Source organism: Coregonus lavaretus (assembly GCF_964263955.1).
Source record: "Coregonus lavaretus genome assembly, chromosome: 16".
NCBI lineage: Eukaryota > Metazoa > Chordata > Actinopteri > Salmoniformes > Salmonidae > Coregonus > Coregonus lavaretus.
The window spans coordinates 39,965,378-40,253,735 of record NC_140003.1 but is presented as its reverse complement, the minus strand read 5'-3'; the positions used below and the strand labels follow the sequence as shown (position 1 = coordinate 40,253,735).

At 42.9% G+C, this 288,358-nt stretch overlaps 3 protein-coding genes across 4 annotated transcripts in view; 1 reads left to right on the top strand and 2 right to left on the bottom strand.

The window, feature by feature from the left end:
- tmtops2b (teleost multiple tissue opsin 2b) overlaps positions 1–14,140 on the bottom strand; it is a gene marked incomplete at its 5' end in the record, with an annotated part of 40,501 nt that extends 26,361 nt beyond the window's left edge. The window contains 2 exons of the mRNA XM_084179865.1: positions 1–261; positions 13,774–14,140. The exon at positions 1–261 is cut by the window's left edge and continues 65 nt beyond it. Of these exons, the coding sequence (XP_084035991.1) occupies positions 1–261; positions 13,774–14,140 (628 nt within the window). The remainder of the gene's footprint in view (positions 262–13,773) is intronic.
- Positions 14,141–112,233: 98,093 nt separating this feature from the next.
- uxs1 (UDP-glucuronate decarboxylase 1) lies at positions 112,234–250,090 on the top strand. Of its 2 annotated transcripts, XM_084179859.1 has the most exons (15): positions 112,234–112,966; positions 129,338–129,365; positions 138,248–138,296; positions 139,378–139,421; positions 148,278–148,338; positions 149,393–149,573; positions 164,775–164,879; positions 167,046–167,105; positions 171,178–171,299; positions 227,328–227,447; positions 228,449–228,492; positions 247,440–247,500; positions 247,991–248,048; positions 249,028–249,131; positions 249,311–250,090. In XM_084179859.1, the coding sequence occupies exons 1-15, from the start codon at positions 112,876–112,878 to the stop codon at positions 249,443–249,445; spliced, it is 1,263 nt and encodes a 420-aa protein (XP_084035985.1). In that variant the 5' UTR covers positions 112,234–112,875; the 3' UTR covers positions 249,446–250,090. The 2 variants fall into 2 exon arrangements, with proteins under 2 accessions (XP_084035985.1, XP_084035986.1); XM_084179860.1 differs by lacking the exon at positions 129,338–129,365 and having other exon boundaries at positions 112,237–112,966.
- A 1,527-nt stretch (positions 250,091–251,617) lies between these two features.
- ecrg4a (ECRG4 augurin precursor a) lies at positions 251,618–260,113 on the bottom strand (the record flags this gene model as incomplete). The annotated part of the gene is made up of 4 exons (XM_084179873.1): positions 251,618–251,764; positions 254,714–254,883; positions 254,980–255,030; positions 260,035–260,113. 4 exons carry the CDS (start codon positions 260,111–260,113, stop codon positions 251,618–251,620), a joined length of 447 nt encoding a protein of 148 aa, XP_084035999.1.
- Positions 260,114–288,358: the final 28,245 nt, after the last annotated feature.

The window sequence follows — 288,358 nt, the reverse complement described above, 5'->3', positions numbered from 1 at the left end:
AGAAGATGAACAGACAGATGATGTAGGCGTGGGACTGAGCCGTCCTCTGGGTCCAGGACACGGAGCAGCTGGTGCCGGCCCCCTCCAGGTCATAGCTACTCCAGCCCAACAGGGGGGGTACCGTCCAGATCAGGGAGTACAGCCAGGAGCCCCCCACGGCCAGCAAGGGCTTGCGGTAGTTGGGACCACGCTTGTTGTACACAGTCAGGGTACTGTAGCGGTCATATGAAAGGACCACCAGGGAGATCAACGACACGATACCTGGGGAGGGGAGGGAGAGGAGAGGAGAGGAGAGGAGAGGGGGAGGTGGAGAAAGAGCGGTAAGAGCAGCGGAAGAGAGGGAGAGAGACATTGGGTGGGATTGAGGAAGGGAAAAGGGAGAGAAGACCGAAGGAAGGAAGGAAGGAGTGAGGAAGGAGGAAGGAGGAAGGAGGAGAAAGAGAGATTCATTGACCAATTGTTGGCTGACTAAATGAGAAAGCAGATTGAGTTGAAGAGTTCCACAGATCGATCTATTGGGAGATTAACACACTCATAAAGGGTTAGTAATAAAACGCCTTGGGGAGACATGGTGGCCCTCTAAAGTCAAAGCACTAAACATAGGAGCTGGATAAGAAGAAAGATAGCTAAAGAAAGAGGGTAAATGTCTGCTCGTTGATTGTTGCTCCCTCCGGTGATATTTTAACAGCTCGCCTCAATCTCTTTCTGCCCACAGTGATCCTCTAGCATTTTTATTAGCTGCTTTGATAAATCTTCAATGAAATGTCTGACTGGCAGCACATCTCTCTACACTTTTTCTTTGGGTGCTTGAACACATTTGAGGTGTTCTAACACTCAGACAGACAGTAAGGACATGAGGTGGGGACACAGGCAAGTGGGAGAAACAGTGGATGCTGGGATTGAACCCTGGTCTCCAGTGGGGAGCCGTACAGCTCTGTGCAAAGATCTCTATTTGTAACATCTTTCTACCGCCTCTGTGCTTAAAGACCAATACGCGGTCCCTCCAGGATTCCTTTTACAAAATCAACAACTTCCTGCATATTATGTGAGGGCTTGCAAATTTGACCAATCACCACACTATTTCCGCATAAAACAGTCAAATCATTGCAATATTATTGCATAAAACTGACCCATCACCGCAGTACAAAAAAAGAGGGCTTGCAATTTCAACCAATCACATCACATCAATGCAAATTGCCTTGCAAATTGTCCGAATAGTCACACCAAAATCAATAATTTTTGCCCACAAATATCACAATAAATCCCCACTAAATCCTGGAGGGACTGAATACATAATTTCATAGTACTTGGTGAAAAATCTGTGTTGTTTCTTCCTGTCTTGAAACGTGGTGGTTTTGCTCTAAATACCAACACCAACAGTTTGAGCTAGAGTTTTTAATGAGAAACAAGAGGAAAGGATCACAAGAAGCGACAAATTGACCTTTGCTGTGACACAACTTTATTGGTGGGAGTCTTATGATCAACTTTTCTGATAATGAGCCAAAGCTTCCTACATCGTACTGGTGTATTCAAGTCATCAGTTAAACGTAAAGTACATTATAACACTATCTCCTCCAAAGAAAGCTGCAGCAACTTCATCAATGTTTGACGTAAGCAGATGAGATTGTGTGTGTGTGTGTGTGTGTGTGTGTGTGTGTGTGTGTGTGTGTGTGTGTGTGTGTGTGTGTGTGTGATCCAATGTTTTTGCCCAGTGGTTACTGTTGCCTTCTCCCTGGGCTGCATTTACAAGTAAATTTTCCCCTTACAGGAAGGTTGATGTTTATGTGTGTGTGTGTGTGTGTTTAAGTCAAGGGAAAGAATGAAAATCCGCAATACTGCTGCTGTCCCTGAGGAGTTGAGTTTACCACCACAGCTTTCCCTCTACAGAGAGGTGGGATTGTCTGTAAACTCCATCTAACCTTGGCCTTGGAGGCAGATTCTGACCTACAGTGGGTGAGGAAGGCTTTACCTCCCTCTCTTCTCTGCTCTTTTTGTATCAGAGAGCTGCCAAATTCACGAACCGCTTCTCCAAGAGGCTTTGATCTCAGCCACAGTCTAATCTAGCACAACTATGTGTCTAATTGTAACATCTGAATGTGCAACAACACATAGAGAACACATGTAAATGTACTGAATATAAACATTAATAAATTTAGCTATCTCATCTCCATAGTTATGTGACAGTGCTTCTAGGAAGGTTCCACACTGATTTAATAACGCATAGTCTCACATCAGCAGAACGCGAGGTGATTCTATTGGGCACATCACTGACTAAACGCACGCACGCATGCACACACACATGGCACAAGCACAAGCACACGCACACACTCTTTCTCTCGCTTTCTTTCCCTCTGTCGCTCTCTCTCTTTCTCTCTGTCTCTCACGCTCTCTCTTTCTTTCTCTCTCTCTCTCTCTGTCTCATAGTGAGAATGGAAATACGAGAATTGAATCTTTTTATTGTTCCTGCATTATGTATTCCATCTGCCTGCCGTCTGCCTAGAGAGCTGTTGGCGACTGTCTACCATGGTGCATCACTGGCCAGATCTGGGCTTTTATTACCTTGCTTTATTTTGGAAGGCCGTATGGTAATTTTATGCATTCTAAATCAATTTTATGTGCAGGAATATTACAATTACAACATCTAACCTTTCTGTTATTTTCAAGCAATGTGGAAATGTTTCCGACTATCATTATATTAATTGCCTTGTTGACACAGGATTGATTATATCATAAATTACACTTTGGGGATGTTACAATATGTCATGACCACACTGGTAAGGTAGGTAACAATGTGAAAATGTCATAGAGACATGATGAGTTCAGAATGTGATGATGTCATAAAGGCAGGTATGATTAGGAGCATAGAGATCCTATTAAATTACTAGAGGGGCTGTGTCATAAACCCTCAAAGTTCCAGAATGGTCCGAAAATGGCAGCCATTGTGGTCAGGGAGAAATCCAAAACCAGTCTGAAAAAGAGCGCCACCATGTGTCTGAAAGAGGTGCCGGTTTAGATTATAGGTACAACTGTCCAAGCGCCCCGGTTAGAGGACGTAAATGACCAGTAGGAAACAGGGATACAATTCACACTTTATTTCCATAGACCAAACAGACACACATACGGCAAACAGGAAGAGGAGACTAGCAGGGCCGTAACTATGAGAACACAGAATGTTTGTTCTAATTTGAAAAAATATATTATAATGAAAATATATTTTTTACACAATAAAGAAGATAAATTACGGGTCAAGAAGAGGAGATAGATACTTTTTTTCAATTTTGTACTTTAACTATTTGCACATCGTTACAACACTGTATATAGGCACACTATGACATTTGAAATGTCTTTATTCTTTTGGAACTGTGAGTGTAATATTTACTGTAAACTTTTTATTGTTTATTTACATTTACATTTACATTTTAGTCATTTAGCAGACGCTCTATTTCACTTTTGTTTATCCATTTAACTTGCTTTGGCAATGTAAACATATGTTTCCCATGCCAATAAAGCCCCTTGAATTAAATTGAATTGAGAGAGGAAGCAAGCAGAGAGAGAGGTTAGTACAGTGGTTCCCAAACTTGGGGTCGGAGAAATCTGTACTAATCTTATCAAACAAGTAAGGTCATTTATTAAAAGAAGATACTGTATGTTTCAATATGAACCTCCACAGGACCTATCTCCCCTACATTAAAATGCAATCAAAATGCAAACAACACAGTTCTAAAAATGTTGTTGGTCTTATCTCAATCACCCACTGGAGTTTATAGTTTACCCATTACCCACCTTTTTTTTTTCTTTACCACTGAATCACTGATGTTAAAACAGAATCGTAAGTAATATTCTAATAATTAATATGAACGTGATTATCGATCATCTGTGTGCTCTATTGATGTCTGTTTGTGCAGAGCTTGATTAGTAATGCCTAGCAATGTAAACGTTATGTAATTTGAGAAAAGAGATATCTATGTAAAGAGTTTATGATTTTATGCAATTCATCATTACAACTGACTGAACAGTTGCTGATGCTACATGTCAGTGTGAATCATTTCTCATATTTCCCCCCTTTCAGGGGTATAACATTACAATTGCAAAGCTAATAGGCTATGTGTTTGTAGATGGAATGAGGTGAATGAAGTGACAGCAGCCAAGGTTCTCCAAATATCATTTTGACATTTTTTTATTGTATAGAAATGCAGTAAATGAGCTTCAACTTTCAAAAAATGTCCCCTTCCGCACATCACAAAAACTCAAACCATGTTTACGGCCCTGGAGACTAGTGGTAAAAGTGATAGTGTAAGTGGTTTATGGTCAGTCACTCACGTTTATTGCCCATGTGGAAGGGTCCAGCTGGTGAGTTGGTGTGGAGCCCTGGAGTTTATAGAGCTGTGGTCAACCTGGGCTCCTGGATGCAACTAAATAGTTCAGGGGCAGCTGAAACCCCAGGCTAGGCCACTGATTGGCTGACCGGCTGTCACATGATTCTGGTTACCCCTAGCAACAGAATGTTCCAGGGGAAGAGGTGTGAAAGTTGAATGGGAAAGAATGTTTGTTTTCCCGAATTTGTGGGCGTGGTCGAGGGGAATTCCTTACTATTACGTGAATATCGACTCGGAGTATCATTCCTCTAAAACTGTCTGGCTAGCTAGCTAACAAACATATAATGCAGATAATCTTCCAATTAATTGTTTTACACAATCTCTTATCACAGCACTGGCAATCCATGGTTGACCAATTCCCTGACCAAAATGGCTGACCTTTTATCCCATCATAAGAAGGTTGATATCCATTCTAGTATTCTAATTCCTAATTCTATGATTAGGATATGATGATATAATAAAGTGAGTGATGTGATGATGTAAAGACTGTGTTTTCCTAGCTCGGCTGTTTCTGAAATATGGCAATTTATCAGCAAGCTAAGTGAACTTCCTCAGGTGTTCAGATGTTGTTCGGTTTAAATACTGACACCTGTTTGTTAATAGCCAGAGGCTGTCTTTTATTGAGATACACATTTTGAATAATCAAATAAGATTCCTTACTATACACGCTGTCGCACGTGCAAACACACAGCCACCCACCCAACCGCCCGCCCACACACATGCACACACTGTGTCCTCTCCTGCAACAGCAGCAGCAATGACTGTCCTCATTAAAATGCCATTACCTGGGCTGTTCTGTATCACCAGGCTCAGTGAGGAGTGTCCAAATTAAAAGGCCATTACCTGGGGTGTTCTGACTATCCCCAGACTCAGTGATGCATGACAACATTTAAACCTGCCTGAAGACATTTGATTTACTGCCTAAGCAGAGATTAATGAGATGATGACTTTAAGGCATGAAAAATAAGTCATCAAATAAAAACTAAGTAATATACACAACTTAAATATTTTATTGTTTCATAGTAATACTAGTTATAAAAAGACTGAATGTTCCTGAGTGTCCGAGTTAAGAGTTTTGACTTAAATCTACTTGAAAATCTATGGCAAGACCTGAAAATGGTTGTCTAGTAATGATCAACACCAATGTGACAGAGCTTGAAGAATTTTGAAAAGAATAATGGGCAAATGTTGCACAATCCAGGTGTGGAAAGCTCTTAGAGACTTACCCAGAAAGACACGCAGCTGTAATCACTGCCAAAAGTGCTTCTAAAAAGTGTTGACTCAGGGGTGTGAATACTTATGTGAAGGAGATATTTCTGTATTTACTTTTCAATACATTTGCAAACATTTCTAAAAACATATTTTCATTTGTCATTATGGGGTGTTGTGTGTAGATAGGTGAGAAAAACATCAATTTAATCCATTTTGAATTCAGGCTGTAACACAACAGAATGTGGAATAAATCAAGGGGTATGAACACTTTCTGAAGGCATTGTATTACTCCTACCATAAAGCTAGCATGCAGTAGTTGTTAAATTATGTCGTCATATACACTATATATACTTCAAGTTAGTTGATTAGGCTATTTCAGCCACACCCGTTGCTGACAGGTGTATAGAATCGAGTACACAGCCATGCAATCTCCATAGACAAGCATTGGCAGTAGAATGGCCTTACTGAAGAGCTCAGTGACTTTCAACGTGGCACTGTCATAGGATGCCACCTTTCCAACAAGTCAGTTCGTCAAATTTCTGCCCTGCTAGAGCTGCCCCGATCAACTGTAATTGCTGTTATTGTGAAGTGGAAGCGTCTAGGCACAACAACAACTCAGCCGCAAAGTGGTAGGCCACACAAGCTCACAGAACGGGACCGCCGAGTGCTGAAGCGTGTAGCACGTAAAAATAGTATGTCCTCGGTTGCAACACTCACTACTGAGTTCCAAACTGCCTCTGGAAGCAACGTCAGCACAATAACTGTTCGTCACCATGCGCAATGCCAAGCGTCGGCTGGAGTGGCGTAAAGCTCGCCGCCATTGGACTCTGGAGCCGTGGAAACGCGTTCTCTGGAGGGATGAATCCCTAATTAGTGCATAGGTACAGTATTGTATGGTAAGGATCAGGTCTAACCTTAGCTTCATCCAAAACAGAGACCAATGGGTCCTGGTGATGTACACAGACAGCATTGCAAACCTGGGTTGATCTGCATGACTCATGACCGCATTAGCTCAGGGAGCTAACACAAATCTTCTGTTGTTCCAATTTTATTGGATCGCTAATCTTGTACTTTCATATCTGCGTTTACTTAGTAATGTGTTCATGAGATTTGTATAGGAGCTTTATGGATTACATTTTTAGCAGACACTTATCCAGAGTGATTTACAGTAGGGAGTGCATACATTTTTGTATTGGTCCCCCGTTGGAATCAAAACGCATAACCCTGGCATTGCAAGCGCCATGCTCTACCAACTGAGCCTCACGGGAACACAGGATAAAGTGTATCATCATTATGAACATTATAATGAGAAGGGCAGCAGATTTATTGACAGCTACAAATGGGTCCTGAATGAGTTCACAAGAACAAGCTGACATCAAGGACATCTATTTAAAGTAGTTGTGTTATGTTTACTCCCTTTACCTTTTCTCCCCCTCCTCCCCTCCCTACCTCCTCTCCTCCTCCCCTCCGTAACGCCTCTCCTCCTCCCCTCCTTACCTCCTCTCCTCCTCCTCTCCGTAACTCCACTCCTCCTCCCCTCCCTACCTCCTCTCCTCCCCCCTCCCTACCTCCTCTCCTCCTCCCCTCCCCTTTCCCTCCTCCTCTCCTCCTCTCCTCCTCCCCTCCCCACTCCCCACTCCCTCCTCCCCTCCCTACCTCCTCTCCTTCTCCCCTCCGTAACTCCTCCCCTCCTCCCCTCCCTACCTCCATTCCTCCATATCTCCTCTCCTCCTCCCCTCCCTACCTCCTCCCCTCCCTAACCCCTCCCTACCTCCTCCCGTCCCCCTCCCGTCCCCCTCCCGTCCCCCTCCTCTCCTCCTCCCCTCTGTAACTCCTCCTCCCCTCCATGCCTCCTCTCCTCCTCCCCCTCCCTCCCTACCTCCTCCTCCCCCCTCCCTCCCTACCTCCTCCCCTCCCCCCTCCCTACCTCCTCTCCTCCTCCCCTCCCCCTCCCTACCTCCTCTCCTCCTCCCCTCCCCTCCCCACTCCCTCCCCCCCTCACTACCTCCTCCCCTCCCCCCTCCTCCCCTCCCTATCTCCTCTCCTTCTCCCCTCCATAACTCCTCTCCTCCTCCCCTCCCTCTCGACAGGGATAACAACAGTGTGATGGAATCTGTTTAGAGCAATATTCCACACAGCGCTCTAACCATGCATGTTTGGTTTGATTTAAAAAAAGATGTGCGGCCCTCTGTTTCGATGTGGCACTCGAGCCAAAAACTTTGCCCACCCCTGGAACACTGCACCAACTACGCAGCACTCTCTAAGCAGATCAGTTGTGGTACAAGTGAAGCCATAGCATCTCTCTCTAAATAGTAATGATGGATGACACTACTTGTCAAGTTTTATTGGTGTTTATTTAAGTTTATTTGTGTTTATTTGTCCTTATCAATGTTCATTCCTCCTGACTGCTTAACTCTGTTTTAAGGAGTGACGTAACAGATGCAACACAGTTCTTTGTTCTCTGTTTAGAAGCCTCCAGAGTTATAGCGCAGCAAATCCTCCAGCACTGTGGGGTTCTGGTGGGTTACCAGTGGTTCAAAGGTTGCTTCAATAACATTCTATGGGCATCTAAACTTTTTTTTTGCCTGCACCTTAAATGTGGTATATATACCTGGAAATAAACAACCAGGATGTACAGTCGTGGTCAAAAGTTTTGAGAATGACACAAATACTAATTTTCACAAAGTCTGCTGCCTCAGTTTTGATTATGGCAATTTGCATATACTCCAGAATGTCATGAAGAGCAATCAGATGAATTGCAATTAATTGCAAAGTCCCTCTTTGCCATGAAAATGAACTTAATCCCCAAAAAACATTTCCACTGCATTTCAGCCCTGGCACAAAAGGACCAGCTGCCATCATGTCAGTGATTCTCTCATTAACACAGGTGAGAGTGTTGACGAGGACAAGGCTGGAGATCACTCTGTCATGCTGATTGAGTTAGAATAACAGACTGGAAGCTTTAAAAGGAGGGTGCTTGAAATCATTGTTCTTCCTCTGTTAACCAGGGTTGCCTGCAAGGAAACATGTGCCGTCATCATTGCTTTGCACAAAAAGAGCTTCACAGGCAAGGATATTGCTGCTAGTAAGATTGCACCTAAATCAACCATTTATCGGATCATCAAGAACTTCAAGGAGAGAGGTTCAATTGTTGTGAAGAAGGCTTCAGGTTGCCCAAGAAAGTCCAGCAAGCGCCAGGACTGTCTCCTAAAGTTGATTCAGCTGCGGGATCGGGGCACCACCAGTGCAGAGCTTGCTCAGGAATGGCATCTGCACGCACAGTGAGGCGAATACTTTTGGAGGATGGCCTGGTGTCAAGAAGGGCAGCAAAGAAGCCACTTCTCTCCAGGAAAAACATCAGGGACAGACTGATATTCTGCAAAAGGTACAGGGATTGGACTGCTGAGGACTGGGGTAAAGTCATTTTCTCTGATGAATCCCCTTTCCGATTGTTTGGGGCATCCGGAAAACACCTTGTCCGGAGAAGACAAGGTGAGCGCTACCTTCAGTCCGGTGTCATGCCAACAGTAAAGCATCCTGAGACCATTCATGTGTGGTGTTGCTTCTCAGCCAAGGGAGTGGGCTCACTCACAATTTTGCCTAAGAACACAGCCATGAATAAAGAATGGTACCAACACATCCTCCGAGAGGAACTTCTCCCAACCATCCAAGAACAGTTTGGTGACGAACAATGCCTTTTCCAGCATGATGGAGCACCTTGCCATAAGGCAAAAGTGATAACTAAGTGGCTCGGGGAACAAAACATCTAAATGTTGTGTCCATGGCCAGGAAACTCCCCAGACCTTAATCCCATTGAGAACTTGTGGTCGATCCTCAAGAGGCGGCTGGACAAACAAAAACCCACAAATTCTGACAAACTCCAAGCATTGATTATGCAAGAATGGGCTGCCATCAATCAGGATGTGGCCCAGAAGTTAACTGACAGCATGCCAGGGGGGATTGCAGAGGTCTTGAAAAAGACTCTTTCTTCTCCATCTCTCCCACCCACTTCAGTCCATCCCTATCCAAAACAGTGGGAGTGTGTGTGTGTGTGTTTGTTTGTGTGCGTGCGTGTGTGTGCGTGACATGAAGTCTCTCACTAGCATGTCTGTCTGTGTTTGACGGTCTCTCACTGACAAGTCTGTCTGTCACTAATATGTTAGTGAGAGACCGTCAAACACAGACATGTTAGTGAGAGACTGTCAAACACAGACATGTTAGTGAGAGACCGTCATACACAGACAGACATGTTAGTGGGAGACCGTCAAACACAGACATGTTAGTGAGAGACCGTCAAACACAGACATGTTAGTGAGAGACCGTCAAACACAGACATGTTAGTGGGAGACCGTCAAACACAGACATGTTAGTGGGAGACCGTCAAACACAGACATGTTAGTGGGAGACCGTCAAACACAGACATGTTAGTGAGAGACCGTCAAACACAGACATGTTAGTGAGAGACCGTCATACACAGACAGACATGTTAGTGGGAGACCGTCAAACACAGACATGTTAGTGAGAGACCGTCATACACAGACATGTTAGTGAGAGACCGTCAAACACAGACATGTTAGTGAGAGACCGTCAAACACAGACAGACATGTTAGTGAGAGACCGTCATACACAGACATGTTAGTGAGAGACTGTCATACACAAACATGTTAGTGGGAGACCGTCAAACACAGACATGTTAGTGAGAGACCGTCATACACAAACATGTTAGTGGGAGACCGTCAAACACAGACATGTTAGTGGGAGACCGTCATACACAGACAGACATGTTAGTGAGAGACCATCATACACAGACAGACATGTTAGTGAGAGACCGTCAAACACAGACAGACATGTTAGTGAGAGTAGGCAAGTCAAGGAAGCAGCCAGACCCAAAGACATGTTCACTGAGTTCAGAGAAAGTCCAACGTAGTCACAGTCGAAGTAAGAACAATGAGAAAGTTGGAAATAACCGAAAATATCTTAAAATATTCCTTCTTAAAGCCTTGGGGTTGGTCTTCTGGAAAGAATGACATATTCCCTGCTTGTCTGAGTTAGATAACGGAGTGGAAACAACATTTTTTTATTCACTTCAAACCAATCGGCACCTTTCATGAAGACATCCACCTGCTGTTTCTTCACGGTTGCAATTTCAGGGATGTACCCATGGCCAAAAGTATGTGGACACCTGCTTGTCGAACCTCTCATTCCAAAATCATGGACATTTAAATGAGGTTGGTCCCCCTTTGCTGCTTTAACAGCCTCCACTCTTCTGGGAAGACTTTCTACTAGATGTTGGAACATTGCTGCGGGGACTTGCTTCCATTCAGCCACAAGAGTATTAGTGAGGTTGGGCACTGATGTTGGGCGATTAGGCCTGCCTCGCAGTCGGCGTTCCAATTCATCCCAAAGGTGTTCGATGGGGTTGAGGTCAGGGCTCTGTGCAGGCCAGTCAAGTTCTTCAACACCGATCTCGACAAACCATTTCTGTATGGATCTCGCTTTGTGCATGGGGGCATTGTCATGCTGAAACAGGAAAGGGCCTTCCCCAAACTGTTGCCACAAAGTTGGAAGCACAGAATCGTCTAGAATGTCACTGTATGCTGTAGCGTTAAGCTTCACTGGAACTAAGAGGCCTAGCCCGAACCATTATTCCTCCTCCACCAAACCTTACAGTTGGCACAATGCATTCGGGCAGGTAGCGTTCTCTTGGCATCTGCCAAACCCAGATTCGTCCATCAGACAGACAGATAGTGAAGCTTGATTCATCACTCCAGAGAACGTGTTTCCACTGCTGTAGAGTCCAATGGCGGTGAGCTTTACACCACTCCAGCCGACGCTTGGCATTGCTCATGGTGATCTTAGGCTTGTATGCGGCTGCTCGGCCATAGAAACCCATTTCACGAAACTCCAGACAAACAGTTATTGTGCTGACGTTGCTTCCAGAGGCAGTTTGGAACTCGGTAGAGAGTGTTGCATCCGAGGACAGACGATCTTTACGCGCTATGCGCTTCAGCACTCGTGGTCCCGTTCTGTGAGCTTGTGTGGCCTACCACTTCGCGGCTGAGTTGTTGTTGCGCCTAGACGTTTCCACTTCACAATAACAGCACTTACAGTTAACCGGAGCAGCTCAAGCAGGGCAGAAATTTGACAAACTGACTTGTTGGAAAGGTGGTATCCTATGATGGTGCCACGTTGAAAGTCACTGACCTCTTCAGTACTGGCCATTCTACTGCCAATGTTTGTCTATGGAGATTGCATGGCTGTGTGTCCACATACTTTAGTGTACGTGTTTGTGTGTTTGTGTGTGTGTGTGTGTGTGTGTGTGTGTGTGTGTGTGTGTGTGTGTGTGTGTGTGTGTGTGTGTGTGTGTGTGTGTGTGTGCGTGTGCTTGTGTGTAGTTGAGCATTTCATTGCAGCACAGAACATTCACTGGTACACTGCCTTGAACGATTTAAAACACACACAGCCTTAAATTATTTTTCAATCCCACTTATGTTGTTTTCTCTCCATTTTTGTGTTAAAGAATATCTGACACATATTTAGTGAATGTAGATCAAGAATTCAAGTCCACAGAAACATGAAAATCTGATGTAAGCTGAGCAAGAAGAAAGTACATGTTTATAATCATAATTTATTGGACTTATATATAATATATATACAGTAACGTTTAGATAAATTATAAATGATAATTTATCCAATAATTTACTGTCCTTATATATATGGATAAATTATACAAATTATAAATTATATGGACAAATGATTGGATTATATATAATCCAATCATTTAGCCATATAATTTATAATTTATCTAAACGTTACTGTATATATATTATATATAAGTCCAATAAATTATGATTATTTTGCCTTAGTGAAGCCTTTGCCTTCTATGTTTTATTACACAAGGTATTGTGTACTTATTATACAGCACGTTGATGATATTGTATGCTTATTGTAGGCTATGTCTTCTTCACTACACAGTGCATTATAACCTATGCTCTGCTTTAGCGCATTTCAAACCACTAGCCGACACCCTGTCTCACCGTCAGAAACACCTGTAGCTAAGTGGGTACCGTTATATATATATATGTTGGTTTTATATATAGTCCAATAATTTATATTGATTGGATTTATATTTACATATTAACTAAACAATTAAATTTAATATGTGGAAAAAAAAGGTTAGAGCTCCGACAAGCACTTAAGACATTATAGTTCCTGTAGAGGTGCTTTTAGCCCAGTGGGCTGCAGACTCTTAGAGTCTCTCTAGACAGACATATACACAGTGCATTATAACCTATGCTCTGCTTTAGCGCATTTCAAACCACTAGCCGACACCCCGTCTCACCGGCAGAAACACCTGTAGCTAAGTGGGTACCGTTAGGCTATTACGCACATCATCTGGACATCAACGCGAGACAAACTCTCCCAAAATAAAACTCGAAATGCTCCATTGACATATTGTGACAAGTTGGGGACACATTAGGAAGAAACTTGTAGCAATTAATGTATGTGAAAATAACTCATTTGAAGACAGTTAGAATCATTTTCTTAAAACTTGATTTGAGTATAAGAAACTGCTACCCGGTGATTTAGTTGCCAAGCTATTCAAATTCTTGCAGCGCGGCCAGTTAAATAAAACTAACCTATATGAATAAGGCAGGCTAAACCATCTAAAGGTTTTAGTGCAGGCTAAACGTTTTAGGACTATGTAATTACATTTGAAAGATTATACAAGTTTAAAGTCCCATTCATTGACACAGCAGCCCTACACTGTAAAAACATTTATTTGTTGAGTCATCTTAAAAAAGGTTGTTACCCTGCTGCCTTAAAAGTGTAAGTTAAATCCAATCTGAATGTCATGTTGCATTAACTTCATCTAAAGTTACTTCAACCTAGGCTAGTATAGTAAGTGAAACTGACACATTTGTATTAAATGACTTGTTGAGTGAACCTGATACTTTTAGTCAAAAGTAACATTCTTGTAAAATTCTTCACCATGAGCGAGCATAATTGGGACTAAACCTCATCTGGAGTTTGAACTGCTATGCCACCAGGTCTGTGGTCATGGAAGAAATTGGCAACAGATTTACTGCCAAGAGTACATTAAGCACTTTGCTATAATTTCTCACTGACAGCGCAAGCAGTGAGCCTTTATTAGGCTTTAGAGAAGCATCTCGGACAGACTCACCGAAGCAGGAGTTGATGAAGCCGTACCACAAGCAGCCGTGGCGGCCCAGGAGCCACTTTCCCTTGATACTGGAGGTGAAGCTGAGCGTGGTCCCGAACATGCACACCAACATGTCGCTCACGCTGATGTTGAGCAGGAGCATGTTGACCGGAGTACGCAGCGTTTTAAACTTGCAGAAGAGGAGCAGTACGACGAAGTTGTTGAGGAAGCCAAAGGTCATGATGAAGCCCAGGAACACGGAGAGCACGATGAAGCCAGTCCTGGACAGGGTCTCTTTCGGCGTGTCGCGCCATTCCCGGTCCAGGAAGCTGAACGGGTCGTCGCTCCCGTTGTAGGTGTAGTTGATGCCAGCCAGATCAGAAAACATCCTGGATGATGTTCACGAACGCTCATATTACTCGGGCGGGGAGACGTTTGGCTTAGTTGGGGCAGGCAGTGCGCACGGAGCTCATACCATAATTACCTGGCCATGTCACTCTCTATCTCTCGCCCCCCATGTCAGCGCTCCACCGGAATGTTCAGACCTCCTTTTAATAGGCTAGTCTACAGCTTGTCGCGTTAATCCACGTCGTTAATCACAGTGAAATATTACTCTTACTTTCCATTGGTACAATATTATGTTACGGTAAAAAAAAAAATATACTAGACAACTGCGCTGCGGTAGTTTTCTCCAGCTTTGAGCGTCACTTGAAAAAAAAGTATATTTCAAATAACGTTGTTACAAGTGCAAGCTCACAAAATACTTGTGGTGATATTGTGTCCCATCAAGTCTAGTGAAGATTGGAGGAGGTGATAGCTCAACTGCGTGGCGATGGCGCAAGGCAATCCCGGGGTGTGCAGCGAGGCTCGTCCCGTCCCCGGTGTCCATCGCCGTTACGCGCGGACTTCACAGTTCATTCACAAATCTCGAGTGTCACAGGGTGGGTGCGTAACGTGTTTCACACACTGTTCCCACTTGCTAGGAAATTACTAAAATACATTATTGATTATTTCTCATTATATTATTGCTGACCCACATACACTAAGGGTGCATCAACCGTTAATCTTAATTTGGCAGATTTCTTGCCAATTAATTCACATGGAAGTTATATTAAGCCTACAGTATTATATTTTTGTTCAATAGAGTACACCATTTCAATTGTTTGCTTCAATGGCCAGGCGACTGTAAAAGTTGGCTCTCTTTTGTCTTTGTGATCTAAATCCCATATTCAGTTCTTGTGTACCGCGCGCCTTTGCTACTGTTGAATTTAGTGATCAGTGAGGGCGCGCGAGCCTGAGAATCCTCTGTTCCAAGCACGGTGCAGATTATTATAGCCAGATTTTACGTCACGAGAGAGAGAGAGAGAGAGAGAGAGTATTGTCCTGCTCGACTAATCGACTGGCATCGAACCCTGGCGGTCAGCGCTCTGCATTCCAAAGTCAATTTTACCCACTTCCAGACAGAAATTAACACTTCACTTCCAAATCCAAATTATGTATGGTTAAATGTTGTAAGCGTAGGAGAGTCAGTTTAATTATGTGACAATAATAACCCACTGGGCATAGACATCAGTCAATTCTACATCTATTCCAAGTTGGTTCAACGTAATTTCATTGAAATTAAGTGGAAACAACGTTGATTCAACCAGTGTGTGCCCAGTGGGAACATTGACAAAAGGCTTCAATGACATAATGCGTTATCGGACAGCTAGATATACTGTACCTACTTACATTTTGGAAGCCTTTAGTTAAAATATGAGACCTCATAATTGTAATCAGAAGATACCATTAACATGTCAATTTCATTGGTAACAAAATAAAAAGCAACAGAATAACTGCAGAATAAATAATGCTGTAATTGAAAATTGTACACCCAAGGTAGGCTACTGCCCCTTTAAGAGCTAGAATAGATGTTGTACCTTATGTTGTGATTCTCATCAAATATGTTGTCTTCTCACACTATTCTAACCTCACAATCAATAAACAGCGTATGAAGCTCTCTTAGCCTATAGATCACATATTGCAAACAAATAATCTGAACTAAAAACTCCACACATTATGGAATTTATGTGCGTCCTTGACAATCGCTAATCAATATCCAAAAAACAGCACAATTTTTTTACGCGAACCTGCACATCATCGTCTCTCTTTTGTGGCACCAATGTGAGGGTTTATGGCAGGGGGAACGGTGTTGCAGTAGTCTAGTCTGTGGTGCGTAGTGTGTGATGTGGGAATGACAAGCGAACCTGGCGAGCTTTGCGTTCACATTGTCCTAAAAAAGTGAAGCAGACCACGGAATTCAAGCGAACCGAACTCAGACCACCTCTCGAGATGGTCTCAGTTCGGTTCACTTTGGGGGCTCTTTTGACAGTCTGAGTTCCTTTAGAGTGTTCACACTGCACAAAAAATTAAGTGAACCGCAATGAGTTCACAAAAATTGTCTGAAAGGGAATAAGTGTGAAAACACCCTAAGTCTTTGGGATAATAAAGTGGAATTTGGCCTTGTAAATAGAATGAGACAAAGCAATATAGAGATGTACTATTAATATTAATAACTATTAAGTTTGATTAATTCTCCCAAAAGGGTTTGGCCAGCTTATGGACATAAGCTTTTCTGTAACAGCAGAATTAGAGCTAAAAACGGGTAACTTCATCCAAAATAAAATCCTGGAGATGCTGTGAGCTGCAGGATTCATGACTGTATTGTCTGAGTTCGAAACATACATCAATCAGGTACACAGTCCTACCGATAGCATGCTTGCCAGATTAGCTCTTTTCAAATACAAAAATACTGTACGTCATATTCGTACTTTTCTTTTTGGCTGGTGTGGGTGAGGGGATGGACGGAGTCAGGCGCAGGAGTGTGAAGAAGGAATATGCTTTATTCAGCCCAATTAGGTAGTCCGCAGCAATGCGTAAACACAATCCCACTGCGATTTAAATGCGTACTGGGAACCAAACATACACGGGTAAATATTCCCGGCGATAAAATAACAAAATGCTCAACCGAGCATGCGATACCTCCACAAAGTAACAATCACACACAAAGACAAGGGGGGCAGAGGGAATACTTATACAGGTACTGATGAGGGGATATGAACCAGGTGTGTGTAATAGACAAGACAAAACAAATGGAATGATGAGATGAGGAGCGGCAGTGGCTAGAAGGCCGGTGACGACGAACGCCGAGTCATATATTGCGAACTGTACATTTTGGTGCGCTATGGTCTCTGTTGAGAGGTCTGGAGCTTTATGGCACAGGTGGTAGTGCGCTTGCCTTGTATTTGGACAGTGCTTGGTTTTAGGTCCAATGCCAGCTGTTTGATTCGGTACTTGTAAATCTGTGCAACCTGTACATTTTGAATTCTAACTGTAATCAGTGTTCGGATATGCTCCTGGCCATACAACAGATTCCTTTCAATTAATGAAACCCTGTCTGTTCCATTATTCCTTTATATTTTACTGTGTTACTTTCCACATCAAGTTTTCCATGTAAGTATAGAAATTCCAGAGAAAGATAGTAGACTATTCTCGAAGATCAACTAATTTGAGTGGTCCTCGTTGACATATTATGGCGTCGTTTGTTTTGCTTTCTTGGCCATATTTGGATATGTTCTGAGGAAACACTTGGCTTGGAAGCCTTTAGGGCATCTTTCTGGTTTCACAGTTCTCAGTGTGAGCTCTCAGATGTGAGAGGAGAGGGAGCTGGTCTTGCCAGAGGCTGTGGTGCCAGTGTTGCTGTGAATTCCATCCCCAGCTGTGTGTGTGTGTGTGTGTGAGAGAGAGAGAGAGAGAGAGAGAGAGAGAGAGAGAGAGAGAGAGAGAGAGAGAGACAGAGAGAGAGGGGGATGGAGAGAGAGAGAGAGAGAGAGAGAGAGAGAGAGAGAGAGAGAGAGAGAGAGAGAGAGAGAGAGAAAGAGAGGATGATGGATGGGCGTAAGCCGCGAGCACTGGCTCTGAGTGTCACATGTTCAATCCCAGTTGGGTCGCGTGTTCAATCCCACTTGTTTTTGTGTTTTTATTTTTTTAACCCCTATCCCAAACCTTAACCCTTACTTTAACCATTCAGAATGAATGCCTAAACTTTTGAAATTTGACGTTTATCCCCCCCTGGACAAACGTTGAATACTGAAGTCAAACCGTGTCAAAGCGTGAGATCTTGTAGTGCTATTCAATTAAACCTGTAATGTTTATGCAGTGTCCTGGTTTGAAATGACAACACTTACTCTTCTTACTCTGAAACCTGGAAACTGCATCTGTGACCAGAGTTTACCTGCTAGTAGGGGATTTTTACAGTAACCAGTCTGTACTTTTACTTGATATTGGGCAAAAGAGCTATTGCATAAATACTACAATGCAGAATGGATTGATCTGCAGAGCCTTCCCACTGGGCACAGCCATCAGTTCAAACATCTAATTTTGACTTACATTTGGTTGAGTTATCAACTAACGTGAATTCAATGGGAAATCAACATATTAATCTTCTCTTTGTGCCAGACTGGTTTCAAATGCCTTCTGTTTCATTTTTCTGTATTTATTTATCTGTATATGTTATGTATGTATGTATGTATGTATGTATGTATGTATGTATGTATGTATGTATGTATGTATGTATGTATGTATGTATGTATGTATGTATGTATGTATGTATGTATGTATGTATGCATGTATGTACAGTATGTGTATATATACAGTGTATATGTACAGTTGAAGTCGGAAGTTTACATACACTTAGGTTGGAGTCATTAAAACTCGTTTTTCAACCACTCCACAAATTTCTTGTTAACAAACTATAGTTTTGAAAGTCAGTTAGGACATCTACTTTGTGCATGACACAAGTCATTTTTCCAACAATTGTTTACAGACAGATTATTTCAATTATAATTCGCTGTATCACAATTCCAGTGGGTCAGAAGTTTACATACACTAAGTTGACTGTGCCTTTAAACAGCTTGGAAAATTCCAGAAAATGATGTCATGGCTTTAGAAGCTTCCGATAGGCTAATTGACATCATTTGAGTCAATTGGAGGTGTACCTGTGGATGTATTTCAAGGCCTACCTTCAAACTCAGTGCGTCTTTGCTTGACATCATGGGAAAATCAAAAGAAATCAGCCAAGATCTCAGAAAAAGAATTGTAGACCTCCACAAGTCTGGTTCATCCTTGGGAGCAATTTCCAAACGACTGAAGGTACCACGTTCATCTGTACAAACAATAGTACGCAAGTATAAACACCATGGGACCATGCAGCCGTCATACCGCACAGGAAGGAGACGCGTTCTGTCTCCTAGAGATGAACGTACTTTGGTGTGAAAAGTGCAAATCAATCCCAGAACAACAGCAAAGGACCTTGTGAAGATGCTGGAGGAAACATGTACAAAAGTATCTATATCCACAGTAAAACGAGTCCTATATCGACATAACCTGAAAGGCCGCTCAGCAAGGAAGAAGCCACTGCTCCAAAACCGCCATAAAAAAGCCAGACTACGGTTTGCAGCTGCACATGGGGATAAATATCGTACTTATTGGAGAAATGTCCTCTTGTCTGATTAAACAAAAATAGAACTGTTTGGCCATAATGACCATCGTTACGTTTGAAAGAAAAAGGGGGTGGCTTGCATGCCGAAGAACACCATCCAAACTGTGAAGCACGGGGGTGGCAGCATCATGCTGTGGGGGTGCTTTGCTGCAGGAGGGACTGGTGCACTTCAGAAAATAGATGGCATCATGAGGAAGGAAAATTATGTGGATATATTGAAGCAACATCTCAAGACATCAGTCAGGAAGTTAAAGTTTGGTCGCAAATGGGTCTTCCAAATTGACAATGACCCCAAGTGTACTTCCAAAGTTGTGGCAAAATGGCTTAAGGACAACAAAAGTCAAGGTATTGGAGTGGCCATCACAAAGCCCTGACCTCAATCCTATAGAAAATGTGTGGGCAGAACTCAAAAAGCGTGTGCGAGCAAGGAGGCCTACAAACCTGATTCAGTTACACCAGCTCTGTCAGGAGGAATGGGCCAAAATTCACCCCTTATTGTGGGAATCTTGTGGAAGGCTACCCGAAACATTTGACCCAAGTTAAACAATGTAAAGGCAATGCTACCAAATACTAATTGAGTGTATGTAAACCTGACTCACTGGGAATGTGATGAAAGAAATAAAAGCTGAAATAAATCACTCTCTCTGCTATTATTCTGACATTTCACATTCTTAAAATAAAGTGTTGATCCTAACTGACCTAAGACAGGGAAGTTTTACTAGTATTAAATGTCAGGAATTGTGAAAAACTGAGTTTAAATGTATTTGGCTAAGTTGTATGTAAACTTCCGACTTCAACTGTATGTATGTATGTATGTTTAGATATAGCCAGAGAGGAAGAGGCAAAGCGAGAGGGATAACTGGGTCCAAAATCTATCTTCTCCAGAAGGTGGCGTTTTTTTTGCTTTTTTTTGCTCACCAAGCGAGGAGTTTTTGTATGGAGGTCAATGAGAGAGTGTCGATTTTGGTTAACAAAAAATGTTATGGCTTATTTGCTACATGTGGCTTATTTGATCGAACATATGTTTCGTAATAATTAGGTTGTCACGAGTGTACTTATATAAGTAGGACACTTGACATCCCGGCAACTTTGAGAAAAAACACTTTATATCGGAGTTGGCTGGGCTCCCTGCCTGTGCCATTAAACCCCTACAACTAATCCAGAACGCCGCAGCCCGTCTGGTGTTCAACCTTCCCAAATTCTCTCACATCACCCCGCTCCTCCGCACACTCCACTGGCTTCCAGTTGAAGCTCGCATCTGCTACAAGACCATGGTGCTTGCCTACGGAGCTGTGAGGGGAACGGCACCTCCGTACCTTCAGGCTCTGATCAGTCCCTTCACCCAAACGAGGGCATTTGCGTTCATCCACCTGTGGCCTGCTGGCCCCACTACCTCTGCGGAAGCACAGTTCCCGCTCAGCCCAGTCAAAACTGTTCGCTGCTCTGGCACCCCAATGGTGGAACAAGCTCCCTCACGACGCCAGGACAGCGGAGTCACTCACCACCTTCCGGAGACACTTGAAACCCCACCTCTTTAAGAAATACCTGGGATAGGATAAAGTAATCCTTCTACCCCCCCTTACCCCACCCCAAAAATAAATAAAACATTACAAAAATGGTAAAATGGTGTCCCACTGGCTATCATAAGGTGAATGCACCAATTTGTAAGTCGCTCTGGATAAGAGTGTCTGCTAAATGACGAAAGTGGTTCTCTGTAGCTCAGCTGGTAGAGCTTGTACCGCCAAGGGTTCGAGCCCCAGGACCACCCATACACAAAAATGTATGCACGCATGACTGTAAGTCGCTTTGGATAAAAGCGTCTGCTAAATGGCATATTATTAAAATGTAAATGAGTTGTGCCTGGTCGTTGCTAGTTACCACAGCCACAAAGTCATAAACCCTGACTTTTTCTACAATTTGTCTTCTTAAAATGTGATTTTAAACCTAACCCTAACTTTAACCACACTGCTAACATAATGCCTAACCATAACCTTAATTAAAGACCAAAAAGCAAATGTTTGCTTTCATAATTTACGATATAGACAATTTTGACTTTGTGGCTGTGGAAACTGTTGTGCCTCTTGTTCACATGCATATTTGCCCTCTCATTAGCTAGAATGGTCCCACCTGATCTTGTCTCCTCCTGACTGCCTTCCATTTTTGAAGACATTTATTTTCATTTTTAGAGCGGCCACTAGAGTATCTGGTCAATATAATGGATAATTTGTGATATAGCTAGCTAGCTAGCTAGTCAAGGTGAGCCGAAGAATATACCTAACATTACATTTTGTTAACGTAGCTAGCTAGTTATCTAAATCATAACTAGCGGGTTGAAAATAGAGTTATTTTAACTTAAATTTAAACACAGCTAATGTTAGCTAGCTAGCGTGTGACGTTTCTACTGTTTTGACAGCAGCACAGGCTGGAGCAAATATAGCTACAGTCAGGGGCGGTGTGTTAATTAGGGCGATATGGGCGACACACTGCCAAACGGGAAAAGGAAGGGAGTTTTTTCTAATCAATTATATTACGGCAACAGTAGTTATCAGTGTTCTAATCTAGATGTCTGATCTGCCACTAAATGTCCAATCAGGCTAAAGTCGTGCTTCAAATGTCCCCGCCCGTTTTGGGGCGATTTCAGTCAGGTTGAAAATCGCCCAGAAGTCTCTCATAGCCTCTAATGTAAAATCAATTTTTTTCAAATATCAGAGCTTTCAATACAATCTCTATGGGTTTCTGAGGGCTTGCACTTACGCGCTTTCGTCATACGTAACATAACCATGAACGTAACTAAGAAAAGAGCGGGTAGCCTCATCAATCAATTCACTACTACTGTCAAAATGGCTAGCCTTCAGTGCAACTCGATTGTCTCTTTGAAAGAAGTTCCTTTTTGTCGGCGAACAAATGAAGATAAATTGGCAACGAAACAATTAGGACCTCCCAGACCAAATTTAATAATTCAACAGGTTTCTACTAAGCAGAGTCGTGAACACTGTCTACAAGAATCGAGACGACCTCATAGAATGTTTTGAAGCCTTCGGACGGGTTCATTGGGTTCATTTGACCAGCCCACCGTGAGAGAGGCATCTGGCTACGTGAGGATGCTACATGATGAAGATTTTATTTTTTTCCTGCGGCTTTTTCACAAAATCAAGCCCCACGTCGACATTCTGTACCAGAAGCTACAGAAGAAGGACATCGATGCTGTCTTTATCAAACGTGCCCTCGACAGCTTCACAAGCAGTGTGCAGGCCATAAGGTAAGATTAAACAATATCATTAGATCTTTCTCAAAGCAGAGCTTTATTTGAAAATGTATGCATGAAAGGAGACTGCATTTGTGTTTGAAATTACATTATTGTCATTATATATGGCCAGTGGTGTAATCTAGCTTATTTTATATACTATGTGTACTGTACAGTGGTGCTCATAAGTGTATGAACACATTCTAAAGTTGACTAAAAAGAGGAATAAAAAAATTAAAAAATCATCTTTTGGAAATTGATCTTAATGACTTAATTAAAAAAGTTGGAAAATCCAACCTTTAAGGACACCAATTTTCTTTTCTTTTTAATTCCTCTTTTTAGTCAACTTTAGCATGGGATCATAAGCTTATGAGCACCACTGTATACTGTGCTGAACATCCAGGCTATGTGAGACACAAAGGCTAACTTAAACACTAAAGACTTTATGCATCCCTGCCCATTTTAAGTGGAACTGAAGTATTTGTACTATACATGGATACATTGCATATACCTGTGCATCACATAGACAACAGTACTGTACAAAGCCAACAAACACATTGGTCTGTTTGCCTTCAGGGACTCCTCTCAACAGCAGCTGCAAGAAGCAACAGGAGCCAAAAGACCCAGAACAGCTTTGAGAGAAGAGGAGAAGCAGAGGCTGTCTGAAGAGGTCTGCAACACCATCCTGGATCACACCAAAGAAAGGTTATCTTTCTCTGGCCACCTTGTGAGTGCTACCTTACTGCAAGCAGACATGTTTGAAAGGTACTGCCATTCATTTCCTGATGAGGCTCTGAATGCCACTGTGAATGCATACCCCATGCTGAGCAAGGCAAAGCTCAAGACAGAACTATCTCTGATCTATGAGAATCCTGAATTCAAGGGATGCTGTGGTGCACTGGCACTGTACCAGGTTCTCATGAGCTACCACCTCCAGGAGACGTTCTCTGAGACTGTGACTCTGTTGAACATCCTCATAACTACTCCCATGACAACAGCTGAAGCTGAGAGATGTTTCTCAACTTTGACACGAGTTAAGACATTCCTGCGAAATTCAATGGGCCAGGAACGTCTGAATGCACTGGCCATGCTTTCCATGGAGAGGGAACTAGTCCTCAGCATGCCTGATTTCAATGAGAAAGTAATTGAACGCTTTGCTGTATTGAAACAGAGAAGAGAACAGTTTCAGTACAAGTAATGTAGCCTCTCTCTCTCTTTGTCCCTCCCTGTCTGTCTCTTTAACACACACACGCCCAAATCAGTTCACAGTTGATGTTGTTTAAAATAGTTATTTTTCATTTAAAAAAAGTAAAAAAAAAATATTACATTTACATTTACATTTTAGTCATTTAGCAGACGCTCTTATCCAGAGCGACTTACAGTTAGCGAATAGATCTTTTTTTTTTTATACTGGCCCCCCGTGGGAATCAAACCCACAACCCTGGCGTTGCAAACGCCATGCTCTATCAACTGAGCTACATCCCTGCCGGCCATTCCCTCCCCTACCCTGGACGACGCTGGGCCAATTGTGCGCCGCCCCATGGGTCTCCCGGTCGCGGCCGGCTGCGACAGAGCCTGGATTCAAACCAGGATCTCTGGTGGCACAGTTAACACTGCGATGCAGTGCCTTAGACCACTGCGCCACTCGGGAGACTAATTCTGTTCATGTTCATTTTTACAAATCTATACAATTGGCCAGAATATGGTTGTTCGTTTTTACAAAGCCATACAGATAGCTGTGTTTACCTTTTCTAGAAATTACTTTCAAATTCTGTTTTCAGGCAAAATGTCTATCACTGTTCATTTTCACAAATCTATACAAGAGGGCAGAATATGGAAGTCTATAAAAATGTCTTATTACCAATAACTTGCATCAATGTTTTCAGTAGCCTCTATCAAAAGCTCCTGCTTGCTTGTTGTGAATTATGCTCAGGTGCACATATTTCCAATTCAACCATGAGGCAAAAAATGTGGTAAAAGCTCTTGTTGATCCTGCAATCTGAACAAATACCAAGATGCTGTATTTTCAGCTGATATTTCATTTGTTTATGGAAATGCATATTGTTTATGCAGTGTTGAGGAATGTGAAAGAACACCCTTGATTATTTTTACTGTGATAACTTATTTTGATTTTGTAAGCCAACACTTTTGAGAACAGTCAATAAATGCTTCTGGTATTGACTTATATGCTGCCCCTGTCTTCATGTTGTTGCTGGACATATTTAAAAAAAAATGTGTGTAGGTCACCTAAATCATCAGAAAAAATGCCCCCCCTGAGAATTTTTTCAGGAGCCGCCACTGGCTACAGTATGCCAGAGGTACATTTATGTAGGATTAACAATGCATGAATGCAACAACATTCTATAAATCAGGGGTTCCCAAACTTTTTTGGCCCGACCCCATTTTGATATCATCCATGTAAAAAAAGTGATGGAATCAACGGACAATGTTAACCTTTTTAATTGGGGCTATCACAGTCTATTACAAATCAGTCTGACAGTATTTTTGAGAGTATTTCAATCTGAAGGAAGTATGGTCTAGAGTATGGTCTAAATGCATCATCAGGCAATCATTTTGTATGATCTTCTGTGTAGAAAATAACATCTTTGATGCCTGGTCTTGTCCACTCTGTTCTAATGAGTCCTGTGCAGCTTGTGGGCATTGTGGGCACTGTTTATTACAACCGCATCTAGCGGCTACCTGAGGTTATTAACGTAACCCCGGTTCTATGAGCCAAGTGCACATTATTTTTTCAAAGTTTCTCTCGCGTCTCAATTTTTCAAGACCCCTGATTTGGGAAACGCTGCTATAAGTGCATCAGATGGATTGTGTTTTGTAATTATATGTCACGTGCTCAATGTCATTTCTTGACAGTAGGCTAACACGGATAAAATAAGATGATATATTGTCATAAAATAGACTGCTTGTGCATTGTTACCTCTGGAATTGTGAAATGTACAGTGCACTATTAAAGGGAGTGCTCCTCATCTCAGCTTGTTACCTGTATAAAAGACACCTGTCCACAGAAGCAATCAATAAATCAGATTCCAAACTCTCCAAGGATGTCAGGGAAAATATTGTAGACCTACACAAGGCTGGAATGGGCTACAAGACCATCGCCAAGCAGCTTGGTGAGAAGGTGACAACAGTTGGTGCGATTATTCGCAAATGGAAGAAACACAAAATAACTGTCAATCTCCCTCGACCTGGGGTTCCATGCAAGATCTCACCTCGTGGAGTTGCAATGATCATGAGAACGGTGAGGAATCAGCCCAGAACTACACGGGAGGATCTTGTCAATGATCTCAAGGCAGCTGGGACCATAGTCACCAAGAAAACAATTGCTAACACACTACGCCGTGAAGGACTGAAATCCTGCAGCGCCCGCAAGGTCCCCCTGCTCAAGAAAGCACATATACATAGCCGTCTTAAGTTTGCCAATGAACGTTGTGGTCAGATGAGACCAAAATGGAGCTCTTTGGCATCAACTCAACTCGCCGTATTTGGAGGAGGAGGAATGCTGCCTATGACCCCAAGAACACCATCCCCACCGTCAAACATGGAGGTGGAAACATTATGCTCTGGGGTGTTTTTCTGCTAAGGGGACAGGACAACTTCACTGCATCAAAGGGACGATGGACGGGGCCAAGTACCGTCAAATCTTGGCATTGAAAATGGGTCGTGGATGGGTATTTCAGCATGACAATGACCCAAAACACACGGCCAAGGCAACAAAGGAGTGGCTCAAGAAGAAGCACATTAAGGTCCTGGAGTGGCCTAGCCAGTCTCCAGACCTTAATCCCATAGAAAATCTGTGGAGGGAACTGAAGGTTCGAGTTGTCAAACGTCAGCCTCGAAACCTTAATGACTTGGAGAAGATCTGCAAAGAGGAGTGGGACAAAATCCCTCCTGAGATGTGTGCAAACCTGGTGGCCAACTACAAGAAACATCTGACCTCTGTGATTGCCAACAAGGGTTTTGCCACCAAGTACTATGTCATGTTTTGCAGAGGGTTCAAATACTTATTTCCCTCATTAAAATGCAAATCAATTCATAACATTTTTGACATGCGTTTTTCTGGATTTTTGTTGTTGTTATTCTGTCTCTCACTGTTCAAATAAACCTACCATTAAAATTATAGACTGATCATTTCTTTGTCAGTGGGCAAACGTACAAAATCAGCAGGGGATCAAATACTTTTTTCCCTCACTGTCTAGCTAGTTAACAAGTGTCTATTTAGTGTTGATAAGTTTAACTGCCAGTGCCATTATGACCTATTATACAACGGTGGTTCAAATCCTGAATGCTGACTGGTTAAAACCGCATTCCACCCGGTGGCTATTGAACGAGTTACCACCGGCTAAATCTATGACTTTAAAATGCCTATTTACTCTGTTCCATCTGACTGCACAATCCACTGTCTCATCAGCCCAGCCAGACAATTTATAAACTTGATCTCCAATATCATTTACATTTTAGTCATTTAGCAGACGCTCTTATCCAGAGCGACTTACAGTTAGTGAATACATTTTTTATATATTTTTTATATATATATATATTTTTTTTACTGGTCCCCCATGGGAATCGAACCCACAACCCTGGCGTTGCAAACGCCATGCTCTATCAACTGAGCTACATCCCTGCCGGCCATTCCCTCCCCTACCCTGGACAACGCTAGGCCAATTGTGCGCTGACCATGAGTCTCCCGGTCGCGGCCGGCTGCGACAGAGCCTGGATTCGAACCAGGATCTCTAGTGGCACAGCTAGCACTGCGATGCAGTGCCTTAGACCACTGCGCCACTCAGGAGACTCACTATAAAAACATCTAGACATTATCTCACATTTCTTTTAGACTAACATTTCGTTTTCAACAGCGGACATTTGTATAAACCTTGCTGTCTGTCTCTCCGACATTTGCAACATTGTTTCAATATTCAAATTTGATCTCCAGCCGTCCATAGTAATGAACGAGTCGGGACGAGACAGGCAGGCAGCGTTTCTCAGCCAGTCCAAATCATGAATCAGCTGGCATCATTTTTATGGCTATATACAAAGAAATGTCAATTGAAAAAAGGTAAAAGGAAATGAAGTGCAGTTAGTGCAGTCTTTCCAGCTTCAGTTTGAAGTGATTGTGTTAGCTGTGTTGTTGGCTAGCTCCTCTGAACAACAGTGTCCTGACGAGAGAGCACATTTTCTATGCCAGGCGAAATTGCGCCTCATTAGCTCATTGTTATGGATGTATCCAAATAAATGTCACAAGAAAACAGCTTAAACAAATGCAAATGCAGCTACTGTTGTTATTCTGGCTGCACTGTTTGACGTGACTGTAAGTTAGCCGTAGTTGGCTAGCTAGCAAGCAAGGGATAAGAACGTTGCCAGCCAGTATGGCAATGGAACATTTAGAATGAACGACTGGGTCGCGTCCATAGATATAGAACAAAAAGACTGAATGACTGGGTCACATCTCTGGCAACCAAACCAATAGAATGAACGTTCAGCCGGCTTGGGTAACAACCCTAGATTTGTTTCGGGACTATATCGTGGAAGGATGAAATAGTATGAATAAATTAATCAAAATAAAATGTTTTATGAAAATATGTCAATCGTTATTTAAATATGTTACTAACCCGTTGTATAAAAGTGATAAGGCCCTCGAAGCCGGTATTTGGAAGATATATTGGCATGGTTTGCCGGTCCTCGACTTCGTCTCGGCCTAACAACAGCTGTGCCAATATATCCTCCAAACACCGGCTTCTCGGGCATTAGCACTTAAATGAGTGGCTCTTACACAGCCCACTCCAATTTGTATACCGCCCCAACAGATCCACAGATAATGCAATCTCAATTGCACTCCACACTGCCCTTTCCCACCTGGACAAGATGAACACGTACGTGAGAATGCTATTCATTGACTGCAGCTCAGCGTTCAACAGCATGGTGCTCACAAAGCTCATCACTAAGCTGACCCTGGGACTAAACACCAACCTCTGCAACTGGATCCTGGACTTCCTGACGGGCCGCCCCCCAGGTGGTAAGGGTAGGTAACAACACATCTGCCACGCTGATCCTCAACACGGGGGCCCCTCAGGGATGCGTGCTCAGTCCCCTCCTGTACTCCCTGTTCACCATTGACTGCATGGTCAGGCACGACTCCAATACCTTCATTAAGTTTGCCAACGACACAACAGTGGTAGGCCTGATCACCGACAACGAAGAGACAGCCTATAGGGAGGAGGTCAGAGACCTGGCCGTGTGGTGCCGGGATAACAACCTCTCCCTCAACGTAATCAAGACAAAGGAGATGATTGTGGACTACAGAAAAAAAAAGAGGATTGAGCAGCTAATCAAATCAAATCAAACCAATTTGTATTTGCCACATGCGCTGAAAACAACAGGTGTAGACATTACAGTGAAATGCTTACTTACAAGCCCTTAACCAACAATGCAGTTTTTGTGGGTAAAGTTAAAGTGGCAACCCAAACTATTTGCATTGTCCCCCCCACCCCACCCCCTCTTTTACGCTGCTGCTACTCTGTTTATTATCTATGTATAGTCATTTTAGCTCTAACCACATGTAGATATTACCTCAATTACCTCAACTAACCGGTGCCCCCGCACATTGACTCTGTACCGGTACCCCCTGTATATAGCCTCCCTACTGTTATTTTATTTTACTGCTGCTCTTTAATTATTTTTTATTTTTATTTTTTACTTATCTATTTTTTACTTGACACTTTTTTTCTTAAAACTGCATTGTTGGTTAAGGGCTTGTAAGTAAGCATTTCACTGTAAGGTCTACACAAGTTGTATTCGGTGCATCTGGCAAATACAATTTGATTTGATTTGATTTGACTTTGCCCACAGGAGGCCCTGACTGAGCCCTTTCAACCCCCAGCTCCCACACAACTCCCAAGGGCTCATCACAACCATATTTCTGCCATTTTCATGTAGTATTTACGATTTACCTTTATGGTCGCTCATGCTTGAGACTCTGCTTTTGTGTAATGTCTAATCGTCTCTTCTCATTGTTTCTGTGCAATCTTCGAATATCAGGTTGAGGCTGTCCTCTGAGATAGCTGGCTTGGCTGCAGGGATGCTGGCACTAACACACACGGGAGAACCACCCCCTGCTCTGTGAACACGAGCTTCAGTGAGCAGTGTCTCAACACGCCCCCCTCCTCCATGGGGGGGGCCCTACACCCCAGGTTCCTCTGCTTCCACTGGGAGGAGGAACGCCCTACACCCCTCGCTACGGGACTCCGTTCTCACAGGACTCAGGCTACGCTGTTGCCAGGTCGGTCTATCATGTCACCACACATGAAGTTCCCTCTCAGGAAATAAAAGTTATTTGAATTTGAATTGAAACACCCTGCACCCTGTTGGGGTGACATTTTTGGGGTCTTTGGAAGATAATACAAAAAACAATAACATGAGGTTATAACATTCATAACAGTAGCCTTGAAAACACAGACCCTAGGCAAGTGACTAGGGTCTTTGGTTTCAATTACAGACTTTTAGAAAATTGTTCCGTGGTGCGTCCTCTTCAGACCAGTGGTGTAAAGTATTAAGTAAAAATAATAAAGTAGTTTTTTTGGGGTATCTGTACTTTACTATTTATATTTTTGACAACGTTTACTTTTACTTCACTACATTCCTAATGAAAATAATGTACTTTTTACTCCATACATTTTCCCTGACACCCAAAAGTACTCATTATATTTTGAATGCTTAGCAGGACAGGAAAATTGTCAAATTCACGCACTTATCAAGAGAACATCACTGGTCATCCCTACTGCCTATGATCTGGTGGACTCACTAAACACATGCTTCATTTGTAAATTATGTCTGAGTGTTGGAGTGTGCCCCTGGCTATCTGTAAATAAAAATGGTGCCCTTTGGTTTGCTTAATATTTGAAATGATTTATACTTTTACTTTCGATACTTAAGTATATTTTAGCAATTACATTTACTTTTGATACTTAAGTATATTTAAAAACAAATACTTTTAGACTTTACTCAAGTAGTATTTTAATGGGTGACTTTCACTTTTACTTGAGTCATTTTCTATTAAGGTATCTTTACTTTTACTCAAGTATGACAATTGGGTACTTTTTCCACCACTGCTTCAGACAGACAACTCTCCCAACAAATCATAAGGCAGACAAAGCCAGTACGTCGTGATTCGAAACCAAAGTTTGCAGGCAAAACCTTTGCAGTGATTTTAGTGAAGGTAGTTGATGCAAACTAGCCACTTGCGAAATGCACTCAATAAAAATAACCTCCGTGATCTCCATCTTGCTAGCTACTATTTAGTGTTTTATTCAAGCGGATAAGGTAGTGACGTAGACAGTGACGTAGTTCCTCTATGCCGAACTGATGTTCTATTACATACAGACGCTGTTAAATCGGAGCATTTGTTATGCCTAATCTAGAGAGACTAGCATAACAACTCAGAGTTCAGCAATTATCCACGTGTGTTGTTATTATGAAAAAGTATATAAATTGTTCTATTCCTGAGGATCACAATATTAAATGTGGCAACTTTTGTTTTATCCAAACCCTTTTTCCATCATTGTGTTTCTGTCAGGCAGGTTGGATACAGCGCTGGGCTGTTGACCAGCAGTGGCTACACTCCCCAGGACGTTGACCTCCTCCGCCGTCTCCTCAGTCGGGGCATACAAAGCTCCCCGTTACCCGGAGGACCTCCATGCACCTTCTCAAGACCCCTATCACAGGGGTCGCCCCACGTACCCCCTACTGCCCCCTTCCGTCCTAATGAGCCCCCACTCTACCCCACATATCCTAACGCTGGAGGGGCTGGAGAGCACATGGCACCCCCCCCCTGCAGGGCCTCCACCGCCCCTTGCACCCCTTGCACCCCAGGCCAACAGGGACCCCAAGCCACCACTCACACAACCACAGCAGCTACCACAGGTGTTTACAGTTTGTGAAAAGCGCAAGGTGAAATTCAGTGTAATATTGATAAGAGCTGTGAATATCAGTGACAAAAAAGCTTTGCACTGGTATCGTGATACTACTCGGTATCATGATACTTTGGCTTGGCATTGTATTGTGGGTAATATTTTGGCATTGGGACAACCCTAATAAATAATGTATTTGATATGGGTTAAGTCACGTTTCAGGTGAACCCTGGGTCCATTTTGACACGTGTAAGATGTTTGCAATCATCTGTTTGAGTGTTCATGTGTTAGTGACAGTAGTTTCAATTCCACACCAATTTTAGACAAGGGTGTTTGCAATAGCCTGTTTCCGTGTTTATAGGGACTTTTACTAGGTCTGGAGGTGTTAAAGTTTGTACCAGATACCCCTTTTTAGACTGGTCCCCCAGGTATTTTGCAGGGAGTTTTCCACTTTGGCTCTGTCTTAATGGGATTAATGACAGCACTTTCAGAGATTATTTTGACTATTTTGTTATTTAACAGCAATACTATTTTGTATTACAAGCAATCTAACCTCTTCTCAGTCACTTTTTTCGTAGGTGTTGGACAATGTTGTAAAAAAACAAACATAAAAAATGTATAATTTAAAGAATCTGTTGTCGTAATACTTGAATGTTAATGTGTTTAATGCATGCACATAAAAAAGGATGCCTCAGTCATGACTCCAAATGCTCAGAGCTGGCTCTTCCTGTAGTCATGAATCCTGCAGCTCACAGCATCTCCAGGATTTTATTTTGGATGAAGTTACCCGTTTTTTAGCTCTAATTCTGCTGTTACAGAAAAGCTTATGTCCATAAGCTGGCCAAACCCTTTTGGGGGAATTAATCAAACTTAATAGTTATTAATATTAATAGTACATCTCTATATTGCTTTGTCTCATTCTATTTACAAAGCCAAATTCCACTTTATTATCCCAATGACTCAGGGTGTTTTCACACTTATTCCCTTTCAGACAATTTTTGTGAACTCATTGCGGTTCATTAAATGTTTTGTGCAGTGTGAACACTCTAAAGGAACTCAGACTGTCAAAAGAGCCCCCAAAGCGAACCGAACTGAGACCATCTCGAGAGGTGGTCTGAGTTCGGTTCGCTTGAATTCCGTGGTCTGCTTCACTTTTTTAGGACAATGTGAACGCAAAGCTCGCCAGGTTCGCTTGTCATTATTCCCACATCACACACTACGCACCACAGACTAGACTACTGCAACACCGTTTCCCCTGCCATAAACCCTCACATTGGTGCCACAAAAGAGAGACGATGATGTGCAGGTTCGCGTAAAAAAATGTGTGCTGTTTTTGGATATTGATTAGCGATTGTCAAGGACGCACATAAATTCCATAATGTGTGGAGTTTTTAGTTCAGATTATTTGTTTGCAATATGTGATCTATAGGCTAAGAGAGCTTCATAAACTGTTTATCGATTGTGCGGTTAGAATAGTGTGAGAAGACAACATATTTGATGAGAATCACAGCATAAGGTACAAAATCTATTATAGCTCTTAAAGGGGCACTAGCCTACCCTGGGTGCACAATTTTCAATTACAGCTTTATTTATTCTGCAGTTATTCTGTTGCTTTTTATTTCGTTACCAATGAAATTGACATGTTAATAGTACTGTCACGACTTCCTCCGAAGCTGCCTCCTCTCCTTGTCCGGGCAGGCTTCGGCGTTCGTCGTCACCGGCCTTCTAGCCACTGCCGCTCCTCATCTCATCATTCCATTTGTTTTGTCTTGTTTATTACACACACTTGGTTCATATCCCCTCATCAGTACCTGTATAAGTGTTCCCTCTGCCCCCTTGTCTTTGTGTATGATTGTTTATTGTGGAGGAGAGAGAAGCTCGGTGGAGCTCCGTGTATTTTGTATCGCCGGGAATATTCCCAGTGTGCCTTGTATTTTCCAGTGTGCCTGTTTTGCGCGCTGGAGTGTTTTTACGCATTACTGTGTATCTCTGTGTTTCAGAATAAATCATGTTATTCTGTGATTTACCCTCCTGCGCCTGAATCCTTCAAAATCACCTCATCACAACCTCCACATCCAGCTTCTTCACCTGTGGGATCGTCTGAGACCAGCCACCCGGACAGCTGATGAAAATGTAGGTTTGCACAACCAACGGATTTCTGCACAAACTGTCAGAAACCGTCTCAGGGAAGCTCATCTGCGTGCTCGTCGTCCTCACCAGGGTCTTGACCTAACTGCAGTTTGGCGTCGAAACTGACTACAGTGGGCAAATACTCACTTTTGATGGCCACTGGCATGCTGGAGAAGTTGGCTCTTCACAGATGAATCCTGGTTTCAACTGTACCAGGCAGATGGCAGTTTGCTGATGTCAACATTGTGAACAGAGTGCCCCATGGTAGAGGTGGGGTTATGGTATGGGCAGGCATAAGCTACTGACAACGAACACAATTGCATTTTATCGATGACAATTTCAATGCACAGAGATACCGTGACGAGATACTGAGGCCCATTGTTGTGCTATTCATCCACCGCCATCACCTCATGTTTCAGCATGATAATGCACGGCCCAATGTCCCAAGGATCTGTACACAATTCCTGGAAGCTGAAAATGTCCCAGTTCTTCCATGGCCTGCATACACACCAGACATGTCATCCATTGAGCATGTTTGGGATGCTCTGGATTGATGTGTACGACAGCGTGTTACAGTTCCTGCTAATATCCAGCAACTTAGCACAGCCATTGAAGAGGAGTGGGACAAACTTCCACAGGCCACGCTCAACAGTCTGATCAACTCTATGAAAAGGAGATGTCGCGCTGTATGAGGCAAATGGTGGTAACACCAGATACTGACTAGTTTTCTGATCCACGCCCCTACCTTCTTTTAAGGTATCTGTGACCAACAGATGCATATCTGCATTCCCAGTCATGTGAAATCCATGGATTAGGGCCCAATGAATTTATTTCAATTGACTGATTTCCTTATATGAACTGTAACTCAGTAAAATCTTTGAAATTGTTGCGTTCATATTTTTATTTGTCACATGCTTTGTAAACAACAGGTGTAGACGAATAGTGAAATGCTTAGTTACGGGCCCTTCCCAACAATGCAGAGAGAAAAATTTAGAAATAATAGAAAAATAATAACACGTAATAAGAAATACACAACAAGTAAGGATAACTTAGCTATATACACAGGGTACCAGTACCTAGTCGATGTGCAGGGGTACGAGGTAATTGAGGTAGATATGTACAACTATTTAATGAACTATTTAGCAGTCTTATGGCTTGGGGGTAGAAGCTGTTCAGGGTCCTGTTGTTTCCCAACTTGGTGCATCTGTACCGCTTGCCATGCGGTAGCAGAGAGAACAGTCTATGACTTGGGTGGCTGGAGTCTTTGACAATTATTAGGGGCTTCCTCTGACACCACCTGGTATAGATGTCCTGGATGGCAGGGCTCTGCCCCAGTGATGTACTGGGCTGTACACACTACCCGCTGTGTATAACCTGGTGTTTAGTGAAATAGCCATTTATATGCAAGCAAGGCTGCAGCGACAGGTGAGGTTGTGTCTCTCTCTGGCGGGAGATAAGCTTGGCTCATATGGTGTCGAGTAAAGATTAAACCATGTATTTAGATTGTAGGTAGGTAGGTATTGTAGGTAGGTAGTTTATCTAGGTAGTTATTGTAGGTAATAATTGTAGGTAAGTATTGTATTCGGCTGAACCCGGTGAAGCACGAGGCTAGCTAACTCACTACCTGGACCAATAAAGCTAGCTAGCTAGCGGGTAGCTACTGGTAACTATTAGCAACTGTGGATAGTTGTTTCCAATGTTATTCCATGCTTAAGAGTACCTGTAATTATGCATGCTAGCTACCTACCATTCAGCTGTTTTTCTAACCTCATTATCTGAAGCGTTAACGTTAGGTAGTTAGTAGCTACTGTACTCGAAATGTAGCTACCTGGATAGCTAACTAAACAATAGCTGGAACGACCTAGCGTTAATATTTGGAGACGCTTTCTCTCCGTTGGGACAGACGCGAACTGGCTGAATCGATTCAGTGGCTAGCTTTGCACTTAACTGCCTAACAGTAGCTACTAAGGCTAAGCTATAACCTACATGTATTTTTGTTTTGTTTTTACATACTGGTAACCAGAGTCGTTCAAGGGAATTTGGGACATGGGTGACTAGCTAACGTTAGCTTGGGTCTCTGTGTGTTCGTGCCGTGGGAGGAGGGGTTAGTTTGTTGGCAGAGAGCAATGGCTAGCTAGTATGCTAACTATTCTAGCTAACTAACTGGCTGAATAAGTTGACGACGTACTCACTCAAACTGTCAAAACTACCCCAAAACTTTACACAACGTTAGACACGGACACAAATGATCTGCTTGGCGTGTTAACACACTGGTGGTTTGTTGTAACCGAGTATTGGTGCTAAACCGTGTTATTGGAGGCTGGCATGCTAGTTGGCTTTGGCGTCATATGATTCGGTGTACCAAGTTAGCTAGCTGAATAAACTAAGTTAGAGTCTATTCCTAGAAACATTGAACTGCTGTAGTTTACAACAATTATAATTTCTAAAGTGGAAGTTGGGAGAGTTATATTTAAGTGTTTCAGTGAAACGTAAGGGAGGGAGGCCCCGCTCTCTCGCTTTCCCAGATGTTTAGTTAATTTCATTCCGATCTCCTTTGCATTATTGTAGCCTTTCTTTGTAGCCTGTCAACTATGTGTCTGTCTATCCCTGTTCTCTCCTCTCTGCACAGGCCATACAAACGCTTCACACCACGTGGCTGTTGCCACTCTAATCTGGTGGTCCCTGCGCGCACGACCCACGTGGAGTTCCAGGACTCTGGCAGCCTCTGGAACTGCCGTTCTGCGGCCAACAAGGCAGAGTTCATATCAGCCTATGCTACTCTCCAGTCCCTCGACTTCTTGGCGCTGGCGGAAACATGGATTATCACAGAAAACACTGCTACTCCTACTGCTCTTTCCTCGTCTAACCATGTGTTCTCGCATACCCCGAGAGCATCTGGTCAGCGCGGCGGTGGCACAGGAATCCTCATCTCTCCAAAGTGGACATTCTCTCTTTTTCCCCTGAACCATCTGTCTATCTCCTCATTTGAATTCCATGCTGTCACAGTCACTAGCCCATTCAAGCTTAACATCCTTGTCATTTATCGCCCTCCAGGTTCCCTTGGAGAGTTCATCAATGAGCTTGACGCCTTGATAAGTTCCTTTCCTGAGGATGGCTCACCCCTCACAGTTCTGGGTGACTTTAACCTCCCTACGTCTGCCTTTGACTCATTTCTCTCTGCCTCCTTCTTTCCACTCCTTTCATCTTTTGACCTCACCCTCTCACCGTCCCCCCCTACTCACAAGGCAGGCAATACGCTTGACCTCATCTTTACTAGATGCTTTTCTCTTTCCACTCCTTTCATCTTTTGACCTCACCCTCTCACCGTCCCCCCCTACTCACAAGGCAGGCAATACGCTTGACCTCATCTTTACTAGATGCTGTTCTTCTACTAATCTCACTGCAACTCCCCTCCAAGTCTCCGACCACTACTTTGTATCCTTTTCTCTCTCGCTCTCCTCCAACACTACTCACTCTGCCCCTACTCAGATGGTAATGTGCCGTCGCAACCTTCGCTCTCTCTCTCCCGCTACTCTCTCCTCTTCCATCCTATCATCTCTTCCCTCTGCTCAATCCTTCTCCCTCCGATATCCTGATTCTGCCTCCTCAACCCTCCTCTCCTCCTTTTCTGCATCTTTTGACTCTCTATGTCCCCTATCCTCCCGACCGGCTCGGTCCTCCCCTCCTGCTCCGTGGCTTGACGACTCATTGCGAGCTCACAGAAGAGGGCTCCGGGCAGCCGAGCGGAAATGGAGGAAAACTAGACTCCCTGCGGACCTGTCATCTTTTCACTCCCTTCTCTCTACATTCTCTTCCTCTGTTTCCGCTGCTAAAGCCACTTTCTACCACTCTAAAAATCCCCTCCTCTCTTCTCCAGACCATTTCCGGAGACCTTCTCCCTTACCTCACCTCGCTCATCAACTCATCCTTGACCGCTGGCCATGTCCCTTCCATCTTCAAGAGAGCGAGAGTTGCACCCCTCCTCAAAAAACCTACACTCGATCCCTCCGATATCAACAACTACAGACCAGTATCCCTTCTTTCTTTTCTCTCCAAAACTCTTGAGCGTGCCGTCTCTAGCCAACTCTCCTGCTATCTCTCTCAGAATTACCTTCTTGATCCAAACCAGTCAGGTTTCAAGACTGGTCATTCAACTGAGACTGCTCTTCTCTGTGTCACGGAGGCTCTCCGCACTGCTAAAGCTAACTCTCTCTCCTCTGCTCTTATCCTTCTAGACCTTTCCGCTGCCTTTGATACTGTGAACCATTAGATCCTCCTCTCCACCCTCTCCGAGTTGGGCATCTCCGGCGCTGCTCACTCTTGGATTGCGTCCTACCTGACAGGTCGCTCCTACCAGGTGGCGTGGCGTGAATCTGTCTCCGCACCATGTGCTCTCACCACTGGTGTCCCCCAGGGCTCAGTTCTAGGCCCTCTCCTATTCTCTCTATACACCAAGTCACTTGGCTCTGTCATATCATCACATGGTCTCTCCTATCATTGCTACGCAGACCACACACAATTCATTTTCTCCTTTCCCCCTTCTGATAACCAGGTGGCGAATCGCATCTCTGCATGTCTGGCAGACATATCAGTGTGGATGTCGGATCACCACCTCAAGCTGAACCTCGGCAAGACGGAGCTGCTCTTCCTCCCTGGGAAGGACTGCCCGCTCCATGATCTCGCCATCACGGTTGACAACTCCATTGTGTCCTCCTCCCAGAGTGCAAAGAGCCTTGGCGTGACCCTGGACAACATCCTGTTGTTCTCTGCTAACATCAAAGCGATGACCCGATCCTGCAGGTTCATGCTCTACAACATTTGCAGAGTACGACCCTACCTTACACAGAAAGCGGCACAGGTCCTAATCCAGGCACTTGTCATCTCCCGTCTGGATTACTGCAACTCGCTGTTGGCTGGGCTCCCTGCCTGTGCCATTAAGCCCCTACAACTTATCCAGAACGCCGCAGCCCGTCTGGTGTTCGACCTTCCCAAGTTCTCTCATGTCACCCCGCTCCTCCGCACACTCCACTGGCTTCCAGTTGAGGCTCGCATCTACTACAAGACCATGGTGCTTGCCTACGGAGCTGTGAGGGGAACGGCACCTCCTTACCTTCAGGCTCTGATCAGACCCTACACCCAAACGAGGGCACTACGTTCATCCACCTCTGGCCTGCTAGCTCCCCTACCTCTACAGAAGCACAGTTCCCGCTCAGCCCAGTCAAAGCTATTTGCTGCTCTGGCACCCCAATGGTGGAACAAGCTCCCCCACGACGCCAGGACAGCGGAGTCACTGACCACCTTCCGGAGACACTTGAAACCCTACCTCTTTAAGGAATACCTGGAATAGTATAAAGCAATCCTTCTACCCTCCCCTCCCCCACCCCCCCATAAAAAAAAGAAGAAAAAAAGTGGTTGTCCCACTTGCTATCATAAGTTGAATGCACCAATTTGTAAGTGGCTCTGGATAAGAGCGTCTGCTAAATGATGTAAATGTAAATGTTAATATATTGACCACATCCGGACTGAAATTTATTTTGTCATTTTCAAAAATGTTCATCATTACAGTACACACACAATAAGGTTTTAGAGGAAGAGGGATTTGGTTCGGGGAATGTAGAGAACAGGAGTCCAAGCCTCACAGATGGAAATCTGTTCATCCTACAGAAAATAGGAGGCCAGTGCACACATGCTCTGCACACACACACACACACACACACACAGTCTTGTACAGCTAACCTTGTGGGGACACACAATTCAGTCCCACTAACCCTAAACCTAACCCTAACCCGTACTCTTACCCTTACCCTAACCCTAACATTAATCTTAACCCTAACCTTAACACAATAACCTAACCTTAATCCTAACCCTAAACCTAACCCTAGCTCCTAACCCTAACCCTAAGCCTAATCTTAACCCTAAGCCTAACCCTAACCCTAACCCTAAGCCTAACTCTAGCTCCTAATGCAGCAGCTCCTCTTCCGGGGGTCCAGCAACATTAAGGCCGACAACGAACAGTAAATGCAATAAGTCCGAGTTTCACAATAGTCACAGTAGTCTACTAATAGACCAATTTAAATCTAGGTCGTGACCATGATGATTATAATGCGGACAGTGGTTGTCACGTTCGTTCATGAACGGGTCAGACCAAGGCGCAGCGTGATATGCGTACATGTTTATTTTTCCGAATAAACACAATGACAAAACAACAAACGAAACGTGAAGTCCAAGGTACACAAAACAAACATACCTAACACGGAACAAGATCCCTCAACCCACTAGTGCCAATTGGCTGCCTAAGTATGGTCCCCAATCAGAGACAACGAGCTACAGCTGCCTCTGATTGGGAACCACACCGGCCAACATAGATCTACACGATCTAGATCTAAACATAGAAAATGCAACACAGAACATACTACACAGAAAATACACACCCTGACTCAACAAATACGAGTCCCCAGAGTCAGGGCATGACAGTGGTATTATAATTGGTGATGAGGAGGCAGCCAGCCACAGTCGGTGTTGCCTGGGTGTTATTGAGACTCTAATAGTATGCTACAGTAATTATGCTAGATAATGTGACTAGCTTTTAGCTCTTATGAATAGATTATATTACTGTAATGACAGTACTAGGGCATATAGTTGCAGCTAAACTGATCATTAAAATAATGATGATGATGTCTACGATGACAATGGTGATGATTATGAAGCTGTTTCAGCATGCCACAATCTTTTAAAATATAGTGTGTTATGGAACAGTTGCTGTTATAGTTATGGATGGTATTGAATACTCAGAGCAGTATCCTAACTTGAGTTTTTGCACAAATCTCCCATGTGTTTTGACATCAATGCAGGATTTAAATTCAAGTTATGCTCATAGAAGTCATATATTTAAAATTAGCTAAATAAACTAAAGGAAAAATAGTAACACAATAAAAATAACAATAACAAAGTTATATACAAGGGGTATCGGTACCGAGTCAATGTGCAGGGGTATGGGGTAATCGAGGTAATTGAGGTAATATCAGTGGTGTAAAAAGTACCCAATTGTCATACTTGACTAAAAGTAAAGATGCTTTAATAAAAAATGACTTAAGTAAAAGTGAAAGTCACCCAGTAAAATACTACTTGAGTAAAAGTCTAAAAGTATTTGGTTTTAAATATACTTAAGTATCAAAAGTAAATATAATTGCTCAAATATACAAGTATCAAAAGTAAAAGTAAAAGTAAAAGTTGCAATATGTAACTTTCTGGGCGACGCGACCAAATTCACATAGAAATATGTGTTCTAGATCTGTCATTCTCATTGAAAGCAAGTCTAAGAAGCGGTAGATCTGTTCTATGTGCGCTATTTCTATGTTTCCCGTTCTTAAGTTTAGTTTTTGCTTAATTTACTTTCGGTTTTGTACACCAGCTTCAAACAGCTGAAAATGCAATATTTTTGTTTATGGAAAATATATTACACAACGGTTTAGATGGTACAATGATTCCCTACACTATACTTGCATATTTTGTCACAAACTGAAATTAGGTGAATTTTAGCAACCAGTAAATGTGGAACGATTTCTGCATAGTGCATCTTTAAGCAAACCAGACTACACAATGTTCTTGTTTTTTTATTGACAGATAGCCAGGGGCACACTCCAACATTCAGACATAATTTATAAATGAAGCATTTGTGTTTAGTGAATCCGCCAGATCAGAGGCAGTAGGGATGACCAGGGATGTTTTGGAAAAGTGCGTAATTTTGAAGATTTTCCTGTCCTGCTAAGCATTCTAAATGTAACGAGTACTTTTGGGTGTCAGGGAAAATGTATGGAGTAAAAAGTACATTATTTTCTTTAGGAATTGAAGTAAAAGTTAAAGTTGTCAAAAATATAAATAGTAAAGTACAGATACAAAAAAACATATTTAAGTACATGTACGAAACCGGATGCTTGGCGAGATTACGTCGGCAAGTTGATAATCCGCCTTCACCCTCCGTTCTCCTGGCGAACGTGCATACACTGGAGATAACACTGGATGAGCTCCGTTCGAGACTATCCTATCAACGGGACATAAAAAAACTGTAATATCCTATGTTTCACCGAGTCATGGCTGAACAAGGACATGGATAATATACAGTTAGCTGGGTTTCCCATGCACCGGCACGACCGAACAGCAGCCTCCGGTAAGATCAGAGGGGGTGGTGTGTGCCTCTTTTTCAACAACAGCTGGTGCACAATCTCTAATATTAAAGAGGTCTTGAGGTTTTGCTCGCCGGAGTTAGAGTACCTCATGATAAGCTGTCGACCACACTATTTACCAAGAGAGTTTTCATCTATATTCTTTGTAGCGGTCTATTTACCACCACAACCCGATGCTGGCACTAAGACCGCACTCAACGAGCTGTATAAGGCCAATAGCAAACAAGAAAATGCTCATCCAGAGGCAGCACTCTTAGGGGCCAGGGACTTTAATGCAGGAAAACTGAAATCCGTTTTACCAAATTTCTACCAGCATGTCACATGTGCAACTAGAGGGAAAAAAACTCTAGATAACCTTAAATCCAAACACAGAGATGTGTACAAAGCTTTCCCTCGCCCTCCATTTGGAAAATCTGACCATAACTCTATCCTCCTGATTCCTGCTTACAAGCAAAAACTCAAACAGGAAGTACCAGTGATGCGCTCAATACGGAACTGGTCCGATGAAGCAGATGCTAAGCTATAGGACTATTTCGCTAGCACATACTGGAATATGTTCCAGGATTCATCCGATGACATTGAGGAGTATACCACATCAGTCACCGGCTTCATTAATAAGTGCATCGATGACATCGTCCCCACAGTGACCGTAGGTACATATCCCAATCAGAAACCAAGGATTACAGGCAACATCCGCACTGAGCTAAAGGCTCGAGCTGCTGCTTTCAAGGAGCGGGACAGTAATCCGGATGCTTATAAGAAATCCCGCTACGCCCTCCGACAAACCATCAAACAGGTAAAGCGTCAATTCAGGACTAAGATCGAATCCTTCTACACCGGCTCTGGCGCTCGTCGGATGTGGCAGGGCTTGCAAACTATCACAGATTACAAAGGGAAACCCAGCCGCGAGCTGCCCAGTGACGTGAGTCTACCACACAACCTAAATGCCTTCTATGCAAGCAACACTGAACCATGCATGAGACCACCAGCTGTTCCGTACAACTGTGTGATCACGCTCTCTATAGCCGATGTGAGTAAGACATTTAAACAGTTTAACATTCACAAGGTCGCAGGGCCAGAAGGATTACCAGGACGCGTACTCAGATTATGCGCTGACCAGCTGGAAAGTGTCTTCACTGACTTTTTTAACCTCTCCCTAACCCAGTCTGTAATATCTACATGTTTCAAGCAGACCACCATAGTCCCTGTGCCCAAGAACGCCCAGAAACCCTGGACCCACTCCAATTCGCATTCCGCCCCAACAGCTCCACAGATGACACAATCTATATTGCACTCCACTCTGCCCTTTCCCACCTGGACAAAAGGAACACCTACGTGAGAATGCTGTTCATTGACTACAGCTTAGCGTTCAACATCATTGTGCCCTCCAAGCTCATCACTAAGCTAAGGACCCTGGGACTGAACATCTCCTTCTGCAACTGGATTCTGGACTTCCTGACGGGCCGCCCCCAGGTGGTGAGGATAGGCAACAACACATCCACCATGCTGACCCTCTTCACGGGGGCCCCTCAGGGGTGCGTTCTTAGTCCCCTCCTGTACTCCCTGTTCACCCACGATCTCTATACCAGGCGATGTCAGAAGAAGGCCCTAAAAATTGTCAAAGACTCCTGCCACTCATGTCATAGACTGTTCTCTCTGCTACCGCATGGCAAGCGGTCCTGGAGTGCCAAGTCTGGGACCAAAAGGCTCCTTAACAGCTTCTACCCCCAAGCCATAAGACTGCTGAACAGTTAATCAAATGGCTACCCGAACTATTTGCACTGACCCCCTTATTTTATTCTTATCTATTCTTATTTTTTGCACTGACTGTCTTGCACAGGTTCTATTGACTCTAACCACACACTTACCCATTCTACACTGACACTCCAACACACACACACACACACGGACACACACAAAACACACACACACATGCATGTGTGGCCCTCTGTAGCTCACCTGGTAGAGCACGGCGCTTGTAACGCCAAGGTAGTGTGTTCGATCCCCGGGACCACCCATACACAAAAATGTATGCACGCATGACTGTAAGTCGCTTTGGATAAAAGCGTCTGCGAAATGGCATATTATTTATTTATTTATTTATTTATATGTTGACGCCACACAGACACACACACTCACATTCACATTCACATTCCTTCACATACACTGCTGCTACTCTCTGTTTATTATCTATGTATAGTCACTTTACCCCTACCTACATGTACATATTACCTCAATTACCTTGAATAACCCGTAACCCTGCACATTGACTCAGTGCCAGTACCCCTTGTATATAGCCTTGTTATTGTTATTTACTGTGTTACTATTTTTCTTACTAACTTTTTAAAAACTCAGCATTGTTGGTTAAGGGCTCATAAACATTTCACGGTAAGTACTACCATACTTGTTGTATTCGGCGGATGTGACAAATAAAATGTTATTTGATGCATCACTGTTCACCTGTGAGAATAAGGTTGTCTACATTTTCCATCCCATATATGCAGGGAACATTGAAACAATGAATAACAATGATCAAGAGACTCCTTGTCATTTTCGGAGATTTGTTCATTCCCTATGCATTATGAAGGGAACGTAATTATATAAAGTTGAGACCAGGAGAAAAGTGGATGTCACATCTTGGCTGTCATTTCCCCTCTCCTTTCTCCTCCATCTAATTGTAGCTGTGGTTTTAACGAGCGTCTAACACACCCCGGCATCTAAACAGATTTAAACTTTACAGTGATTACGCCCTTGATCATATTAAGGAGGCCCATCGCGCCCCAACCAGCTCCTTCAGATCTGGCGGGCGGGTGGGCACAAGAGGGCATGCCAGTTGTCCCGATGCCCACCATCGTGGCTGGCGTGGGTTTCGCTGGGCCGCTAGAGAGAAGAGCCGATGCTTCATGCTCATACCAGCCAGCTATGGGGAGCTGGAAAGAGAGGGGACAGCCGTGTCCGTCGTCGCCCAGCCTGGCTCACTCTGCACTGGGCTGAGGGACGGAGGGAGCAGGGCTTTTAATGAAGCTCCATTTGGGTGTTCTCCTGCCATTAGCAGCTGTCTGCTGGTTCATTACTAACCACACAAATCCACAGATGGGCCGTTCCGGAATTAACTGATCTGATTAATGAGCCTGCTCTCCAGCGCTAATAGTAACACACTAGAAAGACGAACCAGCCAGAGAGAGAGCGTTTTATTTCCTTCCTCGTCTTTCGATGTACCTTGGGATGTGTGTGTGTTTCCCCCATCACTCTGACTTTCAGTTCATTCCTGTCCTGTGATCTACTGTGGGACTCTGTGTTGAGATGGGTGTGGCGGATGCAGACATAACCCTTTAATGACAAATCCTAAATGCCGTTGCCTGCCATTGTGCCTTTGATCAAGGCACTTAACCCCCCACAACAACAGCTCCCCAGGCGCCCAGCAGTGGTGGAAAAAGTCCCCAATTGTCATACTTGAGTAAAAGTAAAGATACCTTAATAGAAAATGACTCAAGTAAAAGGGAAAGTCACCCAGTAAAATACTACTTGAGTAAAAGTCTAAAAGTATTTGGTTTTAAATATACTTAAGTATCTATCAAAAGTAAATGTAATTGCTAAAATATACTTAAGTATCAAAAGTAAATGTAATTGCTAAAATATACTTAAGTATCAAAAGTAAAAGTATAAATCATTTCAAATTCCTTATATTAAGCAAACCAAACCGCATCATTTTCTTGTTTTTATTTATTTACGGATAGCCAGGGACACACTCCAACACTCAGACATAATTTACGAGGTAAGCATGTGTGTTTAGTGAGTCCGCCAGATCAGAGGCAGTAGGGATGACCAGTGATGTTCTCTTGATAAGTCTGTGAATTGGACAATTTTCCTGTCCTTCTAAGCATTTAAAATGTAACCAGTACTTTTGGGTGTCAGGGAAAATGTATGGAGTAAAAAGTACATTATTTTCTTTAGGAATGTGGTGAAGTTAAAAGTTGTCAAAAATATAAATAGTATGTCTATCTAGTGTCTATCTAGTGTCTATCTAACGTCTATCTAGCGTCTATCTAGTGTCTATCTAACGTCTATCTAGTGTCTATCTAGCGTCTATCTAGTGACTATCTAGCGTCTATCTAACGTCTATCTAGTGTCTATCTAGTGTCTATCTAACGTCTATCTAGCGTCTATCTAGTGTCTATCTAACGTCTTTCTAGTGTCTATCTGGCTTCTATCTAGCGTCTATCTAACGTCTTTCTAGTGTCTATCTGGCTTCTATCTAGCGTCTATCTAACGTCTTTCTAGTGTCTAAAAAAAATTACAAAATAATCAATGTGGCACTGCTCATTAACCCCTAACCTCATGTTAACCCAAAGCCAACAATAAAATAATAAATGATTGTGTGTGTGTGATAGACGCTAGATAGACACTAGATAGACACTAGATAGACGCTAGATAGACGCTAGATAGACGCTAGATAGACGCTAGATAGACGCTAGATAGACGCTAGATCGTAGGCCGTCATTGTAAATAAGAATTTGATCTTAACTTACTTGCCTAGTTAAATAAATGCTAAATAAGAATAAAAAATAGCTGCTAGATAGACACTAGATAGACGCTAGATAGACACTAGATAGACACTAAATAGACACTAGATAGATAGACGCTAGATAGATAGACACTAGATAGACACTAGATAGATAGACACTAGATAGACACTAGATAGATAGACACTAGATAGATAGACACTAGATAGACGCTAGATAGACACTAGATAGACACTAGATAGACACTAGATAGACACTAGATAGACACTAGATAGATAGACACTAGATAGACACTAGATAGATAGACACTAGATAGATAGACAATATATAGCTGCTAGATAGACACTAGATAGACACTAGATAGACACTAGATAGATACTAGATAGACACTAGATAGACACTACATAGATAGACACTAGATAGACGCTAGATAGACACTAGATAGACACTAGATAGATAGACACTAGATAGACACTAGATAGACACTAGATAGATATACACTAGATAGACACTAGATAGACACTAGATAGACACTAGATAGATAGACACTAGATAGACGCTAGATAGACACTAGATAGACACTAGATAGATAGACACTAAATAGACGCTAGATAGACACTAGATAGACACTAGATAAATAGACACTAGATAGACGCTAGATAGACGCTAGAGAGACGCTAGATAGACACTAGATAGACACTAGATAGATAGACACTAGATAGACACTAGATAGACACTAGATAGATAGACACTAGATAGACGCTAGATAGACACTAGATAGACACTAGATAGATAGACACTAGATAGACACTAGATAGACACTAGATAGATGATAGATAGACACTAGATAGACACTAGATAGACACTAGATAGATAGACACTAGATAGACGCTAGATAGACACTAGATACACACTAGATAGATAGACACTAGATAGACACTAGATAGACACAAGATAGACACTAGATAGATAGACACTAGATAGACGCTAGATAGACGCTAGATAGACGCTAGATAGACACTAGATAGACACTAGATAAACACTAGATAGACACTAGATAGATAGACACTAGATAGACGCTAGATAGATAGACACTAGATAGACACTAGATAGACACTAGATAGATAGACACTAGATAGACGCTAGATAGAAAGTAGATAGACACTAGATAGACACTAGATAGACACTAGATAGACACTAGATAGACACTAGATAGATAGACACTAGATAGACGCTAGATAGATAGACACTAGATAGACACTAGATAGACACTAGATAGATAGACACTAGATAGACACTAGATAGACGCTAGATAGACACTAGATAGACGCTAGATAGACGCTAGATAGACACTAGATAGACGCTAGAGAGACGCTAGATAGACACTAGATAGACACTAGATAGACACTAGATAGATAGACACTAGATAGACACTAGATAGACGCTAGATAGACGCTAGATAGACACTAGATAGACACTAGATAGACGCTAGATAGATAGACACTAGATAGACACTAGATAGATAGACACAAGATAGACACTAGATAGAGAGACACTCGATATACGCTAGATAGACACTAGATAGACACTAGATAGACACTAGATAGACACTAGATAGATAGACACTAGATAGACACTAGAAAGACACTAGATAGACACTAGATAGACGCTAGATAGACACTAGATAGACACTAGATAGACGCTAGATAGATAGACACTAGATAGACACTAGATAGAGAGACACTAGATAGACGCTAGATAGACACTAGATAGATAGACACTAGATAGACACTAGATAGAGAGACACTATATAGACACTAGATAGACACTAGATAGACACTAGATAGATAGACACTAGATAGACACTAGATAGATAGACACTAGATAGACGCTAGATAGACACTAGATAGACACTAGATAGACATTAGATAGATAGACACTAGATAGACACTAGATAGACACTAGATAGATAGACACTAGATAGACGCTAGATAGACACTAGATAGACACTAGATAGACACTAGATAGACGCTAGATAGACACTAGATAGACACTAGATAGACACTAGATAGATAGACACTAGATAGACGCTAGATAGACACTAGATAGACACTAGATAGACACTAGATAGATAGACACTAGATAGACACTAGATAGACACTAGATAGATAGACACTAGATAGACACTAGATAGAGAGACACTATATAGACACTAGATAGACACTAGATAGACACTAGATAGATAGACACTAGATAGACACTAGATAGATAGACACTAGATAGACGCTAGATAGATAGACACTAGATAGACACTAGATAGATAGACTCTAGATAGACGCTAGATAGACACTAGATAGATAGACACTAGATAGATAGACACTAGATAGACACTAGATAGATAGACACTAGATAGACACTAGATAGATAGACGCTAGATAGACGCTAGATAGACACTAGATAGACACTAGATAGATAGACACTAGATAGACACTAGATAGATAGACACTAGATAGATAGACACTAGATAGACACTAGATAGATAGACACTAGATAGATAGACACTAGATAGACACTAGATAGACACTAGATAGATAGACACTAGATAGACGCTAGATAGAAAGTAGATACACACTAGATAGACACTAGATAGACACTAGATAGACACTAGATAGACACTAGATAGATAGACACTAGATAGACGCTAGATAGATAGACACTAGATAGACACTATCTATCTAGTGTCTATCTATCTAGTGTCTATCTAGTGTCTATCTATCTAGTGTCTATCTAGTGTCTATCTAGCGTCTATCTAGCGTCTATCTATCTAGTGTCTATCTAGTGTCTATCTATCTAGTGTCTATCTAGTGTCTATCTATCTAGTGTCTATCTAGTGTCTATCTAGTGTCTATATAGTGTCTCTCTATCTAGTGTCTATCTAGTGTCTATCTATCTAGTGTCTATCTAGCGTCTATCTAGTGTCTCTCTATCTAGTGTCTATCTAGTGTCTATCTATCTAGCGTCTATCTAGTGTCTATCTAGTGTCTATCTAGCGTCTATCTAGTGTCTATCTAGTGTCTTTCTAGTGTCTATCTAGTGTCTATCTATCTAGTGTCTATCTAGTGTCTATCTAGTGTCTATCTAGTGTCTATCTAGCGTATATCGAGTGTCTCTCTATCTAGTGTCTATCTAGTGTCTATCTATCTAGTGTCTATCTAGTGTCTATCTATCTAGTGTCTATCTAGTGTCTATCTAGTGTCTATCTAGCGTCTATCTAGCGTCTATCTAGTGTCTATCTAGTGTCTATCTATCTAGTGTCTATCTAGTGTCTATCTAGTGTCTATCTAGCGTCTCTCTAGCGTCTATCTAGTGTCTATCTAGCGTCTATCTAGCGTCTATCTAGTGTCTATCTAGCGTCTATCTAGTGTCTATCTAGTGTCTATCTATCTAGTGTCTATCTATCTAGCGTCTATCTAGTGTCTATCTATCTAGTGTCTATCTAGTGTCTATCTAGTGTCTATCTAGTGTCTATCTAGTGTCTATCTACTTTCTATCTAGCGTCTATCTAGTGTCTATCTATCTAGTGTCTATCTAGTGTCTATCTAGTGTCTATCTATCTAGCGTCTATCTAGTGTCTATCTATCTAGTGTCTATCTAGTGTTTATCTAGTGTCTATCTAGTGTCTATCTAGCGTCTATCTAGCGTCTATCTAGCGTCTATCTAGTGTCTATCTATCTAGTGTCTATCTTGTGTCTATCTAGTGTCTATCTAGTGTCTATCTATCTAGTGTGTATCTAGTGTCTATCTAGCGTCTATCTAGTGTCTATCTATCTAGTGTCTATCTAGTGTCTATCTAGTGTCTATCTAGTGTCTATCTAACGTCTATCTAGCGTCTATCTAGTGTCTATCTAACGTCTATCTAGTGTCTATCTAGCGTCTATCTAGTGTCTATCTAGCGTCTATCTAACGTCTATCTAGTGTCTATCTAGTGTCTATCTAACGTCTATCTAGCGTCTATCTAGTGTCTATCTAACGTCTTTCTAGTGTCTATCTGGCTTCTATCTAGCGTCTATCTAACGTCTTTCTAGTGTCTATCTGGCTTCTATCTAGCGTCTATCTAACGTCTTTCTAGTGTCTAAAAAAAATTAAAAAATAATCAATGTGGCACTGCTCATTAACCCCTAACCTCATGTTAACCCAAAGCCAACAATAAAATAATCAATGATTGTGTGTGTGTGATAGACGCTAGATAGACACTAGATAGACACTAGATAGACGCTAGATAGATGCTAGATAGACGCTAGATAGACGCTAGATAGACGCTAGATAGACGCTAGATCGTAGGCCGTCATTGTAAATAAGAATTTGATCTTAACTTACTTGCCTAGTTAAATAAATGCTAAATAAGAATAAAAAATAGCTGCTAGATAGACACTAGATAGACGCTAGATAGACACTAGATAGACACTAAATAGACACTAGATAGATAGACGCTAGATAGATAGACACTAGATAGACACTAGATAGATAGACACTAGATAGACACTAGATAGACACTAGATAGATAGACACTAGATAGATAGACACTAGATAGACGCTAGATAGACACTAGATAGACACTAGATAGACACTAGATAGACACTAGATAGACACTAGATAGATAGACACTAGATAGACACTAGATAGATAGACAATATATAGCTGCTAGATAGACACTAGATAGACACTAGATAGACACTAGATAGATACTAGATAGACACTAGATAGACACTACATAGATAGACACTAGATAGACGCTAGATAGACACTAGATAGACACTAGATAGATAGACACTAGATAGACACTAGATAGACACTAGATAGATATACACTAGATAGACACTAGATAGACACTAGATAGACACTAGATAGATAGACACTAGATAGACGCTAGATAGACACTAGATAGACACTAGATAGATAGACACTAAATAGACGCTAGATAGACACTAGATAGACACTAGATAAATAGACACTAGATAGACGCTAGATAGACGCTAGAGAGACGCTAGATAGACACTAGATAGACACTAGATAGATAGACACTAGATAGACACTAGATAGACACTAGATAGATAGGCACTAGATAGACGCTAGATAGACACTAGATAGACACTAGATAGATAGACACTAGATAGACACTAGATAGACACTAGATAGACGATAGATAGACACTAGATAGACACTAGATAGACACTAGATAGATAGACACTAGATAGACGCTAGATAGACACTAGATACACACTAGATAGATAGACACTAGATAGACACTAGATAGACACAAGATAGACACTAGATAGATAGACACTAGATAGACGCTAGATAGACGCTAGATAGACGCTAGATAGACACTAGATAGACACTAGATAAACACTAGATAGACACTAGATAGATAGACACTAGATAGACACTAGATAGACACTAGATAGATAGACACTAGATAGACGCTAGATAGAAAGTAGATAGACACTAGATAGACACTAGATAGACACTAGATAGACACTAGATAGATAGACACTAGATAGACGCTAGATAGATAGACACTAGATAGACACTAGATAGACACTAGATAGATAGACACTAGATAGACACTAGATAGACGCTAGATAGACACTAGATAGACGCTAGATAGACGCTAGATAGACACTAGATAGACGCTAGAGAGACGCTAGATAGACACTAGATAGACACTAGATAGACACTAGATAGATAGACACTAGATAGACACTAGATAGACGCTAGATAGACGCTAGATAGACACTAGATAGACACTAGATAGACGCTAGATAGATAGACACTAGATAGACACTAGATAGATAGACACTAGATAGACACTAGATAGATAGACACTAGATAGACACTAGATAGATAGACACTAGATAGACACTAGATAGAGAGACACTCGATATACGCTAGATAGACACTAGATAGACACTAGATAGACACTAGATAGACACTAGAAAGACACTAGATAGACACTAGATAGACGCTAGATAGACACTAGATAGACACTAGATAGACGCTAGATAGATAGACACTAGATAGACACTAGATAGAGAGACACTAGATAGACGCTAGATAGACACTAGATAGATAGACACTAGATAGACACTAGATAGAGAGACACTATATAGACACTAGATAGACACTAGATAGACACTAGATAGATAGACACTAGATAGACACTAGATAGATAGACACTAGATAGACGCTAGATAGACACTAGATAGACACTAGATAGACATTAGATAGATAGACACTAGATAGACACTAGATAGACACTAGATAGATAGACACTAGATAGACGCTAGATAGACACTAGATAGACACTAGATAGACACTAGATAGACGCTAGATAGACACTAGATAGACACTAGATAGACACTAGATAGACACTAGATAGATAGACACTAGATAGACGCTAGATAGACACTAGATAGACACTAGATAGACACTAGATAGATAGAAACTAGATAGACACTAGATAGACACTAGATAGATAGACACTAGATAGACACTAGATAGAGAGACACTATATAGAAACTAGATAGACACTAGATAGACACTAGATAGATAGACACTAGATAGACACTAGATAGATAGACACTAGATAGACGCTAGATAGATAGACACTAGATAGACACTAGATAGATAGACTCTAGATAGACGCTAGATAGACACTAGATAGATAGACACTAGATAGATAGACACTAGATAGACACTAGATAGATAGACACTAGATAGACACTAGATAGATAGACGCTAGATAGACGCTAGATAGACACTAGATAGACACTAGATAGATAGACACTAGATAGACACTAGATAGATAGACACTAGATAGATAGACACTAGATAGACACTAGATAGACACTAGATAGATAGACACTAGATAGATAGACACTAGATAGACACTAGATAGATAGACGCTAGATAGACGCTAGATAGACCCTAGATAGACGCTAGATAGACACTAGATAGATAGACACTAGATAGACAATAGATAGACACTGGATAGATAGACGCAAAATAGACACTAGATAGATAGATGCTAGATAGACACTGGATAGACGCTAGATAGACACTAGATAGACACTAGATAGACAGACACTAGATAGACACTAGATAGATAGACGCTAGATAGACGCTAGATAGACCCTAGATAGACGCTAGATAGACACTAGATAGATAGACACTAGATAGACAATAGATAGACACTGGATAGACACTAGATATATAGACACTAGATAGACGCTAGATAGACACTAGATAGATGCTAGATAGACGCTAGATAGACACTAGATAGACACTAGATATATAGACACTAGATAGACGCTAGATAGACACTAGATAGACACTAGATAGACGCTAGATAGACGCTAGATAGACACTAGATAAACGCTAGATAGACGCTAGATAGACACTAGATAGACACTAGATAGACGCTAGATAGACACTAGATAGACACAAGATAGATAGACACTAGATAGACACTAGATAGACGCTAGATAGACACTAGATAGACACTAGATAGACACTAGATAGATAGACACTAGATAGACGCTAGATAGACACTAGATAGACACTAGATAGATAGACACTAGATAGACACTAGATAGACACTAGATAGACGATAGATAGACACTAGATAGACACTAGATAGACACTAGATAGATAGACACTAGATAGACGCTAGATAGACACTAGATACACACTAGATAGATAGACACTAGATAGACACTAGATAGACACAAGATAGACACTAGATAGATAGACACTAGATAGACGCTAGATAGACGCTAGATAGACGCTAGATAGACACTAGATAGACACTAGATAAACACTAGATAGACACTAGATAGATATACACTAGATAGACACTAGATAGACACTAGATAGATAGACACTAGATAGACGCTAGATAGAAAGTAGATAGACACTAGATAGACACTAGATAGACACTAGATAGACACTAGATAGACACTAGATAGATAGACACTAGATAGACGCTAGATAGATAGACACTAGATAGACACTAGATAGACACTAGATAGATAGACACTAGATAGACACTAGATAGACGCTAGATAGACACTAGATAGACGCTAGATAGACGCTAGATAGACACTAGATAGACGCTAGAGAGACGCTAGATAGACACTAGATAGACACTAGATAGACACTAGATAGATAGACACTAGATAGACACTAGATAGACGCTAGATAGACGCTAGATAGACACTAGATAGACACTAGATAGACGCTAGATAGATAGACACTAGATAGACACTAGATAGATAGACACTAGATAGACACTAGATAGATAGACACTAGATAGACACTAGATAGATAGACACTAGATAGACACTAGATAGAGAGACACTCGATATACGCTAGATAGACACTAGATAGACACTAGATAGACACTAGATAGACACTAGAAAGACACTAGATAGACACTAGATAGACGCTAGATAGACACTAGATAGACACTAGATAGACGCTAGATAGATAGACACTAGATAGACACTAGATAGAGAGACACTAGATAGACGCTAGATAGACACTAGATAGATAGACACTAGATAGACACTAGATAGAGAGACACTATATAGACACTAGATAGACACTAGATAGACACTAGATAGATAGACACTAGATAGACACTAGATAGATAGACACTAGATAGACGCTAGATAGACACTAGATAGACACTAGATAGACATTAGATAGATAGACACTAGATAGACACTAGATAGACACTAGATAGATAGACACTAGATAGACGCTAGATAGACACTAGATAGACACTAGATAGACACTAGATAGACGCTAGATAGACACTAGATAGACACTAGATAGACACTAGATAGACACTAGATAGATAGACACTAGATAGACGCTAGATAGACACTAGATAGACACTAGATAGACACTAGATAGATAGACACTAGATAGACACTAGATAGACACTAGATAGATAGACACTAGATAGACACTAGATAGAGAGACACTATATAGAAACTAGATAGACACTAGATAGACACTAGATAGATAGACACTAGATAGACACTAGATAGATAGACACTAGATAGACGCTAGATAGATAGACACTAGATAGACACTAGATAGATAGACTCTAGATAGACGCTAGATAGACACTAGATAGATAGACACTAGATAGATAGACACTAGATAGACACTAGATAGATAGACACTAGATAGACACTAGATAGATAGACGCTAGATAGACGCTAGATAGACACTAGATAGACACTAGATAGATAGACACTAGATAGACACTAGATAGATAGACACTAGATAGATAGACACTAGATAGACACTAGATAGACACTAGATAGATAGACACTAGATAGATAGACACTAGATAGACACTAGATAGATAGACGCTAGATAGACGCTAGATAGACCCTAGATAGACGCTAGATAGACACTAGATAGATAGACACTAGATAGACAATAGATAGACACTGGATAGATAGACGCAAAATAGACACTAGATAGATAGATGCTAGATAGACACTGGATAGACGCTAGATAGACACTAGATAGACACTAGATAGACAGACACTAGATAGACACTAGATAGATAGACGCTAGATAGACGCTAGATAGACCCTAGATAGACGCTAGATAGACACTAGATAGATAGACACTAGATAGACAATAGATAGACACTGGATAGACACTAGATATATAGACACTAGATAGACGCTAGATAGACACTAGATAGATGCTAGATAGACGCTAGATAGACACTAGATAGACACTAGATATATAGACACTAGATAGACGCTAGATAGACACTAGATAGACACTAGATAGACGCTAGATAGACGCTAGATAGACACTAGATAAACGCTAGATAGACGCTAGATAGACACTAGATAGACACTAGATAGACGCTAGATAGACACTAGATAGACACAAGATAGATAGACACTAGATAGACACTAGATAGACGCTAGATAGACGCTAGATAGACACTAGATAGACACTAGATAGACGCTAGATAGACAATAGATAGACACTAGATAGATAGACACTAGATAGACGCTAGATAGACGCTAGATAGACACTAGATAGACGCTAGATAGACGCTAGATAGACAGTATATAGACACTAGATAGATAGACACTAGATAGACGCTAGATAGACGCTAGATAGACGCTAGATAGACACTAGATAGACACTAGATAGACACTAGATAGACGCTAGATAGACGCCAGATAGACGCCAGATAGACACTAGATAGACACTAGATAGACGCTAGATAGACACTAGATAGACGCTAGATAGACATTAGATAGACACTAGATAGATAGACGCTAGATATACGCTAGATAGACGCTAGATAGATGCTAGATAGATAGACACTAGATAGACGCTAGATAGATACACTAGATAGACGCCAGATAGACACTAGATAGATAGACACTAGATAGACGCTAGATAGACATTAGATATACACTAGATAGATAGACACTAGATAGACGCTAGATAGACACTAGATAGACGCTAGATAGACACTAGATAGACGCTAGATAGACGCTAGATAGACGCTAGATAGATAGACGCTAGATAGACACTAGATAGACGCTAGATAGATAGACACTAGATAGACGCTAGATAGACGCTAGATAGACGCTAGATAGACGCTAGATAGACACTAGATAGACACTAAATAGACGCTAGATAGAAGCTAGATAGATAGACTCTAGATAGACACTAGATAGACTCTAGATAGACGCTAGATAGACACTAGATAGACGCTAGATAGACGCTAGATAGATAGACGCTAGATAGACGCTAGATAGACACTTGATAGACACTAGATAGATAGACACTAGATAGACGCTAGATAGACACTAGATAGACGCTAGTTAGACACTAGATAGATAGACTCTAGTTAGACACTCGATAGACGCTAGATAGACGCTAGATAGACAATAGATAGACAGACACTAGATAGATAGACACTAGATAGACACTAGATAGACGCTAGATATACGCTAGATAGACACTAGATAGACGCTAGATAGATAGACACTAGATAGATAGACACTAGATAGGTAGACACTAGATAGATAGACACTAGATAGATAAACAGTAGATATACGCTAGATAGACGCTAGATAGACACTAGATAGACGCTAGATAGACGCCAGATAGACGCTAGATAGACACTAGATAGATAGACACTAGATAGACGCTAGATAGACACTAGATAGATAGACACTAGATAGACGCTAGATAGACACTAGATATATGCTAGATAGACACTAGATAGACACTAGATAGATAGACACTAGATAGACACTAGATAGACGCTAGATAGACACTAGATAGACACTAGATAGATAGACACTAGATAGATGCTAGATAGACGCTAGATAGACGCTAGATAGACACTAGATAGACACTAGATAGACACTAGATAGATAGACACTAGATAGATAGACACTAGATAGACGCTAGATAGACGCTAGATAGACGCTAGATAGACGCTAGATAGACACTAGATAGACGCTAGATAGACACTAGATAGACACGAGATAGACACTAGATAGACACTAGATAGACGCTAGATAGACGCTAGATAGACGCTAGATAGACGCTAGATAGACGCTAGATAGACACTAGATAGACACTAGATAGATAGACGCTAGATAGACACTAGATAGACACTAGATAGATAGACACTAGATAGACACTAGATATACGCTAGATAGACACTAGATAGACACTAGATAGACGCTAGATAGACACTAGATAGACGCTAGATAGACGCTAGATAGACACTAGATAGACACTAGATAGACGCTAGATAGATAGACACTAGATAGACACTAGATAGACACTAGATAGATAGACACTAGATACACACTAGATAGACACTAGATAGATAGACACTAGAAAGACGCTAGATAGACGCTAGATAGACGCTAGATAGACGCTAGAAAGACGCTAGATAGACACTAGATAGACACTAGATAGATAGACACTAGATAGACACTAGAAAGACGCTAGATAGACGCTAGATAGACACTAGATAGACGCTAGATAGACACTAGATAGACACTAGATAGACACTAGATAGATAGACACTAGATATACGCTAGAAAGACGATAGATAGACGCTAGATAGACACTAGATAGACGCTAGATAGACACTAGATAGACACTAGATAGACACTAGATAGAAAGACGCTAGATAGAAGCTAGATAGACGCTAGATAGACGCTAGATAGACGCTAGATAGACACTAGATAGACACTAGATAGATAGACACTAGATAGACACTAGAAAGACGCTAGATAGACACTAGATAGACACTAGATAGACGCTAGATAGACGCTAGATAGACGCTATATAGACGCTAGATAGACACTAGATAGACACTAGATAGACACTAGATAGATAGACACTAGATAGACGCTAGATAGACACTAGAAAGACACTAGATAGATAGACGCTAGAAAGACGCTAGATAAATGCTAGATAGACGCTAGATAGACACTAGATAGACACTAGATAGACACTAGATAGATAGACACTAGATAGACGCTAGATAGACACTAGATAGACACTAGATAGATAGTGGCTAGATAGATGCTAGATAGACACTAGATAGACACTAGATAGACATTAGATAGACACTAGATAGATAGACACTAGATAGATAGACGCTAGATAGACACTAGATAGACGCTAGATAGATAGACACTAGATAGACGCTAGATAGACACTAGATAGATAGACAGTATATAGACACTAGATAGACACTAGATAGATAGACACTAGATAGATAGACGCTAGATAGACACTAGATAGACACTAGATAGACGCTAGATAGATGCTAGATAGACACTAGATAGATAGACACTAGATAGATAGACAATAGATAGACGCTAGATAGACACTAGATAGACACTAGATAGATAGACACTAGATAGATAGACGCTAGATAGATAGACACTAGATAGATAGACGCTAGATAGACGCTAGATAGACGCTAGATAGACACTAGATAGACACTAGATAGATAGACACTAGATAGATAGACGCTAGATAGATAGACACTAGATAGATAGACACTAGATAGACGCTAGATAGACACTAGATAGATAGACGCTAGATAGACACTAGAAAGATGCTAGATAGACGCCAGATAGACGCTAGATAGACACACTAGATAGACGCCAGATAGACGCCAGATAGACACTAGATAGATAGACACTAGATAGACGCTAGATAGACATTAGATATACACTAGATAGATAGACACTAGATAGACGCTAGATAGACACTAGATAGACGCTAGATAGACACTAGATAGACGCTAGATAGACGCTAGATAGACGCTAGATAGATAGACGCTAGATAGACACTAGATAGACGCTAGATAGATAGACACTAGATAGACGCTAGATAGACGCTAGATAGACGCTAGATAGACGCTAGATAGATAGACGCTAGATAGACGCTAGATAGACACTAAATAGACGCTAGATAGAAGCTAGATAGATAGACTCTAGATAGACACTAGATAGACTCTAGATAGACGCTAGATAGACACTAGATAGACGCTAGATAGACGCTAGATAGATAGACGCTAGATAGACACTAGATAGACGCTAGATAGACGCTAGATAGACGCTAGATAGACACTAGATAGACACTAGATAGATAGACACTAGATAGACACTAGAAAGACGCTAGATAGACACTAGATAGACGCTAGATAGACGCTAGATAGACGCTATATAGACGCTAGATAGACACTAGATAGACACTAGATAGACACTAGATAGATAGACACTAGATAGACGCTAGATAGACACTAGAAAGACACTAGATAGATAGACGCTAGAAAGACGCTAGATAAATGCTAGATAGACGCTAGATAGACACTAGATAGACACTAGATAGACACTAGATAGATAGACACTAGATAGACGCTAGATAGACACTAGATAGACTCTAGATAGACGCTAGATAGACACTAGATAGACGCTAGATAGACGCTAGATAGACGCTAGATAGACACTAGATAGACACTAGATAGATAGACACTAGATAGACACTAGAAAGACGCTAGATAGACACTAGATAGACACTAGATAGACGCTAGATAGACGCTAGATAGACGCTATATAGACGCTAGATAGACACTAGATAGACACTAGATAGACACTAGATAGATAGACACTAGATAGACGCTAGATAGACACTAGAAAGACACTAGATAGATAGACGCTAGAAAGACGCTAGATAAATGCTAGATAGACGCTAGATAGACACTAGATAGACACTAGATAGACACTAGATAGATAGACACTAGATAGACGCTAGATAGACACTAGATAGACACTAGATAGATAGTGGCTAGATAGATGCTAGATAGACACTAGATAGACACTAGATAGACATTAGATAGACACTAGATAGATAGACACTAGATAGATAGACGCTAGATAGACACTAGATAGACGCTAGATAGATAGACACTAGATAGACGCTAGATAGACACTAGATAGATAGACAGTATATAGACACTAGATAGACTCTAGATAGATAGACACTAGATAGATAGACGCTAGATAGACACTAGATAGACACTAGATAGACGCTAGATAGACGCTAGATAGACACTAGATAGATAGACACTAGATAGATAGACAATAGATAGACGCTAGATAGACACTAGATAGACACTAGATAGATAGACACTAGATAGATAGACGCTAGATAGATAGACACTAGATAGATAGACGCTAGATAGACGCTAGATAGACGCTAGATAGCCACTAGATAGACACTAGATAGATAGACACTAGATAGATAGACGCTAGATAGATAGACACTAGATAGATAGACACTAGATAGACGCTAGATAGACACTAGATAGATAGACGCTAGATAGACACTAGAAAGATGCTAGATAGACGCCAGATAGACGCTAGATAGACACACTAGATAGACGCCAGATAGACGCCAGATAGACACTAGATAGATAGACACTAGATAGACGCTAGATAGCCATTAGATATACACTAGATAGATAGACACTAGATAGACGCTAGATAGACACTAGATAGACGCTAGATAGACACTAGATAGACGCTAGATAGACGCTAGATAGACGCTAGATAGATAGACGCTAGATAGACACTAGATAGACGCTAGATAGATAGACACTAGATAGACGCTAGATAGACGCTAGATAGACGCTAGATAGACGCTAGATAGATAGACGCTAGATAGACGCTAGATAGACACTAAATAGACGCTAGATAGAAGCTAGATAGATAGACTCTAGATAGACACTAGATAGACTCTAGATAGACGCTAGATAGACACTAGATAGACGCTAGATAGACGCTAGATAGATAGACGCTAGATAGACGCTAGATAGACACTTGATAGACACTAGATAGATAGACACTAGATAGACGCTAGATAGACACTAGATATACGCTACATAGACACTAGATAGATAGACTCTAGTTAGACACTCGATAGACGCTCGATAGACGCTAGATAGACAATAGATAGACAGACACTAGATAGATAGACACTAGATAGATAGACACTAGATAGACACTAGATAGACGCTAGATATACGCTAGATAGACACTAGATAGACGCTAGATAGATAGACACTAGATAGATAGACACTTGATAGGTAGACACTAGATAGAAAGACACTAGATAGATAAACAGTAGATATACGCTAGATAGACGCTAGATAGACACTAGATAGACGCTAGATAGACGCCAGATAGACGCTAGATAGACACTAGATAGATAGACACTAGATAGACGCTAGATAGACACTAGATATATGCTAGATAGACAGTAGATAGACACTAGATAGATAGACACTAGATAGACACTAGATAGACGCTAGATAGACACTAGATAGACACTAGATAGATAGACACTAGATAGATGCTAGATAGACGCTAGATAGACGCTAGATAGACTCTAGATAGACACTAGATAGACACTAGATAGATAGACACTAGATAGATAGACACTAGATAGACGCTAGATAGATGCTAGATAGACGCTAGATAGACGCTAGATAGACACTAGATAGATGCTAGATAGACGCTAGATAGACGCTAGATAGACACTAGATAGACACTAGATAGATAGACGCTATATAGACACTAGATAGACACTAGATAGATAGACACTAGATAGACACTAGATATACGCTAGATAGACACTAGATAGACACTAGATAGACGCTAGATAGACACTAGATAGACGCTAGATAGACGCTAGATAGACACTAGATAGACACTAGATAGACGCTAGATAGATAGACACTAGATAGACACTAGATAGACACTAGATAGATAGACACTAGATAGACACTAGATAGACACTAGATAGATAGACACTAGAAATACGCTAGATAGACGCTAGATAGACGCTAGATAGACGCTAGAAAGACGCTAGATAGATAGACACTAGAAAGACGCTAGATAGACGCTAGATAGACGCTAGATAGATGCTAGATAGATAGACACTAGATAGACACTAGATAGATAGACACTAGATAGACACTAGAAAGACGCTAGATAGACGCTAGATAGACACTAGATAGACGCTAGATAGACACTAGATAGACACTAGATAGACACTAGATAGATAGACACTAGATATACGCTAGAAAGACGCTAGATAGACGCTAGATAGACACTAGATAGACGCTAGATAGACACTAGATAGACACTAGATAGAAAGACGCTAGATAGACGCTAGATAGACGCTAGATAGACGCTAGATAGACACTAGATAGACACTAGATAGATAGACACTAGATAGACACTAGAAAGACGCTAGATAGACACTAGATAGACACTAGATAGACGCTAGATAGACGCTAGATAGACGCTATATAGACGCTAGATAGACAGTAGATAGACACTAGATAGACACTAGATAGATAGACACTAGATAGACGCTAGATAGACACTAGATAGACACTAGATAGATAGACGCTAGAAAGACGCTAGATAAACGCTAGATAGACGCTAGATAGACACTAGATAGACACTAGATAGACACTAGATAGATAGACACTAGATAGACGCTAGATAGACACTAGATAGACACTAGATAGATAGACACTAGATAGACGCTAGATAGACACTAGATAGATAGACAGTAGATAGACACTAGATAGACACTAGATAGATAGACACTAGATAGACGCTAGATAGACACTAGATAGATAGACAGTAGATAGACAGTAGATAGACACTAGATAGATAGACACTAGATAGATAGTGGCTAGATAGATGCTAGATAGACACTAGATAGACACTAGATAGACATTAGATAGACACTAGATAGATAGACACTAGATAGATAGACGCTAGATAGACACTAGATAGACGCTAGATAGATAGACACTAGATAGACGCTAGATAGACACTAGATAGATAGACAGTATATAGACACTAGATAGACACTAGATAGATAGACACTAGATAGATAGACGCTAGATAGACACTAGATAGACACTAGATAGACGCTAGATAGACGCTAGATAGACACTAGATAGATAGACACTAGATAGATAGACAATAGATAGACGCTAGATAGACACTAGATAGACACTAGATAGATAGACACTAGATAGATAGACGCTAGATAGATAGACACTAGATAGATAGACGCTAGATAGACGCTAGATAGACGCTAGATAGACACTAGATAGACACTAGATAGATAGACACTAGATAGATAGACGCTAGATAGATAGACACTAGATAGATAGACACTAGATAGACGCTAGATAGACACTAGATAGATAGACGCTAGATAGACACTAGAAAGATGCTAGATAGACGCCAGATAGACGCTAGATAGACACACTAGATAGACGCCAGATAGACGCCAGATAGACACTAGATAGATAGACACTAGATAGACGCTAGATAGACATTAGATATACACTAGATAGATAGACACTAGATAGACGCTAGATAGACACTAGATAGACGCTAGATAGACACTAGATAGACGCTAGATAGACGCTAGATAGACGCTAGATAGATAGACGCTAGATAGACACTAGATAGACGCTAGATAGATAGACACTAGATAGACGCTAGATAGACGCTAGATAGACGCTAGATAGACGCTAGATAGACGCCAGATAGACGCTAGATAGACACTAGATAGATAGACACTAGATAGACGCTAGATAGACACTAGATATATGCTAGATAGACAGTAGATAGACACTAGATAGATAGACACTAGATAGACACTAGATAGACGCTAGATAGACACTAGATAGACACTAGATAGATAGACACTAGATAGATGCTAGATAGACGCTAGATAGACGCTAGATAGACTCTAGATAGACACTAGATAGACACTAGATAGATAGACACTAGATAGATAGACACTAGATAGACGCTAGATAGATGCTAGATAGACGCTAGATAGACGCTAGATAGACACTAGATAGATGCTAGATAGACGCTAGATAGACGCTAGATAGACACTAGATAGACACTAGATAGATAGACGCTATATAGACACTAGATAGACACTAGATAGATAGACACTAGATAGACACTAGATATACGCTAGATAGACACTAGATAGACACTAGATAGACGCTAGATAGACACTAGATAGACGCTAGATAGACGCTAGATAGACACTAGATAGACACTAGATAGACGCTAGATAGATAGACACTAGATAGACACTAGATAGACACTAGATAGATAGACACTAGATAGACACTAGATAGACACTAGATAGATAGACACTAGAAATACGCTAGATAGACGCTAGATAGACGCTAGATAGACGCTAGAAAGACGCTAGATAGATAGACACTAGAAAGACGCTAGATAGACGCTAGATAGACGCTAGATAGATGCTAGATAGATAGACACTAGATAGACACTAGATAGATAGACACTAGATAGACACTAGAAAGACGCTAGATAGACGCTAGATAGACACTAGATAGACGCTAGATAGACACTAGATAGACACTAGATAGACACTAGATAGATAGACACTAGATATACGCTAGAAAGACGCTAGATAGACGCTAGATAGACACTAGATAGACGCTAGATAGACACTAGATAGACACTAGATAGAAAGACGCTAGATAGACGCTAGATAGACGCTAGATAGACGCTAGATAGACACTAGATAGACACTAGATAGATAGACACTAGATAGACACTAGAAAGACGCTAGATAGACACTAGATAGACACTAGATAGACGCTAGATAGACGCTAGATAGACGCTATATAGACGCTAGATAGACAGTAGATAGACACTAGATAGACACTAGATAGATAGACACTAGATAGACGCTAGATAGACACTAGATAGACACTAGATAGATAGACGCTAGAAAGACGCTAGATAAACGCTAGATAGACGCTAGATAGACACTAGATAGACACTAGATAGACACTAGATAGATAGACACTAGATAGACGCTAGATAGACACTAGATAGACACTAGATAGATAGACACTAGATAGACGCTAGATAGACACTAGATAGATAGACAGTAGATAGACACTAGATAGACACTAGATAGATAGACACTAGATAGACGCTAGATAGACACTAGATAGATAGACAGTAGATAGACAGTAGATAGACACTAGATAGATAGACACTAGATAGATAGTGGCTAGATAGATGCTAGATAGACACTAGATAGACACTAGATAGACATTAGATAGACACTAGATAGATAGACACTAGATAGATAGACGCTAGATAGACACTAGATAGACGCTAGATAGATAGACACTAGATAGACGCTAGATAGACACTAGATAGATAGACAGTATATAGACACTAGATAGACACTAGATAGATAGACACTAGATAGATAGACGCTAGATAGACACTAGATAGACACTAGATAGACGCTAGATAGACGCTAGATAGACACTAGATAGATAGACACTAGATAGATAGACAATAGATAGACGCTAGATAGACACTAGATAGACACTAGATAGATAGACACTAGATAGATAGACGCTAGATAGATAGACACTAGATAGATAGACGCTAGATAGACGCTAGATAGACGCTAGATAGACACTAGATAGACACTAGATAGATAGACACTAGATAGATAGACGCTAGATAGATAGACACTAGATAGATAGACACTAGATAGACGCTAGATAGACACTAGATAGATAGACGCTAGATAGACACTAGAAAGATGCTAGATAGACGCCAGATAGACGCTAGATAGACACACTAGATAGACGCCAGATAGACGCCAGATAGACACTAGATAGATAGACACTAGATAGACGCTAGATAGACATTAGATATACACTAGATAGATAGACACTAGATAGACGCTAGATAGACACTAGATAGACGCTAGATAGACACTAGATAGACGCTAGATAGACGCTAGATAGACGCTAGATAGATAGACGCTAGATAGACACTAGATAGACGCTAGATAGATAGACACTAGATAGACGCTAGATAGACGCTAGATAGACGCTAGATAGACGCTAGATAGATAGACGCTAGATAGACGCTAGATAGACACTAAATAGACGCTAGATAGAAGCTAGATAGATAGACTCTAGATAGACACTAGATAGACTCTAGATAGACGCTAGATAGACACTAGATAGACGCTAGATAGACGCTAGATAGATAGACGCTAGATAGACGCTAGATAGACACTTGATAGACACTAGATAGATAGACACTAGATAGACGCTAGATAGACACTAGATATACGCTACATAGACACTAGATAGATAGACTCTAGTTAGACACTCGATAGACGCTCGATAGACGCTAGATAGACAATAGATAGACAGACACTAGATAGATAGACACTAGATAGATAGACACTAGATAGACACTAGATAGACGCTAGATATACGCTAGATAGACACTAGATAGACGCTAGATAGATAGACACTAGATAGATAGACACTAGATAGGTAGACACTAGATAGATAGACACTAGATAGATAAACAGTAGATATTAGCTAGATAGACGCTAGATAGACACTAGATAGACGCTAGATAGACGCCAGATAGACGCTAGATAGACACTAGATAGATAGACACTAGATAGACGCTAGATAGACACTAGATATATGCTAGATAGACAGTAGATAGACACTAGATAGATAGACACTAGATAGACACTAGATAGACGCTAGATAGACACTAGATAGACACTAGATAGATAGACACTAGATAGATGCTAGATAGACGCTAGATAGACGCTAGATAGACTCTAGATAGACACTAGATAGACACTAGATAGATAGACACTAGATAGATAGACACTAGATAGACGCTAGATAGATGCTAGATAGACGCTAGATAGACGCTAGATAGACACTAGATAGATGCTAGATAGATGCTAGATAGACGCTAGATAGACACTAGATAGACACTAGATAGATAGACGCTATATAGACACTAGATAGACACTAGATAGATAGACACTAGATAGACACTAGATATACGCTAGATAGACACTAGATAGACACTAGATAGACGCTAGATAGACACTAGATAGACGCTAGATAGACGCTAGATAGACACTAGATAGACACTAGATAGACGCTAGATAGATAGACACTAGATAGACACTAGATAGACACTAGATAGATAGACACTAGATAGACACTAGATAGACACTAGATAGATAGACACTAGAAATACGCTAGATAGACGCTAGATAGACGCTAGATAGACGCTAGAAAGACGCTAGATAGATAGACACTAGAAAGACGCTAGATAGACGCTAGATAGACGCTAGATAGATGCTAGATAGATAGACACTAGATAGACACTAGATAGATAGACACTAGATAGACACTAGAAAGACGCTAGATAGACGCTAGATAGACACTAGATAGACGCTAGATAGACACTAGATAGACACTAGATAGACACTAGATAGATAGACACTAGATATACGCTAGAAAGACGCTAGATAGACGCTAGATAGACACTAGATAGACGCTAGATAGACACTAGATAGACACTAGATAGAAAGACGCTAGATAGACGCTAGATAGACGCTAGATAGACGCTAGATAGACACTAGATAGACACTAGATAGATAGACACTAGATAGACACTAGAAAGACGCTAGATAGACACTAGATAGACACTAGATAGACGCTAGATAGACGCTAGATAGACGCTATATAGACGCTAGATAGACAGTAGATAGAGACTAGATAGACACTAGATAGATAGACACTAGATAGACGCTAGATAGACACTAGATAGACACTAGATAGATAGACGCTAGAAAGACGCTAGATAAACGCTAGATAGACGCTAGATAGACACTAGATAGACACTAGATAGACACTAGATAGATAGACACTAGATAGACGCTAGATAGACACTAGATAGACACTAGATAGATAGACACTAGATAGATGCTAGATAGACACTAGATAGATAGACAGTAGATAGACACTAGATAGACACTAGATAGATAGACACTAGATAGACGCTAGATAGACACTAGATAGATAGACAGTAGATAGACAGTAGATAGACACTAGATAGATAGACACTAGATAGATAGACGCTAGATAGACACTAGATAGACACTAGATAGACGCTAGATAGACGCTAGATAGACACTAGATAGATACTAGATAGATAGACGCTAGATAGATAGACACTAGATAGATAGACACTAGATATATAGACACTAGATAGACGCTAGATAGACACTAGATAGACACTAGATAGATAGACACTAGATAGATAGACGCTAGATAGATAGACACTAGATAGATAGACGCTAGATAGACGCTAGATAGACGCTAGATAGACACTAGATAGACACTAGATAGATAGACACTAGATAGATAGACGCTAGATAGATAGACACTAGATAGATAGACACTAGATAGACGCTAGATAGACACTAGATAGATAGACGCTAGATAGACACTAGAAAGATGCTAGATAGACGCCAGATAGACGCTAGATAGACACTAGATAGACGCTAGATAGACGCTAGATAGACACTAGATAGACGCTAGATAGACGCTAGATAGACACTAGAAAGATGCTAGATAGATAGACACTAGAAAGACGCTAGATAGACGCTAGATAGACGCTAGATAGACGCTAGATAGATGCTAGATAGATGCTAGATAGACACTAGATAGACACTAGATAGACGCCAGATAGACGCTAGATAGACACTAGATAGACGCTAGATAGACGCTAGATAGACGCTAGATAGACGCTAGATAGACGCTAGATAGACACTAGATAGATAGACACTAGATATACACTAGATAGACACTAGATAGACACTAGATAGATAGACACTAGAAAGACGCTAGATAGATGCTAGATAGACGCTAGATAGACGCTAGATAGACACTAGATAGACGCTAGATAGACGCTAGATAGACGCTAGATAGACACTAGAAAGACGCTAGATAGATAGACACTAGAAAGACACTAGATAGACGCTAGATAGACGCTAGATATACGCTAGATAGACGCTAGATAGACGCTAGATAGACACTAGATAGACACTAGATAGACACTAGATAGATAGACACTAGATAGACACTAGAAAGACGCTAGATAGACGCTAGATAGACGCTAGATAGACGCTAGATAGACACTAGATAGACACTAGATAGATAGACACTAGATAGACACTAGAAAGACGCTAGATAGACGCTAGATAGACACTAGATAGACACTAGATAGACACTAGATAGATAGACGCTAGATAGACGCTAGATAGACGCTAGATAGACACTAGATAGACACTAGATAGACGCTAGATAGACACTAGATAGATAGACACTAGATAGACACTAGAAAGACGCTAGATAGACGCTAGATAGACACTAGATAGACACTAGATAGACACTAGATAGACACTAGATAGATAGACACTAGATAGACACTAGAAAGACGCTAGATAGACGCTAGATAGACGCTAGATAGACGCTAGATAGACACTAGATAGACACTAGATAGATAGACACTAGATAGACACTAGAAAGACGCTAGATAGACGCTAGATAGACACTAGATAGACACTAGATAGATAGACGCTAGATAGACGCTAGATAGACACTAGATAGACGCTAGATAGACGCTAGATAGACACTAGATAGACACTAGATAGACACTAGATAGACACTAGATAGACGCTAGATAGACACTAGATAGACGCTAGATAGATAGACGCTAGATAGATAGACGCTAGATAGACACTAGATAGACACTAGATAGACACTAGATAGATAGACACTAGATAGACGCTAGATAGACACTAGATAGACACTAGATAGACACTAGATAGACACTAGATAGATAGACGCTAGATAGACACTAGATAGACACTAGATAGACACTAGATAGATAGACACTAGAAAGACGCTAGATAGACGCTAGATAGACACTAGATAGACACTAGATAGACACTAGATAGACACTAGATAGACGCTAGATAGACACTAGATAGACGCTAGATAGATAGACGCTAGATAGATAGACGCTAGATAGACACTAGATAGACACTAGATAGACACTAGATAGATAGACACTAGATAGACGCTAGATAGACACTAGATAGACACTAGATAGACACTAGATAGACACTAGATAGATAGACGCTAGATAGATGCTAGATAGACACTAGATAGACACTAGATAGACACTAGATAGATAGACACTAGATAGATAGACGCTAGATAGACACTAGATAGACGCTAGATAGACACTAGATAGATAGACAGTAGATAGACACTAGATAGACACTAGATAGATAGACGCTAGATAGACACTAGATAGACACTAGATAGACGCTAGATAGACGCTAGATAGACACTAGATAGATACTAGATAGATAGACGCTAGATAGATAGACACTAGATAGATAGACGCTAGATAGATAGACGCTAGATAGATAGACACTAGATAGACACTAGATAGACACTAGATAGACGCTAGATAGACACTAGATAGACACTAGATAGACGCTAGATAGATAGACGCTAGATAGATAGACACTAGATAGACACTAGATAGATGCTAGATAGACACTAGATGCTTATTTGATATTTCTGGTGATGGTACTGTAGGTCTGCTTTCTGAGTGGTGGTGTTGTAGTTATCATGCATTTGGTTTTTGAATATATATTTTGTTAAGCTATTTTCAAAGCCCTAAATTATTTCAGCTTCCTCTGCACACTTGGAAGCTGTTGTAAGTAGGAACAGGTAGCCTTTGGATGGTTCAGATGCATCGGTGCCCTTCCGGCAATTCACTTGGTTGAGGACCTCTTTACTGAGTAATGTGGTTGTTTTTCATGATTGTGTTTTGTATTTTGGTATTTTTCTTGGTATTTTTCCTGTGCTCCTATGCTGCTAAAATGAGCTAGATTCAGTTAGATTCACATTCCAGCTCAGGCTTCATCCATGTTACGAAGGTAGATATTGATTGTCGCACAAGGCTAGTCAAACTACAAACTCTTCATTGAGACAATGCTGAAACATCAATCCATGGGTGAGTCAGTGCCACGTTACATTTTTTGACAGAATCAAAATGAAAGAGAAGTTAATGTGCAAATTCATCATGCTATGGTGTGAAATGGGCTATTAGAAGTGCCGTCTTTCTGATGCATATTCTATAATTGTATATAAAATAATTGTATTGCACCCTTTCATTACTAACTTGTATTGTGTGATATGTATTTGAATATTACTATTTTTAAAACATAAGAACATTTTATTAATAAAATATGTAATCAGTCGTCTTCCTTAAATATGGTCCGGAGAATGAAGGGATGACAACGCACTCTTTACTCTACCTCTTCATTCTGGATAAGTGGAGAAATGCTGTGTTCATAACCAAGTGCTAAGGCGGTATTTACCACATACGACTGGGAAAAATCCACTTGAACACCCCTCTAACTGGCAATTACTAGTGGGAAACTCGTCTATCAACCCTGAGCTCAAATGCAACAACAAAACATTATTCATGAAAAGCGGTCTAATAATATAGTTTTTTAACACTATAATTTGTTTACAGTAGATTCGTAGTACACCAATCTGAACAATGACCGAGAGAGACAGCGATGTAGAATGTGTGTATGATGCCAGTACTTGTGCTCCAAACTCTGAAACTCCTACCTGATGCTATAATCCAACAGACAGCGTTAGTCAAAGCGCTAAGAGAATTGGTTTTGGAATTTAATTGCAGACGGTTTGGTTAGTGGAATGAAGATGGAAGAGATGGGAATGGGGTGGGGGGAGGGATGGGGGAGGATGTTGCCTGCAGTAAATACAATCGCTGGATAAGGTCATCCAACTGCAAGAAATCCCTTTGTCACATCAAACACACAGGATTTGCTCTTTTACAGGAAACATCTGCACTCACGTAGGCTTTTTCTTTCTTTCTTTCTCTTTCTTTCTTTCTTTCTTTCTTTCTTTCTTTCTTTCTTTCTTTCTTTCTTTCTTTCTTTCTTTCTTTCTTTCTTTCTTTCTTTCTTTCTTTCTTTCTTTCTTTCTTTCTTTCTTTCTTTCTTTCTCTTCTTCCTTCCATCTGTCTCTGGCTTTTCAGGATACGGCATGGATGAAAGGATGATTTTGTTGGTGACCCTACCTTTCCTCTCACCTTCACCTCACCTATTTCAAAGGCCCTTCAAAAAACACTCCCTCCTTTCTGAGAGCTGAACATGGTCAGAGGTCAGAGGTTAGAGGTAGATAATGTTGTTACTGGAGTACAACAAAATGGTCGATTGAAAACCCTTCATCCTTGTATTCAGACAGAATTACATGAAGTTGTTAATACAAATTGCTTCCACGCCTCACAGAATCTCGTTCGTTCAACATTTGAAGGTCTCACTTTATATTTCATTATTTATTTTTATTTATTTATTTTAAAGATGCTTCAGAGATGATTTTAAGTGCTGTGGAAAGACTAATTAAAAAATGGGATTCAAGCTGCTTAGCATGAGAAATAGATTTCCAGAGGAAATGGATGTTTGAAGCGGTGGCCATGACAGCAAGAGATATAGTATTTCACACGATGATGATGATGATGATTGTCAATCTAAGGGAGGTTGCTTGATGGAGGCTGTTTGGTGAAGGCTGGTTGACGTGACGGTGAGGATGATGAAGATCATGATGATGATTGTCAATGTAATGGAGACTGCTCATTACATTGATGACCTCCTCATGAATGCTGACTCTGGGGCTGCCAGCATCCTCATACTGCTGGACCTCAGTGCAGCATTTGACATGGTCTGCCATGCCATTCTGCTGGACTGCATGGAGAAGCTTCTGACCTGTCAGACACTGTCCTGGACTGGTTCAGGTCCTATCTCACTGATCGCTACCAGTTTGTAGCCATCGGTTCTAGTAGGTCAGATACAGTTGTGGTCCGACAGGGGGTCCCTCAAGGCTTGGTCCTGGGGCCACTACTGTTTTGTATCTACATGCTCCCACTGGGAAACATCTTGAGGAAACACGGACTGGGCTTTCACTTTTATGCTGACGACACTCAGCTGTATGTCTCCACAAACACTGTCACTGCTAATGCCTCTGCACTCCTGGTCAGCTGCCTGCAGGACATCAAAGCGTGGATGCAGTTGAGTTTCCTGCAGTTAAACTGCAAAAAGACAGAGGTCCTACTGATTGGCACTTGCAACATCATAAACAACAACAGCAGCTACAGCCTCAATACTGATGGTGTCAATGTCCTCCCCCCCCAGGGAGGTTCAGCAGCTACAGCCTCAATACTGATGGTGTCAATGTCCCCCCCCCCCCAGGGAGGTTCAGCAGCTACAGCATCAATACTGATGGTGTCAATGTCCTCCCCCCCCAGGGAGGTTCAGCAGCTACAGCCTCAATACTGATGGTGTCAATGTCCTCCCCCCCAGGGAGGTTCAGCAGCTACAGCCTCAATACTGATGGTGTCAATGTCCTCCCCCCCCCAGGGAGGTTCAGCAGCTACAGCATCAATACTGATGGTGTCAATGTCCTCCCCCCCAGGGAGGTTCAGCAGCTACAGCCTCAATACTGATGGTGTCAATGTCCTCCCCCCCAGGGAGGTTCAGCAGCTACAGCCTCAATACTGATGGTGTCAATGTCCTCCCCCCCCCAGGGAGGTTCAGCAGCTACAGCATCAATACTGATGGTGTCAATGTCCTCCCCCCCAGGGAGTTTCAGCAGCTACAGCCTCAATACTGATGGTGTCAATGTCCTTCCCCCCAGGGAGGTTCAGCAGCTACAGCATCAATACTGATGGTGTCAATGTCCTCCCCCTCAGGGAGGTTCAGCAGCTACAGCCTCAATACATACATGTACATATTACCTCAATTACCTTGACTAACCGGTGCACCCGCACATTGACTCGGTACCCCCTGTATACAGCCTCGCTATTGTTATTTTTACTGCTGCTCTTTAATTATTTTTTTTGTGTGATTTTTTTTGCTATTCTTTCTTAAAACTGCATTGTTAGTTAAGGGGTTGTAAGTAAGCATTTCACTGTAAGGTCTACACCTGTTGTATTCGGCGCATTTGACAAATAACATTTGATTTGATTTGTATTACAGACTCAGTCAGGGACAGGTTGAAAATGTCAGTGAAGACACTTGCCAGTTGGTCAGCGCATGCTCGGAGTACACGTCCTGGTAATCCATCTGGCCCTGCGGCCTTGTAAATGTTGACCTGTTTAAAGGTCTTACTCACATCGGCTACGGAGAGCTTTGAAGCAAGCTTCCAGGAAATTGGAACGGAAATGGCGCCACACCAAACTGGAAGTCTTCCGATTAGCTTGGAAAGACAGTACCGTGCAGTACCGAAGAGCCCTCACTGCTGCTCGATCATCCTACTTTTCCAACTTAATCGAGGAAAATAAGAACAATCCAAAATTTATTTTTGATACTGTTGCAAAGCTAACTAAAAAGCAGCATTCCCCAAGATAGGATGGCTTTCACTTCAGCAGTAATAAATTCATGAACTTCTTTGAGGAAAAGATCATGACCATTAGAAAGCAAATTACGGACTCCTCTTTGAATCTGCGTATTCCTCCAGGGCTTAGCTGTCCTGGATCTGCACAGCTCTGCGAGGGCCTGGGATCGGGAGAGACACTTAAGTGTTTTAGTACTATATCTCTTGACACAATGATGAAAATAATCATGGCCTCTAAACCTTCAAGCTGCATACTGGATCCTATTCCTACTAAACTGCTGAAGGAGCTGCTTCCTGTGCTTGGCCCTCCTATGTTGAACATAATAAACAGCTCTCTATCCACCGGATGTGTACCAAACTCACTAAAAGTGGCAGTGATAAAGCCTCTCTTGAAAAAGCCAAACCTTGACCCGGAAAATATAAAAAACTATCGGCCTATATCGAATCTTCCATTCCTCTCAAAAATTTTAGAAAAAGCTGTTGCGCAGCAACTCACTGCCTTTCTGAAGACAAACAATGTATACGAAATGCTTCAGTCTGGTTTTAGACCCCATCATAGCACTGAGACTGCACTTGTGAAGGTGGTAAATGACCTTTTAATGGCATCAGACCGAGGCTCTGCATCTGTCCTCGTGCTACTAGACCTTAGTGCTGCCTTTGACACCATCGATCACCACATTCTTTTGGAGAGACTGGAAACCCAAATTGGTCTACACGGACAAGTTCTGGCCTGGTTTAGATCTTACCTGTCGGAAAGATATCAGTTTGTCTCTGTGAATGGTCTGTCCTCCGACAAATCAACTGTACATTTCGGTGTTCCTCAAGGTTCCGTTTTAGGACCACTATTGTTTTCACTATATATTTTACCTCTTGGGGATGTTATTCGAAAACATTATGTTAACTTTCACTGCTATGCGGATGACACACAGCTGTACATTTCAATGAAACATGGTGAAGCCCCAAAATTGCCCTCGCTAGAAGCCTGTGTTTCAGACATAAGGAAGTGGATGGCTGAAAACGTTCTACTTTTAAACTCGGACAAAACAGAGATGCTTGTTCTAGGTCCCAAGAAACAAAGAGATCTTCTGTTAAATCTGACAATTCATCTTGATGGTTGTAAAGTCGTCTCAAATAAAACTGTGAAGGACCTCGGCGTTACTCTTGACCCTGATCTCTCTTTTGACGAACATATCAAGACTGTTTCAAGGACAGCTTTTTTCCATCTACGTAACATTGCAAAAATCAGAAATGTTCTGTCCAAAAATGATGCAGAAAAATTAATCCATGCATTTGTTACTTCTAGGTTAGACTACTGCAATGCTCTACTTTCCGGCTACCCGGATAAAGCACTAAATAAACTTCAGTTAGTGCTAAATACGGCTGCTAGAATCCTGACTAGAACCAAGAAATTTGATCATATTACTCCAGTGCTAGCTTCCCTACACTGGCTTCCTGTTAAGGCAAGGGCTGATTTCAAGGTTTTACTGTTAACCTATAAAGCGTTACATGGGCTTGCTCCTACCTATCTTTCCGAGTTGGTCCTGCCGTACATACCAATACGTACGCTACGGTCACAAGACGCAGGCCTCCTAATTGTCCCTAGAATTTCTAAGCAAACAGCGGGAGGCAGGGCTTTCTCCTATAGATCTCCATTTTTATGGAACAGTCTGCCTACCCATGTGAGAGACGCAGACTCGGTCTCAACCTTTAAGTCTTTACTGAAGACTTATCTCTTCAGTAGGTCATATGATTGAGTGTAGTCTGGCCCAGGAGTGTGAAGGTGAACGGAAAGGCTCTGGAGCAACGAACAGCCCTTGCTGTCTCTGCCAGGCCGGTTCCCCTCTCTCCACTGGGGTTCTCTGCCTCTAACCCTGTTACAGGGGCTGAGTCACTGGCTTGCTGGTGCTCTTTCATGCCGTCCCTAGGAGGGGTGCGTCACTTGAGTGGGTTGAGTTACTGACGTGATCTTCCTGTCTGGGTTGGCGCCCCCCCCCCTTGGTTTGTGCTGTGGTGGAGACCTCTGTGGGCTATACTCGGCCTTGTCTCAGGATTGTAAGTTGGTGGTTGAGGATATCCCTCTAGCGGTGCGGGGGCTGTGATTTGGCAGAGTGGGTGGGGTTATATCCTTCCTGTTTGGCCCTGTCCGGGGGTTTCTTCGGATGGGGCCACAGTGTCTCCGGACCGCTCCTGTCTCAGCCTCCAGTATTTATGCTGCAGTAGTTTATGTGTTGGGGGGCTGGGGTTAGTTGGTTATACCTGGAGTACTTCTCCTGTCTTATCCAGTGTCCTGTGTGAATTTAAGTATGCTCTCTCTAATTCTCTCGTTCTCTCTTTCTCTCTGAGAACCTGAGCCCTAGGACCATACGTCAGGACTACCGGGCATGATGACACCTTGCTGTCCCCAGTCCGCCTGGCCTTGCTGCTATTCCAGTCAACTGTTCTGCCTGCGGTTACGAAACCCCTACCTGTCCCAGACCTGCTGTTTTCAACTCTTAATGATCGGCTATGAAAAGCCAACTGAGAGACCTGAGCCCTAGGACCATACGTCGGGACTACCGGCCGTGGTGACTCCTTGCTGTCCCCAGTCCGCCTGGCCTTGCTGCTATTCCAGTTTCAACTGTTCTGCCTGCGGTTATGGAACCCCTACCTGTCCCAGACCTGCTGTTTTCAACTCTTAATGATCGGCTATGAAAAGCCAACTGAGATTTATTCCTGATTATTATTTGACCATGCTTGTCACTTATGAACATTTTTGAACATCTTGGCATGGTTCTGTTATAATCTCCACCCGGCACAGCCAGAAGAGGACTGGCCACCCCTCATAGCCTGGTTCCTCTCTAGGTTTCTTCCTAGGTTTTGGCCTTTCTAGGGAGTTTTTCCTAGCCACCGTGCTTCTACACCTGCATTACTAGCTGTTTGGGGTTTTAGGCTGGGTTTCTGTACAGCACTTCGAGATATTAGCTGATGTAAGAAGGGCTATATAAAATAAAATTGATTGATTGATTGATCACACAGTCATCCGGAACAGCTGATGCTCTCATGCATGCTTCAGTGTTGCTTGCCTCGAAGTGAGCATAGAAGTCATTTAGCTCGTCTGGTAGGCTTGTGTCACTGGGCAGCTCGCGGCTGTGCTTCCCTTTGTAGTCCGTAATAGTTTGCAAGCCCTGCCACATCCGACGAGCATTGGAGAAATTTGTGGAGTGGTTGAAAAACGAGTTTTAATGACTCCAACCTAAGTGTATGTAAACTTCCGACTTCAACTGTGTATATATATACACAGTGGGGAGAACAAGTATTTGATACACTGCCGATTTTGCAGGTTTTCCTACTTACAAAGCATGTAGAGGTCTGTAATTTTTATCATAGGTACACTTCAACTGTGAGAGACAGAATCTAAAACAAAAATCCAGAAAATCACATTGTATGATTTTTAAGTAATTCATTTGCATTTTATTGCATGACATAAGTATTTGATCCCCTACCAACCAGTAAGAATTCCGGCTCTCACAGACCTGTTAGTTTTTCTTTAAGAAGCCCTCCTGTTCTCCACTCATTACCTGTATTAACTGCACCTGTTTGAACTCGTTACCTGTATAAAAGACATCTGTCCACACACTCAATCAAACAGACTCCAACCTCTCCACAATGGCCAAGACCAGAGAGCTGTGTAAGGACATCAGGGATAAAATTGTACACCTGCACAAGGCTGGGATGGGCTACAGGACAATAGGCAAGCAGCTTGGTGAGAAGGCAACAACTGTTGGCGCAATTATTAGAAAATGGAAGAAGTTCAAGATGACGGTAAATCACCCTCGGTCTGGGGCTTCATGCAAGATCTCACCTCGTGGGGCATCAATGATCATGAGGAAGGTGAGGGATCAGCCCAGAACTACACGGCAGGACCTGGTCAATGACCTGAAGAGAGCTGGGACCACAGTCTCAAAGAAAACCATTAGTAACACACTACGCCGTCATGGATTAAAATCCTGCAGCGCACGCAAGATCCCCCTGCTCAAGCCAGCGCATGTCCAGGCCCGTCTGAAGTTTGCCAATGACCATCTGGATGATCCAGAGGAGGAATGGGAGAAGGTCATTTGGTCTGATGAGAAGAAAATATAGCTTTTTGGTCTAAACTCCACTCGTCGTGTTTGGAGGAAGAAGAAGGATGAGTACAACCCCAAGAACACCATCCCAACCGTGAAGCATGGAGGTGGAAACACCATTCTTTGGGGATGCTTTTCTGCAAAGGGGACAGGACGACTGCACCGTATTGAGGGGAGGATGGATGGGGCCATGTATCGCGAGATCTTGGCCAACAACCTCCTTCCCTCAGTAAGAGGATTGAAGATGGTTTGTGGCTGGGTCTTCCAGCATGACAACGACCCGAAACACACAGCCAGGGCAACTAAGGAGTGGCTCCGTAAGAAGCATCTCACGGTCCTGGAGTGGCCTAGCCAGTCTCCAGACCTGAACCCAATAGAAAATCTTTGGAGGGAGCTGAAAGTCCGTATTAACCAGCGACAGCCCCGAAACCTGAAGGATCTGGAGAAGGTCTGTATGGAGGAGTGGGCCAAAATCCCTGCTGCAGTGTGTGCAAACCTGGTCAAGACCTAAAGGAAACGTATGATCTCTGTAATTGCAAACAAAGGTTTCTGTACCAAATATTAAGTTCTGCTTTTCTGATGTATCAAATACTTATGTCATGCAATAAAATGCAAATTAATTACTTAAAAATCATACAATGTGATTTTCTGGATTCTGTTTTAGATTCCGTCTCTCACAGTTGAAGTGTACCTATGATAAAAATTACAGACCCCTACATGCTTTGTAAGTAGGAAAACCTGCAAAATCGGCAGTGTATCAAATACTTGTTCTCCCCACTGTGTATATATATATATGCAGTGCCTTGCAAAAGTATTCATCCTCCTTGGCATTTTTCCTATTTTGTTGCATTACAACCTGTAATTTAAATGGATTTTTATTTGGATTTCATGTAATGGACGTACACAAAATAGTCGAAATTAGTGAAGTGGAATGAAAAAAATAACTTGTTTCAAGAAATTCTAAAAAATAAATAACGGAAAAGTGGTGCGTGCATATGTATTCACCCCTTTGCTATGAAGCCCCTAAATAAGATCTGGTGCAACCAATTACCTTCAGAAGTCACATAATTAGCTATATAAAGCCCACCTGTGTGCAAGCTAAGTGTCACATGATCTGTCACATGATCTCAGTATAAATACACGTGTTCTGAAAGGCCCCAGAGTCTGCAACACCACTAAGCAAGGGACACCACCAAGCAAGCGGCACCATGAAGAGCAAGGAGCTCTCCAAACAGGTCAGGGATAAAGTTGTGGAGAAGAACAGATCAGGGTTGGGTATCAAAAAAATATCCGAAACTTTGAACATCCCATGGAGCACCATTAAATCCATTCTTAAAAAATTTAAAGAATATGGCACCACAACAAACCTGCCAAGAGAGGGCCGCCCACCAAAACTCACGGACCAGGCAAGGAGGGCATTAATCAGAGAGGCAACAGAGCCCAAAGATAACCCTGAAGGAGCTGCAAAGTTCCACAGCGGTGATTGGAGTATCTGTCCATAGGACCACTTTAACCCTCCCGTTGTACTAGGGTCAAAATGACCGGCCACTGTGTTGAACCAACTTTATTTAATTTTTATATTTTTGGGATCATTTGTGAGAAGGAGGCAGTGATACAACCCCCCCAAAATCAATTTTAATTCCAGGTTGTAAGGCAATAATATAGGAAAAATGCCAAGGGGGGTGTATACTTTCGCAAGCCACTGTATTTTTGTGTGTATATGTATATACAGTACCATTCAAAAGTTTGGGGTCACTTAGAAATGTTCTTGTTTTCGAAAGAAAAGCACATTTTTTGTCTATTAAAATAACATAAAATTGATCAGAAAAACAGTGTAGACATTGAAATGTTGTAAATGGCTATAGTAGCTGGAAACGGCTGATTTCTAATGGAATATCTACATAGGCATACAGAGGCCCATTGTCAGCAACCATCAGTCCTGTGTTCCAATGGCACATTGTGTTTGCTAATCCAAGTTTATCATTTTAAAAGGCTAATTGATCATTAGAAAACCCTTTTGCAATTATGTTAGCACAGGTGAAAACTGCTGTGCTGATTAAAGAAGCAATAAAACTGGCATTCTTGAGACTAGTTGAGTATCTGGAGCATCAGCAATTGTGGGTTCGATTACAGGCTTAAAATGGCCAGAAACAAATAACTTTCTTCTGAAACTCATCAGTCTATTCTTGTTCTGAGAAATGAAGGCTATTCTATGCGAGAAACTGTCAAGAAACTGAAGATCTCGTACAACTCTGTTTACTACTCCTTTCACAGAACAGCGCAAACTGGCTCTAACCAGAATAGAAAGAGGAGTGGGAGGCCCCGGTGCACAACTGATCAAGAGGACAAATTAATTAGTGTGTTGTTTGAGAAACAGACGCCTCACATGTCCTCAACTGGCAGCTTCATTAAATAGTATCCGCAAAACACCATTCTCAACGTCAACAGTGAAGCGAAAACGTTTTAAGGAATGTTTGCAAATGTATTGACAATTAAATACAGAAATATCTAATTTACATAAGTATTCATGCCCCTGAGGCAATACTTTGTAGAAGCACATTTGGCAGGGATTACAGCAGTGAGTGTTTGTCATGAGAATTTATATCTCTAATTAATCAAACTTAATGCTTTGAATAATTCCCAGAGGGTGTAAGGCTCTGGTTTAATCATGAATTAAACGAAGGTCCGCAACCAACAAGAATGATCTGTATGTTTTAATCATGGAGAGCTCTGGCGCCAAAAAACATACATACAGCTTTTATATCCCTTGACACACAAAGGCACTTTGCTCCGCCCACCTTTAAACAGTTTCTTAGTCCCCTTCACCCTGGAATGCCTTCTCAACAGTTTCTAACTTCCCCCCTCTGTTAGTGGGTTGACACTACATTATAACTCTAACACCGTTCACACATTTATACTGTATTTGGGGTGAAATCCTTTAGTCATTATTCTTAAAATACAAATTAATCTATCAATCCACCCCTTTGACTAAATATTTTCACATTCAGGATAAATGTGTTTACAAGCATGATTAATCTCAGAGATTACGTCAGAACTAATAAACATTTCATCCAATTGCGGTCTTTCAGGGTCAAAATCCTCGTCATCCACCAAGCCTGGAGGATCGTTTTTCACATTCCCCTGGTCAGAGTCCGGAGTCGGTCCATCTCTCATCATTGTTGAGATACTGCATTTCACCGACGCCTTACTCACCAATCCTCGGACACAGGGAACAAGACAACAACCACATAATACAAGAATACCCATACAAACACTGACCACCCCTAAGATGGTGGCTGCTATGGTTTTCCATTTATTCAAACCACCCTATCCACGATGTACTAACTTCTGAGTTCTCAGCTCATTCTTCACTTAGTGCAGTTAATTCTGCAAGAGCTCTGGTGACCGTCCCATCCGGTGTGGTGGTGTTAGGGATAAAATGTGCAACATTGGCTTATCATTCTATAGACACCGGCCCTTTCTGCCTGATCTAGAGCCAACCTCTTTTACTAAGTTATGAGTGGGATTGTAACACCCTGGCTCTGGGACTCTATATGTTGAGCCAGGGTGTGTTCTTTCTATGTGGTGTATTTCTATGTTGGGAGTTCTAGTTTGTTTATTTCTATGTTGGCCTGAGTGACTCCCAATCAGAGGCAACGAGTGTCAGCTTTTGGCTGGTTGTCTCTGATTGGGAGCCATATTTAAACTGTCTGTTTTTCCCTTTGTGTTTGTGGGTTCTTGTTCCGTGTTGGTCTATGTTACCTAGGACGTTACGAGTCGTTTGTTGTTTTTGTTTACTGTCCGTGTTTATCGCTAATGATAAATAAACATGTTCGTTCATCACGCTGCGCCTTGGTCCTCCTCTCTTAACGACGATCGTGACAGAAGAACCCACCATACAAGGACCAAGCAGCGTGTCCAGGAGCAGGCAGACTGGACATGGGAGGAAGCGCCAGGAAAGGAGATGGAGAGGTTGGCGATGGCCCAGGTGGGCAAATCGTGGTCCTGGGAGGACATGCTCGGGGGCAAAGGGCCATGGGCTAGGATTAAGGCCCTGGCGAGAGAGGAGCAGCGGCGTCAGCAGTGTCATCGTCGGACGGATGAGAGGCAACCCCAAAACATTTTTTTGGGGGGGCACACGGCATGGGCGGCTGGGCAGCAGGAGGCTGCCACAGGGCGATTTGGAGAGGAGGCCACCGGGTTTGGGGGGCCAGAAGGCAGGTTGGCGGAGCCTGGATGGAGAGCAGAGCCAACTCCCCGTACTCAGGCATGGCAGCATGAGACTGGTCAGGTTCCGGGGTATGCGGAGCTGCGTACTGTGCCACGAGTGGTCCGGCATAGTCCGGTACCTCCTGTGCGAGCACCCCGCACGTGTTGTGCGAAGGTGGGCATGCAGACAGGACGGAGTGTGCCGGCTCAGCGCTCGTGGCCTCCAGTGCCTCTCCTCGGTCCCGGATATCCTGCGCCAGTGTCACGTGATGTTATGCCAGTACGGGTACACAGCCCTGTACGTCCTGTGCTGATGCCTCACACAGAGTGTGTGAAGGTAGGCATTCAGCCAGGACGGGTTGTGGCAGCTCTTCACTCTAGGTCTCCTATCCGTCTCCACAGCCCGGCCCGGCCTGTCCCTGCTCCACGCACCAAGCCTACGGTGTGCGTCGCCAGCCCGTTCCGGCCTGTCCCTGCTCCTCGCACCAAGCCTACGGTGTGCGTCGCCAGCCCGGTCCGGCCTGTCCCTGCTCCTCGCACCAAGCCTACGGTGTGCGTCGCCAGCCCGGCCCGGCCTGTCCCTGCTCCACGCACCAAGCCTACGGTGTGCGTCGCCAGCCCGTTCCGGCCTGTCCCTGCTCCTCTCACCAAGCCTACGGTGTGCGTCGCCAGCCCGGTCCGGCCTGTCCCTGCTCCTCGCACCAAGCCTACGGTGTGCGTCGCCAGCCCGGTCCGGCCTGTCCCTGCTCCTCGCACCAAGCCTACGGTGTGCGTCGCCAGCCCGGTCCGGCCTGTCCCTGCTCCACGCACCAAGCCTACGGTGTGCGTCGCCAGCCCGGTCCGGCCTGTCCCTGCTCCACGCACCAAGCCTACGGTGTGCGTCGCCAGCCCGGTCCGGCCTGTCCCTGCTCCTCGCACCAAGCCTACGGTGTGCGTCGCCAGCCCGGTCCGGCCTGTCCCTGCTCCTTGCACCAAGCCTACGGTGTGCGTCGCCAGCCCGGTCCGGCCTGTTCCTACTCCACGCACCAAGCCAGGGGTGCGCATCGTCAGCCCGGTCCTGCCCGTTCCTACTCCACGCACCAAGGAAGGGGTGCGCATCGTCAGCCCAGTCCGGCCTGTCCCTGCTCCACGCACCAAGCCTACGGTGTGCGTCGCCAGCCCGGTCCGGCCTGTTCCTGCCACTCGCACCAAGCCTACGGTGCGCGTCGCCAGCCCGGCCCGGCCTGTTCCTGCCACTCGCACCAAGTCTACGTTGCGCGTCGCCAGCCCGGCCCGGCCTGTTCCTGCCACTCGCACCAAGCCAGGGGTGCGAGTCGTCAGCCTGGTCCGGCCTGTCCCTGCTCCTCGCACCAAGCCTACGGTGTGCGTCGCCAGCCCGGTCCGGCCTGTCCCTGCTCCTCGCACCAAGCCTACGGTGTGCGTCGCCAGCCCGGTCCGGCCTGTCCCTGCTCCACGCACCAAGCCTACGGTGTGCGTCGCCAGCCCGGTCCGGCCTGTTCCTACTCCACGCACCAAGCCAGGGGTGCGCATCGTCAGCCCGGTCCGGCCCGTTCCTACTCCACGCACCAAGCCAGGGGTGCGAGTCGTCAGCCCGGTCCGGCCCGTTCCTACTCCACGCACCAAGCCAGGGGTGCGCGTCGTCAGTCCCGCACAACCCGTGCCTGGGTCACTGGTGCCTGGTAAGGTACCGGTCAACTGCTCCACTACGGAGCTGAAGCTAACCGCTCCTGCTAAGTCCAGTTCAGCTCCAGCCAGCGGGGCCAGACCGGACCAGGGGCGCTATGGGGGGTTTATTGGAGGGTGGTGGGCAAGGCCGGAGCCAGAACCGCCGCCGAGGAGGAATGCCCACCCAGCCCTCCCCTGTTTTGCTTTAGTTGAGGCGCGGTCGCAGTCCGCGCCTTTAGGGGGGGGGGTACTGTAACACCCTGGCTCTGGGACTCTATATGTTGAGCCAGGGTGTGTTCTTTCTATGTGGTGTATTTCTATGTTGGGAGTTCTAGTTTGTTTATTTCTATGTTGGCCTGAGTGACTCCCAATCAGAGGCAACGAGTGTCAGCTTTTGGCTGGTTGTCTCTGATTGGGAGCCATATTTAAACTGTCTGTTTTTCCCTTTGTGTTTGTGGGTTCTTGTTCCGTGTTGGTCTATGTTACCTAGGACGTTACGAGTCGTTTGTTATTTTTGTTTACTGTCCGTGTTTATCGCTAATGATAAATAAACATGTTCGTTCATCACGCTGCGCCTTGGTCCTCCTCTCTTAACGACGATCGTGACAGGGATGGTGGATAATTGTTCAGAGATCCCTTTTACTGCATCCCTAGTCTGGCCAATAAATCGTTGTTGGTCGTAATAGATATAATTAATCCAATCCACAATTTTGTTTATTGTCACCCACCAAAAGAACGTGGTAGTAAACCCTTCCCCTAATTCTTTCATAGCTTGTTATCCATCCGATACCCCCTTGGTATCCCAATCGCATCCATCTAAATAGGGCTATTCTCCTTTTTGTTAAAACTCCTCCTACATCTGTTTAACCCTTTCCTTGGTTCCTGGTGACTAATTCTAACTAGCTGAATCAGTAGAACCAGGGCGCACGTATCTAGCCACCCTTTTGGTATTCTCTGCCTTATACTGTCTTTACTGGCACACGCCCACCACACATCGGTTACAGGGCCTGTCAGGTTCAGAATTCTCTTCTGTGCTTCTGAACTTAAGTCAATCACATTACTACTATCTCCAATTGATAATTGGTGATGTCTTTGTTTCTCTTTACCCCCCAGTCTAGAAACAATCCGCAGTGGGGACCGAACACGAATATAATGGGATTTTATAATCCCAAATTGCTTAATGACATGTACCCCACCCGCTGGCTACGTCCCTAACCTTTATTTTGAATCCTACAGTCTGCCCTTCTCTGACTCCCATTTTGTAGGCCACTCGTCCTTGACGGTCAGTATGTCGGGTCTCTTCTCTTCTCTTTTACTTCTTAACAATGGTAAGGGCATAGCGTTATTGGTGGTGGATCTTGACATATCAAGACCATTGCCGAGACTATGATGCAGCTCAAGTTACCCCTATTCCCCAAAACCGCCATACTCACACCCTGAGAACACACTACAGTGATGATAGGTCGGGGTAGGAGATCTTCGTTAACAGAGGTGATCCCCAGACCCTATTGGGCCAGTTCTTCTCTCTAACTCTGCGTGTGTTCAGTGGTGCTTGTATGTGTTCTTACCTTTTTGCAGTGGGTAACGTGGACCCAGGTTGCTCTTTCTGCTATTCTAATGGCAAAGGCAGTGACCAATATAACCTGATAGGGCCCTTCCCAACAGGCCTGCTTCCAGTCTTTCTTCTTTAGGGACTGGATCCTCACCAGTCACCTGGTTAGATAGAGTGGGTCACCTTCTCCTTTAGTTCACCTGTGGGGCACAACCCCTCTGACATACCGGTGTGGTTAATAACTACCTTCTCAATGCTGAGTTGCATCCAAAGAACACCATACCTACTGTGAAGCATGGGGGTGGAAACATCATGCTTTGGGGCTGTTTTTCTGCGAAGGGACCAGGAAGACTGATCCGTGGAAAGGAAAGAATGAATGGGGCCATGTATCGTGAGATTTTGAGTGAAAACCTCCTTCCATCAGCAAGGGCATTGAAGATGAAACGTGGCTGGGTCTTTCAGCATGACAATGATCCCAAACACACTGCCCGGGCAACGAAGGAGTGGCTTCGTAAGAAGCATTTCAAGGTCCTGGAGTGGCCTAGCCAGTCTCCAGATCTCAACCCCATAGAAAATATTTGGAGGGAGTTGAAAGTCCGTGTTGCCCAGCGACAGCCCCAAAACATCACTTCTCTAGAGGAGATCTGCATGGAGGAATGGGCCAAAATACCAGCAACAGTGTGTGAAAACCTTGTGAAGACTTACAGAAAACGTTTGACCTGTGTCATTGCCAACAAAGGGTATATAACAAAGTATTGAGAAACTTTTGTTATTGACCAAATACTTATTTTCCACCATAATTTGCAAATAAATTCATTAAAAATCCTACAATGTGATTTTCAGGATATTTTTTTCTCATTTTGTCTGTCATAGTTGACGTGTACCTATGATGAAAATTACAGGCCTCTCTCATCTTTTTAAGTGGGAGAACTTGCACAATTGGTGGCTGACTAAATACTTTTTTTCCCCACTGTACATCGCCAGTCACTCTACAACGATTCTTTCAAAGCAACTACTTCCAGTTCATAGAGCAAGTGACGTCACCAAATGAAAATCGCACTAGCTCTCACCTCATTCAGCAACACAAAAACTCTCTCTCCCTACACCCATTCTCTATTGAATAAGTGAGTCTTTCTATTTAACCCAAATCACGCTACAAATCTCCCATTCAACATCACCAAACCAAATACTCAGTAGTATCCGGTTACCACCCATACCAGCCGTTGAATTCACTCATACACACAGATTTTACCTTATGCCATTGAAATGCCCAACAAAACATAATAGTTCAATGGAACCCTCTATTGGCTCTCTACTATTTATACATTAATTCTATAACCACATTAGTTATGGTCCGATTACCCATTAAACCTTATCACACTCCAAACTCCACTATGGCCAAGACCAAAGAGCTGTCAAAGGACACCAGAAACAAAATTGTAGACCTGCACCAGGCTGGGAAGACTGAATCTGCAATAGGTAAGCAGCTTGGTTTGAAGAAATCAACTGTTGGAGCAATTACTAGGAAATGGAAGACATACAAGACCACTGATAATCTCCCTCAATCTGGGGCTCCACGCAAGATCTCACCCCGTGGGGTCAAAATTATCACAAGAACGGTGAGCAAAAATCCCAGAACCACACGGGGGGTCCTAGTGAATGACATGCAGAGAGCTGGGACCAAAGTAACAAAGCCTACCATCAGTAACACACTACGCCGCCAGGGACTCAAATCCTGCAGTGCGAGACGTGTCCCCCTGCTTAAGCCAGTACATGTCCAGGTCCGTCTGAAGTTTGCTAGAGTGCATTTGGATGGTCCAGAAGAGGATTGGGAGAATGTCATATGGTCAGATGAAACCAAAATAGAACTTTTTGGTAAAAACTCAACTCGTCATGTTTGGAGGACAAAGAATGCTGAGTTGCATCCAAAGAACACCATACCTACTGTGACGCATGGGGGTGGAAACATCATGCTTTGGGGCTGTTTTTCTGCAAAGTGACCAGGACGACTGATCCGTGTAAAGGAAAGAATGAATGGGGCCATGTAGCGTGAGATTTTGAGTGAAAACCTCCTTCCATCAGCAAGGGCATTGAAGATGAAACGTGGCTGGGTCTTTCAGCATGACAATGACCCCAAACACACCGCCCGGGCAACGAAGGAGTGGCTTCGTAAGAAGCATTTCAAGGTCCTGGAGTGGCCTAGCCAGTCTCCAGATCTCAACCCCATAGAAAATCTTTGGAGGGAGTTGAAAGTATGTGTTGCCCAGCGGCAGCCCCAAAACATCACTGCTCTAGAGGAGATCTGCATGGAGGAATGGGCCAAAATACCAGCAACAGTGTGTGAAAACCTTGTGAAGACTTACAGAAAACGTTTGACCTGTGTCATTGCCAACAAAGTGTATATAACAAAGTATTGAGAAACTTTTGTTATTGACCAAATACTTATTTTCCACCATAATTTGCAAATAAATTCATAAAAAATCCTACAATGTGATTTTCTGGAGAAAAAAATTCTCATTTTGTCTGTCATAGTTGACGTGTACCTATGATGAAAATTACAGGCCTCTCTCATCTTTTTAAGTGGGAGAACTTGCACAATTGGTGGCTGACTAAATACTTTTTTTCCCCACTGTACATCGCCAGTCACTCTACAACGATTCTTTCAAAGCAACTACTTCCAGTTCATAGAGCAAGTGACGTCACCAAATGAAAATCGCACTAGCTCTCACCTCATTCAGCAACACAAAAACTCTCTCTCCCTACACCCATTCTCTATTGAATAAGTGAGTCTTTCTATTTAAACCAAACCACGCTACAAATCTCCCATTCAACATCACCAAACCAAATACTCAGTAGTATCCGGTTACCACCCATACCAGCCGTTGAATTCACTCATACACACAGATTTCACCTTATGTCATTGAAATGCCCAACAAAACATAATAGTTCAATGGAACCCTCTATTGGCTCTCTACTATTTATACATTAATTCTATAACCACATTAGTTATGGTCCGATTACCCATTAAACCTTATCACATGATCAAACAACGGCACAACCTTAAACTCATATGGGGCGGCAGGTAGCCCAGTAACCAAGAGCACCGTGCCAGCAACCGAGAGGTCGCCGGTTCCAATCCCCGAGCCGACCAGGCGAAAAATCTGCCGATGTGCCCCCGAGCAAGACACCCAACCCCAATTGCTCCTGCAAGTCGCTCTGGACAAGAGCGTCTGCTAAATGACCAAAAATGCAAATGTAAATATTCTCTACTTTCTCACCCATGACGTACGTCTACGTTTGGGTGAGAAAGTTAATACATATATATTGTTAGAAATGTATAGGTACCTCTCAAATAATCGCTTCGTGGTGTTTTTAGCCAATTCTTAATCGACACAAATCACTTCTTCAAACATTTTACCCTGGAACCAAAAAATAGACTGTCATTTCCCGGACACTGCCCTTTCCTTTATCTCTGCAGTCGCGATGGTTATGACCTGTTTTGTTACAGTATTTACACGGGGCCTTACACTCTCTAGCAAAATTCTCTAGTCTTTCCTGACTCTCCAAAAGCCATACTCTCGCTGTGTCTAGCCCCTCCCCTCGCTGTTTCTTCAAATCCGTTCCACAGTTTAGCCTCTAATTTCTCCATATCGAGATGCCCAATAAATCCATACCTCTTCTCCCAAATGGATCCATAAAACATATTTCTTCGATCCCTTCCTAACATATATCTTTCATCCCCCGTTAATTCTCGGACCACTTTAGAATATTTATTTCCCATGGTAGAAAAATAAGAAATCCCCCCGTTTAGTAATTATTCAATCCAGAATTATTTTCCTTGGGACTTATTATCTGGTGCGACTCTTGAGCCAATGTTTATGATCTGTTTTGTAATTAACCATTTAAATTATCCAACCCGTAACCCAGAGTTTTTTAAAACCCCAGTTTCATGAAAGGGATGGAACAACCATTTTTTTCTCACGCGACCCTTCCTTGAAACAATTATCACGTATTTCGATGGATCATTAGGTCTCACACGTATACAACCTTATACGATTTTTGCTAACACTATCCGTAACCTAGAGGTCGTAACTGCTCCAGTTTCATGAAATAGACAGTTAGAGCAAATCCCCAGTTGTTTATGACTCTTGACTTGTTTAATGTATCTATCTCACACGCTGATAATTATCTCCCTTCTTGTTTATATTGTAAACACTGTACCCTGTACAATCTCAATATTAACTAGTATATTTTGGTAATGGCCATTTACCTTGAGTCATTTCAGACCCCCTTCCTTCCTTTTAATTCTCCTATGAGATTTTGGTAACTATTCTCTGCCCTTCACAATAATTACTATTCTCATACAAGTTCAAATAATTACACCAAAATCCATGAATAAAAATTAGTGACCTCCTCCTTGAAGTTGGGATTTAAATGCTTTTTTTTTGATCTCGTCAACGTCTTTATCGTTCATAAGATTCATCACCGGCCTGTTTAGAACCTTAACGTCGAAGGCCAGGTCTATTCTATACGGATGCTATCATCCGCCCGTGCACGGTTTTCGGTGTCCTCAGAACGATAAAGACGTATTTTGAGATCCGGCTCGAAGGACCATTTGTCACGAGAATTTCTATCTCTAATTAATCAAACTTAATGCTTTGAATAATTCCCAGAGGGTGTAAGGCTCTGGTTTAATCATGAATTAAATGAAGTTCCGCAACCAACAAGAATGATCTGTATGTTTTAATCATGGAGAGCTCTGGCGCCAAAAAACATACATACAGCTTTTATATCCCTTGACACACAAAGGCACTTTGCTCCGCCCACCTTTAAACAGTTTCTTAGTCCCCTTCACCCTGGAATGCCTTCTCAACAGTTTCTAACTTCCCCCCTCTGTTAGTGGGTTGACACTAAATTATAACTCTAACACCGTTCACACATTTATACTGTATTTGGGGTGAAATCCTTTAGTCATTATCAGTGGCGGCTCCTGAAAAAATTCTCAGGAGGGGCAATTTTTCTGATGATTTAGGTGACCTACACACATTTTAAAAAAGATATGTCCAGCAACAACATGAAGACAGGGGCAGCATATAAGTCAATACCAGAAGCATTTATTGACTGATCTGGGGAGATGGATTCCAGTTTCTGTGACAGATTATAAATAATCTCTGATGCCTTTGTTATATTAGCTTTTGGTTGAATGTACTGTCGTAGTAAATATATAATGTTATAGCTTGGTCTGACTAAAATCTTGTGCATGACCCATTTTGTGTTGGGCCTTTGTATTCAATACAATGAACAAGAGTCCTATCTTGTCAGCCTTGTCAGCAGGTGGCTAAGGATAACACCCACGCCATAGGTCTCTCAGTTCTTCCAACTCACGAGTTCTTGCCCTGAGGACACACACACACACACCCACACACACACACACACACACACACACATCATCACTGATAAACACACACACACACACACACACACACATCATCACTGATAACAAACACACACACACACACACACACTGATAACAAACACACACACACACACACAAATCCTCTTCTCTTAGGCTGAACATCTGAAGACAGAGAACCCGACTCAGAGCCAATGCAAAAGTGACACTAGCCTGGAGGTGACATCGCCCAACTCATCAGGACCAATCAGAAGATCAGAACTACTAGATTCAACCTACTTCATTTTATTGTATAAAATGTCAGCACACAATGTTTAGGGGCTCTTCTGATAAACTCCCTACGAGTTTGACGAACGGGTCCGTGCACGCGATTCCAGATATCTTTACCTCTGAATAAACTGCCTTATATTATACAATTATCCACCTTGTCCAAAAGTCTCTACTTTTTCTCCGTTCTCCAGTAAACTTGTTTTATCAACAATAGTAAGGTTCAATGACACAGAAAGCAGTTCAATGTCGGGGTACAGAGTCGCTCTCTTACCAGGATCGCGGTCCGCTCTGACCAGGGTGAAGGTGGCCGGCTCCACCTCTCTGTCCGGGACTCTGTCATCCAGTCAAGTCTCCCAGCTGTATTGGGATTCCGCTGCCAGCAGCGTTTTCATTATTTAGTCCGTTCGTAGCGGGTATGTACACGATCAACAAGATCAGTCCAAAACCGAAGATCAGTCCAAAGCAGAATGTTTGCAGAATGTTTGTAAACTAAGTCTACAAATTAAAAACATAAAATAACGCCACAAAGCAGGTCGCAACATAGACTCTGCTAGCCGCCATTGTCTTAGTTACGTTCAACGTTACGTCACGTATGACGAAAGCGCGTAAGTGCATGCACACAGACACCCATAGAGAATGTATTGAAAGCTTTGAAATGTGAAAAAAATAGATTTTACATGACAGGCTATGAGAGACTTCTGGGCGATTTTCAACCTGACTGAAATCGCCCAAAAAACGGGCGGGGCCATTTGAAGCACGACTTTAGCCTGATTTGACATTTAGTGGCTGGCAGATCAGACGTGAACACTGATAACTGCTGTTGCCGTGATATAATTGATTAGAAAAAAAATCCCTTCCTTTTCCCGTTTGGCAGTGCGTCGCCCATATCGCCCTATTGAACAAGCCGTCCCTGGTCATTATTCTTAAAATACAAATTAATCTATCAGTGTTTCTGGGTAAATCTCTAAGAGCTTTCCACACCTGGATTGTGATACATTTGCCCATTATTATTTTCAAAATTCTTCAAGCTCTGTCAAATTGGTTGTTGATCATTGCTAGACACCCATTTTCAGGTCTTGATATTCAAGTAGATTTAATTCAAAACTGTACTTTGGCCACTCAGGAACATTCACTGTCTTCTTGATAAGCAACTCCAGTGTAGATGTGGCCTTGTGTTGTAGGGTATTTTCCTGCTGAAAGGTGAATGATATCCCAGTATCTGGTGGAAAGCAGACAGGCACAATTCCTCTAGGATTTTTCCTGTGCTTAGCTCCATTTTGTTTTTGTTTTTATCCTGAAAAACTCCCCAGTCCTTAACAATTACAAGCATACCCATAACATGATGCAGCCACCACTATGCTTGGAAATATGGAGAGTGGTACTCAGTAATGTGTTGTATTGGATTTGCCCCAAACATAACACTTTGTATTCAGGACAAAAATGTTAACTGCTTTGCCACATTTTTTTGCAGTATTACTCTAGTGCCTTGTTGCAAACGGGATGCATGTTTTGGAATATTGTTATTCTGTACAGGCTTCATTCTTTTCACTCTGTCAATTAGGTTAGTATTGTGGAGTAACTACAATGTTGTTGAGCCATCCTCAGTTTCTCCTATTACAGCCATTAAACCATGTAACTGTTTTAAAGTCACCATTGGCATCATGGTGAAGTCCCTGAGCAGTTTCCTTCCTCTCCGGCAACTGAGTTAGGAGGGACGCCTGTATCTTTGTAGTGACATGCTCAAAGGGATATTCAATGTCTGCTTCTTTTTTTTTACCAATAGGTGCCCTTTGTGAGGCATTGGAAAACCTCTCTGGTCTTTGTGCTTGAATCTGTGTTTGAAATTCACTGCTCGACTGAGGGACCTTACAGATAATATGTATGTGTGGGGTACAGAGATGAGGTAGTCATTTAAAAAATGTATGACAGGTCTGATTTATAACGGGAAATGTGCGTATGTGTGGCGTGCGGAAGTTTATAGATCTCTATATTTTTATACATACGTAATCTTTTCAGAAATGGCGCATGCAGATATTTAGTTTGAAATTTACGCAACGGTTATAAATGAGGCCCCTGGTGCGCGGACAACTTTGCAAAGAGCCCAGCACTGCCCCAAAGGACCCAAAGCCATCTTTGAGCTGCAGTGTCTTGAAGGACATGAAGGAAGGTAGTACAGATTGAAGAGAGAGGAACCTCTGTACCTTCAATGTGTGACCATTTTAAAAAGGCCAAACTCCTCATGCTGTAGCTAAACTAAGGGGATTTGGCTCTGGATGATATTGAACCAGCAACTCTCTGGTCCCCAACTGGTTGCACTAGTACTACCTGCAGTGCCAATAGGACTAAATCACTTGGAAGAGATTGTGTCGTTCTTGAGGACAGGATCGATACAATATCAACAGCAGGATTAATTCAGCCTGACGTCTGTGCACGGTTGAACGTAAAGATTAGGAACCTTATTCATTGTCGAACTCTAATTCCATTTAGTCCCACTGATCAATATGTTGCTGCAGAAATGATCTGTTATAGCATTAGTTAGCTAATCTAGGCAGTAATCCAGTCATCAATAAGAGATTCCAAGCAAATGTGTTTTCTTGAACTTTGAAAGATAACATTAGTAAGAATATTGGAGTATTGGTAAGATGAAAAGAGGGATTGAAATTAACTTCAATTGAACAGAACTGATAAGAATGGTTTGTTGAATCTGTCTCCCCCTCAAGTCATTCATTTACTACATCAATTACAGTTACAGCTCGCCTCCAGCACACACGCACTTACACACACACCGCAGACTTTGGACTGATCTCAATTTTAGGTAGGCTAATTAACTCGTGAAGCTTATTATGTGAGCTTACTCAGAAACACTTTAATTAACTAGTATTGGCCTACTATTTATTTATTTTATCTCATACTTTTATAGCCTACTGGACTCATAGAGAGCTACTCTCTCAAGTTATTTTGTTTGGGCGAGTGACTCTTTGAACTTACAATGGCTAGCCCCAAGTCGTTATATTTTTTTATTGTGCTTTATGCTATTTGCCTTATGACTCCTGCGTGCTTTGTTGACTATGAACTTGCTTGTTTACCCAACCGTGGGACAGACTATGTTTGTTTCCACACTCGAGACTCTGACTCTCTATTGGTTACACAGACTTTTGGCCTCCCATCCTATTCTAACCACCTCTCGCCGGCTTTGTATTCATGTTACCTGATGAAATTGCTGTACAATATGATCTTGTTTCCATCTGATGCACATTCAGATCAACACTGCAGAGCTCTCCCTGTCCTCTGCTGTGCCCTGATTTTATTACTGCTGATGATATCTGGAAATGTGCATGTACACCCTGGCCCATCTACTGTTGCTAGCCCCAATTCTGACGTGCTCTGATATCTGTTTCACTGATTTCTGCTCTCGTAAAAGCCTTGGTTTTCTGCACGTTAACACTAGAAGCTTATTACCTAAAATTGATCAATTGAAAGTGTGGGTTCACAGCTCCAATCCAGATGTGTTGGTCATTACTGAGACGTGGTTAAGAACGAGTGTTTTGAACACTGATGTTAACCTTTCTGGTTATAACCTTTTTCGGCAAGACAGATCTTCCAAAGGTGGTGGAGTGGCAATCTTTACCAAGGAACACCTTCAGTATTTGGTTGTCTCCACCAAGTCTGTCTCCAAACAATTTGATTTGCTGGTTTTAAGCATTAAACTTTCAAATAGCTCTTTGTTGACTGTTCCTGGGTGTTATCGTCCACCATCAGCACTGGCCTGTACCCTAAATGCCCTAAGCTCTCTCATGGTCCCTTACACTAAGTCTGAATTTGTCCTGCTAGGTGACCTAAACTGGGACATGCTTAAACCACCTGACCAAGTCCTAAAGCAATGGGACTCCCTAAATCTTTCTCAGATTATTACCAATCCCACAATGTATGACTCCAAACACCTAGAAAAGGCTACTCCTTGATTTTATCCTCACAAATAATCCTGATAGGTATCAGTCTGGTGTTTTCTGTAATGACCTTAGTGATCACTGTTTTACAGCCTGTGTTCGTAATGGCTGCTCAGTGAAATGACCTGTCCTGATTTGTCATAGACTCTTGCTAAAAACTTAAATGAACAAGCCTTCCTTCATGACCTGGCCTCTGTAAATTGGTATTGAATCAGCTTGATCCCCTCTGTCGAAGACGCTTGGACCTTCTTTTTTTGGCTTGGCACATGCATACTCAGGCTGACTGGCTCTCGTTCAGGCAAATGAGAAATAAGTGCCCTCAGGCTATCTGGAAGGCCAAAGTTAGTTACTTTAAGGAGCAGTTCTCTCTCTGTGGGTCTAACCCCAAGAAGTTAAAGACCTGCAGAATAAACCCTCCTCCTCACAGCTGCCCATGTCCCTTAATGCTGATGATGTGGTTGTTACTGACAAGGAGCACATGGCTGAACTCTTTAATCACCACTTCATTAGGTCAGGATTCCTATTTGACTCAGCCATGCATCCTGCCCGTCCAACATTTCCTCATCTCCCAGCCCTTCTAATGCGACTAGCCCCGATGCTCCCCTCTCTTTTCCCCTGCCCCGCTACAAAGTTTCTCCCTGCAGGCAGTCACTGAGTCTGAGGTGCAAAAGGAGCTCCTTAAACTTGACCCCAAAAAAACATCTGGGTCAGATAGTTTAGATCCTTTCTTATTTAAGGTTGCAGCCCCTATCTCTGACCTTTTTAACCTGTCTCTACACTCTGGGGAGGTTCCCATTTCTTGGAAGGCAGCCACAGTGCATCCTTTATTTAAAGGGTGAGATCAAGCTGATCCTAACTGTTATAGGTCAATTTCTATTTTGCCCTGTTTATCAAAAGTGATGGAAAAACTTGTCAATAATCAACTGACTGGCTTTCTTGATGTCTATAGTATTCTCTCTGGTATGCAATCTGATTTCCGCTCAGGTTATGGATGTGTCACTGCAACCTTAAAGGTCGGAAATGATGTCACCATTGCCCTTGATTCTAAGCAATGTTGTGCTGCTATTTTAATTGATTTGGCCAAAGCTTTTGATACGGTAGACCATACCATTATTGTGGGCCGGCGAAGGAGTATTGGTGTCTCTGAGGGGTCTTTGGCCTGGTTTGCCAACAACCTCTCTCAAAGAGTGCAGTGTATAAAGTCAGAACATCTGCTGTCTCAGCCACTGCCTGTCACCTAGGGAGTACCCCAAGACTCGATCCTAGGCCCCACGCTCTTCTCAATTTACATCAACAACATAGATCAGGCAGTAGGAAGCTCTCTCATCCATTTATATGCAGATGATACAGTCTTATACTCAGCTGGCCCTTCCCCAGATTTTGTGTTGAACGCTCTACAACAAAGCTTTCTTAGTGTCCAACAAGCTTTCTCTGCCCTTAACCATGTTCTGAACACCTCCAAAACAAAGGTCATGTGGTTTGGTAGGAAGAGTGCCCCTCTCCCCACCGGTGTGATTACTACAGTGAGGGAAAAAAGTATTTGATCCCCTGCTGATTTTGTACGTTTGCCCACTGACAAAGAAATGATCAGTCTATAATTTTAATGGTAGGTTTATTTGAACAGTGAGAGACAGAATAACAACAAAAAAATCCAGAAAAACGCATGTAAAAAATGTTATAAATTGATTTGCATTTTAATGAGGGAAATAAGTATTTGACCCCCTCTCAAACAGAAAGATTTCTGGCTCCCAGGTGTCTATTATACAGGTAACAAGCTGAGATTAGGAGCACACTCTTAAATCTCAGTTTGCTACCTGTAAAAAAGACACCTCTCCACAGAAGCAAACAATAAATCAGATTCCAAACTCTCCACCATGGCCAAGACCAAAGAGCTCTCCAAGGATGTCAGAGACAAGATTGTAGACCTACACAAGGCTGGAATGGGCTACAAGACCATTGCCAAGCAGCTTGGTGAGAAGGTGACAACAGTTGATGCAATTATTCGCAAATGGAAGAAACACAAAACAACTGTCAATCTCCCTCAGCCTGGGGCTCCATGCAAGATCTCACCTCGTGGAGTTGCAATGATCATGAGAACGGTGAGGAATCAGCCCAGAACTACACAGGAGGATCTTGTCAATGATCTCAAGGCAGCTGGGACCATAATCACCAAGAAAACAATTGGTAACACACTACGCCGTGAAGTACTGAAATCCTGCAGTGCCCGCAAGGTCCCCCTGCTCAAGAAAGCACATATGCAGGCCCATCTGAAGTTTGCCAATGAACATCTGAATGATTCAGAGGAGAACTGTCCTCCTGAGTGGCGCAGTGGTCTAAGGCACTGCATCGCAGTGCTAACTGTGCCACTAGAGATCCTGGTTCGAATCCAGGCTCTGTCGCAGCCGGCCGTGACCGGGAGTCTCATGGGCGGCGCACAATTGGCCCAGCGTCGTCCAGGGTAGGGGAGGGAATGGCCGGCAGGGATGTAGCTCAGTTGATAGAGCATGGCGTTTGCAACGCCAGGGTTGTGGGTTCGATTCCCACGGGGGGCCAGTATAAAAAAATAAAAATATGTATTCACTAAACTGTAAGTCGCTGTGGATAAGAGCGTCTGCTAAATGACTTATATGTAACTGGGTGAAAGTGTTGTGGTCAGATGAGACCAGAATCGAGCTCTTTGGCATCAACTCAACTCGCCGTGTTTGGAGGAGGAGAAATGCTGCCTATGACCCCAAGAACACCATCCCCACCGTCAAACATGGAGGTGGAAACATTATGCTTTGGGGGTGTTTTTCTGCTAAGGGGACAGGACAACTTCACTGCATCAAAGGGATAATGGACAGGGCCATGTACCGTCAAATCTTGGGTGAGAACCTCCTTCCCTCAGCCAGGGCATTGAAAATGGGTCGTGGATGGGTGTATATTATATGTAGCTCAGCTGGTAGAGCACGGCGCTTGTAACGCCAAGGTAGTGGGTTCGAACCCCGGGACCACCCATACACAAAAAAATGTATGCACGCATGACTGTAAGTCGCTTTGGATAAAAGCGTCTGCTAAATGGCATATTATTATTATTATTATGTTATATTCCAGCATGACAATGACCCAAAACACACGGCCAAGGCAACAAAGGAGTGGCTCAAGAAGAAGCACATTAAGGTCCTGGAGTGGCCTAGCCAGTCTCCAGACCTTAATCCCATAGACAATCTGTGGAGGGAGCTGAAGGTTCGAGTTGCCAAACGTCAGCCTCAAAACCTTAATGACTTGGAGAAGATCTGCAAAGAGGAGTGGGACAAAATCCCTCCTGAGATTTGTGCAAACCTGGTGGCCAACTACAAGAAACATCTTACCTCTGTGATTGCCAAAAAGGGTTTTGCCACCAAGTACTAAGTCATGTTTTGCAGAGGGGTCAGATATTTATTTCCCTCATTAAAATGCGAATCAATTTATAACATTTTTGACATGCGTTTTTCTGGATTTTGTTGTTGTTATTCTGTCTCTCACTGTTGAAATAAACCTACCATTAAAATTATAGACTGATCATGTCTTTGTCAGTGGGCAAACGTACAAAATCAGCAGGGGATCAAATACTTTTTTCCCTCACTGTATATACAGTGGGGGAAAAAAGTATTTAGTCAGCCACCAATTGTGCAAGTTCTCCCACTTAAAAAGATGAGAGAGGCCTGTAATTTTCATTATAGGTACACGTCAACTATGACAGACAAATTGAGAGAGAAAAAAATCCATAAGATCACATTGTAGGATTTTTATGAATTTAATTGCAAATTATGGTGGAAAATAAGTATTTGGTCACCTACAAACAAGCAAGATTTCTGGCTCTCACAGACCTGTAACTTCTTCTTTAAGAGGCTCCTCTGTCCTCCACTCGTTACCTGTATTAATGGCACCTGTTTGAACTAGTTATCAGTATAAAAGACACCTGTCCACAACCTCAAACAGTCACACTCCAAACTCCACTATGGCCAAGACCAAAGAGCTGTCAAAGGACACCAGAAACAAAATTGTAGACCTGCACCAGGCTGGGAAGACTGAATCTGCAATAGGTAAGCAGCTTGGTTTGAAGAAATCAACTGTGGGAGCAATTATTAGGAAATGGGAGACATACAAGACCACTGATAATCTCCCTCGATCTGGGGCTCCACGCAAGATCTCACCCCGTGGGGTCAAAATGATCACAAGAACGGTGAGCAAAAATCCCAGAACCACACGGGGGGACCTAGTGAATGACCTGCAGAGAGCTGGGACCAAAGTAACAAAGCCTACCATCAGTAACACACTACGCCGCCAGGGACTCAAATCCTGCAGTGCCAGACGTGTCCCCCTGCTTAAGCCAGTACATGTCCAGGTCTGTCTGAAGTTTGCTAGAGTGCATTTGGATGATCCAGAAGAGGATTGGGAGAATGTCATATGGTCAGATGAAACCAAAATAGAACTTTTTGGTAAAAACTCAACTCGTCGTGTTTGGAGGACAAAGAATGCTGAGTTGCATGCAAAGAACACCATACCTACTGTGAAGCATGGGGGTGGAAACATCATGCTTTGGGGCTGTTTTTCTGCAAAGTGACCAGGACGACTGATCCGTGTAAAGGAAAGAATGAATGGGGCCATGTAGCGTGAGATTTTGAGTGAAAACCTCCTTCCATCAGCAAGGGCATTGAAGATGAAACGTGGCTGGGTCTTTCAGCATGACAATGACCCCAAACACACCACCCGGGCAACGAAGGAGTGGCTTCGTAAGAAGCATTTCAAGGTCCTGGAGTGGCCTAGCCAGTCTCCAGATCTCAACCCCATAGAAAATCTTTGGAGGGAGTTGAAAGTATGTGTTGCCCAGCGGCAGCCCCAAAACATCACTGCTCTAGAGGAGATCTGCATGGAGGAATGGGCCAAAATACCAGCAACAGTGTGTGAAAACCTTGTGAAGACTTACAGAAAACATTTGACCTGTGTCATTGCCAACAAAGTGTATATAACAAAGTATTGAGAAACTTTTGTTATTGACCAAATACTTATTTTCCACCATAATTTGCAAATAAATTCATAAAAAATCCTACAATGTGATTTTTTTTATTTTTCTCCCCTCATTTTGTCTGTCATAGTTGACGTGTACCTATGATGAAAATTACAGGCCTCTCTCATCTTTTTAAGTGGGAGAACTTGCACAATTGGTGGCTGACTAAATACTTTTTTTCCCCACTGTATTACATTATTGCCTCTGTTAATGAGTCAATGCAGTATCCAAGGATACCATAGAATATCCTCAATATCCTCTATTCTGTTGTGTATTGTGTGTCACTGTGTCCAATATATTTATAACTACTTATCCCCCCCTCACCAGGCCAGAACATTTCAAGACCTGCCAACTCAAGAGTTCCATACAGTAAATGTTCCATTCATGGCGCTCTATACCCATACAGTCCTCTTTGTTGGTTCACCCACAGTTTCTGTTCGCTGAGACTGACCTTTTACCGCGCCTGGTTTACACAAGGAGATCTCGTCTCGCCCCGCCCAGCGTCCTCCACTTCCTGGTGGGCTCTGTCTCGCCATGGTAACCATAACGTGACCCGTGTTTGCCCACCGTCTATGATCCCATGAGGGAAAAAAACTGTTTTATAATGGATGTCTTAGCAACATGGAAACACATGATGGGGTAGGAGTAGGTACACACACCATAGAAATAGAATGAAAATAATTATATTGATGTGCCAACTCTTGAATAACTCAATGCAGCAAGATTGAAAGCCAACAGCAAATTGTGTCCGTTCTATACATTCTCTCATCCCCTCTCTTTGGAGGAACATGATTTGTCAGGGGGAGACAGGGGCAGCAAGGAGAGTCAGGGGGAGACAGGGGCAGCAAGGAGAGTCAGGGGGAGACGAGGGTAGAGGACGGGGGCAGCAAGGAGAGTCAGGGGGAGACGAGGGTAGAGGACGGGGGTAGGAAGAGGAGTCAGGGGGAGACGAGGGTAGAGGACGGGGGTAGGAAGAGGAGTCAGGGGGAGACGAGGGTAGAGGACGGGGGTAGGAAGGAGAGTCAGGGGGAGACAAGGGTAGAGGACGGGGGTAGGAAGGAGAGTAAGGGGTGGACAGAGGCATACTCCTGGTGCTTATTGACTTACACCCTGGCCGACCGTGGGTGACCTTGGTCAGAAATAGCCTGAGGACAACACACTGAAACAATTTCATTTATTTATCAAATTTTATTTGTAACATGCTTTGTAAACCACAGGTGTAAACTAACAGTGAAATGCTTACTTAAGGGTCATTTTTCAACAATGCAGAGTTAAAGATAAAAAAATTAATTGTGACACAAGGAATAAATACATAGTGAATAACGAATAACAATAATGAGTAAAAATGACATGGCTATATACAAGGAGTACCAGTACTGAGTCAATATGCAGGGGTACGAGGTAGTTGAGGTAATGTGGATAGGGGTAAAAGTGACTAGGCAATCAGGAAATAGTAACACAGAAAATAAACAACAGGTGCTGCTTTTGCCAATGAATGCATGGCTGACAGGCTAGTTAATTCTTCATAATAAAATATGACCAAAAGGTGATGAATTACTTCCTGTAGATCTGAGGTAGTTGAGCTGCAGAGCTGCAGACAGACAGAGGCTATTGAGGCTTCTATAATACATGGCTTTTACAGCGCTGCAGCCTGTAGGGCTCATTACATTCAGTTTACATTATTTACCTCCCTCCCTTTGCTGTCTGATCTCCCCAGCAATGTGCCTTTCAGTGCCTATCAGACCCACATGTTGACAGCCAATATCTGGATTAATTAACCGTGCAGAATCGACAAGTATAGGATCGGACAGACTCTGACGGGTGTGTGTGTGCGCCACACAAGGTTAAACCCCTTTGGTCGATGTCCGCGTCCCAGCGGAAATCTAATTAGTATAATAACAAAATCCCCATAAAAATCTGTCAGTTTAAGCTATATTGCCTATGTTGCACTTCCGCATCTGCGGTGAAAGGTGACAGAGCTTGAGCAGTGTTTGTCAGAGCATGAGACATCCCGAAAATCGGTCTTCTCACAAAATCGTCTGTAGCGTCCGAACAGTTTCACCTATGTGAAAATGTGAAACTCTCACGAATACGTACAGTGAGGGAAAAAAGTATTTGATCCCCTGCTGATTTTGTACGTTTGCCCACTGACAAAGACATGATCAGTCTATAATTTTAATGCTAGGTTTATTTGAACAGTGAGAGACAGAATAACAACAAATAAATCCAGAAAAACGCATGGTAAAAATGTTATAAATTGATTCGCATTTTAATGAGGGAAATAATATTTGACCCCTCTGCAAAACATGACTTAGTACTTGGTGGCAAAACCCTTGTTGTCAATCACAGAGGTCAGACGTTTCTTGTAGTTGGCCACCAGGTTTGCACACATCTCAGGAGGGATTTTGTCCCACTCCTCTTTGCTGATCTTCTCCAAGTCATTAAGGTTCCGAGGCTGACGTTTGGCAACTCGAACCTTCAGCTCCATCCACAGATTTTCTATGGGATTAAGGTCTGGAGACTGGCTAGGCCACTCCAGGACCTTAATGTGCTTCTTCTTGAGCTACTCCTTTGTTGCCTTGGCCATGTGTTTTGGGTCATTGTCATGCTGGAATACCCATCCACCACCCATTTTCAATGCCCTGGCTCAGGGAAGGAGGTTCTCACCCAAGATTTGACGGTACATGGCCCTGTCCATCGTCCCTTTGATACGGTGAAGTTGTCCTGTCCCCTTAGCAGAAAAACACCCCCAAAGCATAATGTTTCCACCTCCATGTTTGACGGTGGGGATGGTGTTCTTGGGGTCATAGGCAGCATTCCTCCTCCTCCAAACACGGCGAGTTGAGTAAATGCCAAAAACTTCAATTTTGGTCTCATCTGACCACAACACTTTCACCCAGTTCTCCTCTGAATCATTCAGATGTTCATTGGCAAACTTCAGACGGGCCTGTATATGTGCTTTCTTGAGCAGGGGGAACTTGCGGGCGCTGCAGGATTTCAGTCCTTCACGGCGTAGTGTGTTACCAATTGTTTTCTTGGTGACTATGGTCCCAGCTGCCTTGAGATCATTGACAAGATCCTCCCGTGTAGTTCTGGGCTGATTCCTCACCGTTCTCATGATCATTGCAACTCCACGAGGTGAGATCTTGCATGGAGCCCCAGGCCGAGGGAGATTGACAGTTCTTTTGTGTTTCTTCCATTTGCGAATAATCGCACCAACTGTTGTCACCTTCTCACCAAGCTGCTTGGCGATGGTCTTGTAGCCCATTCCAGCCTTGTGTAGGTCTACAATCTTGTCCCTGACATCCTCGGAGAGCTCTTTGGTCTTGGCCATGGTGGAGTTTGTAATCTGATTGATTGATTGCTTCTGTGGACAGGTGTCTTTTATACAGGTAACAAACTGAGATTAGGAGCACTCCCTTTAAGAGTGTGCTCCTAATCTCAGCTCGTTACCTGTTTAAAAGACACCTGGGAGCCAGAAATCTTTCTGATTGAGAGGGGGTCAAATACTTATTTCCCTCATTAAAATGCAAATCAATTTATAACATTTTTGACATGCGTTTTCTGGATTGTTTTGTTGTTATTCTGTCTCTCAATGTTCAAATAAACCTACCATTAAAATTATAGACTGATCATTTCTTTGTCAGTGGGCAAACGTACAAAATCAGCAGGGGATCAAATACTTTTTTCCCACACTGTACACTACCGTTCAAAAGTTTGGGGTCACTTAGAAATGTCCTTGTTTTCCATGAAAACATACATAATATGAGTTTGAATAGGAAATATAGCAAAATGCATAGGAAATGTAGTCATTGACAGGTTAGAAATAATGATTTTTAATATAAATAATAATTGTGTCCTTCAAATGTTGCTTTCGTCAAAGAATCCTCCATTTGCAGCAATTACAGCCTTGTAGACCTTTGGCATTCTTGTTGTCAATTTGTTGAGGTAATCTGAAGAGATTTCACCCCATGCTTCCTGAAGCACCTCCCACAAGTTGGATTGGCTTGATGGGCACTTCTTACGTACCATATGGTCAAGCTGCTCCCACAACAGCTCAATAGGGTTGAGATCCGTTGACTGTGCTGGCCACTCCATTATAGACAGAATACCAGCTGACTGCTTCTTCCCTAAATAGTTATTGTATAGTTTGGAGCTGTGATTTGGGTCATTGTCCTGTTGTAGGAGGAAATTGGCTCCAATCAAGCGCCATCCACAGGGTATAGCATGGCTTTGCAAAATGGAGTGATAGCCTTCCTTCTTCAAGATCCCTTTTACCCTGTACAAATCTCCCACTTTACCACCACCAAAGCACCCCCAGATCATCACATTGCCTCCACCATGCTTGACATATGGCATTAAGCACTCCTCCAGCATCTTTTCATTTGGTGTGCATCTCACAAATGTTCTTCTTTGTGATCCGAACACCTCAAACTTCGATTCATCTGTCCATAACACTTTTTTCCAATTTTCCTCTGTCCAGTGTCTGTGTTCTTTTGCCCATCTTAATCTTTTCTTTTTATTGGCCAGTCTGAGATATGGCTTTTTCTTTGCAACTCTGCCTAGAAGGTCAGCATCCCGGAGTCGCCACTTCACTGTTGACGTGAGATTGGTGTTTTGCGGGTACTATTTAATGAAGCTGCCAGTTGAGGACCTGTGAGGCGTCTGTTTCTCAAACTAGACACTCTAGTGTATTTGTCCTCTTGGTCAGTTGTACACCGGGGCCTCCCACTCCTCTTTCTATTCTGGTTAGAGCCAGTTTGCGCTGTTCTGTGAAGGGAGTAGTACACAGCGTTGTATGAGATCTTCAGTTTCTTGGCAATGTCTCGCATGGAATAGCCTTCATTTCTCAGAACAAGAATAGACTGATGAGTTTCAGAAGAAAGTTATTTGTTTCTGGCCATTTTGATCCTGTAATCGAACCCACAATTGCTGATGCTCCAGATACTCAACTAGTCTCAAGAAGGCCAGTTTTATTGCTTCTTTATTCAGCACAACAGTTTTCAGCTGTGCTAACATAATTTCAAAAGGGTTTTCTAATGATCAATTAGCCTTTTAAAATGATAAACTTGGATTAGAAAACACAACGTGCCATTGGAACACAGGATTGATGGTTTCTGATAATGGGCCTCTGTACGCCTATGTAGATATTCCATTTAAAATCAGCCTTTTCCAGCTACAATAGCCATTTACAACATTAACAATGTCTACACTGTATTTCTGATCAATTTCATGTTATTTTAATGGAGCAAAAAATTGCTTTTCTTTAGAAAACAAGGCCATTTCTAAGTGACCCCAAACTTTTGAATGGTAGTCCTCACAAGACTCGTCTGAAGGTCCCCCGGTACCAGTTGAAAAAAGTAATGGAAGTACAGTATACTGTATATGGAGACTGCTTAGTGACAAAAATATGGGGTTAAATACATGCAAAAAATAAAATTACAAATGTTTCCTGACCTTTTTTATATCGCTCAGATATAGGACAGACACTTCAGAACAAACTTCCTTTAGATTTCTTTGGGGGAACTATCTGTTGTTCCATGTAGTGAATCTGTTATTCAATGCATTTGTATGGGCTAATAGCAGTAAGGCCAAAAATAATTTTTCATCAAATATTAGTTTATATTAGTTGGAGGTATTTATGTCAACATTATTGTGTTTTGACATATTTCAAATAACCTTTTAAGACTTTTTCTGCTAGATGTTTGCTAAGCCCCCTCTTCCATCTGTTTATCTAGAAATCAACGCCTTTACTTATGCCTAATTTTTAAGATGGAAAATGGTTCAAAATGTAACTATGCCTTCATTTCCCCAAAATACAGACTCTTAGCTTTCATTTGACACCCAATTTGATATGCTCCTATGAACTTCACATGTTGGTGCTCATGGGTCCTTTTAGATGGAAATGGACATGTCTATCTTAAAAAGTGGGTATATCATAGAATACATATAGGATCTCTGTGGGTTATACACTGTATAAAACATTAGGAACAACTGCTCTTTCCATGACATAGACTGACCAGGTGAATCCAGGTGAAAGCTATGATCCCTTATTGATGTCACCGGTTAAATCCACTTCAAATCAGTGTAGATAAAGGGGAAGAGACAGGTTAAAGACATTGAGACAATTGAGACATGGATTGTGTATGTGTGCCATTCAGAGGGTGAATTGGCAAGACAAAAGATGTAAGTGCCTTTGAATGGGATATGGTAGTAGGTGCCAGGCGCACTGGTTTGAGTGTGTCAAGAACTGCAACGCTGCTGGGTTTTTCACGTTCAACAGTTTTCCGTGTGTATGAAGAATGGTCCACCACCCAAAGGACATCCAGCCAACTTGATACAACCGTGGGAAGCATTGGAGTCAACATGGGCCAGCATCCCTTTGAAACGCTTTCGACACCTTGTGGCGTCCATGCCCTGACGAATTGAGGCTGTTCTGAGGGCAAAAGGGGGTGCAACTCAATATTAGGAGGTATTCCTAATGTTTTGTACATTTAGTGTATATCCAAAGTGAATCCAATGTACAGTATCTGATCCGGCGAACACCCTTCTTACAATTTGACAGACTGCGGTAATTAGGGGCGTCCTGAGGCCCCTGGAGAACCCATTACTGGACTCAGTCATCTCAATAAAATAAAATTTGCAGATGCAAAAACCCATCTTCTGCACTGATATTGGTCAAGGGGTTTCTTATATTAATTTTAGCTCACATCAGGGAAACTCTTGCCGTCACTCAAAGCTGAGAAGCAGCATTTTGGAACATTGTCTCTTGTCCAAGTAGTCCTGTCATAACTCAAAAGCCTCAGTGAAAGTCAAAACTTACTTATTTAGGCCAGTCGCTCCCAGGGACTCGATGACTCCTCGCCATCGCACTCTGCTCTGACCCATCTTCTCAATCTCGCCCCAACCAATGCCGGATCTTCTGGTGTCTGCTTTAAGCTCCCGCCTCCAGGTGTTTTGTGGATTTAAGGGTTCCAGGATAGAGCGTGGTGATGTTGGAGAGGGGTTTTCAAAGGCTGATCCATCCCCACCTTGTCCATCAGACCTCCTCCTCAAAATCACCTCTCTGAAAAACAAAGAGTTGTTAATTTATTTATTTACTTGCTATTTAGTGAATAAACATGACTTAATCTGCCCAGTCAGGCATACAAAGAAACATTAACATTGCAGTAATGAGTGAACCAAATGATACTACGAAATGCAGAGAAAAACAATGACAGCAATGCAGAACCATCCATCTGAGTGGCTCTTCTCATCATGAGACAGGTTTAAAACAGGTACAGTGCATTCGGAAAGTATTCAGATCCCTTGACTTTTTCCACATTTTGTTACGTTACAGCCTTATTCTAAAATGGATTAAATATTTTTTTCCCTCATCAGTCTACACACAATACCCCATAATGACAAAGCAAAAACCGGTTTATAGAATTTTTTGCTAATTTATTAAAAATAAAAAACAGAAATACCCTATTTACATAAGTATTCAGAACCTTTGCTATGAGACTGGCAATTGAGCTCAGATGCATCCTGTTTCGTTTCCATTGATAATTCTTGAGATGTTTCTACAACATGATTGGAGTCCACCTGTGGTAAATTCAATTGATTGGACATGATTTGGAAAGGCACACACCTGTCTATATACATGTCAGAGCAAAAACCAAGCCACGAGGTCGAAGGAATTGTCCGTAGAGCTCCGAGACAGGATTGTGTCGAGGCACAGATCTGGGGAAGGGAACCAAAAAATGTCTGCAGCATTGAAGGTCCCCAAGAACACAGTGGCCTTCATCATTCTTAAATGGAAGAAGTTTGGAACCACCAAGACTCTTCCTGGCCAAACTGAGCAATCGGGGGAGAAGGACCTTGGTCAGGGAGGTGACCAAGAACCCGATGGTCACTCTGACAGAGCCCCAGAGTTCCTCTGTCTAGATGGGAGAACCTTCCTGAAGGACAACCATCTCTGCAGCACTCCACCAATCAGGCCTGTATGGTAGAGTGGCCAGACGGAAGCCACTCCTCAGTAAAAGGCACATGACAGCCCGCTTGGAGTTTGACAAAAGGCACCTAAAGGACTCTCAGACCATGAGAAACAAGAATCTCTGGTCTTATGAGACCAAGATTGAACTTTTGGCCTGAATGCCAAGCGTCACGTCTGCAGGAAACCTGGCACCATCCCTACGATGAAGTATGGTGGTGACAGCATCATGCTGTGGGGATGTTTTTCAGCGGCAGGGACTGGGAGACTAGTCAGGATCGAGGGAAAGATGAACGGAGCAAAGTACAGAGAGATCCTTCATGAAAAACGTATCCCGAGCGCTCAGGACCTCAGACTGGGGCGAAGGTTCACCTTCCAACAATTTTTTATTTTTTTTTTCACCTTTATTTAACCAGGTAAACCAGTTGAGAACAAGTTCTCATTTACAACTGCGACCTGGCCAAGATAAAGCAAAGCAGTGCGATAAAAACAACAACACAGAGTTACATATGGGGTAAAACAAAACAAAGTCAAAAATACAACAGAAATACATCTATATACAGTGTGTGCAAATGTAGCAAGTTATGGAGGTAAGACAATAAATAGGCTATAGTGCAAAATAATTACAATTAGTATTAACACTGGAATGATAGATGTGCAAGAGATGATGTGCAAATAGAGATACTGGGGTACAAATGAGCAAAATAAATAACAATATAGGGATGAGGTAGTTGGGCGGGCTAATTTCAGATGGGCTGTGTACAGGTGCAGTGATCGGTAAGGTGCTCTGACAACTGATGCTTAAAGTTAGTGAGGGAGATAAGTGTCTCCAGCTTCAGAGATTTTTGCATTTTGTTCCAGTCATTGGCAGCAGAGAACTGGAAGGAATTGCGGCCAAAGGAGGTGTTGGCTTTGGGGATGACCAGTGAGATATACCTGCTGGAGCGCAGACTACGGGTGGGTGTTGCTATGGTGACCAATGAGCTAAGATAAGGCGGGGATTTGCCTAGCAGTGATTTATAGATGGCCTGGAGCCAGTGGGTTTGGCGACGAATATGTAGTGAGGACCAGCCAACAAGAGCGTACAGGTCACAGTGGTGGGTATTATATGGGGCTTTGGAGACAAAAACGGATGGCACTGTGATAGACTACATCCAATTTGCTGAGTAGAGACAACAACCCTAAGCACACATGCTCTTAATGTCCTTGAGTGGCCCAGCCAGAGCCCGAACTTGAGCCCAATCGAAAATCTCTGAAGAGACCTGAAAATAGCTGTGCAGCAACGCTCCCCATCCAACCCGACAGAGCTTGTGAGGCTCTGCAGAGAAGAATGGCAGAAACTCCTCAAATACAGGTGTGCCTAGCTTGTAGCGTCTTACCCAATAAGATTTGAGGCTGTAATCGCTGCCAATGGTGCTTCAATAAAGTACTGAGTGAAGGGTCTGAATCCTTATTTAAATGTGATATTTCAGTTTTTTATTTTGAATAGATTTGCTAAAATTTCTAAAAACCTGTTTTTGTTTTATCATTGTCGGGTATTGTGTGTAGATGGATGAGGAAACAAATAAATGTAATCCATTTTAGAATAAGGCTGTAACGTAACAAAATGTGGAAAAAGTAAATGGGTCTGAACACTTTCTGAATGCACTGTAAATTTAACTCTGGAATTAGATAGAAACTATCACTGCAGGAGATAAGATGGCTTTCATCACGGTCATGGATAGGTTTAATTGAATCTATTTAAATAATCTAACCACCGTTCCTTATTCAGCTACTGCTTCTACAGTAATGATCATTTATCAAGTGTTGTTCTGTAAATATTAATGTACTAGATATGAGGGTTACACAAACACACAACTTCTCTCTGTGTAGAAGTGATATTCAGAAAACACTTGAAATCTCATTCTGCTTTGCTGAAGATCTATTCAATGTTTTATTGACGTCATAGCTAGTTCCTTTTCTTTTGATGTTCATTGCAATAGACCCAGAATGTTAAAGCTGAATTGCTTGCCACAGAGACCACTCATCCACATCACCACCGGACAGCAATGGCTCATTAAAAAAAAACGCCACCATGAACTAAACCAGTGGTTCCCAACCAGGGGTGCTAGGACCCCTGGGGGTACTTAGCCTATCCACAGGGGGTACTTGAGAAGACTTATGAGACCATAGGCCTACTGGTTAAATGCACGAGGGGGTACTTCAGGGGCACTTCGGGCAGAGCAACATTCTGTAACTGAAAAAGCTGAAGTAAACAACACATGCACCAGCAGCACCTAGAGAGAAATGTGCGTGGTAACATGTATTCATGTATATTAGTGTACAAGGGTAGCTGAAGTGCAAAAGGTGGAATGAACAGCGTAAGACCCTTACCGGTATAGACAGGGGAAAGAAAGTCTATTTTATAACAAGGCATGGAACAGAGAAGTTCCCTGAATGGGTGTGGAAAATCACTCAACCGTGCGTAGGTTTTATGAATGAGCCACTGTGCATGCGGTGAATGATTCTGTGATCGACATTCACTGCGTGATTAACACATAGGGTTAAAGTTCATCATGCCCTATCGCTATTTTTTTTATTTTTATAGAGCAGTTGTAACTTTTGGGTAGTAATATTGTACATGTATAATATAATTCTAAGATGTATATGTACCCAAATAAATGCAAAAAATGCCATGTCTTTACTTACAAAAATCAGATGTTAAATATCTGCTATCGCGGCAGGCTGCTCAATCGTGGTCAGGAATACTCGATCACCCTGGGGGGAAATAAACTCTGAATTGCGTACAATTTTATCCGGATAAGTTAAACATTAAGAAGATATTATATTTATTCCTAACTTCTTTTGATTATAAGGTTGTTACGTTTTAGAAAACTATGCAGAAGTAATGGTAATGAAAGATAGCAGGTCTCGCTCATCAATGAATTGCTAATGTTGTGTGTGACCAGGCAGATAGCTAGCTAATATTTATTCAGTTATCGTACAGAGATATACTCTATGTATTTAAGTACATTCTGGATTGAAAGCTGACGAGGGTTTGCTGCACTGATAATTATAGTCGTACCACGACCCAGAGAGATGAATAGCCACGAGTGGCAGTGAGTGTAACGTAACGTAGCATGCTAAGCTAACTAGCTAGTTAGCTGTGCTTTTACAGGACAGGAGGTAGCCACGTATGAAGCTCTGTCCAGTCGTAGTTGCCTAATTCCTGCTTGTAACATACTAACTACAACGCGTTAATTTAGCGGGATATATATTAGATATTCGAAACAAGTCTTAATCTAGAAGGAGCGCGCGTTTTGGTCCATAGTTCTGAAATGTTATAAACCGGAGCCTCGCGTGCTTCCGGGTTCGATGTTGCATTGAGCAGATGATGAAGCGGATCATCTGGGTGATCTCAGGACTAAACAGAAGGATGATGAAGCTACTGGTCGCCCTCGCTTTGATCGCCTACATTGCCTGTGAGTACAGTATGTCTGCAATACTATAGCATAGGCCTACTGTGTTGAAGTAACTCAGCTGTACAATACATCTTGTGTCTGATTCTCCCTCTATCTCTCGAATCCAACAACAGGCTTTATTGGCAAGACCAACTTTTGTTTACATTGCCAAAATGGGCTAAACAGTAGGTGGTAGTATCCCACTTACACAATAATCAGAAAAAATGATGACAACTTTAATGGTGGTGATGATGATTGTGGTAGTTATGATGATAATAATGCTGGTAATGGTAGTTTTGATGGTGATGGTAGTTATGGTGATGGTAGTTATGATGATGAAGACAATTCAGGTCTAACTGTCTGAATATTGTCTTCCTGAGGCTCTATGCAATGGAGTTTGTTTGCAGTGAGTAGGCTAATATGGGTCTCATCTCAAGTCTACTGCTGGAGGGTCAATGGGCAGGGTCAGAGCACTCTCACATTAATAACAATATAGGCCTAGTCAACAGAAGGTTCTAGGCCTTGTTATGTCCCCTTCATAGCTCTATGACTGGGAGGATTGTTTGAGGGTGTGAGCAGAGCATTAGACTACTGCACACTAGTCCGTTCAGTGATAGCTGAGAACTGCCAGGGACCTAAAGATGCGATATTATCACGATACTTAGGTGCCCGATATGTATTGAAATTCTCACGATTCTTTAAACAGGTTAACATCCACAGACATTAAACTCTGTAACTGTTTTAAAATCACCATTTGGCCTCATGGTGAAATCCCTGAGCGGTTTCCTTCCTCTCCGGCAACTGAGTTAGGAAGGACGTCTATCTTTGTAGTGACTGGGTGTATTGATACACCATCCAAAGTGTAATTTATAACTTTACCATGCTCAAAGGGATATTCAAGGTGCCCTTCTTTGCAAGGCATTGGAAAACCTCCCTGGTCTTTGTGGTTGAATCTGTGTTTGAAATTCACTGCTCGACTGAGGTACCTTACAGATAATTGTATGTGTGGGGTACAGAGATGAGGTATTCATTCAAAAATCATGTTAAAAACAATTATTGCACACAGTGAGTCCATGGAAATTAAGTGACTTGTTAAGCAAATGTTTACTCCTGAACTTAGGTTTGCCATAACAAAGGGGTTGAATATTTATTGACTCAAGATATTTCAGCTTTTAGTTTGTAATTAATTTGTTAAAATTTCTAAAAACATAATTCCACTTTGACATTATGGGATATTGTGTGTAGGCCAGTGACAAAACAATCTTGATTTAATCATTTAAAAAAATTAGGCAGTAACACAACATAATGTGGAAAATGTCAAGGGGTGTGAATACTTTTAGAAAGCTTTGCATATGTACATATCTACCTCAAGTACCTCGTACCCATGCACATCGACTCGGTACTGGTACCCTGTGTATATAGCCAAGTTATCGTTACTCATTTTTGTATTTATTATTACATGTTATTAGGGCCCGTAAGAATATCACTGTTAGTCTACACCCGTAGTTTACATTTACATTTTAGTCATTTAGCAGATGCTCTTATCCAGAGCGACTTACAGTTAGTGCATACATTATTTTTCATACTGGCCCCCCGTGGGAATCGAACCCACAACCCTGGCTTTGCAAACGCCATGCTCTACCAACTGAGCTACATCGCTGCCGGCCATTCCCTCCCCTACCCTGGACAACGCTGGGCCAATTGTGCGCCGCCCCATGGGTCTCCCGGTCGCGGCCGGCTACGACAGAGATTCTATATGTATGGCGATTCGATACTGCTTGCAATTTGATGTTCCAAACATATTGCTCACTATATGTCTGCTGCAGACAGACAAAAGAGAGCATGAGAAAATGAGTTTTGATCAGTCAGGAAATAATGGGTGAAAACATGTTGGCTCACTATTTAAAAAAATAAGATGGAGAACAAGCTATAGGATTAAAAAAATGTTTTGGCACAGGTACAGCTGACTAGCACTAGCTAACTCTACATAGCAAAAAAATCTAAATAATTCAGCCAAAGTATCAATAAAATATATTCCAAAATAATATCCCGATATGTAACTGTATCAATCCCCTCCCCCCCACCCATCGCTACTAGCTGTAGTAGAATTACTTAATGGTGACTTGCTATTAAGTTGTAGTAAGGGTCCTACTTTACTTAACAAGCCTTTGTCTGAGCATACTTACTTCTGTTGTGTACTTGTTGTTATCATGCCAATCCTTTCAAGATACACTGAGGGAAAAAAGTATTTGATCCCCTGCTGATTTTGTAAGTTTGCCCACTGACAAAGAAATGATCCGTCTATAATTTTAATGGTAGGTTTATTTGAACAGTGAGAGACAGAATAACAACAACAAAATCTTATAAATAGAAAAATAAAAAAATGTATAAATTGATTTGCATTGTAATGAGGGAAATAAGTATTTGACCCCTCTGCAAAACATGACTTAGTACTTGGTGGCAAAACCCTTGTTGGCAATCACAGAGGTCAGACGTTTCTTGTAGTTGGCCACCAGGTTTACACACATCTCAGGAGGGATTTTGTCCCACTCCTCTTTGCAGATCTTCTCCAAGTCATTAAGGTTTCGAGGCTGACGTTTGGCAACTCGAACCTTCAGCTCCCTCCACAGATTTTATATGGGATTAAGGTCTGGAGACTGGCTAGGCCACTCCAGGACCTTAATGAGCTTCTTCTTGAGCAACTCCTTTGTTGCCTTGGCCGTGTGTTTTGGGTCATTGTCATGCTGGAATACCCATCCACGACCCATTTTCAATGCCCTGGCTGAGGGAAGGAGGTTCTCACCCAAGATTTGACGGTACATGGCCCGTCCATCATCCCTTTGATGCGGTGAAGTTGTCCTGTCCCCTTAGCAGAAAAACACCCCCAAAGCATAATGTTTCCACCTCCATGTTTGACGGTGGGGATGGTGTTCTTGGGGTCATTGGCAGCATTCCTCCTCCTCCAAACACGGCGAGTTGAGTTGATGCCAAAGAGCTCCATTTTGGTCTCATCTGACCACAACACTTTCACCCAGTTCTCCTCTGAATCATTCAGATGTTCATTGGCAAACTTCAGACGGGCATGTATATGTGCTTTCTTGAGCAGGGGGACCTTGCGGGCGCTGCAGGATTTCAGTCCTTCACGGCGTAGTGTGTTACCAATTGTTTTCTTGGTGACTATAGTCCCAGCTGCTTTGAGATCATTGACAAGATCCTCCCGTGTAGTTCTGGGCTGATTCCTCACCGTTCTCATGATCATTGCAACTCCACAAGGTGAGATCTTGCATGGAGCCCCAGGCCGAGGGAGATTGACAGTTATTTTGTGTTTCTTCCATTTGAGAATAATCACACCAACTGTTGTCACCTTCTCACCAAGCTGCTTGGCAATGGTCTTGTAGCCCATTCCAGCCTTGTGTAGGTCTACAATCTTGTCCCTGACATCCTTGGAGAGCTCTTTGGTCTTGGCCATGGTGGAGAGTTTGGAATCTGATTGATTGATTGCTTCTGTGGACAGGTGTCTTTTATACAGGTAACAAGCTGAGATTAGGAGCACTCCCTTTAAGAGTGTGCTCCTAATCTCAGCTCATTACCTGTATAAAAGACACCTGGGAGCCAGAAATCTTTCTGATTGAGAGGGGGTCAAATACTTATTTCCCTCATTAAAATGCAAATCAATTAATAACATTTTTGACATGTGTTTTTCTGGATTTTTTGTTGTTATTCTGTCTCTCACTGTTCAAATAAACCTACCATTAAAATTATAGACTGATCATTTCTTTGTCAGTGGGCAAACGTACAAAATCAGCAGGGGATCAAATACTTTTTTCCCTCACTGTATTTAGAAGAGAGATTTTATTGGTACTTTTTCAGAAGTTCCCCAAATGCATCAATTCTCTTGCTTGTTGCTGCCGTCCTACACTCTGCTCCTCCTATTGATTTCCTATGGAGTAGACAAGGACCGACACTGACTCGGTCCTCTGCACCACTCTCTACAAATGTCAGACGCCAGTCACAGGGATCCTCTGGAGCAGAGCAGATTAGAGACATTCACGACTGACGAGACACAACCAGGCTGGCTGCTCTCTGTTCCCTGGCCAGTGGCTCAACTGGAGAGGGAAGAAGGGGGATTTAAAGCTAGTCAAAGTTGTTCAAATATTTGTAGAGATTTGTTTAGGAGTTAGCCTTGGACGCGTAGGGATTCATATTTTGCCTAAAATAAAGTGTGGCAGTATCTGGGTGATAATTAGGCTTGTTGTTGTTAAACTTGTTTTGTTTTTGCCTCTAGGCCAAATGCACTGCTTTGTTCTCCACAGCTCATGTAGAAAAATATAAAAAACTGAATTAAGAGAACATTGGAACCCATTTCATTATAATCACATTCCCTGGCATTTTAAATGGGTAAAATGATGGTAAAATTGAAAAAACACACACACAGTCACGTTCACAGAACAAGATTCATTCAATTATTTTCTTTGAACATTTTTTCTCCCAATTAGCCACTGTGTGTGGCCTCTGGCAAGCTGCCAGGGGGTTGGAGGGAGAGTAAAGCCTCCGCTGCTCTGAGGACTAGGGCTGGGTCGAACCCTTACAAATAATGACAAAAAAAGTGCAGTAACTGCAGTCGACTGTGGTATTTTGGACGCAGTAATTTAGCAGAATTACTGCAGTTATACTGCACTCTAACTGCAGTTCCACTACAAAATTACTGCAGTAAAAAAAAACGGTGTTATTTTGAATGCAGTATTTGCCGCATACTGCAGTTACACTGCACTCTGACTGCAATACTTTTTTCGAAAGGGTCATTAGATTAATTTAGCGCGATGTTCCAATTGCCTGTATCACAAGAATCAAGTTTTTATATGCCATTTAGCAGACGCTTTTATCCAAAGCGACTTACAGTCATGTGTGCATACATTTTTAGGTATGGGTGGTCCCGGGGATCGAACCCACTACCCTGCCGTTACAAGCTCCGTGCTCTACCAATCGTTTATTTATTTTTGTTCTCGTCTCCTCCTGTGCTGTGTGCACTGTGCACCTTCCCACTCATACACAGATACCAAGCTCCTCCCCCCGATACACAACAACATTGATGAAAGATCGCTTCTTCCTCTCTCACAACAAGCAGTTTCAACTCGCTATTTGCATTTGAGGTTTGGTCCAACAGTATCTGTCATATGGACACCGAAACACATTGAGACATTATTTTACTGTAGTAGAGAAGTTATTTTACCCTTTCTAACGATACCCTTTTTATGTCCCAACTCCTAACATTTTGAACATAGCTGATCCTACTAAAGCGGGAGTGTCAATGAACATGATTGTGGAAAATGAAGGCTCAGTTTCTGTCGCGCACGGTATTGCGGTACCACTTACTAGAGGTCTGCGCTACAATGTGCGTACCGCCAACAGCATTTTAGCCACAGACTGTTATGTGCTAGCTGTCTAGTCTGTGTTTTATAAATGTGCAATGAGCATAGAAATACGCATTTATATAAGGAATGGAACTCGTTCTCATTCTGAGAATTAAGCATCTTCTTATCCAGGTAGGTCACTTGATTTCAACATCTATACAATGTGAACAGGCTATGTTGTTCAAACAGTTGAAGACGGACAGGAGGGTGTTTTCATAACAGTTCAACTGTTCAACCTTGTTAGCAAGAAAATTGATCCCAAAAAATGAAATTAAGATATCAGAACGAGCAATGTCAGAGACCGGAATATAAATATATATACATATAATTTATATAAATACATTGAGTGTAGACAGGGCTTAGATTGTTATGGGTTAAAAAGTAGCTACAAATATTTAAATGTTTTGAAAAACTTCAAATAAATAGTTAACTGTATTGAAAAAGCATCCTGTGTCTATTTTTAAAACCCCCGGTATACGGTATAAGTGAGTGACCGTTAGTTAATTTTTTATTAGGCCTACAGTTGCATATGGCTGGACTACATGATGCAGACCTGAATAAAGCAAGCTCAGCCCTGTGAGTTTTATTGTCCACTCATGTTGCGTTCTCTGTCTGTGTATAGGAACCCCCCCCTAGTCCTTCTTTAAAATATAATTCATATAAACAAGTACAAGGTTGCTGCAGTTTGACAAAGTTTCATATTCCCCAAGGCCAGGAGTTTTTCCAGGAGTAAAAAAAAAAAAACAGTGACCTGATTATTATAACTCTGGTCCCATTATAGACCATATGGGGCGGCAGGTGGTTAAGATCGTTGTACCAGTAACCGAAAGGTCGCTGGTTCTAATACCCGAGCCGACTAGGTGAAAAATCTGTCGATGTGCCCTTGAGCAAGGCACTTAACCCTAATTGCTCCTGTAAGTCGCTCTGGATAAGAGCGTCTGCTAAATGACCAATTTATTTATTTATTTATTATATTAAACCTTTTTTACAACGGATTAATCACGTCATACTGTATAATTGTGCATGGTTCTGGTTCAATTTGTAACAAAAAGGGCATTTTCATAGACAGACTTGAATGCCAGATAAGTGACTTGCAAAAAGCAGGTTAAACTATTTGGTAAAATACTTTAATTATTAGTGGGTCTTATGGTTGTGGAAGACTTATATTTAGCCTAGGTATAATGTTACAAGCTCTGAATTCATTAGATTATTCCTGACTGTTTGGAATGCAGTGTATTGACCTTTAATTGTGCAACAAAGCTTATTTAGAGAGAACATTTAAAAAATCTAGATATTGTGAATCGCCCATGAGTTTGAAAAAATCGAGATATTATGTTTTGGCCATAACGTCCAGCCCTACTTAGAAGAAGCCTTCAGTCACAGAACTGCTTGGAGGCCCAACAACTCCCAGCACAGGCAGAGCACACAGAACACAGAACACAACAACAATACACAACACAGAACACCTCGCCCTCCATTTGGCAAATCTGACCATAACTCTATCCTCCTGATTCCTGCTTATAAGCAAAAACTAAAGCAGGAAGCACCAGTGACTCGGTTAATAAAAAAGTGGTCAGATGACGCAGATGCTAAGCTACAGGACTGTTTTGCTAGCACAGACTGGAACATGTTCCGGGATTCTTCAGACAGCATTGAGGAGTACACCACATCAGTCACTGGCTTCATCAATAAGTGCATCGATGATGTCGTCCCCACAGTGACCGTACGTACATACCCCAACCAGAAGCCATGGATTACAGGAAACATCCGCACTGAGCTAAAGGGTAGAGCTGCCGCTTTCAAGGAACGGGACTCTAACCCGGACGCTTATAAGAAATCCCGCTATGACCTCCGACGAACCATCAAACAGGCAAAGAGTCAATACAGGTCTAAGATTGAATCGTACTACACTGGCTCTGACGCTCGTCGGATGTGGCAGGGCTTGAAAACTATTACAGACTACAAAGGGAAGCACAGCCGCGAGCTGCCCAGTGACACAAGCCTACCAGACGAGCTAAACCACTTCTATGCTCGCTTCGAGGCAAGCAACACTGAAGCATGCATGAGAGCACCAGCTGTTCCGGATGACTATGTGATCACGCTTTCCGTAGCCGATGTGAGTAAGACTTTTAAGCAGGTCAACATTCACAAGGCCGCAGGGCCAGACGGATTACCAGGACGTGTACTCCGAGCATGTGCTGACCAACTGGCAAGTGTCTTCACTGACATTTTCAACCTGTCCCTGACTGAGTCTGTAATACCAACATGTTTCAAGCAGACCACCATAGTCCCCGTGCCCAAGGACTCTAAGATAACCTGCCTAAATGACTACCGATCCGTAGCACTGACGTCTGTAGCCATGAAGTGCTTTGAAAGGCTGGTCATGGCTCACATCAACAGCATTATCCCAGAAACCCTAGACCCACTCCAATTTGCATACCGCCCCAACAGATCCACAGATGATGCAATCTCTATTGCACTCCACACTGCCCTTTCCCACCTGGACAAGAGGAACACCTACGTGAGAATGCTATTCATTGACTACAGCTCAGCATTCAACACCATAGTGCCCTCTAAGCTCATCACTAAGCTAAGGATCCTGGGACTAAACACCTCCCTCTGCAACTGGATCCTGGACTTCCTGACGTGCCGCCCCCAGGTGGTAAGGGTAGGTAACAACACATCTGCCACACTGATCCTCAACACGGGGGCCCCTCAGGGGTGCGTGCTCAGTCCCCTCCTGTACTCTCTGTTCACCCATGACTGCATGGCCAGGCACGACTCCAACACCATCATTAAGTTTGCCGACGACACAACAGTGGTAGGCCTGATCACCGACAACGATGAGACAGCCTATAGGGAGGAGGTCAGAGACCTGGCCGTGTGGTGCCAGGACAACAACCTCTCCCTCAACGTGACCAAGACAAAGGAGATGATTGTGGACTACAGGAAAAAAAAGAGGACTGAGCACGCCCCCATTCTCATCGACGGGGCTGTAGTGGAACAGGTTGAGAGCTTCAAGTTCCTTTGTGTCCACATCACCAACGAACTATCATGGTCCAAACACACCAAGACAGTCGTGAAGAGGGCACGACAAAGCCTATTCCCCCTCAGGAGACTAAAAAGATTTGGCATGGGTCCTCAGATCCTCAAAAAATTCTACAGCTGCACCATCGAGAGCATCCTGACTGGTTGCATCACCGCCTGGTATGGCAACTGCTTGGCCTCCGACCGCAAGGCACTACAGAGGGTAGTGCGTACGGCCCAGTACATCACTGGGGCAAAGCTTCCTGCCATCCAGGACCTCTATACCAGGCGGTGTCAGAGGAAGGCCCTCAAAATTGTCAAAGACTCCAGCCACCCTAGTCATAGACTGTTCTCTCTGCTACCGCACGGCAAGCGGTACCGGAGTGCCAAGTCTAGGTCCAAAAGACTTCTCAACAGCTTCTACCCCCAAGCCATAAGACTCCTGAACAGCTAATCATGGCTACCCGGACTATTTGCACTGCCCCCCCACCCCATCCTTTTTACGCTGCTGCTACTCTGTTAAGTATTTATGCATAGTCACTTTAACTCTACCCACATGTACATATTACCTTAACTACCTCAACTAGCCGGTGCCCCCGCACATTGACTCTGCAACGGTATCCCCCCTGTATATATAGCCTCCCTACTGTCACTTTATTTTACTTCTGCTCTTTTTTTTCTCAACGCTTTTTTTTGTTGTTTTATTTTTACTTTTTTTGTTTAAAATAAATGCACTGTTGGTTAAGGGCTGTAAGTAAGCATTTCACTGTAATGTCTGCACCTGTTGTATTCGGCGCATGTGACCAATAACATTTGATTTGATTTGAGAACAACACAGAACACAACAACAATACAGAACAGCATTCCGCTCTGCAAATTGATTCTGTGAACTATGCTCTTGTGATGACTAACCTTGCATGAGACTTGAAGACTTGACTTAGCTCCCCTTGGCCCTTTTCTTTACACAGACAACCACCTCAGTTGGCCACATATGACAGGTTGTGTGTGTGTCCCCAGTCTAACTCACTGTCTCATTGTGTGCTCTAACAATGGCTGTGCAGTCTCTTACGGTTGTGGGCTAGCACTTTCAGCATTACTCACTCACCCAGTCAGTCCGTGTTTGTGTGAGACAGCTTATTACTGCCCTTGGGAGTCTAATTCAACAAAAAACATCAAAGGATTTTTCCTCTTTCAATTAAAGACATTGTATGCTTAAATCAATATTTGCTTGCACTCACACTGGTTGAATGGGTTGTGAATGTGTGAAAAATCGCTAAGTTCCTAAGTCGCATTGATCCAGATGGCAGTACAATGGAAGTGCTTTGTCTTTTATTATTTTGCTTTCTCTCATGCGCGCACACACACACACACACCGCTGAGATTTAGGCTAGTCTACGGCGTATGTTGTTTGTCACCAAGTCACAGGGTGCAAAGTGTGAATTTTCCCTTGCCTATCATCTCTCTCTCTCTCTCTCTCTCTCTCTTTCTCTCTCCTACCTCTCCCTCTCAATTCAATTTAAGGGCTTTATTTGCATGGGAAACATGTTAACATTGCCAAAGCAAGTGAAATAGATAATAAACAATAAAAATGAACAGTAAACAGTACATCACAAAAGAATAAAGACATTTCAAATGGCATATTATGTGCAAATAGTTAAAGTACAAAAGGGGAAATAAATAAACATGAAATATGAGTTTTATTTACAATGGTGTTTGTTCTTCACTGGTTGCCCTTTTCTTGTGGCAACAGATCACACATCTTGCTGTTGTGATGGCAGACTGTGGTATTTCACCCAGTAGATTTGAGGAGTTTCCTCTCTCTGCCTTTCCTTTGTGGCTCTAGCCCATTAGAGTAGAGATCCTGAAGGCCAACTGCTGCTTGTAATCTAAGTGGCTGGCTGCGACAATACATACAGTATAAGCTAAGTTAGCCGCTGGCCATGGTAGAGACGAGATGGAGTCAGATCAAGTTCAGGGCCAGCCACCCTACTCCAAGTAGGCCAGATAGATGGAGCCACCACGGGTGGATTGCAGGGTGGGGGAAGAGACACACCTGCCCTGGGTTGTTTATGACTGGAGAGATGGGTAAGGCATATAACTATAAGGGACACTTATTGCTACAGTTTCCTTATTACATCTGGAATTTGGCTATTTGTAACAGTGGGCTGTTGCTATCGCTCATGTTCCCCTGTGCCCTGCTTCCTTCTCGCTCTCTCACTCTCTCTCTCTCTCTCTCGCCTGCCCCAGGCATCCCCCTGGCACCAAGACTGAACTAGACTGTGTCTCCTGCTTTTTGTGAGGCAGAAAGCAACTAGAGACGGAGAGTGAAGGAAACAAAAGGGGAAGAAAAAGAGCGAGAGACACTGAGAAAAGGAGAGAATCTGAGAGAGCATAGAAAGAGAGGGATAGCGTGAATAAAGAGAGAGAGGGAAACAGTGAGAGGAGGGGGCTGCATGTGGGTCGTGTGTGTAAGCCAATGCATGGGCTCCTCTCAGGTACTCAGAAAGTGGCCGACCTTGGCAGCCGTCCCCATTCCTCCTGTCAGCTGCTCCTTCAGCCTCCTTCAGTAGGCTCTCCATGCTTCCCTTCAGCCTCCTTCAGTAGGCTCTCCATGCTTCCCTTCAGCCTACTTCAGTAGGCTCTCCATGCTTCCCTTCAGCCTACTTCAGTAGGCTCTCCATGCTTCCCTTCAGCCTCCTTCAGTAGGCTCTCCATGCTTCCCTTCAGCCTCCTTCAGTAGGCTCTCCATGCTTCCCTTCAGCCTCCTTCAGTAGGCTCTCCATGCTTCCCTTCAGCCTCCTTCAGTAGGCTCTCCATGCTTCCCTTCAGCCTCCTTCAGTAGGCTCTCCATGCTTCCCTTCAGCCTCTAGCCTTTCAATTCCCTGAGGCTCCAACCTCTGTCTAGATTGCCTTCAGCCTCCCCGTACACCCACATAACCCCCATCATCCAGTACCCAGCTTCCCTCAACCTCCGTCCAATCTCCAACCTTCAGCCTCTCTGACTACTACTTCCTGGTTAAAATCCCTGCTACCACTTCAAGCACCAGCTTGATTTGTCAAAATTATCCGTGACACAGATACACCAAATCATATTGCATGAATCAGTGATGCTGTTCACCTCATCGAAATGTCAGAATCCGTGTGCCGACAGACTTTATGGAATTCAGCCTCTAGCTTCCCTCATGCCATCCACCTCCAACCTCCAGTCTCCTTAAACCTCCAACCTCTCTTCAACCTTCCTCCTGTCATCCTCAGCTGGCTTAGTACTGCATCTAAAATGACCTGGGACGGACACAGAAATGCTCAGAGTCAGACACTGTTAGACTACCCATCATGTTACATGAAAGAAGTGACATACTAAATACAAAAAAATCGAGCCGAAATATAAGCCTTTCAAGTTTTCTATGTTGCGTGCAACAGGTGTCTCGTGTGGAAATGTCAACTCATACGAACAAGGCTATCAAACTGTCACAGGCCACTAGCAGGGCATGCTGTAGCAAGGGTTTGTGAGTGCGTGCACCCATATGATACTCTCATAAATACACAAACCAGCGAGAGAGAGAGTCGGGGGAAGATGTCTTCTTTTCCCTAGCTATATTGATTTATTTACAGTACATGGGTCATTTCAGCTCATAAAGCACAAGAAAGAGGATTTCGACACCCACCATCTCAGATTGTGCTGAAATTGTTTCTGTAGTTAGAAACGGATAAGATTAGCATTTCTGAAACATTATTTTGATGAAATACACTGCTCAAAAAAATAAAGGGAACACTAAAATAACATCCTAGATCTGAATGAATGAAATAATCTTATTAAATACTTTTTTTCTTTACATAGTTGAATGTGCTGACAACAAAATCACACAATAATTATCAATGGAAATCAAATGTATCAACCCATGGAGGTCTGGATTTGGAGTCACCCTCAAAATTAAAGTGGAAAACCACACTACAGGCTGATCCAACTTTGATGTAATGTCCTTAAAACAAGTCAAAATGAGGCTCAGTAGTGTGTGTGGCCTCCACGTGCCTGTATGACCTCCCTACAACGCCTGGGCATGTTCCTGATGAGGTGGCGGATGGTCTCCTGAGGGATCTCCTCCCAGACCTGGACTAAAGCATCCGCCAACTCCTGGACAGTCTGTGGTGCAACGTGGCATTGGTGGATGGAGCGAGACATGATGTCCGACGTGTCCGACGAGTGGCACAGTGGTCTAAGGCACTGCATCGCAGTGCTAGCTGTGCCACTAGAGATCCTGGTTCGAATCCAGGCTCTGTCGTAGCCGGCCGCGACCGGGAGACCCATGGGGCGGCGCACAATTGGCTCAGCGTCGTCCAGGGTAGGGGAGGGAATGACCGGCAGGGATGTAGCTCAATTGGTAGAGCATGGCGTTTGCAATGCCAGGGTTGTGGGTTCGATTCCCATGGGGGGCCAGTATAAAAAAAAAAAGATGTATGTACTCACTAACTGTAAGTCGCTCTGGATAAGGGCGTCTGCTAAAATGACTAAAATGTAAATGTAAATGTCCCAGATGTGCTCAATTGGATTCAGGTCTGGGGAACGGGCGGGCCAGTCCATAGCATCCATGCCTTCCTCTTGCAGGAACTGCTGACACACTCCAGCGACATGAGGTCTAGCATTGTCTTGCATTAGGAGGAACCCAGGGCCAACCGCACCAGCATATGGTCTCACAAGGGGTCTGAGGATCTAATCTCGGTACCTAATGGCAGTCAGGCTACCTCTGGCGAGCACATGGAGGGCTGTGCGGCCCCCCAAAGAAATGCCACCCCACACCATGACTGACCCACCGCCAAACCGGTCATGCTGGAGGATGTTGCAGGCAGCAGAACGTTCTCCACGGCGTCTCCAGACTCTGTCACGTCTGTCACATGTGCTCAGTGTGAACCTGCTTTCATCTGTGAAGAGCACAGGGCGCCAGTGGCGAATTTGCCAATCTTGGTGGTCTCTGGCAAATGCCAAACGTCCTGCACGGTGTTGGGCTGTAAGCACAACCCCCACCTGTGGACATCGGGCCCTCATACCACCCTCATGGAGTCCGTTTCTGACCGTTTGAGCAGACACATGCACATTTGTGGCCTGCTGGAGGTCATTTTGCAGGGCTCTGGCAGTGCTCCTCCTGCTCCTCCTTGCACAAAGGCGGAGGTAGCAGTCCTGCTGCTGGGTTGTTGCCCTCCTACGGCCTCCTCCACGTCTCCTGATGTACTGGCCTGTCTCCTGGTAGCGCCTCCATGCTCTGGACACTACGCTGACAGACACAGCAAACCGTCTTGCCACAGCTCGCATTGATGTGCCATCCTGGATGAGCTGCACTACCTGAGCCACTTGTGTGGGTTGTAGACTCCGTCTCATGCTACCACTAGAGTGAAAGCACCGCCAGCATTCAAAAGTGACCAAAACATCAGCCAGGAAGCGTAGGAACTAAGAAGTGGTCTGTGGTCACCACCTGCGAAACCAGTCCTTTATTGGGGGTGTCTTGCTAATTGCCTATAATTTCCACCTGTTGTCTATTCCATTTGCACAACAGCATGTGCAATTTATTGTCAATCAGTGTTGCTTCCTAAGTGGACAGTTTGATTTCACAGAAGTGTGATTGACTTGGAGTTACATTGTGTTGTTTAAGTGTTCCCTTTATTTTTTTGAGCAGTGTATAATTTGATCTCTGAGAAAGTAAGCTAATTGATTGCACCCAAATTGGCCACTTTAATGAATTGGATTCCTATAATCGTCAATAAATATAGTACCTAACATCTGATTTGGACCATAATTCTTCCTAACAATGAGTAAGACATGAGGAATCCAATTACAGTGGGTATCATAAGTATTCACCCCCCTCAGATGTTCTTCACATTTTGTTGCGTTACAAAGTGGGATTGAATTAGATTTAATTGTGATTTAAAAAAAAAAATATATAATACAAATTACATAACTAAAATATAGTTGTTGCATAAGTATTCACCCCCTTTGTTTAGGCAAGCCTATTTTAGTTCTGGAGTAAAATTTTCCTTAACAAATCACATAATAAGTTCCATGGACTCACTCTGTGTGAAATAATAGGTGTTAACATGATTTCTTCTTATGACTACCCCTTCCTCTTTCACCCATACAGCTGTGTAATGTTCCTCAGTCAAATATTGGATTTCAAGCACACATTCAACTACAAAAAGACCAGGGAGCTTTTCGAAAGCCTCATAAAGAAGGGCTGTGATTGGTAGATGGGTAACAATAACAAATCAGACATTGAAAATGTCTTTAAGCATGGTCAAGTTAATAATTATGCTGTGGATGATGTATTAAACCACCCAGACACATTAAAGATACAGTCCTTCTGAACTGAGCTGCAGGACAGGAAGGAAACTGCTCAGGGATGTCCATGAGACCACTGGTGATTTTAAAACAGCTACAGAGTTCAATGTTTGATGGTAGAAAACTGAGGATGGATCAACAACATTGTAGTGACTCCACAATAATGACCTAAATGACAGAGTGAAAATAATAATACAAATATGCTAAATCCTATCCTGTATGCAACTAGGCACTAAAGTAATACTGCAGGAAAAAAAGCACGGCAAAGGAATACACTTTTTGCCCTAAATGCAAACAAAGCCTTATGTTTGGGGCATCGGCAAAGACTGGGGAGTTTTTCAGGATAAAAAGAAACGGCATGGAGCTAAGCACAGGCAAAATCCTAGAGGAAAACCTGCTTCAGTCTGCTTTACACCAGACACTGGGAGATGAATTCACCTTTCAGCAGGACAACAACCTACAACACAAGGATTTGCTTACCAAGAAGACAGTGAATGTTCCTGAGTTGCAAAGTTACAGTTTTGACTTAAATCTGCTTTAAAAGTCTATGGCAAGACTTGAAAACTGCTGTCGAGCCATGATCTCCAACAATTTAGAAACAAATAAGATTAGCATTCCTGCAACATTATTTTGTTGAAATATATTTTGAACTATATTTTTGAAATATATCGATTGCACCCAAATTGGCCATTTTAATTTATAGGATTCATATAATATTCAATAATTATAGTACTGAACATCCAATTTGGACCAAACTTTTTTCTAACAATGAGTAAGACATGAGGAATCCAAAGAAGTGGTCAAAATCCCACAAACCCCATGCCATTACCACCCCATCAACAGGTATATAATGTCAGTTCTCTATGTTTGACAAGTAGTTTTGACATTGTTTCTTCATCCTATGTAATGTTTTTAGAGAATTTGGTGATGGTTTTTATTCCTCTATTCAGAGAAATGTGTCATTGAAGTTGTTGGGTTTATGTCTCATCCTATATCCTGATATTACCAGGTTCTGACCACTAGATGGTGGTGTTCCTGCTATTATGTGATTGTTTTTTTTAACCCCCCCCCCCCCGCCCTATTGTTTAATGGAATAGTTCACCCAAATTACTAATTGGTATTCAGTGTATGGACCAGGTATGACAGCAACCCATGCTTTGGTTTTGTTTAACAGGCCACCGTTTCAAAAGCTAACTTTTCAGCATTTATGTCACAAATCCAATGCAAGTCAATAGTACCTACATTAGCATTTTCGCTCTTCGTATCCAAATCATATCCTGTCCGTTAGAACCAATCACACTAACTCTCCACTCTCCGCAAGGGGGGGGAGGGAGGGAGGGAGGGAGGGAGAGAGAGAGGGGTATCGTTTTAGCTTGTCACTTAGCTCTCTCTCTTAATCTCTCGCTCCTTTTAAAAATGAATTCACAACTCTTTTATTTATATGTATGAATGTTTTCTAGACCTGTATGTATAGTAGTGTGTGTGTATATAGTAATAGGAGAATGTGGACGTACTAGCCAAGGGCAAAACCAAAACACTAGACCTACACAATGTAATTGTGTGGAAGGTCATTTTGAAAAGCACCTTTTAGTTAATGTTTTCTTCCTCTTCTGTCGTCCTTCATTGTAGCTGTCTGGGGAACCTACACCAATATGAGGTACAGTAATGCTTTAATGTCTTTCCTTTCTTCTTCTTTAAAAAATGCATGGCTAACATTATTACACTGTCACACTATCAGTGCCTTTCCTTTTTATATGTCATGCTATTGCTATTCCTTTTCTATCCATTCCATTCTGTTACTCGTTTTGACTCCCATTCCTTCCCACTGCACTCCCTTCACCCTTAATTGCATTGGACAGACTCAAAACACACTCAACAACCCAGGACTGTTAGAGAGTTATACTCCGTCTCAACAATATTTGTTCTGTTAGAAGGAATGCACCAAAGCACATTCAATTCTCTTTCTCCAGGCTGCTAGTGTTCATCCTGTTTTTGATTCTCGTAGGTTGTGATCAGGGTTGGATTCAGACTCTAAACAGCACACGAGTTGGCTTAACTAGCCAATCAACCATGTTACATCACTGAGTTGGTTGTTGATGTGAGCAACCAGGTGTGTTACTGTTTGATATATAAATGGACCAAGGAGAGAGAGGAGCAATCCTGTACGACCAACATTAAATCCAAAATCTAATGTATTTGTCACATGAGCCGAATACAACAGGTGAAATGCTTACTTACAAGCCCTTAACCAACAATGCAGTTGGTTAATATATATATATATATATATATATATATATATATATATATATATATATATATATATATATATATATATATATATATATATAAAATCAAGCAGTGCAGATTATATAACTGGGGTTGTAGAAAGCACACGCATGCATGCGCTCGGGATTTCCCGCTCATGCTGTTTTTGTCTTCTTTTCTCTCTCTCTGTCTCTCTCTCGCTGTCTCTCTTTCTCAGTCTCCGTGTGCGTTGATAGCCTATGTGTGTGTCTAATATGTCTGTCTGTGTGGGTCGGTCAGAAGGCAGGGATGGAAAGATGCCCTGTCATGCTGAGGGGATTGACATTGGGTGGGGAGTAGGGTTGTTGCGGTGATCGCATTACCGCCACACCGGCAGTCATGAGTCATAACCGCAGTAAAATTCCACATGACCGTTGAGTCACGGTAATCTCCTCTTATGCACTCTGGACATGTGTTGGTAGTACCCAACTTGCTAACAACCATCAGGTCCTAATGATCTGGTACTCAGCACTCTACTGTCCCTCTGACCACTCTGACATCAATGGAAATGCAATCGAAAATCACATCAAACACTTATCAGAACAGTATCATGCTTTTAAAACTGGTTGAAACATGGTCATTGTGGATGTTGTTTCAAAGCCTAACACAGGAAAATGGACAGCGCTTTCTAAAATGAGGATTCATTCAAAATACCATATGCATATTAGAGCTTCTGCATAGGCCTATACACTGATGAGTTTTCAAAACATTAGGAACACCTGCTCTTTTTAATTTTTATTTCATCTTTACAGTGAGGTGAAAAAAGTATTTGATCCCCTGCTGATTTTGTATGTTTGCCCACTGACAAAGAAATGATCAGTCTATAATTTTAATGGTAGGTTTATTTGAACAGTGAGAGACGGAATAACAACAAAAAAATCCTGAAAAACGCATGTCAAAAAATTTATAAATTGATTTGCATTTTAATGAGGGAAATACGTATTTGACCCCCTCTCAATCAGAAAGATTTCTGGCTCCCAGGTGTCTTTTATACGGGAAACGTGCTGAGATTAGGAGCACACTCTTAAATCTCAGCTTGTTACCTGTAAAAAAGACACCTGTCCACAGAAGCAATCAAAAACTCCGATTCGAAACTCTCCTCCATGGCCAAGACCAAAGAGCTCTCCAAGGATGTCAGGGACAAGATTGTAGACCTACACAAGGCTGGAATGGGCTACAAGACCATCACCAAGCAGCTTGGTGAGAAGGTGACAACAGTTGGTGCGATTATTCGCAAATGGAAGAAACACAAAACAACTGTCAATCTCCCTCAGCCTGGGGCTCCATGCAAGATCTCACCTCGTGGAGTTGCAATGATCATGAGAACGGTGAGGAATCAGCCCAGAACTACACGGGAGGATCTTGTCAATGATCTCAAGGCAGCTGGGACCATAATCACCAAGAAAACAATTGGTAACACACTACGCCGTGAAGGACTGAAATCCTGCAGTGCCCGCAAGGTCCCCCTGCTCAAGAAAGCACATATACAGGCCCATCTGAAGTTTGCCAATGAACATCTGAATGATTCAGGAGAACTGGGTGAAAGTGTTGTGGTCAGATGAGACCAGAATCGAGCTCTTTGGCATCAACTCAACTCGCCGTGTTTGGAGGAGGAGAAATGCTGCCTATGACCCCAAGAACACCATCCCCACCGTCAAACATGGAGGTGGAAACATTATGCTTTAGGGGTGTTTTTCTGCTAAGGCGACAGGACAACTTCACTGCATCAAAGGGATGATGGACGGGGCCATGTACCGTCAAATCTTGGGTGAGAACCTCCTTCCCTCAGCCAGGGTATTGAAAATGGGTCGTGGATGGGTGTATATTATATGTAGCTCAGCTGGTAGAGCACGGCGCTTGTAACGCCAAGGTAGTGGGTTCGAACCCCGGGACCACCCATACACAAAAACATTTATGCACGCATGACTGTAAGTCGCTTTGGATAAAAGCGTCTGCTAAATGGCTTATTATTATTATTATTATTATTATTATTATTATTATATTATATTCCAGCATGACAATGACCCAAAACACACGGCCAAGGCAACAAAGGAGTGGCTCAAGAAGAAGCACATTAAGGTCCTGGAGTGGCCTAGCCAGTCTCCAGACCTTAATCCCATAGAAAATCTGTGGAGGGAGCTGAAGGTTCGAGTTGCCAAACGTCAGCCTCGAAACCTTAATAGTCATGGAGAAGATCTGCAAAGAGGAGTGGAACAAAATCCTTCCTAAGATGTGTGCAAACCTGGTGGCCAACTACAAGAAACATCTGACCTCTGTGATTGCCAACAAGGGTTTTGCCACCAAGTACTAAGTCATGTTTTGCAGAGGGGTCAAATACTTATTTCCCTCATTAAAATGCAAATCAATTTATAACATTTTTAACATGCGTTTTTCTGGATTTTGTTGTTGTTATTCTGTCTCTCACTGTTGAAATAAACCTACCATTAAAATTATAGACTGATCATGTCTTTGTCAGTGGGCAAACGTACAAAATCAGCAGGGGATCAAATACTTTTTTCCATCACTGTATTTAACCAGGTTAGCCAGTTGAGAACAAGTTCTCATTTACAACTGCGACCTAGCCAAGATAAATATTTCCATGACATAGACTGACCAGGTGAATCCAGGTGAAAGCTATTATCCCTTATTGATGTCACTTGGTAAATCCACTTCAATCAGTGTAGATGAAGGGTAGGAGACAGGTTAAAGAAGGATTTTTAAGCCTTGAGATAATTGAGACATGGATTGTGTACACTACATGGCCAAAAGTCGAACGTCTCATTCTAAAATCATGGGCATGAATATGGAGTTGGTCTCCCCCCCCTTGCTGCTACAACAGCCTCCACTCTTTTGGGAAGGCTTTCCACTAGATGTTGGAACGTTGCTGTGGGGACTTGCTTCCATTCAACCACGAGCATTAGTGAGGTCGGCACTGATCTTGGGTGATTTAGGCCTGGCTCGCAGTCAGTGTTCCAATTCATTCTAAAGGTATTTGATGGGGTTGAGGTCAGGGTTCTGTGCAGGCCAGTCAAGTTCTTCCACACCAATCTTTATTAAACCATTTCTGTATGGACCTCGCTTTGTGCACGTGGGCATTGTCATGCTGAAACAGGAAAGGGCCTTCCCCAAACTGTTGCCACAAAGTTGGAAGTACAGAATCGTCTAGAATGTCATTGTATGCTATAGCATTAAGGTTTATCTTCAGTGGAACTAAGGGGCCTAGCCCGAATTATGAAAAACAGCCCCAGGCCATTATTCCTCCTCCACCAAATTTTACAGTTGGCACTATGCATTGGGGCAGGTAGCGTTCTCCTGGCATCCGCCAAACCCAGATTCGTCCGTCGGACTGCCAGATAGTGAAGTGTGATTCATCACTCCAGAGAACGCGTTTCCACTTCTCCAGAGTCCAATGGCGGCAAGCTTTACACCACTCCAGCCAACGCTTGGCATTGACCTTAGGCTTGTGTGTGGCTGCTCGGCCATGGAAACCCATTTCATGAAGCTCCCGACGAACAGTTCTTGTGCTGACGTTGCTTCCAGAGGCAGTTTGGAACTTGGTAGTGAGTGTTGCAACCGAGGACAGACAATTGTTACACGGTTCACGCTTCAGCACTCGGCGGTCCCGTTCTGTGCCATTCAGAGGGTGAATGGGCAAGACAAAAGTGCCTTTGAATGGGGTATGATAGTAGGTGCCAGGCGCATCGGTTTGAGTGTGTCAAGAACTGTAACACTGCTGGGTTTTTCACACTCAACAGTTTCCTGTGTGTATCAAGACTGGTCCACCACCCAAAGGACATCCAGCCATCTTGACACAACTGTGGGAAGCATTGGAGTCTACATGGGCCAGCGTCCCTGTGGAACTCTTTCGACAACTTATAGTCCATGCCACGACGAATTGAGGCTGTTCTGAGGGCAAAAGGGGGTGCAACTCAATATTAGGAAGGTATTCTTAATGTTTTATTCACTCAGTGTAATAATATTATGAGGCCGAAACCCCCCGAGAATTAAAATAATGATGGTGCCGTCATACCATACATACAGGCTTAATAGCCTACCACATATTGCTCATTGCAGAAAAACATAAAACATTAAAAAATATATTTAAGATTTCTTTGGTACATAATTGGTCTAGCCTATACTCCAAAATTAAACAAATTCTTGTAATCGCCTTTGAGGGTGGACTGTATTATTATGCATTCTGGATGGACTGGTTACCTTACTCTACGCTCTGAACTTTCTATCCATGATTCCGGGAAAGAATGTATAGCCCTAGGCCATGCTGTTGGTTTATTGATTGGGCAGGGCGGCTTACAGAGTTAGTCTACAGTTATACATTTGTATTTTATTTTTAATAGCCTAGTAATAGGGCATTTTTTATATTTTCATAATTAATAGGCTGACATTACCTTTAGCTACAGAATGTCTCACCACCATGCGTTTCCCTCCTCCTCTCTCTCCTTCATTCCTTTCTCAAGCGCGCAGAGAGAGGGGCTGTCAACAGTTTAATGAAATGTGTTTAGTTGTGAAAACATGTTACTATTGATGTTCCTGAACAGATTTCACTTTGTTTCCTAAATTAAGCACTGGGTAGTTTCAGGAACAGTGTTGGAGAGCCCATGGCGTACAGAGTTTGGGCGGAATGTCACCTGTCGCATAGCTAGAGGCTGCATGCTCCTCAAACAGTGGTTGGTGCTTGGAGTGAAATAAGTGTTCTTATAAGCCCAGACATTTCTATATGCAATCCTGTGTGAAAGCAGAGTTTTGATTGTTGCCACTAAAAAGAGGAGGATCCCACCTGCTACTATATTTATTTCTCAGCTGCTCGTATTAATTTAGAATCTAAGCCGGGGGCCTAAGCTAACATACGGAATTGTTTTAAGATGGTCATACCAAGGATAGTTTTGCTATTTGATTTTGAATTTTAGGACCCCTTTAAGTATAAAAATAAATAAAATAAAAATATTTGATGAAACATTGAATTTTATCCTTACTGCTATTGTTTTGGCCACTAAACTACTTCCACATACGGTGCATTCGGGAAATTATTCAGACCCCTTCCCTTTTTACAGCCTTATTCTAAAATTGATTAAATAAAAAAAGATCCTCATACCAATACCCAATAATGACAAAGCGAAATTTTAGCAAATGTATTAAAAATAAAAAAAATACCTTATTTACATCAGTATTCACACCCTTTGCTATGAGACTCAAAATTGAGCTTAGGTGCATCCTGTTTCCATTGATCATCCTTGAGATGTTTCGACAACTTGATTGGAGTCCACCTTAGATAAATTCAATTGATTGAGTTGACAGTGCATGTCAGAACAAAAAACAGATCTGTGCCTCGACACAGTCCTGTCTCGGAGCTCTACGGACAATTCCTTCAACCTCATGGCTTGGTTTTTGCTCTGATGTGCACTGTCAACTGTGGGACCTTATATAGACAGGTATGTACCTTTCCAAATCATGTCCAATCAATAGAATTTATCTAAGGTGGACTCCAATCAAGTTGTCGAAACATCTCAAGGATGATCAATGGAAACAGGATGCACCTAAGCTCAATTTCGAGTCTCATAGCAGAGGGTCTGAATAGTTATGTAAATAAGGTATGTTTTTTATTTGAATACATCTGCAAACATTTCTAAAAACCAATTTCCGCTTTGTCATTATGAGGTATTGTGTGTAGATTGATGAGGATGTTTTATTTAATCCATTTTAGAATAAGGCTGTAACATAACAAAATGTGGAAAAAGTTAAGGGGTCTGAATACTTTCCGAATGCACTGTATATGGCACAGGATTTATAAGCATATCTTGTCTGCTAAATGAACTACAGTCGTGGTCAAAGGTTTTGAGAATGACACAAGTATTGGTCTTCACAAAGTTCGCTGCTTCAGTGTTATGAGATATTTTTGGCAGATGTTACTATGGTATACTGATGTATAATTACAAGCATTCCATAAGTGTCAAAGGCTTTTATTGACAATTACATTAAGTTTATGCAAAGAGTCAATATTTGCAGTGTTGACCCTTCTTTTTCAAGACCTCTGCAATCCGCCCTGGCATGCTGTCAATTAACTTCTGGGCCACATCCTGACTGATGGCAGCCCATTCTTGCATAATCAATGCTTGGAGTTTGTCAGAATTTGTGGGTTTTTGTTTGTCCACCCGCCTCTTGAGGATCGACCACAAGTTCTCAATGGGATTAAGGTCTGGGGAGTTTCCTGGCCATGGACCCAACATTTAGATGTTTTGTTCCCGAGCCACTTAGTTATCACTTTTGCCTTATGGCAATGTGCTCCATCATGCTGGAAAAGGCATTGGTCGTCACCAAACAGTTCTTGGATGGTTAGGAGAATTTGCTCTCGGAGGATGTTGGTACCATTCATGGCTGTGTTCTTAGGCAAAATTGTGAGTGAGCCCACTCCCTTGGCTGAGAAGCCACCCCACACATGAATGGTCTCAGGATTCTTTACTGTTGGCATGACACAGGACTGATGGTAGCGCTCACCTTGTCTTCTCCGGACAAGGTGTTTTCCGGATGCCCCAAACAATCGGAAAGGGGATTCATCAGAGAAAATGACTTTACCCCAGTCCTCAGCAGTCCAATCCCTGTACCTTTTGCAGAATATCAGTCTGTCCCTGATGTTTTTCCTGGAGAGAAGTGGCTTCTTTGCTGCCCTTCTTGACACCAGGTCATCCTCCAAAAGTCTTTGCCTCACTGTGCGTGCAGATGCACTCACACCTGCCTGCTGCCATTCCTGAGCAAGCTCTGCACTGGTGGTGCCCCGATCCCGCAGCTGAATCTACTTTAGGAGACGGTCCTGGCACTTGCTGGACTTTCTTGGGCGCCCTGACGCCTTCTTCACAACAATTTAACCTCTCTCCTTGAAGTTCTTGATGATCCGATAAATGGTTGATTTAGGTGCAATCTTACTAGCAGCAATATCCTTGCCTGTGAAGACCTTTTTGTGCAAAGCAATGATGACGGCACGTGTTTCCTTGCAGGTAACCATGGTTAACAGAGGAATAACAATGATTTCAAGCACCACCCTCCTTTTAAAGCTTCCAGTCTGTTATTCTAACTCAATCAGCATGACAGAGTGATCTCCAGCCTTGTCCTCGTCAACACTCTCACCTGTGTTAACAAGAGAATCACTGACATGATGGCAGCTGGTCCTTTTGTGGCATGGCTGAAATGCAGTGGAAATGTTTTTTGGGGATTAAGTTCATTTTCATGGCAATGAGGGACTTTGCAATTAATTGCAATTCATCTGATCACTCTTCATGACATTCTGGAGTATATGCAAATTGCCATCATCAAAACTGAGGCAGCAGACTTTGTGAAAATTAGTATTTGTGTCATTCTCAAAACCTTTGACCACGACTGTAGCATACATACAGCCTATGGTATGGCGCATAGCCAGATAACATACAGTAGGCCAACTCATATTCTGTTCTTCTGAAATACATTCTCTTCATATCGTAATGTTTCTTTAGACCTGCCTAAAATAATTAATACATGTATTGTTATTGTGTATATTAAATGGATTTATTAAACTTTTTAAAATGTAGACGTTCCAAAGGCGAGCATCAGTGTCTTGTATGCGTGGAGGCTTGGAGAAGAGAAACCTTTTTTATGTTATTTAAAGGTCAATTACTGTGAGACCGGCAGTCATTTGCACGACAGTAACTGGCTGACAAAATGTAATGGCCACCTCAGCCCTATCGGGGACCACCTGTTTGGTCTGTTTGTATAACCACTGTGGGAAGAGGAGGAATGAAGGAGATGGGTGGGGATAGAGGAAGAGGAGGGTTGAAGAGGATGGAGGGAGAGGAAGAGGAGGAATGAAGGAGATGGGGGGGGGGGGGGGGGGATAGAGGAAGAGGAGGGTTGAAGAGGATGAAGGGGGAGGAATTAAGGAGATAGGGGATAGAGGAGGAATGAAGGAGATGGGATGGAGGAGGCGGATTTAAGGAGATCGGGGGATGGAGGGGGACCAAGAGGGGATGAAGGGAGCAAATGATGCAATTTAGGGAATGAGAGGAAGTGGAGGAGGAAAGGGGGTTGGACAGACAACCAGACAGACAGGGGAGAGGAGGTGGAGGAGTGGGGGACAGATAGGCAGCGTGGGTTCCTAACAGCGGGCTTTGTGTGGTGAGCTGTTGACTGGGCTGACGTGATTAGAGTTTTGACCACGTGTGGATCTCTCTCTCTCTATCTCTATCTCTCTAGATCCATACAGGAACATGGAGAGATGAAGATTGAGGAAAGGATTGATGAGGTGAGTTCTCTCTTCCTCCACATTTTTCCCATCATGCAATGTATGAGCAATATTAATAATAAAATGTCCCCTGCACAAAATCCTCCGTCCAACACACATACACACACACACACAGCACAGTGTACACACTGATGCGTCGCTGTGTGTGAAGGCATTTTAATTCAAACTCCCAGTTAGAGGCCTGACGCCCGAGGTGTTCAAACGTCTCGTTGTTTTTTTCCCTCTTCATCTGCCTCTTTATTGTTATAGTTACCCTGAAGGCCCAAACAGCCACTGAGGGAGAGCTGTAGATGATGCAGATATAGTCAGACTGACAGGCACAATGGGAGGGCGATGATGCATTACTAATGATGATTTAGAGCAGGAATGGATGGCTAGAGACTCCTACTCCTGGTGGGCTGCACTGTGCTTTTGTTCCAGCTCAGCACTAAACACACTTGATTGTAGTTGTCCTGTAAACTGCACATTGTGTCACCCTGGGATGTGTTTAGCATTGTCGATGGTCTCTCACTCACTCTCTGTCTCTCTCTCTGTGTGTGTGTGTGTGTGTGTGTGTGTGTGTGTGTGTGTGAGAGAGAGAGAGCGAGCTCTATTTCTGTCAGTTTCCTCATTAGAATAGGGCTGTTTCATATCTGGCTGACCTTATGGTTCTAAGTACCTCTGAACACTCATTTGTGTGTGTCTGCGCATGCTTTTACCCAGGGTGACATTTCTCCCCCAGACAGACACTGATCTCTGATTCGATGTCTCACACCGATGGGGTGAAGGTGTTGTCTGGGAACGTAACAAGCAAAAATGTGTGTGCACGTACGGTGCAAGCTTAAGGGAATACAACAAACTAAATTATCGATGTGTGACTTCGTCTTGTCGTCGGGTGCATTTGTTACCCCAACAGGGAAAACAGTTCCACAGTCGTACAGAGCAGCCCAAACCCAACTGCTCTAAATGGCTATTTAGCATTACATTTACAGTGTGTGTGTCCTTACGCTAGGATAATACCATGATACCATATTATCCCTGTGGGGTCTCTCTATCTATCTCTCTCTCTCTTTATCTCTATCTCTCTATCTCTTTCACACAGGCAGTTGCTCCCCTTAGAGAGAAGATCCGGGATCTGGAGCTGAGGTATAACTGCTTCATCTCACACACACACACACACCCCCCCGCAAACACACACACACACACACCCGCAAACGCCCACACGCAAGCACACACACACACACACACACACACGCAGAGTTAATCTCCCAGCAGTGGCATATTTATTCATGACATATCGTATTAATGGTGGTGTGCTGTGCTACAGATGTTCCATATCTTAAACGGGCAATCTGCAGTTCAAACGATAATGCAGTCACCTCTCCTCAGTTTTAGTAAACAGCTGAGGAATGGGGCTGGAGAAATAATATATAATAATCCATAGATGGAGCTATGGATGCCAGGACTGACCGTCCATGATATCAAAATGATAGTTTTAACCATATTTTGAAGAGTACAGTGTTTGTTTATTTACATGGTTTACAAACAGTGGAGTTAAACAAGTTTATATTTGGGGTTCTGATGGGTTAAGACAGTTGACGTAAGCTCATGAGGCATTTAAGTTTCTCTGAGTGGATGCGTGTCTCTGAGTGGGTGGGTGTCTCTGAGTGGATGCGTGTCTCTGAGTGGGTGGCTGTCTCTGAGTGGATGCGTGTCTCTGAGTGGGTGGGTGTCTCTGAGTGGGTGGGTGTCTCTGAGTGGATGCGTGTCTCTGAGTGGGTGGCTGTCTCTGAGTGGATGCGTGTCTCTGAGTGGGTGCGTGTCTGAGTGGGTGGGTGTCTCTGAGTGGATGCGTGTCTCTGAGTGGGTGGGTGTGGACTAAGTTTACACTATATTTGAGTCATTTAGCAGACTCTCTTATCCAGAGCGACTTTGTGCATTAATCTTAAGATAGCTGGGTGAGACAACCACATATCACAGTCATAGCAAGTACGATTCCCCTCAATAAAGTAGTTATCAGCAACATCAGTGCTAGTAGGAAGATACCAATTGCGTGGAATTCATTTAAGATACTCTTTAAAGAGTTAGATTGGCTGGGACTCTGCTGTCCTTGCTTCAGGGGGAAGCTGGTTCCACCATTGGGGTGCCAGGACAGAGAAGACCTATGACATGTCTGAGTGGGAGCTGACGCCCCCGTAGAGGTGGAACGGCTAAGACACCAGAGGTGGCAGAATGGAGTACTCGGGTTGGGGTGTAGGGTTTAAGCAGAGCCTTAAGGTTCCTCTTGCTGCTCCATAGGCAAGTACCATTGTCTTGTAGTGGATGTGAGCTTCGACTGGAAGCCAGTGGAGTGTGCGGAGTGACATGGGAGAACTTTGGAAGGTTGAACTCCAGGCGGGTTGCGGCGTTCTGGATAAGTTGCAGAGGATTGATGGCACAATGGAGCCCAGGGAGCCCAGCCAACAAAGAGCTGCAGTAGTTTAGATGGGAGATGACCAAAGCCTCGATTAAAACCTGCGCCGCTTCCTGTGTGAGGTAGGGTCGTACTCTACGGATGTTGTAGAGCATGAACCTGCAGGAGCAAGTCACTGCTTTGATGTTTGCAGAGAATGACAGGGTGTTGTCCAGAGCCCAATGCGCTGTTTCTCTAGAAGAAATCCGCTCATTCACAAGATAAATCAAGTCAAGATCTATGTGAGATGCTGGACTGAAGAGAGTTGTAGTTTTCATTAAGCAAAATATTCAACCTAGCTCAGCGCAGAAACATGGTAATTAACTACAATGACCATAATCCATTGTGGCTGTTCTTTCCAGCTCGGACGGAGATGGAGATAAATTTTCACACCTGCTACGTTAGGTTAGATACGCAAAGACAGCATGAGAGAGGAATGTACACAACACAACAACGAGCGGGAGGGATAGAGGCAGTTTGTGAAAGTATGCCTTATCTTCTTTGAAAAACGAATAAAATGATTTCGTCAGACAGCTCTGCAGCATACTTGGGCAGGCTAGCTAAATAGGATGACTAAAGACAGTACAGTATGGGGAGCACAGAGATAACGCTAGATGGATGGCTGGCTGCTACTGCCTGAGCAGAGATGAGATGACTTTAAGGAATGAAAATTAATAAAGTCATCAAATAAAAACGAAGTCATTATTATTTCATAGTAATTTCCTATTTTTCTATTGATGTCTACCTAATGTGGACCTGACAGAGACAATGGAATATGTTTGACATGTTATTGGCAATTGAATGTTCACTATTTTGGGCTTTGGAATTTCCATTCAAAAGCTCTAAAATCAATTGAATGTTATTATTTCATAATGCATTTAATATTTGAACAAATTATTGAAAACCGTGATTATTTTTTTTATAATTGAACCGAAACCGAACCAACCTCAAAAAACACTAATCGCTCAGCACTAACAACTGGGTGTCAGAAGAAAAGTAGTTGTGTCATCCGGATAGCAATGATAGGAGAGACCATGTGAGGATATGACGGAGCCGAGTGACTTGATGTATAGAGAGAAAAGGAGAGGGCCTAGAACCGAGCCCTGGGGGACACCAGTAGTGAGAGCATGTGGGGCAGACACAGATCCTCTCCATGTCACCTGGTAGGAGCGACATGCCAGGTAGGATGCAATCCAAGAGTGTGCAGAGACGCCCAGTTTCCAACATGTTTTAGCTACTTAAAAAAAAAAAAAGTCACAACCTACTCATTTTCTTTATAGCTTTTAAATAGGCACATTCTTCTCTACCCTTCATCTCTTCCCTGGGTCCTTGGTGTACAAGATATGTGTTTTCTGTCAATATACCTGGTAATATAATGGTTAACAAACAGTATTTGGCATGACAGGCCCCATAACCTGTTTTCTTAGTTGTATTTTTCCTGGTTTGGATTTTTTAAACTTTCAATATACCAATTATTTATAAAGAAACAACAAAAATGGATGTTCTGAGTCCATATCAATGCTTAAATCACATCAGACCATTTTATAGGTCTGGAAATAAAACGTTAATTGTGCATCTAGCAAGAGAGGAATGTGTCAGTCTAGCGATGTTTCTGCTGTTAGGCCTACTGCTGCAGAACATGTCATGTTTGCAAAACAATGGCCACCCAATTTATACAAATAATCATGATATAGTCTTGTTCTGTCAAGTAAGTCTACTTTGCAGTTTACATTTCATTGAGAAGGTTTATGGGGAAAGTCTTTCTGTCTACCCACAAGACAGCGGTTATCATTAGCATCGCTACCTGGCTACATACGGACTGATAGACAAACGCGCACATCAAACAGACAGACAGGGGCAATATTGCTGGAAATTAATTGGCAGATATTGTGTTACGTTTGGCTTTTTAAGCCAATAGTGGCTAACCAGGGGTGGGATAAAGCCGGGAGCTTTATGTTTATGACAGTTTGCGATGGAACACAAAAAAATGCATGTACTTTCTTTCAGATTAGATTGGCGAGCTACTCATAGGTGGGCTGTGAGTTACTGGTAGCTCGCGATCGACCTGTTGGAGACCCCTGATCTAAGAGGATGAGAACAAAGGAGAGAGAGTCAACTTTGGCAGTGCGGAGAGCCTCCATGACACAGAGAAGAGCAGTCTCGGTTGAGTGACCCGTCTTGAAGCCTGACTGGTTAGGGTCAAGAAGATCGTTCTGAGAGAGTTGGTCAGAGAAAGCATGCTCAACTATTTTGGAAAGAAAAGGAAGAAGGGATACCGGTCTGTTTATGTGCATCTGCAAACTAAAGCCCTGTGAGAATAGTGGGTATTGTACCCTAAATCGTTCGACGATAGTAGGTGTAAATGTTAATATTGGTGGTAAGATCATGTTGGAGTTTGGTAACATAACGGTGTTGATGTACAGTGCATTCGGAAAGTATTCAGACCTCTTGACTTTTTCCACATTTTGTTACGTTACAGCCTTATTCTAAAATGGATTAAATCGTTTTTTTCCCTCATCAATCTACGTAGAATACCCCATAATGACAAAGCAAAAAAAGGGTTTTAGAATATTTTGCAAATTTATAAAACATAAAAAATAGAAATATTACATTTACATAAGTATTCAGACCCTTTACTCAGTACTTTGTTGAAGCTCCTTTGACAGCGATTTCAGCCTTGAGTCTTCTTGGGTATGACGCTACAAGTTTGGCACACCTGTATTTGGGCGTTTATCCCATTCTTCTCTGCAGATCCTCTCAAGCTCTGTCAGGTTCAAGTCCGGGCTCTAGCTGGGCCACTCAAGGACATTCAGAGACTTGTCCCGAAGCCACTCCTGCGTTGTCTTGGCTGTGTGCTTAGGGTCATTGTCCTGTTGGAAGGTGAACCTTCCCCCCGGTCTGAGGTCCTGAGCGCTCTGTAGAAGGTTTTCATCAAGGATCTCTCTGCACTTTGCTCCGTTCATCTTTCCCTCGATCCTGACTAGTCTCCAAGTCCCTGCCTCTGAAAAACATCCCCACAGCATGATGCTGCTACCACCATGATTCACCGTAGGTATGGTGCCAGGTTTCCTCCAGATGTGACACTTGGCATTCAGGCCAAAGAGTTCAATCTTGGTTTCATCAGACCAGATAATCTTGTTTCTCATGGTCTGAGAGTCCTTTAGGTGCCTTTTGGCAAACTCCAAGCGGGCTGTCATGTGCCTTTTACTGAGGAGTGGCTTCCGTCTGGCCACTCTACCATAAAGGACTGATTGGTGGAGTACTGCAGAGATGGTTGTCCTTGGAGAGGACCTCTTGAGCTCTGTCAGAGTGACCATCGGGTTCTTGGTCACCTCCCTGACCAAGGCCCTTCTGCCCCGATTTCTCAGTTTGGCCGGGCGGCTAGCTCTAGGAAGAGTCTTGGTGGTTCCAAACTTCTTCCATTTAAGAATGATGAAGGCCACTGTGTTCTTGGAGACCTTCAATGCTGCAGAAAGGTTTTTGTACCCTTCCCCAGATCTGTGCCTTGACACAATCCTGTCTCGGAGCTCTACGGACAATTCCCTCAACCTCATGGCTTGGTTTTTGCTCTGACATGCACTGTCAACTGTGGGACCTTATATAGACAGGGGGGTGTGCCTTTCCAAATCATGTCAAATCTATTGAATTTTGCACAGGTGGACTCCAATCAAGTTGTAGAAACATCTTAAGGATGATCAACGGAAACAGGATGCACCTGAGCTAAATTTCGAGTCTCATAGCAAAGGGTCTGAATACTTATGTAAATAAGTATTTCATTTTTTCATTTCTTATACATTTGCAACAATTTCTAAAAACCTGTTTCTGCGTTGTCATTATGGGGTATTGTGTGTAGATTTGAGTTTTTTTAATTAATTGTTTTAATTGATTTTAAAATAAGGCTGTAATGTAACAAAGTGGAGACAGGGAAGTGGTCTGAATACTTTCCGAATGCACTGTATCTCACTCACTCGCCTTGGCAGGCATGAAGGCGCACACACACACACACACACACACACACACAGAGACAAACACACAGAGACACAAACACACTAGGTTTGGGCGGTATCCAGATTTTCATAGTAATACCGGCACTGAACACAAAATGAGCTATTTTCAAACCCCAATGAGCCTTTGAAATCCAAAGGTTAGCAATGCTAACAAGTACTTGTAAAATCCCACAGAGATCGCTAAATAAATGCTAACAGTCTCTGGCCTAAAATATTTGCAGGACAGACATCCCAGCTCATAAAGTTATACAAGTAACTAAACAAATGCTACTTACAGTTTGCTGAACGCACTAAACAAATATTAGACAGCAAGGCTCTTGATCAAGGAGGGGATTCTCTGCACTAAACAAATATTAGACAGCAAGGCTCTTGATCCATGAGGGGATTCTCTGCACAAAACAAATATTAGACAGCAAGGCTCTTGATCCAGGAGGGGATTCTCTGCACAAAACAAATATTAGACAACAAGGCTCTTGATCCAGGAGGGGATTCTCTGCACAAAACAAATATTAGACAGCAAGGCTCTTGATCCAGGAGGGGATTCTCTGCTGTTACCAAGTGAAGCTTGATTTGATGAAATAAGGTCACTAATTAGTAAGGAACTCCCCTCACCTGGTTGTCTATGTCTTAATTGAAAGGAAAAACCTGCAGATGCTAGGCCCTCCATGGAATGAATTTGACACCCCTGTTTTAGAAGCAGCTAACTACTTGGCTAGATTGCTAACTAGCTACTAAATTAGCAAAGCAAATGCACAACTGTAGAGCATTTAGCACATTTTAGACAGTTAACTTAATAGCTATAAGATATCTAGCTGGCAAACATTTAGTTGTGAATTCCATACTGTAACTAGATCACCTGGCACGTGCTGCACAACAGTGAGTGACTCACAAAACTCCGGTCTCTCTTTGTTATGGACTTGTAAACAAACACCATGTGACTGGGGACTACCGGGAAGCTTCACAATGAAAAATTATGTGACAGGTGAAATGAAGAACACAATCTTCTTAATCTCCTAATGTATTTCACTAGTTAACTACAGGTATTTACTTAAAAAGTAGCTTCAGGCCTCCCGAGTGGCGCTTTGGTCTAAGGCACTTGTCACGTTCGTTTAAAGAAGGGTCGGACCAAGGCGCAGCGTGATATGCGTACATGTTTATTAACGATAAACACACGACAAAACAACAAAGGAAACGAAACGTGAAGTCCAAAGGTACAACACAACAAACCTTACACGGAACAAGAACCCTCAACTAGACAGTGCCAAAAGGCTGCCTAAGTATGATTCCCAATCAGAGACAACGAGCGACAGCTGCCTCTGATTGGGAACCACACCGGCCAACATAGAAATACAAATCTAGAATATTCACACCCTGACCAAACTAGCTAGAGTTATGTAGGCCAGGGCGTGACAGCACTGCATTGCAGTGCTAGCTGTGCCACTAGAGATCCTGGTTTGAGTCCAGGCTCTGTCGCAGCCGGCCGCGACCGGGAGACCCATGGGGCGGCGCACAATTGGCCCAGCGTCATCCAGGTTAGGGAAGGGTTTGGCCGGCTGGGATATTCTTGTCCCATCGCGTACTAGCGACTCCTGTGGCGGGCAGGGCGCAGTCTACGCTGACACGGTCGCCAGGTGTACGGTGTTTCCTCCGACACATTGGTGTGGCTGGCTTCCGGGTTAAGCGGGCATTGTGTCAAGAAGCAGTGCGACTCGGCTGGGTTGTGTTTCGGAGGACGCACGGTTCTCGACCTTCGCTTCTCCCGAGTCCGTACGGGAGTTGCAGCGATGGGTCAAGACTGTAACTACCAATTGGATACCACGAAATTGGGGAGAAAAAGGGGTAAAATAAAAAAATACAAACAAAAAAATTGCTTCGGATTTATAAATCAAAGAAAATATACTGAACAAAATGTATAAATACAACATGCAACAATTTCAAAGATTTTACTGAGTTACAGTTCATATAAGGAATACAGTCAATTTAAATAAATAAATGAGGCCCTAATCTATAGATTTCACATGACTAGGAATACAGATATGCATCTGTTGGTCTCAGATACCTTTAAAAAAAAGGTAGGGGCGTGGATCAGAAAACCAGTCAGTATCTGGTGTGACCACCATTTGCCTCATGCAGCGCGACACTTCTCCTTCACATAGAGTTGATCAGGCTGTTGATTGTGGCCTGTAGAATGTTGTCCCACTTCTCTTCAATGGCTGTGTGAAGTTGCTGGATATTGGCGGGAACTGGAACACGCTTGTTGTATACGTTGATCCAGAGCATTCCAAAAATGCTCAATGGGTGACATGTCTGGTGAGTATACAGCTTCCTGGAATTGTGCACAGATCCTTGCGACATGGGGCCATGCATTATCATGCTGAAACATGAGGTGATGGTGGCGGATGAATGGCACGACAATGGGCCTCAGGATCTCGTTGAGGTGTCTCTGCATTCAAATTGCCATAGATAAAATGCAATTGTGTTCGTTGTTCGTAGCTTGTGCCTGCCCATACCATAACCCCACTGCCACCATGGGGCGCTCTGTTCACAACGTTGACATCAGCGAACCTCTCGCTAGCACAACGCCATACACATGGTCTGCCGTTGTGAGGCGGGTTGGATGTTGGAGGCGGCTTATGTAGAGAAAGGAACATTAAATTATCTGCCAACAGCTCTGGTGGACATTCCTGCAGTCAGCATGCCAATTGCACGCTCCCTCAAAACTTGAGACATCTGTAGCATTGTGTTGTGTGACAAAACTGCACATTTTAAAGTGGCCTTTTGTTGTCCCCAGCACAAGGTGCACCTGTGTAATGATCATGCTGTTTATTCAGATTCTTGATATGCCACACCTGTCAGGTGGATGGATTATCTTGGCAAAGGAGAAATGCTCATTAACAGGGATGTAAACAAATTTGTGAAACATGGGACCAACACTACATGTTGTGTTTATATTTTGGTTCAGTGTAGTTTCAACGGTATTGACGGTTTTGAAAAACCATCCTGTGGCTATTTCCAAATACCCCAGTATACAGTGTACCGCCCAAGCCTAACACACACACACACGGTCATCACAAGGTCCCCAGGCATGATTAATCATGGAACTAAATCCCATCTCACTGCCTCTCTTAGCACCTGTCTTCCCCATTTAAGTTCACCCAGCTTCCTGGGTACGCCTCTTAAAGACTCTCACCATGCTGTCTCAGCTAAACACGGCCAAATTGGACGGGGGGGGGGGGGGGGGAGATATGGAAGGCAACAACGTTGCTGCCCTTCCCTTGCCACTATACACACACTGTTCCCTGCCACAATCACACAGTGTTAACCCACAGGCCAGAGGGGCCAAGCCTAAGAGGAAGCCCTGATGATGTCCCTAATGAAGTCCTCTACTGTACTGTTCATCTCAGTAGCCTTACAGCTCTCATCAGCACAATCAACATGATGCTCACATATGACTTATAGATGGATTTCATGGCTTTGATTTTTATTAATGTACTTTCCTCCTATCAAAGGTTTGATTTCTGGAATGTTTCTCCTGATTTCCAGTTTCTCTCAGAAATACCCCCCTGTGAAGTTCCTCTCGGAGAAGGATCGGAAAAGGATTTTGGTGAGCGTTTCCAAATGCATGCACGCCACACACACACACACACACACATTCCTCTCTTACTTCTGAGATCACAACCCTGGACTTAAAGCATTAATCTGTTCCATCTCCACCTCCTCTACTCATCCTCCTTTCCTCCTGCCCTCAGTCAGTCAGCCCTCTTAGACATCCAATTACTTTTCAATTAAATGTTTTCTCTCTGTTCGTCATTCTTCCCTGGCTTGACACTCTTTATATATCTGAGGTGGTAGACATATTGCGCTGTGGAGAATCATACTTTTTGATCAGATCTCTGAGCTGAAACTATGTCAGGGAACGTGTGTGTGTGTGTGTGTGTTTGTGAAATGAGAGTGTGAAATGTGTGTGTGTGAGATGAGTGTGTGTACGTTCCTATACACCTGTGGCAGTAACTTCAGTGCCTGTAGTGCTGCTGAGAGCCCCAACAGGGTCATGATTTCCTGGGCTTGCATAAGCCACCACTCACTAGACACTGAGTTGTCTGGCTGGCAAACCTTCTCATCCAGAGTTCCATACTAAACACATTACACATCCTCTCTAATACATCTGATCATTTCCCACTTTAGGACAGGTCTTTAATGGACAACTAGCTGCAACTAGCTTGAAGGCACACTAGGGATTAGGCCTATGCTTTAGGGCAGATCTGTCTGACTGAAATGGTTCTGGCTCCCCCAGGTTATGTCTCCCCCAGGTTATGTCTCCCCCAAGTTATGCTGTCCCAAGTTGTCTCTTGTATCTGAAGTTAAGATTTGACCCTAAATCGGACACACTGAAAGTTTACTCTCCCTCCTTCCCTCTGTCATGGTTATACTGAATTAGATCTTACTCTGTCTAGATCGTTTTGGTGCTTCCTTCCTTCCTTCCTTCCTTCCTTCCTTCCTTCCTTCCTTCCTTCCTTCCTTCCTTCCTTCCTTCCTTCCTTTCCCCCCCTCCCTCCCTCTCATCCTTCCTTCCCTTCCTTCCCTCCCTCCCTCATCCTCCCTCCCTCCCTCCCTCCCTCCCTCATCCCTCTCTCATGGTGTAACCCTCTATCCCCTAGATAACGGGCGGAGCGGGCTTCGTGGGCTCCCACCTGACTGATAAGCTGATGATGGACGGCCATGAGGTGACGGTGGTGGACAACTTCTTCACGGGCCGCAAGAGGAACGTGGAGCACTGGATCGGCCACGAGAACTTTGAGCTCATCAACCACGACGTGGTGGAGCCGCTCTACATCGAGGGTGAGTGGAGACACGGGCAGAGGCACACAGATACACACGCACACCCACAGAGACAAACACACACCCACAGATACACACGCACACCCACAGAGACAAACACACACCCACAGATACACACGCACACCCACAGAGACAAACACACATTAACAGAATTCATACAATCACATATAGTGGCACATATAATAGGGACACTGAATAAACATTGTATAGACACTGAATAGACACTGATTGCCACACAGTACTGTAGACACTCGCTTTGCTTAACTTGTGTTAGAAGAGCAGGTGTGAGAATATACCACTAGATACACTGAAACCTCTCTCTCTCTCCCCTGTACTATTTGATCAGTCAGTCTGTCCAACAGGCTTCTGAGTCGTTTTCATTTTAAATCAGCCGTAAATCCCCTTATGACAGGGGAAATGGAAGCTTGTTGTGTGCATCAAGGAGGGGCATTTTTTTTGTTAAAACATTTCTAGCCTGTCTGTCTATGGATAACGGTTGACACATTATGCTCGACCCTCTCAGTCTTCCACCACAAAACACCAGAAAGTGGCCAAAAATAGTAGAACCAGCTCACCTGCTTTTACAGTAGGATTTGACTATTAAATATTCAAAGTTTCTTTTTAATAATAAAAAAAAATAAGAACAGTGTCACCATATTAAAATGAGTTTAGTTCACGTAACAAGGTTTACCTTAAAATGAGGGACAGTTTATTTAATTTTGTATTTATGAATTACTAAGCACAATTTCTACTTCAAATATAAACAATAAGCAAAAGGCACTCGTTTCGTGGAACCAACCCTTCTATATCAAAGCAATTTACACAACTCCCATTTTCCACAATTACCACCCACACACTTCCAATCTTTATTTTTTCATAATTCCAACTAAAATAAGTTTGCCATGACAGACTCGTATATCATTATCCCCTAGGTATGAAAAATTGATGCACTCACTAACTGTAAGTCGCTCTGGATAAGAGCGTCTGCTAAATGACTAAAATGTAAATGTCTTTTAAGTATATTCCCCATGGACTGAATGGTAGGCCTTTTCAAAAGCAAATCCCAGGTCCACACTAACCGACTACACACCTCTTCTTCCTGGTAATGCCTCGTGTCAAAATGGCTGTCAATATCACTGAAATACCTTTGCTGTGTCCGAATACCCATACTTGCGTTCTAAATAGTAGGCATTTTAAGTATATGAAAATGGTATATTATGTGATATTTCGAAAATCGAGGATGCTTTAAATGCCAGGATGTTATACTCATTTCAGCTTTTCATCTAGTATAATTCACTGCACACTTTTGAGGAAGAGAATTGTCTTTACAGACTCACAGGTTTGACAACACCTGATAAAGAGATAAGGGGATGTGCTGTACCCAAATTAGCGAATGGCGGGAATCAACGCAATTACGCATTAGATTGATTCTCAGGATGGGTGAGCCTAGTATGTTGATATTTATGCTTACTGCATTCGTTTTTACTCAAAAGTACTGTCTAAATCGTATGGCGGGGTCCGCTTTGTTACGCTAAAAGGGGGGAAGGGCTGCCTATAGAAACAGAATTCCATCTTTTCATATAACAGTTATTTATTATTTTACTCCTTAATGCCAATCACGTTGCTGTGAGCCCATCTGAGAGTGCACTGCAGTACTATGGTACAATAAGGAGTGGAGGATGGAGAGAAATTAGGGAATAATAGCCACGATAACGTACACAACATTTTTTTCCCCACCAGTCTCGGCGCTATTCCTTTTAAATCCAAGTCACATTGAGATTGACTTTATAATCTAAACCTAACCTAACCTATGAGCTGACCCATCACCTTATGTATAACTTATTAATACACTATAGGAAACTAATTCTAGAAATAAGTTCATGTCCACTCACACCCACATCCTTCTGAGGTCTGCCACCTGATGCCTAACAAAGGAATGGAAGCTGGATGCCTAACAAAGGAATGGAAGCTGGATGCCTAACAAAGGAATGGAAGCTGGATGCCTAACAAAGGAATGGAAGCTGGATGCCTAACAAAGCAATGGAAGCTGGATGCCTAACACAAAGCAATGGAAGCTGGATGCCTAACAAAGGAATGGAAGCTGGATGCCTAACAAAGGAATGGAAGCTGGATGCCTAACACAAAGCAATGGAAGCTGGATGCCTAACAAAGGAATGGAAGCTGGAATGATTTCCCATTAGAATCCAAAACAAATATGAGAGACACTGTTTGATTTTTTTAAACATTTGCTTTTCGGGAGAGAGTTGACGTCGGCACGTCACCTGTGTCGATCACTGCTCCCAACACAAAAGCCTCTCTGCTCTCTCTCCCTCTGTCTCTCTCTCTCTGTCTCTGTCTCTGTCTCTCTCTGTCTCTGTCTCTGTCTCTGTCTCTGTCTCTGTCTCTGTCTCTGTCTCTGTCTCTGTCTCTGTCTCTGTCTCTGTCTCTCTCTCTCTCTCTCTCTCTCTCTCTCTCTCTCTCTCAATTCAAAGGGCTTTATTGGCATGGGAAACATTTGTTAACATTGCCAAAGCAGGTGAAATAGATAATAAACAAAAGTGAAATAACAAAATGAACAGTAAACATTACACTCACAAAAGTTCCAAAGGAATAGAGACATTTCAAATGTTATATTATGTCTATATACAGTGTTGTAACGATGTGCAAATAGGTAAAGTACAAATGGGGAAAATAAATAAACATAAATATGGGTTGTATTTACAATGGTGTTTGTTCTTCACTTGTTGCCCTTTTCTTGTGGCAACAGGTCACAAATCTTGCAGCTGTGATGGCACACTGTGGTATTTCACCCAATACATATGGGAGTTTATCAAAATTGGATTTGTTTTCAAATATGTTGTGGTCTGTGTAATCTGAGGGAAATATGTGTCTCTAATATGTTCATACATTTGGCAGGAGGAGTGCAGCTCAGTTTCCACCTCATTTTGTGGGCAGTGTGCACATAGCCTGTCTTCTCTTGAGAGCCAGGTCTGCCTACGGTGGCCTCTCTAAATAGCAAGGCTCTGCTCACTGAGTCTGTACATAGTCAAAGCTTTCCTTAATTTTGGGTCAGTCACAGTGGTCAGGTATTCTGCCACTGTGTACTCTTTGTTTAGGGCCAAATGGCATTCTAGTTTGCTCAGTTTTTTAAATTTATAATTTTTTCCAATGTGTCAAGTAATTATGTTTTTGTTTTCTCATGATTAGGTTGGGTCTAATTTGTGTTGCTGTGCTGGGGCTCTGTGGGGTCTGTTTGCTTAGGGGATTGCTTAAGGGATTCTTCTCCAAGTTAATCTCTCTGTAGGTGATGGCTTTGTTATGGAAGGTTTGGGAATCGCTTCCTTTTAAGTGGTTATAGAATTTAACAGCTCTTATCTGGATTTTGATAATTAGCGGGTATCGGCCTAATTCTGCTCTGCATGCATTATTTGGTGTTTTTCGTTGTACACAGAGGATATTTGGTGTTTGTCCCATTTTGTGAATTCTTGGTTGGTGAGCGGACCCCAGACCTCACAACCATAAAGCGCAGTGGGTTCTATAACTGATTCAAGTATTTTTAGCCAGATCCTAATTGGTATGTCAAATGTTATGTTCCTTTTGATGGCATAGAAGGCCCTTCTTGCCTTGTCTCTCAGATCGTTCACAGCTTTGTGGAAGTTACCTGTGGCGCTGATGTTTAGGCCGAGGTATGTATAGTTTTTTTTTTTTTGTGTGCTCTAGGGCAACGGTGTCTAGATGGAATTTGTATTTGTGGTCCTGGCAACTGGACCTTTTTTGGAACACCATTATTTTTGTCTTACTGAGATTTACTGTCAGGGCCCAGGTCTGACAGAATCTGTGCAGAAGATCTAGGTGCTGCTGTAGGCCCTCCTTGGTTGGTGACAGAAGCACCAGATCATCAGCAAACAGTAGACATTTGACTTCAGATTCTAGAAGGGTGAGGCCGGGTGCTGCAGACTGTTCTAGTGCCCTCGCCAATTCGTTGATATATATGTTGAAGAGGGTGGGGCTTAAACTGCATCCCTATCTCACCCCACGGCCCTGTGGAAAGAAATGTGTGTGTTTTTTGCCAATTTTAACGACACACTTGTTGTTTGTGTACATGGATTTTATAATGTTGTATGTTTTTCCCCCAACCCCACTTTCCATCAATTTGTATAGCAGACCCTCATGCCACATTTTTTTAAATCAACAAAGCATGAGAAGACTTTGCCTTTGTTTTGGTTTGTTTGTTTGTCAATTAGGGTGTGCAGGGTAAATACGTGGTCTGTCGTATGGTAATTTGGTAAAAAGCCAATTTGACATTTGCTCAGTACATTGAACTAGTCTGCTGTTAATGATAATGCAGAGGATTTTCCCAAGGTTGCTGTTGATGCATATCCCACGGTAGTTATTGGGGTGAAATTTGTCTCCACTTTTGTGGCTTGGGGTGATCATTTACATTTTAGTCATTTAGCAGACGCTCTTATCCAGAGCGACTTACAGTTAGTGAGTGCATACATTTTCATACTGATCAGTCCTTGGTTCCAAATATTGGGGAAGATGCCAGAGCTAAGGATGGTGTTAAAGAGTTTAAGTATAGCCAATTGGAATTTGTGGTCTGTATATTTTATCATTTCATTGAGGATACCATCAATACCACAGGACTTTTTGTGTTGGAGGGTTTGTATTTTGTCCTGTAGTTCATTCAATGTAATTGGAGAATCCAGTGGGTTCTGGTATTCTTTAATAGTTGATTCTAAGATTTGCATTTGATAATGTATATTTTTTTGCTGTTTGTTCTTTGTTATAGGGCCAAAAAGATTGGAGAAGTGGTTTACCCATACATCTCTGTTTTGGATAGATAGCTCTTCGTGTTGTTTGTTTAGTGTTTTCCAATTTTCCCAGAAGTGGTTAGAGTCTATGGATTCTTCAATTACATTGAGCTGATTTCTGACATGCTGTTCCTTCTTTTTCCGTAGTGTATTTCTGTATTGTTTTAGTGATTCACCATAGTGGAGGCATAGGCTCAGGTTTTCTGGGTCTCTATGTTTTTGGTTGGATAGGTTTCTCAATTTCTTTTTTAGGTTTTTGCATTCTCTCTCGCTCTGCCCTCTCTCGCTCTGCCCACTCTCGCGCTGCCCTCTCTCTCTCTCTCTCGCTCGTTCCTCTCTCGCTCTGCCCTCTCTCGCTCTGCCCTCTCTGGCTCTGCCCTCTCTCGCTCTGCCCTCTCTCGCTCTGCCCTCTCTCCCTCTGCCCTCTCTCTCTGCTCCCTCGCTCTGCCCTCTCTCGCTCTGCCCTCTCTCGCTCTGCCCTCTCTCGCTCTGCCCTCTCTCGCTCTGCCCTCTCTCGCTCTGCCCTCTCTCGCTCTGCCCTCTCTCGCTCTGCCCTCTCTCGCTCTGCCCTCTCTCGCTCTGCCCTCTTTCGCTCTTTCCCTCTCTCCCTCTGCCCTCTCTCTCTGCACTCTATCTCTGCCTCTCACCTCCAATTAAGCTCTGCCAACTCAACCATTTCTCTCTTTTCTCTTTCTCATTCCCTTACTCACACCTCTCACCTATTTATTCCTTCACCCCTTTCTAGCCACGGTAATCCCTCCCCCACCTCTTATGTCCCTCTTGTCCTCACTCTACCCTCTTTCCTTCCATCCCTTCTCCCCTCTTCTCTCTCCATACCCGCTGTCCCCTCCCCCACCTCTTATTTCCCTCTTGTCCTCACTCTACCCTCTTTCCTTCCATCCCTTCTCCCCTCTTCTCTCTCCATACCCGCTGTCCCCTCCCCCACCTCTTATTTCCCTCTTGTCCTCACTCTACCCTCTTTCCTTCCATCCCTTCTCCCCTCTTCTCTCTCCATACCCGCTGTCCCCTCTCACGCCTCTTATTTCCCTCTTGTCCTCACTCTACCCTCTTTCCTTCCATCCCTTCTCCCCTCTTCTCTCTCCATACCCGCTGTCCCCTCCCCCACCTCTTATTTCCCTCTTGTCCTCACTCTACCCTCTTTCCTTCCATCCCTTCTCCCTTCTCTCTCCATACCCGCTGTCCCCTCTCACGCCTCTTATTTCCCTCTTGTCCTCACTCTACCCTCTTTCCTTCCATCCCTTCTCCCCTCTTCTCTCTCCATACCCGCTGTCCCCTCCCCCACCTCTTATTTCCCTCTTGTCCTCACTCTACCCTCTTTCCTTCCATTCCTTCTCCCCTCTTCTCTCTCCATACCCGCTGTCCCCTCTCACGCCTCTTATTTCCCTCTTGTCCTCACTCTACCCTCTTTCCTTCCATCCCTTCTCCCCTCTTCTCTCTCCATACCCGCTGTCCCCTCTCACGCCTCTTATTTCCCTCTTGTCCTCACTCTACCCTCTTTCCTTCCATCCCTTCTCCCCTCTTCTCTCTCCATACCCGCTGTCCCCTCTCACGCCTCTTATTTCCCTCTTGTCCTCACTCTACCCTCTTTCCTTCCATCCCTTCTCCCCTCTTCTCTCTCCATACCCGCTGTCCCCTATCACGCCTCTTATTTCCCTCTTGTCCTCACTCTACCCTCTTTCCTTCCATCCCTTCTCCCCTCTTCTCTCTCCATACCCGCTGTCCCCTCTCACGCCTCTTATTTCCCTCTTGTCCTCACTCTACCCTCTTTCCTTCCATCCCTTCTCCCCTCTTCTCTCTCCATACCCGCTGTCCCCTCTCACGCCTCTTATTTCCCTCTTGTCCTCACTCTACCCTCTTTCCTTCCATCCCTTCTCCCCTCTTCTCTTTCCATACCCGCTGTCCCCTCTCACGCCTCTTATTTCCCTCTTGTCCTCACTCTACCCTCTTTCCTTCCATCCCTTCTCCCCTCTTCTCTCTCCATACCCGCTGTCCCCTCTCACGCCTCTTATTTCCCTCTTGTCCTCACTCTACCCTCTTTCCTTCCATTCCTTTTCCCCTCTTCTCTTTCCATACCCGCTGTCCCCTCTCACGCCTCTTCATCCCCGCTGGTCCCTCTCCATAGAGCTATCCCCGCGCCAGCGGCCGAAACTGGTTGCAATGATGTCTGTTATGATGTCTTGGTCAGGTTGCATACTGGTTGTATAAGGACGATTTATCAAATTTTTTTGCAACAACAAAAATGTCAATCTGGTTGTAATCTGACCAGGTAACAACCAAGATATGACGTATTTCCCATAACATCTTGATCTGGTCATGAAAAAGACATCTATAACAGAGGGCCACATTTTGCCAGCTGGGACAGAGCTTTCAGGTCCCAGTGGTCTGCTGGGAAAAGCTGGTTGTTAGATCACTTGTGTCCCTGAGATAATACAGTACCTTCGGAAAGTATTCAGACCCCTTGACTTTTCCACGTTGCAGCCTTATTCTAAAATTGATTAAATTGTTTTTTCCCTCATCAATCTAGACACAATACCCCATAATGAAAAAGCAAAAAAACATTTTTTTGAAGTTTTTGCTAATTTATTAAAAATGTAAAACTGAAATATCACATTTACATAAGTATTCAGACTCTTTACTCAGTACTTTGTTGAAGCACCTTTGGCAGCGATTACAGCATTGAGTCTTCTTGGGTATGACGCTACAAGCTTGGCACGGCTGTATTTGGGGAGTTTCTGCCATTCTTCTCTGCAGATCCTCTCAAGCTCTGTCAGGTTGGATGGGGAGCGTCGCTGCAGAGGTATTTTCAGGACTCTCCAGAGATGTTCGATCGGGTTCAAGTCTGGGCTCTGGCTGGGCCACTCAACGACATTCAGAGACTTGTCCCGAAGCCACTCCTGCTTTGTCTTGGCAGTGTGCTTAGGGTCACAGTCTGAGGTCGTGAGCGCTCTGGAGCAGGTTTTCATCAAGGATCTCTCTGTACTTTGCTCCATTCATCTTTCTTTTTTCTTTAGATACAGTGAGGGAAAAAAGTATTTGATCCCCTGCTGATTTTGTACGTTTGCCCACTGACAAAGACATGATCAGTCTATAATTTTAATGGTAGGTTTATTTGAACAGTGAGAGACAGAATAAATAAAAAAAATCCAGAAAAATGCATGTCAAAAATGTTATGAATTGATTTGCATTTTAATGAGGGAAATAAGTATTTGACCCCTCTGCAAAACATGACTTAGTACTTGGTGGCAAAACCCTTGTTGGCAATCACAGAGGTCAGACGTTTCTTGTAGTTGGCCACCAGGTTTGCACACATCTCAGGAGGGATTTTGTCCCACTCCTCTTTGCAGATCTTCTCCAAATCATTAAGGTTTTGAGGCTGACGTTTGGCAACTCGAACCTTCAGCTCCCTCCACAGATTTTCTATGGGATTATGGTCTGGAGACTGGCTAAGCCACTCCAGGACCTTAATGTGCTTCTTCTTGAGCCACTACTTTGTTGCCTTGGCCGTCTGTTTTGGGTCATTGTCATGCTGGAATACCCATCCACGACCCATTTTCAATGCCCTGGCTGAGGGAAGGAGGTTCTCACCCAAGATTTGACGGTACATGGCCCCGTCCATCGTCCCTTTGATGCGGTGAAGTTGTCCTGTCCCCTTAGCAGAAAAACACCCCCTTAGCATAATGTTTCCACCTCCATGTTTGACGGTGGGGATGGTGTTCTTGGGGTCATAGGCAGCATTCCTCCTCCTCCAAAAACGTCGAGTTGAGTTGATGCCAAAGAGCTCAATTTTGGTCTCATCTGACCACAACACTTTCACCCAGTTCTCCTCTGAATCATTCAGATGTTCATTGGCAATATAGTAGAGGTTGGGTGTGGTTTAAACTTACCCAACCTATCGATGGCGCACAGGCTGGTCCCAGCCCCTTGGCGCTTCACTGTTGCCGGGCATTGGTTGTTATCTTTACAACTTGTCTCGAGTCAGCAACCTCAGACATAGTTTGTTCTTCTTCATTGTAGCAGAACACATGTCCTTGAGCCGTTTAACAAAGAGGCAGTGTGTATGTGAGTCACAAGTCTGTCTCAGCCTACCCCCTAACGGTTCCTCACATTAATCACAGCTTGTTATGTTTAACAATCTATATCAGTACAGCACAAACCTATTATGTTTAATCATTAATTTATTCTTTCTAAGCTAGGCATCACATCTAGTTGTAAGAAAATAGATCCCCACACTACTTACAAAGCATGTAGAGGTCTGTAATTTTTATCATAGGTACACTTCAACTGTGAGAGACGGAATCTAAAACAAAAATCCAGAAAATCACATTGTTTGATTTTTAAGTAATTAATTTGCATTTTATTGCATGACATAAGTATTTGATACATCAAAAAAGCAGAACTTAATATTTGGTACAGAAACCTTTGTTTGCAATTACAGAGATCATACGTTTCCTGTAGGTCTTGACCAGGTTTGTACACACTGCAGCAGGGATTCCATACAGACCATCTCCAGATCCTTCAGGTTTCGGGGCTGTCGCTGGGCAATACGGACTTTCAGCTACCTCCAAAGATTTTCTATTGGGTTCAGGTCTGGAGACTGGCTAGGCCACTCCAGGACCTTGAGATGCTTCTTACGGAGCCTCTCCTTAGTTGCCCTGGCTGTGTGTTTCGGGTCGTTGTCATGCTGGAAGACCCAGCCACGACCCATCTTCAATGCTCTTACTGAGGGAAGGAGGTTGTTGGCCAAGATCTCGCGATACATGGCCCCATCCATCCTCCCCTCAATACGGTGCAGTCGTCCTGTCCCCTTTGCAGAAAAGCATCCCCAAAGATGATGTTTCCACCTCCATGCTTCATGGTTGGGATGGTGTTCTTGGGGTTGTACTCATCCTTCTTCTTCCTCCAAACACGGTGAGTGGAGTTTAGACCAAAAAGCTCTATTTTTGTCTCATCAGACCACATGACCTTCTCCCATTCCTCCTCTGGATCATCCAGATGGTCATTGGCAAACTTCAGATGGGCCTGGACATGAGCTGGCTTGAGCAGGGTGACCTTGCGTGCGCTGCAGGATTTTAATCCATGACGGCATAGTGTGTTACTAATGGTTTTCTTTGAGACTGTGGTCCCAGCTCTCTTCAGGTCATTGACCAGGTCCTGCCGTGTAGTTCTGGGCTGATCCCTCACCTTCCTCATGATCATTGATGCCCCACGAGGTGAGATCTTGCATGGAGCCCCAGACCGAGGGTGATTGACCCCGTCATCTTGAACTTCTTCCATTTTCTAATAATTGCGCCAACAGTTGTTGCCTTCTCACCAAGCTGCTTGCCTATTGTCCTGTAGCCCATCCCAGCCTTGTGCAGGTCTACAATTTTATCCCTGATGTCCTTACACAGCTCTCTGGTCTTGGCCATTGTGGAGAGGTTGGCGTCTGTTTGATTGAGTGTGTGGACAGGTGTCTTTTTATACAGGTAACGAGTTCAAACAGGTGCAGTTAATACAGGTAATGAGTGGAGAACAGGAGGGCTTCTTAAAGAAAAACTAACAGGTCTGTGAGAGACGGAATTCTTACTGGTTGGTAGGTGATCAAATACTTATGTCATGCAATAAAATGCAAATGAATTACTTAAAAATCATACAATGTGATTTTCTGGATTTTTGTTTTAGATTCCGTCTCTCACAGTTGAAGTGAACCTATGGTACAAATTACAGACCTCTACATGCTTTGTAAGTAGGAAAACCTGCAAAATCGGCAGTGTATCAAATACTTGTTCTCCCCACTGTATATATATATTTTTGTTGTTGTTTTTGTATTTTACCCCCTTTTTCTCCCCAATTTCGTGGTATCCAATTGGTAGTTACAGTCTTGTCCCATCGCTGCAACTCCCGTACGGACATGGGAGAGGCGAATGTCGACAGTCGTGCGTCCTCCGAAACACAACCCAACTGAGCCGCACTGCTTCTTGACACAGTGTCCGCTTAACCCGGTAGCCAGCCGCACCAATGTGCCGGAGGAAACATCGTACATCTGGTGACTTACGCACTGCGCCCTGCCCGCCACAGGAGTCACTAGTGCGCGATGGGACAAGAACATCCCCGCCAGCCAAACCCTCCCCTACCCTGGACGGCGCTGGGCCAAGTGTGCGCCGCCCCTTGGGTCTCCCGGTCGCGGCCGGCTGCGACAGAGCCTGGACTCGAACCAGGATCTCTAGTGGCAGAGCTAGCACTGCGATGCAGTGCCTTAGGCCACTGAGCCACTCGGGAGGCCCCTGCTACATTCATCATTGCCTCGATCCTGACTAGTCTCCCAGTCCCTGCCGCTGAACAACATCCCCACAGCATGATGCTGCTACCACCATGCTTCACTGTAGTGATGGTGCCAGGTTTCCTCCAGACGTGACGCTTGGCATTCAGGCCAAAGAGTTCAATCTTGGTTTCATCAGACCAGACAATCTTGTTTCTCATGTTCTGAGAGTCTTTAGGTGCCTTTTGGCAAACTCCAAGTGGGCTGTCATGTGCCTTTTACTGAGGAGTGGCTTCCGTCTGGCCACTCTACCTTAAAGGCATGATTGGTGGAGTGCTGCAGAGATGGTTGTCCTTCTGGAAGGTTCCCCCATATCCACAAAGGAACGCTAGAGCTCTGTCAGAGTGACCATCGGGTTCTCGGTCACTTCCCTGACCAAGGCCCTTCTCCCCCGATTGCTCAGTTTGGCTGGGCAGCCAGCTCTAGGAAGAGTGTTGGTTGTTCCAAACATCTTCCATTTAAGAATGATGGAGTATCTATCTGTTCTTGGGTATCTTCAATGCTGCAGACATTTTTTGGTACCCTTCCCCAGATCTGTGCCTTGACACAATCCTGTCTCGGAGATCTACGGACAATTCCTTCGACCTCATGGCTTGGTTTTTGCTCTGACATGCGCTGTCAACTGTGGGACCTTATATAGCCTTTTTCAAAATCATGTCCAATCAATAGAATTTACCACAGGTGGACTCCAATCAAGTTGTAGAAAAATCTCAAGGATGATCAATGGAAACAGGATGCACCTGAGCTCAATTTCAATTCTCATAGCAAAGGGGCTGAATACTTACAGTGGGGAAAAAAAGTATTTAGTCAGCCACCAATTGTGCAAGTTCTCCCACTTAAAAAGATGAGAGAGGCCTGTAATTTTCATCATAGGTACACGTCAACTATGACAGACAAATTGTGAAAAAATAATCCAGAAAATCACATTGTAGGATTTTTTTATTAATTTATTTGCAAATTATGGTGGAAAATAAGTATTTGGTCACCTACAAACAAGCAAGATTTCTGGCTCTCACAGACCTGTAACTTTTTCTTTAAGAGGCTCCTCTGTCCTCCACTCGTTACCTGTATTAATGGCACCTGTTTGAACTTGTTATCAGTATAAAAGACACCTGTCCACAACCTCAAACAGTCACACTCCAAACTCCACTATGGCCAAGACCAAAGAGCTGTCAAAGGACACCAGAAACAAAATTGTAGACCTGCACCAGGCTGGGAAGACTGAATCTGCAATAGGTAAGCAGCTTGGTTTGAAGAAATCAACTGTGGGAGCAATTATTAGGAAATGGAAGACATACAAGACCACTGATAATCTCCCTCGATCTGGGGCTCCACGCAAGATCTCACCCCGTGGGGTCAAAATGATCACAAGAATGGTGAGCAAAAATCCCAGAACCACACGGGGGGACCTAGTGAATGACCTGCAGAGAGCTGGGACCAAAGTAACAAAGCCTACCATCAGTAACACACTACGCCGCCAGGGACTCAAATCCTGCAGTGCCAGACGTGTCCCCCTGCTTAAGCCAGTACATGTCCAGGCCCATCTGAAGTTTGCTAAAATGCATTTGGATGATCCAGAAGAGGATTGGGAGAATGTCAGATGAAACCAAAATATAACTTTTTGGTAAAAACTCAACTCGTCGTGTTTGGAGGACAAAGAATGCTGAGTTGCATCCAAAGAACACCATACCTACTGTGAAGCATGGGGGTGGAAACATCATGCTTTGGAGCTGTTTTTCTGCAAAGGGACCAGGATGACTGATCCGTGTAAAGGAAAGAATGAATGGGGCCATGTATCGTGAGATTTTGAGTGAAAACCTCCTTCCATCAGCAAGGGCATTGAAGATGAAACGTGGCTGGGTCTTTCAGCATGACAATGATCCCAAACACACCGCCCGGGCAACGAAGGAGTGGCTTCGTAAGAAGCATTTCAAGGTCCTGGAGTGGCCTAGCCAGTCTCCAGATCTCAACCCCATAGAAAATCTTTGGAGGGAGTTGAAAGTCTGTGTTGCCCAGCGACAGCCCCAAAACATCACTGCTCTAGAGGAGATCTGCATGGAGGAATGGGCCAAAATACCAGCAACAGTGTGTGAAAACCTTGTGAAGACTTACAGAAAACGTTTGACCTGTGTCATTGCAAACAAAGGGTATATAACAAAGTATTGAGAAACTTTTGTTATTGACCAAATACTTATTTTCCACCATAATTTGCAAATAAATTCATTAAAAATCCTACAATGTGATTTTTCTGGATTTTATTTCTCATTTTGTCTGTCATAGTTGACGTGTACCTATGATGAAAATTACAGGCCTCTCTAATCTTTTTAAGTGGGAGAACTTGCACAATTGGTGGCTGACTAAATACTTTTTTTCCCCACTGTATGTAAATATGGTATTTCTGTTTTTAATTTTTAATAACTTTTCAAACATTTCTATAAACCTGTTTTCGCTTTGTCATTATGGGGTATTGTGTGTAGTTTGCTGAGTTATTATTATTATTATTATTTTTAATCCATTTTAGAATAAGGCTTTAACGTAAGAAAATGTGGAAAAGTCAATGTGTCAGGAATACTTTCCGAAGGCACTGTAAGTTGAGGGGAGTCTATGTTCCCCTGACAGAAGGTCTCTCAAAAGAAGCCTAAACCCTGCTCCACTCCTCCACCACTTGACTTCACTAGGTCGCCCTTGGCGGGGACTTGGTGAGCGGGATAGAAGGAGCCTTGATAACCTTTCAACAGGGCCTACCCTGCTGTGCCTTCAAGTCATCTCAGGAACACGCCACTACACACCCATCTCCTCTACAGAGCACTCTACTCATAACCATCAAAGCACCACAATTTTAAATTTTAATGCTTATTTTTACCCCAGTAGTTCCTTCTCACTCTCCGGGTCTCGCTCTCACTATCTCTTTGCTTTGTTCCCTCTCTTTCCCTCCCTCTCTATTTCCCCGCTCTTTCCCTCCCTCTCTATTTCCCCTCTCTTTCCCTCCCTCTCTATTTCACCTCTCTTTCCCTCCCTCTCTATTTCCCCTCTCTTTCCCTAGAGGAATGTTTAAAGAGAGGCAGAATGTGGAGTAAAACAGAGAAACCAAAAGGCAGGCTAAATAGAAGGGGGATTGATACTGTTTACTCTGTTATGATCTATTCATCTTTACCTTTCACTTTAGGAATGCACATACAATACACACACACACACACACGTCTGTTTGCATGTGTGTGTATTGTACGTGTGTGTCTGTTTGCGTGTGTGTATGCATGCGTCTTATCGTGGCTGTGTGTTTGTTTTCCAGAGATGACCCTCACCCTTTGGTTCATGGCTCTCTCTCTGTCCACAGTTTGGATACATCGTCATCCCTCTGTCACACAATTAGAATTCAGCCTCATGGTCTCCCCTCTGTGTGTGTGTGTGTGTGTGTGTGTGTTAGGATCCTCAGCCTACTCTCCAGATTTCCTCAGTATCCTCAAGGATAAAGTCTGCATGCCTCTGAGAATAGGCTGTTGGAATCCAAGGCTATACTGCATGTTGTGACTGAAACAAGTTATATTTGTCCAAATGGACAGGAAACCGACCAACAGCTTATTGGCAGAGAATGGCGACTGTCTCATTGTCTGATCCCTTCCAGTGCAGTAGATTCTGATCATAACATCCTTCCAGTGCAGTAGCAGCTGATCATAACATCCTACCAGTGCATTAGCAGATGATCATAACATCCTTCCAGTGCAGTGGCAGCTGATCATAACATCCTTCACTAAGGTGTTATTTTCTACCAGACACCAACCAATGTTATTCATTGTGCCTTTACATTACCATGTAATTAACTTATTCTCTTTTTACAGGTGTGCAAATAGTTACATTAATCTCTCTCTCCCCCCTCTTGTCTCTTTCCAATCCCCCCCCCCTCTCTCTGTGTCTGTGTCTGTCTCTGTGTCTGTGTCTGTCTCTGTGTCTGTCTCTGTCTCTGTGTCTGTCTCTGTGTCTGTCTCTGTGTCTGTCTCTGTGTCTGTCTCTGTGTCTGTCTCTCTGTCTGTCTCTGTGTCTGTGTCTGTCTCTGTCTCTATCTCTCTCCAGTTGACCAGATCTACCACCTGGCCTCTCCTGCCTCTCCTCCCAACTACATGTATAACCCCATCAAGACCCTGAAGACCAACACTATAGGAACCCTCAACATGCTGGGTGAGTTGAGAGTTACACGATTAGGATAACAGCAGTACAGTCCTCTACTTTAGTCTAGTTTGGATGTATCAGTAAAGACTTTTCTTTGCATAGGTTTTGTTTTGTGGTCTTGTCATTTCTACCAATTGAATGGTAGAATCAGAGCTATTTCCAAAACGATGGTGACAACCGTCTTCACGGAAACTCCCCCGCCACTGTTTGACGTGCAGATATGATTGGCTGATGATTAATATTAATGGGCTGGCCATCGAGGCAGGTTTCTCTGACGGTCATTCGTCAGGGGTACAAAATATGAGGGAGGAAAATGAACAAATAACACAGAAGATTGGTCCCTCTTACCTTCTCTCTCCCTCCACCTCTCTCCCTCCACCTCTCTCCCTCCACCTCTCTCTCCACCTCCCTCCCTCTCTACACCTCCCTCCCCCTCTCTACACCTCTCTCCATCCCTCTTTCTACACCTCTCTCCCTCCCTCTCTCTTTGGCCCCCTCCTCCTCAGAGTGCAGCTTGTCTTATTCCTCCTCCTCTGTCAAGTGTGTGTGTGTGTGTGTGTGTGTGTGTGTGTGTGTGTGTGTGTGTGTGCGCTAGTGGTTGTGTTGAGCTCACACTCCTCCATCACACAGCAGAGTAGAGGCATGAGATCAGCTCAAGGCCACCAGTTAGCTTACAGTCCACATACCTTCGACAGTGAAGATTGAGCAGGCATGTAGATCTCTCACTCTCTCCGCCATGACACACATATAGATGCGCACACTGACTCCTGAGAAGAGCATGATCAGCTGCATTCTGGTGTGTGTGTGTGTGTGTGCCTGCTTGTGTGAGTTACCGTCATATATTGACCAATCGCTCTTCACCTAATTTGGTTCAAGAACAAGATTCAGATCTGTTAGTGGTGGTCTGGAACAAAACCCTGCAGACCCTCCAGTACCATTGCTGACAGGCAGACCGGACGCACGCACTCACTCATCTTTATGGTGCCATCTCTTTGTGAGAGTGTGTAGTAATTTCACATGAGATTGCCATGTTGAGAGTGCAGAGGCATTCAGTGTGTTGTCTGCACAGTGTGGCACATTCATGTGCATTTAAGGGTGCCATTCATCCTTGGACAATTTCTGAGCACAAGTGTCTGGCAATTATCTTAGTAGAGACATGTATGGCACAGAAAACTCTGAAATGCATTGCGTGTGAGAGGTTGGAGGCGCCTGGAGGTATTTGTCATCAGCATGGCATTTGTAGCACATACATTGTCATAGTTGGGCTCCCGAGTGGCGCAGCGGTCTAAGGCACTGCATCTCAGTGCTTGAGGCGTCACTACAGACCCCCTGGTTCGATTCCAGGCTGTATCACAACCGGCCGTGATTGGGAGTCCCATAGGGTGGCCCAGCGTCGTCCGGGTTTGGCAGGTGTAGGCCGTCATTGTAAATAAGAATTTGTTCTTAACTGACTTGCCTAGTTAAATAAAGGTAAAATAAATAGTTATTATCAGTTTCACTTTGAACATCTCATGCATCGCCCCACACCAATTTACTGTGCATTCAGTTTTCCGTGTTTTAGTGGCAGCGGAGGGGAGGCTGTGTGGTAATTGGTGTGTGATCTGCTAATAGCAGTCTATACAGCAGGCTAGTAGGACATATGAGTGGCCTAGATTCCTCTCTCCACTACTTGGAAGTCTTCCTTGCCAAGTGAAAGCCTGGTCCCAGATCTGGGCTGGGCAGTGTTTTGCCAACTTGTATAGTTAGAGGAGTTGGCTTAAACACATACAGATCTGGGACCAGGCTGGAGAAGTTGAACTTTTTGATTAGAGACACTATGTTGGATTGTTGTTTTCCCACTGTCTGTAAGTGTATCTGGTTCCAGTCCCACTGCTTTGGTCTGATTACCCCTCCCAGCTTCTCCTCCTATACTAATCCTGCTCTGATCTCTCTACTCTGTCCCACCGCTGGATCCACTCTGAGTTGGATTGATCTTGTCTGCCTCTCCACAGGTGTGATGCCTGGCTTGATTACTCTTGTCTGACTCTCTCCAACTCTCTCCGCAGGCTCCACTCTGGCTTTGATTAATCTAGTCTGTGGCTCTCCCCATGACAGGCTCTGGGTTTGATTGATCTGGTCTGCCTCTCCAGGGTTTTTGGCTCTGGGTCTTATTGCTCTTGTCTTGTACGTCTCCAGGTTTGGCGAAGCGTGTTGGAGCCCGTCTGCTGCTGGCTTCTACGTCTGAGGTGTACGGAGGTAACACACACACACACATACACACATAGTTTACCCAGTGGGGACATTTTATTTCACGGTATTACAACCCAACGGCGGAACTTCATCTTTCTCTCCCACAACTGATGTTCTGTGTCCAGTCCAGTGGTGAGACAGTGTATGTTGTTGTTGTGGCTAGCTGAGGTTCAGCCACAGGTCAGCGGGATGTCTCTGGGGGAAGGGAGGATAAAGTGGCTAGGCTGCTACATCAGCAGGACCAAGGTCCTCAGGGTCTCCAGGCTACCTGGCTATCTCCATAAACACCCTGAATACATACGCGTGTACGCACGAATGAGCATACAGTACAAACACACTCACCCTGTTTTTCTACCTCTCTCTTCCACCCGAAGTCGACTATGTGAGTGGCTGACATGAGCACATAGCCTGGAGAGTTCACTGCTAATTGCCAGAGCCTTCCACCTGACCCCTTATTGATCTCTGATCTCTAGGCTAGGCTTAGGTACGTTACGCTGCCTGACTCCTTATTAATGATTTATGTAAAGCTAGTGGCGTAGGCCACGCTAGGGAATTGCCCAGCCCTGTCCCCGGGAATGACTCCTGGGTAGCATTCATTAGCCCACCCATACCATAGCTAAATGTTTCAAATTGTTGTGCAACGGAAAACGTAAACAACCATTTCTTATTGGACAAGCTCAGATAGTACCTCCCCATTTCGGGCAATTTGCTTCCGTTTTCGTGCCTATTGAATACAACCGTGCATACGGGACCTTTATGGCACCACCACATCAGTAGCCTGCTCCACTGGTGCCAACTGTTGACAGAAAGCGCTAACGTTATCAGCAATGTGTCGTGACGTGACTTTCATTAATATGATGACTGTTATTTATCGAATCAACTAACTATGTTTAATTGTTACTCGATTAAATTAATCATGTAACAATTAACTCATTAGGATTTGGGGCACCACGGAATAAGTTGTTTATAGAGTTACCATCTCCCGAATTAAACTCTAAAGGTCTTTACCTATCAATATGTATAAAACAATCAACATATTAATCATTACCTCTTATGAGTCTCATTCTGAACTGTCGTAACCTTCTTGGATCTGCACAAACCCCAGCTTTACTTATGATTCAGCACTTCACAAATTGGCTTAATTCTTTATTTACTAGCTAACTAAATTATAACACAGAATAACATACACACTTAATACATGAGAAAAAGTCCCTAGCGGACTAACAACAACATGACTGCTTGGTTCCCAAAAGGGGAGAGGAGGGAGGGAGGGAGGGAGAGAGAGAGAGACTTATCATTGATGCATTTGGAAACTACCCTCAAAGTAATCATAATACTTTGCTCACGAACCACTGCCCGTTTGGAGTGAGAAATCATTAATGTATTTACGTGTGGATGTCTTTGTTCGTCGTCTATCTCTGTTGACCCAAGCCCTCTTGGAAAGGAGGTTTTGGCTGGGTCTTCACTCAGCTCACTTGTAAGGCTCTGATTGTCCTGTAGGTGTAAGGCTCTGATTGTCCACAAGAGGTCACAATGTCCTTCTTCTTAGTTGTCCTGGCTTGTATTGGAATGTTTCCTCAGAACAGATACTCCGATGTACCAGTGATTGTCTGAGAGGGGAGCTTTCTTCTTCCCAACTCGTGTGGTTAGTCAGAGTTTGAACCACTTTACACGCACAGCTGCAGCCTGGAAATGTTCGGGTCTAGTCTGGGAGTTGATCTTCTTCACCTCGTGTTGAGGTTCAACGTTCCAACCATTTTCAGACGTGTAGCCACCACTTCAACTAGCCTTTTATGCACTCTGGGAAAAAGGGGCATTCCATCATGCTGACATGATCTCTGAGCTCACTTAGGGCGTGGCTAGTTACTGGTGCAAAGCATCATCAACTAAAATCACATTCCTATTTTAACAAATATACTCATAATTTTTCATATACATATACAACGTAAAAGGATGAAAACTTGACATATATAGTGTGTATACTTTTCAAGTTACAGTATTTTCTTGATACCATTCGTAATGACGTCAAAAAATAATAAACAATATGACATGATTATTCTTTAGGTACCCGCTTACCATTCCTCACATTCTTATCTTAGAAATATTGTTCCAGTGTTTACTTTTTGGATGTTAGAGTTTTGGCGGCAAAAGTCTTTTGGAGACAAAGGGACATTCCAATCACCAATACTGGACGGGTAGAAAGAGATTCCCCTCATGCCTAATTTATGACAGTGTTAAGGTCTCAAAACCGGACCAGCCCCCCCCCCCTCTTCTGTGGGTGAGAGAGGGTCTGGTTATTGTCAGCCATTTCCAAGCTGATCTGAGGCCTTGGATCCTCACCCAGGAGAGTCATGACAAATGCTAATGCTAGGCCTGGAGGACTGGGTGTTTCATAGAGTTATGACTGTGAATCCCCTCAAATCCTAGTTAATGCTCGTCAACATGTCGCTTTCCTATGCAAATTAACTTTGTTTGTTTTGTTTTCCTACAGTACAGTAACTTTAGCCACAGCGGTAACAGTAACTTTTAGTGACTGTCCCCAGGAAAGAAGAAGAAGCTGCTGCTGTTTTTGTTTGTTTGCGTGGTATTCCTTTGTAACTGTCCTCAGCTCCGCTCACCACGTCTCTGGATAAAGACAACAGTGCTTTGAGGAACCAAAAACCATATTGCACGCGTGCATGCGTTCGTGTGAGCCTCTCCGCGTAGCGTCTCTCTCTGCTCCTCAGCACTTGGCTCTGGGACACAGTTTGACACAAAAGCACATTAGTAAGACACACTCTTGCCTAATTTACTGCAGCTCACCCACGGATTCCCCTTCATTCACTCCCCCTAGGGGTGTGTGTGTTGTAGTTTATGTGTGTGCTAACGTTAGGCTTGGGCGGTATCCAGATTGGCATACATTCATAACGATCATGTGCCATACCTCGATATTTGGTAATATCGGTACTGAACACAAGGGGTGCTGTTTTCAAACCCCACTGACACTCTGTAATCCGAAGGTTAGCAATGCTAACAGGTACATATAACATCCCACAGAGAATGCTAACTAAATGCTAATAGTCACGGACCTAAAGTATTTGCAGAACAGACATCCCAGCTCATAAAGTTATACAAGTAACCAAAAAATGCTACTCACAATTTGTTGTTTATTAGACAGCAAGGCTCTTGATCCAGGAGGGGATTCTCTGCTGTTCCCAAGCAAAGCTTGATTTTGGAAGAAGATAACCCCTTAGCTAGATAGCTAACTAGCTACTAAATTAGCTAACCAAATGCACAACTGCAGAGCATTTATCACATTTTAGACAGTTAACTTAATAGTTATAAGATATCTAGCTGGCAAACATTTAGTTGTGAATTCCATACTGTAGCTAGATCACCTGGCGTGTGCTGCACAACAGTGAGTGACTCACAAGGCTCCAGTCTCTCGTTGTTATGGGCTTGTAAACAAACACCATGTGACTGGGGACTACCGGGAAGCTTCACAATGAAAAATTATGTGACAGGTGAAATGAAGAACGCAATCTTATTTTTCTCCTAACGTATTGCACGAGTTGACTGCAGGTATTTACTTAAAAAGTAGCTACAAATATTCACATTTATTTAAAAAAACGTCAAATAAATAGTTTCAACTGTATTAATGGTATTGAAAAACCTTCCTGTGGCAATTTCCAAATACCCCAGTATACAGTATATACGGTGTGTTGGGTTTTGTTTAGGCCGTTTTTAACTACTCCCCACAGAGTGTTGAACTAATGAACAGGCCAGCTGTAGGGCTGCTGTCACAGCCAGAGAACACAACACACTCGACTAGACCCACTTGACTTTGTGTGTGTGTGTATGCATGCGTGCTTACTTTTCCCTAAGCGTGGCCTTCAGTCATGTAGATTTTGTTTACTGTTTATGTAGGATACATTTCAGCTTGTTGCAATAATTATTTCTTTATTTTTCATCTTGAACAACGACTACACATTTCCTGTGTAATGCATAGGAGGGGATTCTGTTTCAGTGGAATTTAACAGGTGACTGTATTCCTGGTGACTTACCCCTGTCTGTCTGCCTGCCCCCCCCCACTCCTCAGACCCAGAGGTGCACCCCCAGAATGAGGAGTACTGGGGTCATGTGAACCCTATCGGCCCCCGGGCCTGCTATGACGAGGGCAAACGAGTCGCTGAGACCATGTGCTACGCCTACATGAAACAGGTAGGGAGACACACACTCACACTTTTGAGTATGATCTGTGTGCAATAAGAAATTAATGTATTGCAGAACTACGATAAGGTAGACTGACACTGGCAGCTAAGTATTGAAGGTTTTGTGTGCGTGTGTGTGTATAATCTAAGACTATATGAAATAGCCATGTGTAATATTCCATCACTTTGCCGCGAATTGAACAGATTTTATTTTCATAACAGTTCCGGCATTTTTACTCTCTCCATCTCTGCCTTTTCAGCTCTGTCTCGCAATCTCTCTCTCTCTGTCTCTCTCTGTCTCTCTCTGTCTCTCTCTCTCTGTTTTATCAGCTCTCATTCTCTCTGTCCTCACTCACTCTTTGTGGAATTGTATCCCTATTCTAATTCATGTGTAATCCTACGGCTGGTATTACTGTAGTTTGTCTTTTAGAGCAGTTACTCCCACGTTGTCAACTACTGCACAGAGGAGAATATATCAAACCTGTAACAGCTCTGGCAATATGCCTGGATTTGACACACACAAACATACACACACACACACAAACATACACACACACACACACACACACACACATACAGTCACAGACACACATGTGGACACACAGACACGCACTGGACGACACACTGAACAACTACTGTCCAGACTGCTCCCGTGGTTTCTCATGGCATAGAGTGTGCAGTAAACCCACGTACCTCTAGAGTAAGATAACAACCACCCAGGCTATGAAATGGATGAATATTTGTATGTGCATTACCCAGGCTATGAAATGGATGGATATTTGTATATGCGTTTTAATGAGCCTTCAGAGCACTCGGCTATGATGGAATTGTGATTTGAAGTGTATTATTGGACTGTACTTTGAGCTGACAAACTGGCAGAAGGCAATCCTTTTCTGTTATTTCCTTTTTTCCCCCCAGACAAAGTCCTTGCATGACTTCACCATAACATTTCTGAGTGACGTTTAGATGAGTAGTTTGCGTCACTGTGTATGATTTGAGTTGGAGAGGTCCCTGCTGAGGTGAGGCACAGAGCACTGTATCTGAAGAGCTGGACAAATCAAAGAAGGGGGAAAAAATAATAGAACTATACTGTAGGACGAAAAGGCTGTGATGCCACCATCCTCCTCTACCCTCCTCTCTGACTGCTACTTCCCTCTCCCTCTTCTCTTCCTCCTTCCTCCCTCCCTTTCCTCTTCCTCTTCCTCCTCCCTCTCTGATTGTCAGATCTGTGATTGTCAGATCTCTCTGTCTCAACTTTCTGGACCTGTGAACACCTCTAGCTTGTATCAAACATGAATCAGAAATGTCTCAAATGTTGCAATAAACGGTAAGGGAATGGAATGGTGAAACGCTAGAAACTACTGTAGTATAATATGGATTTAACAAATATCCTTTTTAACTTTTGAAAGCAAGAGCAAACATTTTCAATGTGGAAACAAAGCGCTCTCAACTGGCGGGAGAGCATACAAGTGGAGAGACGTGCCAGTGCGTCTTCGCCACGGTGTGGGTTTGTGTGAGATGTATACTGACTGTGGTCAGTTGCTCAGTTCTGTCTGGGTGACTTGACACAAATGCAGTGTTTCCCCTATATGTATTTAGTAGCGGCGCACTGGGATGGAAAACGTTTTCAGTGTAAACTTAAATGACTAAAACCAGATATAAAGTATGTAGAAAAGATAATGGAGCCATTTTTATAAGATCACCATTGAGAACTAGCAGTCACCAAAATCAAAACTAGACAGTTTGGGAGAATCTAAAATTCCCAAAATGTCATGGCATGGAGCCCCTATTGATTTTGATAATGTTTGAGTCTAGATGGACAGATAGATGGATTATTGTCGCACCGAGCTCAATGTTACATTTAAATATCTAAGCCTATACAGTATGACACCAATGTTGATGAAAATTCGCAAATCACCTTGATTGTAGGTACACATCACACTCTCTGCTTCTCATCATGAGCCGTCCGGCCATTAGGAAAAATACTATTACTTGCCCCGACCTAGCTCAATATCTAGGCATCGGATAAGAACAAGACTACAGCGTCCGTAAAGTGACCATTAGACTTGCCACCTTTCAGACTGAATACATTTGTAGTGGCAACAGTTTTTATAAATTGTATAATGTATCACTCTCACCTGCCAATAGAGAGCCAACGTGGTGCTAACATATTTTTCAGCTGAATTTCAGAGTTCTATGTAAAACCGGGCCCAGCAACTCGGTTGCTCAGCAACTGAATAACACAGCTGGTTGCCTGCACCAAGCATAAGAAGTGTTTGAAAACAAACCTAGGCTACTGTAGCTATATGTTGGTATTCAAGCTGAGGTTAATCAATAAATGCATACAGATAATTGTCTGACATGAAAAAATGGGTTGGTTGTTATTTGTGAGCTGTTTCTGATCTGATAAGCCAATTAATGTGGTTTTGTTTTGATTAACTAGGTAGCTATGTATTGTTATACCAGTCAGACGAGAACTAATGTTGGCTAGGTATCTAACCAACAAGCGAGGAAAGCAAGCTATATTTAGCAAAGGAAGGTTTTTCATAAGGCTGAAGCCATCTGTGTAAACTGCTGACCCTAGACACGTGTGTGTGTGTAATCACCGCACAAACAAATATTCTCAAATAAGCTAGGGAACGTCCTTGGCTGCTATGATAGCCAGTTAGCTAGATAGCTAGGTAACGTTAGCCAACGTAAGACTGTAAAGTTAGCTAACATTAGATAGCTAACTTTAGCTTGCTTATCCAAAGTCCAGCAGCTAGCCTCTGTAGCTAGCTAACACCAGTCAGCTGAAAGCTATCTAGCTAACGAACAGGAAAAGAAAGGTAGCTAGCTATATTTGGTTATGGAAGGTTTTTACACAAATTACTTCAGCCATTAGCAGGCTAGCTAGCTAGAACCAGACAACAACGGCTGACCTTGACACAGAAGCTAGCTAACATTAGTCCTACATTTTTTCACAAAACATAGCTAACTGCTACATCAGTTCAAAACCAACACCAAACTTTGGGAAAATCGTCACGCTGCTACCTTACAATGTATGCAATGGGCTTTTGCAACACTAGCTAGCTAGCTAGCTACTCAATAGTCCAAGCTACGGTAATTTCACTCTCCAAGCTACGGTAATTTTTACACTTCACTGTCAGACAGGGCACAACTCACTGTAGCTGAGAAAATGAATTGCTTGCTACATGTAAACAGCGCCTTGGTTGTGCACTGACTGCTGTGTGCAAATGCATGCTTGCTTGCTAGCATCAGAAAAACTCACCCGTTTCTAACATCCCTAATAAATTCCAGTTCGCTCCTCCTGTTTTCTTGACATTTTAATCCAAATGTGTGCTGATCAACAGTGCGGACTAACAACCATTTGACTGTCTTGATTGTATTTACTACTAATACTAAGCTCACCCTCGTCCTCCATTTGACAAATCTGACCATTCTCCCGATTCCTGCTGACAAGCAGAAAACTCAAACAAGAAGTACCAGAGTGATGCGCTCAATACAGAAGTGGTCCGATGAAGCAGATGCTAAGCTACAAGGTCTGTTTCGCTAGCACAAACTGGAATATGTTCCGGGATTCATCCGATGGCATTGAGGAGTTTACCACATCAGTCACCGGCTTCATTAATACAGTGCCTTCAGAAAGTATTCATACCCCTTGACTTATTCCACATTTTGTTGTTAGCCTGAATTCAAAATGGATATAAAACAAATAATATCACTCATCTACACACAATACACCATCATGCAAAGTGAAAACATGTTTTTAGAAATGTTTGCAAATGTATTGAAAATGAAATACAGAAATGTCATGTTAGAATCACCTTTGGCAGTGATTACAGCTGTGAGTCTTTCTGGGTCTCTAAGAGCTTTGCACACCTGGATTGTACAATATTTGCCCATTTATTATTTTCAAAATTCTTGCCATAGATTTTCAAGCAGATTTAAGTCAAAACTGTAACTCGGCCACTCAGGAACATTCACTGTCTTCTTGGTAAGCAACTCCAGTGTAGATTTTCCCAGTGTCTGGTGGAAAGCAGACTGAACCAGGTTTTCCTCTAGGATTTTGCCGGTGCTTAGCTCCATTCTGTTTCATTTTTTTATTCCGAAAAACTCTCCAGTCCTTAACGATGACAAGCATACCCATAACATGATGCCGCCACCACTATGCTTGAAAATATGGAGAGTGGTACGCAGTAATGTGTTGTATTGGATTTGCCCCAAACATAACACTTTGTATTCACGGCAAAAAAAATGTGCACTATTACTTTAGTGCCTTGTTGCAAACAGGATGCATTTTTTTGAATATTTGTATTCTGTACAAGCTACCAGCTTTTCACTATGTCAATTAGGTTAGTATTGTGGAGTAACTACAATGTTGTTGATCCATCCTCAGTTTTTTCCTATCCCAGCCATTAAACTATGTAACTATTTTCAAAGTCAACATTGGCCTCATGGTAAAATCCCTGAGGGGTTTCCTTCTTCTCTGGCAACTGAGTTAGGAAGGACCTCTGTATCCTTGTAGTGACTGGGTGTATTGATACACCATCCAAAGTGTAATTAATAGCTCAAAGAGATTTTCAATGTCTGCTTTTATTTTTTTATTTTCTGTTCATCTACCTATAGGTGCCCTTGTTTGCGAGGCTTTGGAAAACCTCTCTGGTCTTTGTGGTTTAATCTGTGTTTGAAATTCACTGCTCGATTGAGGGACCTTACAGATAATTGTGTGGTGTGGGGTACAGAGATGAGGTAGTCATTCAAAAATCATGTTCAACACTATTATTGCACACAGTCCATGCAACTTATTATGTGACTTGTTAATCACATTTCTACTCCTGAACTTATTAAGGCTTTCCATAACAAAGCGGTTGAATGCTTATTGACTCGAGACATTTCAGCTTTACATTTTTTATTAATTTTTAAACATTTCTAAAAATATAATTCCACTTTGACATTATGGGCTATTGTGTGTAGGCCAGTGACCCAAAAATCTCAATTTAATCCATTTTAAATTCAGGCAGTAACACAACAAAATGTGGAAAAGTCAAGAGGTGTGAAAACTTTGAAGGCACTGTATGTGCATAGACGACGTCGTCCCCACAGTTGACCATATGTAGATATCCCAACCAGAAGCAATGGATTACAGGCAACATCCGCACTGAGCTAAAGGCTAGAGCTGCTGCTTTCAAGGAGCAGGACGCTAATCCGAATGCTTATAAGAAATCTGCCTACGCCTTCCGACAAACCATCAAACAGGCAAAGCATCAATCCTACTACACCGGCTCTGACGCTCATCGGATGTGGCATGTCTTGCAAACTATTACGGATTACAATGGGAAATGCAGCCGCGAGCTGTCCAGTGACACGAGTTTACCAGATGAGCTAAATGCCTTCTATGCTCGCTTCGAGGCAAGCAACACTGAAAACCATGCATTAGAGCACCAGCTGTTCCGGACGACTGTGTGATCACGCTCTCCGTAGCCTATATGAGTAAGACCTGTAAACAGGTTAACATTCACAAGGCCACAAGGCCAGGCAGATTACCAGGACGCACACTCAGAGCATGCACTGACCAGCTGGCAAGTGTTTTCACTGACATTGTCAACCTCTCCCTGACCCAGTCTGTAATACCTACATGTTTCAAGCAGACCAACATAGTCCCTATGCCCAAGAATGGCAAGGTAACCAGTCTAAATGACTATCGCCCCATAGCTCTCACATCTATAGCCATGAAATGCTTTGAAAGGCTGGTCATGGCTCACATCAACATCATCATCCCAGACACCCTGCACCCACTCCAATTCGCGTACCGCCCCAGCAGATCCCCAGATGACGCAATCTCTATTGCACTACACACTGCCCTTTCCCACCTGGACAAGAGGAAGACCTATGTGTTTTTGCTATTAGAAGGCAACAACCAGCAGACCAGGGTTTAAACCAGCAACCCTTACAGTTATGCAAGCACTACCTATGCCGTTAATGCCCTGGGGCCTCGTTTATAAATGGTGCGTACCTACAAATATACCCCAAAACATGCATGCTCCAGTTTTCACGCAAAAGTTGGCATTTATAAAAACTGAACTTGACGTGAGAATGTGCTTGCCTTTCCGCAAATTTTAGACCATGCGTACACACAGTTTCTAGTGGTTGAAGTATTGCATTGCAAGCAGGCAAGTAGCTTAGTATTTTGTGCAGATGGGGGATAAGATGGACACGTTTGTTCATAACAAATAACAGGTTAATAACAAGATGCAATTGTTTGCCGTAGTGAGAAGAGAGAACATCAATGTCATGTATCTTTGTATTGTAAAATAATGAGTGTATGAAATAGGTGCCTGTTTCTATGTTATTTAAGTTCCATGATCATTGCAGAATAACTTTCTCACCTTTTCTGTGATGGTTTCGTACTCACGAGGTAGCCTATAGGCCTTCAACAAGTTAGGATACCATTCTTCCCGTCTCTTGTTTAATTGGACCCACTTCACAGTAGTAAATAAATAAGCTATTTCATGTATTTTGCTCTAGGCCATCCGATCCAGAGCGCAGTTTATTAACGATAGAACGGATGATTGTAGGCTACTTCTGTACGTCTGAAAACTGTAATTTCAAAATTCTTGAGTAGACAATATTTCATTTGCAAACATAATTCATATTTTCATAACTTTTGCAGAATAAATTCCAAATATTTTCTGGCATATTCCCGAAGTATACTACATTTACATTTACATTTTTGTCATTTAGCAGACGCTCTTATCCAGAGCGACTTACAGTTAGCGCATACATTATTTTATCGAACCCACAACCCTGGCGTTGCAAACGCCATGCTCTACCAACTGAGCTACATCCCCTGCCGGCCATTCCCTCCCCTACCCTGGACGACGCTGGGCCAATTGTGCGCCGCCCCATGGGTCTCCCGGTCACGGCCGGCTACGACAGAGCCTGGATTCGAACCAGGATCTCTAGTGGCACAGCTAGCACTGCGATGCAGTGCCTTAGACCACTGCGCCACTCGGGAGACCACGTAGTAACAGTAGTAACAGTGGTAGTAGTAACAGTGGTAGTAGTATCAGTAGTAACAGTGGTAACATTATTAATAGTAGTAACAGTAGTAGTAGTAGTAGTAGTAACAGTAGTAACAGTGGTAGTAGTAACAATATTAACAGTAGTAGTAATAGTAGTAATAGTGCTAACAGTAACAGTAGTAGCAGTAACAGTAGTAACAGTGGTAGTAGTAACAGTGGCCGTAGTAACAGTGGTAATCGTAGTAACAGTGGTAGCCGTAGTAACAGTAGTAACAGTGGTAGTTATAGTGGACATACGGTGAGGGGCTCTCCCTGTAGAGCCTGCAGTATGAAGTTGCTGACCACGCGACCGTCGTTCATGTGCATCCGGGACCCGAAGGTGTTAAAGATGCGTGCCACCCTCACCTCCACTCCTTCCTGTTTCATACTACAACAAATGACCTGTTGTTGTTGTTATTATTATTATTATTATTATTATTATTATTAGTAGTAGTAGTATTATTAGTATTATTATTATTATTCGCATCTGTCATTTAATCAGGCATATTAGGCTATTATTTCAAGTAAGATGGGGAGCGTGGTTTATAACATACAGTAGAATTTTACAGGTGAACAGACATTTTATCTTGTATCTTTTTTTTTTGTCATTTAGCAGACGCTCTTATCCAGAGCGACTTACAGTTAGTGAGTGCATACATTTTCATACTGGCCCCCCGTGGGAATCAAACCCACAACCCTGGCGTTGCAAGCGCCATGCTCTACCAACTGAGCTACACAGGGGGCTTTTTGCATTGAAGTGTGTGTATGGCTACCACTGTAATTAGACAATGTTTCAGAATTCGTGGCAGTGTGCAGCATATAGGTTCGAGAAAAAGTAAATGCAAAACATTAGGGCCTTACAAATGATCAAATGATCTGTTTACAGGTCCACAGCAGTTTGCAATTGTTTTAATTTTTTCCGACATTTTTTGTCTATCAGATAGCCTAGGCCAACTGTCACTGCAAAAGATCAACATTCTGCCATCAAACCTCCAAAGACATTTGATCAAGTTCGCCATTGCTATTTCCTTTAGAAATTGCTTTGGCCTAATTCCAATACTTCCAAAGTATACAGCAAATAGGGGCGTTATTGTCATCATAAAAGGTGAATTATGGGAGTTTTTCAGCTGGAGTTATAATGCTTGTTCACACGCGCACAGTTTCAGGGCAGGTCTGATTTATAACGGGAAACATGCGTATGTATTTATAAATCTAAATATTTTTGTACGTGCGCAGTCTTTTTTCTGGAATGGCGCACGCAGATATTTAGTGGGAAATTTACACAACAGTTAAAAATGAGGCCCCTTGACAGAGGCCGAATTAAAGGTTAAAATAGCACTGCCAATGACAGACTTTTGGTTGCTAAAAAAAAAGTCAGGCTTTGCATGTGGAAATGTTGTATAATGCACCTTTAACAGAAAATCACCGTCCGGGGTAAAAACCATGGAAATTAAAAATTAAAAACACCATTTTAAGTGAGAAGTAGGCATTGGTCTGAAGCTGAAAAATAAAGGAAATTCACATGAGCAACACAATGCCTACTCCACCCATGCTCTTCCAAGGTTTTCCAGCACACAGCTTTGACCTACTACATTTACATTTACATTTAAGTCATTTAGCAGACGCTCTTATCCAGAGTGAGTGCATACATTATTTATTTTTATTTTTCAAATATTTTTTTTTCATACTGGCCCCCCGTGGGAACAGTAGCTATGTTGTTCTATTGTACTTCAAACAATGTGTATGCAGGTTGCTTTTGTTTTTCGCCCTAACACTACACAGCTGATTCAATTTATCAAAGCTTGATGATTTTGCTAGGGCAAAAACCAAAATGTGCACCCCTTGGGGTCCCGAGGACCGAGTTTGGGAAAGCCTGGCAGAGACCAACACAGCTACTGTAGTACTGTAGGTCAAAGCTGTGTGCTGAAAAACCTTGGTTGAGAATGGGTGGAGTAGGCGTTGTGGTGCTCGTGAATTTCCTTTCTTTTTTGGTTTCAGACCAATGCCTACTTCTCACTTAAAACATCGTTTTTTGTTTTTGACGGATGGACAAATGGATGGATGGATTGATAGACGGATGGATTGATAGACGGATGGATTGATAGACGGATGGATTGATAGACAAATGGACAGAGAGACCCTCATTCTTCCTCCTCTGCTAATTTGCACACCATCTTTGGACATATTGATGAATATTCCCCCCATCTCTTTCCCTCCTGATTGACACCAGCCAGACGATGCTGCTGCTCGCCTTTCTTTATCTCATCTGTCCTCATCCCTGGCTCGGGAAGATTTCAAGAAAAAGGCTGGAATTTGAATATCGCAAATTGCTTCTCTCAGCCGGCCCCGTATTAATTTAAATGCGTTGACATTTCAAACGAGATGAGTATGTTTCTCTACCTCCATGGACAGAAGGTTATCAGTGCTAATATATGCCATTTAGCAGATGCTTTTATCCAAAGTGATTTACCGCTCGCTTACCCACGATCCTTGGCGTTGCAAGCGCCATGTTGTACCAACTGAGTCATACAAGGACCACAGTGGTAGAGGATGATTGGCAGATGTGTCGCCGGGTGGTCTCTGTTGGTTATATGTTAGGTGGTGGTTAGTTAGACTCAGACCAGACATTGACTTTTATTGGTTGGACCCCCAGGGTTTCAAACCCTCACCTCAGTTACCTCTGTCATTGCCTGTAATAGACAGCATGAGATTAAAGCGTTAGTTTCAGGTTTGTAATGCAAACATTATGTGATGTGTGATATTACAGGAGAGCATGCATTAGGCTTGGGCGATATACCGTATACTGAGGTATTCCGAAATACAGACAGTATGATTTTCAATACAGAAAAAAATAACCAACATTGTGGGTGCGTTCTACGCTTATAACGATAAGTTAAGTATAACTATAAGAAATCTAGAATGTGTCAAATAAATTCTATCCAGCTCAGGGCTCCAGCTATGCATTTGGTTTGGTAACTTGCTAGCTAAGTGGCTAGATGTCAAGATCAAGCTTCTTGGTTACAGCAAAGACATTCAATCCCCTCCTCGATCAAGATCCCTGTTGCGTAAATTGTTTTGTGCGTAAAAATAAATAAATAAATATATATACAGTACCAGTCAAAAGTTTGGACACACCTACTCATTCAAGGGTTTTTCTTTATTTTTACTATTTTCTACATTGTAGAATAATAGTGAAGACCTCAAAACTATGAGATAACACATATGGAATCATGTTGTAGCCAAAAAAGTGTTAAACAAATCAAAATAAATTTTACATTTGAGATTCTTCAAAGTAGCCACCCTTTGCCTTGATGACGGCTTTGCACACTCTTGGCATTCTCTCAACCAGCTTCACCTGGAATGCTTTTCCAACGGTCTTGAAGGAGTTCCCACATATGGTGAGCACTGCTTTTCCTTCATTCTGCGGTCCAACTCATCCCAAACCATCTCAATTGGGTTGAGGTTGGGTATTGTGGAGGCCAGGTCATCTGATGGAGCACTCCATCACTCTCCTTCTTGGTCAAATAGCCCTTACACTGCCTGGAGGTGTGTTTTGGATCATTGTCCTCCTGTTGAAAAACAAATTATAGTCCCACTAAGCGAAATGTGTTATTTCATAGTTTTGATGTCTTCACTGTTATCCTACAATGTAGAAAATAGTAAAAATAAAGAAAAACCCTTGAATGAGTAGATGTGTGCAAACTTTTGACTGGTACTGTATATATCTTTTTTTAAATAGCGCCCCTTGTGTGCATATTCGGTAATACCGTATACCCCTGAATTGTACTGAAACGGTATGAAAATCTGGGATTTGTACGATAATTAGTTAATTAATTTGTCTTTTAATTTGTCCTTAATGTTTTTTTCTCTCTATCCATCGACTAGGCACGGCTTCATTGCCTAGTGTTGTTTTTCACCCTCTTGTTTGTTTATTTTTATTATTAAATATGCACATAAACCCTGGAACTATCCCTCTTTTCTCACATCTCTCTCTCCCACTCTTTTTTTTCTCTCTCCTCCCCCATATCCTGCCATAACATTATAAATGCTGCAATCTGTTTATGTCTACACACCTCTCATACACAGTATACAGCTGGTATAAAAGGTGTGTAGTCAAATGCTTATGTGCTAGCTCCTTCAACAATGCAGTACATTAATCAGTATCAATATTAACAATACAAGAGTCAAGTCAAGAATAACAAGTGGGTCATTCCACGAAATGTGTGCCTTTTTTGCGTCCCTTTGATATTTTATGTAGATATTGTGCCCCAATATTTCTTTTTAGAAAGCCTGTTATATTAAATGAAGTGCCCCGTAATATAGACGATGGGGGGGGGGGAATGTATATTAATAAAGACTTGCTAAAGTGGCAAAATTCAGCATTTTTACATGTCCTTCTGTGCATCCTCTGTAAAATGTTAGCATTTTTTTTGGCCCATTTAGGAAAAATTTACCCACTTAATCCCAACATTTATCCAAGTTTTCACCATCAGTGTAAAGCCCTAGATATTTTGTTGCTTTGACAGTCATTTCTGTAGATTATTATTTACTTCACGTGATTAGTGATACATTTGAATCCTCACCCACACCAGATCAACTGAACACATCACACCAATCCTCATCAAACCTATATTACCTTTACCTTTAAGAGACTCCTCCACAACCTGGTATCCACCTACCTCTCTGACCTTCTTCTGACCTTCTCACAGTCTATGGCCCCATCCCGCTCCCTCCGCTCCTCTGCTGGTCTGCTCGTCACCCCCCATTCCACCTCTCCACCATGGGTGCCCGGGCATTCAGTTGCTCGGGACCCAGGAATGCACTCCCCCCACACATGCAACATGCAGACACAATCATCTCATTCAAAATCATCCTTAAAAAAAAAAACACCTCTTCAAGAATGCCTATAAACCTATAGTCTATGGTCTATGATTGACTCTGTCCTATTGACTCTGTATCCCTATGTGTCACCCCAAGCCAAACCCTTACCCTAAACTGGGTCCATATCCTATTCCCAACCCTACCACCTAAACCTTACCCTAAACCGGGTTCGTGTCCTCTACCCAACCCCTCCCTCCTCTTTTAATCTCAAATCAAATCAAATCAAATTGTATTGGTCACATGCGCCGAATACAACAGGTGCAGACATTACAGTGAAATGCTTACTTACAGCCCTTAACCAACAGTGCATTTATTTTAAACAAAAAAGTAAAAATAAAACAACAAGAGCAGAAGTAGAAAAAAAAGAGCAGAAGTAAAATAAAGTGACAGTAGGGAGGCTATATATACAGGGGGGTACCGTTGCAGAGTCAATGTGCGGGGGCACCGGCTAGTTGAGGTAGTTGAGGTAATATGTACATGTGGGTAGAGTTAAAGTGACTATGCATAAATACTTAACAGAGTAGCAGCAGCGTAAAAAGGATGGGGTGGGGGGGCAGTGCAAATAGTCCGGGTAGCCATGATTAGCTGTTCAGGAGTCTTATGGCTTGGGGGTAGAAGCTGTTGAGAAGTCTTTTGGACCTAGACTTGGCACTCCGGTACCGCTTGCCGTGCGGTAGCAGAGAGAACAGTCTATGACTAGGGTGGCTGGAGTCTTTGACAATTTTGAGGGCCTTCCTCTGACACCGCCTGGTATAGAGGTCCTGGATGGCAGGAAGCTTTGCCCCAGTGATGTACTGGGCCGTACGCACTACCCTCTGTAGTGCCTTGCGGTCGGAGGCCAAGCAGTTGCCATACCAGGCGGTGATGCAACCAGTCAGGATGCTCTCGATGGTGCAGCTGTAGAATTTTTTGAGGATCTGAGGACCCATGCCAAATCTTTTTAGTCTCCTGAGGGGGAATAGGCTTTGTCGTGCCCTCTTCACGACTGTCTTGGTGTGTTTGGACCATGATAGTTCGTTGGTGATGTGGACACCAAGGAACTTGAAGCTCTCAACCTGTTCCACTACAGCCCCGTCGATGAGAATGGGGGCGTGCTCAGTCCTCTTTTTTTTCCTGTAGTCCACAATCATCTCCTTTGTCTTGGTCACGTTGAGGGAGAGGTTGTTGTCCTGGCACCACACGGCCAGATCTCTGACCTCCTCCCTATAGGCTGTCTCATCGTTGTCGGTGATCAGGCCTACCACTGTTGTGTCGTCGGCAAACTTAATGATGGTGTTGGAGTCGTGCCTGGCCATGCAGTCATGGGTGAACAGAGAGTACAGGAGGGGACTGAGCACGCACCCCTGAGGGGCCCCCGTGTTGAGGATCAGTGTGGCAGATGTGTTGTTACCTACCCTTACCACCTGGGGGCGGCCCGTCAGGAAGTCCAGGATCCAGTTGCAGAGGGAGGTGTTTAGTCCCAGGATCCTTAGCTTAGTGATGAGCTTAGAGGGCACTATGGTGTTGAATGCTGAGCTGTAGTCAATGAATAGCATTCTCACGTAGGTGTTCCTCTTGTCCAGGTGGGAAAGGGCAGTGTGGAGTGCAATAGAGATTGCATCATCTGTGGATCTGTTGGGGCGGTATGCAAATTGGAGTGGGTCTAGGGTTTCTGGGATAATGCTGTTGATGTGAGCCATGACCAGCCTTTCAAAGCACTTCATGGCTACAGACGTCAGTGCTACGGGTCGGTAGTCATTTAGGCAGGTTATCTTAGAGTCCTTGGGCACGGGGACTATGGTGGTCTGCTTGAAACATGTTGGTATTACAGACTCAGTCAGGGACATGTTGAAAATGTCAGTGAAGACACTTGCCAGTTGGTCAGCACATGCTCGGAGTACACGTCCTGGTAATCCGTCTGGCCCTGCGGCCTTGTGAATGTTGACCTGCTTAAAAGTCTTACTCACATCGGCTACGGAGAGCGTGATCACATAGTCATCCGGAACAGCTGGTGCTCTCATGCATGCTTCAGTGTTGCTTGCCTCGAAGCGAGCATAGAAGTGGTTTAGCTCGTCTGGTAGGCTTGTGTCACTGGGCAGCTCGCGGCTGTGCTTCCCTTTGTAGTCTGTAATAGTTTTCAAGCCCTGCCACATCCGACGAGCGTCAGAGCCAGTGTAGTACGATTCAATCTTAGACCTGTATTGACTCTTTGCCTGTTTGATGGTTCGTCGGAGGTCATAGCGGGATTTCTTATAAGCGTCCGGGTTAGAGTCCCGTTCCTTGAAAGCGGCAGCTCTACCCTTTAGCTCAGTGCGGATGTTTCCTGTAATCCATGGCTTCTGGTTGGGGTATGTACGTACGGTCACTGTGGGGACGACATCATCGATGCACTTATTGATGAAGCCAGTGACTGATGTGGTGTACTCCTCAATGCTGTCTGAAGAATCCCGGAATATGTTCCAGTCTGTGCTAGCAAAACAGTCCTGTAGCTTAGCATCTGCGTCATCTGACCACTTTTTTATTAACCGAGTCACTGGTGCTTCCTGCTTTAGTTTTTGCTTATAAGCAGGAATCAGGAGGATAGAGTTATGGTCAGATTTGCCAAATGGAGGGCGAGGGAGAGCTTTGTATGCGTCTCTGTGTGTGGAGTAAAGGTGGTCTAGAGTTTTTTTCCCTCTGGTTGCACATTTAACATGCTGGTAGAAATTAGGTAGAATGGATTTAAGTTTCCCTGCATTAAAGTCCCCGGCCACTAGGAGCGCTGCATCTGGATGAGCGTTTTCCTGTTGATTTAATGGCCTTGTACAACTCATTCAGTGCAATCTTAATGCCAGCATTGGTTTGTGGTGGTAAATAGACAGCTATGAAAAATATAGATGAAAACTCTCTTGGTAAATGGTGTGGTCTACAGCTTATCATAAGATACTCTACCTCAGGCGAGCAAAACCTCGAGACTTCCTTAGTATTTGGTTTTGTGCACCAGCTGTTGTTTACAAATATACACAGACCGCCGCCCCTTGTCTTACCGGAGTCAGAATCTGTCTTGTTTTGTCTGTCCTTTGAGTTTAAATTGCACTTTCATTGATTCACTTTATCTTATGATCTTATGTACTGCACCTTATTTTATGTAGGCCTACTTTTAATGTAATATGTCCTTGAGTGCCCTGAAAGGCATCTGCCAAATAAAATGTATTATTATAATTTTAATAGTCAACCCTATTACAGTCAACAATGTTACATTCAACCCTGTCACAGTCAACCCTTTCACAGTCAACCCTATTAGTCAACAATGTTACAGTCAACCCAGGCACAGTCAACCCTAATTGGTGGAGATTTAATAGTATATAATAAAACAGCAGTGTTGACTGTGTGTGAGTTCTGAGTGTGTTTTAATATGTGTGTGTGTGTGTATGTGTGTAAATTTGTGTGTAATGGTTGGATGTGTGGGCAGTCAGTGCAATAATCTCTAAGGTGCAGGTATTCTCTAAGGTGCAGCTCCATGCTGGGAGACTGCTAGGGTTACCTGTTCAGCAGTCTCATGGCCTGGTGGTAGAAGCTGTCTGACACACTCTCTCAGGCACTCTCTGACCGCCACTGATCTCTAGCATCCAGCTAGCTGAATGAAATCACAGGGTGTCAGACATGCTGCTACCCAGACCACTCTGGCCTGTCAGATCCTTTTACCTTCAACCATCAGTCCACATCACACCCTGCTGAGCCCCTCACCTCACCTCTCCTCCTGTCTACTCTGTTTAAAAACATAATGTATTCTATTGAGATGATGCAGAGTAGTTCTTCTCCAAACTCCCCTCTCTTCCATTCCTCTCCATCTCGCTCTCTTTCTCTCTCTCTTTCTCTCTCTCGCTCTCTCTCTCGGTCTCTCGCTCGCTCTGTCTCTCTCAACAAAGTATCTTATGGCCTGTATGTCTATACAGTCTGTTTGTGTGGTGAGTTGTGTTTATACAGCGTTTTACTGCTTGGTCTCACAATCATTACTCTGCCCATAGAGGCAATCAGGCAAACAAACAGCGAGGAAAACAGACCGATAAATTACCATCACTGCAAGACGTTGTCAAATAAAAGTTTGTTGGTCTCGTACACCGATTTGCAGATGTTACTGCAGGTGCAGCGAAATGCTTGTGTTTCTAGCTCCAACAGTGCAGTAATAATACCTAGAAAACAATACTAAAATAATACGCACATAATCCAAAAAGTAAAAAGAACGAGCAACGTCAGAGTCTGGATATATATATATATATATATATATATATATATATATATATATATATATATATATATATATATATATATATATATATATACACACACACACAGTGGGGGAAAAAAGTATTTAGTCAGCCACCAATTGTGCAAGTTCTCCCATTTAAAAAGATGAGAGAGGCCTGTAATTTTCATCATAGGTACACGTCAACTATGACAGACAAATTGAGAGAAAAAAATCCATAAAATCACATTGTAGGATTTTTTATGAATTTATTTGCAAATTATGGTGGAAAAAAAGTATTTGGTCACCTACAAACAAGCAAGATTTCTGGCTCTCACAGACCTGTAACTTCTTCTTTAAGAGGCTCCTCTGTAATCCACTCGTTACCTGTATTAATTTCACCTGTTTGAACTTGTTATCAGTATAAAAGACACCTGTCCACAACCTCAAACAGTCACACTCCAAACTCCACTATGGCCAAGACCAAAGAGCTGTCAAAGGACACCAGAAACAAAATTGTAGACCTGCACCAGGCTGGGAAGACTGAATCTGCAATAGGTAAGCAGCTTGGTTTGAAGAAATCAACTGTGGGAGCAATTCTTAGGAAATGGAAGACATACAAGACCACTGATAATCTCCCTCGATCTGGGGCTCCACGCAAGATCTCACCCCGTGGGGTCAAAATTATCACAAGAACGGTGAGCAAAAATCCCAGAACCACACGGGGGGACCTAGTGAATGACCTGCAGAGAGCTGGGACCAAAGTAACAAAGCATACCATCAGTAACACACTACGCCGCCAGGGACTCAAATCCTGCTGTGCCAGACGTGTCCCCCTGCTTAAGCCAGTACATGTCCAGGCCCGTCTGAAGTTTGCTAGAGTGCATTTGGATGATCCAGAAGAGGATTGGGAGAATGTTATATGGTCAGATGAAACCAAAATATAACTTTTTGGTAAAACTCAACTCGTCGTGTTTGGAAGACATAGAATGCTGAGTTGCATCCAAAGTACACCATACCTACTGTGAAGCATGGGGGTGGAAACATCATGCTTTGGGGCTGTTTTTCTGCAAAGGGACCAGGACGACTGATCCGTGTAAAGGAAAGAATGAATGGGGCCATGTATCGTGAGATTTTGAGTGAAAACCTCCTTCCATCAGCAAGGGCATTGAAGATGAAACGTGGCTGGGTCTTTCAGCATGACAATGATCCCAAACACACCGCCCGGGCAACGAAGGAGTGGCTTCGTAAGAAGCATTTCAAGGTCCTGGAGTGGCCTAGCCAGTCTCCAGATCTCAACCCCATAGAAAATCTTTGGAGGGAGTTGAAAGTCTGTGTTGCCCAGCGACAGCCCCAAAACATCACTGCTCTAAAGGAGATCTGCATGGAGGAATGGGCCAAAATACCAGCAACAGTGTGTGAAAACCTTGTGAAGACTTACAGAAAACGTTTGACCTGTGTCATTGCCAACAAAGGGTATATAACAAAGTATTGAGAAACTTTTGTTATTGACCAAATACTTATTTTCCACCATAATTTGCAAATAAATTCATAAAAAATCCTACAATGTGATTTTCTGGATTTTTTTTCTCATTTTGTCTGTCATAGTTGACGTGTACCTATGATGAAAATTACAGGCCTCTCTCATCTTTTTAAGTGGGAGAACTTGCACAATTGGTGGCTGACTAAATACTTTTTTTCCCCACTGTATATGATGGACTGTTGTTTCTCTTTGCTTATTTGAGCTGTTCTTGCCATAATATGGACTTGGTATTTTACCAAATAGGGCTATCGTCTGTATACCACCCCTACCTTGTCACAACACAACTGATTTGCTCAAACGCATTAAGAAGGAAAGAAATTCCACAAATTAACTTTCAACATGGCACACCTGTTAATTGAAATGCATTCCAGGTGACTACCTCATGAAGCTGGTTGAGAGAATGCCAAGAGTGTGCAAAGCTTTCATCAAGGCAAAGTGCGGCTACTTTGAAGAATCTAAAATCTAAAATATATTTTGATTTGTTTAACACTTTTTGGTTACTACATGATTCCATATGTGTTTTTTCCTAGCATTGATGTCTTCACTATTATTCTACAATGTAGAAAATAGTAAAAATAAAGAAAAACCCTTGAATGAGTAGGTGTGTCCAAACTTTTGACTGGTACTGTGTGTGTATATATGTGTGTATGTGTGTGTATATATGTATATACACTGCTCAAAAAAATTAAGGGAACACTTAAACAACACATCCTAGATCTGAATGAATGAAATAATCGTATGAAATACTTTTTTCTTTACGTAGTTGAATGTGCTGACAACAAAATCACACAAAAATTATCAATGGAAATCAAATGTATCAACCCATGGAGGTCTGGATTTGGAGTCACCCTCTAAATTAAAGTGGAAAACCACACTACAGGCTGATCCAACTTTGATGTAATGTCCTTAAAACAAGTCAAAATGAGGCTCAGTAGTGTGTGTGGCCTCCACGTGCCTGTATGACCTCCCTACAACGCCTGGGCATGCTCCTGATGAGGTGGCGGATGGTCTCCTGAGGGATCTCCTCCCAGACCTGGACTAAAGCATCCGCTAACTCCTGGACAGTCTGTGGTGCAACGTGGCGTTGGTGGATGGAGCGAGACATGATGTCCCAGATGTGCTCAATTGGATTCAGGTCTGGGGAACGGGCGGGCCAGTCCTTAGCATCAATGCCTTCCTCTTGCAGGAACTGCTGACACACTCCAGCCACATGAGGTCTAGCATTGTCTTGCATTAGGAGGAACCCAGGGCCAACCGCATCAGCATATGGTCTCACAAGGGGTCTGAGGATCTCATCTCGGTACCTAATGGCAGTCAGGCTACCTCTGGCGAGCACATGGAGGGCTGTGCGGCCCCCCAAAGAAATGCCACCCCACACCATGACTGACCCACCGCCAAAGCGGTCATGCTGGAGGATGTTGCAGGCAGCAGAACGTTCTCCACGGCATCTCCAGACTCTGTCACGTCTGTCACATGTACTCAGTGTGAACCTGCTTTCATCTGTGAAGAGCACAGGGCGCCAATGGCGAATTTGCCAATCTTGGTGTTCTCTGGCAAATGCCAAACGTCCTGCACGGTGTTGGGCTGTAAGCACAACCCCCACCTGTGGACGTCGGGCCCTCATACCACCCTCATGGAGTCTGTTTCTGACCGTTTGAGCAGACACATGCACATTTGTGGCCTGCTGGAGGTCATTTTGCAGGGCTCTGGCAGTGCTCCTCCTGCTCCTCCTTGCACAAAGGCGGAGGTAGCGGTCCTGCTGCTGGGTTGTTGCCCTCCTACGGCCTCCTCCACGTCTCCTGATGTACTGGCCTGTCTCCTGGTAGCGCCTTCATGCTCTGGACACTACGCTGACAGACACAGCAAACTTTCTTGCCACAGCTCGCATTGATGTGCCATCCTGGATGAGTTGCACTACCTGAGCCACTTGTGTGGGTTGTAGACTCCGTCTCATGCTACCACTAGAGTGAAAGCACAGCCAGCATTCAAAAGTGACCAAAACATCAGCCAGTGTTGCTTCCTAAGTGGACAGTTTGATTTCACAGAAGTGTGATTGACTTGGAGTTACATTGTGTTGTTTACATGTTCCCTTTATTTTTTTGAGCAGTGTGTGTATATATATATATAATGTGTATGTGTGTGTGCACTTTGCACAAGGAGAAGCTGTACGGGAGAGTTATGCGGAAGAAGCCTTTTCTGCACACACGCCACAAACAGAGTAGCTTGAGGTATGCAAACGTACATTTGGACAAGCCAGCTTCATTTTGGAATAAAGTGTTGTGGACTGATGAAACAAAGATTGAGTTATTTGGTCATAACAAGGTTCGTTATGCATGGCGGCAAAAGAACACAGCGTTCCAAGAAAAACACTTGCTACCCTCAGTAAAATTTGGTGGGGGTTCCATCATGCTGTGATATTATTATTATTATTATTATTATTATTATTATTATTATTATTAATAACTGTGTGGCCAGTGTCGGTACTGGGAATATTGTTAAAGTTGAGGGTCGCATGGATTCCACTCAATATCAGCAGATTCATGGGAATAATGTTGAAGATCAGTCACAAAGTTAAAGTTACGCCGGGGTTGAATATTTCAACAAGACACGACCCAAAACACTGCCCAAAATCTACCCAGGCATTTATGCAGAGGAACAAGTACAATGTTCTGGAATGGCCATCCCAGTCCCCAGACCTGAATATCATTGAGAATCTGTTGGATGATTTGAAGCTGGCTGTCCATGCTCGGCAACCATCAAACCTACCTGAAGTGGAGATGTTTTGGAAGGAGGAATGGTCCAAAATACCTTCATCCAGAATTCAGACACTCATTAGAGGCTATAGGAAGCGTCTAGAGGCTGTTATTTTAGTAAAAGGAGGCTCTACTAAATATTGATGTGATTTTTCTGTTGGGGTGCCCAAATGTATGCACCTGTCTAATTTTGTTTTGATGCATATTGCACATTTTCTGTTAATCCAATAAACCTAATTTCACTACTGAAATATGACTGTGTCCATCAGTTATTTGATAGATGAAAATGAAATTGCTGATCCAAACACCCAATTATTTATAAATGGAAATCATGGAAATTGTCAGGGGTGCCAAAACTTTTTCATACGACTGTATGTATGTGTGTGTGTGTGTATATGTGTATATACAGTGGGGAGAACAAGTATTTGATACACTGCCGATTTTGCAGGTTTTCCTACTTACAAAGCATGTAGAGGTCTGTCATTTTTATCATAGGTACACTTCAACTGTGAGAGACGGAATCTAAAACAAAAATCCAGAAAATCACATTGTATGATTTTTAAGTAATTCATTTGCATTTTATTGCATGACATAAGTATTTGATACATTAGAAAAGCAGAATTTAATATTTGGTACAGAAACCTTTGTTTGCAATTACAGAGATCATACGTTTCCTGTAGGTCTTGACCAGGTTTGCACACACTGCAGCAGGGATTTTGGCCCACTCCTCCATACAGACCTTCTCCAGATCCTTCAGGTTTCGGGGCTGTCGCTGGGCAATACGGACTTTCAGCTCCCTCCAAAGATTTTCTATTGGGTTCAGGTCTGGAGACTGGCTAGGCCACTCCAGGACCTTAAGATGCTTCTTACGGAGCCACTCCATAGTTGCCCTGGCTGTGTGTTTCGGGTCGTTGTGATGCTGGAAGACCCAGCCACGACCCATCTTCAATGCTCTTACTGAGGGAAGGAGGTTGTTGGCCAAGATCTCGCGATACATGGCCCCATCCATCCTTCCCTCAATACGGTGCAGTCGTCCTGTCCAATTTGCAGAAAATAATCCCCAAAGAATGATGTTTCCACCTCCATTCTTCACTGTTGGGATGGTGTTCTTGGGGTTGTACTCATCCTTATTCTTCCTCCAAACACGGCGAGTGGAGTTTAGACCAAAAAGCTATATTTTTGTCTCATCAGACCACATGACTTCCTCCCATTCCTCCTCTGGATCATCCAGATGGTCATTGGAAAACTTCAGACAGGCCTGGACATGCGCTGGCTTGAGCAGGGGGACCTTGCGTGCGCAGCAGGATTTTAATCCATGACGGCGTAGTGTGTTACTAATGGTTTTCTTTGAGACTGTGTCCCAGCTCTCTTCAGGTCATTGACCAGGTCCTGCCGTGTAGTTCTGGGCTGATCCCTCACCTTCCTCATGATCATTGATGCCCCACGGGGTGAGATCTTGCATGGAGCCCCAGACCGAGGGTGAATGACCGTCATCTTGAACTTCTTTCATTTTCTAATAATTGCGCCAACAGTTGTTGCCTTCTCACCTAGCTGCTTGCCTATTGTCCTGTAGCCCATCCCAGCCTTGTGCAGGTCTACAATTTTATCCCTGATGTCCTTACACAGCTCTCTGGTCTTGGCCATTGTGGAGAGGTTGGAGTCTGTTTGAATGAGTGTGTGGACAGGTGTCTTTTATACAGGTAACGAGTTCAAACAGGTGCAGTCAATACAGGTAATGAGTGGAGAACAGGAGGGCTTCTTAAAGAGAAACTAACAGGTCTGTGAGAGCCGGAATTCTTACTGGTTGGTAGGTGATCAAATACTTATGTCATGCAATAAAATGCAAATTAATTATAAAAAAATCATACAATGTGATTTTCTGGATTTTTGTTTTAGATTCCGTCTCTCACAGTTGAAGTGTACCTATAATAAAAATTACACACCTCTACATGCTTTGTAAGTAGGAAAACCTGCAAAATCGGCAGTGTATCAAATACTTGTTCTCCCCACTGTATATGTATATGTATATGTATATGTATATATATATATATATATGTATATATATATATATATATATATATATATATATATATATATATATATACACACACACACAGTGGGGAGAACAAGTATTTGATACACTGCCGATTTTGCAGGTTTTCCTACTTACAAAGCATGTAGAGGTCTGTAATTGTTATCATAGGTACACTTCAACTGTGAGAGACGGAATCTAAAACAAAAATCCAGAAAATCACATTGTATGATTTGTAAGTAATGAATTTGCATTTTATTGCATGACATAAGTATTTGATCACCTACCAACCAGTAAGAATTCCGGCTCTCACAGACCTGTTAGTTTTTCTTTAAGAAGCCCTCCTGTTCTCCACTCATTACCTGTATTAACTGCACCTGTTTGAACTTGTTACCTGTATAAAAGACACCTGTCCACACACTCAATCAAACAGACCTGCACAAGGCTGGGATGGGCTACAGGACAATAGGCAAGCAGCTTGGTGAGCAGGCAACAACTGTTGGCGCAATTATTAGAAAATGGAAGAAGTTCAAGATGACGGTCAATCATCTTCGGTCTGGGGCTCCATGCAAGATCTCACCTCGTGGGGCATCAATTATCATGAGGAAGGTGAGGGATCAGCCCAGAACTACACGGCAGGACCTGGTCAATGACCTGAAGAGAGCTGGGACCACAGTCTCAAAGAAAACCATTAGTAACACACTACGCCGTCATGGATTAAAATCCTGCAGCGCACGCAAGGTCCCCCTGCTCAAGCCAGCGCATGTCCAGGCCCGTCTGAAGTTTGCCAATGACCATCTGGATGATCCAGAGGAGGAATGGGAGGAAGTCATGTGGTCTGATGAGACAAAAATAGAGCTTTTTGGTCTAAACTCCACTCGCCGTGTTTGGAGGAAGAAGGATGAGTACAACCCCAAGAACACCATCCCAACAGTGAAGCATGGAGGTGGAAACATCATTCTTTGGGGATGCTTTTCTGCAAAGGGGACAGGACGACTGCACCGTATTGAGGGGAGGATGGATGGGGCCATGTATCGCGAGATCTTGGCCAACAACCTCCTTCCCTCAGTAAGAGCATTGAAGATGGGTCGTGGCTGGTTCTTCCAGCATGACAACGACCCGAAACACACAGCCAGGGCAACTAAGGAGTGGCTCCATAAAAAGCATCTCAAGGTCCTGGAGTGGCCTAGCCAGTCTCCAGACCTGAACCCAATAGAAAATCTTTGGAGGGAGCTGAAAGTCCGTATTGCCCAGCGACAGCCCCGAAACCTGAAGGATCTGGAGAAGGTCTGTATGGAGGAGTGGGCCAAAATCCCTGCTGCAGTGTGTGCAAACCTGGTCAAGACCTACAGGAAACGTATGTTCTCTGTAATTGCAAACAAAGGTTTCTGTACCAAATATTAAGTTCTGCTTTTCTGATGTATCAAATACTTATGTCATGCAATAAAATGCAAATTAATTACTTAAAAATCGTACAATGTGATTTTCTGGAATTTTGTTTTAGATTCCGTCTCTCACAGTTGAAGTGTACCTATGATAAAAATTACAGACCTCTAAATGCTTTGTAAGTAGGAAAATCTGCAAAATCGGCAGTGTATCAAATACTTGTTCTCCCCACTGTATATATAGTTGAAGTCGGAAGTTTACATACACTTAGGTTGGAGTCATTAAAACTCGCTTTTCAACCACTCCACAAATTTCTTGTTAACAAACTATAGTTTTGGCAAGTCGGTTAGGACATCTACTTTGTGCATGACACAAGTCATTTTTCCAACAATTCTTTACAGACAGATTATTTCACTTATAATTCACTGTTTCACAATTTCAGTGGGTCAGATGTTTACATACACTAAGTTGACTGTGCCTTTAAACAGCTTGGAGAATTCATGGATTTAGAAGCTTCTGATAGGCTAATTGACATCATTTGAGTCAATTGGAGGTGTACCTGTGGATGTATTTCAAGGCCTACCTTCAAACTCAGTGACTCTTTGCTTGACATCATGGGAAAATTAAAATAAATCAGCCAAGACCTCAGAAAAAAAATGGTAGACCTCCACAAGTCTGGTTCATCCTTGGGAGCCATTTCCAAACGCCTGAAGGTACCACGTTCATCTGTACAAACAATAGTGCGCAAGTATAAACACCATGGGACCACGCTGCTGTCATAGCGCTCAGGAAGGAGATGCGTTCTGTCTCCTAGAGATGAACGTACTTTGGTGCGAAAAGTGCAAATCAATCCCAGAACAACAGTAAAGGACCTTGTGAAGATGCTGGAGGAAACAGGTACAAAAGTATCTATATCCACAGGAAAACGAGTCCTATATCGACACAACCTGAAAGGCCGCTCAGCAAGGAAGAAGCCACTGCTCCAAAACCACCATAGAAAAGTCAAACTACGGTTTGCAACTGCACATGGGGGACAAATATTGAACTTTTTGGAGTAATGTCCTCTGGTCTGATGAAACAAAAATAGAACTGTTTGGCCATAATGACCATCGTTATGTTTGGAGGAAAAAGGGGGTTGCTTGAAAGCCGAACAACACCATCCCAACCGTGAAGCACGGAAGTGGCAGCATCATGCTGTGGGGGTGCTTTGCTGCAGGAGGGACTGGTGCACTTCACAAAATAGATGGCATCATGAGGAAGTAAAATTATGTGGATATATTGAAGCAACATCTCAAGACATCAGTCAGGAAGTTAAAGCAAATGGGTCTTCCAAATGAACAATGACCCCAAGTATTCTTCCAAAGTTGTGGCAAAATGGCTTAAGGACAACAAAGTCAAGGTATTGGAGTGGCAATCACAAAGCCCTCAATCCTGTAGAAAATGTGTGGACAGAACTGAAAAAGCGTGTGCGAGCAAGGAGGCCTACAAACCTGACTCAGTTACACCAGCTCTGTCAGGAGGAATGGGCCAAAATTCACCCAACTTTTGGTGGGAAGCTTGTGGAAGGCTACCCGAAAAGTTTTACCCAAGTTAAACAATTGAAAGGCAATGCTACCAAATACTAATTGAATGTATGTAAACCTGACCCACTGGTAATGTGATGAAAGAAATAAAAGCTGAAATAAATCATTCTCTCTACTATTATTCTGACATTTCACATTCTTAAAATAAAGTGATGATCCTAACTGGCCTACGACAGGGATTTTTTTTACTAGGATTACATTTCAGGAATTGTGAAAAACTGAGTTTAAATGTATTTGACTAAGGTGTATGTAAACATCCGACTTCAACTGTACATACACACAGTACCAGTCAAATGTTTGGACACCAACTCATTCAAGGGTTTTTCTTTATTTTTACTATTTCCTACAATCAGTTTTATTGTGACAAGGTAGGGGGGGTATACAGAATATAGCCCTATTTGGTAAAATACCAAGTCCATATTATGGCAAGAACAGCTCAAATAAGCAAAGAGAAACAACAGTCCATCATTACTTTAATACATGAAGGTCAGTCAATATGGAACATTTCAAGAACTTTGAAAGTTTCTTCAAGTGCAGTCGCAAGAACCATCAAGTGCTATGATGAAACTGGCTTGCATGAGGACCGCCACAGGAATGGAAGTCCCAGAGTTACCTTTGCTGCAGAGGATACGTTCATTAGAGTTACCAGCCTCAGAAATTGCAGCCCAAATAAATGCTTCACAGAGTTCAAGTCACAGACACATCTCAACATCAACTGTTCAGAGGGGATTGTGTGAATCAGGCCTTCATGATCGGTTTGCTGCAAAGAAACCACTACTAAAGGACACCAATAAGAAGAAGAGACCTGCTTGGGCCAAGAAACACGAGCAATGGACATTAGACCGGTGGAAATCTGTACATCTGTACTTTGGTCTGGAGTCCAAATCCAGATTTTTGTGAGACGCTGTGTGGGTGAACGGATGATCTCCGCATGTGTGGTTCCCACCGTAAAGCATGAAGGAGGAGGTGTTATGGGGGTGCTTTGCTGGTGACACTGTCTGTGATTTATTTAGAAATCAAGGCGCACTTAACCAGCATGGCTACCACAGCATTCTGCAGCGATACGCCATACCATCTGGTTTGGGCTTAGTGGGACTATCATTTGTTTTTCAACAGGACAATGACCCAACACACCTCCAGGCTGTGTAAGGGCTATTTTACCAAGAAGGAGAGTGATGGAGTGCTTCATCAGATGACCTGGCCTCCACAATCCCCCGAACCTCAACCCAATTGAGATTATTTGGGATGTCGGACCGCAGAGTGAAGGGAAAGCAGCCAACAAGTGCTCAGCATATGTGGGAACTCCTTCAAGACTTTTGGAAAAGCATTCCAGGTGAAGCTGGTTGAGAGAATGTCAAGTGTGCAAAGCTGTCATCAAGGCAAAGGGTGGCTATTTGAAGAATCTGAAATATAAAATGTATTTTGATTTGTTTAACACTTTTTTGGTTACTACATGATTTCATAGTTTTCATGTCTTCATGTCCAAACTTTTGACTGGTACTGTACATGTAAAGTAATTAATGAGTTCTTGTATGGGAACATGAATCAGTACATTTCAAGTTAGAATCTAACAGTCCATCCTTTTTGAATAGTACCACCATACTGTTCAACATTATATAAACTTTGAAATTACTTATAAATGAACAGAAAAAAAACATGATTTAATATTCTCAATTGATTTGTATGTTTACACCTCCGAGACGTATGGCCTCTGACTACGTAATCTTCTTCCATGGCATAAAGCCCTGGTCTCAAATGTATAATCACACTATACACACTCTTTCTCCCTCCCCCCATCTGCCATTACCCCTCCTGTTATACAACTGAAAATGACATTTCAGCTGGAGCTTTTGACTATCTCTTTCTCCTTCGGGTTCCTAAGAGAGTGATGGCAAAATACTTGAAAAGGTAAAGGAAACACAACAGATAACAGGTATTAGTAATGCGTTAAGCTATGCATATTAATATATAGCAAGAACCAAAGTTTGATAACATTACGATTTTCACCTCCCTTAACCTAACTATACCTTTTGGATACTGTTCTTCCCCTAAAACCAAATTAAAAAGACCCCACACAATAAATCAAACAGTATTAACATCACTAACAAATATTCATAACAGGTGGGTTGTGTGTGCGTGTGCTGAGGTGTGTGGTAACACCTAGGACAAAAACAAACAAATGGCCAGGCCTTCCTTGATTGGGAGCTGGGTACCTTTATGTGGTCCTCTGTAGCTCAGCTGGTAGAGCACGGCGCTTGTAACGCCAAGGTAGTGGGTTCGATCCCCGGGACCACCCATACACAAAAATGTATGCACGCATGACTGTAAGTCGCTTTGGATAAAAGCGTCTGCTAAATGGCATAATTTTTTATTTTAATTTTACTTAATAGAACTGCAGAATTTTACTAACTGCTCTCCCAAGGCAACAGCCTGGGGAAGCATTTCAAAGGGAGCGATAGGGACACCCCATTTTCTCCTAAACGAGAAAATAAACATTTTGTTAGTTTTCACTTTGCCAAATCTTAATCAGCAACAAAAAGGTTTTAATTACAGACAAAATAAAACATGATAACTTCTGTTCACAGGGAGGCCACTGTCCTCCCTCACTCTAATCGTTTGTGTTTTAATCTAACCCAACGTTTACTGTATACACTATTACCAATCTCCGTTGGATATTCACTATTTGCGTCACACTCAATTAATGTATACTATTTTAAGATGAATATGCACTAAATTGAGACAGATCTATTTTTTAACATTTTTAAATGTAATTTTAGGTTTGGTAACCCCAATGCTGGCCCTTGACACAATTGCTTTTTTAAACTCTACAATTACAGTTGTTTCTTTAACTCTACAAACAATTACTCACACTATTTCTCCATTTTACAAACAATTACAATATTAACTCCACTCTAATTTCACAATATTAACTCCACTCTAATTTCACAATTTTAACTCCACTCTAATTTCTCGTGAAGACCCCTCCTCAATTCTATAAAGCTATTTCAGAATAAAACTGAATGAAGAGATTAAAACCCCCAAGGTTTTCTGAGCTTGCAAGGAGTGTTTGGCCAATTTTAACTTGTTACCTTTAGAATCCATTCCCCTGGCATTTCGCATAGATTATCCAACCCCAAAATTGATTCCACACCCGTCGCCATGTAAAATTATCTGGATATTGTTACTGGTCCTATGGTCAGTGACATGGGTAGTAGTTGGATCGCTTTCGATTCTGCCCGTTACCTCACTAAATGTAATACTTTTTCCTGTCACAAATGTAGCCTATGTCGAGCTCCCCTGAGGGAGCGGGTGTAGTAGACTCCAGTACTACCGTACACTCATTCTTCCATTGACCGATGGTCCCACATCTAAAACAGGGCTCTATCGCCCTGCGCCTTAGCCCTTCTCTCATTTTCTTTGTCTTACCATGGCTGTTTAAACCACTGTTAGTGACTTTCACTGCGTTTGTATTAACCACCCGCACGGCTGCTAAGTGAGCGGAATTAGATTCCACTCTCAAAGCTGCTTGCACTATTTCATCCCAGTGAGAATGTTGGTCCACTACCACCACAATAGCCGTTCTGATAACAGGTTTCAAACCTGCCATCAAAGCAGACATACAAATTCTATCAATGTACTCACACACCAAGTCTTTTTGATGCTGAGTACCTCTACTAATTTTGGTTCTATCGGTTTTGCTTTTCTGTTGATAGAACGCTGACATCGAAATGCTGGTGTATTGAGATTCTGATTTTTATTTTATGTCATTGTGCCAACTCACAATAGCATCTCTGAATTATTTATTAGATTGGAAGTTTTCGTCAGCATGGAAGTGCTGACCAATCTTATCCAGTTTGCTAAACTTTTCCCATATTTGAGCCGAATTGGTAGATTGCTCGTGCGGCTCTTTCAGCGCCTCTATGGCTTTGTTAAACTTTTCTGCCTCTAGCCCCCCTTTTAAATGGAGGATCGGGCCACCTGTCGCCATTTCAATAGTTATTATTCCGACACCTCTCCCGACGGTGTCTAGGGACTTTAGATTCCCTCACCCACGGCTCTAATACACGCCACTTTTAACTATTTTTCCAGGTAGTGATACCCACTTCCTGGAGAGTAGTTAAGATATAGGTGCCTAATAACTTGTATTAAAAACAATACTGAAGCGTCTGCCAGTTTACTACTGGAGAATACAGGAGACTTAATGTCTTACACCAATGTCACGCCTCATATCATTGTTGTTGACAACACACATAACCAAAATTATTCAGTTGTTTTCCTATTTCCACATAATCTGTCACGGTTCCCCCACCACAATAGGGCATAAACCGACCTCTCTCCTTATTGCTACTGCTAATACACATATCACTTTCAAACAATGTTCTAATATTCTCTTGCTTTTCCAACCATGGAGGAGGCTCTCCTCCAGAACTTATAGGGTAACCTCTATCACCATCCACATTCCCACTCACTGACAATGTTCATCTTTAAGCACAGATATTCTCAGATATCTCCTATTCTTCCCTTGTCCTTCTGCATAGACTACTTCTCTACAACCTATCGTACTACTACACAACCATGATCATTTATCCATACACACACACACACTACGGCCACCCCGGCTGGGCTTTCACCCCCCTTACGGATCTAGCAGGGAATCAACCCCACTCAGGATTTACCCTCCGCAGGACCACCCTGTTAGGGACTTACCCTTCCGGGATTTACCCTCCGCAGGGAACACCCTGTTAGGGATTTACCCTTCCGGGATTTACCCTCCGCAGGACCACCCTGTTAGGGACTTACCCTTCCGGGATTTACCCTCCGCAGGACCACCCTGTTAGGGACTTACCCTTCCGGGATTTACCCTCCGCAGGGAACACCCTGTTAGGGACTTACCCTTCCGGGATTTACCCTCTGCAGGACCACCCTGTTAGGGACTTACCCTTCCGGGATTTACCCTCCGCAGGACCACCCTGTTCGGGACTTACCCTTCCGGGATTTACCCTCCGCAGGACCACCCTGTTCTGGATTTACCCTTCTGTAATTTACCCTCTGCAGGGACCAGCCACTTCGGGACTTACCCTTCTGTAATTTACCCTCCGCAGGGACCACCCACTTCGGGATTTACCCTCCGCAGGACCACCCCGTTCGGGACTTACCCTTCCAAGGACCTACCTTCCGCAAGGACCACCCCGTTCGGGACTTACCCTAAATCTATGACCGGTTGTAGCACAATGGGACTACTGAATCTCAGGCTTTCTAGATCCGTATCCTATAATTTGTATTCAGCCTATAACTCTCGTCTTCCCAAGATGTCAGAATGAGTAGTAAAAGGTAAACAGGAACTTTGCCTACCTTGTTTTTATGTGCCGGCTCCTGTTCCACTGATTCAGACGCTCCAGTTCGACTATAAACCGTTGTGAATCCTGCCGACAACGCTAACTGTTAGGTTCTGAACAAACTGAGTAAAAACTCAAACGGACAACTAGAAAAAGCTCAAACCAAGTTTATTCACCCAATGGGTCATACAGATGCAAAGACAAAGACATGATTACACGAGCACATATATTTATAACCTTCAAATAGGCTTGGTTCCTCTCACTGGTGTACTCACAGCCATGCCTGTTACTAAAACCTTCGTGGGTGTGGAAGTGTATGTGTGAGATGGTTCTGCAGTAGGAGAGACGTTGTGGTGGGCCTCTCTGGCCCCCCTCCTAGAGGTTTCTTCTCACTTCATCTGTTGATTTGACCTCGAGACACATTCCTCACTCCTCCCTAGTTCCGCAGCCGGCCTGCCTTAATAGAAACATTTACATTTTAGTCATTTAGCAGACGCTCTTATGCAGAGCGACTTACAGTTAGTGAGTGCATACCTTTTTTCTTTCTTTTTTTTCATAAACAAACAATTACCTTTCACCTCCCTCAGAAACAGAATATAAAGTTTCTACTCTCAGTACCTTTCCATATTCCTAGTTCCAATCTACCCTTCATTGACCCCAATATATACATTCCTTATACATGTAAAGTATTTAATGAGTTGTAGTACGGTAACATGAATCAGCACATTTCAAGCTAGTCTAAAAATATATATATATATATATATATATATATATATATATATTACACTGAACAAAAATATAAATGCAACATGTAAAGTGTTGGTCCCATGTTTCATGAGATGAAATAAAAGATCCCAGAAATGTTCCATACACACAAAAAGCTAATTTCTCTAAAATTTTGTGCACAAATTTGTTGAGTGAGCATTTCTCTTTTGCCAAGAAAATCCATCCACCTGACAGGTGTGGCATATCAAGAAGCTGATTAAACCGCATGGTCATTACACAGGTGCACCTTGGGGACAATAAAAGGCCACTCTAAAATGTACAGTTTTGTCACACAGCACAATGCCACAGATGTTTTACGTTTTTGGGAGCGTGCAATTGGCATGCTGACTGCAGGAATGTTCACCAGAGCTGTTGCCAGAGAATGTAATGTTAATTTCTTTAGCATAAGCCGACCACTGTCATTTTAGAGAATTTGGCAATACGTCCAACCGGCCTCACAACCACAGACCACGTGTATGGCGTTGTGAAGGCAGGCATAAACTACGGACAACGAACACAATTGCATTTTATCGATGGCAATTTGAATGCACAGAGATACCGTGACGAGATCCTGAGGCCCATTGTCATGCCATTCATCCACCGCCATCAGTTCAAGTTTCAGCATGATAATGTATGAAAAATGTATGCACTCACTAACTGGAAGTCGCTCTGGAAAGGAGCGTCTGCTAAATGACTAAAATGTAATAATGCCCAGCCATATGTCGCAAGGACCTGTACACAATTCCTGGAAGCTGAAAATGTTTTTCAATGGCCTGCATACTTACCAGACATGTCACCCATTTGAGCATGTTTGGGATGTTCTGGATCGACGTGAACGACAGCGTGTTCCAATTCCCGCCAATATCCAGTGGGACAACATTCCACAGGCCACAATCAACAGGCTGATCAACTCTATACAAAGGAGATGAGGCAAATGTCGTCACACCAGATACTGACTGGTTTTCTGATCCATACCCCTGCCTTTTATTTAAGGTATCTGTGACAGACAGATGCATATCTGTATTCCCAGTCATGTGAAATCCATAGATTAGGGCCTGAATTTATTTCAATTGACTGATGTCCTTATATGAACTATGACTAAGTAAAATCTTTGAAATTGTTGCATGTTGTGTTTATATTTTTGTTCAGTATATATAGAAAACTATGTGGACACCCCTTCAAATTAGTGGATTCGGCTATTTCAGCCACACCCGTTGCTGACAGGTGTATAAAATCTAGCACACAGCCATGCAATCTCCATAGACAAACATTGGCAGTAGAATGGCCTTACTGAAGAGCTCAGTGACTTTCAACGTGGCACCGTCATAGGATGCCACCTTTCCAACAAGCTAGTTCGTCAGATATCTGCCTTCTAGAGCTGCCCCGGTCAACTGTAAGTGCTGTTATTGTGAAGTGGAAACGTCTAGGAGCAACAACGGCTCAGCCGCGAAGTGGTAGGCCACACAAGCTCACAGAACGGGACCACCGAGTGCTGAAGCGCAGCGCATAAAATTGGCTGTCCTCGGTTGCAACACTCACTACCGAATTCCAAACTGCCTCTGGAAGCAATGTCAGCACAAGAACTGTTTGTTGGGAGCTTCATGAAATGGGTTTCCTTGGCCGAGCAGCTGCACACAAGCCTAAGATCAGCATGCGCAATGTCAAGCGTCGGCTGGAGTGGTTCTCTGGAGTGATGAATCGAGCTTCACCATCTGGCAGTCCAACGGACGAATCTGGGTTTGGCGGATGCCAGGAGAACGCTACCTGCCCCAATGCATAGTGCCAACTGTAAAATTTGGTGGAGGAGGAATAATGGTCTGGGCTGTTTTTCATGGTTCGGGCTAGGCCCCTTAGTTCCAGTGAAGATAAATGTTAACACTACAGCATACAATGACATTCTAGATGATTCTGTGCTTCCAACTTTGTGGCAACAGTTTGAGGAAGGCCCTTTCCTGTTTCAGCATGACAATGCCCTCGTGCACAAAGTGAGGTCCATACAGAAATGGTTTGTCGAGATTGGTGTGGAAGAACTTGATTGGCCTGCACAGAGCCCTGACCTCGACCCCATCGTACACATTCGGGATGAATTGGAACTCCGACTGCGAGCCAGGCCTAATCGCCCAACATCAGTGCCTGACCTCACTAATGCTCTTATAGCTGAATGGAAGCAAGTCCCCTCAGCAGTTTTTCCGACATCTAGTGGAAAGCCTTCCCAGAAGAGTGTAAGCTGTTATAGCAGCAAAGGGGGGACCAACTCCATATTAATACCCATGATTTTGAAATGAGATGTTCGACAAGCAGGTGTCCACATACTTTTTATAGGATGAGCCATAACTAGAATACAGTATATACATATACAATTTGTAAAACAGTATGTAAGCATTATTAAAGTGATCAGTGTTCAATGACTATGTACATAGGGCATACTGGAGACCGCGTACCTGGAGGCAGCGTTCATTGTCTCTGGGGACTTTAACAAAAGTAATTTGAGGACTGTGCTCCCGAATTACTATCAACGCATTGACTATCCAACTCGCGGAAACTCCACGCTTGACCACTGCTAAACACCTTTTCGACACGGGTATAAGGCCCTCTCCCGTCCTCCTTTCGGCAAATCGGACCACGACTCCATTTTGCTCCTCCCCGTCTACAAACAAATTATTGAGGGATGTTCTGGCGGGAAGGTCTGTAGCTCAGTTGGTAGAGCATGGCGTTTGCAACGCCAGGGTTGTGGGGGCCAGTATGAAAAAAATAAAAAATAATGTATGCACTCACTAACTGTAAGTCGCTCTGGATAAGAGCGTCTGCTAAATGACGTAAATGTAAATGTCTGTACAACGCTGGTCTGACCAATCAGAATCCATGCTCCAAGACTGTTTTGATCATTTTGACAGGAACGTGTTCCAGGTCGCTCCTGGGGAGAACATCAATGAATACGCCGACTCAGTCACCGGATTCATAAAAAAATGCATAGATGGGATACCGATGGTGTCTTTCAAAACCTGAATCAAAAAACGTAGATTGATTGGGAGCCTTGTCGGGAAGCTGAAGGAGAGAGATGCTGCTTATAAACACGGCAAGGTGACCGGGGACAATTGTATGTTTAAGCAGAACAAATACGACCTACGCAGATCGATCAAGGTGGCGAGACACAAGTATAGGGACTAAGTGGATAATTCAACGGGTCGGACACAAGGCATATGTGGTAGGGGCTTCTAACGATCGTGGGTTACAAAAAGAAAGCCAGTCACACCAACGCAGACCTACCGGATGAGCTAAACACCTTTTTCTCAACGACTCTGATCTGCAGAGGACAGCCCCTGAAGACAACGTGGGCTACGTGCTTACCGGCTCCACGGAGGACGTATGGAAGTCATTCAAACCTCCCAACCTTCGCAATGCTGCCGGGCCTAGACGGCATCCCTAGCTGCACACTCAGAGCATGTGCAGACAAGCTAGCTGTTGTGTTTTCGGACACTTTCAATCTCTCTCTAGCTCAGGCCGTTATCCCTACCTGCTTCAAGATGTTCGCTATCATCCCCGTGCCCAAGAAAGGGAAAGTAACTGAACTGAATGACTACCGACCCATAGCACTCACTTCCGTCATCATGAAGTGCGTCAAGAGACTAGTCAAAGACCACAACACCTCCTCCCTCCCTGGCACACTCAACCCTCCAATTCGTCTACCGCCCCAACAGATCCACGGACGACGCAAAGGAATGCATATGTGAAAAGGAATGCACCTGGACAAAAGGAATGCATATATGAGGATGCTGTTCCTTTGTTTTGTTGGCGGAGAGGTTATTTTCCTGGCACCATTCGCCAGGGCTCTAACCTCCTCCCTGTAGGCGGTCTCGTCATTGTTGGTAATCAAGTCTACCACTGTTGTGTCGTCAGCAAACATGATGATTGAGTTGGATACGTGCGTGGCCATGCAGTCATGGGTGAACAGCGAGGACAGGAGTGGGCTGGGCACGCACCCCTGTGGGGCCCCCGTGTTGAGGATCAGCGTGGCGGAGGTGTTGTTGCCTACCTTCACCACTTGTGGTCGGCCCGTCAGGAAGTCCAGGACCCAGTTGCACAGGGAGGGGTTCAGACCCGCGGCTGTGAGTTTTCCTCGAAGCGGGCGACTTAGCTTTTGCATGGTGATTAATGACAGATTGTACTCTTATTGTTCTCTTATCGTAGTGTTCTATTAATGTTCCCTCAGTGTTGTCCCCTTCATTTCCATCCCTCAGGTGTAAGTGCCGGTACTTTAGGATTGGTGTGTGAGTGTGTGTGTGTGTGTGTGTGTGTGTGTGTGTGTGTGTGTGTGTGTGTGTTTTGGGGGCTGGTATTACAAAACTGCAGCTACCTCAGACCTTATCGCTGTTACTACGGTAACAGGGTTTCGCCAGTGTGTGTTTGTGTGTATACACTGCACCACATCAGAGTACAGGTTCTAAAAGCTGGGAGGAACAACATTTTAGCAGAATTGAAAAGAAAGTATGTTTAGCAATGTCCTGACCCCATCAACTCCATTCTCTCTCTCTCTTTGTCTTTGAGAGAATGAGATGTTCTCTCCTCCCCCCAGAGAAACAAGTTCTCCCTGCCTGCGTTGTGCTGTGATAGGAAACCCAGTGCAGAGTTGCCCCTGTCAGACAGGTATGATATTCAGAGACAGTGGGGAAGGCAGGCTTTTAGCTCTTAGGCCACAGCATGACAGGCACCTCATTATCAGTTTGGTTCTACAAGACAATATTTTCATTTGTTTGGGTACTCTGTGTTCTCTCTAAATGAGTCAAAAGGGATTGTGCGGCACCTTTTAGCTGGCTACGTACACTGTAATTACCCAGAGTAGAGACAGCGGCTAGCAATCACACATCTCATTGGCACACAGGGGTACACAGGGGTACACAGGGGTACACAGGGGTACAGAGGGGTACACAGGGGTACAGAGGGGTACACAGGGGTACACAAGGGTACACAGGGGTACAGTGGAAGTAAAAAGAGTGTCTAAAAATCGAGTACAGGAACAATACAACAAAAAGACAGCAGGAGCAACTAGAATTTAAAGTGAATAGTGTTGATTTTATTAGCACATAAAGCCCAACTCTACCCAACCGTTTTACAAATGCAGGAGGGAAAACACTCCATATAAAGTGGAATGTATAGCAAAGTGTTCTCCCCACCATTGTTGGGCTAAAAAGCTAAGGGATGGGGCTGTAGAAATGTAACCACTTTAAATTTCATAGACCGCGCTATTGATGCCAGGACTGACCATCCATGATATCAAAATGATAGTTTTAACCATGTTTTGAAGTACACAGTGTTTATTTACATTTTCTTTGTTTACAAACATTGTAGTAAAACAAGCTTATATTTTGGGTTCTGATGGGGTACGACAGTTGCACTAAGTTCATGAGGCACTTTATAAGTAATTTTCTTCAAGAGTCAGTGCATACATATCATTAATTTATAAGTCCAAAAGTTCCTGGATGAACTGCCAATTGCCCAGCTATTTGTAGATTATTATCATTTAGCTCAGGTGAGGGACACTTTTCTACCATGGTGTCTCCGCCTGAGGCTGAGCCTTGAGCGCTTTTCCTTTGTTTGTAACCCTCTTGCCTGAGGCTGGCTTTATGCACTAATAAAATCAACACTGTTCATCCTATAGTCCTGGCTTTATGCACTAATAAAATCAACACTGTTCATCCTATAATCCTGGCTTTATGCACTAATAAAATCAACACCGTTCATCCTACAATCCTGGCTTTATGCACTAATAATCATTTTATCCTCTTTTTTTTTTTTATTCCTGCACAGAATATCTTAACAGCACTGTTTTTGCTTCCATAATTCCTTGTGTGTGTGCGCGCGTGCATGCGTGTGTGTGTGTGTTTGTCAGGATTACTGGATTATGAGGAGGATTAGAAAGCACTCAGAGCCTCTAATACAGAGCAGGACGAACGATAGAGAGCCCCTCCGCAACCAGAACACACCTACACAGACACACATACACAGCTTCTCTAAGGCGCCTCTCTACATGACTCGTTCTGACTTATTTTCCAAACAGACAAAACCAACAACACAGAGCAATCAATATATACAAAATACACATGAAAAAACAAATCGACAGACTGATGCACAGTCCCCTTCCTGATTTCATCGTGGGGGACAAAAAACAAACCAGAAACAGCGATGTCCATGTCTTCCAAGAATAAAACAATTTAGAATATGCGAATTAGAAAATAATATCACTTTGTTCTACAGTTCTCTCTTTTTTTGACATACTGTGGCTTCTGAAAGTATTCACACCCCTTGACTTTTTCCACATTTTGTTGTGTTACAGCCTGAATTTAAAATTGATTAAAATGAGATGTTGTGTCACTGGCCTACACACAATACCCCATAATGTCAAAGTGGAATTATGTTTTTAGACATTTTTACAAATTAATACAAAATGAAAAGCTGCAATGTCTTGAGTCAATAAGTATTCAACCCCTTTTGTTATGGCAAGCCTAAATAAGTTCAGGAGTAAAAATGTGCTTAAAGCTGCAATATGTAACTTTTTTGGCGACCTGACTAATTCACATAAAAATGTGAGTTGTACACTACATGACCAAAAGTATGTGGACACCTGCTCGTCGAACATCTCATTCCAAAATCAAGGGCATTAATATGGAGTTGAAACCCCCCCCTATGCTATAACAGCCTCCACTCTTCTGGGAAGGCTTTCCACTAGATGTTGGAACATTGCTGCGGGGACTTGCTTCCATTCAGCTACAAGAGCATTACTGAGGTCGGGCACTGATTTTGGGCGATTAGGCCTGGCTCGCAGTCGGTGTTCCAATTCATCCCAAAGGTGTTTGATGGGGTTGAGGTCAGGGCTCTGTGCAAGCCAGTCAAGTTCTTCCACACCGATCTCGACAAACCATTTCTGTATGGACCTCGCTTTGTGCATGGGGGGCATTGTCATGCTGAAACAGGAAAGGACCTTCCCCAAACTGTTGCAACAAAGTTGGAAGCACAGAATCGTCTAGAATGTCATTGTATGCTGTAGCGTTAAGATTTCCCCTCACTGGAACTAAGGGGCCTAGCCCGAACCATGAAAAACAGCCCCAGACCATTATTCCGCCTCCACCAAACTTTACACTTGGCACTATGCATTGGGGCAGGTAGCATTCCCCTGGCGTCCGCCAAACCCAGATTCGTCTGTCGGACTGCCAGATGGTGAAACGTGATTCATCACTCCAGAGGGCGCGTTTCCACTGCTCCAGAGCCGACGCTTGGCATTGCACATGGTGATCTTAGGTTTGTGTGCAGCTGCTTGGCCATGGAAACCCATTTCATGAAGCTCCCGACGAAAAGTTATTTTGCTGACGTTGCTTCCAGAGGCAGTTTGGAACTCGGTAGTGAGTGTTGCAACCAAGGACATATGAGTTTTAGGCACTAAAAGCTAAAGAACTCAGCGGTCCCGTTCTGTGAGGTTGTGTGGCCTACCACTTCACGGCTGAGCCGTTGTTGCACTTAGACGTTTCCACTTCACAATAACAGTACTTACAGTTGACCGGGGAGCTCTAGCAGGGCAGAAATTTGACGAACTGGCTTGTTGGAAAGGTGGCATCCCACGTTGAAAGTCACTGAGCTCTTCAGTACGGGCCATTCTATTGCCAGTGTTTGTCTATGGAGATTGCATGGCGGTGTGCTAGATTTTATATACCTGTCAGCAATGGGTGTGGCTGAAATAGCCGAAGCCACTAATTTGAAGGGTGTCCACATACTTTTGGCCATGTAGTGTAGCTCTCATTCTCATGGAAAGCAAGTACATTTACATTACATTTTAGTCATTTAGCAGACGCTCTTATCCAGAGCGACTTACAGGAGCAATTAGGGTTAAGTGCCTTGCTCAAGGGCACATTTACGTCATTTAGCAGACGCTCTAGTCCAGAGCGACTCACAAATTGATGCATTCACCCTATAGCCAGTGGGGGGGGGGGGGGGTAGAAGGATGACTTTATCCTATCCCAGGTATTCCTTAAAGAGGTGGGGTTTCAAATGTCTCTGGAAGGTGGTGAGCGACTCCGCTGTGGGGTGGGGTGGGGTGGGGGGGGGGGGTAGAAGGATTACTTTATCCTATCCCAGGTATTCCTTAAAGAGGTGGGGTTTCAAATGTCTCCGGAAGGTGGTGAGCGACTCCGCTGTGTGTGTGGGGGGGGGTAGAAGGATTGCTTTATCCTATCCCAGGTATTCCTTAAAGAGGTGGGGTTTCAAATGTCTCTGGAAGGTGGTGAGCGACTCCGCTGTGGGGTGGGGTGGGGGGGTAGAAGGATTACTTTATCCTATCCCAGGTATTCCTTAAAGAGGTGGGGTTTCAAATGTCTCCGGAAGGTGGTGAGCGACTCCGCTGTGTGTGTGGGGGGGGGGGGTAGAAGGATTGCTTTATCCTATCCCAGGTATTCCTTAAAGAGGTGGGGTTTCAAATGTCTCCGGAAGGTGGTGAGTGACTCCGCTGTCCTGGCGTCGTGAGGGAGCTTGTTCCACCATTGGGGTGCCAGAGCAGCGAACAGTTTTGACTGGGCTGAGCGGGAACTATGCTTCCGCAGAGGAAGGGGAGCCAGCAGGCCAGAGGTGGATGAACGCAATGCCCTCGTTTGGGTGTAGGGACTGATCAGAGCCCGAAGGTACAGAGGTGCCGTTCCCCTCGCTGCTCCAAAGGCAAGCACCATGGTCTTGTAACGGATGCGAGCTTCAACTGGAAGCCAGTGGAGTGTGCGGAGGAGGGGGGTGACGTGAGAGAACTTGGGAAGGTTGAACACCAGACGGGCTGCGGCATTCTGGATGAGTTGTAGGGGTTTAATGGCACATGCAGGGAGGCCAGCCAACAGCGAGTTGCAGTAATCCAGACGGGAGATGACAAGTGCCTGGATTAGGACCTGTGCCGCTTCCTGTGTAAGGCAGGGTCGTACTCTCCGAATGTTGTAGAGCATGAACCTGCAGGAGCGGGTCACCGCCTTGATGTTAGCGGAGAACGACAGGGTGTTGTCCAGGGTCACGCCAAGGCTCTTCGCACTCTGGGAGGAGGACACAACGGAGTTGTCAACCGTGATGGCGAGATCATGGAACGGGCAGTCCTTCCCCGGGAGGAAGAGCAGCTCCGTCTTGCCAGGGTTCAGCTTGAGTCTAAGAAGCGGTAGATCTGTTCTATGTGCTCTATTTCTATGCTTCCCTTTTTTAAATTTTGTTTTCGCGTCTTTTACTTTCGGTTTTATACACCAGTTTCAAACAGCTGAAAATACAATATTTTTGTTCATGGAAATTTATTTCACAGCAGTTTAGATGGTACAATAATTCTCTACACTATATTTGCTTGTTTTGTCACATAAACTGAAATTTGGCGAACTATTAGAATTTTTGCAACCAGGAAATGGAGGAGCGATTTCTACATAGTGCATCTTTAACAAGTCACATAATAAGTTGCATGGACTCACTATGTGCAATAATAGTGTTTAACATTAAAAAAATTATGACTACCTCGTTTCTGTACCCCACACATACAAATTATCTGTAAGGTCCATCAGTCGAGCAGTGAATTTCAAACACAGATTCAACCAAAAAGACCAGGGAGGTTTTCCAATGCCTCGCAAAGAAGGGTGTCGATTGATAGATGGGTAAATTTTTTTATAAAAAGCAGACATTGAATATCCCTTTGAGCATGGTGAAGTTATTAATTACGCTTTGGATGGTGTATCAATACACCCAGTCACTACAAAGATGTCAGGTGTCCTTCCTAACTCAGTTGGCGGAGAGAAAATAAACCGTGCAGGGAGTTCTCCATGAGGCCAATTGTGACTTTAAATCAGTTACAGAGTTTAATGGCTGTGATAGGAGAAAACTGCAGATGGGTCAACAACGTTGTAGTTTCTCCACAATACTAATATAAATGACAGAGTAAAAAGAAGAAAGCCTGTACAGAATAAAACTATTCCAAAACATGCATCCTGTTTGCAATAAGGCACTAAAGTAAAACTGCAAAAAATGTGGCAAAGAAACTAAATATCCTGAATACAAAGCGTTATGCTTGGGGCAAATCCAACACACCACATCACTGAGTACCAGTCTTCATATTTTCAAGCATGGTGGTGGCTGCATCATGTTATGGGTGTGCTTGTCATTGGCAAGGAGGGAGTTTATTTAGGATAAAAAGAAACGGAATGGCGCTAAGCACAGGAAAAATCCTAGGGGAAAACCTGGTTCAGTCTGCTTTCCAACAGACACTGGGAGACAAATCCACCTTTCAGCAGGACAATAACCTAAATCACAAAGCCAAATATACACTGTAGTTGCTTACCAAGGCGACATTGAATGTTCCTTGGGAGTGTACATTTACATTTACATTTACGTCATTTAGCAGACGCTCTTATCCAGAGCGACTTACAGGAGCAATTAGGGTTAAGTGCCTTGCTCAAGGGCACATTTACGTCATTTAGCAGACGCTCTAGTCCAGAGCGACTCACAAATTGATGCATTCACCCTATAGCCAGTGGGGGGGGGGGGGGGGTAGAAGGATGACTTTATCCTATCCCAGGTATTCCTTAAAGAGGTGGGGTTTCAAATGTCTCTGGAAGGTGGTGAGCGACTCCGCTGTGGGGTGGGGTGGGGTGGGGGGGGGGGTAGAAGGATTACTTTATCCTATCCCAGGTATTCCTTAAAGAGGTGGGGTTTCAAATGTCTCCGGAAGGTGGTGAGCGACTCCGCTGTGTGTGTGGGGGGGGGTAGAAGGATTGCTTTATCCTATCCCAGGTATTCCTTAAAGAGGTGGGGTTTCAAATGTCTCTGGAAGGTGGTGAGCGACTCCGCTGTGGGGTGGGGTGGGGGGGTAGAAGGATTACTTTATCCTATCCCAGGTATTCCTTAAAGAGGTGGGGTTTCAAATGTCTCCGGAAGGTGGTGAGCGACTCCGCTGTGTGTGTGGGGGGGGGGGGGTAGAAGGATTGCTTTATCCTATCCCAGGTATTCCTTAAAGAGGTGGGGTTTCAAATGTCTCCGGAAGGTGGTGAGTGACTCCGCTGTCCTGGCGTCGTGAGGGAGCTTGTTCCACCATTGGGGTGCCAGAGCAGCGAACAGTTTTGACTGGGCTGAGCGGGAACTATGCTTCCGCAGAGGAAGGGGAGCCAGCAGGCCAGAGGTGGATGAACGCAATGCCCTCGTTTGGGTGTAGGGACTGATCAGAGCCCGAAGGTACAGAGGTGCCGTTCCCCTCGCTGCTCCAAAGGCAAGCACCATGGTCTTGTAACGGATGCGAGCTTCAACTGGAAGCCAGTGGAGTGTGCGGAGGAGGGGGGTGACGTGAGAGAACTTGGGAAGGTTGAACACCAGACGGGCTGCGGCATTCTGGATGAGTTGTAGGGGTTTAATGGCACATGCAGGGAGGCCAGCCAACAGCGAGTTGCAGTAATCCAGACGGGAGATGACAAGTGCCTGGATTAGGACCTGTGCCGCTTCCTGTGTAAGGCAGGGTCGTACTCTCCGAATGTTGTAGAGCATGAACCTGCAGGAGCGGGTCACCGCCTTGATGTTAGCGGAGAACGACAGGGTGTTGTCCAGGGTCACGCCAAGGCTCTTCGCACTCTGGGAGGAGGACACAACGGAGTTGTCAACCGTGATGGCGAGATCATGGAACGGGCAGTCCTTCCCCGGGAGGAAGAGCAGCTCCGTCTTGCCAGGGTTCAGCTTGAGTCTAAGAAGCGGTAGATCTGTTCTATGTGCTCTATTTCTATGCTTCCCTTTTTTAAATTTTGTTTTCGCGTCTTTTACTTTCGGTTTTATACACCAGTTTCAAACAGCTGAAAATACAATATTTTTGTTCATGGAAATTTATTTCACAGCAGTTTAGATGGTACAATAATTCTCTACACTATATTTGCTTGTTTTGTCACATAAACTGAAATTTGGCGAACTATTAGAATTTTTGCAACCAGGAAATGGAGGAGCGATTTCTACATAGTGCATCTTTAACAAGTCACATAATAAGTTGCATGGACTCACTATGTGCAATAATAGTGTTTAACATTAAAAAAATTATGACTACCTCGTTTCTGTACCCCACACATACAAATTATCTGTAAGGTCCATCAGTCGAGCAGTGAATTTCAAACACAGATTCAACCAAAAAGACCAGGGAGGTTTTCCAATGCCTCGCAAAGAAGGGTGTCGATTGATAGATGGGTAAATTTTTTTATAAAAAGCAGACATTGAATATCCCTTTGAGCATGGTGAAGTTATTAATTACGCTTTGGATGGTGTATCAATACACCCAGTCACTACAAAGATGTCAGGTGTCCTTCCTAACTCAGTTGGCGGAGAGAAAATAAACCGTGCAGGGAGTTCTCCATGAGGCCAATTGTGACTTTAAATCAGTTACAGAGTTTAATGGCTGTGATAGGAGAAAACTGCAGATGGGTCAACAACGTTGTAGTTTCTCCACAATACTAATATAAATGACAGAGTAAAAAGAAGAAAGCCTGTACAGAATAAAACTATTCCAAAACATGCATCCTGTTTGCAATAAGGCACTAAAGTAAAACTGCAAAAAATGTGGCAAAGAAACTAAATATCCTGAATACAAAGCGTTATGCTTGGGGCAAATCCAACACACCACATCACTGAGTACCAGTCTTCATATTTTCAAGCATGGTGGTGGCTGCATCATGTTATGGGTGTGCTTGTCATTGGCAAGGAGGGAGTTTATTTAGGATAAAAAGAAACGGAATGGCGCTAAGCACAGGAAAAATCCTAGGGGAAAACCTGGTTCAGTCTGCTTTCCAACAGACACTGGGAGACAAATCCACCTTTCAGCAGGACAATAACCTAAATCACAAAGCCAAATATACACTGTAGTTGCTTACCAAGACGACATTGAATGTTCCTGAGTGGCCTAGTTACGGTCTTGATTTAAATCGGCTTGAAAATCTATGGCAAGACTTGAAAATGGCTGTCTAGCAATGATCAACAACCAACTTGACAGAGCTTGAATAATCTTTAAAAAAAAATATGGGCAAATATTGTACAATCCATGTGTGCAAAGCTCTTAGAGACTTACCCAGAAAGACTCACAGCTGTAATCACTGTCAAAGGTGATTCTAACATGTATTGACTCAGTGGTGTGATATTTTTTAAAACATGTTTTCACTTTGTTATTATGGGTTATTGTGTGTAGATGGGTGAGACAATAATCAATTTTGAATTCAGGCTGTAACACAACAAAATAAGTCAACGGGTATGACTACTTAATGAAAGGCAAAGTATGAACCATGATAAAGAAATAAAGATTATTTAAATGTCATGCAATAATTTGTTGATGTATAGCCCTTTCCCTATACCCTTTCCCACCCAAACAAATAAGAATTGAATTCCAGTGGTACAAACCACAACAACCAGATGCTTGGTGGGTTATGGGTTGGCAATCCCCTTCATCAATATATTCACACCCTGTTCTGCTATAAACCTCACTACAGGGCTCCAGATATGCAAAAGCTTGTCAAGTTTCCCCTGTAGGACATAATTCAGTGTTTCCAGAGGAAACAACCACAACAGGTTTCTGAGCCACCAGGAATGTTTTGGTTTCATGTCATCTATCCGTCATCTATCCATCATCTATCCATCATCTATCCGTCATCTATCCATCATCTATCCATCATCTATCCATGTTACTCTAGCAGCATATCCCATTTCAGTGCAGGGATAGCTGAGAGTAGATCCAGAACACAATGTAGAGGCTGGAAACCGACTGGAGAGGCCAACATATTTGAAATGTCCCTTTCCACCTCTTTCCAGAAATCTTTAACAGTTGGACAGTACCAGATGAGATGTGCAGAAGTACCTTTCTGCTGCTTAGATTTCAGGCATGCCCCAGAACACGCAGGGTCAAAATTACTTCCTACAACAGGTGTAGTTTGTAACTTATGTATAATGTTAAAATGTAGCTCGTACTTCAAGGCCTCATTGGACCCTACTAACAGCCGTGTGAATAAAACACCCTGCCATGCGCACACACTTTATTTTAAAATTTTTTTACCCAACTTATTAAATAGCACTTGACCCTCATATTTCTGCTGTTTTCCTCTCCAGGAAGTCTACTCAATCAGACTCCTTATTCTGTCCTTGTTTACTATATATATATATATATATATATATATATATATATATATATATATATATACAGTGGGGAAAATAAGTATTTAGTCAGCCACCAATTGTGCAAGTTCTCCCACTTAAAAAGATGAGAGAGGCCTGTAATTTTCATCATAGGTACACGTCAACTATGACAGACAAAATGAGAAAAAAATATCCAGAAAATCACATTGTAGGATATTTAATGAATTTATTTGCAAATTATGGTGGAAAATAAGTATTTGGTCAATAACAAAAGTTTCTCAATACTTTGTTATATACCCTTTGTTGGCAATGACACAGGTCAAACGTTTTCTGTAAGTCTTCACAAGGTTTTCACATACTGTTGCTGGTATTTTGGCCCATTCCTCCATGCATATCTCCTCTAGAGCAGTGATGTTTTGGGGCTGTCGCTGGGCAACACAGACTTTCAACTCCCTCCAAAGATTTTCTATGGGGTTGAGATCTGGAGACTGGCTAGGCCACTCCAGGACCTTGAAATGCTTCTTACGAAGCCACTCCTTAGTTGCCCGGGCGGTGTGTTTGGGATCATTGTCATGCTGAAAGACCCAGCCACGTTTCATCTTCAATGCCCTTGCTGATGGAAGGAGGTTTTCACTCAAAATCTCACGATACATGGCCCCATTCATTCTTTCCTTTACACGGATCAGTCGTCCTGGTCCCTTTGCAGAAAAACAGCCCCAAAGCATGATGTTTCCACCCCCATGCTTCACAGTAGGTATGGTGTTCTTTGGATGCAACTCAGCATTCTTTGTCCTCCAAACACGACGAGTTGAGTTTTTACCAAAAAGTTATATTTTGGTTTCATCTGACCATATGACATTCTCCCAATCCTCTTCTGGATCATCCAAATGCACTCTAGCAAACTTCAGACGGGCCTGGACATGTACTGGCTTAAGCAGGGGGACACGTCTGGCACTGTAGGATTTGAGTCCCTGGCGGCGTAGTGTGTTACTGATGGTAGGCTTTGTTACTTTGGTCCCAGCTCTCTGCAGGTCATTCACTAGGTCCCCCCGTGTGGTTCTGGGATTTTTGCTCACCATTCTTGTGATCATTTTGACCCCACGGGGTGAGATCTTGCGTGGAGCCCCAGAACGAGGGAGATTATCAGTGGTCTTGTATGTCTTCCATTTCCTAATAATTGCTCCCACAGTTGATTTCTTCAAACCAAGCTGCTTACCTATTGCAGATTCAGTCTTCCCAGCCTGGTGCAGGTCTACAATTTTGTTTCTGGTGTCCTTTGACAGCTCTTTGGTCTTGGCCATAGTGGAGTTTGGAGTGTGACTGTTTGAGGTTGTGGACAGGTGTCTTTTATACTGATAACAAGTTCAAACAGGTGCCATTAATACAGGTAACGAGTGGAGGACAGAGGAGCCTCTTAAAGAAGAATTTACAGGTCTGTGAGAGCCAGAAATCTTGCTTGTTTGTAGGTGACCAAATACTTATTTTCCACCATAATTTGCAAATAAATTCATTAAAATTCCTACAATGTGATTTTCTGGAATTTCTTTTCTCAGTTTGTCTGTCATAGTTGACGTGTACCTATGATGAAAATTACAGGCCTCTCTCATCTTTTTAAGTGGGAGAACTTGCACAATTGGTGGCTGACTAAATACTTTTTTTCCCCACTGTATATATATATATATATACAGTGGGGAGAACAAGTATTTGATACACTGCCGATTTTGCAGGTTTTCCTACTTACAAAGCATGTAGAGGTCTGTAATTTTTATCATAGGTACACTTCAACTGTGAGAGACGGAATCTAAAATACAAATCCAGAAAATCACATTGTATGATTTTTAAGTAATTAATTTGCATTTTATTGCATGACATAAGTATTTGATCACCTACCAACCAGTAAGAATTCCAGCTTTCACAGACATGTTCATTTTTCTTTAAGAAGCCCTCCTGTTCTCCACTCATTACCTGTATTAACTGCACCTGTTTGAACTCGTTACCTGTATAAAAGTCACCTGTCCACACACTCAATCAAACAGACTCCAACCTCTCCACAATGGCCAAGACCAGAGCGCTGCGTAAGGACATCAGGGTTAAAATTGTAGACCTGCACAAGGCTGGGATGGGCTACAGGACAATAGGCAAGCAGCTTGGTGAGAAGTCAACAACTATTGGCGCAATTATTAGAAAATGGAAGAAGTTCAAGATGACGGTCAATCACCCTCGGTCTGGGGCTCCATGCAAGTTCTCACCTCGTGGGGCATCAATGATCATGAGGAAGGTGAGGGATCAGCCCAGAACTACACGGCAGGACCTGGTCAATGACCTGAAGAGAGCTGGGACCACAGTTTCAAAGAAAACAATTAGTAACACACTACGCCGTCATGGATTAAAATCCTGCAGCGCACGCAAGGTCCCCCTGCTCAAGCCAGCGCATGTCCAGGCCCGTCTGAAGTTTGCCAATGATCTGGATGATCCAGAGGAGGAATGGGAGAAGGTCATGTGGTCTGATGAGACAAAAATAGAGCTTTTTGGTCTAAACTCCACTCGCCGTGTTTGGAGGAAGAAGAAGGATGAGTACAACCCCAAGAACACCATCCCAACCGTGAAGCATGGAGGTGGAAAAATCATTCTTTGGGGATGCTTTTCTGCAAAGGGGACAGGACGACTGCACCGTATTGAGGGGAGGATGGAAGGGGCCATGTATCGCGAGATCTTGGCCAACAACCTCCTTCCCTCAGTAAGAGCATTGAAGATGGGTCGTGGCTGGGTCTTCCAGCATGACAACGACCCGAAACACACAGCCAGGGCAACTAAGGAGTGGCTCCGTAAGAAGCATCTCAAGGTCCTGGAGTGGCCTAGCCAGTCTCCAGGCCTGACCCAAATAGAACATCTTTGGAGGGAGCTGAAAGTCCGTATTGCCCAGCGACAGCCCCGAAACCTGAAGGATCTGCAGAAGGTCTGTATGGAGGAGTGGGCCAAAATCCCTGCTGCAGTGTGTGCAAACCTGGTCAAGACCTACAGGAAACATATGATCTCTGTAATTGCAAACAAAGGTTTCTGTACCAAATATTAAGTTCTGCTTTTCTGATGTATCAAATACTTATGTCATGCAATAAAATGCAAATGAATTACTTAAAAATCATACAATGTGATTTTCTGGATTTTTGTTTTAGATTCTGTCTCTCACAGTTGAAGTGTACCTATGATAAACATTACAGACCTCTACATGCTTTGTAAGTAGGAAAACCTGCAAAATCGGCAGTGTATCAAATACTTGTTCTCCCCACTGTATATATATATATATATATATATATATATATATACAGTATCTCACAAAAGTGAGTACACCCCTCACATTTTTGTAAATATTTGAGTATATCTTTTCATGTGACAACACTGAAGAAATTACACTTTGCTACAATGTAAAGTAGTGAGTGTACAGCTTGTATAACAGTGTAAATTTGCTGTCCCCTCAAAATAACTCAACACACAGCCATTAATGTCTAAACCGAGTACACCCCAAATGTCCAAATTGGGCCCAATTAGCCATTTTCCCTCCCCGGTGTCATGTGACTCGTTAGTGTTACAAGGTCTCAGGTGTGAATGGGGAGCAGGTGTGTTAAATTTGGTGTCATCGCTCTCACACTCCCTCATACTGGTCACTGGAAGTTCAACATGGCACCTCATGGCAAAGAACTCTCTGAGGATCTGAAAAAAAGAATTGTTGCTCTATATAAAGATGGCATTGGCTATAAGAAGATTGCCAAGACCCTGAAACTGAGCTGCAGCACGGTGGCCAAGACCATACAGCGGTTTAACAGGACAGGTTCCACTCAGAACAGGCCTCACCATGGTCGACCAACGAAGTTGAGTGCACGTGCTCAGCGTCATATCCAGAGGTTGTCTTTGGGAAATAGACATATGAGTGCTGCCAGCATTGCTGCAGAGGTTGAAGGGGTGGGGGTTCAGCCTGTCAGTGCTCAGACCATACGCCGCACACTGCATCAAATTGGTCTACATGGCTGTCGCCCCAGAAGGAAGCCTCTTCTAAAGATGATGCACAAGAAAGCCTGCAAACAGTTTGCTGAAGACGAGCAGACTAAGGACATGGATTACTGGAACCATGTCCTGTGGTCTGATGAGACCAAGATAAACGTATTTGGTTCAGATGGTGTCAAGCGTGTGTGGCGGCAACCAGGTGAGGAGTACAAAGACAAGTGTGTCTTGCCTACAGTCAAGCATGGTGGTGGGAGTGTCATGGTCTGGGGCTGCATGAGTGCTGCCGGCACTGGGGAGCTACAGTTCATTGAGGGAACCATGAATGCCAACATGTACTGTGACATACTGAAGCAGAGCATGATCCCCTCCCTTCGGAGACTGGGCCGCATGGCAGTATTCCAACATGATAACGACCCCAAAAACACCTCCAAGACGACCACTGCCTTGCTAAAGAAGCTGAGGGTAAAGGTGATGGACTGGCCAAGCATGTCTCTAGACCTAAACCCTATTGAACATCTGTGGGGCATCCTCAAACGGAAGGTGGAGGAGTGCAAGGTCTCTAACATCCACCAGCTCCGTGATGTCGTCATGGAGGAGTGGAAGAGGACTCCAGTGGCAACCTGTGAAGCTCTGGTGAACTCCATGCCCAAGAGGGTTAAGGCAGTGCTGGAAAATGATGTTGGCCACACAAAATATTGACACTTTGGGCCCAATTTGGACATTTTCACTTAGGGGTGTACTCACTTTTGTTGCCAGCGGTTTAGACATGAATGGCTGTGTGTTGTGTTATTTTGAGGGGACAGCAAATTTACACTGTTATGCAAGCTGTACACTCACTACTTTACATTGTAGCAAAGTGTCATTTCTTCAGTGTTGTCACATGAAAAGATATACTCAAATATTTACAAAAATGTGAGGGGTGTACTCACTTTTGTGAGATACTGTGTATGTATATATATATATATATATATATATATATATATAAAACCAGCCTTTTAGCATGTTCTACATTTTCAAGGTAGCCTGTTATATAAGATCTTCATGTTTTTATTCATGTTTTGACACTAAAAATAGGACTCGTAGGAGTCGTAGCTTTGGAGATGAAGAGGGTTGACTATCCTTGTTATAAAGGTGATGTAACCAGACAGAATTGATTATATGTGGCCTATGTGGGTTTTTGGTTGTGTGTGTCTGCTTGTATTTTAATGGTTTATATAAAGTGTAAGTGTAGTGTGTGTGTGTGTTTAGCACACGTTTGTGTGTGTGTGTGTGTGGTGGTGATGACAGTGTGTGGATCTCTGGTATAGGACACCTAGATCCCCCTCTTGGATGAGGAGTTATGTCATCAACACATTTCCATATAGAATACTTTAAGTACTTTAAGTTCCTTCCTTATATTCTTCCCATCTAGTCTGTAATATCCAGAAGATGTTTCCATACAAGCGTTTGAGGCCAAACACCTGGTTAATGTCATGGATTCACTGGGGCCAAACACCTGGTTAATGTCATGGATTCACTGGGGCCAAACACCTGGGTTGCCCTTTCCATTCAGCCCCTGTCTTCCCGTATACGGGTTGAAAATGGCAGATTTTGTCATTGATAAGCGCCTTAATTGGAACGCAGTGGCTTTGCAGTAACATGCTATACAGTACATGACCTCAGAGCTCAGGGCCTCCGCTTCACAGCGCTGTATGGGTTTTGACTGACACTGTGCGCAACAAGACGTTTCCCCTATCCCTCCTGCTAATTGGGCAGTGTTTGATAATTTTTTGTTGTCTGAGTGAGGGAAATGTTGAGGATTATAATAAATACCGCTTTGATGTCATACAAGCAAGCCAAACACCTGTGAGTCCAAATGTGCACTTCACATTTCCATATCATAAAACTCATGTCATATACAGTGTCAACGTTTATGATCACTATGTTTGATGTACAGTTACAAGATGACATGGCGTTATACCCTGGGTTGTCCTGAACAAAATTAGCCTATTTTTGTTGTATTGTGAAGAAGATTTGCAACGGACCACGCATCTGAATGCACTCATGACTATATTCTATGCGCACCAAAATTACGATCTGCTTCTCTCAATTGCTTTGTGAAAGCCTAACACTGTAAGATCATATTTTATAATTTATTGTATGTATTTTTATTTTATTTAATTGCTACCATGGTTATGCATATGCTTTCCATATTTCTTCTGTAAGACACATTTCAATTTAGCCGTATCCATACAGGCCAATTCCCACGAGTGTAAAAGGTTAAATGTATTCAGTTATCTTTTTGAAAATATTTTTTTTTTTACACAATACATCAAGAGAAGAACTGTTCTGTAGCCTTATTAGGTATTTAATTGTTTGTATTATATGTGTTTGCCATGTGTGATGTATTATAAGTGTTTTCTCCTGCTATTTTGTATGCAATGTTTAATTGTGTAAAGTATGCATTTCTTCAGTTTGTGTAAACTGTGAGCAAGAAATAATAAAATCAAAGTCGCTCGTTTCCTCGTTCGCTATTTATAAAATATCAACGTGACCTAAAAATAGAATATGATGATAATGGTTTTTGTAATTGCCTTCCAAAAAAAAAACATTGATTTGTAGCCTAATGGCAGCCATGAATTGAGCTTCAAGTAGGCCTACAGATATTCTAAAATTAAATAATCAAACATGAAGTAGCCTGGTCTAGGCTACAAGTTAATTGACGTTGCCACAGACCTAATGTGTTGACCTTTTGGGTTATTGGCTAAGCTACAGTGAAATGCGTGAGCTTTTAGATAATAGTAGCCTACTAGTCTAATAGATACAGTGGGGAAAAAAAGTATTTAGTCAGCCACCAATTGTGCACGTTCTCCCACTTAAAAAGATGAGAGAGGCCTGTAATTATCATCATAGGTACACGTCAACTATGACAGACAAAATGAGAAAAAAAAATCCAGAAAATCACATTGTAGGATTTTTTATGAATTTATTTGCAAATTATGGTGGAAAATAAGTATTTGGTCAATAACAAAAGTTTCTCAATACTTTGTTATATACCCTTTGTTGGCAATGACACAGGTCAAACGTTTTCTGTAAGTCTTCACAAGGTTTTCACACACTGTTGCTGGTATTTTGGCCCATTCCTCCATGCAGATCTCCTCTAGAGCAGTGATGTTTTGGGGCTGTCGCTGGGCAACACGGACTTTCAACTCCCTCCAAAGATTTTCTATGGGGTTGAGATCTGGAGACTGGCTAGGCCACTCCAGGACCTTGAAATGCTTCTTACGAAGCCACTCCTTCGTTGCCCGGGCGGTGTGTTTGGAATCATTGTCATGCTGAAAGACCCAGCCACGTTTCATCTTCAATGCCCTTGCTGATGGAAGGAGGTTTTCACTCAAAATCTCATGATACATGGCCCCATTCATTCTTTCCTTTACACGGATCAGTCGTCCTGGTCCCTTTGCAGAAAAACAGCCCCAAAGCATGATGTTTCCTCCTCCATGCTTCACAGTAGGTATGGTGTTCTTTGGATGCAACTCAGCATTCTTTGTCCTCCAAACACGACGAGTTGAGTTTTTACCAAAAAGTTATATTTTGGTTTCATCTGACCATATGACATTCTCCCAATCCTCTTCTGGATCATCCAAATGCACTCTAGCAAACTTCAGACGGGCCTGGACATGTACTGGCTTAAGCAGGGGGACACGTCTGGCACTGCAGGATTTGAGTCCCTGGCGGCGTAGTGTGTTACTGATGGTAGGCTTTGTTACTTTGGTCCCAGCTCTCTGCAGGTCATTCACTAGGTCCCCCCGTGTGGTTCTGGGATTTTTGCTCACCGTTCTTGTGATCATTTTGACCCCACGGGATGAGATCTTGCGTGGAGCCCCAGATCGAGGGAGATTATCAGTGGTCTTGTATGTCTTCCTTTTCCTAATAATTGCTCCCACAGTTGATTTCTTCAAACCAAGCTGCTTACCTATTGCAGATTCAGTCTTCCCAGCCTGGTGCAGGTCTACAATTTTGTTTCTGGTGTCCTTTGACAGCTCTTTGGTCTTGGCCATAGTGGAGTTTGGAGTGTGACTGTTTGAGGTTGTGGACAGGTGTCTTTTATACTGATAACAAGTTCAAACAGGTGCCATTAATACAGGTAACGAGTGGAGGACAGAGGAGCCTCTTAAAGAAGAAGTTACAGGTCTGTGAGAGCCAGAACTCTTGCTTGTTTGTAGGTGACCAAATACTTATTTTCCACCATAATTTGCTAATAAATTCATAAAAAATCCTACAATTTGATTTTCTGGATTTTTTTCTTTTCAATTTGTTTGTCATAGTTGACGTGTACCTATGATGAAAATTACAGGCCTCTCTCATCTTTTTAAGTGGGAGAACTTGCACAATTGGTGGCTGACTAAATACTTTTTTCCCCCACTGTATATTGAAGCGGCTCCGGTGTAGCCTAATGGCTTAAAACTAGATAGTTCTATCGATTGCACATACATGAAAGTGATGTCAATATGTAGCCTAATCTAGCTATCATATAATTTGGTTACCTCGGTTTTCTTTTTTTTTCTTTTATTCCTTGCTTCACTTGTTTATAACATTGTAAACTTTTTTGGCAATTTTTATTCAACTATGACTTTTTCGGCGGTCACAGAGCGACAGATAAACATCTTCATTCTATGTTTAGCGATGAATTTAGCCTTAAGATGCTTTTTGGAAACCGGCCCTAGTTAATGTCATGGATTCGCTGGAGGCCAAACACCTGGTTAATGTCATGGATTCGCTGGAGGCCAAACACCTGGTTAATGTTATGGATTCGCTGGATGCCAAACACCTGGTTAATGTCATGGATTTGCTGGAGGCCAAACATCTGGTTAATGTAATTGATTCGCTGGAGGCCAAACACCTGGTTAATGTCATGGATTCGCTGGAGGCCAAACACCTGTTTAATGTCATGGAGGCCAAACACCTGTTTAATGTAATGGATTCGCTGGAGGCCAAACACCTGGTTAATGAGCCGCTGATTAAAAGGAAGACGTGGCCCCAGAGGACCTCAGTTGACATCCCACATAGGGCTCTGGTCAAAAGTAATGTGCTTTATATAGGGAATAGGGTACCATTTCATACACAGTCCTAGTTGGTCCAGACCATGTTTAGGAGGGGTCAAAAGAGTCCAAACAGAGTTTATAGAAGCCTTCGAGTGGATTAGTTAGAGAAACTAACCGATCAATACATACTCACTCTGAGTGTGACCTGGGTTGTGTGATCGATTGGTTATCACTTAGGTGCAACTCAGTCATAAACCATTCGGAGATTGCAGAAGGATCTATCCATCAGTTTAGGTCAGGATTTTACATGCAGGGATAGTATGAGATTGTAGGCCAGGGGGGGTGTCCAATGCCGGTCCTGAAGAGCTACTGAGTTATGTTGCTCCCCAACACTGGTGTGTTGGGCTGGAGCAAAAGCATGCACCTCCACTAGGCCAAACTTTCCAAACCTGTCTGAGAAATCCTCCGGCACACAGAACGGGACTGACTATTCTTGTGTGTGTGTTTTTGTTTGTGTGAGATTTTTGTTGCCGTTTTGTTTGTTTGTCACCTGGTAGACCAAGGAGCTGTGTGTGTGTGTGCCAGAGATAAAGCTTGTCCAATCCCAACAGTCGATGGGGCTTTGTGTGTAAATGTTGCTAATCCCTCCACACAGAGCGCCTCCCCAGAATATGATGTTCTCTGCTTCTGCTTACATATATTACTCTGGCGTACAGATTACAACAAACACTTTGCGTTAGATGGTGAAACAGACAGATCCTGGAGGAGAAGAGATCCTGAGAAGACAATTTTTTCTATTGACTTTAAAAGCTATGCCAAATGACGCAAGCGTGTTAGGATCAGCTGTTCGAGTAGAATTTAGCAAAACTAGCGCAACGCATGGCTTGTTATTTTCTTAATGTAATGATCTGATTGTGTTTATCCGTCTTTGATGTTCTGCATACAGGTTCAGAAAGGGTACCAATGTTGTGCCTGGTGATTTTAATCCTCCAAAGATATGGATTTGCCCGTGAAACATTTTACTAATCTGAAGCCTGTGTATCATAGAGCCAGGAGATAGTTTTGTACTCAATTCTGACTTTTACCGGAGTTGGCTACGTTGGTTTACTTTATGGTCCACTCTTCACCTTGTATTAGAAATAACACTGTAAATGGTAATTACATGCTAATAACTAGTGAATTACGTAATGTCCTCGACCTATCCAGTTGTTTCATCATTGCATTAGGGTAGCTCTTTGACACTAACCATAACCCCCTTCTTTTGTGCTGTGCCACGGTAGGATTTGCGTACTTCTCTACTCACCCCTCTATTTCCTCTTCCTCTGCCCACAGGAAGGAGTGGAGGTGAGGGTGGCACGCATCTTTAACACCTTTGGGTCCCGGATGCACATGAACGACGGTCGCGTGGTCAGCAACTTCATACTGCAGGCTCTACAGGGAGAGCCCCTCACCGTATGTCCACTATAACTACCACTGTTACTACTGTTACTACGGCTACCACTGTTACTACGATTACCACTGTTACTACGGCCACTGTTACTACTACCACTGTTACTACTGTTACTGCTACTACTGTTACTGTTAGCACTATTACTACTATTACTACTACTGTTAATATTGTTACTACTACCACTGTTACTACTGTTACTACTACTACTACTACTACTACTACTACTACTACTACTACTGTTACTACTATTAATAATGTTACCACTGTTACTACTGATACTACTACCACTGTTACTACTACCACTGTTACTACTGTTACTACGTGGTCTCCCGAGTGGCGCAGTGGTCTAAGGCACTGCATCGCAGTGCTAGCTGTGCCACTAGAGATCCTGGTTCGAATCCAGGCTCTGTCGTAGCCGGCCGTGACCGGGAGACCCATGGGGCGGCGCACAATTGGCCCAGCGTCGTCCAGGGTAGGGGAGGGAATGGCCGGCAGGGGATGTAGCTCAGTTGGTAGAGCATGGCGTTTGCAACGCCAGGGTTGTGGGTTCGATAAAATAATGTATGCGCTAACTGTAAGTCGCTCTGGATAAGAGCGTCTGCTAAATGACAAAAATGTAAATGTAAATGTACTACTGTTACTATTGGTACTACTACTACTACTACTACTACTGTTACTACTATTAATAATGTTACCACTGTTACTACTACCACTGTTACTACTGTTACTACTACTACTACTACTACTACTACTACTGTTACCAATATTACTACTGTTACTACTACTGTTACTATTGTTACTACTACTACCACTGTTACTACTGTTACTACTGTTACTAATACTCTATCACTCATTCTCTGGGCAGTCAGACAGATGGACAGACAGGCTTGTCTCTCGCCCTCTGATCCATCCTGTAGCACCTACCTGTCTTTCTCTGAACATGGTGTACATGACAAGAATATGATTCTGAATAAGATTGTTTCATGTCACCTTGTTTATATAGGTGTATGGTAGCGGATCCCAGACGAGGGCCTTCCAGTATGTGAGGTAAGCCTGCCTGAAAACATTTAACACACACACACTGTTCACAGGAGCTTCAATTTTAACTTGCTCTCCATTTGTTGGCGTCTGTGGATCTCTGCATGCTGTTTCTGTGAATGTTTCTGACAGATTGGATTAGAATTGTGTATTCAGGTTCTGTATTCAGTGGATACGGGCAAAAGACAGACAGCCCACTGGGTCTCTCTCTCTTGAAGACACAATGTCGCTCAGTGGAAAGGGAAAAAAAATAATGTCTGAGCAATATGGTTATCATCACTTTGTGTGTCTATGAGTGTGTGCGCACATATGGGTGTATGTGCATGCAGGTGTCTGTCTCTAAGCAGATAATTGTGGTTGTATGTGGTAGTGTTATTATTAGTGCTCTATAGTCCCAGACCTTTAAGCATGCATACTCTCTCTAAGGGAGGGTTGGAGAACCAAGGAGGGAATATTCCCCAGGATCACTCATTATTTCTAGTAAATGAATTCAAGGTACAGTATTTCAAAGGCAGAAATGGTTGTGTTAATTTGAAAAGTGGCAGTGTTTGCTTTTCACACAGGCTGATAGTTGGGCTCGGTTGGAGGGGCGTAGGGGTCTGGATATATTGACTTAGTAACACTCGCAGGAATCTCGAGGCAATGGACAGGCGGCTGGCCACTAGTTTTTGGTGGGAGAGAAAAGTAATATTTGCCTTACATACAAATGTGATGGGATAAAATACAAACACACCTCTCTCTCTCTTCATCACATGTGCACACATTATTACATCCTCATCCTCAGTCTTCAAAGAGGTTTTGGCGATTGCTGTGTGTGTGTGTGTGTGTGTGTGTGTGTGTGTGTGTGTGTGTGTGTGTTTGAACGATCTTTGGAGAATAATTTAATCAGGCCTGCTTTCATCAGCGGTACAGTCTGATGATCTCGCAACACAACACACACACACACACACACACACTGCACTTTAGAAGGAGAGAGATCAGAGGCGGATGGGTATTTGAAGCTCTCCTATCTCCTCCGAGCAAACATTTACCTGTAACCTGAATGTCTTTTAATTAGGCTTGTATAAACAGTGAGAGAGCCAGGACCTTGATGCAACCTCTCCTCTAAGTTTGCTCCTCTCTCACCCACTTCCTATGACAGCCAGACTTTGCTTAATGACTTCCATAGTCTGTGAATCAGCGGATTTGGTGGATTTGGTTGAAACCAAGTAAGACTAAAGAGTCTAATTTCCCTACCCACTTCGTTACATTGCGAAGCCAAGACTCTGGGCAACATTTTATTATTCTGAAAGAACACGGCAGTGCACTAAGTAGCCGTAACATGTTAAAAAGAGCCACTCTGCAATTATTAAAAAATAGTTATTCAGTGAAATGTCACCCTCAAAGTAAAAGTAATGTTTAAGACCAGCAAAGCATGCTATTGTAATCCACCATTATTACATTTACATTTTACATTTACATCATTTAGCAGACGCTCTTATCCAGAGCGACTTACAAATATGACTGTCTGCCCTTACAGACTTACCTCACAGACCTACAGTTGAAGTCAGAAGTTTACATACACCTTAGCCAAATACATTTAACTCAGTTTGTCACAATTCCTGATATTTAATCCTTAGTCTTAGGTCAGTTAGGATCACCACTTTATTTTAAGAATGTGAAATGTCAGAATAATAGTAGAGAGAATTATTTCAGCTTTCATTTCTTTCATCACATTCCCAGTGTGTCAGAAGTTTACATACACTCAATTAGTATTTGGTAGCATTGCCTTTCAATTGTTTAACTTGGGTCAAACGTTTCGGGTAGCCTTCCACAAGCTTCCCACAATAAGTTGGGTGAATTTTGGCCCATTCCTCCTGACAGAGCTGGTGTAACTGAATCAGGTTTGTAGGCCTCCTTGCTCGCACACGCTTTTTCAGTCATGCCCACAAATGTTCTATAGGATTGAGGTCTGGGCTTTGTGATGGCCACTCCAATACCTTGAGTTTGTTGTCCTTAAGCCATTTTGCCACAACTTTGGAAGTATGCTTGGGGTCATTGTCCATTTGGAAGACCCATGGTCTAAGACACTGCATCTCAGTGCTTGAGGCGTCACTACAGACCCCCTGGTTCGATTCCAGGCTGTATTACAACCGGCCGTGATTGGGAGTCCCATAGGGCGGCGCACAATTGGCCCAGCGTTGTCCGGGTTTGGCCGTTGTAGGCCGTCATTGTAAATAAGAATTTGTTCTTAACTGACTTGCCTAGTTAAATAAAGGTAAAATAAAATAAATAAAAATTTGCGACCAAGCTTTAACTTACTGACTGATGTCTTGATGTTGCTTCAATATATCCACATCATTTTTCATCCTCATGATGCCATCTATTTTGTGAAGTGCACCAGTCCCTCCTGCAGCAAAGCACCCCCACAGCATGATGCTGCCACCCCCGTGCTTCACGGTTGGGATGGTGTTCTTCGGCTTGCAAGCACCCCCTTTTTCCTCCAAACATAACAATGGTCATTATGGCCAAACAGTTCTATTTTTGTTTCATCAGACCAGAGGACATTTCTCCAAAAAGTACGATCTTTGTCCCCATGTGCAGTTGCAAACCGTAGTCTGGCTTTTTTATGGCGGTTTTGGAGCAGTGGCTTCTTCCTTGCTGAGCGGCCTTTCAGGTTATGTCGATATAGATATATTGTTTTACTGTGGATATAGATACTTTTGTACCTGTTTCCTCCAGCATCTTCACAAGGTTCTTTGCTGTTGTTCTGGGATTGATTTGCAAATACGTTCATCTCTAGGAGACAGAACGCGTCTCCTTCCTGAGCGGTATGACGGCTGCATGGTCCCATGGTGTTTATACTTGCGTACTATTGTTTGTACAGATGAACTTGGTACCTTCAGTCGTTTGGAAATTGCTCCCAATGATGAACCAGACTTGTGGAGGTCTACAATTTTCTTTCTGAGGTCTTGTCTGATTTCTTTTGATTTTCCCATGATGTCAAGCAAAGAGGCACTGGGTTTGAAGGTAGGCCTTGAAATACATCCACAGGTACACCTCCAATTGACTCAAATGATGTCAATTAGCCTATCAGAAGTGCATGATGTCATAGTATTTTACTGTCAGCCATTGTTGCCATTAATGCTAGTTTGACCACCAGAGGGCATCTCTGAGAAGCTAAGTTATTGAAATGACATGGAGCTGTGGGCCTAAAAGTCCCGTTTACTGTAGCTGTTTTAGTGTAACTTACTTATTGGCATGAAGGCCTACTTCAATATACAGTTTATCAATAAATTATTTATTCATTTGTGCATGTCATCACACAGCATACAAGTCATCCATGTCTTTAAATACAGTCAAGCATTTTAGTTATAAAATGAAATAACAAAGGGAGCCTTAAATAATTAAACAATTAATAAACCGCAACATGTCGGCTAAAGCGATTGAATTCACGAATGCATTTGACTGTTTTTCATATTGGCTGTACCAGAGACTTTAAAACCTTTTTTTTTGTTAGAACAGACTATATGGGATTGATTATCATTTGTTTGTAAATGATTATTGTATTTGTTGTGCTGTTTATACTGTTAGAAATGTAGCTTAGTTAAGTTGATTAATATTATGGTGTTTCTATTCCAAGAAAAACTAAAATGCAATTTATATTAGCCTCTGTAGGCCTCAGGGTTTCTGTTAGGAAAATATGGCGTTGTACAACATGAGTAGGCCTACTGTAGGCTACTAAGCGACTGCGAGTGAAGAGCAAAATAATCCTAACATTTCCACACCCTAATTGTAGGCTAACCAATACCCAAACTGAGATTCAGTGAAAATATAAATCTGATTTGTTTATCAAGACCAGTCCCCATGCTTGTCTCAAAGCAGCATGAAACGGTGCTGAAATAGTTGACCACACGCGGGTAGGCTATTGCTTCAAATCCTATTATAACAATTGGATGACTTTGGGTGTTTCAGTAAGCAGCAATTTGTTGGCTTCAATTGCATTAGCCTACTTTATTCCTATATTACTATCATTCAGTGATATTTATTCCCACAGTAAATAAATAGTAAACAGTGCATGTGGTGGGCTATGCAAAGAGATGGGTGAAGTGACATGCCTCGCAAACATCCATTAATACATTTAAAGTCTCTAAACTCGGCAAGAGTCTATTATCCTGCTGATAGCCCATCAAGGGTGGATGGCTTCTTTTGTATTCCAATTTATTGGAAAGGCTGCTAAACCATTCCCACCTGGCCACAGCGTTGTTGCGTACTTACAGTACAGTGCACTTTCACTTCATTCTCCGCCAGACTCTCTACCAAGGCCACCAGATTATTATTTATATTGTAGTTATCTATTCGGTAACATTCCACAAGTAAATGTAATAAATAAAACACCTACATTAAATAGCTCATGTCTTGAAAATATGTGAAACCTTTTTTAATATTTTTTTTATCTGTGCTTAGTAGCTGAGGCTAAATGGCTTCGACATCAACTTGTTCATTTAGCAGACACACTTGCGTATATATTCAGTCAACACATATATTTTAATAATATAATGGAATATTACAGACCATTTTTCGTTTGTCTTAGAATAAAACCTTAGTGTAGCAACAGTTTTATTAAGTAATAAGCTACGGTCCAGTTACAGCTTCTAATGACAAAGTAGAAACAAAAAAAAGTGTATCTTTTGAGTGTGCGCGGGGTACAGAGGAAGAGCAATTCTTACACTATTGATCTAAATTCAATCACTCTCTTCTTCATCCTCATCATTCAGTTCATTCAAATTCAATTGTAATACATTTTGTCACTCCTGTTCAACAACTCCAAATCACTTTTGCATGTGCTCCAAAGGGATAACTTGAAATAACATGATATAGGTTAATAAAATATTCGAAAGGAAAAAGTGATAATTTATTAGCGTAGTGGATATAAGTATTTTAGGCATATATAATGTGAATTAGGCCTCATGTAAAATCATTGTCAAAAGCGGAAGAGATACTGTTGCATGACAAACAGGTGCTGTTAGATTACAATATAATGTATCTGCCAGTTTGGAACAGTGTAAACAATACTAAATAAAGTATAAGTAATACCAGAGAGTCTGTTCTAATGAAAAAAAAGTGTAAAGCCTTTAATACAGCATAACAAAGTTTAAAAACAGACGGATTTGTGAAATTGCTTCATCCGACATTTTGCGGTTGCATGAGGCTTGGTGATCACAGAATCAGTAGGATATTAAACAAACACTCAACTAGGCAACAGAAGCAGGAACAGCATAGGGCTGAGTGACTCACTCATTCCTGACTTTGATTCAAAATAACTTATATTATAATGCAGGGTTAAAGACACATTCTTTCTGATTGTCTTTAGCATGCAGTCTCTTCTCTCGCTACAGCTAATTTCGTTAGAATTATTATGTGGATTATAATAAATTAATATATTTGTAGAGGTTGATGCATTTTTCGTTAGGGGTAAATCTGGTCTGTGATATTGGGTTAGAAATGTAAAACTTTAGAGTACTTAAGCATTGAATACATTGCAAGTTTGCCCTTTTTTGGCCATTAGGCTACACTTTACAATAGGACTCAACTCTGACTGACCGCAGCATCTATCAGTAGTCTAAACTGTGGCACAAATTGGGGGATTTTTCACACCTAGCCGAGCTATTAGACTATCCCTTTGTAAATTAATGGAGGTGTGAATGTTTGAGTCAGTCTCTCTCCTATCGCACTAGAGTACTGCATCAGGCAAAGAAAATCAGCTGGTGGGTGGTCCCGGAGTTGAGAGAGAACATTACATAAACGAAGAGTGGATGTTATCCACCACGGAGTGGGACAGTGCAGCTCAACACTGCAGATAACATAAGGCCAGCTATTGTGAAAGAATACTTGTGGATCTTGTTGATTTCCGCTATCGCTTCAAGAGGCCTACTGTCCACCTGGTAATTGCGTGGTTCCAAAGGATAAAGCGTCACCTTCAGATGGATGTGTGGTTTCAGAGAGAAGCCAGCTGCCAGCCTGCGACCAGGCACGGTGGAGGACATCCTTTTCCTGCGCAGCAATTAGAAGAAATCCAGTGATGAATGGACTGTTTTTGAAGTTATTGTTTTAGTATATTTATTTGTTGTCTAATATTAGAAGGCTCTTTAAAGCGATTTGAGTTGTCAGTATGCCGCATTGCAGTGTGAAAAAATTATAATATCTGTTCTTAATTAATGGAATAGTATTATTTTTAGCCAAATGTTGAACTCATTTAGAGGCGGCTTCTGTCTTCAATATAATCATTCATTCAGAAGGTTAAACCCATAGGTCTTAGGCCTGCAGTAAATTACATTATATTACCAGGTTCATTTTTCATTAGGTTATACAAATCCATGCCTTCTGGGAATGTTATAGAGTCCAAAGGTTATGGGTGGAGTTAGAATTTGGCTGTCAGAAGTATTACAATGGAAATTAACTTTAAATCCGTCTGTCTGCATATTTCAAGACATGGCATATAAAGGTGCAGTGAGATACCCGATGGGTTGGACGATACTTTTCTCCTCAATCATCTTGAAAAAACGCATACTTAAAAACTGAACATCAACCAATGTCAGCCTTTAAATGCTTTATTATACAAATGTTGAAAGTGCGTGTGGGTGACGAGAAACTAAATGGTGCAGTTTGAGGCCATGTGACGGAGAGTGATGCAGGCGCTGGAGATGGGGGTGTGAGCAGGTGGCTCTGGGCAGGTGTGATGTAGTTGTCGTTTGTATGTTTTGTATTGTCTAAAAATATAAAATAAAATCTTACAAAAAAATGTAATAAGGAAAACTGACAAGCTTGCAACACGCATCTGAATATTCATTATGAATAGGATTTATTTTATTTATTTCATTAACGTTCTTCATTGTAACCACAATGTCACAAATAATTGAACACACACAACATGAGCAGATTAACTTGGTCAAAACATTTCTTTATTAAAGACTTTCAGAAAGAATGTTGGTACTTATTTATTTTAATCCAAAGCCACGAATGAGTGAGTCACTCAGCTTTATGCTGACAAATATAGCTTAATGTGCCGAAATAGCCTACTAAATAGGCCAAGCCTAAACAAATATATTAAATTGCCAAAATAAACTAATACATTTCATAAATAAATGAAGTAGCTCAGGTCTGGAAGATATGGACAACCTTTTCCCCTCGCTGTCCTCCCTGTCCTCCCTGTCCTCCCTGTCCTCCCTGTCCTCCCTGTCCTCCCTGTCCTCCCTGTCCTCCCTATCCTCCTTGTCCTCCCTGTCCTCCCTGTCCTCCCTGTCCTCCCTGTCCTCCCTGTCCTCCCTGTCCTCCCTGTCCTCGCTGTCCTCCCTGTCCTCCCTGTCCTCCCTGTCCTCCCTGTCCTCCCTGTCCTCCCTGTCCTCGCTGTCCTCCCTGTCCTCCCTGTCCTCGCTGTCCTCCCTGTCCTCCCTGTCCTCGCTGTCCTCCCTGTCCTCGCTGTCCTCCCTGTCCTCCCTGTCCTCCCTGTCCTCCCTGTCCTCCCTGTCCTCGCTGTCCTCCCTGTCCTCGCTGTCCTCCCTGTCCTCCCTGTCCTCCCTGTCCTCGCTGTCCTCCCTGTCCTCCCTGTCCTCCCTGTCCTCGCTGTCCTCCCTGTCCTCGCTGGACTCTCTTTCATTCCGTTTCTTCTTCACATCAGCAAAGGACTCTGTTTCAGAAACCCACTTTATATAGAGGGGTTATCACTCTTTCACACTGTGGTAAATGAAGCCAGTTTGCTATTTAGATTTGTTTATTTCTGTTTTTAGAGGGAGAGAAACCAAAAGCCCACCGTGCCTATTTTTCAAAAATTGTCAGTCCACATGTCAAGTGTAATTGCGTAATTGTATTTACCCAAGTTCTCTCTCAACTCCGGGACAACCCGCCAGTTATTTATTTTTTGGCCTGATGCAGGACTCTAGTGCCAGAGAAGAGAGACTCTCGGGCTGAAACATTCAAACCTCCATTAATTTATGAAAAGGTAGTCAATTTGTGCCACAGTTTAGACTACCGATAGATCAGCGTTCTAACTCCCCCTTGTGATAGTATGGTGCAATGACAGAATGACGCAATTTACCACAATCTGCCACAATCTACCACAAACGGTCGCGGCATAAGCTCAAAACTTTTAATTGAGGAACCACTGTACACACACACACACACACACACACACACACACACACACACACACACACACACACACACACACACACACACACACACACACACACACACACACACAACCCCAGTCTCTGCAGCTAGCCACGCCTTGTCTTCTAAGTCATTTACAAATTGACTGCAGGTCAGTGTGCGCTAGCAGACAGTAACATGTTGTAATGTAGATGATTATAGATTCAATTAGATTTTTAATCATGTTACATGCTTCTTTGAATCCTTTTTGTGAGAACAACATTGGAGGCACTCGGAGCATCCCCAATATCACTTGTAGACTAGGAGGTAAAAGTAGAGAAGGAAACAACAGTTGATTCTGCAGTGGCAGTTTGGTCCAGTTTAGTATACCTGGAAAGGTTGCATGGTTTTAGACTGCTTCAAATTCATTAAAGGGGAGTGTTTAAAATATCCACTGCAGTAGCCCTGGTTTTGGTTCTCCCTCCAGCTCCATGGTGTTATAGCATATTGTCTGGTGTTGGTTCTCCCTCCAGCTCCAAGGTGTTATAGCATATTGTCTGGTGTTGGTTCTCCCTCCAGCTCCATGGTGTTATAGCATATTGTCTGGTGTTGGTTCTCCCTCCAGCTCCATGGTGTTATAGCATATTGTCTGGTGTTGGTTCTCCCTCCGGCTCCATGGTGTTATAGCATATTGTCTGGTGTTGGTTCTCCCTCCAGCTCCAAGGTGTTATAGCATATTGTCTGGTGTTGGTTCTCCCTCCAGCTCCATGGTGTTATAGCATATTGTCTGGTGTTGGTTCTCCCTCCGGCTCCATGGTGTTATAGCATATTGTCTGGTGTTGGTTCTCCCTCCGGCTCCATGGTGTTATAGCATATTGTCTGGTGTTGGTTCTCCCTCCGGCTCCATGGTGTTATAGCATATTGTCTGGTGTTGGTTCTCCCTCCAGCTCCATGGTGTTATAGCATATTGTCTGGTGTTGGTTCTCCCTCCGGCTCCATGGTGTTATAGCATATTGTCTGGTGTTGGTTCTCCCTCCGGCTCCATGGTGTTATAGCATATTGTGAGCTTTGTCTCTTGCCCTGGGATCAAGAAACAGACAAAAGGTAAATGTTGTCTAGCTTGCGTGTTGCTGGATGTGTTTTTTTTTTCTCACGTCGACAGAGAGTGTGTTCTCTGAGTTCTAATTCCACCCAAAGCCTCTTTGGTGCTGTAGGGCCTGCCTGCCTTCTGGGTGTTCTAACACACAAACACAACACGATGGGTTTGGCCACGTGTGATATCTAAACTGGGCCTTGGGCGCTTATACACACACACACAATCACACACACCAAACAGTCACATCACACTGAATCACATCACACATAAACACAACCACACACACACACACACAAACATTTATAGATCTGCATATGCGAGCACACACACACTTCTCATCCACATTACATTTACATTTACATTTTAATCGTTTAGCAGACGCTCTTATCCAGAGCGACTTACATGAGCAATTAGGGTTAAGTGCCTTGCTCAAGTGGTCCTTTGGTACTTCCGTCTGTGTGTGTTTTGTGTTGTGTTGGATCTCTCTGATGGACGTGTCTGTCTGTTTATTATCTCTGTATTATATTAGCTTCTCTGTTCCATCCTGTTTTATATCACTCAGTAGAACTTCACAAAGCAGATTAATAACTCTGGCTTTAATGGTAGACATTTGTATTCAAAACTGTCCCCTCAGAGTTTAGCAAAGATGTCCACATTTTTCCCCGTGTGTTGGAAGCGAGGGTAACTGTTTGATGGAGTGTAGTGTGTGTGTTCAAGTTTTATTTATTTGTCACATGCACAAGTACAGTGAAATGCTTAACTTGCAAGCCCTCTGACTGTGATATGTGGTTGTCCCACCTAGCTATCTGAAGATGAATACACTACAGTGAGGGGAAAAAAGTATTTGATCCCCTGCTGATTTTGTACGTTTGCCCACTGACAAAGAAATTATCAGTCTATAATTTTAATGGTAGGTTTATTTGAACAGTGAGAGACAGAATAACAACAACAAAATCCAGAAAAACGCATGTCAAAAATGCTATAAATTGATTTGCATTTAATGAGGGAAATAAGTATTTGACCCCTCTGCAAAACATGACTTAGTACTTGGTGGCAAAACCCTTGTTGGCAATCACAGAGGTCAGACGTTTCTTGTAGTTGGCCACCAGGTTTGCACACATCTCAGGAGGGATTTTGTCCCACTCCTCTTTGCAGATCTTCTCCAAGTCATTAAGGTTTCGAGGCTGACGTTTGGCAACTCGAACCTTCAGCTCCCTCCACAGATTTTCTATGGGATTAAGGTCTGGAGACTGGCTAGGCCACTCCAGGACCTTAATGTGCTTCTTCTTGAGCCACTCCTTTGTTGCCTTGGCCGTGTGTTTTGGGTCATTGTCATGCTGGAATACCCATCCACGACCCATTTTCAATGCCCTGGCTGAGGGAAGGAGGTTCTCACCCAAGATTTGACGGTACATGGCCCCGTCCATCATCCCTTTGATGCAGTGAGGTTGTCCTGTCCCCTTAGCAGAAAAACACCCCCAAAGCATAATGTTTCCACCTCCATGTTTGACGGTGGGGATGGTGTTCTTGGGGTCATAGGCAGCATTCCTCCTCCTCCAAACACGGCGAGTTGAGTTGATGCCAAAGAGCTCCATTTTGGTCTCATCTGACCACAACACTTTCACCCAGTTCTCCTCTGAATCATTCAGATGTTCATTGGCAATCTTCAGACGGGCATGTATATGGGCTTTCTTGAGCAGGGGGACCATGCGGGCGCTGCAGGATTTCAGTCCTTCACGGCGTAGTGTGTTACCAATTGTTTTCTTGGTGACTATGGTCCCAGCTGCCTTGAGATCATTGACAAGATCCTCCCGTGTAGTTCTGGGCTGATTCCTCACCGTTCTCATGATCATTGCAACTCCATGAGGTGAGATTTAGCATGGAGCCCCAGGCCGAGGGAGATTGACAGTTATTTTGTGTTTCTTCCATTTGCGAATAATCGCACCAACTGTTGTCACCTTCTCACCAAGCTGCTTGGCAATGGTCTTGTAGCCCATTCCAGCCTTGTGTAAGTCTACAATCTTGTCCCTGACATCCTTGGAGAGCTCTTTGGTCTTGGCCATGGTGGAGAGTTTGGAATCTGATTGATTGATTGCTTCTGTGGACAGGTGTCTTTTATACAGGTAACAAGCTGAGATTAGGAGCACTCCCTTTAAGAGTGTGCTCCTAATCTCAGCTCGTTACCTGTATAGAAGACACCTGGGAGCCAGAAATCTTTCTGATTGAGAGGGGGTCAAATACTTATTTCCCTCATTAAAATGCTAATCAATTTATAACATTTTTGACATGCGTTTTTCTGGATTTTGTTGTTGTTATTCTGTCTCTCACTGTTCAAATAAACCTACCATTAAAATTATAGACGGATCATTTCTTTGTCAGTGAGCAAACGTACAAAATCAGCATGGGATCAAATACCTTTCTCCCTCACTGTATAAGTGGCTCTGCAAAAGAGCGTCTGCTAAATGACAAACGTGTGTGTGTGTGTGTGTGCGTTGTGAACTTGTGTGTTAACACATGCTTGCACTTGTGTGGGTCAGTGTGTGTATGAGAATGGCGTGAGTGTGTGTAATAGCGAGAGTGTCTACTAGATTAAGAGAGTGTGTTATAGAGTGCAGTAATAAGCCTGAGTTACTTCCCCCTGATGCACTCAGCTCATCTCGTGACTCTTCTGGCATAACAGCCAATGGACTGCTGTGTTGTTGGACCACTGAAGCCCCAGATACCTGAGCCAGACCTAGACAGACTCTCTGACCCTTGAGAGCTGAGGGGAGGAGAAGAGGGAAGCAGCTTAGTTTAAAGAGAATCACATGACTCCTGTGGACACACATACACAAACACACACTAAAGAACACACACACACACATACTATCATCAGAGATTAGCTGTCTGGGTCTGGAGAGACAGAGAGATGGAGACAGAGAGACACAATTCATCAATATGCTGAAACAGCATCACAGCTCCACTAGGCCTCCTCTGTCACAGCTGTCAACGATGTCACGCTATGACAAACTGCACCTGGAGCAGGGAAGGAAGTAACCTAATGAATAAAGAAAATGAGTGATGGAGGGGAAATGAGGGGCCATCATCATCTGCTCTATCCATATGCAAACCAGTGTCCTTAACGAGCCGTGCCTAATGCGTTCAAGAGTCTTAATTACTCTGAGACGTGTGTTAACCCCGCGTTGGTTTCCACTTCCATCTCCCCGACATATGTGTCAGTTACCTCGTCATCACCAGTCTGTTCAGGGTAATCGGCGCACACACACACAACGTGACGGAATGGAAAGCAGTTATTCTGAGTCACCATGGTTGTAGTAATCAATATGTGTGATCCACGCAAAGAGACAGGGCTATCCAGGCCCCAGGGAAAGAGACAGGGCTATCCAGGCCCCAGGGAAAGAGACAGGGCTATCCAGGCCGAAGGGAAAGAGACAGGGCTATCCTGGCCGAAGGGAAAGAGACAGGGCTATCCTGGCCGAAGGGAAAGAGACAGGGCTATCCAGGCCCCAGGGAAAGAGACAGGGCTATCCAGGCCCCAGGGAAAGAGGCAGGGCTATCCAGGCCCCAGGGAAAGAGGCAGGGCTATCCAGGCCCCAGGGAAAGAGACAGGACTACCCAGGCCCCAGGGAAAGAGACAGGGCTATCCAGGCCGAAGGGAAAGAGACAGGGCTATCCAGGCCGAAGGGAAAGAGACAGGGCTATCCTGGCCGAAGGGAAAGAGACAGGGCTATCCAGGCCCCAGGGAAAGAGACAGGGCTATCCAGGCCCCAGGGAAAGAGGCAGGGCTATCCAGGCCCCAGGGAAAGAGGCAGGGCTATCCAGGCCCCAGGGAAAGAGACAGGACTACCCAGGCCCCAGGGAAAGAGACAGGGCTATCCAGGCCGAAGGGAAAGAGACAGGGCTATCCAGGCCGAAGGGAAAGAGACAGGGCTATCCTGGCCGAAGGGAAAGAGACAGGGCTATCCAGGCCCCAGGGAAAGAGACAGGGCTATCCAGGCCCCAGGGAAAGAGACAGGGCTATCCAGGCCCCAGGGAAAGAGGCAGGGCTATCCAGGCCCCAGGGAAAGAGACAGGACTACCCAGGCCCCAGGGAAAGAGACAGGGCTATCCAGGCCGAAGGGAAAGAGACAGGGCTATCCAGGCCGAAGGGAAAGAGACAGGGCTATCCAGGCCGAAGGGAAAGAGACAGGGCTATCCTGGCCGAAGGGAAAGAGACAGGGCTACCCAGGCCCCAGGGAAAGAGACAGGGCTATCCAGGCCGAAGGGAAAGAGACAGGGCTATCCAGGCCCCAGGGAAAGAGACAGGGCTATCCAGGCCCCAGGGAAAGAGACAGGGCTACCCAGGCCCCAGGGAAAGAGACAGGGCTACCCAGGCCCCAGGGAAAGAGACAGGGCTACCCAGGCCCCAGGGAAAGAGACCGGGCTATCCAGGCCGAAGGGAAAGAGACAGGGCTATCCAGGCCGAAGGGAAAGAGACAGGGCTACCCTGGCCGAAGGGAAAGAGACAGGGCTACCCAGGCCCCAGGGAAAGAGACAGGACTACCCAGGCCCCAGGGAAAGAGACAGGGCTATCCAGGCCGCAGGGAAAGAGACAGGGCTATCCAGGCCCCAGGGAAAGAGGCAGGGCTATCCAGGCCCCAGGGAAAGAGACAGGGCTACCCAGGCCCTAGGGAAAGAGACAGGGCTACCCAGGCCGAAGGGAAAGAGACAGGGCTATCCTGGACGAAGGGAAAGAGACGGGGCTATCCAGGCCCCAGGGAAAGAGACAGGGCTATCCAGGCCCCAGGGAAAGAGGTAGGGCTATCCAGGCCCCAGGGAAAGACACATGGCTATCCAGGCCACAGGGAAAGAGACAGGGCTATCCAGGCCAAAGGGAAAGAGACAGGGCTATCCAGGCCCAAGGGAAAGAGACAGGGCTATCCTGGCCAAAGGGAAAGAGTTAAAGGGCTGGCTGGCTGGCTAGGTAGCTAGCAAATGTAGTTACACACAATAATACCAAAGTCGAAATCAGCATCTGAAGTAGCTAGCTAGCTGTAAAACCAAGTTCAGCTTGCAGTTCCTCTCTGCCCAGAGCCAGTGCAGAGTACGTTGCTATGGCAACAACAACCCTTTCCCACAGACACACTTGGCGCATTGCAAAATGGTACTTAAAGAAAAAACTGATTTGAATAATTTGGTACACTGTTTAGATTGAACACATCAAAGCTAACTATATACTTTGTCACGATAATATAAACAGATTGGATGTGTTCTAGACTAGTATGCCCATAGTCTATTGGATGATTTGGCGATCTGGAGTGCAGGTAATTGTTTTAAAAGCGTTATGAAATGTGATAACCATTTAACTATGACGCGTTCCTACACGATTTTTTGATTTCACAGACGGACCACTTAGAAGTTAAATCATGGGGAAACATTTTATTTTACCCACTGATAGAACATGGGCTTTCAAAAAATTTACAGAAGTTTCAATTATTTTTATATCTGGGGGTGGATTATCCCTTTAAGGGTAATGAGCTCAGGATCAAAATGGAACCAGACCGATGACTCATGAATCAATAGAGTGTGTATGTGTCTTTACTCCTCCTGACATACTGTACCACTGCACTGTCCTGGACAACACACAAACACACACACACACACACACACACACTCTCTTTCTCAGTGTATTTCCTGTATTTGTGCCTTTCTGCTATTCTCTCATCTCTACTGTGGACAAAGCACAGAGATGGAGTGTGAGAGTTTTCTATAGCATCTTCCTTTCTCCTTCACCAGTACAGAAAGAGGGAGGTGAGAGGGGTGAGGTGAGAGAATGGAGAGAGAGAGAATGAGAGAGAGGGAGGGAGTGAGATTGTTCAGACCATACAATGTACAGTGTCTTCGGAAAGTGTTCAGACCCCTTGACTTTTTCCACATTTTGTTAGGTTACAGCCTTTTTTTTTTATCCCCCTCATCAATCTACACACAATACCCCATAATGACAAAGCAAAAACAGGTTTTTAGAAATTTTTGCTAATTATTAAAAATAAATAACAGAAATATTACATTTACATAAGTAATCAGACCCTTTACTCAGTACTTTGTTGAAGCACCTTTGGCAGCAATTACAGCATTGAGTCTTCTTGGGTATGACACTACAAGCATGGCACACCTGTATTTGGGCGTTTCTCCCATTCTTCTCTGCAGATCCTCTCAAGCTCTGTCAGGTTGGATGAGGAGCATTGCTGCACAGCTATTTTAAGGTCTCTCCAGAGATGTTCGATTGGGTTCAAGTCCGGGCTCTGGCTGGGCCACTCAAGGACATTCAGAGACTTGTCCCGAAGCCACTCCTGCGTTGTCTTGGTTGTTTTCTTGGCTGTTTGCTTAGGGTCGTTGTCCTGTTGGAAGGTGAACCTTCGCCCCAGTCTGAGGTCCTGAGCGCTCTGGAGCAGGTTTTCATCAAGGATCTCTCTGTACTTTGCTCCATTCCTCTTTGCCTCGATCCTGACTAGTCTCCCAATTCCTGCTGCTGAAAAACATCCCCACAGCATGATGCTGCCACCACCATGATTCACCATAGGTATGGTGCCAGGTTTCCTCCAGATGTGACGCTTGGCATTCAGGCCAAATAATTTAATCTTGTTTCTCATGGTCTGAGAGTCTTTAGGTGCCTTTTGGCAAACTCCAAGTTGGCCTTTTACTGAGGAATGGCTTCCGTCTGGCCACTCTACCATAAAGGCCTGATTGGTGGAGTGCTGCAGAGATGGTTGTCCTTCTGGAAGGTTCTCCCATCTCCACAGAGTAACTAGAGCTCTGTCAGAGTGACCGTCGGGTTCTTGGTCACCTTCCTGACCAAGGCCCTTCTCCCCCGATTGCTCAGTTTGGCCGGGCAGCCAGCTCTAGGAAGAGTCTTGGTGGTTCCAAACTTCTTCCATTTAAGAATGATGGAGGCCACTGTGTTCTTGGGGACATTCAATGCTGCAGAAATATTTTGGTACCCTTCCCCAGATCTGGGCCTCGACACAATCCTGTCTCGGAGCTCTACGGACAATTCCTTCGACATCATGGCTTGGTTTTTGCTCTGACATGCACTGTCAACTGTGGGACCTTATATAGACAGGTGTGTGCCTTTCCAAATCATGTCCAATCAATTACATTTACCACAGGTGGACTCCAATGAAGTTGTAGAAACATCTCAAGGATGATTCTGTTTTTATTTGTAATAAATTTGCTAAAATGTCTAAAAAATATGTTTTCACTTTGTCATTATGGGGTATTGTGTGTAGATTGCGGAGGATTTTTTATTTATTTAATCAATTTTAGAATAAGGCTGTAACGTAACGAAATGTGGAATAAGTCAAGGGGTATGAATATTTCTGAAGGCAATGTACAGTGGGGAGAACAAGTATTTGATACACTGCCGATTTTGCAGGTTTTCCTACTTACAAAGCATGTAGAGGTCTGTAATTTTTATCATAGGTACACTTCAACTGTGAGAGACGGAATCTAAAACAAAAATCCAGAAAATCACATTGTATGATTTTTAAGTAATTAATTTGCATTTTATTGCATGACATAAGTATTTGATACATCAGAAAAGCAGAACTTAATATTTGGTACAGAAACCTTTGTTTGCAATTACAGAGATCATACGTTTCCTGTAGGTCTTGACCAGGTTTGCACACACTGCAGCAGGGATTTTGGCCCACTCCTCCATACAGACCTACTCCAGATCCTTCAGGTTTCGGGGCTGTCGCTGGGCAATACGGACTTTCAGCTCCCTCCAAAGATTTTCTATTGGGTTCAGGTCTGGAGACTGGCTAGGCCACTCCAGGACCTTGAGACGCTTCTTATGGAGCCACTCCTCAGTTGCCCTGGCTGTGTGAATAGGGTCGTTGTCATGCTGGAAGACCCAGCCACAACCCATCTTCAATGCTCTTACTGAGGGAAGGAGGTTGTTGGCCAAGATCTCGCGATACATGGCCTCATCCATCCTCCCCTCAATACGGTGCAGTCGTCTTGTCCCCTTTGCAGAAAAGCATCCCCAAAGAATGATGTTTCCACCTCCATGTTTCACGGTTGGGATGGTGTTCTTGGGGTTGTACTCATCCTTCATCTTCCTCCAAACACGGCGAGTGGAGTTTAGACCAAAAAGCTCTATTTTTGTCTCATCAGACCACATGACCTTCTCCCATTCCTCCTCTGGATCATCCAGATGGTCATTGGCAAACTTCAGACGGACCTGGACATGCGCTGGCTTGAGCAGGGGGACCTTGCGTGCGCTGCAGGATTTTAATCCATGACGGCGTAGTGTGTTGCTAATGGTTTTCTTTGAGACTGTGGTCCCAGCTCTCTTCAGGTCATTGACCAGGTCCTGCCGTGTAGTTCTGGGCTGATCCCTCACCTTCCTCATGATCATTGATGCCCCACGAGGTGAGATCTTGCATGGAGCCCCAGACCGAGGGTGATTGACCGTCATCTTGAACTTCTTCCATTTTCTAATAATTGCGCCAACAGTTGTTGCCTTCTCACCAAGATGCTTGCCTATTGTCCTGTAGCCCATCCCAGCCTTGTGCAGGTCTACAATTCTATCCCTGATGTCCTTACATAGCTCTCTGGTCTTGGCCATTGTGGAGAGGTTGGAGTCTGTTTGATTGAGTGTGTGGACAGGTGTCTTTTATACAGGTAACGAGTTCAAACAGGTGCAGTTAATACAGGTAATGAGTGGAGAACAGGAGGGCTTCTTAAAGAAAAACTAACAGGTCTGTGAGAGCTGGAATTCTTACTGGTTGGTAGGTGATCAAATACTTATGTCATGCAATAAAATGCAAATTAATTACTTAAAAATCATACAATGTGATTTTCTGGATTTTTGTTTTAGATTCCGTCTCTCACAGTTGAAGTGTACCTATGATAAAAATTACAGACCTCTACATGCTTTGTAAGTAGGAAAACCTGCAAAATCGGCAGTGTATCAAATACTTGTTCTCCCCACTGTATATCATTAGAAAGCCCAGTGCAGTCACAATTGTTTTATATCATGTATGTACAACAGATGATGAAACTAACGCTGTAATAGTGTAGAACATGTTTGTTCCTGATAGTTGCTGGTTGAAATACGATCCACACAGGACCTTCTAATCAGCAGGTTTGCATGGGCGGGAGTTTCAGCTTTCCATGGTGATATCACCGTGCGGTAACAAAATTGGTCATCGACCAATAACAAAGAGAGTGCCAAACCTCTGCCAATAACAGCTAGTTTCCAGTTTTCCCAGTTTTCAGATCACTCCCAGACAGTCCAACATTCTTGCTTGAGACTTTTTGTAAATCTATTACGGTAAGGTACTAAATTGTTACCCACAAATGATTTGATATAAAATAAAATAAATGCTGGGCCTTTAATGTAGTGTTTTCATATGAATGGTTGAATGTACAGAATGTACTGTGTGCTATCTACATACCTGCTAATGGCTGAGTGTTTTATCTGGGAAAATAATGGAAAGGGTAGCTTTTACTGGCCTTGTCAGATCCTTTTTGGTCGAAGCGATGCCAGTAAAATTCAGGAGCGTTGAAACAGTGTATGGGTATTCACCTTAGCGCCATGGCAGTTGGTGTAACATTGTACTGAGTGTGTTCTCTCTGTGATCTCTGCTGCCCCTCTGTTTTCACACCACAGCCTGAGGGTATTAATCTCTTTGTCACACTTCTCTCTCTCTCTCTCCCCCTCCCTCCCTCCCTCCCTCCCCCTCTCTAGTGATCTAGTGAATGGTCTGGTGTCGTTGATGAACAGTAACATCAGCAGCCCAGTCAACCTGGTAAGTCCAAAATACCGGTATCCTCTATGTCTGTGTCATTACATGTGTTTTAAATCGTCAAAAAGAACTGATACATCTCTGATGATTGGGTAAAAAATAATACCATAATATATTGACAACATTATATGGTAACATAAGACCTCTCCACACACACAGTAGCTAGACCAGGGTATAATAGTTGTGGTTTTTCAGTCATACTGTGAGATGTAGCTGTACACCCAGTTCTCTATAGTACCTGTCTGGTTACAGAATGGATGGAGATTTGAGAGTAGTAGGAGAGGTCGTGTATAGAGGCTGGCTGACGTATATTACTGACACTCACTCTCTCACACACACACACACCGTGACTGTGCTCTGATCCACCACATTGTCCTGCTTTGACACAAAGGTTGTTGTGCAGCACAGTGCTAAATTGCTTCTGAAAGGGTGTGTGTGTGTGTGTGTCTTCCTTCCTTGATCTGCTGTGCTGGTTCATGTAATCTGCCTGTAGGGGAACCCGGAAGAACACACCATATTGGAGTTTGCGGAGCTCATCAGGAGTCTGGTCGGTGAGTGTCCGATCAACAGACAAGCCCTCTGCAGCAGCACCTCTCCCTTTCCTTCCACTCCTTCCACTCCTTCCACTCCTTCCACTCCTTCCACTCCTCCCACTCCTTCCACTCCTTCCATTCCTTCCACTCCTTCCACTCCTCCCACTCCTTCCACTCCTTCCACTCCTTCCATTCCTTCCACTCCTTCCACTCTTTCCACTCCTCCCATTCCTTCCACTCCTCCCACTCCTCCCACTCCTTCCACTCCTCCCACTCCTTCCACTCCTCCCACTCCTCCCACTCCTTCCACTCCTCCCATTCCTTCCACTCCTCCCACTCCTTCCACTCCTTCCACTCCTCCCATTCCTCCCATTCCTCCCACTCCTCCCACTCCTTCCATTCCTTCCACTCCTTCCATTCCTTCCACTCCTCCCATTCCTCCCATTCCTCCCACTCCTTCCATTCCTTCCACTCCTTCCATTCCTTCCATTCCTTCCACTCCTCCCACTCCTTCCACTCCTCCCACTCCTTCCACTCCTCCCACTCCTTCCACTCCTCCCACTCCTCCCACTCCTTCCACTCCTCCCATTCCTTCCACTCCTCCCACTCCTTCCACTCCTTCCACTCCTCCCATTCCTCCCACTCCTCCCACTCCTTCCATTTCCTTCCACTCCTCCCACTCCTTCCACTCCTTCCATTCCTTCCACTCCTTCCACTCCTCCCACTCCTCCCACTCCTTCCACTCCTTCCACTCCTCCCACTCCTCCCACTCCTTCCATTTCCTTCCACTCCTCCCACTCCTTCCATTCCTTCCACTCCTCCCACTCCTCCCACTCCTTCCACTCCTCCCACTCCTTCCACTCCTCCCACTCCTCCCACTCCTCCCACTCCTTCCACTCCTCCCACCATGTTCCTTTGCTTTCTTCAACTATAACAGATTGCACCTAACTGAACCCTTTTCTACCTCCCTTTTGTGTCTATCTCCACACACACTTAGTGAGCCGCAGTCAGATCCAGTTCCTTCCAGAGGCGCAGGATGACCCTCAGAGACGACGCCCCGACATTCGCAAAGCCAAGATGATGCTGGGCTGGGAACCTGTGGTCAGTATACACACACACACGTGCTAGACACAAACGTGCGTACATACACGACTGCATATATATGTATACACACACACACTCATGCGGCTAGACAGACACACACTCTCAATGCATTTAATCATAATTCTACTACACATACAATGATCTTCTATAAGACGTGTGTGTTGTTGTGTTACCAGGTGCCATTAGAGGAGGGTCTGAATAAGACCATCCAGTACTTCAGCCGGGAGCTGGAGCACCAGGCCAACAACCAGTACATCCCCAAACCCAAGGCAGCCCGCCATAAGAAAGGACGACCCAGACAACACAACTGAGGTCAAGGGTCACGCCATCCCCTAAGGCTGCTGGGACACTGGAGGACCCAGGACCCTCAGAGAACTCTCTTGAGTTCGGCACGAAGAAGAAATAGAATTGTTCCTGTGTCTGCTGTGGTTTTTACACTCCCGTGGGGCATTGCTTTTCAGACAGACAGACAGACGTGCCTGAAAGAATTAATAGAATCACAAACAGAGAAAAAAAAAACAGACAACGATTGGAAACCAGTCTTGCACTCTGGGTTTTTTTTGTCAATACACGCTGTTATTTAAGAGCAGGCTTGAGAGAAGTGTTTTGTTGCGTTGTTCACACTGTGCAGTTGTGTCATTTGTTGTGTTCGGTTGACGTGATCTATTTTATTACCTGCATCCTGTCTCTTAAGTAAAAGACTGCTTTGTATTCCAACCATTGCAGCATTGGAGGTTACACTTGCTCTGGTGCTGTGCAGTGAGCTGTAAGCCTGGACACAAACACACGCCACTCAGGAGTGCGTTTCTGTGTCACTGTGTGTTTGTCTCGTGGTTCTGAGTAACTTTTGTGATATCCTTTGTGAAAGCTCTACTGTCAAATCGGAAATCCGGAAATCTTATATAATCCATTTTAGGTGAAGATGCTATTTTAATAAAATATTTCCAATAAATGTCTCCCATGTGTACGTGTGTGACTTCTAAAACCTTGTTGTCACTGTTGCTATTCTGGTTCCAATCTGGAGGTGGGGAGGTTAGTCAATAATGTGAGGCAGAGCTGAGCGATGAGTCCGTCTTTATTTACACTCACTGATCCTCTAGAGATCCTAGACCAACAAACAATACACACCCAATACAAACAGAACACAACAGCAGCTGGTGTAAAGTGATCGGAAGAGAAAAGACAGATCTGGAGCAGGAGCCGGGGGCATTAAGTTAGATTGGTGTTAGGCTGGGGAGAAGTGTGAGAGAGGTTCATTTAGGGTAGAGGAGGAAAGGGACGTGCTTGGTTTAGTTTAAGTTTAGTTTCATTTATTTGCACCAAACAATACAGTTAAAATCTGTGTGAAGGTGTGATTGGAAGCCCAAGGGTTTATATGAAAACAATTTACAATACATAAGTGTAAAAATAACAGTTTATTAAAACAGATAGCAAAACCTACTAATTATAAATATATAAATGAATTGATCAGTAATCACGCAAAAAAAGAACTTTGTTTTGTTTAAATGTGTGTGTGCATGTGAGTGTATGAGAGTTCGGCTATATGGAGGAGATTACTGAGTAGTTTGGTTCATCAGGCTGACCCCCATTCTTCATGGAGGAGATTACTGAGTAGTTTGGTTCATCAGGCTGACCCCCAGTCTTCATGGAGGAGATTACTGAGTAGTTTGGTTCATCAGGCTGACCCCCAGTCTTCATGGAAGAGATGACTGAGTAGTTTGGTTCATCAGGCTGACCCCCAGTCTTCATGGAGGAGATTACTGAGTAGTTTGGTTCATCAGGCTGACCCCCAGTCTTCGCTTGAAGTTATTGAGGGATGAGGATGTTTTAGCAATGTGAAGATAAGAATTCCAGAGCATGGTACCTCTGTATCTGATAGAAAATTGACTATGTGAGGTGCGGCAGTGGGGAGGGTGAAGGTTATCGCAATGTCTTGTGTTATATAGATGGATTTCAGAATTAACCTGGAAGAATCCATTGAAGGGTTTAGGTAAACTGTCTGGGAGGTATGAATATTTGTAGATGAAAGTGCATAATTGGTGTACATTAATGTCGTAAATAGAAAAGATATTGAGTTTCTTAAACAAAGGTGCAGATGGAGCCAGGTAATTAGAGGAGGTGGCTAGTCTTGCAAATTTATTTTGTATGATGAGTCATTTGTGTAGGTAGGAGGCATATGTACTGGCCCAGACAATATTACAGTAAATTAGATATGGGTCAATTAAGCTATAGTATAGAGTTAGGAAGCAAGCCTGATGAACCAAAACACTAATCTTTCTGGTGAAAAGCATGAGCTGATGCACTCCCAACATTTTTTGTTGAGGTGCTGATTAACGGAGAGTAGACTGTATACAAAGAAAGAAATGAAGTTGCACACTATGTAATGGAGAAATAGAGAGGGGACAGGGGTTAGAAGTAGTGGAGGAAGAGAGAAGTTAGTCTTACATTTTGAGAGAGGGAGTGAGACAGAGCGTGTGGAGTTACTAGTAGTCATAGTTAACGTTGGCTCCATGACGGTGTGCCCCTCTGTCTCTGGGTCCAATGGGAGAGTTCTCCTCATAATGGTGCTGACAACTCTGATCGCTGGACCGCGAGTGGTCCATCCAGTAGGACAAGTCCGTCTCCAGTCTCTGGAGAGGGAAAAAACATGACCAAAACCTCTCAACTTCAGCCTAACTCAAAAGATCTGAAACATTGGAAAGGTGCAAGAAATATGGTACAATTTCCACTCAGCTCATTAGAGAACAGGGTTAAGCAATCAACTAGTTTCTCATACCCTTCAGATCCTTTCAGATCTACTGGAGTGCTTAGGGGGTAAGGGAGTAGGAGCTAGGAGCTAGGGGGTAAGGGGCTATGGGGTTGATTTGCTTGTCAGCAGATGTTGTGGAGATGACTTGGAACAGGACGGCTGTTGGAGTATAGACCAACATGGTTTAAAATGCCGAGGCTGTCGGATCCAACAGCAAGAGAGGCAAGTTCAGGCAACAGGAAATTACACCTACCCAGGAAGTCATTAAAGCAATCCTACCAATTGACCTACAGGAGCTGTCAACTGTCTACAGAACTGAGGAGCAAACACAACTTTCTCTCTCCCTCCCTCCCTCCCTCCCTCCCTCCCTCCCTCCCTCCCTCCCTCCCTCCCTCCCTCCCTCCCTCGTGTTTCTAAAAAGATCTCCATCGGAATCATTGATCTGGAAGAAACATAGCAAGAGAGGGAAAAAAGCTTGTAAGTGTGTGTGTGTATTCAAGGTGTGTCAGGCCCAGTGATGACCATAGTGGTGGAGGATAATTATCTCCTTTGAATAGAGTCTCTAGGTCCTGCTGTGACAGAAACGTCCATCTGCTTTTGTCTAGTCTGATAACGACTACAAACTAGCCTGGGCATTATCCCTCCTCCATCTATAGATGTGTTTCACTGTATATTATAATGTACATTCATGCTTTATTTATTTATTTACTCTACGTAAATTAGACACCTGTGACATTCTTTCTTTATATGTTTTTTATAGCTAAGTAGTGTATGTCCTTGCCCCTATGACCTCAGAGACTACCTGCACCTCAGAGACTACCTGCACCTCAGAGACTACCTGCATCTCAGAGACTACCTGCACCTCAGAGACTACCTGCACCTTAGAGACTACCTGCACCTCAGAGACTACCTGCATCTCAGAGACTACCTGCACCTCAGAGACTACCTGCACCTCAGAGACTACCTGCACCTCAGAGACTACCTGCACCTCAGAGACTACCTGCACCTCAGAGACTACCTGCACCGTAAAAATGATTTGCACTGACTAACCACACAGCCAACCCTTACACACACACAGTGGGTAGTAGAATCAATAGAATAGAAAATAATAGAATAGCAGTTGTGAGTGTAAGTACAGTCCATTGTTACTATACTACTTCTACTACTAGTTATTACTGATTCATGTACTGCATTGTTGAAGGAGCTAGCACATAAGCATTTCACTGGACCTTTTATACCAGCTGTAAACTGTGTGTATGTGACGAATACATTTCATTTGACTTAGTACACTGGCATTTTGCCATAATATGGGTTTTTCTCACATAGGTGCTTTAGATATTAGTACTTTGTAGAATGGCTGTTTTCCCCCATATGGCTGTGGATGGCTACCAGTGTGTTGTGCAGTGGACTGTTTCTCGTAGGCCTATACTGCTATGGATCGTAGTACTGTTTACCCTATCCCATATCTGGGGCCAAGAGTTTTTACAACCTTGTGACCTAATCATATAACATATGTAATTTATTTATTTATTTTTATTTAACCTTTATTTAACCAGGTAAGCCAGTTGAGAACAAGTTCTCATTTACAACTGCGACCTGGCCAAGATAAAGCAAAGCAGTGCGATAAAAACAACAACAACACAGAGTTACATATGGAATAAACAAAACGTACAGTCAAAAACACAATAGAAAATCTATATACAGTGTGTGCAAATGTAGTAAGTTATGGAGGTAGGGCAATAAATAGGCCATAGTGCAAAATAATTACAATTTAGTATTAACACTGGAGTGATAGATGTGCAGAAGATTATGTGCAAATAGAGATACTGGGGTGCAAATGAGCAAAATAAATAACAATATGGGGATGAGGTAGTTGGGTGGGCTAATTACAGATGGGCTGTGTATAGGTGCAGTGATCGGTAAGCTGCTCTGACAACTGATGCTTGAGCGTGACTGAGGTGCACCCATGACCTGCTCGGAAACCAGATTGCATAGCGGAGAAGGTACGGTGGGAGTCGAAATGGTCGGTGATCTGTTTGTTAACTTGGCTTTCAAATACTTTCGAAAGGCAGGGCAGGATAGATATAGGTCTGTAACAGTTTGGATCTAGAGTGTCACCCCCTTTGAAGAGGGGGATGACCACGGCAGCTTTCCAATCTCTGGGGATCTCAGACGTTACGAAAGAGAGGTTGAACAGGCTAGTAATAGGGGTTGCGACAATTTCGGCGGCTAATTTTAGAAAGAAAGGGTCCAGATTGTCTAGCCCAGCTGATTTGTAGGGGTCCAGACTTTGCAGCTCTTTCAGAACATCAGCTGTCTGAATTTGGGTGAAGGAGAAGAGGGGGGGGGGCATGGGCAAGTTGCAGCGGAGGGTGCAGAGCTGGTGGCCGGGGTAGGGGTAGCCAGGTGGAAAGCATAGCCAGCCGTAGCAAAATGCTTGTTGAAAATCTCGATTATCGTAGATTTATCGGTGATGACAGTGTTTCCTAGCCTCAGTGCAGTGGGCAGCTGGGAGGAGGTGCTCTTATTCTCCATGGACTTTACAGTGTCCCAAAACTTTTTGGAGTTAGTGCTACAGGATGCAAATTTCTGTTTGAAAAAGCAAGCCATTGCTTTCCTAACTGATTGTGTATATTGGTTCCTGACTTCCCTGAAAAGTTGCATAATGGCCCATAGTAGGGTCAGGTCACAGCGTCAGATTAAACTCAAGGCCCTACCTCATTCTGTGACCCCTCTCCTCGCTGTTTCAGGGGGAGTTGGAATATGCATTAAAAAAACACTTGTACATGTGTGAAATTATTTATTATTCAAGCCTCCTGGCCTCGCTTACTGTCTCGTCAAAGCCCATGTACATGAACTGCATGATCCACTGCTGCACGTCTGGCCTGCTGCGGTCCCAGATGTTCCTCTTGGGCCTCCATAGCTTGACCAGGAACTCTCTGGCCTTGGCGGGAGCAACAGCCACCCCGGACTTAGAGGGAGCGCTACCGTCACCCACCACTGGGGGGAGGCAGAGAGGAGACGTGTAACAGGAGTAGAATGTAAAGTACTAGCAGTGTGTAATGTGTGTATGTAAAAGCTATCTGTCAATATTACCATCTCTTTTCTTCAGGATCTTGTGAAGGCTGCTCTCACTGGAAACATCTGCTAAAGAGAGTCAATAGGACACTTAGTAGTGTTAATGGGGTTTAATGTATAGCCTAGAATCCTTTAGCAAGGGAGAGGAGACTGTACTGTAAGTCCATTGTGATTATTAAGTTAGAGCGTGGTGTGATAAAGCCCAGCTCATTCAGTAGAGGCTTAAATAATAATAATAATAATATGCCATTTAGCAGACGCTTTTATCCAAAGCGACTTACAGTCATGCGTGCATACATTTTTACGTATGGGTGGTCCCGGGGATCGAACCCACTACCTTGGCGTTACAAGCGCCGTGCTCTACCAGCTGAGCTACAGAGGACCACACATGCATGTGTGTGTGTAACACACACAGACAGACAGACAGACAGACAGACACACACGTACGCGCGCCAAACAGCCAGAAGTGGTGCACATGGATGAGGTTATAGGAAATGGTTTGCAGGAGTATAAGTTGCAAGTGAGCAATTTCCCCACTGAAATGTTCTTATCAGCCTAGCAGTCTGTCTCCTAGCAGTCTGTCTCCTAGCAGTCTGTCTCCTAGCAGTCTGTCTCCTAGCAGTCTGTCTCCTAGCAGTCTGTCTCCTAGCAGTCTGTCTAGAGAGGAAGAGGGCTGTTTACTATTTGCTGCCTCACATTCACATTAATGATGAGTGAGACTTTCCACTGAGATTTGCCTGGTCTGCTATCTTATCCTCCCTCCCTCTTTCCCTCCCTCGCTCTCCCTCTTTCCCCTCTTCTTCCCTGTCTAGGCAACTCTTCTCGCTCATTAAAATGGTGGTAACGAGACAGCTAGAAAAGCCTTTTGAGGTGAAAGGGATTCATGGAATTTCCATGGCCAGTTAGTTTTCAGTGACACATTCAGTCCATTGTCGCTTGTCTCCTATTTTAGAATCTACAGTGCCTTCAGAAAGTATTCACACACCATTACTTTTTCCACATTTTTTTGTGTTACAGCCTGAATTTAAAATTGATTCAATTGAGACTTTGTGCCACTGATCTACACACAATACTAAAGTGGAATTTTGTTTTTAGACATTTTTACAAATTAATACAAAATGTGAAGCTGAACTGTCTTGAGTCAATAAGTATTCAACCCCTTTGTTATGGCAAGCCTAAATAAGTTCAGGAGTAAACATGTGCTTAACAAGTCACATAAGTTGCATGGACTCACTCTGTGTGCAATAATAGTGGTTAACATGATTTTTAAATGACTACCCCATCTCTGTACCCCACACATATAATTATCTGTAAGGTCCCTAAGTTGAGCTGTGAATAAAGACCAGGAAGGTTTTCTAATGCCTCGCAAAGAAGGCAGGTGTTCCTTAAAGAGGTGGGGTTTCAAGTGTCTCCGGAAGGTGGTCAGTGACTCCACCATTGGGGTACCAGAGTAGCGAACAGTTTTGACTGGGCTGAGCGGGAACTGTGCTTCCGCAGAGGTAGGGGGACCAGCAGGCCAGAGGTGGAAGAACGCAATGCCCTCGTTTGGGTGTAGGGACTGATCAGAGCCTGAAGGTAAGGAGGTGCCGTTCCCCTCACAGCTCCGTAGGCAAGCACCATGGTCTTGTAGCAGATGCGAGCTTCAACTGGAAGCCAGTGGAGTGTGCGGAGGAGTGGGGTGACGTGAGAGAACTTGGGAAGGTTGAACACCAGACGGGTGAATACAAAGCATTATGTTTGGGGCAAATCCAACACAACACATCACTGAGTACCACTCTTCATATTTTCAAGCATGGTGGTGGCTGCATCATACTACGGGTATGCTTGTCATCGGCAAGGACTAGGGAGTGTTTTAGGATAAAAATAAACAGAATAGGGCGAAGCACAGGGAAAATCCTAGCGGAAAACCTGGGTCAGTCTGCTTTCCAACAGACACTGGGAGACAAATTCACCTTTCAGCAGGACAATAACCTAAAATTCAAAGCCAAATATACACTGGAGTTGTTACCAAGATGACAGTGAATGTTCCTGAGTGGCCTAGTAAAAGTTTTTACTTAAATCGGCTTGAAAATCTATGGCAAGACTTGAAAATGGCTGTCTAGCGATGATCAACAACCAACTTGACAGAGCTTGAAGAGTTTAGAATAATGGGCAAAGCTCTTAGAGACTTAGCCAAAAAGACTCACAGCTGTAATTGCTGCCAAAGCTGATTCTAACATTACATTTTAGTCATTTAGCAGACGCTCTTATCCAGAGCGACTTACAGTTAGTGAGTGCATACATTTTCATACTGGCCCCCCGTGGGAAACGAACCCACATCCCTGGCGTTGCAAGCGCCATGCTCTACCAACTGAGCTACAGGGGACTAAAATGTATTGACTCAGGGGGTTGAATACTTATCTAATCAAGATATATTAGTGTTTTATTTGTCATTAATCTTCCACTTTGACATTACAGATTATTTTGTGTAGATCGTTTATTTTAAAAAAGACAATTAAATCAATTTTAATCCCAATTTGTAACACAACAAAATGTGGAAAAAGTCAAGGGGTGTGAATACTTTCTGAAGGCACTGTACATTTCACTCCCAACTCTGTTTTGTCTGCAGTCTTCCCTCCTCTTCCTCTTTCCACTGTTAGGTTCTAAACAAACAGAGTAAAAACTCAAATGGATGACTAGGAAAAGCTCAAAACAAGTTTATTCCCTACTGGGTCAAACAGCTGCAAAGACATGTTTACACAATCACCTATATTTATACCCTCCTACTAGGAGGAGTCAACTCCTTGCACATCTAGACAGCCAATCCATCTCTGTTGCTAAATCAGGACATTAATTGGTTCCTCTCATTGGTGTAGTCATGGCCCCGCCTCCTATGTGTGTATGTCATAGGACTGTTCCTTGTCACTTCATCTGACCTGACCTCGGGACGAATTCCTCACTCCTCCCTTCTCCACGGCTGTCCTACCTTATCAGTGACTGAAACCAGACTGTTGCCCTTTGCCCCCTCCTTGGATCCATGATATTTAACAATACCATGTTTTAACATGTAAAGTAGTTTTAGTATAGTAACATGAATAAGTATACAGTTGAAGTCGGAAGTTTACATACACTTAGGTTGGAGTCGTTAAAACTCGTTTTTCAACCACTTCACAAATGTCTTGTTAACAACCTATAGTTTTGGCAAGTCGGTTAGGACATCTACTTTGTGCATGACAAGTAATTTTTCCAACAATTGTTTACAGACAGATTATTTTACTTATAATTCACTGTATCACAATTCCAGTGGGTCAGAAGTTTGCATACACTAAGTTGACTGTGCCATTAAACAGCTTGGAAAATTCCAGAAAATGATGTCATGGCTTTAGAAGCTTCTGATAGGCTAATTGACATCATTTGAGTCAATTGGAGGTGTACCTGTGGATGTATTTCAAGGCCTACCTTCAAACTCAGTGCCTCTTTGCTTGACATCATGGGAAAATCAAAAGAAATCAGCCAAAAAAAATGGTAGACCTCCACAAGTCTGGTTCATCCTTGGGAGCAATTTCCAAACACCTGAAGGTACCACGTTCATCTGTACAAACAATAGTACGCAAGTATAAACACCATGGGACCACGCAGCCATAATATCGCTCAGGAAGGAGACGCGTTCGTCTCCTAGAGATGAACGTACTTTGGTGCAAAAAGTGCAAATCAATCCCAGAACAACAGCAAAGGACCTTGTGAAGATGCTGGAGGAAACAGGTACAAAAGTATCTATATCCACAGTAAAACGAGTCCTATATCGACATAACCTGAAAGGCTGCTCAGCAAGGAAGAAGACACTGTTCCAAAACCGCCATAAAAAAGCTAGACTACAGTTTGCAACAGCACATGGGGACAAAGATCGTACTTTTTGGAGAAATGTTCTCTGGTCTGATGAAACAAAAATAGAACTGTTTGGCCATAATGACCATCGTTATGTTTGGAGGAAAAAGTGGGTACCTTGCAAGCCGAAGAACACCATCCCAACCGTGAAGCACGGGGGTGGCAACATCATTCTGTGGGGGTGCTTTGCTGCAGGAGGGACTGGTGCACTTCACAAAATAGATGGCATCATGAGGAAGGAAAATTATGTGGATATATTGAAGCAACATCTCAAGACATCAGTCAGGAAGTTAAAGCTTGGTCGCAAATGGGTCTTCCAAATGGACAATGACCCCAAGCATACTTCCAAAGTTGTGGCAAAATGGCTTAAGGACAACAAAGTCAAGGTATTGGAGTGGCCATCACAAAGCTCTGACCTCAATCCTATAGAACATTTGTGGGCATAACTGAAAGAGCGTGTGCGAGCAAGGAGGCCTACAAACCTGACTCAGTTACACCAGCTCTGTCAGGAGGAATGGGCCAAAATTCACCCAACTTAATGTGGGAAGCTTGTGGAAGGCTACCCAAAACGTTTGACCCAAGTTGAACAATTTAAAGGCAATGCTACCAAATACTAATCGAGTGTATGTAAACTTCTGACCCACTGGGAATGTGATGAAAGAAATAAAAGCTTTAAAAAATCATTATCTCTACTATTATTCGGACATTTCACATTCTTAACATAAAGTGATGATCCTAACTGACCTACGACAGGGAATTTTAACCAGGATTAAATGTCAGGAATTGTGAAAAACTGAGTTTAAATGTATTTGGCTAAGGTGTATGTAATCTTACGAGTTCAACTGTATATTTCAAGCTAGAATCCAACACCACACAAGAGAAAGAAACGTCTTATGCATTCATTCATTATGTAAAAATAACTCAGCACTCACCTTAGATAATTCAAATAGCCAATAAAGCTTCATAAAACACACCATCAACCTTCAAACTTGAGGTTCTTAAATAACTACATGAATTAACACGTCAGTATATCAGATGTTGCTTCAGAAGCTGTGTTAATCTAAGTTTGGTTCCATATGGGTGAAATCAAATGATCTCGCGTAGTAAGAGGTATGTGGGGGGACAGAGTGATAGATGGGAGGAGATGGAGACAGAAAAATAGTTGAAAGAAAGACTTGGATATGAAGAGAGCTATAGAGAGAGGGAGACAGGACGAGAGAGCGAGGGCCAGCAGTGTGAGCAGAGCGGTGAGCCCCACCAGCCTCAGATAAAGCTGCTGGGAAGCCATGATGTTCCCTTTGCTCTTGCGTTCTGACCCGTCTAATTGCAACACACATATACAGGGGGAGGAGGGGGGGGGGCCACGAGCCAAACGTTCCGATCGGAGTGGCTTAATGTCGTTTATCCCAAAATCCAACCCACAGAAACGGGCCTGTCTGAAGTAGTTTTTTCTCCTGGGGTACTTTTCCATCCAGTAAGTACAGTAGCAGCAGTGAGAGAGGAATTTTAACCGTATACCTGCTGTCCTCCCTATACAGTTCATACTGTTTATACCTGCTGTCCTCCCTATACCGTTTATACTGTTTATAACTGCTGTCCTCCCTATACAGTTTATACTGTTTATAACTGCTGTCCTCCCTATACAGTTCATACTGTTTATACCTGCTGTCCTCCCTATACAGTTCATACTGTTTATACCTGCTGTCCTCCCTATACAGTTTATACTGTTTATAACTGCTGTCCTCCCTATACACTTTATACCGTTTATAACTGCTGTCCTCCCTATACAGTTTATACCGTTTATAACTGCTGTCCTCCCTATACAGTTTATACTGTTTATAACTGCTGTCCTCCCTATACAGTTTATACTGTTTATAACTGCTGTCCTCCCTATACAGTTTATACTGTTTATAACTGCTGTCCTCCCTATACCGTTTATACCGTTTATAACTGCTGTCCTCCCTATACAGTTTATACTGTTTATAACTGCTGTCCTCCCTATACACTTTATACTGTTTATAACTGCTGTCCTCCCTATACAGTTTATACCGTTTATACCTGCTGTCCTCCCTATACAGTTTATACTGTTTATAACTGCTGTCCTCCCTATACACTTTATACTGTTTATAACTGCTGTCCTCCCTATACAGTTTATACTGTTTATAACTGCTGTCCTCCCTATACAGTTTATACTGTTTATAACTGCTGTCCTCCCTATACAGTTTATACCGTTTATACCTGCTGTCCTCCCTATACAGTTTATACAGTTTATAACTGCTGTCCTCCCTATACAGTTTATACCGTTTATAACTGCTGTCCTCCCTATACCGTTTATACCGTTTATAACTGCTGTCCTCCCTATGCAGTTTATACCGTTTATAACTGCTGTCCTCCCTATACCGTTTATACCGTTTATAACTGCTGTCCTCCCTATGCAGTTTATACCGTTTATAACTGCTGTCCTCCCTATACAGTTTATACCGTTTATAACTGCTGTCCTCCCTATACAGTTTATACCGTTTATAACTGCTGTCCTCCCTATGCAGTTTATACCGTTTATAACTGCTGTCCTCCCTATACCGTTTATACCGTTTATAACTGCTGTCCTCCCTATGCAGTTTATACCGTTTATAACTGCTGTCCTCCCTTATACAGTTTATACTGTTTATAACTGCTGTCCTCCCTATACAGTTTATACCGTTTATACCTGCTGTCCTCCCTATACAGTTTATACCGTTTATAACTGCTGTCCTCCCTATACAGTTCATACTGTTTATACCGTTTATACCGTTTATACCGTTTATAACTGCTGTCCTCCCTATACACTTTATACCGTTTATACCGTTTATACCGTTTATACCGTTTATAACTGCTGTCCTCCCTATACAGTTTATACCGTTTATACCGTTTATACCGTTTATAACTGCTGTCCTCCCTATACACTTTATACCGTTTATACCGTTTATACCGTTTATACCGTTTATAACTGCTGTCCTCCCTATACAGTTTATACCGTTTATACCGTTTATACCGTTTATAACTGCTGTCCTCCCTATACAGTTTATACCGTTTATAACTGCTGTCCTCCCTATACACTTTATACCGTTTATACCGTTTATACCGTTTATACCGTTTATAACTGCTGTCCTCCCTATACAGTTTATACCGTTTATAACTGCTGTCCTCCCTATACCGTTTATACCGTTTATACCTGCTGTCCTCCCTATACAGTTTATACTGTTTATAACTGCTGTCCTCCCTATACAGTTTATACCGTTTATACCTGCTGTCCTCCCTATACACTTTATACCGTTTATACCTGCTGTCCTCCCTATACACTTTATACCGTTTATAACTGCTGTCCTCCCTATACAGTTTATACCGTTTATAACTGCTGTCCTCCCTATACAGTTTATACCGTTTATAACTGCTGTCCTCCCTATACAGTTTATACCGTTTATAACTGCTGTCCTCCCTATACAGTTTATACCGTTTATAACTGCTGTCCTCCCTATACAGTTTATACCGTTTATAACTGCTGTCCTCCCTATACAGTTTATACCGTTTATAACTGCTGTCCTCCCTATACACTTTATACCGTTTATAACTGCTGTCCTCCCTATACACTTTATACCGTTTATAACTGCTGTCCTCCCTATACAGTTTATACCGTTTTTAACTGCTGTCCTCCCTATACAGTTTATACCGTTTATAACTGCTGTCCTCCCTATACACTTTATACCGTTTATAACTGCTGTCCTCCCTATACACTTTATACCGTTTATAACTGCTGTCCTCCCTATACAGTTTATACCGTTTATAACTGCTGTCCTCCCTATACACTTTATACCGTTTATAACTGCTGTCCTCCCTATACACTTTATACCGTTTATAACTGCTGTCCTCCCTATACAGTTTATACCGTTTATAACTGCTGTCCTCCCTATACAGTTTATACCGTTTATAACTGCTGTCCTCCCTATACACTTTATACCGTTTATAACTGCTGTCCTCCCTATACACTTTATACCGTTTATAACTGCTGTCCTCCCTATACAGTTTATACCGTTTATAACTGCTGTCCTCCCTATACCGTTTATACCGTTTATAACTGCTGTCCTCCCTATACAGTTTATACCGTTTATAACTGCTGTCCTCCCTATACAGTTTATACCGTTTATAACTGCTGTCCTCCCTATACAGTTTATACCGTTTATAACTGCTGTCCTCCCTATACAGTTTATACCGTTTATACCTGCTGTCCTCCCTATACAGTTTATACTGTTTATAACTGCTGTCCTCCCTATACAGTTTATACCGTTTATACCTGCTGTCCTCCCTATACAGTTTATACTGTTTATAACTGCTGTCCTCCCTATACCGTTTATACCGTTTATAACTGCTGTCCTCCCTATACAGTTTATACCGTTTATAACTGCTGTCCTCCCTATACCGTTTATACTGTTTATAACTGCTGTCCTCCCTATACAGTTTATACCGTTTATAACTGCTGTCCTCCCTATACAGTTTATACCGTTTATAACTGCTGTCCTCCCTATACAGTTTATACCGTTTATAACTGCTGTCCTCCCTATACAGTTTATACCGTTTATAACTGCTGTCCTCCCTATACACTTTATACCGTTTATAACTGCTGTCCTCCCTATACACTTTATACCGTTTATAACTGCTGTCCTCCCTATACAGTTTATACCGTTTTTAACTGCTGTCCTCCCTATACAGTTTATACCGTTTATAACTGCTGTCCTCCCTATACACTTTATACCGTTTATAACTGCTGTCCTCCCTATACACTTTATACCGTTTATAACTGCTGTCCTCCCTATACAGTTTATACCGTTTATAACTGCTGTCCTCCCTATACACTTTATACCGTTTATAACTGCTGTCCTCCCTATACACTTTATACCGTTTATAACTGCTGTCCTCCCTATACAGTTTATACCGTTTATAACTGCTGTCCTCCCTATACAGTTTATACCGTTTATAACTGCTGTCCTCCCTATACACTTTATACCGTTTATAACTGCTGTCCTCCCTATACACTTTATACCGTTTATAACTGCTGTCCTCCCTATACAGTTTATACCGTTTATAACTGCTGTCCTCCCTATACCGTTTATACCGTTTATAACTGCTGTCCTCCCTATACAGTTTATACCGTTTATAACTGCTGTCCTCCCTATACAGTTTATACCGTTTATAACTGCTGTCCTCCCTATACAGTTTATACCGTTTATAACTGCTGTCCTCCCTATACAGTTTATACCGTTTATACCTGCTGTCCTCCCTATACAGTTTATACTGTTTATAACTGCTGTCCTCCCTATACAGTTTATACCGTTTATACCTGCTGTCCTCCCTATACAGTTTATACTGTTTATAACTGCTGTCCTCCCTATACCGTTTATACCGTTTATAACTGCTGTCCTCCCTATACAGTTTATACCGTTTATAACTGCTGTCCTCCCTATACCGTTTATACTGTTTATAACTGCTGTCCTCCCTATACCGTTTATACCGTTTATAACTGCTGTCCTCCCTATACCGTTTATACTGTTTATAACTGCTGTCCTCCCTATACAGTTTATACCGTTTATACCTGCTGTCCTCCCTATACAGTTTATACTGTTTATAACTGCTGTCCTCCCTATACAGTTTATACCGTTTATACCTGCTGTCCTCCCTATACAGTTTATACTGTTTATAACTGCTGTCCTCCCTATACCGTTTATACCGTTTATAACTGCTGTCCTCCCTATACAGTTTATACCGTTTATAACTGCTGTCCTCCCTATACCGTTTATACCGTTTATAACTGCTGTCCTCCCTATACCGTTTATACCGTTTATAACTGCTGTCCTCCCTATACAGTTTATACCGTTTATAACTGCTGTCCTCCCTATACCGTTTATACCGTTTATAACTGCTGTCCTCCCTATACAGTTTATACCGTTTATAACTGCTGTCCTCCCTATACCGTTTATACCGTTTATAACTGCTGTCCTCCCTATACCGTTTATACCGTTTATAACTGCTGTCCTCCCTATACCGTTTATACCGTTTATAACTGCTGTCCTCCCTATACCGTTTATACCGTTTATAACTGCTGTCCTCCCTATACCGTTTATACCGTTTATAACTGCTGTCCTCCCTATACCGTTTATACCGTTTATAACTGCTGTCCTCCCTATACCGTTTATACCGTTTATAACTGCTGTCCTCCCTATACCGTTTATACCGTTTATACCGAAGGTTTATACCGAAGGTGAACTTGCAAACCTGAGCCAACCATAAACCTCTGAATTGTTACCACCCAATTAAGTCGACTCAATTAACTTTGCTGAGAAAGTGTCAAAATGGAGGCTGAGCGAGAGAGAGAGAGAGAGAGAGAGAGAGAGAGAGAGAGAGAGAGAGAGAAAATAACAGCACGAAGAGCTAGCTATACAAAATGGAGACGTATGGATAAACCACTTCTCCAACCTCTTTGGCCAAATAACAAAGAACCTAGAGCAAAAACATATACATGATAATTTACACAACTTAGAATCAGTTATTAAAGACTACCAGAAGCATACTACTACCATAGTCTCTCAGAGCGTCCACAGTCAGCCCACTGGCACCACTATCAGACCACAGCAAAATCACAGCCTACTTCAACAGAGCAATACTCAACCATGAGGCATCAAAGCCCAACAAACTGTATGCTACAGTGAGGGAAAAAAGTATTTGATCCCCAGCTGATTTTGTACGTTTGCCCACTGACAAAGAAAGGATCAGTCTATCATTTTAAATGGTAGGTTTATTTGAACAGTGAGAGACAGAATAACAACAAAAAAATCCAGAAAAACGCATGTCAAAAATGTTATAAATTGATTTGCATTTTAATGAGGGAAATAAGTATTTGACCCCTCTGCAAAACATGACTTAGTACTTGGTGGCAAAACCCTTGTTGGCAATCACAGAGGTCAGACGTTTCTTGTAGTTGGCCACCAGGTTTGCACACATCTCAGGAGGGATTTTGTCCCACTCCTCTTTGCAGATCTTCTCCAAATCATTAAGGTTTTGAGGCTGACGTTTGGCAACTCGAACCTTCAGCTCCCTCCACAGATTTTCTATGGGATTAAGGTCTGGAGACTGGCTAGGCAACTCCAGGACCTTAATGTGCTTCTTCTTGAGCCACTCCTTTGTTGCCTTGGCCGTGTGTTTTGGGTCATTGTCATGCTGGAATACCCATCCACGACCCATTTTCAATGCCCTGGCTGAGGGAAGGAGGTTCTCACCCAAGATTTCATGGTACATGGCCCCGTCCAGCGTCCCTTTGATGCGGTGAAGTTGTCCTGTCCCCTTAGCAGAAAAACACCCCCAAAGCATAATGTTTCCACCTCCATGTTTGACGGTGGGGATGGTGTTCTTGGGCTCATAGGCAGCATTCCTCCTCCTCCAAACACGGCGAGTTGAGTTGATGCCAAAGAGCTCGATTTTGGTCTCATCTGACCACAACACTTTCGCACAGTTCTCCTCTGAATCATTCCGATGTTCATTGGCAAACTTCAGACGGGCAAAAAAAATAAAAAAATAAAAAAATAATTATATAAAATAAAGAAAGACAATATAAAAAAAAATTATTCACTAACTGTAAGTCGCTCTGGATAAGAGCGTCTGCTAAATGACTAAAATGTAAATATGTACTTTCTTGAGCAGGGGGACCTTGCGGGTGCTGCAGGATTTCAGTCCTTCACGGCGTAGTATGTTACCAATTGTTTTCTTGGTGACTATGGTCCCAGCTGCCTTGAGATCATTGACAAGATCCAACCGTGTAGTTCTGGGCTGATTCCTCACCGTTCTCATGATCCTTGCAACTCCACGAGGTGAGATCTTGCATGGAGCCCCAGGCCGAGGGAGATTGACAGTCTTTTGTGTTTCTTCCATTTGCGAATAATCACACCAACTGTTGTCACCTTCTCACCAAGCTGCTTGGCGATGGTCTTGTAGCCCATTCCAGCCTTGTGTAGGTCTACAATCTTGTCCCTGACATCCTGGGAGAGCTCTTTGGTCTTGGCCATGGTGGAGAGTTTGGAATCTGATTGATTGATTGATTCTGTGGACAGGTATCTTTTATACAGGTAACAAGCTGAGATTAGGAGCACTCCCTTTAAGAGTGTGCTCCTAATCTCAGCTCGTTACCTGTATAAAAGACACCTGGGAGCCAGAAATCTTTCTGATTGAGAGGGGGTCAAATACTTATTTCCCTCAGTAAAATGCAAATCAATTCATAACATTTTTGACATGCGTTTTTCCGGATGTTTTTGTTGTTGTTCTGTCTCTCACTGTTCAAATAAACCTACCATTAAAATTATAGACTGATCATTTCTTTGTCAGTGGGCAAACGTACAAAATCAGCAGGGGATCAAATACTTTTTTCCCTCACTGTATTAAGAAATGCTATAGATGGAATAAAGATAGTGTAGAAATCTACCAAAGAAGTCCAAAAACAAATCCAATCCCTCCTAGACAACTTCCTGGACAAACTATTTCCCTGCAATAGTGAAGGTGTAAACTTCGTAGTAGAAATCCTGAACAGTATATTTGATATACTGTATCAGCTAACATATCACATTTAAACAACTCAAGCAGAAAACCTAAGAGAATTAACAGCAATGAGAAATGGTTTGATGAAGAGTGCAAACACTTAGGAATTATTTGGGGAGAAACCGATCTTACCAAATACACAGAGACCCAGAAAACAAAAAAAACATACTATAGGGAAACACTAAAACAGTACAGAAATACTAAGAAAAAAGAAGGAACAGCATATCAGAAAAAAAACTGCTCAATGTGATTGAAGTCACTTCTGGGAAAATTTGAAAACACTGAACAAACAACAACACGAGGAGCTAGCTATCCAAAACCACCTTTCCAACCGTTTTGGCCATATAATAAAGAACCAAGAGCAAAAACATATACATGACAATTTACAAATCTTAGAATCAGCTATTAAAGACTACCAGAACCCATTGGATTCTCCAATTACATTGAATGACAAAATACAAACCCTCCAACCCAAAAAGGCCTGTGGTGTTGATGGTATCCTAAATGAAATGAAAAAAATATACAGACCACAAATTCAAGTTGGCTATACTCAAACTCTTCAATATTATCCTCAGCTCTGGCATCTTTCCCAATATTTGGAACCAAGGTCTGATCACCCCAATCCAGAAAAGTGGAGACAAATTTGACACCAATAATTACCACAGGATCTGTGTCAACAGTAACCTTGGCAAAATCCTCTGCAGTATCATCAACAGCAGACTCCAACATTCCCTCAGTGAAAACATTGTCCTCAGCAGATGTCTTCTTAGCCAAAATACCGTATGACAGACCACATATTCACTCTGCAGACACTTATTGACAAACAAACCAAAACCAAAGCAAAGTCTTCTCATGCTTTGTTGATTTCAAAAAAGCTTTTGACTCAATTTGGCATGAGGGCCTGCTGTATAAACTGATGGAAATCGGTGTTGGGGGGAAAACCTACGATATTATAAAATCTAAACAAACAATAAGTGTGCAGTCAAAATTGGCAATAAACACACACATTTCTTCCCTCAGGGCCGTGGGGTGTGACAGAGCCCCACCCTCTCCGGCGCTCGACGTCGCTGGTCTACTAACCACATGTCCTGGCAACCCATCTTTACGCACATCATCAGTCACACCTGGACTTCATTACTCCCTCATTACTTACCCTTTATATAGTACTCTTTACTTATCAGTTATCAGGCTGTATTGGTTATGTTTCCTTGTCAGACGTTGCTCGATTTGTATCGTTCTATATTCGTTAATATTAAACTCACTAACTGCACATTTACATTTTAGTCATTTAGCAGACGCTCTTATCCAGAGTGACTTACAGTTAGTGAGTGCATACATTTTTTCATACTGGCCCGTGTGGTAAACGAACCCACAACCCTGGCGTTGCAAGCGCCATGCTCTACCAACTGAGCTACACAGGGCCACCTGCTTCCTGACTCCATGCGTCGACGTTACAACCACAGGTAACTTCCACATGGCTATGAACAATCTGAGACAAGACAAGGGCCTTCTACGCCATCAAAAGGAACATAACATTTGGCTAAAAAAACACTCCAATCGGTTATAGAACCCATTGCCCTCTATGGTTGTGAAGTCTGGGGTATACTCACCAACCAATAATTCACTAAATGGGACAAACACACCTATTGAGACTTTGCATATATAGAATTCTGCACACATATCCTCAGAGTACAATGCAAAATTCCAAATAATGCATGCAGAGCAGAATTAGGACTATACCCACTAATGATAAAAATCCAGAAAAGACCGTTAAATTCCACAACCACCTTAAGGAAAGCGATGCCCAAACCTTCCATCACAAAGCCTTGACCTGCAAGGAGATTAACCGAGTGAAGAGTCCCCGCAGCCAGCTGGTTCTGGGGCTCTGTTTACAAATACAAATAGACGCCACAGAGCCCCAGGACAGCAACACAATTAGACCCAACCAAGTTATGAGAAAACAAAAAGAGAACTACTTAATACATTTTTAGTGTCGAGTCAATGCTGCTAATTATTGCTGTGAAACAAAGAGTCCGCTTATACTGTACTTTGATTATAAGTTTTATTTATATCACAAGATTTCAGCATAAGTTTACAGACGCCTGCAGTGTCTGGAGAACAGTGTCCCAAAATAATATGTCTGTTCTAACGTTCTTTGTCTCTAGCCTATACTTATAAGATATACAAAAATATGGGTGGCTCCCTCTACTGTCCAATCACCTCTCTCCGACGAACAGGGGTGTCACTACAAAATGGCTCCCTCTGAAACTGAATAAACATCCTCTCAGGTTCCACTTTAAAACATTAGCAAAGTCATAATTCTTCATATACTATATTCCCCCCTTCGAGACTAACTAAAAGTCTCGAAAACAAAAATAATAGGATTATGACAAGTAACAATTTATCTTATTGAGTATCTTTAACAATAAACCAAAAACACATTTTTCTATGGAGTGTAAATACATTTCTATGAAATATGAACAAATCTTTATGGAGTGTGAGAGCGAAAAACCTGTCTGGCAGCCTTCTTTCCAAATATCCATCCATCAATCAATCAAGACAGTAAAATTCTCTCACGGCCCCTCTGCCCCAGGCAACCACCTAAGTACTCCAGATCAACTCATAAATCTTTATCAATGCATTTGAAACTATGATGCAATTAAATACACATGAAAGCCCCAGCAAACAAAATACTATCCAAAATGTCCACTCTCAGGCTGGTCGACCCATCGGACCCTACGGTGGATTATCTCTATCCCTGCCTAGACTCCATGTCCCTAAGCATTCACGAAATAAACAAAAACATCTAAGATCCCCACATGTATCCAATAACATCAAATATCATTCTACAAAAATTAATACAGAAAGAATATGACACAAATTATGTATTACACATGCAAATATGTCTATATATCATTGCAGACACTGGAATGTAGTCCACTACACTTCATCTCCTCAGCAGTGTCGACTTCCAATGCATCGTTGATGATGGAATCGGAACATTTCCACACCTTCCTTGTTCCATCTCCTCCAGTCCCTTCATATTGTCCTTTCATATTGTCCTTGTTTGAGCATTTGAATCTCTACATATTCCCCCATATGCTTCTGGAAGAAAAGAAAAGACCAAACAGTATCTTTTGCAAAACAACACATTCAAATTAAAACATCAATATCAACTAAGAATATAAAAATGATATAGAAAATGATATATAAATGAATCACATTGTATTTCCCCCCTTTGATTCATAACAAAATACTAAAATCACACTAATATTGAAAAACATTTGAAAAATGATAAGATAATCAAAATGGATATTTATCCATCAATACTCCATCCAGTCCCACTTGTCCATCTTCATCCAGATCAGTAACAGTCAACAACGGCATCTGAGTGTTGTCTCCAGGCATCACAACTCCAACCCATCTCAATATCATAGCCTTCGCAAAGGTCAGTAACAAAGTACAAAAGCAAAACATCACACACAGCGCTATCAGAGCTGCTACTAAAATCTGAACTATCACTGCTCCCACTGGCCCTAACTGATCTTGCAACCAAACCTTCGCTGACCATCCAGCTCCTTCAGATCTACCAAACGCATCCCTTATATTCTTCAATGCATCTATAACACTAGTGATATTATCGGAACAATCTGGGATCAAAGTATAACAATCATCCCCCGTCAGATTCATAGCCAAACATAAGCCACCTTGTTTTGCTAAAATATAGTCAAGAGCCATGTCATGTTTCAACAGCGTCAGTCTGTGACTTCTTTGAGTATTTGACAGAAGGTTAAACCCTCTTATTGTTTCATTTGCAAACCCCTGCAAAGTATAGGTAATATTATCAATATGATCTGCCAAAAATGTTACACCATACCATGGAAAAAGTCCCAGTCCCCACTTCTCTCCTAGACTTATCCTCCAATGGTAGGCTTCAAGACTATGAAATGTCGCCATGTCCCTTTTCACCCTATTTCCAAACCTAGATTCAGATTTATCTGTGTCCGGTGCTACCCCACTTTTAATGGTAAAAACCTCATATGGAAGCTTCAACGTTGACATGTAACAACATCCTGTCCATCCATAGGGTAAGAATATATATGCTTTATCACCACAAACCCACCAAATATCTCTAAAATTCCCAATAGTCACATTGCCAGGCAAAATCTGATCTTCCACCATCAAAGTCCTGCTGTTCTTACTAACGGGAACATAAAAAGTAACATTATATTTCTCATCTCTAACCTTATGTTCATGCTTACCCAAAGTCATCATATAATCATCACAATCTGATATTCCCATGAACATACCCTTTCCATCATATGTTTTATTAGAACAAAAACAACTTTTAGCCCTCACTGGTTTCACCTCCAATGCTTCAGGATTCGCTGTTAACTGATTTTCCTTCCCATCTAACAAATTCACATAGGGTAATTCATTTAACCAAGAACACTTAAACCTAGGCTTAAACAAATGTTTTGACAACGACATTATTTTATCTGTTAATGATTGTTGCTGATACAACAGCCATGATAAAGCATAAGATTGACACGTACTTGATAGAGGTTGAGCGATCGTCTCTAAAATGGAACCCCATGTGCCTGGTGCTGGAATTCTCAACAGACATGGACCCTCAAGATTCCTCACTGATCTTACAGAATGAGTTAACTGTTGGAACCAAAGATTCCTACCTGCCCATTCATCTTTAATCTTCAAAACGGCAGGTAGCTTAGTGGGTAAGAGCGTTGTGCCAGTAACCGAAAGGTCGCTGGTTCTAATCCCCGAGCCGACTAGGTGAAAAATCTGTCGATGTGCCCTTGAGCAAGGCACTTAACCCTAATTGCTCCTGTAAGTCGCTCTGGATAAGAGCGTCTGCTAAATGACTTAAAAAAAACAATAAAAATAAATAAAAAAAAACAGAAGAATCAAATCCATATGCCTTCCATTTAGTTTCTCTCTTCCCTAACGAGCGGTATTGATCAGATGTATCTTCCTATGTTCCGTTGAAATCAAAGAACTCATCCTGTACCTCCATGATAGTATCTTGCACTATTTCAGATGAATCTATATTCTTCTCTACCACCATCTGCTCTCCTATTTTAACCCTATCCTTACTACCATTGACAGCACTCTCCATCCGTATCATAAACTCCTGAGTCACTCTTGCTACATCCTTTAATTTCAGAAAAGTTGTTGTTGGTGTCTGTGTCATACTTCCTACATTTGTTATTGCCGTCGTACCATTAATCCCTTTCAAAGTTACCATTAAAGTAGTTGATTTAGTTGATGTATTAACACCCTTAACTATTTCTAGTGGGAAAGCTACCGATATCCTCTGTGTATTATTTACTGTTGGAGTGGCTACTGTAATATACTTCTCCTGAACTCCTTTGGTGACTGTGGAAGCTTCAACAGACTTCAACTCTTCCATTATAAGCGTCACTTTACGAATTACATAGCCTTTTAACCAATAATTCTTAACCGGAACAAATTTTAATGCTTGCACTAGATAAGTACACATATATTCTCCCTGATCTTTCCCTGTAACATTACGCAAAATAAGTGAACAATCACTCATAACCCTCTTCCACTTCATATCGTTGTACAAAATATACTTCCATTGATTAGGGGGCACAGCTTCTACATCTGGTCCTGATAACAATACTTCTTCTCCATAATTATCTCTCCATGTGGGAGGAACGTCCCCTCCCCCACTCCATCTCTCACAGCTACAAGGAAGATGAGCTGTATCACTAATCCTAACCCTAATAACAGTATTTTCCTCTAAAATTGGTGCTGGAGCTATTGGTTCCCTTGTAATCAAATGCGATATATTTATGGCTTTAATAACTATCAATGTTGAAAGAGTTGAATTGCTTCTCACTGTTGTTTTAATATGCTGAAGTGTTGATGTCATTGTTGTTACTTCATCCATACTCCCTAAAGCTTTGAACTCTTGACTTGTATTTCCATCTATCACCACTAGTGTCACTACATTAACTCTCAGTCCTAACTCTAATCCCTCACTTTCAACCTGTTGATTATAAAAAATACATTTATAATCACCTTGATCTTCCTGCTGGGAATTGTAAATATAGATACCGCAATCACCCTCAATCTTCATTCTTCTCTCATCATTCAGCAACGCATACTTTCTCAATGCAATTGCTTCTAACAGATCTAAACTCCTGCCATATCTATCTTCCCACTGAACTCTAAATTTCCCTTCACCACTGTTCTCTCTCGTGCACTTACATGGGAGCTGAGCTGACTGTCCTAGAGTTACTTCAACCCTAGTTTTCGTAACGTTTTGGTCTGACTTTTCTCCTAACTGGTCTAGGCCTACTTTGTCTAACTGAATCACTAGCTTCTCCTGTAACAGAGTTGCCCTTGGTGATCTCTGCTGCTTCACATTCCACTGAAATATTCCCTGTTGCTTCTGGGACGTATTGAAAATCAATTTCCCCAAATCCCCTTTCCTTTCCATCCATTGCATAGTCATCTCTGGCATCATCAGAAGTGTAAACATTATCATCAACGTTATCCACAACATTGATAATCTCTCCTTCTTCCTGTTCTCCCCTATCTCCATCCTCTCTCTCTCATATGACAGAAGAACAAAGGACAGACAAGCATTTAATAGTTTATACACTCACTGAGTTATTTCAAGCATTCAATATTCCTCTGTTCAAAACTTGCGCTAAGAAATAAGCAAACAACTTAACTCAGGAATATTTATCGATAGCTCTAACATTTTATTTCATTTATTTTATTATTTTTATTTTATTTTTTTAATCCGTCAACATATCTCTCTCATTTATCAATTCAATAGATCTCAACAAATAGCTTCATCATTAAGCAACAGACTATGTAACAACTAGAACATTCCATTCGTGTTCAAATCTCTCTCTGTCTGCTTCTGAGTCTGCGTCTCCCAGCACCCAGTGTAGGCAGTGGCACATTCTCCCTACGTAACTCATAAAGTCATAAAATCACACGCATGTGCAGTTCATTCACCAATACGATTTCAGCGTGGACGGAGCCCTCAAGCAGCTCTCTCCCCAAGCCAAACAGAAAGTTAACAGTCCCGCTGTAACTCCGTTTTCTCCTCATAGCCAAACAACATTTAACAGAGCTCACAAAGCCTAGAACTTAAATTCTACACACACAAACATAATTTAAGAGGCTTTATTCCATCTCGATGGCCCTCTAAGGTCACATGTTAGCATGTAGCATGTATGTAACATGTGGCATGTAACATGTAGCAATGTAACCTACATTGCGCCAAAATTCCTGTTCCTTCGTCCCTAACTTTATGCTGCCGCGAGTTATGGATATTCTATGAGCGGTCACATCAAACATATACCTCGTCAGCTATAAGATGAGCAGTAACTTGCAATAAAATGTATATACCACAGTCTCCAGTCCCCAGGACTCACCCATTCCATCTAACATGTTACAGGATTTCCGGCCCATCCTAAAAATCGCCTTGTTTAGAGGTCTTTCCAGATTCGCAATGTCCTAATTTGTATACATATACCTTGGCCTTATTCCCTACAAATCGATTGTTCTTGAATTCCTATTCAAGCAAAATATCTCTATAGACACTCCCCCCTATTTGCGCCGTTTACCAGTGCAAACAAATTTAGAATAGTTATGACAGACCCCTAGTCAACAGCAATAACAGCCACACCAGCACACACAAGTACTTTACACGGTACATCTCCCCAGCGCACACACCCATAAGCCAGCGAACCAACTAGCGCACAAAATTTGTGAGGAATCTCACCTTATGAGCCGGCTTGAGCGGGAGTCACCTCGCTGCTCATGAATGCAACACAGGAAAGATGCAGACCGATCCCATCCTCGTTGCCAATTGTAGTGTCGAGTCAATGCTGCTAATTATTGCTGTGAAACAAAGAGTCCGCTTATACTGTACTTTGATTATAAGTTTTATTTATATCACAAGATTTCAGCATAAGTTTACAGACGCCTGCAGTGTCTGGAGAACAGTGTCCCAAAATAATATGTCTGTTCTAACGTTCTTTGTCTCTAGCCTATACTTATAAGATATACAAAAATATGGGTGGCTCCCTCTACTGTCCAATCACCTGTCTCCGACGAACAGGGGTGTCACTACAAAATGGCTCCCTCTGAAACTGAATAAACATCCTCTCAGGTTCCACTTTAAAACATTAGCAAAGTCATAATTCTTCATATACTATACATTGGAAAGAATCAACCAAAAAACAGAGCAGGTTGGAACGCTACCTTGCCCTAAACAGAGAGTACACAGTGCAGAATATCTGACCACCGTGACTGACCCAAAACGAAGAAAAGCCTGGACTATGTACAGACTCAGTGAGCATAGCCTTGTTATTGAGAGGTCACCATAGGCAGACCTGGCTCTCAAGAGAAGACAGGATATGTGGCCACTGCCAACAAAATGAGGCGGAAACCGAGCTTCACTTTCTAAACTCCTGCCAAATGTACGACCATATAAGGGACACATATTTCCCTCAAATTACACAAACCCAAAGAATTCGAACACAAATCACATTTTGACAAACTCCCGTATCTGTTAGGAGAAATACCGCAGTGTGCAATCCCAGCCACAAAATGTGTGACCTGCTGCCACAAGAAAAGGTCAACCAGTGGGTCAGAAACACCAATGTAAATATACCCTATATTTATCTGCCTATTTATTTCCCCCTGTTATTCGTACATTCTACTATTTGCACATTGTCACAACACTTATGTAACATTTATCCTCTAATAATATAACATTTAAAATGTTGTGAAACTTTTTGTGTGTGTAATGTTTACTGTTAATGTCTGGTTGTTTTTGTCTTTTAAAATGTGTTTTGTTGTTTTGTTGTTTTAGTTATTTCACTGGTATCGTATCTGAAGATTATGTCTTTGTTAAATGTTTTTCATGACGGAATGGAATGTTGGTTGTTCAGGCCAGAGGGGGGAGGTTTTATGATGTTATTTGAAATGTGCCGCTTGGAGGGTGACGGCCGAGGGGAGACTGGTGATTGGCCAGAAGAAGGGAGTAGCCCCTCCCTTTGCATTGTTTATAAATAGGGGGTAAACGATTAGACGGCAGAACGACCATATCAATCTGGGGAGTCGTTCTCCAGGCAACGCGTGTCTGTAATTTATGCTGTAACCTCGTGGTATGAATAAAAACTTCTGACACGATGCAGCATAACGGACTTTTTGTTGACAGCGATAATGGCCACCATTCATCATATACGACATAATGGCGCCCAACGTGGGGCCTGGGTTTGCGTCTCCTCCTTGTTTCAGTCAACCGCCGGCCTAACTCTCTCTGAAGCATGGCCGAAAAAGGGTGAGTGTCCTTATCGCTTCGGAGTTTGTTAGATTGGATATGACTTGTGTACATTGAGGAGATGTTCCATTATGACCCGGCCTCGGTGGCGTTTTTGCTGGTCGACTGGAGTCTGCTAAAATGTTATGTCATTGGTAACTATAGACAATGATAATTTAGAGTGATAAGTTTATATTTCATTGGTAACGGATGGCAATGAGGATTTAGAGCATAAATTTATATTTCATTGGTAACTATGGGCAATGACAAATTTAGAGCAAAAGGAACGGTATAATTGAGATTATTTCATTGGTAACGGGTGACAATGATTGGTAAATTATTTCATTGGTAACTATGGTCAATGGTTGGTAAATTCAGATATGCGCATTCTTTAGGGCACTGTACCATTTAAGACCTCCAGGGGGGGCCATTTTAGATGTCGGGCCGACAAATCCGTTTACACGATAGAATGGGTGGACGGTGGGTTTCTTTTTTGTAAAGAGAGCTCGGATTCATGGGGTTTATCTGATTGTAATTATGATTTGACTCTCGTCCGACGGGGCGTTTGATTGGGTCTGATTTCTCGGTGTAATGGTCATTAGTCCCGGTAGCAAAAACGGTAGGATAAATATGTTAAAATTGATAGGGCAGTGCAGGGTTTGTTACATGTTGTAGGCTGTAGTTAGCTAGAGGCTAATGCTACAAGGCTAAATGGGAGTGTGTTTCAGGCCACGTGGTACATCGTGGCTAAAGGCTGATGTTAATGCTTAAGGCTAACGGCTAATTGTGTTTTGTGCCACGGTGTACCTTAGGCTAAGCTAAAGGCTAATGCTACAGGCTAATTGTGTTGCGTGCTACATGCTAACGTATCCTTAGAGATTCCGTTGCGACGGGTGAAAGTCTCTTAAACTTGTTTATGTGTTTGTAAGTCAGGTTGTATGTTTTGTGAGCGCTGTTAAATGTTGTTTGACTATAAGGGGAAATGGGAAGTTACAGCTGGCTGTTATTCTTTCTGTTTGGGGAGAGAGAAGAGAGAATCTTTCTTCCACGGTGAAAAGGGGTTTTTGAATGGTTGTGCGCATGCGTTTAATTTTGTGACACTACACTACAGAAAGGGGAGTTTATGGCATGAGATTAGGGAACGTTTTGTTTTACGGCACCATGAGGGGATGCTGAAGTATGAGGTTAAAATGATATTTGCGCATGCGTGATTTTACGGGGCTAAAAACTACAACATGTGGTTATGTGTTAAGCCTACAAAGCACGGCATTATGGGTAAGGGTCATAGGTCCCATGTGACGCGGCAAGGGATAATAGTCACAGAATAAGAGAGATTTTGGGAAAAAATCTCTTAGGTGTTAAACGGCTGTTGTTCGAACAAGAAACTATTTGGCGAGATGTGGTAAAGTTATAAATCAAATATATGTTGACGGAGTATAATTAATTAAAGTAAAAGACGATTAAAATTAAATGAAATGTTTTGGAGCGATTTAGTTCTGAGTTTAGTCTTAGAGTGAATAATGTAGAACGAATGAATATTGAATGGTTGGAAATACTCAGTGATGGCATTAACTACTAAAATGTGATTCTGTGTCTCTGTTTTTCCTGTCATATGAGTGGAGCGATACGATACGACAGGAGAGAGGAGGGGTTAACGTGTGACTGACGTGCGTCACGTGACAAGGTGTGACGAGGCAGAGTCAGACGAGAGGATCAGATCAGGCTAGTGCACAAAATCATCCTAACAAGATATGTGATGTTATGACAATTTTGCATCGGCTTGGCAAATACTATTTCATTAAAAGTTGTATTTTGGTGGCTCTGTGTATCACTGGGGTTTGATTACAGATGTGTTGGGAATCCAGGATGGATTGAGGATTCTTCTGTAAATTTATGATAATTAGGGGTTATAGAGCAAGGGGTTAAAGGCTTTGTTTATGGGTATTTTAGTCTGAAGATGACTAACTTGCATTTACTGGCAGTTGATGAGTTGTGGTAAGATATACTCAACACTAATTGATAAATTGGTGACATAGGAATTGGGGTTAAGTATTCAGGATGGTTAATGGATTTGTTTAGGTTATATATATAGTCTAAAATAGGATAGTTCACAATAAAGGAATATAAAGGGCTTGATATAGGGGAAAATTGATTAAAATAGTCATTTTTTAATCAAAGTAGGGTTAGAGTAGTGTTAGGAGAGACTAATGGCAGATGTTAGTACACCTTTCTCACATGGATTCAGCAGAAAGACATCATCCAGCAGGGTGATTATGGCATCAGAGATGAAGACGAATACGAGCAGAAACAACGATGAAGATGAATCCAGAAGACGGAAGAAAACCGAGATGTCTGGGAACTTAAGGAGATGACGATGATGACGATGAGAGTGATTGATGAGAGGCCATGGGTGGAGGTGACTCTGTGATCAGAAGGAAGTGGCAAGAGAGGAAAGAAGGATACTGGAGACTTGATCTCGGATGAAAGTTGAACGAAGAAGAAGACAAGATATTCGAGTTCTGATGAAGAAAAGTAAGAAGATGATGGAAGATGATATTTCAAGAACAGAACTTAGAAGATAACCTTTTGAAGAATACTGATAGGTCCACAACGAGAAGAACCGGACGAAGAAAACTCTATCAAATACAACTTATAACTGGTGGTGGAGAAGAAGAAAAGAAGTGTTGGTTATGAAGAATCAGAGTGAATCAAATCAACAATCACTGTTACAGCTTTAACTGAACAATATCAAAGGCAATTGTACCAGCCAAGGGGGGACCAGATGTTCCATATCGAATGTCAGTTTCTGGACAGACACAGAATTGGAGAAGAAGAAACAGAGGAAGATCAACGAGCAAGTGAAGATCACCTGTGCTTCAGGTGAACACTAAATATTCTAGAGTGCCGAGAATATCCGGAAGGGGTGCATTGCTGAGAGCCTTGATTAGAGAAGAAGAGAAAATAGCTAACAGTTGAAACAACCGACAATTAGAAGTGATAGTGAATAGGGGAAAACTTATCTGTGTTCAGCCTAAAGAGGTTAAACATCTCATTAATTGATAACTAATTAGGATAGGGATTTGAGGTAGTACTTACTCTTAAAGTACTAATATTAGAAGATACTGTTATTGTAGTGTTGGGAAGAGAATTGAAGCGTACAATAAAGATGTACACTAGACGACTGACTGTCTGGTAGCATAGTTTAAAAAGTAGGGTTTTTGGGGAGTCATTTGCTTAAAAGATAAATATCATAGGAAGGATGATAATGTATTAGATTGCCTGTTAGACAATCTGTCTGGGAAAAAACTTAATAGGGGTGACTGTTATTTTGGGTTACATTCTTACACTAAGAGATTTGAGGTTAGGCTAAAAGGTGTTTAGTCGGTTTTGCCAAGTCTGTGTGTAATGAGTCAGAAGCAGGTGGGGAACTTTCCCAATCACATATTCTAAAATTTGGTGGTAAGAGATTTTGTCAATAAGTCAGGGGAAAAGGTTTTAAATGTTATGAGAGAAAAGATTAGATTAAAATAGGTTAGGAGAACTAGGGGTGAAGGAACTCTGAGACAGTAAGCTAAGTTTTAAAGTTAGTAGTGAGAGAGAACAGTAATGAATGACACTGTCCAGTAGGGAGATCAAGGTCATTATAGGTGTATTTTGTGTAATCAAAAGTTTAAAGTTTAGAGGTAGAACTGAAAGGGGAAAAAGTGACACTAGTGGGGATGGATGGAAGTACAAGGAAGGAGTTCAAAGTCTTGGGGGAAAACTAGGAGTAAATAAGGACATTAACACTTCAGTCTATTAGAACAACAGGGAGAAGCAATTTAACTCTTTCAACATTGATAGGTATTAAAGTCATAAACATATTGCATTTGATTATAAGGGAACCAATACAGCACCAATTTTAGGGGGAAAAATACTTATTAGGGTTTAAGATGGGGACGTTTCTCTCATATGGAGAGATAATTATGGAGAATAAGTATTGTTATCAGGACCAGGAGTAGAAGGAGGTATAGTTTGGAATAGGGTTAGGAGTGACTGTTCACTTATGTTGCGTAATATTATAGAGAAAGGTTAGGGAGAATATATGTGTACTTATTTAGGGCAAGCATTAGAATTTGTTTCGGTTAGGAATTATTGGTTAAAGGGCAATGTAATTCATAAAGTAACGCTTATAATGGAAGATTTGAAGTCTGTAGAAGTTTTCACAGTCATTGAGGGAGTTCAGGAGGAGTAGAACTGAATGGACAGTAGTCACTCCAACAGTAGATAATACACAGAGGATAATGGGAAATTTTGCACTAGAAGTAATTAGGGTTGATACAGCAGCTAAATCAACTACTTTAAGGGTAACTTTGGAAGGGATTAATGATACTATGGCAATAGCAAATATAGGAGTATGATACTGACAACAATTGTTCTGAAATTAAAGAGGTAGCAAGAGGGACTCAGGAGGTTATGGTACGAATGGGGTTAAAATAGAGCAGATAGAAACAATATAGATTAATCTGAAATGGAGAATAGAGATTCATCATGGAAGCTGCAGTATGGGGTCTTTTGATTTTGATGACAGAGGGGGGGGGCATCTGATCAGTGCTGCTCGTTCCTCTGTTGTGAAAATTAGAGATAGATTAACTCATTCTGTAGGGTCAGTGAGGAATCTTGAGGGTTGATGTCTGTTGGGGATGCCAGCCCAAGACGTGTTAGACGGTCGCGCGGCCTCTGGCAGGTGTGGGTAAATGTTATGCTTTGTCATGACTGTGGTATCGGCAACAGTCATTGACCGATAAAATAATGTAGTTGTCAGACCAGTAGGGTTTAAGTGTTCTTGGGTGAAGGGATTACCCTATGAGCATTGGTTAGAGGGAAAGTAAAATCAGGTAATTGCAAACTCTGAAGTATTCAGGTGAAATATTGAGGGCTAAAAGTTGTGTTTGTTCTAATAAAACATATGAGGTAAGGGGTATGTTTATGGAAAGATCAGATTGGGATGTTAGATGATAACTTTGGATAAGTATGACCTTAAGGGTAGTAATGACAAATAATAGGTTACTTTTTATATATCAGGTAGTAAGAAGAGCAGGACTTTGATGGTTAAAAGATTAGCTTTTGACTGACAATGTGACTATGTGAATTTTAGAGGATAAGGGGAAATTATGATAGAGTATATTCTTACCCTATGGGGGATAGGATGTTGTTACAGGTCAACGTTGAAGCTTCCATATGAGGTTTTACCATTATAAGAGGGATAGCATTGGACACAGCTAAATCTAGGGTTAAAAGGGTGACATTACATTTACATTTCAGTCATTTAGCAGACACATGGCGACATGTCATAGACTTCAAGTCTATCATTGAAGAATAAGTTTAAGGGAGAAGGGGGGACTTCATTCATGGTATGGTGTAACATTTGGGAAGATAATATTGATAAATATTAGTGTATTACTGTGAGTCCAGATAGTTCAGATAATATCACTGGGGTTATAGAGGCATTATAAGGGATGCATTTGAAAGGATTTGGTTGCAAGATCAATTAGGCCAGTAGGGGCAGTGATGGGTCAGATTCTAGTTTAAGCTTTGATAACACTGTGTGATGTTTGTACTGACTTTTGAGAAAGTTATGAGATTGAGATAGGTTGGAGAAGTGGTGCCTGGAGACAACACTCAGATGCCGGTGTGGACTGTTCCTGATCTGGATAAAGATGGACAAGTGGAACTGAGGGATAAATATCATTTTGGATTATTTTATGATTTTTCAAATTGGTTTTTCAATATTAGTATGATTTTTAGTGTGATTTATGAATCAAAGGGGGGAATGGATTAATGGATAATGTGATTCATGCATCATTTATGTATCATTTTTTAAATTCTTAGGTGAAATGGAGGTTTAATTTGAAAGTGGTTGTTTTGCAAAGGATACTGTTTGGTCGTTTATTTTCTTGTCATTCCAGAAGCATGTGGGAGAACATGTGGAGATTGGAATACTCAAACAAAGACAATATGACTGGAGGAGATGAAACAAGGAGGGTGTGGCTGATTCCATCATCAACAAGTCCATTGGAAGAGGACACTACAGGAAGAGGAAGTGTAGTGGACTACATTCCAGTGTCTGCAATGAAATATAGACATATTTGATGTGTAATACATAATTGTGTCATATTCTTAGGTATTGATTTTAGTAGAATGATGTTTGATGTTATTGAATGCAGATGAGGATCGTAGATGCTTTTGTTTATTTCGATGGGGTTAGGGACAGAAGGTTTAAGCAGGGAGAGATTCCCTTTCAGGTCCTATGGGTTGACCAGCCTGAGAGTGGATATTTATGGATAGGATTTTGTTTACATGTGTATTTAATGGCATCATAGTTTCAAATGCATTTACATGAGTTATGAGGTTATCTGGAGTACCGACGGTGGTTGCCGGGGGCAGAGGGACCGTGAGAGAATTTTACTGTCTTGATTGATATGGATGGATGGCTGCTGGACAGTTTTTCGCTCTCACACTCCATAGAGATTTATTCATAATTCATAGTAATGTGTTCATACTTCATAAACAGTTGTTCATATGTCATAGTAATGTATTTACACTCCATAGAGATTTCTTCATAGGTCATAGTAATGTATTCACACTTCATAAACAGGTATTTCATAGAAAGGTATTTACACTCTAGAGGAGAATGTTTTTGGGTTTAAGGTTAAGAATATTCAATGAGATAAATGGTTAATAGTCATAATCTTATTCTGTTTGTTTTCGAGACGTTTATTTCGTCTCGAAAGGGGGGAATATCGTATCTGAAGATTATGTCTTTGTTAAATGTTTTTCATGACGGAATGGAATGTTGGTTGTTCAGGCCAGAGGGGGGAGGTTTTATGATGTTATTTGAAATGTGCCGCTTGGAGGGTGACGGCCGAGGGGAGACTGGTGATTGGCCAGAAGAAGGGAGTAGCCCCTCCCTTTGCATTGTTTATCAATAGGGGGTAAACGATTAGACGGCAGAACGACCATATCAATCTGGGGAGTCGTTCTCCAGGCAACGCGTGTCTGTAATTTATGCTGTAACCTCGTGGTATGAATAAAAACTTCTGACACGATGCAGCATAACGGACTTTTTGTTGACAGCGATAATGGCCACCATTCATCATATACGACACTGGCTTTGGCAATGTAAACACGTTTCCCATGCCAGTAAAGCCACTGAATTGAATTGAGAGAGAGAGAGAGAGAGAGAGAGAGAGAGAGAGAGAGAGAGAGAGAGAGAGAGAGAGAGAGAGAGAGAGAGAGAGATATATCAGGTATGTCAGACCCATGGACAGTAGTGGAGGGTAAATGCACTTAAATGCCATTTACACACCTTTTGCGGGTAAACACATTGAACTTATAGGGAGCATTAGGTTATTCACCACAGACTGAGATCAGCATTTACCTTGACATCAATGCCAGTGAGACAGGCTTGGTGGTACAATGCAAGTAATTGAACAGAGACAGAAAGAGGGAGAGATATTGAATAAAGATGGAAAAGACAGAGTTGCATTAAGAAAGCTCTTTGCTGCTTTAGTTCATAAACCTCTGTCATCTTATTGCCCTCTCTTTCTCTCTCCTCTGATGAATATCTTTTCATCCAGTCTCTGTTCTTGTCATTAGATGCACAAGCACACTCGTACACACACACCTTCACAGAAACATTTTCCACCAGAATAGAGGAGCTTTGCAGCTCCTTCGGGGTTATCTTTGGTCTCTTTGTTGCCTCTTTGAATAATGGCCTCCTTGCCTGGTCTGTGAGTTTTGGTGGGCGGCCCTCTCTTGGCAGGTTTGTTGTGGTGCCATATTCTTTCCATTTTGTAGTAATGGATTGAATGGTGCTCCGTGGGATGTTCAAAGTTTCTGATATTTTTTTATAACCCAACCCTGATCTGTACTTCTCCACAACTTTGTCCCTGACCTGTTTGGAGAGCTCCTTGGTCTTCATGGTGCTGCTTGCTTGGTGGTGCCCCTTGCTTAGTGGTGTTGCAGACTCTGGGGCCTTTCAGAACAGGTGTATACAGTGGGGGAAAAAAGTATTTAGTCAGCCACCAATTGTGCAAGTTCTCCCACTTAAAAAGATGAGAGAGGCCTGTAATTTTCATCATAGGTACACGTCAACTATGACAGACAAAATGAGAAAAGAAATTCCAGAAAATCACATTGTAGGATTTTTAATGAATTTATTTGCAAATTATGGTGGAAAATAAGTATTTGGTCAATAACAAAAGTTTCTCAATACTTTGTTATATACCCTTTGTTGGCAATGACACAGGTCAAACGTTTTCTGTAAGTCTTCACAAGGTTTTCACACACTGTTGCTGGTATTTTGGCCCATTCCTCCATGCAGATCTCCTCTAGAGCAGTGATGTTTTGGGGCTGTCGCTGGGCAACACGGACTTTCAACTCCCTCCAAAGATTTTCTATGGGGTTGAGATCTGGAGACTGGCTAGGCCACTCCAGGACCTTGAAATGCTTCTTACGAAGCCACTCCTTCGTTGCCCGGGCGGTGTGTTTGGGATCATTGTCATGCTGAAAGACCCAGCCACGTTTCATCTTCAATGCCCTTGCTGATGGAAGGAGGTTTTCACTCAAAATCTCACGATACATGGCCCCATTCATTCTTTCCTTTACACGGATCAGTCGTCCTGGTCCCTTTGCAGAAAAACAGCCCCAAAGCATGATGTTTCCACCCCCATGCTTCACAGTAGGTATGGTGTTCTTTGGATGCAACTCAGCATTCTTTGTCCTCCAAACACGACGAGTTGAGTTTTTGCCAAAAAGTTCTATTTTGGTTTCATCTGACCATATGACATTCTCCCAATCCTCTTCTGGATCATCCAAATGCACTCTAGCAAACTTCAGATGGGCCTGGACATGTACTGGCTTAAGCAGGGGGACACGTCTGGCACTGCAGGATTTGAGTCCCTGGCGGCGTAGTGTGTTACTGATGGTAGGCCTTGTTACTTTGGTCCCAGCTCTCTGCAGGTCATTCACTAGGTCCCCCCGTGTGGTTCTGGGATTTTTCCTCACCGTTCTTGTGATCATTTTGACCCCACGGGGTGAGATCTTGCGTGGAGCCCCAGATCGAGGGAGATTATCAGTGGTCTTGTATGTCTTCCTTTTCCTAATAATTGCTCCCACAATTGATTTCTTCAAACCAAGCTGTTTACCTATTGCAGATTCAGTCTTCCCAGCCTGGTGCAGGTCTACAATTTTGTTTCTGGTGTCCTTTGACAGCTCTTTGGTCTTTGCAATAGTTGAGTTTGGAGTGTGACTGTTTGAGGTTGTGGACAGGTGTCTTTTATACTGATAACAAGTTCAAACAGGTGCCATTAATACAGGTAACGAGTGGAGGACAGAGGAGCCTCTTAAAGAAGAAGTTACAGGTCTGTGAGAGCCAGAAATCTTGCTTGTTTGTAGGTGACCAAATACTTATTTTCCACCATAATTTGCAAATAAATTCATTAAAAATCCTACAATGTGATTTTCTGGAATGTTTTTTCTCAATTTGTCTGTCATAGTTGACGTGTACCTATGATGAAAATTACAGGCCTCTCTCATATGCACGCACCACTTTTTTTAAATAAGTTATTTTTTTCATTTCACTTCACCAATTTGGACTATTTTGTGTATGTCCATTACATGGAATCCAAATAAAAATCAATTTAAATTACAGGTTGTAATGCAACAAAATAGGAAAAACGGCAAGGGGGATGAATACATTTGCCCTGTATGCTCCACTCGGCTGTGCCTCACAAGTAATACAAAAACAACTGATCTATTACCGGTGTGATCATATAACCTACCTCAAATTTTGAAATATAATTGGTCCAAACAACAATGCATTGGCAGAGTTTTCAAGCAAAGCCAATATGCGGTAATAATGTATTGGGCCTATAGCTTACTGCACAAACCTCATTGCTACAGTACTGTTTTTAATGGCTTAATGTTGCATAGGATGATTAAATTTTTTAAGTAATGTTCAAAACAAATCTGAGCGGTCAATCACGGCTTACATTTTGACTCAGAAGTGATCTTGACTCAGAAAAGGTTGTGTACATAATCAAAATAATCATTGTGATTGGATTGTGATCAGATCTTCCTGCCCACCTCCGGAGGCAGTCAGGCACGCATTGTGTCTGGATATCGCACAAGTGTAGACGGATCCGGACAGTGAAACCATTTAAATCATCACTATCCCGCCTTCTAAAATCATTGACAGGTGGTAACATTGACTTATGACAAATATGTTGCATAAAATAAATCAATGAATATTATTTAGAAAAAAATTCTGTCAAATCATTTACATACAGGGAGGGACCAGGAAATCTGGTCACAATGTGGACACAGTGGACATGAGTGCGTGCGTCACCGTGTGTGTGTGTTTTGCAGAAGCAAACAGCAGCTCCTTGTCTTGCCCAAGCTGCACAGGAAACTGGAACAGGGCTAAAGCAGAAAGTGCTACAGTATGAGGGAGGGAGAAAGTGGGGGAGGAGGTAGAGAGACAGAGAGACGAGAGAGAAATCAAGAGGGACAGAGAGGGAGAGAGGAGATGTAGGGACTCAGAGAGAGATAGAGAAGATATAGGGACTCATAGAGAGATAGGGAAGATATAGGCACTCATAGAGAGATAGAGAGATATAGGCACTCAGAGAGAGATAGAGAAGATATAGGGACTCAGAGAGAGATAGAGAGATATAGGCACTCATAGAGAGATAGAGAGATATAGGCACTCAGAGAGAGATAGAGAAGATATAGGGACTCAGAGAGAGATAGAGAATGTGAGCAAAAGAGACAGTAAGCAAGAGAGAATAGACAGAGGGCAGAGAGAGGGAGAGAGAGGAAGGAATGTCAGAGAGGAGAAATGGATGACTCATGTTACAGTTTTTGTCATTTCTTCTTCTTTGCCCCCCCCCTCCCTCCCTCCCTCCCTCCCTCTCTTTACAACACTGAGCCAGACATAAACCCATCATACACAGTAACACAACAACATTCTGCCTGACTAAAGACTAGCTACATTCCCTCACCAGGCACTCTTTGTTTCCACACACACAAACTCACAACAATTAGTCCACAAAAGAAGGGTGTGCAATCAGAGGTTTTAGACCATTCCCCCTGCTGCTCTGTTTCTTTCTGCTGGCTTACCGACCTCCTTCATAGCAGCCCCCCTACCATGCAGATCAACCTGGTCTCAAAGACTAGACGTAACATAGTAAAAGTTAATCCGGGACACTCTAATTAGCTTGAATGTTATGTTTGGTATGGTTACATAAGACAGATGGTTACAAAAGTAGGGTGGTTGGTTGGGGTGGATGGGTTGGCGTATAATGCAAACGTCTAGCAACCCAAAGGTTTAACCCTAACACCTACACTACCGTTCAAAAGTTTGGGGTCACTTAGACATTTCCTTGTTTTCCAAGAAAATATACATTCAATGAGTTTGAAAAGGAAATATAGCAGAATGGATAGGAAATGTAGTCATTGAAAAGGTTAGAAATAATGATTTTTAATATAAATAATAATTGTGTCCTTCTAACTTTGCTTTCGTCAAAGTATCCTCCATTTGCA

Coding starts and splice junctions, on each gene's coding strand:
- uxs1 (XM_084179859.1), top strand. CDS start 112,876: ATGATGAAGCGGATCATCTGGGTGATCTCAGGACTAAACAGAAGGATG. Junction 164,880..167,045: donor AGGAACCCTCAACATGCTGG/GTGAGTTGAGAG, acceptor GTACGTCTCCAG/GTTTGGCGAAGCGTGTTGGA. Junction 249,132..249,310: donor TGCTGGGCTGGGAACCTGTG/GTCAGTATACAC, acceptor TTGTGTTACCAG/GTGCCATTAGAGGAGGGTCT.